Source organism: Sturnira hondurensis, unplaced genomic scaffold, assembly GCF_014824575.4.
Source record: "Sturnira hondurensis isolate 20B ecotype Veracruz unplaced genomic scaffold, ASM1482457v3 Scaffold0001304, whole genome shotgun sequence".
In the NCBI taxonomy this organism is placed as follows: Eukaryota; Metazoa; Chordata; class Mammalia; order Chiroptera; family Phyllostomidae; genus Sturnira; species Sturnira hondurensis.
This window is the reverse complement of record NW_028073935.1, coordinates 8,910,107-9,193,550: the sequence shown is the minus strand read 5'-3', so window position 1 is coordinate 9,193,550 and position 283,444 is coordinate 8,910,107. Positions and strand designations below refer to the sequence as shown.

General features: G+C 42.3%; 1 protein-coding gene across 1 annotated transcript; it reads right to left on the bottom strand.

Annotated features, from left to right (window-relative positions):
• Positions 1-80,781: 80,781 nt before the first annotated feature.
• Positions 80,782-276,390, bottom strand: SH3RF3 (SH3 domain containing ring finger 3). Its single transcript, XM_037070976.1, is given in 12 exon segments — positions 80,782-80,956; positions 101,028-101,323; positions 137,846-137,931; positions 137,934-138,179; positions 161,534-161,781; positions 164,115-164,285; positions 177,642-177,718; positions 197,216-197,569; positions 198,422-198,428; positions 237,527-237,615; positions 273,550-273,831; positions 276,184-276,390. Coding segments are annotated over 12 exon segments (2,238 nt in total).
• Positions 276,391-283,444: the final 7,054 nt, after the last annotated feature.

Sequence of the window (283,444 nt, the reverse complement as noted above, 5' to 3'; positions counted from 1 at the left end):
CTGATACATGCAGAAACATAAATAAATCCAAAGGTAGTATGCTAAGTCAAACCAGACTCAAAAGGCTATATACTATATGACTCCTATTTGTGACATTTTTATCACATAACTATATGCTAAAGCAAAACTATAGAGACCGAAATTATCTGTGGTGGCCAGGCCTATGGGGAAGTGGGAGGAAGAGGCTCACAAGGAATGCTTTTGGAGCGGTAGAAATATTTCATATCTTTATTGTGGCGGTTACATGGCTGCATACATTTGTAAAATCTCATTCAACTACACATCTAGAAGATTTTTTACTGAGTGTAAATTGTACTTTAAAAAGTCTGGCTTTTTTTCTTGAAAAGTTATAAGGCAAAAACAATGGGAATAAAAAATAATCACTGCAGATCCTGTAGATATTAAAATGTCAAAACATTTGAAAATATAGAAGAAATGATAAATTCATTTTTAAAATTCATTTACTGATATAAAAATTAATGGAAATTTTCATAATAAAAGACAATCCCTAATTGAAATCTGCATGTTAGGCTGTGATAACCTGATCCAAGAATCCTACCAGAGATATGAAGAAGAAAGCTGTTCTTTCATAGACTTTCTCTGTGGTAGGTAGAACAATACCTCCACCCCAAAGATGTCCATGCCCCAGTTCCTGGAAACTTACCTGGCAAAATAAACTTTATAGATGTGGTTCAGGTTGCAGCCTTGTGCTGGGGAAATGACCTGATTGTCTAGGGGGGCCCAGTCTAATCAATTAGGTCCTTAAAGGCTGAGAGCCTTTCCCAGCTCTGGTCAGAGGGAAATGTGATGGCTGAGCAGGACCTGAGAGATGCCACCTTGCAGGCTATGCAGGCAGCCTTCAGAAGCTGGGGAAGGTTAGGACATGGATTCTCAGCTGGATTTTAGCTTGATGAGACCAAAGTGAGACTTCCGACTACAGAGATTATAAGGTAAATAAATTTGTATTGTTCTTACCACTAAGTCTGTGGTAAATTGTTATAGCAATAATAGGAAGCAAATATATTCCCCAAGAATAGGTAAAGAAACATTCCTAAAATCATTTTATAAAGCCAGTATGACTTTCATTTCTAAGCCTAATAAAAACATTTTGAAAAAAGATAATTATGCATGAAGAGAGTTGCAGAAATCCTAAACAAAATATTAACAAACTAAATCCAGAAAAGCTGTTCACAAGAGAGACCTCAGCAAAGGCAGTCTGCTACAATACCATCCAAATGAGGCCCTGGCTCTCAGGAGCCTGCTGAAAGAGCATCCTGAAACTGGGAAGAAAAACACCTCTTCCCTATGCCCTCTAGTGACAAACTAACATGTGCCAGCATGCAAAGGAAGCACCTTTAAAGGGCCCATCTTTGCTTTCACAGAGCAGGTAATGGAAGAGGAATTCAAAGCTGAAAGACAGTATGTAGGTACCAGACACAATATATCTGTATTATTTAAGCAATAAGTGCACAAGATCTGACAACTAGGCAAGGCAGTTTGTTTAAATTATTTTACTTATTAATTTACCTACAGAAGAACTGACCTAGTCTTTGACCTTGCTCTATGAGACAGGTCCCTTGCACTCTAGCTCCCTAACTGCCATTTCAGGAACGAAGGTGGCAACACCTCAGACCCTGCCTCACTTGCCACTGGATCCACCACCACAGAGGGTGAATAGACAAAGTAGTTTTGGTAAAGAGGCACATATCACTTCTCTCCCAGGGGCCTCCAGATATCCTATCCTAATGGAAAAGGATATTTTCTCTGTTAAATCTTTTACTTTTTTTAAATAGAGAAATACAGAAATACAGAGTGGAACTGTGAAGCCACTCATTTAGACATAGGTGGCTTGTGGCTCTTCTTCCACAAGCTTCCACATAGAGTGTTTCTGATCATAGTGCATCAGCTCCATGACCCCAAAGAGCTGGCTTGAGTCCTGAGTGTCTGTGGCTCTGAAGATCCACGCCGTCTTGCCTCACTTGCTGAGCAGCCAGTTGAATTCACAGATATAGCAAACACAGATTTATAGGTAATATTACTGTCCAAAAAGTTCCTGTTTACGTAGCAATCATATTCTTTCCTGAGTAAATGTGGAGGGCCAAGCAGCATACTGTGTGCCAAGGGAGTTGGAAGTAGCCTTCAGGTTCAACACGGCTGCCCTAGGCCATGGAAGACTGCCTGATAGATTGTTGTAAGAAAAGAATGTCTTGGCTGCTTGTTATATCACTGTACCAAGAAGGGGCAGCAAATGTTCTTAAAAAATAAAATGTACCTAGCCTTGTGGTTTGTCTTTCTCACGCTCTGCTTCAAAGCTTACTCAATATATACAGCCTGACTTCACCAATAAACAGTTGCCTCCTCTGCATCCCAGAGAAGGGACTCCACCTGACCCAGCTTTGACTCTGTCTCTTTATTTATCCCCCCCCCCCCCCCCATCGCTTTCCCTCAGGAACCAACTGATCTAACCGCGCTGGTCACGGCAGTAAACATTTCATGTTTTCATCTCAATACACAATTTGTGCTAATAATCAGATTCTGCCTTCCCTGATTAGCAAAGAACTCTATAACCTCCTCTCACACCTTCTCTTTTTTGTTTTGGCCAATAAGAAGCTCAGAGTTCAATTTAGTGCCTAATACCAGTAATTAGCTCAACTTTAATTACTAGTACATTTACCTCCCTGCTTCCCCTGTAAGGTTTCTAATAGCTTAAAATATCAACTGCGTGTTCACATGTGATGTGTTTCTACTATAAATTTTACCATCTATTTTTAAAGATTGTGTTTATTCATTTTAGAGAGGGGAAGGGAGGGAGAAAGAGGGAGAGAAACATCAATGTGTGGTTGCCTCTCATGTGCCCTCTACTGGGGACATGGCCTGCAGCCCAGGCATGTGCCCTGACTGAGAATTGAACTGGTGACCCTTCAGTTCGAAGTCCAGAATTCAATCCACTGAGCCACACAAGCCAGGGCCTCTTTTTGGTTTTGAATTTGGCAAAGCAGGCATTCTAAACAAGCACACATAGGAAATATATGTCTTCTAATTCTGTTTTGTTTTTCCATGTCTGCTTAGAGAAAATTTTTTTTAAAGGTTAGCCTATTGCTCCGTTTATCCATTCATCCTGTTTCTTCATCTCTGTTGTGGCCTCTACAGATCCTTCACTGAGCATGATGGTGGTACAGGCAGACCATCCAGAATCCTCTGGTTGAGGCCTCTGATGGGGGAAACTTTAGGATGGTACACCCAACCTGGACTTGGTGGGGTCTCAAGCAGTCTTTCCAGGGGAATTGACATCTGTGTAAAGGCCTAAAGGATGCTGGGTCAGCAAGAAGAGAGTAGGGGCTGTGCTTCAGGCAGAACACAGTCACCAAGGAGCACAGGCCCCATTCCCTGACCTCTGAGAAGTTGGGGAATAAGCAAGGGTGAGGACAGCAAAGATCTTCTACCTGGTGTGAAAGGTTTTGGACTTTACCCTAAGGGTAATGGGAAGCCATTAAAGAGTTTAATAATGGATATGACTCCATCATATCTGCATTTTAGTAAAAAGTCTCCATGGTCCTGTGTAAAACTAGATTGAACTACAGGTTTCAGTTGGCAGGGGTGGGGAAGGTTGGGGGAGCAACTGGGCTATTGGAGGGCTCAAGGTGGTGGAAGTGACATGGGCTGGGCCAAGAGGACAGGGGGAATATTAGAGGGCTCCTGGGGAGACAGGATGGTGGGATGGTCCTGGCAGGACATAGAATGGGAGGGCACCAAAGACAACTGCCTGAATCTCTGGCTTATTCACTTGAGCATATGGTTGTTACAAACCAGGGCAGGGAAGCCAGGGGCAGGAGCAGATTGTGGAATGAAGTGGCAATGACTGGAGAGCAAAGCAGGAGGTCCTGAAGAGATAGATACCACGTGCAGATGACTGGAGACTAAGGAAAATGTGAGATCAGGGAACACATGTGGAGAGAGGAAAGTTCCCCCATCAAATCCAGAGGAATAACATTTTTAGGGATAGACCAGAAAAAGGAACCTGCAGCAGAGTCAGAATAGCCAGGGTGGGAGGAGGAAAGCCAGGAGATGTGTATCTTGGAGAGAACAGGCAGAGCAGACAAGAAGAGGGACTGCTTTTAAGAATGCAGCTATCACATAGACAGTGCCAGGAGTTTAAGAAACACATGTAGAACTGGGATTCCTCCTCAGTGATGTCACTCATCACTAGAGCTAGGAATGGGACAGCAGTTTCATCAGAGGCTGGAGTGGGCAGAGTTGGATTGAGACGGTGGATGGAAGATAGATTCAGAGGTACACACAGTCAGTGGACTTTACTAACAAGGTTGGCTATGACAGGAAAGAGACAGGGAGTCAGCTAGCTTTACTAAGTAATAAGTCACCCCCAAAATGCACACAACAACAACCATTTGTCATTTCTCACAAGATTTCAGATTGGCTAGATAGTTCTGCTGATCCAGGCCAGGCTCCCCTGAGCTAGGCTGGGGTACATCCTGTATCTGCATTCAGCTGCTCCCTGTCACCCAACACCCATCAGGAGAGTCCAAGCTTGTTCTTGTGGTGGGGGCAGGGGTACAGGTGGCAGATGGAAATGTGTAAGGCTTCTGGAGGCCCAGGCATCCAATGGCAAACCATCACTCTCACTGCGTGGCCAGCTTTGACCCGAGATGTAGGAGGTAGATTCCACCTTCAATGGGAGCATCTTCAGAGCTGCAGTAGGAGGCGGCAGATGGAGGCAAGGGGAAGTGTGGCATCACGGTCACTTTGTCCTCAGTCCACCACGAGTGATACACAGCATCTCTGTTCCCCTTTTGCCCTCTGCTGGCCCCCTTCTCCACACAACAGCCATGGTGGCCCAATCACAGCTATGACTGCAACATTCCCAGACCTCAAACCTCTTTGTCCTGACTGTGTCTTCATGTAGTTCAGCTTCCTGTAGGATCTCTTTCCATGTGCTGTGGGATCCCCCAGTTATGTATTAGGCTATTCTAGTCTCCCAGAAAGTGTCAGCTCTCCTTCCTGAGGCCTCTCCACAGGCCCTCTCACAGTGGGTGTTTTCCATGTGTCCACATGTTTTTTTCAGTGATTGTCTTTCTAGAGGCAGCCCTGTAAGGGCAGGGGCTTTGCTGGCCACATTCACTTCCATATCCCAAGGTGGTTACATACCTGGTCAGCAAGCATTTGCAAATTGAATAAACAAACACTGGACCAGCAGAAAGGAAATAAGAGACTAGGGTTATCTGGGGCAGAAGTGGTGAGAATGCCTGGAGGTGCTGACAGAGAAAACCAACTTCAGCGGGCCTTGTCCACATGGAGCAGGTGCAAGGTCACTAGCATGTCATGAGCATGTTGTCCTCTATTGCCTGCCTTTCACTTCTCTTTAAGGCCTGTTAAGACCCCCACAAGAGTGGTAGAATTAATTAGTAAATATATCAGCTGTGGATTTTCACAGACATCCCCAGACTAAGGAAGTTCTCTTCTATTCTTAGTTTTTGAGTTTTTAGTTAGGAATCAATGCTGGATTTTGTCAAATGCTTTCTCTATGTCTGTTGAAATGATCATATTTTTTCTTTTTAGTTTATTTCTTAATTTATTTTCATTGAGATATAATTAACATATAACATTGTATATGATTAAAGTGTACAGCATGTTGATTTGATACACTTATATACTGCAATACAATGATCATTTTAGGTTGCCTGAAACCTCTATCACATAACAATTATTATTTCTTTTTTTGTGGTGGGAAAATTATGACAGGGTCTCTTAGCAACTTTGAAGTTTAAAACAGAGTATTATTCTCTATAATCTCTATGCTGTGCATCAGAGCTTCAGGATTTATTTGCCTATCAGTTGCAAGTTTGTACCCTAAAATAATATATTTCCAGTTCTCCCAACCCGAAACTCTTGTAATCACCACTCTACTTTCTGTTTATATGAATTCACCTTTTTTAGATTCCACTTATAAATGGCATCATGCACTATTTGTCTTTCTATGTCTGGCTTATCTCAGTTAGCTTAATGCCCGAAAGGTCTAGTCATGTTGTTGCAATGGCAGAACTTCCTTCTTTCCCATGACTGGATAATACTCCCTTGTGCATATGTGTATCACATTCTTTTTATTCATTTATTCATTGATACACTTAGGTTGTTTCCATGATTTGGCTATTGTGAATAATGCTGCAATAAACACTGGCATGCAGATATCTCTTCAATATCCTCTTTTCATTTCCTTTGGCTACATACCCAGAAGTAGAATTGCTGGATCATATGGTATTTCTACTTTTAATTATTTGAGGAAACTCCATACTGTTTTCCACAGTGACTAAGCCAATTTATATATTCACTCGTAGTGCATAAAAACTTATGTCTTGTCTTCTTCATAATAGCCATTCTAGCAGGTATGAGGTAATAGCTGATTGTTTTCATGGCTTTGATTTGCATTTCCCTGATTAGTAATGTTGAACATATTTCCATGTACCTGTTGGCCATTTGTTTGACTTATTTAAAAATGTCTATTTAGTTATGCTACCCATATTGTAATTGGATTTTTTTTGTTATTGAGTTGTATGTGTTATTTGTATATTCTGGGTATTAACTTCTTATCCAATATATGGTGTGCCAATATTTTCCCCCATTCCGTAGGTTGCTCTGCATTTTGGGGGTGGGGTTAAATATATTTTGATTATGCTATTACAGTTGCCCCATTTCTGCCACTTTATTCCTCTCCACCCTGCACACCCTCTACCAACTGCATTCCCCACCTTAGTTCATGTCTATGAGTAGAACATATAAATACTTTGGCTTCTCCATTTCCTATACTATTCTTAACCTCCCCCTATTTTCTACCTACCATTTATGCTACTTATTCCCTATACTTTTTCCCCCCTTTCCCCTTTCCCCTTCCCCACTGATAACCCTCCATGTGATCTCCATTTCTGTGACTCTGTTCCTCTTCTAGTTGTTTGCTTGGTTAGTTTTTCTTTTTTCTTTTTGTTTTTTTTAGGTTCGGTTGTTGATAGTTGTGAGTGTGTTGTCATTTTACTGTTCATATTTTTGGTCATCTTCTTTTTCTTAGATAAGTCCTTTTAACATTTCCTATAATAAGGGCTTGGTGATGATGAACTCTTTGAACTTGACCTTATCTGGGAAGCGCTTTATCTGCCCTTCCATTCTAAATGGAAGTTTTGCTGGATAGAGCAATCTTGGATGTCCTTGAAAGGACATGAAATCATGAAAGGTCCTTGCCTTTCATGACTTTGAATACTACTTCCCAGCCCCTTCTTGCCTGTAAGGTTTCTTTTCAGAAATCAGCTGATAGTCTTATGGGAACTCCTTTGTAGATAACTCTCTCCTTTTCTCTTACTGCTTTTAATATTCTCTCCTTATCATTAATCTTGGGTGAAATAATTATGATGTGCCTTGGTGTGTGCTTCCTTGGGTCCAACTTTGGGACTCTCTGAGCTTCCTGGACTTCCTGGAAATCTATTTCCTTTGCCAGATTGGGGAAGTTCTCCTTCATTATGTTTTCAAATATGTTTTCAATATCTTTCTCTTCCCCTTCTTTTTCTGGCACCCTTATGATACGGATGTTGGAACATTTAAAGTTGTCATGGAGGTTCCCAAGCCTCTCCTCATGTTTTTGAATTCTTGTTTCTTCATTCTTTTCTGGTTGAATGTTTATTTCTTCCTTCTGTTCCAAATCTTTGATTTGAGTCCCAGTTTTCTTCCCATCATGATTGGTTACCTGTGCATTTTCCTTTATTTCACTCCATAGCCTTCACCCTTTCCTCTATTTTGCAACCATATGCAAACATTTCTGTGAACATCCTGATTACCAGTGTTTGGAACTCTGCATCTGATAGTTTGGCTCTATCTTCCCCACTCAGTTGTATTTTTTTCTGGACCTTTGATCTGTTCTTTCATTTATGCCATTTTTTTTCTTGGTGCACCTGTTACATAGTAAGAGGTGGAGCCTTAGGTATTCACCAGGGTGGGGCAGCCCACATCACTGTGTTGTGGTGCTGTATGTGGGAGAGGGGTCCAAGAGGGAACAATGCTGCTTGTTCAGCTCTCTTACCAGTTTTCAATCACTTCCTCCACTACCCATAAGCAAATTGGACCCTCCTGGTGCAGATTCCTGGGAGGGCGGTATTGTGTATATTCTAGGGCCCTGTGGGTCTCGCCAATGAACTCTCCTATGAGGCTAGGAGTTTTTCCTGCTGTCTCAACCCCCCACAGATTTTTTTCAGTCTGACATTTTGAGGCTTTATTTTCCCATGCTGGAACCCTGGGTTGTGCAGACTGCCTCACTCCCCTGTTGTTCCTCCCAGTTTATCTGCACACAGATGTGGAACCCCCCAGTCTGCCTGCCACCACATTGCCACCAGTCCTCTCTGCCCCAGCTGCCCATCTCTGCCCCTCCTACCAGTCTGGATGAATGTGTGTGTATTTTTTTTAACTCCTTGGTTGTCAGACTTCCATACAGTTCAATTTTCTGACAGTTCTCATTACTTTTTGTTTTTAAATTTGCTATTGTCCTTCTTTTGGTCGTGAAAGGAGGCAAAGTGTATCTACCTATGCCTCCATCTTGGCTGGAAGTCCTCCTCAATGTGATATTTTCTTAATCAAATCTTTTTCTTCTTAAAGAAATTCCTATAACATTTCTTGTAATACTGGCTTGCTGGTGATGAACTCCTTTAGTGGTTTACTTTTTGGTCTGGGAAGCTTTTTATCGGTCTTTCAATTTTATATAATAGCCTTACTCGGTGAAGTAGTCTTGGTTGTAGGTCCTTGCTTTTCATAACTTTGAATATTTTCTGCCAATCCATCTTGCCTGAAATGTTTCTGTTTAGAAATTAGCTGACAGTCATATGGGAGCCCTCTTATAGATAACTGACTGCCTTTCTGTTGCTACTTTTAAAGTTCTCTCTTTGTCTTTAACCTTTGCCATTTTAATTATGATGTGTCTTGGTGTGGGATTTTTTTGTGTCCATCTTGTTTGGGACTCTGCACTTGTTGAAATTTGATGTCCATTTCCTTTACCAAATGAGGGAAGTTTTCAGTCATTTTTTCAATTAGGTTCTCAATAACTTCTTCTCTTTTCCTTCTGGTACCCCTGTAATGAGAATGTTGTTGTGCTTGATGTTGTCCCAGAGGCCCCATAAACTATCCTTACTATTTTAGGATTCTTTGTTGCTGTTCTGATTGGGTGTTTTTCACTGCCTTGTCTTCTAAATTACTGATTCGATTCTCTGCTTCTTCTAATCACTTGTTGATTCTATCTAATGAATTCTTAATTTCAGATATAGTATTTTTTACTTTCTGGCTGGTTCTTTATATTTCCTGTCATTTTTTATGTGTTCCTATCTTTTTATTGAAGTTCTCACTGAGTTCATCTATTCTTTTGTTAAGTTCATTGAGCAACCTTATAACCAGTGTTTTGAATTCTACATCCAGTAGATTGCTTGTTTTCTTTTTGTTTAGTTCTTTTTCTGGAGTTTTGTTTTATTCTTTCATTAGGGACATGTTTTTTTGGTCTCCTTATTTTGTCTGACTCCCTGTTTATTTCTATGTGTTAGGTAGATCTACTGTTAATTATAATCTTGGTAAAGTAGCCTTATGTAGTAGGTGTCCTGTGGGTCCAAAGGTGCAGTGTTCCTGTGCTAGGGAGACTGTTGCTGGGGTGTTTCAGGGGTGTCCCTTTGTGGTTTGTCCTCAAATACCTATTGTATTTGAATCTTGATTGTTGCTGTCATGTCAGGAAGTAGGATTAACTCTCATGCTGACTGATTGTGAGGACTGGCTATGACCACAGTGGAAGAGATGTTATGTTGGGGCCGATGCCATGTAGTGGTTTTACTTTAGTGGGTGTCTGGTATCTGCCAAGTCCACTCTGCCATTTGTGGTGCTGAGGCATCCTCTGGTGTGATCTGAAGCCAGCCACTAGGTACATTTGTTCTGGTGCCTCAGGAGAAGTTTCAGTGCAGGTCAAAGTCAGCTGCTGCCTATGTCTGGCTTAGGGCCACCTGGTTAGCTACCTACCAAATGATCTGCAGTTGGTAGCTTCCTATACTGGGTTTGAATGTGCCTGTGAGTGGTTATGCTGTTAACCAAAGCTGGCTGCCTCTAGTGCTGGGCTTGGGGCCACTTAACAAGAGATATAGGGCACACCTAGGCCAGCCACTCCTTATTTAGGGTTTGTGGACCTCCAGGAGATTTCAGGAAATTTCACAGTGCAGACCAAGGCTGGCTACTTGTGAGAAACAGCCCCTGAAAGAGGTTAGGGTGGTGGTACACAAGTTAGGTGGGGCTGAGTTTCAGAAAAATCACCTGGGTTGGGCTATAGCAGTGTTATCCAAGTTGATGGAGAGTCAGATATAGTGCTGGCATGCTCTTGCAGGCTGGTGGAGGGAAGGCTCGATAAGGAACAATGGTACCTGGCAGCACTTTAGTCCAGTGAAAGCTGCCCCTCCAGCCTTTGCCCTTAAGCTAGACAATTCAGTTCCTCCCCATATGTCCCTGGTAGTTTTTAAGCTGCTATCTCTTCTTTGGAGCTTAGAGCAAGTGTTTGTGAGTAGGTGAGTCTATGTGTAGACCCTTTAAGAGGATGCCTGTTTCAAGAGCAGCCCTCTGTCACTCCCAAACTGAGTCCCTGTTTGATTTTTAGAACCAGCTGTTTTGGAGACTCTTCTTCCTGGCCCTGGTGCTCTGGGTTGGGGATCCCTGTGTGGAGTTGGGGCCCCTTGCTTCTCAGGAGAACCTCTGCAGCTGAGCTATCCCTCCCAGTTCTTAACTGCCACATTCTGCATCTCTGTCCCTCCTACCAGTCTTGACTGGGATGCTTCTTTGTAATCTTACTTATAGGAGTTCAATCTTCAGGTGATTCTCAATTATTATTCTCAATAATTTATAACTAAATTATTCTATAATTTAGCTATAATTTTAATATGGTCATGGGAGGAGGTGAGCACAGTATTTGCCTACTCACAAGTCCACACTATATTTGATCTTGCTTTAAACAACTTAGTATCTCATGGCAATTTTTAAAGTAGAGAAGAACAGTCTTTTATGTTATTCATATATTTTTCATTTTCAGTGCTTTCTATTACATTGTATAGATTTGAATTTCCTTTAGGTATGTTTTTCCTTAAGCCTGAAGAACTTCCTTTAACATTTTTGTTAAATTTTATTAGCAATACAATTTTTTCAGCTTTTGTTTGTCTCAAGGTCTTTATTTGGCTTTTGGTTTTAAAAGATATATTCACTGTCTTGGAAGTGTCAGTTGACTTTTTTTTTCATTCAATACTTTAAAAGATGTTACTACCTTATGGCTTGCATTTTTCTTGATGAGATATTTTCTCTCATTCTTAATTTAGTTTCACTCTATGTCATGTGCTTTTTTCCTCTGACTGCTTTTAACTTTGTTTTCATATTGATTTTCTGGAGTTTGATTATAATTTTGTGTGTATATATATATATGCGCATATAAACTCACATCATACATACACATATACATGAGTGTATACATATACATGAGTGTACACATGAGTGTGTACATATATATGATGTGTATGTATGATGTGTGTATGTATGTTTTTATGTTCTTCTTGGGACTCACTGAAACTCTTGTATCTGTATTTATAGCTTTCATCAAACTTGAAAATTTTTGGTCATTATTTCTTCAAAATCTTTTTCTGTCTGCTTTTCTTATTTCATTGATGTGCCCTTTAGTGTTGTGCTATAGCTCACTGCTGGTCTCTTAATATTCTCAGTTTTTTCCCCTCTGTTTCATTTTGGATAGTTTCTACTGCTCTGTCTTCAAGTTCATTGATTTCTTTCTCATAAATTATCTACTCTGCTGTCAGGAGCATGAGGATATTTTTCATTTGAGATACTATATTTTTCATCTTTATAAGTTTAATTTGGGTCTTTTACAAATCTTTCAGTGATTTTTTCCATTATGTACATGCTTTTCTCTATCTTTTTAAAATTATAGACTATTTATAAGAGTAGTTTTAATGTTTTGTCTACTAATTCTATCAACTGTATCTTTGCTGGTCTGCTTCTATTGATTCAATCTTATATTTCTATTATTTTTTTATGATTGGTGATTGTTTATTGGATTCCAGAAATTTACATGGTCACAAATGGAATACTGAAGTTTGCTGCATCTCTTCAAATATGTTTGTCTTTCTTCTAGATGCAGTTAAATTCCTTGGAATCAGTTTAATCTTTTTGAAACTTGTGTTAGTGCTTTGTCAGACAGATTTATTCTGGAGTTAATTTGGTCCCTTTAGTGAAACCACACCCTTCCACAGGATCTAACAGCCTCTTCTATTATGAGATCACTCTTGCTTGCTTGTGGGAGCAGAAGCAATTCCTGGTTCCGTGCCCATTTTGAGGATTGTTTTGTCTGCTTCCTGATGATGGCTCTTTCCCCAGCTTGTATCATTCCTTCACATACTTGTGCAGCCTGGTATTGGAGTTTAAGGGGCCTCTCTGAAGATCTTCAGGGCTTTCTTACTCTCTGCATCTTCCTCTTTTCTGGTTTCCTGTCTCACAAATTCTGCTTGTCTTGTCCTCTATCTCCATAACTCAGTAGGTCCTAAGGCTCTGTTTGGGTTCCTATTCTTTGTAATGAAGACTAGAAACTCTCTAGGCAGTGACCTAGGCACTTGCTGAACTCACTTATGTTATTATCTGCCCCTGCCCCCACTTTCACATGTTGAATTCTGAAATCCCATTACCTCAGAATGTGACTGTATTTGATGTATGGCCTTTAAAAATGTTCTTAAGGTTAAGTGAGGAAACTAAGGTGGGTCCTAATGTAGTATGACTGGTGTCTTCATAAGATGAGGAGTTTGGGGTGCAGACACAAGGGGAGCCATGTGAAGGCACTAAGAGAGGGCAGCCATCTTCAAGCCCGGAGGAGAGGCCTCAGAATAAACTAACCCTGTCGAAATCTTGTCCTCAGACTTCTAGCTTTCAGAACTATGAGACAATAAATGCCTGTTGCTTAAGCCATTCAATCCATGGTACTTTGTTATGGCAGCCCTAGCAAACTAATACACCTCCTTTGATTCCCTTCTCTCTGGAATCACTGTTCTGATGTCTGTGTTCTAATGTGTTAGATTTTATATGGCTATATAGTTATGTAAGATGGAAGGGTAGATCCAATTTGTTTTTCCATTATGCCCATAGGCAGAAGTCAGAACTGACCTTTAATCACTCAGAAATATCTGCTCAATCTCTACCTATGATTCAAGAGGAGATGGCTATTCACAGAATGTCATATTAGAAGGAAGTCTAGTAGAGATTGTAAAAACACAGGCTACTCTAAGAGAAGACTCAAAGTTAAAGTGATTTGAATATATAAAAGTTTATTTCTCTCTCATGTAATACCATGGGTAGCCCATTCATGGAAGCTTGACTGGGTCAGAAGTCTCTCCTTCTTACCTTTCTGCTATCTGAAGAGTTGACTACTGTGTTCATAGCCAGGGGTGGCTTTCTCCATGTGCATATTCCAGCTTGAGAAAGAGAAAGTGCATGCAGCTTTCCACTCGCAGTTTCTTCTTATGGCCAGGTCTGTAGCAGGCAGACTTGGAAATGCATTTAGGGGACCATATGTACTCAGATAAAATTTTTATTTCCATGGAAGAAGGGGACAATGGTAGCAGTCCATGCTACACATACAAGACTTTTCTATCTGGTAAGAGAAAGGACACTTTTTAAGTGGGATGCAGGAGTGAACTGACCCACAGAAAATCCTGTTCACCAGGCAGTATCAACAGTAGCTGAGTTTTCCAGGATGCAGCCAGTGACAGTTGTTTGGGGATGGTGTATTTCCACTTGTCTCATGGCTGAGAAATGGCTGTATAGAGATATTCCTCAGTGATGGTCTTATGCCTAATCTTGGGTAAGAGGAGGTGATAATGAATAAATCTGAGAGATATGGCCCAAAATCAAATTCTAAGACATTATGAAAACATAATCTATGGTGAATACAAATTGCAGGCATTGAGTGTAATAGTTGAACTATTGAACTTAATGTTGTAATATCAATTCTGGATCATAATTTTCAGTCTAAACCTCCTTATAATATCCTCCAGGAATTTGTTTTAACATCACACCCAAATATAACTGGGAGCTTGCAAGTTGTTACAAAAATGTTAGGAAACAGAAATGTTATATTTGCCTAGGAGATGTAAAAAGAGCCAAGTGCACATGGTCCAGGGCCTCTTTTATCATAGGGATTTTGAACTGTCCTGACCAAAGACTTTATCAGAGGTTATGAGGGATGCCCATGCAAATGGGTTTTTGCCCTTACCACTGCTTAAAGGAGAATTCTTTCATATGATTTATATGTTAAGCTTCCAGCTAAGATTTCATTTAAATAATAGGTTCTAGGGTTTTGAAAATATAAAGTATAAAGCAGCTCTTTTACAATTTACTTGGTTGATGTAACTTGAATGTTTGTATGAATAGATAACTCCAAAGCCTATAAAATAACCTGAAGGGACACCCACCTCCTTTGCACCTTCTGTCCCTTTATCCTGCAGTTCCCTCCCAAGGTCCAGAGCCAGTTCCAACTCCTGAGCCCCAAGGACATGCTGTGTTATCACTAACCATTCTCCAAGCTCCACTCTGCATGTCCTTTGGTGGTTTCCCACACACCCCTGCACCATGCCAGCCACCTCAGCTGGACTGTCCATGGGGCAGGTGACCAGTGCAAAGTACAGCAGGACCCTCTGCATATTCCCATGTAGGCAATTTTGCATTCACTAATGTCATGTCATCCTTTAGAAGGAACCCCAGTCACTCTGCAAAAGATCTTTGGTTAAGTGCAATAAATTTCTTGTTTCTATAAGTTGTTTATAATATTTGAATTGGTTCATTAATCTCTTCTTTTAGGGTAACTGTGACCTTCATTCTGGCATCAGTTTTATCTACCTGTTCTACTAAGCTTTAGGGCATTGACAGATGTGATATTTATGCCTCGATGAGTTTATCTTAATCATAGAATGCTCTCCTATGCAAGGCCCTGTGGTATGCCACTATAACCCCAAACTTCAGATTGACAATGATTTGACTTGGCCCCATAGAAGATTCTAAATCCTTTGATTAAAATCTAGTTCCTTTGATGAGTCAGTGAGAAACATATAAATCAATCACAAATATCTGAAAAGTCATTTCCAGGCTGATTTACATTTATTAGGGCTACAATGCATATTTAAGAGGAACTGAGTTCAAAATAATGTATTGGATTTGCCATGATTTTAATAACTCAGTGTTGCAGGGTCTGCCAACCTTCTTCTCTTATAAGTGCTCAGCACTACACTGGCTAAAAAGTGAGAAGAGACAAGTAGCCAAGACTGAGCCTTGCGGAGTCTGCATCTCTGCAAAGAGCATGCCTCGAACACTTGAAAGGGCTGACATTAGATATGAAGCCAGTCTGCTAAGTGCAGTGATGTTTCCACATCAGAAACCAAGTGTAATGACTTCAGGCCAAGATGGAGGCATATGTAGACACACTGTGCCTCCTCACACAATCAAAAAAAGGACAACAATTCAAAACCAAAAAACAACCAGAACTGCCAGAAAATCGAACTGTATGGAAGTCCAACAACCAAGGAGTTAAAGAAGACACATTCATCTAGACTGGTAGGAGGAGCAGAGTCAGGCATCTGGGGTGGAGAGGGCTTGCAGCAAGGTGGCGGTTGGCCAGCAAGGCTACAGGAGTGACTGGTGGAGCAGGCAGTCCCACATTCACATGCAGATAAACCAGGAGGAACAATTGGGGAGCAAGACAGACCATGCAATCCACCACTCCAGCAAGGGGAAATAAAGCCTCAAACCACTGATTGAAAACATTTGTGGAGTTGAGGTGGCAGGTGGAGAAACTCTCAGCCTCACAGGAGAGTTTGTTGGAGAGATCCACAGGGTCCTAGAAAGTACATAAACCCACCCACCTGGGAATCAGCACCAGAAGGGCCAAATTTGCTCATGGGAAGTAGGGGAAGTGAGTGGAAGCCGGCAGAGAGCGGAGCAAGTAGCATTGTTCCCTCTCAGATCCCTTCCCCACAAATAACATCCTAACGCAGTGACATGGGTTACCCCACCCTGGTGAATACCTAAGGCTCTGCCCCTCACTACTTAGTAGGTGCATCAAGACCAAAAAAAATGACCCAAATGAAAGAACAGATCAAAGCTCCACAGCAAATACAACTAAGTGACCAAAAGATAGCCAACCTATCAGATGCACAGCTCAAAACACTGGTAATCAGGATGTTCACAGATTTGGTTGAATTTAGTCACAAATTGGATGAAAAAATGTAGGCTATGCTAAGTGAAATAGAGGGAAATGTACAGGGAACCAATAGTGATGGGAAGGAAACAGGGACTCAAATAAACGGTGTGGACCAGAAGGAAGAAAGAAACATCCAACCAGAAAAGAATGAAGAAACAAGAATTCAAAAAAATGAAGAGAGGCTTCGGAACCAGCAGCATGCCTTTAAACATTCCAACATTTGAATTATAGGGGTACCAGAAGAGGAAGAGGAAGAGCAACAAGTGGAAAAGTGATTTGAACAAATAATAAAGGAGAACTTCCCCAGTCTGGCAAAGGAAATAGATTTCCCGGATGTCCAGGAAGCTTAGAGAGTCCCAAAAAAGTTGGACCCAAGGAGGAACACACCAAAGCACATCATAATTACATTACCCAAGATTAAAATGGAGAGAATCTTAGAAGCTGTAAGAGAAAAGGAGACAGTTACCTACAAAGGAGTTCCCATAAGACTGTCAGCTGATTTTTCAAAAGAGACCTTATAGGCAAGAAGGAGCTGTAAAGAAGGATTCCAAGTCATGAAAGGCAAGGACCTACATCCAAGATTGCTCTATCTAGCAAAACTTTCATTTAGAATGAAAGGGCAGATAAAGTGCTTCTCAGATAAGATCAAATTCAAGGAGTTCATCATCACCAAGCCCTTATTATATGAAATGTTAAAGGGATTTATCTGAGAAAAAGAAGATAAAAATATGAACAGTAAAATGACAGCAAATTCACAATTATCAACAACCATACCTAAAGCAAAAACAAAAGCAAACTAAGCAAACAACTAGAACAGGAACAGAATCACAGAAATGGAGATCACATGGAGGGTTAGCAACAGGGGTGGAGGAGGAGAAGAGAGGGGGAAAAGGTACAGAGAATAAGTAACATAGATGATAGGTAGAAAATAGACATGAGGAGGGTGAGAATACTATGGGAAATGTAGAAGCCAAAGAACTTATATGTGTGATCCATGAATATGAACTAAAGGGGGGGGCGGGGAATGTGGGTGGGAGGGTGTGTGCAGGGCAGGGGGGAGTGAAGGGGGGAAATGGGGCAACTGTAATAGCATAATCAATAAAATATATATATTTTTTAAAAGGTTGCTATGAAAGGTCCCTTTTGAAAAAAGAAACCAAGTGTAATGATTGCAGCTTTGACTATCAAGAGAGAGAGAAAGACAGTGAGAGAGCAAGAGAGAGAGAGACCAAGATCCTAACAGCATTGAGGTAGTTCCACCAAACTTACAAAGATCCAGATTGAAGGGTGGCTCTGCTCCCTGCTCTCTTCTTCTGTCCACACACTCCCTGGCTGGCTAGGAAAAGGTCAGACAAGGCCCTGGTGTGGCATGGTGAGGAGGTGTGGGAAAACTCAGAGGTGCCTGGCCTCAGAGGCCCAGAATTTCTTTTCCCTTTTCCAGAGTCTCTATTACGTTTCCTAAGAAATCATTTCTGACCACCCCTGTCTTGAGGATGCTACTTTAGGAACCCACTTTTTCCATTCCTTGCTTTCAGCAGACAGCTCAGAGGCTATTCCACAAAATGAACCAACAAACAAAGAAACCATCCCTGGCCAGCACAGGCCTTCCTCTCACATGTTTCTGATGAGGTCCTGAGGCCTTTCTAACAATATCAGTTGCAAAGCAAACTTACTACAAAGTGGACAGCCTGTCAGCAATGTTTTTTTATTTTCCTTCAAAAATCTTTTAGTTTGAGATAATTTTAAACTTAACAAAAGGGTTGCAAAATAATACAGAATTCTCATATACCTTTCAATCACCCCCCTTAATGTTGTACATCTCACAAGAGTACAATTGTCTAAATCAGAAAATTAACATTGATATGATCCTAATCAAAGTTATTTGAATTTTTCTCATTGTCCCACTAGTGTCTGTTTTCTTCCCCAGAACCTCACTTTACATTTGTTTTGCCTCTTAATTTTCTCCAATCTGTGACAGCTTCTCAGTCTTTGTCTGTTGTCTAGCACCTTGTCTTGAATATGGGGAAATGCGTACATGTCTCTTTATCTTACCAAAATTTTCCCCCATGGTAAACACCATCCTAGCCTAATGTACCAAGTTCTTTTAATTTCAGCCTCCCTGTGCACTTGGTTTTCCCTAGATGTAGACATCTGGCATCCTACTCTCTCATGCCCTTTTCATCTTTTTATCTCTAGGACAAACGCAGTGTCTTCACGTGGCAATTATCTATAAGTGTTGCCTGAGCTGGACCCAGGTACTTAAGTGAATCTAGAAGGTGTTGAGATTGTGTGAGGTACTGTACATATATGCAGACATTTGTAGGAATATGTGTGTGTGCAGAGGAGTGGGTCCTCTAAGTATAGCTGTTGCAAAAATCTGTTATTTCTTTAAGCCAAATTAAGCCATTTAACTTTTCAACTGGTATTTGTTGAGTATCAATTTGGTGGCAAGTGCTGTACTGATTTGAAACTAAGGAAAGAACTAGAGACGTAGCTAATGAACCAGTGAGATATTATCCCTGCCCTGGTGGCTCAGTTTCTAATAGAGCAAACACCTGCTGGCTGGAACAGACACCATAGCTCTGGGAGCATGGAGGCCCTCAGGGAAGGTCTCCTAGAAGAGGTGAGATCTTAGTTGAGACTAGAGGGTTGAATAGGAATTCACCATGAGTGATAGAGACTGAGGTATGAGTCCCAAGAAAGGTAAGAGAAGGGATGCATTTGGAGAGGGATCATATCCCTTTGTGCCAGGTCCCATGCCAGACACACTGCACATTCCTTCCAGCCTTATGCCCCAGAAAGTAGGCATTATTGTTCTTTAAAGGTGAGCTGAAAGTAGCTTAGAGGCTGGCGACTGTTTCAAGGTCACAATCTCACAGAAGGCAGCCTTGAGGTCTAATCTCAAGAAAAGGAAACCTGTGGCTTGAATTTGAGGTCTCAGAGGACTACAGATGAAGCCTTCATGAGGAGTGAAAGAAGGGGCATATATTCTGTAAAGAGACATAACAAGTTTAATTTTATACTTACATCCTGGCCATCAGAGGCTCAGGTCATAATTAGCAGGGAGCTCAAATGCTGGAGTTGGAGGCAGTTCTTTTCTGATGGGCAATTATGGCCCTGTAACCTGTGAGCAGTGTGTGAACACAGGGAGAGGCATGGACCTGGCACAGCCTTCTCTCTGCACACTCAACCATGCTGCGCAGAGAGTTTTCAGGGGTGTCCAGCCCTCAGCCCACATGCAGCCCAGGATGGCTATGAATGCAACCCAACACAAAATCATAAATTTACTTAAAACATAATGAAATTTTTTTTGTTTTTGTTAGTGTTTGTGTATTTAAGATGTGGCCCAAGACAACTCTTCTTTTTCTAGTGTGGCCCAAAGACACCAAAACCTGGGACACCCCTACAGAGATTGTTAATGCTAAAGCTTCTGAATAAGTTAAAAATAGCAGCAAGGAATACAGCCCCCTCCCTCTGCAAGATCCCAGATGACTGAACCATAAAGGAAAAGTAGAGCCAGCAACAGGGACATGTGACTAGTCCTGAGCACTCAGGAAGTACATCAAGCAGGAAAGACAGATGAGGAGGAAAAGCACTTAGGTTTTAGAAGTGGAGTCCATTTTTCTTACTAAGATAAGAACAATTGCCAGTAAGTCATGTGACCTTTCTCCTTGGCATTTTATGACTCCTGGGCTACTCTGACAGTTGGCCAAGTAGTTTCTCGAGGGATGCTCCCTCCTTCACACCCCTAAAGGCAAATATGCCCCAAGTGCCAAGAGCACAGTGCTTCTTTAGGAACCTTGCACATCAGTGGGGCCACATCATCAGTTCAGGAACTTTTCTACCAGCACATACTTGTCACTCAATACCTGGCTCAAATACCCTGTTTCCGTGAGAGAGAGAACTGGATGTTAAGGATTGCTACTTTTAGAAGCATGGGGCCAGGGTGGGAGAAGGAGGGCAAGACAGTGAGATAAGTAGTGGAGAAATAGAGCAAGAAACTCAGGGTGTTACAGAATAGACCTGTGTTGGGGGGCAGTGTCAAGGTACTGGCACCAAAACAAGCCCCCTCTCCTGGGTTTTTTTGTAATTGTTTCTTTGCCTGCTGCCCTTAGGAACTAAGGCTGTCAATGCCAGTTTGGTAAAAAGGGAAGGAACTATTTATTCAAAAGATATAAAAGGCAAGCATAGATGTCACTTGCACATGGATGGAGACAGGGACATGAGCTCCCATTCAGCCCCCTTTTCAGATGTTCTCTTTGTACCCCATGGCCCTAATTGCTCTAATTGCGGTGGTTTCTACTGAGCCAGCGTCTGTAAATAGCTGCAGCTCCCAGCTTTTCAATGATGGTACTCTTCCTGTCACTACTGCAGACTGGTGGGTGGAGGGGCACTGCCTGTCGTCACCCTCCAGAGTCTGAGGCTGGCTCCTGCCTTTCAAGTGAGACAGTGCTGTGCTGTTCGATGCACACTTGGTCAGTCTTCCTGGGCCTCTGGGATCTAGCTCTCGCATTATGCATAGGCTCAGCAAGTGAAGCCTCACACATACTAATAAATGGCAGGACTTGGGCTCATGCTAAGATTTCCTACTCAGTTGTCTACTACTCCATAACAAACCACTCTAAATGCAGTGTTTAAAAGTATCCACCATTTATCTGCTCACGAATCTGCATTTTGGGCTCAGTTGTCAGTTCTGCTGGCCCTTGAGGTCCTCCATGCAGGTATAGTGACATGGTTGTCAGGGAGCTGAGTGCCCCCAACACACGTACTCACCAAGCAGCAGACTAGGTGCCAGCAGCAATAGTAGGCAAACAGTAGGTGCAAATATTTCAACCTCTGCTTGCATGACCTTTGCTGATGTCCTCATGGGAGAGCCCCAAACTGGGATGGGAGGGGACCACATAGTATATGTCCTTGGACTGCCCATTACTGTCATGATGGACCACACTTCTTACACCACACTACCTTACAGCAAGAAATAAAATAACATTGTTGCATTGTTTGTGGTTACCTGCGATTATCTAAGTGCAAGTCTCCTCACTAAGGATCAGCAACTCAATCCCTGATGATAGCATGAAGTATGTTCCATCCTGCCACTGCACTGAACTCCTATGCTACTAGTAAGGGCAAGGAGGCTGGTGTTCTGAACAGGCGCTTCTATTGGCCACATGTATCACTACCACACTTGGTAAAGATACCTCTTACTTTTATAATTAGGAAGGGTTTCAAAATCAGGGAAAATTCATTATAGAAAATAAATAAAAACAATCAAGAAGATGAAAACCACAAGTACACCCCAAGTCCAGAGTGAAATTTTTGACATGTTTTCCATTTATTATTCTTTAAGCATGATTTTTTTCTACCAACATATCAGAGTTTACCTGCTGTTCACTTAATGTATCTTGAGCCTAGTCCCACAGACACAGTGTTTGGCTGCTGCCCAATAGTCTCACATATCAGTGATGAAATAAATACTTTCTTGATGTTGGGCATTTAAGATCCTTTCCATTTATCATTATTACAAGTAATGGTCCAGCAAATATTTAAATTTTTTTAAAATTACAGTGGACATTCAACATTATATTAGTTTCAGTTATATAGTATAGTTGTTATAATTTATAAAACAAACTGATCCTGCTGATAATTCTAGTACCTAGATGATACCATACATAGTATTACAATATTGTTGACTATAATACCCCCTGTTCCGTACTTTACATCCCTACAACTATTTTGTAACTGCCAACTTGTACTTCTTAATCCCTTTGCCTTTTCCACCTAGCCACTTACCCACTCCCTTCTGGCAACCATTAATTAGTTCTCTGTATCTATGAGCTTGCTTCTGTTTTGTTTGTTTATTCATTTTTTTAGAGTCCACATATAAGTGAAATAATATGGTATTTGTCTTCTCCACCAGATGTATTTCACTGAGCACAGTACCCTCTAGTTTCATTTATATTGTTGAAAATGATAATATTTCATTCTTTTCATATGGCCAAGTTGAGCATTTTTTGATATGTTTATTGGCCATGTATGGATACTCTTTGAGACGTGTCTATTCAGGTCTTTTGCCCATTATTTAATTAGATTGTTTGTCTTCCTGTTGTTGAGTTGTATATTTTTTAAAAATATTTTTTGGAAATTAGCCCTTTATCAGACGTATCATTGGCAAATTAGTTCTTCCATTAAGTGGATTCCTTTTTCATTTTGTTGATGGTTTCTTTTGCTACGCAGAAACTTTTAGTGTGATGTAGTCCCATTTGTTTATTTTTTCCTTTTATTTCCCTTGCTCGAGGAAATATATTGGCAAAAATATTACTATGAGGGATGTCTGGGATTTTGCTGCCTAGGTTTTCTTCTAGGATTTTAATGGTTTTTCAACTTACATTTAATTTTTTTAAAGATTTTATTTATTTATCTTAGAGGGGAAGGGAAGGAGAGAGAGAGAGAGAAATATCAATGTATGGTTGCCTCTCGTGCATCCCCTGCTGGGAACCTGGAACTGGCCTGCAACCCAGGCATGTGCCCTGACTGAGAATCGAACAGCGATTGTGTGATTCACAGGCCCACGCTCAATCCACTGAGCTACAGGGCCTAATTTTTTTTTATTTTGACTTTATTGCTGTGTATAGTATAAGTTGGTGATCTAGTTTCATTTTTTGCATGTATCTATCTAATTTTCCCAATACCATTTATTAAAGAGACAGCCTTTACTCCATTGAATATTCTTGCCTCCTTTGTCAAACATTAGTTAATCACATAGTTATGGGTTGATTTCTGGGCCCTCTATTCTGATCCATTGATCTATATGCCTGTTCTTATACCAGGACCAGTTTGTTTTGATTACAATAGCCTTGTAGTTTAGTTTGATATCAGGTAGTGTGATTTCTCCAACCTTTTCCCTCTTTCTCAATATTGCTGAGGCTACTCGGGATCTTTTTTGGTTCCATATAAATTTTTGGAATATTTATTTTAGATCTGTGAAATATGCCATTGGTATTTTAGTAGAATTGCTTTGAATCTATAGATTGCTTTGGGTAGTATGGATTTTTTAATAATGTTAATTCTCCCAATATATGAACATAGTATATGCTTCCATCTGTTCATATCTTCCTCAGTTTCTTTCTTCCATGTCATATAGTTTTCCAATATCTTCTTTTACTTCCTTGATTAAATTTATTCCTAGGTACCTTATATTTTTCTTGCAATAGTAAATGGGATTGTTTCCTTAGTTTCACTTTCTGATAGGTCATTATTGGTGTAACAAAATGCCACAAGTTTCTGAATGTTAATTTGTATTGTGCTACTTCACTGAATTCATTTATTAGCTGTAGTAGTTTTTTGATGAAGTCTTTAGGGTTTTCAATGTACAATAATATGTCATCTGCAAATAATGACAATTTTACTTCCCTTTTCCAATTTGAGTGCCTTTTATTTCTTCTTATCTGATTGCTGTGACTAGGACTTCCAATACTATGTTGAGTTAAGAGTGGTGAAAGCAGACATCTCTGTCTTCTTCCTGATCTTAAGGAAAATGTTTTTATTTTTGGCCATTGAGTATGATATTGGTACGGGTTTGTCATATCTGGCCTTTATTACATAGAGATATGTTGCCTCTATTCCCACTTTGCTGAAAATTTTTATCATAAATGTATGCTAGGTTTTATCAAATGTTTTTTCTTAATCTAGTGACATAATCACATGGTTTTGAATCCTCCATTTTGTTTATGTGATGTATCACATTTATTGATTTGCAGATATTTTACCAACCTTGCATCCCTAGTATAAATCCCTCTTGACCATAACATATGATCTTTTCAATGTATTACTAGTTTCAATTTGCTAATATTTTGTTGAAAATTTTAGTATCTATATTCATCAAGGCTTTGGCCTATAATTTTCTTTCTTTGTAGTGTGTTTATCTGTTTTTGGAATTAGAATAATACTAACTCATAAAATGAGCTTGGGAGTTTTCCCTCCTTTTGAAGTTTTTGAAATGGTTTAAAAAGGATAAGTGTTCATTCTTCTTTGGATATTTGCCAAAATTCACCTGTGAAGCTATTCAGTCCAGAACTTCTATTTGTTGAGAGTTGTTTGATAACTGATTTAATTTCACTAGTTATAATCTGTCTGTTCAGATCCTCTGATTCTCCCTGATTCAGTTTTGGAAGATTGTATGTTTCTAGGCATTTATCCATTTGTCCCAGATTGTCTAATTTTTTGGCATATAGTTGTTTTTAATAGTTCTTACAATGTTTTGTATTTCTTCAGTGTCAGTTGGTATTGCTCCTCTTTCATTTCTGATGGTATTTATTTGGGTTCTCTCTCTTTTTTTCTTTATGAGTCTGGCTAAAGGTTTGTCAGTCTTGTTTATCTTTTCAAAGAACTAGCTCTTGGATTTATTGATCTTTTGTATTTTTTTAGTCTCTATTTCACTTATTTCTGCTCCAACCTTGATTATTTTCTTACTTATAGTATGGCAAGCAAAACCTTTGGCCTTTGTTTGTCGGGTTTTCTTTTTTTTAGTTCAATTAAGCGTAAAGTTAGATTGTTTATTTGAGTTTTTCCTTGTTTTATGATGTAGTCCTATAATGCTATGAATGTCCCTCCTATGACTGCTTTTGCTGTGTCACATACATTTGGGGTAGTTGTGTTCTTGTTTTCATTTGTTTCAAGGCAACTTTTGATTTCTTCCTTGATCTCATTGTTAACTGATTCATTGTTTAGTAAAATGTTATTTAGCCTCTATGACTTTGTGTGTTTTTCAGGGTTTTTTTTTTCTATACTTGATTTCTAGTTTCATAGCATTACACTCAGAAAAGATGCTTGATATGATTTCAATCTTAAATTTATTGGGACTTGTTTTGTCTGCAAATATGTGGTCTATCCCAGAAAGTGTTCCATGTGTACCTGAAACAAAATTTACATTCTGTTGCTTTGGGGTGAAATGTTCTGAAGATATAAATTACATCCATCTGAACTGTGTGTCATTTAAGGCCACCATTTCCTTGTTGATTTTCTGTCTGGAAGAGCTATCCATGGAAGTCAACGGGGTATTAAAATTTCCTATTATGTCTGTATTACTGTCTATCTTTCCCTTTATGTCCATCAAGATTTGCTTTACCAACTTAGGTACTTCTTTGTTGGGTACATAAATGTTCACAAGTCTTATGTCCTCTTGTTGAATTGATGCTTTTATCATCTTGTAGTGCACTTCTTTGTCTTTTGCTATAGTCTTTGTTTTAAAGTCTATTTTGTCCCATGTAAGTAGTGCTACCCCAGTTTTTTTATATTTCTGTTTCATGAAATCTTTCTTTATCTCTTTACTTTTAGTTTGTGTAGTCTTTCATTCTGAAGTGAGTCTCTTGTAGACAGCATATATATGGATCTTTTTTTCTCTCTGTTTAAAATTTTGTTCAAGTACAGTTGTCTCCATTTTTCTCCTACAACCCTCCCCCATCCCAGTCATATCCACTTCCCACCCTCAACCTACCTACCTTGGACTTTGTCTGTGTGACCTTATACATGTTCTTTGATGAGATTTTGCCCTTTCTCCTTGTTATCTCCTCCCAACTCCCCTCTGGTTACTGTCAGTTTATTCTTTATTTCAATGTCTCTGGTTATATTTTGCTTACTTGTTTTGTTGATTAGGTTTCACCTATAGGTGAGATCATATTTGTCTATCACCAACTTGCTTGTTTCACTTAGCATAATGCTCTCCAGTTCCATACATGCTGTTGAGAAGGGCAGGAGCTCCTTCTTTCTTTCTGCTGCATAGTATTCCATTGTGTAAATGTACCATAGTTTTGATCCTCTCATTTACTAATGGTCACTTAGGCTGCTTCCAACAACTGACTATTGTGTATTGTGCTGCTATGAACATTGGGGTGCATAGGTTCTTTTTGCTTGGTGTTTCAGGATTCTTAGGGTATAACCCTAGAAGTGGAATTGCTGGGTCAAAAGGCAGTTCTATGTTTAGTCTTTTGAGGAAATTCCATACCATTTTACACAGTGGCTTCACCAGTCCGATTTCCCACCAACAGTGTACTAGGGTTCCCTTTTCTTCACAACCTCCCCAGCACTTGTTTGTTGATTGTTTAGGATGACCATGCGAAGCAGTATAAAGTGCTATCTCACTGTAGTTTTAATTTGCATCCGTCTAATGACTAGTGATGCTGAGTATCTGTTCCTTTGTCTCTGGACCCTCTGTATGTCCTCCTTGGAAAAGTGCGGTCAAATCCTTTGCCCATTTTTTAATTAGATTGTTTGTCTTCTCGGAGTGGTGTTGTGTGAGTTCTTTATATGTATTGGAGATCAAACTAATGTCCAAGGCATCATTAGGCAAATATATTTTCCCATATGATTGGTTCCCTATTCCTTTTGCTGATGTTTTCTTTAGCCATGCAGCAGCTTTTTATTTTGATGAAGTCTCATTTATTTATCCTTTTCTTTATGTCTTTTGCTCTAGGGGACATATTGGTGAAAATATTGCTGTGTGGAATATCTGAGATTTTTCTGCCTATGTTCTCCAGGATTTTTATGGTATCATGACTTATGTTTAAGTCTTTTATCCATCTTGAATTTATTTTTGTATATGGTGAAAATTGGTGGTTGAGTTTCATTCTTTTGCATACACCTGTGCAGATCTCCCAACACCACTTGTTGAAGAGGCTATTTTTACTCCATTTTATGCTTCTGTCCCAATACCTTTTTAAATATTAATTGTCCACAGAGACTTGGGTTTATTACTTGGCTCTCTATTCTGTTCCATTAATCTATGTGTCTGTTCTTTTGCCAGTACCAGGCTGTTTTGTTTACTGTGATGGCCTTGTATATAGTTTGATGTCAGGTATTGTGATCCCTCCTACTTTGTTCTTCTTTCTCAAAATTGCTGTGGCTATTTGTGGTCATTTGTGGTCCCACATAAATTTTGAAATATTTGTTCTATATCTATGAAACATTTCATTAGTATTTTAATAGCGAATGTGTTAAATCTGTAAATAACTTTGGGTGGTATGGACATATTGATGGTGTTAATTCTTCCAATCCATGAACACATATGTGCTTCCATTTATCTGTGTCTTCCTGAATTTCTTTCTGCAGTGTTGTGTAGTTTTCTGAGTACAGGTCTTTTACATCCTTAGTTAGGTTTATTCCTAGGTATTTTATTTTTCTAGTTGCTATAGCAAATGGGATTATTTCCCTAGATTTCTGTTTCTTATATTTCATTGTTGGTATACAAAAATGCTTTTGATTTCTGAAGATTGACTTTGTACCCTGCTGCTTTGCCAAATTCACTTATTAGGTCAAGCAGTTTTTTGGTGGAGTACATATGGTTTTCTATGTACACTATAATGTCATCTGTAAACAGTGATACTTTTGCTTTCACCTTCACAATTTACATACCTTTTATCTCTTTTTCTTGTTTGATCACTGTGGCTAGGACTTCCAATACTATGTTGAATAGAAGTGGTGAAAGCCGACATCCTTGTCTTGTTCCTGAACTTAGTGGGAAAGCTTTTAATTTTTCCCATTGAGTATGATCTTAGCTGTAGGTTTCTCATATATGGCCTTTATTATGTTGATGTATGGACATCTACTGCCACTTTGCTGAGTGTGTTTTCATCATAAATATGTGCTGTACTTTTTCTGCATCTATAAATACGATCATGTGATTTTTGTCTTTGCATTTGTTTATGTGATGTATTATGTATATTGATTTGTGAATATTGTCCCATTCTTGCAACCTCAGGAACAATCCCCATTTGATCATGGCGTATGACCTTTCTAATGTATTGCCAGATACGGTTTGCCAATATTTTGTTGAAGATTTTAGTGACTATGTTCATCAGTGATATTGGCCTGTAGTTTTCTCTGTTGTGTCTTTATCTGGTTTTGTGATTAGGGTGACATAGTCTTCATAGAAAGAGTTTGGGAGTCTTCCACTTTTTGATATTTTGGAAAAGTCTGCGAAGGATGGGGCTTAGCTCCTCCTTAAATGGTTTCTAAAATTCTCCTGTGAAACAGTCTGATCCAGGGCTTTTGTGTGCTGGAAGTTTTTTGATTGCTGTTTCAATGTCATCAGCTGTTATTGGTGTGCTCAGGCTTTCTGCTTGTTCTTCACTCCGTTTTGGAAGATTATATTTTTCTACAAATTTGTCCATTTCACCTAAGTTTTCAAAGCTCTTGGTATATAGTTCTTTGTAGTCATTTCTTACAATCCTTTGTATTTCTGTGGTATCAGTTGCAATCTCTCCTCTTTCATTTCTGATTGTGTTTATTTGGGTCTTCTCTCTTTTTTTCTTGATGAGCCTGTTTAAAAGCTTGTCAATTTTGTTTATCTTTTCAAAGAACCAGCTTCTGGATTTATCGATTCATAGAATTGTTTCTTTAGTTTCTATGTTGTTTAATTCTTCTCTGTTCTTGGTTATTTTCTTCCTTCTACTTGTTCTGTGCTGTTTTTTGTTGTTCTTCGAGTTCTTGCAGGTGTAGGGTTAGGTTGTTTATTTGAAATGTTTCTATCTTTTTTTAGGTAGGCCTGTACTGCTATGAACTTTCCTCTCAGGACTGCCTTCACTGTGACCCATAATTTTTGGACTGTTGTGAGTTCATTTTCATTTGTTTCCAGAAACTTTTTGATTTCTTTCTCGATCTCACTTTCAACCCATTCATTGTTCAATAGAATGCTATCAATCTCCATGATTTGGAGTGTTGTTGAGTTTTTTTCCTTGAGATTGGTTTCTAGTTTTAAGCCCTTGTGGTCTGAGAAGATGCTTTCTGTGATTTCAATTTTCTTGAATTTGTTGAGGCTTGTGTTGTGTGCTATCATGTCTTCTATCTTTGAAAATGTTGCATGTGAATTTAAAAAGAATGCGTATTTTATTTCTTTGGGATGAAAGGACATGTATATGTATATATGTGTGTGTGTGTATATATATATATATATATATATATTCAATTAAGTCCATTTTATCTAGGGCATTGTTCAGTGCCACAACCACAATATCTTTGTTGATATTTTGTTGGAAGATCTACCCATTTTTGACCCACTGAAATTTGAATTTCAGTACAAATTCAGAGATTTGTACTGAAATCTCTTAGTACAAATGTGTTGCTGTCTAGATCTTCTTGAATATTCAAGAAGTTTGAATAACCTCCAAGATTTTCCTCATATATTTGGTTCTATGTTGGATGGTTATATATTTATAATGTTTATGTCTTCTTAATGAATTCTTCCCTTGAGTATTATGAAGTGTCCTTTTGGGTCTCTTTTTATGACCTTTGTTTTGACGTCTATTTTTTCTAATATAAGTATTGCTACCCAGACTTTTTTTTCTGTCCATTTGCTTGGAATATTTTTTTCCAGCTCTTCACTTTCAGTTTGTGTAGGTCATTTGTTCTGAGAGAGTTCTCTTGTAGGCAGCATATGTGTGGGTCATATTTTCTTACCCACTCAGCCACTGTATGTCTTTTGATTAGAATATTTAATCCATTTGTATTTAAGGTAATTATTAATAGGTACTTATTCATTGCCATTTTACTCCCTTCATACCTGTGTTCCTCTGTCTCACTCTTTTTCTTCTTCTTCTTAAAGCAGTTTCTTTAGCATCTCTTGCAGTGCTGGTCTGGTGGAGGTGTATTCTTTCAGCCCTCTGTTTTGTCTGGGAAACTTCTTATCTCCCCTTCCATTTTAATTCAGAGCCTTGCTGGGTAGAATAGTCTTGGCTGCAGGCCTTTGCTTTTCATTACTTGGAATATTTCTTGCCATTCCCTTCTGTCTTGGAGTGTTTCCATTGAGAAGTCAGCTGTTAGACTTATTGGTACTCTCAGGTATGTCACTTCCTCTCTCTCCCTTGCTCTCTTTAGGATTCTCTCTTTGTCTTGGAATTTTACCATTTTATTTAGGATGTGTCTTGAAGTGGGCCTCTTTGGGTTACTGTTGATTGGGACCCTCTCTGCTTCCTGGATTTGTGTGACTTTTTCTCTCATCAAATTAGGGAAGTTTTCTGTTATTACTTTTCAAACAGGTTTTCTATCCCTTGCTCCTCTTCTCCTTCTGGTATCTTTATTATATGGTTATTCCATTTTATATTGTCCTGCATTTCCCTTTACCCCTCTTCATTCTTTTTGAGTCTTTTTTTTCCTTTTTCTTGACCTTTTTAGCATTTCTTTTTACCTTGTCCTCCAGTTTGCTGATGTGATCCTCTGCTTCAGCTAACCTACTTTCAATTCATTTTACTGTGTTCTTTAATTCAGAAATTGTATTCTTCAATTCCTCTTGGCTCTTGTTTGTTTCTATGTCCTTTTTCATGCTGGTGTAATTCACAGTAAGTTCTTTGTAGCTTCACTGTATTTTTTGGTAATTCTCAATGAGCTCATTGAGCTTCCTTATTATCATTGTTTTGAAGTCAATATCTGATTGTTGAGTTGCCTCTATTTCATTTACCATTCTTTCTAAGGATTCTTCCTTTCCTTTCATTTGGGAGTTGTTTCTTTGACTTCCCGTTATTTGTGATACTTTACTTGTTTGTCACTGCTTCTTAAATTGTTCTGTTTTGGTTTTCTGACTTTGTGATGTGAACTTCTATGGTAGGAGACCTGTGAGATTCAGTGGTGCAGTCTTCTTGATCACCTGAACTTCATGCTTTTGGGATGCCCCTTTTGCCTTTTATGTTGGTTCTGTGGATATAGCTAAGTTCTGATTGTTGTTGGGTAGGTCTTTGGAAGGCCCTTCCCTCCAGCTGGTTGACTGAGGGGTCGCTCTGCCCACCACATTTTGTGTGCTGTTGTGCAGTTGCTGCCAGAACAAAACCACAAAGCCCAGGGCAGAAACCCACATCTGCAAAAATATCTCCCTCCTTCAAAATCCTACTGTTGACAGCAAATGAACCAGTATTAATAAGGGTGTAAAGATATTAAGACTATTATAAGAAAGGAGAGAAGTAAACTATAGGATAGAATCTAGTCACTTAATATGCACAAATTTGATAGATAAGAAATGAATGATAAGCTGAGCAGGAAAGAAAATATTGCTGATCATGGAGAAGACTACAGTGGATTTCATTTCAATGGCCTCCCTTATTTACCACTGTTTTTCCTTTCTGGATCCACCTCTGGTGATGTCAGATGTTGACTCTGTCTGATCTTAGTCTGCTCTCGGACTGCCAGGGATCTACTGTCTGTAGCTGTCTTCTTCAGTTGTTAATCTAGTCAGTCTGCACTCAGCTGGCAGTCTTAAACCCCACTGGGTGGGGCAGAATTCCTCGTGAGGAAGGAGCTATTGTTTCTCCTCAGGCTGCTGCTGCTTGAGTGGAGTGGTTGCCTGAGTAGGATGTCTGCTGCTGCAGGGTGATAACTCAGCACTGGGATCCCAGTGGCTACTCTGTCCCCAAAGCTTCTGTCCCCAGTCTCCCCTCAGGAGTCTCCAGCCCACTCTGCCCCCTCCTATTGCCAGAGCCCTGGGTAAGTGGCTGCAAATAAAAATTTGTGTGTTGGCCCTTTAAACAGCTCTTTGTGTCTCTAGGTGTCCATGTCTAGCAGAGAGCAACCCAGTCTCTTTTTGCCACCATTTTTTATCTGTGTACTTTTTGGGCTCTGATGCTCTAGGCTGGGGATCCCAGCTTAGGGTTTAGATCTCATTCTTCTCAGGGGGATCCAATCAGTTGCTTAATTGTCCCTCCAGTGTGCCTCCTATAGGTGCCCTGCCTGCCTTCCCGTGTCTCCACCACACTCCTTGCCGGTTAGTTAGTGCTGAAGATGATTCTTCTGTCTGCCTGAGATCATAAGGCTTCTCTCTTGCTATTGGTCAGTTGTTTGTTCCAGGTGATTTCTCCACAATTTAATTGTAATTCCAGATTGGTCCTGGGAGGAGGTTAGTGTGGCTTCCATTTACTCCTCTTCCATCTTGCCTCAAGCAAGACTCGGAATTACATATATATGGATCTTGATTTCTTATTTATTCATCTATTCTATGTCTTTTGATTGAAGCATTTGGACCAATTAAAATGATTATTGATAGGTACATATTTATTGCCATTTCATTATTTTAATGCTGTTTCTTTTGTTGTTATTGTTGTTGTTTTCTTCTTTTTATACTTCTTAAAGTAAGTCCTTTAACATTTCTTATAATACTGATTTGGTGGTAGCAAAGTCCTTTAGCTTTTGCTTGTCTGGAAAGTTCTTTATTTCTCCTTCTGGTTAAAGTAGTGTTGGTTGTAAAATGCTTTGAGTATTTCATGCCTATGTTTTCTGGCCTGAAATGTTTCTGTTGAGACATCAACTGACAGTCTTATGGAAGCTCCATTATAGGTAATTATCTGATTTTCTCTTGCTGCTTTTAAGATTCTCTCTTTGTCTTTAAACATTGACATTTTAATGATGATGTGTCTTGGTGTGGGCCTCTTTTGGTTCATCTTGCTTGGTACTCTGTGCTTTTGGATTTGCATGTCTTTTTTCTTCACCAGTTCAGGAGTGTTTTGGGTTATTATTTCTTCAGATAGGTTCTCAATTTTTTGCTCTCTCTCTTCTCCTTTTGCTACCCTTATGTGGATGTTGTTATGCTTCATGTTGTCTCAAAATTCCCTTAAGTTATCCCCATTCTTTTAAATTCTTTTTTCTTTTTGCTTCTCTGACTGGATGTTTTTTCTACCTTTCTTCAAAATTGCTGATTTAGTCCTCTCCTTCATCCAACCTATTTTTATTCCTTTCCATGTATTCCTGACGTCATATATGGTATTCTTTATTTCTGACTAATTTTTTTATAGTTTCTGTGTCCTTTTTCATGCTGTTGTAGTTCTTCCTGAGCTCCTTGAGCACGCTTGCAACCATTGCTTTGAACTCTATATCTGATAGATTGTTTGCCTCCATTCTATTTGGGTTGTTTTATGGACACTTCTCCTGTTCTTTTATTTGGGGCCTATTTCTTTGTATCCTTACTTTGATTGTCTCTTTGAATTTGTTTTTAATATATTAAATAAATCTGCCACAAATCCTAGTCTTTGTTGGGTAGTCTTATATAGTAGGTATTTGTGGGACCCAGTGGTTTGATCTTCTGAGCTGGGTACCCTAGGACTATCCCTTTGTCGCTTATGTGGGCCCTCTTGTTGGCCTTTTTGTGCATGGGATTGACCCTCTGGCTTGCTGATTGTGAGGGTAAACCTTGACCACAGCATATGAGCTGCTGTGCAGATGCAGTGTCAACATGCCTCTTGCACTAATGCTTAATTATAACATTTTTCTTCAGCTAGTCTTTAGTTAGTTATTAAGTGTGATTTTTCCTCAATTTAGTTGTATTTCCAGTTTGGTCCTGGAAAGGAGTTAGTGCAACATTCACCTACTCCACTGCCATCTTAAAACACCCTGTCAAGTATAGAAGTACCACGCCATAGAAAACATGAGTATTCCTGTAGGATGTGAGGTATCACTACTTTTTTATCCACTTGTCTATTGATGGTCACTTGGGTTGCTTCTATATCTTGGCTATTTTAAATAATATTGCAATGAACATAGGTTCACATATATTCTTTCAAATTAGTGTTTTATATTTCTTTGAATATATACCAAGAAATGGATTTCCTGGGTCATAAGTCAGTTTTATTTTTAATTTTGGGGGGAGCCCCCACACTATTTTCCACAGTAGTTGCACAAATCTGCATTTCCACCAACAGTGCATGAGGGTTCCCTTTTCTCTACACCCTCACCTACACTTGTTGTTTATTGACTTATTGATGACAGCTTTACTGACAGGTGTGAGGTGGTATCTCATTGTGGTTTTGATTTGCATTTATTTAATGATTAGTGATGTTGAGCAACTTTTCATATGTTGATTTACCATCTGTATATCCTCTTTGGAAGAAGTTTTTATTCAGGATTTTTGCCCCCTTTTTAGTTGGGTTGTCTGTTTTTCTGATATTGAGTTGCCTCAGTTCATTATAAATTTTGGATATTAATCCTTTATCAGATGTATCATTGGGGAATATGTTCCTTCTTTCAGTAGGTTATCTTTTCTTTTAGTTGATTGTTTCCTTCAAACTAAAAGTTTTTAGTTTGATGTAGTCCCATTTGTTTATTCATTTTTTGTTTGTTTGTTTGTTTCTCTTGCCCAATGAGACACATTCAAACCATATTTACTAAGAGTTCACTGTCTATGTTTTCTTCTAGGAGTTTAATGGTTTCAGACCTTATATTTAAGTCTTTAATCCATTTCAAGTTTATTCTTGTATGTGGCAAAAAAGTCTAATTTTATTTTCGCATGTATCTGTTCAATTTTCCAGACACCATTTATTAAAGAGAATATCTTTACCTCATTGTATGTTCTTGCCTCCTTTGTTTTAGATTAATTGACCATATAAGTGCAGAATTATTTCTGGTCTCTCTATTCTCTAGATCTGTTCCACTGATCTCTGTGTTTGTTTTTGTGCCAGTATCATATTGTTTTTTATTGCAATAAAAACTGGTAATATAGTTTGATATCAGGTAGGATACCTCCAATTTTGTTCTTTTTTTCACAAGATTGCTTTGACTATTCACAGTCTTTTTTGTTCCACATATATTTTAGGATTATTTGTTCTTGTTCTCCAAAAAGTGCCAGTGTTATTCTGGTATGGATTACATTGAATATGTAGATTTCTTGGGGTACTATAGACATTGTAATGATGTTGATTCTTTCTATCAATGAACATGATATATGCTTTTATTTATTTGTATCTTCTTTACTTTTTTCTTCAGTGTATTACAGTTTTTCTGTATTCAGTGTATTAGTCAGTATATTATAGGTCTTTTACTTTCTTGGTCAGAGGGTGAGATTGACTCTTAGGTTGACTGGCTGTGAAGACTGACTGTGGCTACAGAAAACAAGCTGTTATGCAGGAGATGCCCACTTGGAGTGGCATTTACTTCAGAGAGCCTCTGGCGCCTTCTGAGTCCGCTCTTTGGATGTGCTACCTGTGTTTCAGTGTGGTCTGAAGCTAGCCACCAGGTTAGTTGGTTGTGGGACCTCTTTGGAGAGACTTTGTTGTAGGTCCAGCTTACCTGCTGCCTGTGTCTTGCCCAGGGCTACCCATATGAACTATAAAGTGATGTGCCATTGGTAGCTATTTTTTCTGGACTTGGAGGAACCTGGAAGTGGTTATACTGTGAATGAAGGCCACCTACCACTGGTGCCAGGCGTGGGGCTGCTTAGCAAGTGGTACAGGGTACACTGAGACCAGCCACTACTTGTTTGGGTTAAAACTTTTGAGAGAATTTAGGAAAGTAGGAAGCATGGGCTAAAGCCAGTTACTTGTGTGGAATAGCCACTGAAAGAGGTTTGGGTAGGGTGTATGAATCGGGTGAAGCAAGCAGTGTTAGCCAGTTGAATGGAGACTCAGAATTTGGTGCCCATCTGCAACTGCTGGCTATGCGTGGGGAGGTGTCAACAAAGAAACAATGGCACATGCCAGCATTTCAGTCTAGCTGGCCCTCCAGTCCCCGCCTTACAGCCAGATAATTGAGTTTCTCCCTGTATATCTTTGACATTTTTCCAGCTATTATCCCTTCTCTGTAGGTTAAGGCAATTGTTTGTGAGTGAGTGAGTGAGTCTGTGCTCAGGCCTTTTAAGAGGACACATGGGTCTACTGCAGCCCTCTTTTCACCTGAATTGAGACTTTGTTGATTTTTAGAGTCAGGTTTTGTGATGACTCTTCTTTCTGGCACTGGTGCTCCAGGTCAAGGAGTCCAGTGTGGGGCTGGGACCCTTGCTTCTCAGGAGCAGACCTCTGTAGCTGAGATACCCTTCTTTATTCCTAACCACCACACATGGGTATGGGGCCAGCCCTGTTCAAGTCTACACCCCTCCTACCAGTCCTGAGATGGTTTCTTCTTTATACCCTTACTTATAGGAGTTCTGTTCAGCTAGTCTTCAGGTGGTTCTCAGTTGTGCCTGCTCTATAATTTAGTCGTAATCTTGATGTGGTTGTGGGAGGGGATAAACACAGTATTTACCTACTTTGTCACCTTGACCAGAAAACCCGGCACATATCCTTTGATGTAAATTTTTCTTCACATTTCTGATTATTTTCTTGATTAGATTTCCCAAAGGTCTTAAGAATATGAACACTTCAGAGCTCTTGGTACATTTTGCCAAACTCTAAAGCTACCCCTTAAAAAGTGAAATTGCTATGATTCACTGGCCTGTTGGGGACAGTTCCTGCCAGTCACGGAGCCATGTTTTCTGGCTTGGCCTCCTGCCTCAGGTCTCTCTGAGATCCAAGTCAGGGCTAGAGTTCTGCATGATGCAGGTGAGACTCTCAAAAGATAGGTCTTCCTACAGCTTCAGACATCAAGGACCTGTGCTGCTCAAGATGGGGCCCAGCAAGGAAGCCTGCTGCTCCAAATGGCAGGAGGGTCAGCACATAGAGCCTGAGAAAGCTTTCAATGCAAACATAGTAGGGGAAAGATGGCATTTTACATATGGTGTGTCTCCAGTGCTGTTCTCAGAGGAGATGGTCAATACAGTTTTGTAAAAATTAGAGGCTGAAGTAGCTGGAACCAGTGGCTGTAAAAATGACCCATAGCAGCCTGTCACTAGGGAAGACATTTATAGGGAACCAATCTGCATGGCAGTGGTGAATGTAGCCCAGTTCCTGATTCAGCAAACTTGCAGGAGCTAGGCAGCACACAGGTACTGATCCCACAGATCGGTTTTCTCTTGGGGAACCAGGCCTGCATTGTACCCAGGCTGCTTTGAGGCTTGCTTTTTACTAAAACTCCCTCACCCTGCCTGAATTGAGGCAGCAAATGTTTACTGCATATCTTTAAAGTAATTTCCTAAAGTCTGTGATAAACCTCCCAAGGATGGAATGTAACCAGTTCAACCACTTTTCCCTTTGCATTTGCAACATCCTTTCCTTTGTTATCTATAAAAGGTAATCACCTAAAGCAAACATGTGCATAGTAAATGAGGACCATCCTCAATGTAATGTGCCCAGAAAAGCAATAAAACCTGTCCAGACAAGGGTCGGAGCCCTCTCTCACTCAGAGAGTGGCCATGCCATCCCTTTTTCTCCACAGGGCTTCTGCAGTCTGTGTGAATTTGTTCGTCACATCCACAACACACAGACCCCAGTGGTTGGAGTCCACATCAGATGTTAACCAAGCAAACGTTTGAGTGATGTAGATCAATTACAATAGAAAATTTAGTGACACCTCATTTACATGTACATGTATGTTTGTTCCTACTAGCAGCTACACTAAATTGTGCAACCTGCAATTCATAAATGGAACTCAAATTTACACAGCTCTGTCTAAATACACATTCATTTCCCATCATTCTCATCAGTCTGACTATATGTTAGCTGCCCTGGTGTAGGCACGGCTAATGGCCAAGTTATTTACTGAAATGAGATAGAGAGCAGTGGCTCTTAATCTTGGCATCATGTTAACATCCCTGGGAAGCTTGTAGAAGATACTGACTCTTGGACTGAACATGGGCCTATTGGACAAGAATTTTTGGGTGGAACTGGACACTGATATTTTTTCCCCAGGGTTTCTCAGATTTGACTGGGGCTGAGAATCACAAGTCCATATAGCTGGAGAAACAGATGTACCTGAAAGCTTACTTTGTTAACTTTTTACTGATCTCTACTGTGAAGAGACTCAATTCAATTTGCATATGTTCATTCAGCAGTTCTTTTTTTAAATTAAACTTTGAAGAAAATTCCCATCAAAACTTTAAATATGGGGAAAGATGGCGACAGAGTAGCACAGAGGAAACCCAGCTCCTGGTAACCCAGCATCTGGTAGAAAATCCAGGTGGATCTACCGAAGAACAGCATAATCAACCAACAATTCCCCAACATTTATGAAAATAAGAGACCAGCGAGTGTGACAGAGGAACCAGACAGCTGCAAGTCAGCGAGGACTCCAGAAGGCAAGTGAGGACAAAAGCGGCTGCGCTGGAGGCCTCCTAGGCTGCAGGCTGTGCCTGGGTGCGCCCAAGGCGGGCGACCTCTGTTGGTGCGTGAGTATGAACAAGAAGCAGTGGGCAATCTGGGCCAGCACCCTCAGTGGGAAACAGAGGCCCCATCTGAATCCAGGGCTGAGGCACCTGTGGCAGAGGGAACTCCGGAGGCCCGGCACCCGGTGGGCCGGCAACAGACTCCGTGGGAGCCATGGGCCTGCTACAGGGTCCGTGGGAGAGAACTGACTCCCCCCCTCCCCATCTAGGCAGGCAGGTTAATACTGGGCAGAGACCAGTGGGCTTAAGTTAACATAAAGGGTGGCAACTGCGGACTCTGTGGTCGCCAGCCCACCAGCCTGCCAGCCCACCAGCCCCGGGGATTTAAGAAGGACACTGTTGTTGCCCGTCTTATGGTATTGGGCTGGGCTCAGAGGCAGGCTTTGTGGAGAAGTCTCTATTGGAAAGTGAACTGAGGTGCTCTGCAACAGAAGCTTGCCTCACAGACCAACCACCCAGCAGCCATCCAGGGGAGGGGTGGGAACACCTGGGTCCCGCCACCGGACTGAGAGGGATGGTGCTGGATACCCCGGGACACAGGCAGCCTCCGGGGGGTGTGGGCGCCCACATCCAAATCCTGCAGCCTGGCTCAGGTGCACTGGCATACCTGCCCTCAGAGAGGCCACAACCAGAAAAACCAGTTTGGACAATTTGAAACCAACAAAGGAAGGGTGTTTTTGGTTTTTTTTTAATGTGTGTGTGTGTGTGTGTGTGGTTTTTCCCCTTCCCCCTTTTTTTCTCTCTCAAATTCTTTTGTAAGTAATCTTATATCTTTTAAACTGTATTGTTGCTCTGTCTTTCAATACCCTGTCTCTCATTTCTTTTTCTTTTTGTCCAATTTTAGTCCTTCCGTTCTTCCCAAATTTTACCCTTATTCCTCTTTTCTACTAACTTGTGTGTGTGTGTGTGTGTGTGTGTGTTGGATTGTTGTTTCTGTGTTGCTTAGTTTTCTTTTAGGTGTATTATTATTTTGTTGCATTATTCTTACTTCTTTTTTATTTTAAGAATATCTTTGTATCCCTCCTCTTTCTGTACAGTTTTCTTAGTCCTGGCTGGGTATATTGTACTACCTGACAGGTTCCCACTGCTCTTCCCTCCACAGTGTATTGCTAATTTTCTATACTTCACTTGCTTTCCTTTGCCATACTACCCAAGCTCTATAACCTCCATTTAGACAGATCACATCGAGTCTGTCACGTGAGTGTTGCTCTAATATTATTGTAAATAAGAGCTGTTCTATACAACAGTAATACTTCACAACACATCTCTCAGACCTTAGACCACCTTACAGGTTCCTGAATTCTATTACTCTACTTACTCACACGCCACACCCAGTTACTAACCTGTACTCTCACCTTACCTCAAAATCTGACCATCAGCAACCACACTGCTTTCTAGATACAACTCACAAGCACCCCCTTCCCAACAAGAGACTTAACTTATGTCCATCCTTTCCTAAAAGTGGCAAGTTGGGTCAAAGGGCACGGTTAACTCTATACATAGGCTAAAGATTGTCTATTTCTTCTCTGCCAACTGTGTCTGTAAACAACATAAAATAATCTTCTGCTATCATAAACCACTTTGCCTCCCTCTCCAACTGATCACACACGCACAATAAAGAAAGGAATAGGTGGAAGTGGAGAACACCAAGATACCTGCAGGAGACTGCACCACTGAATTTCACAGGTATCCTACCACATAAGTTTACACCATAAACCCTGAACGAGAAAAGATCAATTTAAGAAGCTGAGGCCAACAAGAAGAGTATCACACACAATGGGAAGACAAAGAAGCAATGTCCAAATGAAAGAAAAGGAGGAAGCCTCAGAAAGAATGTTAGATGAAATAGAGGCAAGTCAACTATCAGATGTGGATTTCAAAGCACTGGCCATCAGGAAATTTAAAGAGCTTACAATGAGCTATCAGAAACTACAGGGGAGCTACAATGAACTCTGAAAACTATATCAACATGAAAAAGGAAATAGAAACCATCAGTAAAGGACAAGAGGAAATGAAGAATACAATTTCTGAACTGAAGAGCACAGTAGAAGATATGAAGAATAGAATCAATATGGCGGAAGATCACATACGTGAGATCGAACACAGGATAGAAAGAATCTCCCAGACGGACCAAGTAAGGGAAAAGAGAATCAGGAAAAATGGGGAGAACTTAAGAGAAATACAAGACAACATGAAACATAATAATATCCAAATAACAGGAATACCAGAAGGAGAGGAAGAGGAACAAGGGATAGAAAACCTACTTGAAAGAGTAATAACGGAAAATTTTCCTAAGTTGAGGAGAGGTAAAGTCACACAGATCCAGGAATCACACAGAGTCCCAAGCAGGTGGAACCCAAAGAGGCCCACTTCAAGACACATCATCATTAAAATAACAAAACTCCAAGACAAAGTGAAAATCCTAGAGGCAGCAAGAAAGAAAAAGGAAGTAACATACAATGGGGTCCCAGTAAGTTTGGCTACTGACTTCTCAATGGAAACATTCCAAGCAAGAAGAGAATGGCAAGACATATTCCAAGTAAGGAGAACCAGAGGCCTACAACCAAGGCTACTGTACCCAGCAAGGCTCTCAATCAAGATAAAAGGCCAAATAAAGAGCTTCCAAGATAAAAGAACTCTAAAAGAATATGCTTCCACCAAACCAGCTCTACAAGAATTACTAAAAGGGCTGCTTTAAGGAAAGGAAGGAAAAGAGAGAGACGGAGAGGAACACAGGTACACGAATGGCAATGAATAAGTACCTTTCAATAATGACCTTAAATGTAAATGGATTAAATGCACCAATTAAAAGACATAGAATAGCTGAATGAATAGGAAAGCATGACCCACACATATGCTGCCTACAAGAGACCCACCTCAGGTCAAAAGACCACCGCAGACTAAAAGTGAAAGGATGGAAACAAATTTTCCAATCAAATGGACAAGAAAAAAATGCCGGGGTAGCAATTCTCATATCAGACAAAATAGACTTCCAAAACAGGGCCATAAAGAGAGACCCGAAGGTCACTTCATGTTATTCAAGGGAAGAATCCACCAAGAAGACATTAACATCGTAAATATATATGCACCCAACACAGGAGCACCCAAATATATAAAGAAAATCCTAGAGGACCTCAAGAAAGATATTGACAGCAACATAATTATAGTAGGGGATTTTCACACCCCACTGTAAAACATGGACAGAACTTCCAAACAAAATATCAACAAAGTTACTGCAGCACTAAATAACACTTTAGATGAAATGGACCTAATTTATATAGAGAGAGAGCCCTTCATCCCAAAGAAGCTAAATACACTTTCTTTTCAAATGCACATGGAACACTTTCCAAGGTACACCACATGATAGGACACAAAACGAGACTGAACAAATTTAGGAAAATAGAAATCATACCAAGCATCTTTTCGGATCACAAGGGACTGAAATTGGAAACTAACCCCACAGGAAAAACCCAAAACAACCAAAATCATGGAGACTGAATGGTAGGCTATTAAACAATGAATGGGTCAAGATAGAAATGAGGGAAGAAATTGAAAAGCTTCTGGAAAAATATGAAAATGAACTCACAACAACCCCAAACTTACAGGACACAGTGAAGGCAGTCCTGAGAGGGAAGTTCATAGCAATACAGGCTTACCTAAAGAAAACAGAAACATTTCAAACAAACAACCTAACCTGATGCCGCCAAGAACTCGAGGAACAACAACAAAGACAGCCCAGACCAAGTAGAAGGAAGGAAATAATGAAGATCAGAGCAGAATTAAATGACATAGAGACTAAAAGCACAATTCTAAGGATCAATGAATCCAGGAGTTGGTTTTTTGAAAAGATAAACAAAATAGATAAACCTTTAAGTAGGCTCATTAAGAAAAAAAGAGAGAGGACCCAAATAAACACAATCAGAAATGAAAGAGGAGAGATTACAACTGATACCACAGAAATAGAAGGGATTGTAAGGAATTACTATGCAGAACTGTATGCCAAGAAATTTGAAAACCTAGATGAAATGGAAAAATTTCTAGAAAAATATAATCTTCCAAAACTCAATGAAAAAGAAGCAGAAAACCTGAACAAACCAATAACAGCAGATGAAATTGAAGAAGTAATAAAAAAAATGCCATTGCACAAAAGCCCTGGACCAGATGGTTTCACAGGAGAAATCTACAAAGCTTTTAAGGAAGAACTAACCCCGATTCTTCACAGACTATTCCAAAAAATCCAAAAGTAGGGAAAAGTTGCCAATTCTTTTTATGAAGGCAGCATCATCCTAATTCCAAAACCAGATAGAGACACAACAAAGAAAGAAAACTTCAGGCCAGTATGGCTGATGAACATAGATGCTAAAATCCTCAATAAAATATTGGAAAATCGTATCCAACAATACATCAAAAAGATCATACACCATGACCAAGTGGGATTCATTTTAGGGATTCAATAGTGGTTCACTATTCGTAAATCAGTAAATGTAATACACCACATAAACAAAACCAAAGACAAAAACCACATGATCATATCAATAGATGCAGAAACAGCTTTTGATAAGGTACAACACCCATTTATGATAAAGGTACTCAGCAAAGCGGGAATAGAGGGAGCATTCCTCAATATAATAAAGGCCGTATATGAAAGACCTACAGCCAACATCATATTCAATGGGCAAAAACTAAAAGCTTTTCCACTGAGATCAGAAACAACACATGGTTGTCCACTTTCACCACTTCTATTCAATATAGTATTGGAAGTTTTAGCCACAGTGATCAGAGAAGAAAAGGAAATAAAAGGCATCCAAATTAGAAAGGAGGAAACAAAACTGGCATTGTTTGCAGATGACATGATAGTGTACATGGAAAATCCTATAGCCTCTACCAAAAAACTGCTCGAACTAATAAATGAATTTGGCAAAACAGTGGGTTACAAGTCAATATCCAGAAATCAAAGGCATTTTTGTATATTAACAATGAAACAGCAGAATCAGAAATCAAGAAAAAAATCCCATTCAGTATAGCAAAAACAAAAATAAAATATCTGGGAATAAAGCTAACCAGGGAGGTAAAAGACCTGTATGCAGAAAACTACACAACACTGAAGAAAGAAATCAAGGAAGACACAAACAAATGGAAACATATACCGTGTTCATGGATTGGAAGAATTAACATCATCAAAATGTCCATACTACCCAAAGCAATTTACAGATTCAATGCAATACCTATTAAAGAACCAATGGCATATTTCACAGACATAGAACAAACACTTCAAAAATTCATATGGAACCATAAAAGACCCTGAATAGCAGCTGCAATTTTGAGATAGAAGAACAAAGTAGGAGGGTTACAATACCTGATATCAAACTGTATTACAAGGCCACTGTAATCAAAACAGCCTGGTACTCACATAAAAACAGGTACATAGACCAATGAAATAGAACAGAGAGCCCAGAAATAAACCCAAATCTCTACATTCATTTAATATTCGACAAAGGGGGCAGTAACATAAAATGGAATAAAGATAGCCTCTTCAACAAATGGTGTTGGGAGAACTGAACAGCTACATGCAAAAAAAAATGAAACTCGAGCACCAACTTACACCATACACCAAAATTAATTCAAGATGGGTAAAAGACTTAAATATAAGCCAGGAAACCATTAAAGTTCTAGAGGAGAACACTGGCAGGAAAATCTCAGATATTCCGTGCAGCAAGATTTTTACTGATACTTCTCCTAGAGCAAGGGACATAAAGGAAAGAATAAACAAATGGGATCTCATCAAACTTAAAATCTTCTGCATGGCCAAGGAAATCAGTATCAAGATAAAAAGAGGAGCAACAGTTTGGGAAAACATATTTGTCAATGACACTTCAGACAAAGGTTTAATCTCCAAAATATACGAAGAACTCACACCACTCCACTCAAAGAAGATGAGCAACCCAATTCAAAAATGGACAAAGGACTTGAACAGATATTTCACCAAGGAGGACATATAGAGGATCTAGAGACACATGAAAAGTTGCTTGATATCACTAGCTATCAGAGAGATGCCAATCAAAACCACAATGAGATACCACTTAACATCAATCAGAATGGCTACCATAAACAAAGAAACAAACAGCAAGTGTTGGAGAGGTTGTGGGGAAAAGGGGACTGTAGTTCATTGTTGGTGGGATTGCAGGCTGGTACAACCACTATGGAAAGCAGTATGGAATTTTCTAAGAAAACTAAAAATGGACTTGTCTTTTGACCCAGCAATTCCACTATTAAGGAGTATATCCTAAGAATCCTGAAGCACCAATCCAAAAGAACCTATGCACCCCAATGTTCATAGCAGCACAATTTACCATAGTCAAGAGTTGGAAGCAACTTAGATGCCTATCGGTCAATGACTGGATCAAAAAACTACAGTACATTTACACAATGGAATTCTATGCTGCAGAAAGGAAGAAGGAGCTCCTATCCTTTGCAACAGCATGGATTGAACGAAAGCATTATGCGGAGCGAAATAAGCCAGGTGGTGAATGACAAATACCATATGATATCACCTTTAACAGGAATATAAACGACAAAGGACTTGAACAGATATTTCACCAAGGAGGACATATAGAGGATCTAGAGACACATGAAAAGTTGCTTGATATCACTAGCTATCAGAGAGATGCCAATCAAAACCACAATGAGATACCACTTAACATCAGTCAGAATGGCTACCATAAACAACAAAACAAACAAGCAAGCAAAATGTAACCAAAGACACTGAAATACAGAACATGCTGACAAGGTCCAGAGGGTACAGGGGAGAGAATCACAGGGGAAAGGGGAAGGAGTCACATGAACAAGTATAAAGGACACATGGACAATAACTAAGGTGGGGGGGCGGAGATGGGAGGGAGGTGGCGAGCCCTGGTGGGTGCAGGGCTGGGAATACAAGACAGAAAACTGTACTTGAACAAGATTTAAATAAAAATTTAAAAAACAACTTCAAATATGGCAAAGTATAATGCTGCCACAGCAGCATGACAGTCATCCCGTCTAAGCAGTACTGACTGAAAGACCAGGCTAGACTGGTGTGTCTGCAGCCCAGTTAACCAATAGGCAGAGCAGCAACTGGGAGCACCCTGCTCCTGTCCCTGCAGAAAAGCCACTTTCAATAAGCACCTACTCTAACAGGTACTAATGGAGGTAATTAGATAATGAGTTGATTAAATCTATAATGAAAGTGTTAACAGCAAGGGCTCTCAAAGCGGTTAACTGCTACTTGGTCAGTTAACAGTATCCCACCTCATTTCTTGGGGCTGCAAACCTTTTTGTTTGAAAGTATGTTCAGGTGACTTCCAGTCAGTAATTTCTTTTAAGTGTCAAAAAAGTCAAAACTAATAAAAGGGGTGGAAATGATTAGAACAGAAGAGAATAAAATAGACTTAAGTTAGTGTTAAATTATCAGACAGTAAGTAGGCCCTGAAGGCTGACAAATGTCCCTCTCTCTCCTTGGACATTTCTAAGGACAGGGATGCCTTGCCCCAGGTGGCCCAAGTGCACGTTCAAGGCGAGTCGAGTGGGGGCTGGGCAGCAGTGTGGAGGGGATTCGTTTCCCTCACCTCCCTTTCTCCCTGGTGCACACCTGAGAAGGCCCTTCCCTGTGCCTGGCACCCGTTGCAGTCTTGGACATGCCAGCACAGTTGTGACTAGTTGGGAGCAGTGGTGGGCACCTGTAGTCCCAGCTACTCAGGAGGCTGAGGTAGGAGGATTACTTGAGCCCAGGAGTTCTGGGCTGCAGTGCGCTATGCCTTTCAGGTGTTTGCACTAAGTTCACCATCAATATGGTGACTTCCCATGAGCGGGGCCACCAGGTTGCCTAAGGAGGGGTGAACTGGCCCAGGTCAAAAATGGAGCAGGTCAAAACTCCAATTTTAAAAAGTACATGTATTTGCCAGTAGAGAAAAAACTGTTTCTGAAAGTTGTGAATGTGTTCATAAAATTGTTCAATCTAAAGCATGCTATAGTGGAATGGGGGTGCAACATGTTAAAGAAATATTAAGAATCCTCCTTGTTTATGCCAGAGCCATGATCTTTATTGTAAAAATGAAATATAGGTGTACTGTCTCCCAGGGAGAACTAGCCCTTCTCCATGGAAGACTAAGTGCCACTTTTTAACTCAGTACCTGTAAACACTGATTGTTTCCTTGGGGAAGAACTGGCTATTCCCCCAGAGGGAACGGTTAGTCAGTCGAGTCACAAATGGCCCTTGGCAAGCAACCATTTTTGCCTTAAACATGTTTTTTTCAGAGCACCCCCCCCCAATCTTTCCCAGTTTCCTTGATAACTGTGAACCTGAGAGCTACAAGGTCCTGAGGATAACAGGACAATTGCTGCTTAAACTCATTGCAGCTTTCAGAAACAGTAGGAGGCCTGTCTTTCCAAGCCCTTAGCAAGGCACCCCCATTTACAGGAGTTAATCCTCAAGGACTGTTCTCAAATAAGTTGGCAAACAGATGTTACTCATTACGCTCCCTTTGGAAAATTCTAATATGTTCATATTTCTATTGATACTTACTCTGGTGCCCTACGTGCATCTGTTTTATCAGGAGGATCTGCTAAAAACATACAAGCCCATTGGCTTGAGGCCTTTGGTCATTTAGGATGGCCTCAGCAAATTAAAACTGATAATGGCCCTGGATACTTTGCCCATTCTACTCAGATTTTTCTTCAGCATTGGAATATCCAACATAAAGTAGAAATATCTTACAACCCAACTGGTCAGGCAATGGTAGAATGGGCTCATCATACTTTTAGAAATCTTCTTAAAAAACAGAAAAAGCGGGAGTCATGAGTCCTTCCGCCCAAAAGTTGATTATGTTAGCCCTGTTTACCTATAACTTTCTAAATTGTAATGAATCACTCTGTACTCCAATTAAGAAGCATTTTCAGAAGAAGGATCCAAAGTCATCTTATCCTCAGGTTTTATACAGAGATTCACTGGGAGATGGCTCTTGGCAAGGCTCTGTAGATCCCTTAACTTGGGCAAGAGGGTGTGTGTGTGTTTCCATCACTACAGGTCCTGTCTGGCTACCAGCCGAAAGAGTAAAGCCTTATCATGAGCTGGATGGACACCAAGTTCTGCTACCTGAAGCCGAGAACCAATCAACTGACAGACCAAATGGCCCAGCTGACCCTGAACAACCAGAAGGAAAATGGACACTCATACCATCACTCATGAGCCTGGGTCCTTCCATGGAGGGGGATGGAGCCTGCCCCAATGACAGGGGCCAAAGCTCTAGCATCTCCTGCAGAGGGCAACAACCCCTCGGTGACCCATAGTGTTCAATGGGTGGACCCTAAAAACTGTTTCAATGGACTGAATTTACAAGTTTGGGTCCTAGCAGCCCTTGGATGCCCCTTTGTCTTAATCTTTATCTGTGCTTTATGATATATATATAGAGAGAGATGTTGTTTTCTTAAGATTGCATTGGGGAACAGCAAATAGTAGGTTTCACAGGCTTAACAGTTACAATTGCATTTACAATAGAAAAAGCAGGGAGATTACATGTTGGGAACTGCCCTGCCTGGTTTCAGAAGCTGTAACCCACCATGACTATGGCTGAGTAAGAGCCCAAGGGACCTACTTCGTCTGGGTCTGTTCTGCTATGAAGACCTGAGCCACTGAGGAGACAAAGCTTATCTTCCTGGCAGGAGCACTGCCTCTGCCCACTTTATTTCACCCTGCCTGGCCCCCAATGCTTTGTCAGTTAGCCAATGACAGGTAAGATCCCTCAAGGGAGGGGTGATCTAAGACAGGCACAATCACGTGGAGGCCCTCAGGGAAGGACTTGGGGGGCTATAGAAAAAGGGAGTGATAGACCCTTGCCCCTCAGCTTTGACATAGCCTAAGTCCTCATTCTGTCTTCAAGAAGTCTCCTAATTTCTTGGCTGCCTTACTTCCCCCACCTGACTTACGCCTGAAACAATGCCTTAAGCCTGAAACAATGCTGGAGGGGGGTGTGGCCCTGTGCTGGAAAGGGTAGGTTCCCCAGGTCAATCAGGTCTAAGAGAAAAGGCATAAAATCCTATGAAACCTACTTTACTAATATCCTCAATTTAAATGATAAGGGTCCAAGCCTGAAATGAGTTTGTTTCCCCAAAGTTTTGTGGCACTTCATCTATTTGACCCTGACTCAGAATAAACCCTCAGAGTTCTTTGAATGTTATCTGTTTGATCATTACTGCCTGACAGTGATTGATGGGCTTAATCTGCGAATGTGGGTCTTTGGAACCACTGGTTGCTTACTGATTATAATAATGCTCTATGTACTTTGATGTATTTGCAAATTATTTTCCCAGGGTTGTGTAAGAGACCAGCAGGTAGCAAGCTTTGTGGCACCTGTAATGGTCCTAACTAAAAACAAGGGGGGAGATGCAGGAGACTTCTGCATGGGGTGGGCCCAGCTCCCACTTGTAGGTGCACAGGACCCATGCCCACAGATAGGTTCTCCCTTGAGGAATCAGGCCTTCAATGTGCCTAGGGTGCTTTGAGTCTTGCTTTTTGCTAAAAACTCCCTCACTCAGATTTGTGGCAAATATTTACTGTAAAGTAACTTCCTAAAATCCATGCTAAACCTTCCAAGGATGAAAGTAACCAGTTCAACCACTTTTGCCTTTTCATTTGCAAATATCCCTCTTCTGTGATGTGATTACTGGGATCCTCTCCTTTGTTTTCTGTAAAAGGTAACCACCTAAAGCAACCTGTGCATAGTAAATAAGAACCATCCTGTAATGTGCTGAGAAACCCAATAAAGCCTGGTCACAGCAAGGGCCGCAGCTTTTGCTCCCCTTGAGAGAAAAGCCATGCTGTCCCTTTTTCTCCACTGGACTTGGTAGTGCATGTGAATGTCTCATTTCACCCATATTGACACAAACACTGAGGTCGGTGTCCACATCACACAAGTGAAAACCTACTTTTGACCACTATATCACTATTTATATATAAAAATATATGTATAATATATAATATATGCCCACCATGTGTATATATTATATGTATATAATATATATTATGTAGTATATATTATATGATATATATACTACATAATATATGAAGATGGTTTATATGATATGTAATATATATATATTACATTCAATATTATTTGGTACTAGTTTCAGGTGTACAACATAGCAGTTAGATGATCATATAGTTTACAAAGTTGTCTCCATGATATTTCAAGTACCAACCTGGTACCATACATAGTTATTACAATATTATTGACTACATTTCCTATGCTATACTTTATATCCACCTGGCTATTTCGTAACTACTAATCTGTACTTCTCAAATCCTTTACCTTTTCTATCCATCCCCGCAACCTATCTCCCTTCTGGCAATCATCAGTCTGTTCTCTGTATCTATGAGTGCTTTTGTTTTGTTTATATTTTTCTTTAGATCTCACATATAACTAAAATCATGTGGTATTTCTCTTTCTCTGACTGACTTTTTTCACTTAGCATAATACCCTCTGGGTACATCCATGATATTGCAAATGGTAGGATTTCATCCTTTTTATGGCTGAGTAATATTCCACTGCATATATGTATTACAACTATTTCTACAAATTGGCAGCTTCCATATCTTGGCAGCTACAATATCTTAGCTATTGTGAATAATTCTGCAATGAATGTGAGGGTGCATACATTCTTTTATATTAAGTGTTATGGGTTTCTATAGATACTTACCCATAAGAGGAATCTGGGTCATAAGGCAGTTTCATTTTTAATTTTTCGAGTAAATCTATAGAGTTTTCCACAGTGGCCACACTTATCTATATTCTTTCCAACAGTACATGAGGATTCTTTTTTGTTTGCATCCTCACCAGTCCTCGTTTGGTGATTTATTGATGATGGTCATTCTGAAAGGTGTGAGGTGATGTCCTGTGGTTTTTAATTTGCATTTCTCTGATTAGTGATGTTGAGAATTTTTTTATAGGACTGTTGGTCATCTCTATGTCCTCTTTGGGGAAGTGTTTATTGAGGTCCTCTGCCCATGTTTTAATTTGGTTCTTTGTTTTCTTGGTGTTGGGTTATCAGAGTTCTTTATAAATTTTTATATTAACCTTTTATCAGATACATTATTTGCAAATATGTTCTTTCATTCAGAAGGCTGTCCTTTGTTTTTGTTAATGATTTACTTTGATATGCAAAAACTTTTTAGTTTGATATAGTCCAATTTGTTTTTTTGTTTGTTTGTTTCCATTGCCTGAGGAGATACATCAGAACAAATATTGCTAAGAGAAATGTCTGAGTTTATGAGTTTTTTCCTAGCAGTTTTATGGTTTCCAGTCTTACATTTAAATCTTTGATCTACTTTGAGTTTATTCTTGTGTATGGTGTAGAAAATGGTCTAGATTTATTTTTATATGTATCTGTCCAATTTTCCAAACACTGTTTATTGAATGAGGTATGTCTGTACCTCATTTTATGTTCTTGCCTCCTTTGTCAAAAATTAATTAACCATAGTGGTGTGGGTTCATTTCTGGATTCTCTATTCAGTTCCACTGATCTAATGCAGGGGTGTCAAACTCATTTTCACTGGGGGCCACATCGGCCTCACAGTTGCCTTCAAAGGGTCAAATGTAATTTTAAGGCTGCATAAATGTAGCTACTCCTTAACTGTTAAGGAGTTGAAATTACATTCAGTCCTTTGAAAGCAACCACAAGGCTGATGTAGCCTCCAGTGAAAATGAGTTTGACACCCCTGATCTAATGTCTGTTTTTGTACCAGTACCACACTGTTTTGATTACCATAGCCTTGTAGTATAGTTTGATGTTAGGCAGTGTGATACCTCCAACTTTGTTCTTCTTTCTCAAAATTGCTGTGACTGTTCAGGATCTTTTATGATTTCATACAAATTTTAGTTCTAGTTCTGTTAAATACACCACAGGTATTTTGATAAGAAGTGCACTGAATCTGTAGCTTGCTTTAAGTACTATGGACATTTTAATGATACTAACTTGTCATAGCCATGAGCACAGTATATCCTTCCATTTATTTGTATCTCTTTCTTCAGTGTCTTACGATTTTCTGCATACAGGTCCTTCATCTCCTGGGTTAAAATTATTCCTAGGTGTTTTATGTTTCTTTGTTTTTGATGCAACTGTAAATGAGATTGTTTTCTTTTTTAAAAAAATTTAATTGTTGTTCAAGTACAGTTTTCTGTCTTTTACTCCCATCCTAGCCCACCCCTCCAGTGCTCCCCACCCCCCTCTCATTTCCACCCCCCCTTAGTTGTTGTCCATGTGTCCTTTATACCAGTTCCTATAAATCCTTCCCCTTTTTCCCCTGAGATTGTTTTCTTAGTTTCCAATTTTGATAGTTTATTATTGGTGTATAGCAATGAAATTGATTTCTGAATATTTATTTTGCATTCTGCTACTTTACTAATTCATTTATCAATTCTGATAGGTTTTTGGTGGAATCTTTAGGGTTCTCTATGTACAGTATCATGCCATCTGCAAATGACAGTTTTACTGCTTCCTGTCCAATTAGTATGTCTTTTATTTCTTCTTCTATTCTGATTTTGTGGCTAGGACTTCCAGTACTAAGTTGAAAAAGAGTAGTAATAGTTGACATCCCTGTTTGTTTCTGATCTTAAAGGAAATGCTTTTAGTTTTTCCTCATTGAGTATGTTACCTGCGTGTTTGTCATATACAACCTTTATTATGTTGAGGTTCATTCCTTCCTTTCCACTTTGCTGAGAGTTTTGTCATAAATGGGTGCTGAATTTTCTCAAATGCTTTTCATGCATCTATTGATATAATTATATTATATTTATCTTTCATTTTGTTTATGTGGTATATTACATTAATTGATTTGTGATATTGTACCATCCTTGTATCCTAGAAAAAAATCCCACTTGTTCATGGTATATGCTCTTTTTAATGTATTGCTGAATTTAGTTTGCTAATACTTTGTTGAAGATTTTTGCATCTGTGCTCATCAGTGATATTGGCCTATAATTTTCTTTCTTTGTAGTATCTTTATCTGCTTTTGGAATTAGGATAATGCTGACCTCATAAAATGTGCTTGGATGTCTTTCCTCCTCATGAATTTTTTGAAATAGTTTGAGGGTAGATATTAGTTCTTTTAAAGTTTGGTAAAATTCACCTGTGAAGCCATGTGGTCCAGGACTTTTGTTTGTTGGGAGTTTTTTAATTACTACTTTGATTTCATTTGTTGTAATAGGTGTGTTCAGATTTTCTATTTCTTCATGATTGTTTTGGAAGATTGTAAGATTCTAGGAATATTTCAATTTCTTCAAGACTGTCCAATTTGTTGGCATATAGTTGTTTGTAATATTTTATTATAATCTTTTGTATTTCTTAGTGTCAGTAGCTACTTCTCTTTCACTTCTGATTTTACTCATTTAGGACCTCTCTCTTCCTTTTTTTTTTTTTCCTTGATGAGTCTAGTTAAAGGTTTATCAATCTTTTTTAAAAAATATTTTGAAGCCCTGGCTGGCGTAGCTCAGTGGATTGAGCGCGGGCCTGCGAACCAGATGATCGCGGTTCGATTCCCAGTCAGGGCACATGCCTGGGTTGCAGGCTGGTTCCTTGCAGGCTAACTACCAGCAGGGGACGCACAAAAGGCAACCATATATTGATGTTTCTCTCCCTCTCTCCTTCCCCTCTAAAAATAAATAAATAAATAAAATCTTAAAAAAATATATTTTGAAGTTCGAGTTCTTGGTTCATTGATATTTTGTATTGTTATTTTTTAGACTTTATTTTGATTTCTTTTGATTTTTAAAAATATTCTTTTTTTTCTTTTTTTAAAAATATTTTATTTATTTATCTTTAGAGGGGAAGGGAAGGAGAGAGGAAGAGAAACATCAATGTATGGTTGCCTTTCGTGCGTCCCCTGCTGGGAGTTGGCCTGCAGGGAACCAGCCTGCAACCCAGGCATGTGCCCTGACTGGGAATCGAACCGCAATCCTCTGGTTCGCAGGCCCGTGCTCAATCCACTGAGCTACAGCAGCCAGGGCTTAAAAAATATTCTTAAAATTTATTTCTAGAGACAGGGGAAGGGAGGGAGAAAGAGGAGGATAGAAACATTAATGTGTGGTTGCCTCTTGCGGGCCCCCAACTGTGGACCTGGCCTGCAACCCAGGCATGAGCCCTGATTGGAAATCGAACTGGTGACCCTTTGGTTCACAGGCTACCATTGAATCCAGTGAGCTACACCAGCCAGGGCTATTTCCTTTCTGATCTTTATAATTTATCTCTTTTTTCTCACTTTGGGCTTTGTTGTTTTTTTCTACTTCCCTTCGGTGTTGTTAGATTTTTCTTGTTTCTCAGTAGGACTGTTATGCCATGAATTTCCCTTTTAGAACTGCTTTTGCTGTGTTGTGTAGATTTTTTGTTGTGTTTTCATTTTCATTTGTGTCAAAATATCTTTTGATTTTTTTGTTGTTCTCATTGTTAACCCATTAATTGTTTAGTAACATGTTAGTGCCCACATGTTTGTGTGTTTTCAGTTTTTTTCTTGTAATTGACTTCTTGATTAATTTCATTATGTTCAGAGAAGATGCTTGATATGATTTCAATCTTCTAAAATTTATTGATATTTGCTTTGTGTCCTAACATGTGATATATCCTACAAAATGTTCTGCATGCATTTGAAAAACAAATGTATAATCTGCTGCTTTGGGGTAAAATGCTCTGAAAATATCAATTAAATCCAAGCGATCTTGTATGTCATTTAAGGGTGCTGTTTCCTTGTTGATTTTTTTGTCTGGAGGATCTTTCCATTGATGTTCAATGATGTGTTAAAATCCCCTACTATCACTGTGTCACTGATAATCTCTTCTTTTATGTCTGTCAAAATTGGCTTTATATATTTAAGTGCCCCTATGTTGAGTGCATAAATGTTTACAAGGGTTGTATCCTCCTGTTGGATTAATCCATTCATCATTATGTAATATCCTTCTTTGTCTCTTTTTATAGCCTTTGTTTTAAAGTATATTTTGTTTCATGAGAGCTCTGACCCAGGTTTAAATTTTTCTTTTTCATGAAATATCTTTTTCTGTCTCTTTATTTTCAGTCTGTCTTTGTCTTTAGTTTTGAGGTAGGTCTCTTGCAGACAGCATTTATGTGGGTCTTTATTTCTTATTCATTCAGCTGCCCTATGTCTTTTGACTAGAGCATTTAAGTCACTTATATCTTAGGTTATTATTGACAGGTATGTATTTATTGCCTTTTATTTTTATACCTATGTTCCTCTCTTTTTTCTTCTTTCTTTACTTTTTAAAATATATTGTGTTTGACTATGGTGTTACAGTTGTCCATTTTCTTCTCCCCTTTATTCCCCTTCACCCTGTACCCCTCTCCCATCATCATTCCCCAACCTTAGTTCATGTCCATGGGTCATACATACAAATTCTTTGGCTTCTCTGTATCCCATACTATTCTTAACCTCCTACTGTCTATTTTCTGCCTACCATTTATGCTACTTATTCCCTGTACCTTGTCCTCTATTCTCCCTCACCACCCTCCCCACCGATAACCTTGCAAGTGATCTCCATTTCTCTAAATCTGTTCCTGTTCTAGTTGTTTGCTTAGTTCATTTTTGTTTCTGTTTTTGTTTTCTTAGGTTTGGTTGTCAACAGTGGTGAGTTTGTTGTGATTTTACTGTTTGTAATTTTCAGCCTTCTCCTATCCTTGGATAAGTCCATTTAACATTTCATGTAATCAGGGGTTAGGGATGATGAACTTTTTTAACTTGACCTTGTCTAAGAATCACTTTCTCTGGCCTTCCATTCTAAACGATAGCTTTGCTGGAGAGAGTAATCTTGGATGTAGGTCCTTGCCTTTCATGACTTTGAGTATTTCTATCCAGCCCCTTCTTATCTGTAAGGTTTCTTTTGAGAAATCAGCTGATAGTCTTATGGGCACTCCTTTGTAGGTAACTGTCTCCTTTTCTCTTGCTGCTTTTAATATTCTCTCCTTATCTTTCATCTTGGGTAATGTAACTATGATGTGCCTTGGTGTGTGCTTCCTTGAGTCCAACTTGTTTGGAACTCCCCAAGCTTCCTGGACTTCCTGGAAGTCTATTTTCTTTGCCAGATTAGAGAATTTTTCCTTCATTATTTTTTCAAATAAGTATTCATCTTCTTGCTCTTCCTCTTCTTTTTCTGGCACCTCTATAGTTCGGACGTTGTAATGTTTAAAGTTGTCCCAGAGGTTTCTAAGCCTCTCCTAGTATTTTTGAATTCTTGTTTCTTCATTCTGTTCTGGTTGAATGTTTATTTCTTCCTTCTGCTCCAAACTGTTGATTTGAGTCCTGGTTTCCTTCCCTTCACTGTTGGTTCCTTGTACATTTTCCTTTATTTCACCTTTCATAGCCTTTACTTCTTCCTATTTTGTGACTATATGCAACCATTTCTGTAAGCATCCTGATTACCAGTGTTTTGAATTGTGCACCTGATAGGTTAGCTAATGCAGATCCCAGGCCATGGGGTCTGTGTGTTGTGGCTGCAATGAACAAATTCACACAAACCAACAAGTCTTGTGTTTCTCTGCAGGACTTCTGTGGAGAAACAGGGATGGCATGGTGGCTCTCTACATGAGAGAGAGAGCCCTAACTCCTGCCTGGACAGGCTTTTATTGCTTTTCTGGGCACATCACATCAAGGATGGTCCTCATTTACTATGTACAGGTTCACTTTAGGTGGTTACCTTTTACAGATAACAAAGGAGAGGAAGTTGCGAATTACTACAAAGAAAAAGGACATTTGCAAATGAAAAGGAAAAAGTGGTTGAACTGGTTACACTGGTCATTAGGAGGCTTGGCACAGATTTTAGGAAGTTACTTTAAAGATGTGCAGTAAACATTTGCTGCCTCAATTCAGGATGAGGGAGTCGTAGGAAAAAGCAAGCCTCAAAGCAGCTCAGACACAATGCAGACTTGATTCCCTAAGGGGAAACCTATCCATAGGTTTTGGTCCTGTGTCCCAACCTCGCTTCTGCTCCCTGTCGGTTTTCCGAGTCAGGGGCTGGGCTACATTCCCCATGCCATGCAGAATGGTTCCCTATATTTAGCTATATCTTCATCACTTAGTTGTATTTGTACTGGAGCTTTGATCTGTTTTTTTCTTTGGGCCATATGTTTTTTTGTCTTGGAGCACCTGTTATGTAGTAAGAGGAGGAGCCTTAAGTATTCACCAGGGTGGGCCAAGCCAGGGAGGAGCAACCCACAGTGCTGTGTTGTGACACTGTATGTGGGGGAGGGGTCTGAAAGGGAACAATGATGCTTGCTCTGGGCCAGCTTTCAGTCACTTCCTCTGGTACTCACAAGCAAATTGAGCCCTTCTAGTTCTGATTCCTGGGTGGGTGGGTTTGTGTACATTCTAGGACCCTGTGGATCTCTCCAATGAACTCTCCTTTGAGGCTGGGAGTTTTTCCTGCTGCCTCAACCCACACAGGTTTGTTCAGTCAGAGGTTTTGAAACTTTATTTCCATGTGCTAGAACCCTGGGTTGTGCAGGCTGTCTCACTCTCCAGTTGTTCCTCACAGTTTATCCATATGCAAATGTGGGACCACTTGCTCTTCCAGCCTCTGCCTCAGAGGATGCAGAGGTCCAGATTATCGTTCAATTATAATTGAGAGATAATAATTGGACCTGCCCTGGTCCTTTAGCCTCTGCCTTGCTGTGTGTCCTCTCTGCCCTGGCTGCCCATCTCTGCCCCTCCTACCAGTCTGAATGAATGTTTCTTCTTTAATTCCTCAGTTGTCGGACTTCCATACAGTTGGATTTTCTGGCAGTTCTGGTGTTTTTTTTTAATTTGTTGTTGTCCTTTGGTTGTGCAAGGAGGCAAAGTGTGTCTATCTATGCCTGTATCTTGGCTGGTAGTCCCCTCTTCTTTTTCTTAAAGAGGTCTCCTTAACATTTCTTATGATACTCATTTGTTGGTAATGAACTGCTTCAGCTTTTACTTGTCTCAGATGCTCTTTATTTCCTTTTCAATTTCAATTTTAGCCCTGCTGTGTAATCTTGGTTGTAGATCTTTGCTTTTCATCACTTTAAATACTTTGTGCTGATCCTTTAGCTTTAAATATTTCTGTTGAGAGATCAGCTGACAGTCTAATAGGAGTTGCTTTATAGGTAATTATCTGCTTTTGTCCCCTTGCCTTTAAAATTATCTTTGTTTTTAATCTTTGCTATTTTAATTATCATGTGTCATAGTTTGGGTGTCTTTGAGTTCATCTTGTTTGGAACTCTGTGTTTCCTGAATTTGTGTGTCTTTTCTTACATTGGGTTAGGGAAGTTTTTATTCATTATTTCTGTAAATAAGATCTCAATTTCTTGCTCTCTCTCTTCTCCTTCTGATATCACTATGATGCAAGTGTTGTTATGCTTCCTGTTGTCCTCAGAGGTCCCTAAACTATCTCACCTGATGAGGGCATTCTTTTGAGTACTCTTAGCACAAATTTCCTCAAAAACTTTATAGACAGGACCTTTATAGACAGTCTGAGACTTATGGATGAGGTCTGCCACCATATAGACTAAGCCTGAAGCTGGATGAATGATCCCTTCCTTAGTCTATAACCAAATACCCTAAGGTTGAATTGTATGGAGGATTCCTTTCCTGATCCAGAAAACAAATGCATGACCAAGGCGTTTGGTCATTGTAAACTGCATGAGGGTCCCCTCTCTGAAGTGAATAAAGTCTCTGAAAGCTCAAAGAGTAGCAGATCTTTGATCTGAGAGGACTTACTGAGAGATCTTCTGATGCCACCAAGAAAACAACTGAGCTCAAGGGGCTCATGCAGGAACTGGTACATTGGTTCAGGATGGCATCAGGAGGACGGTTGGTGCTGCTTCAGGTACCACTACTTCCACTAAAGTGGTGTCAACAAAAATCCCCAAAGAGGGGTGGAAAAAGACTTTATTTAGGCTAGTAGTTTGGAAATCAAGAAAATTCATCCTCCAGAGGAAACCAAAAGCGTGCTCCAGAGAGAACAAAGAAAGCTGGAGCTTATAAAGGCAAAAGTCAGAAGCTGGAATAAAACCAACCTTTCCTATTGGCTACTTAACAAGGTGTGATGGTTAGTTCCAGGTGGTGAGAGTCTGAGGTAAGCGAGTTCCAGCATATGCTTCTATAACAAGCACAAAAGTCCAAGACTTCAAACCTCATTTAGGTCTTCTATGTAAATAAGTCTTCCAAATTGTACAGTCCCAACTGGTCCAGAATGTGAAGTTCTGGTTGGTCAGTATAGATGCAAATGAGATTATAATTGTGCAGTTCTAATTGAATGGGGCAGGTCTCAGTCCATTGGTGGAAGATGCAGCCAGGAACTCCCTTATAAGGGTTGATTCAGTGGGAGGAGCATAGTACAGGAGGTTGGAAATAGCCTGTGGTTTTTTCTAACATGCATAAGGAACCTCTCTCAACAATGGTTGCTAGACTTTGGTCATGAATTTGGGCCCAGTTAATCCAAGGAGTCTGTCTTGGCAGATATATTCCCCCTGGGGGTTCACAGTTAAAACTTCCTCATTATAAACTCTAGGCTTCAGAGAAAGTTCTGGAACTTCAGGCCTGAAAAGCCTCAAAGGTTTCTCATTGCTTGTGTCACTGTTGGTTCTTAATAAGTATTCACTGGAATATTCTATAAATGGTAGTATTTGATGCCATCTCCCCTGTGATCATCACAGATGCTGTTCCTACTGATCTTCATGAAGAAAAATGGTCAGTATTCCCTTCCTCATTCTATAGATGAGAAAAAGCAAACTCAGAGTGCTGACTTAACTGCCCTAGATGGTCACTCTCCACATTGTCCTTTGTACAGTGTCTCCATCCTCTCTGAAAACAAGAGATGCCTGCTGCATGGCCCTCAGCCTCCCACAATCACCTTTCACCAAGACTGCAGGTCTTCAGAACAGGTTCCAGGCTCTGAGTCACAGCTCTCCCTGTAATTTGGTTCACATGGGCATGAGGTAGTTTTGGGGTCCTCTGGTCTTGCCTCCCACAAAGGCTCATCCATGGAAGGTTGTGCTGGTGACAGGATGAGCCAAGCAAGGACCCCATAGGATACTGGGCCAGACAGCTCTTTCTTTATTGCTGTGAGACAAACTAAGCCAGTTCTTGTCTCAACAGTAGCAGCATTTGCCCCATGGGCCAGGTGCTAGTGGGTCATCCATTTCCTTTCTCCTTAATGGCCTCCTGATTTCAGCAGCCAGATCCCACAAATATTCCAGGTTGGGGCTGTTGACCCAGAAAGCTGATGCACATCCAGTACTAGAGCAAGAGCCTCTTATCTCCCTGGCTTCCCCACTTGCTCCAGGTTCTAGTGAGTATTGCAGCTTCAGAAAGCATTTTCTCTGACTTCCTTTCAAAAGTGTTTTCCCCACCTTTTAAAGAACAATTTCATCCTGTAAGAAAAGTCAGAAAGAAGAGATGTGTTACCTTGATGACTTGAATATATGTCTTGCACAGTTAGTGACCATCTTAGGCCAGAAGACAGACATGGCACTCACTTTCCTGTACATATAGGAAGCAGCACAGAGACAGTGATGGGTAGGAGCACCACTGGATGTAGCCACCACCAGTATGAGATCATGTCCATGGTGTCTCAGAAACCTGACTCCAAGCACTTGCCCTAAACACAGAATTCTTCCTCCAAGCACAGAGTCTTGGCAATCTAAATTTCCACTTTATCATCCAAGTGTTTCTGAATACTAAAATGTCCAGGCACATTCAATCCATGCTAGGCCTCTTTATTTGCTTCTTAAGTCAGTGAAACGATTTTCAAATGGGACATCAAGATCAAGAACAGTGGCTGGCAGCTGCCCTAGAGACTCCCTACCACCCACAACTACCCATGCCCAGTCCTGGGCTTGATCACATGCCCACCCCAGAAAGCCCAACCTTCCCTCATTTGCAAAACTCTGACCAACTATTAAGATCTAAATAATTGGTGTAATTAGTATAAGCATATAGCAATTTTAGGTTACTAGAACCTTAAGCAGGGACAAAGGTCAAGACTTTGAAAGCTTCCAGGTGATTCCAACATGTGGCCAAAGTGGAGAATCAGTGAGAAAGATCAGTGACGCCACGGTCAAACAGCTGGCAGGTCCCAAGGGCACTGTGAGACCATACCTCCCTTAGAGGCCAAAGGTGGGGCCAGGAGGAAGATCTGGACCACAGCTTCAGGACTTCTCAAAGTCTGCCTCCTCCAACACCTATGATGAACTTCAACAAACCATATAGGCAGACCGCCAGGCCATTGCAGGCACCACACCTGCTGTTTTTGGTTTCTGTTGGCTTGTCTGACCTTCCTTGCTAAGGTAACATAGCAGCTTCCAGGAGAATGAGCCATTAATGATCAATGACCCTGACAAGTTTTTTACATGCTTTCAAAGCATGTACTACATTCTAGGACTGAGTGGTCCCCTACTAAAGAGGGTGGCAGGCATGGGACAAGGGAACATGGATAGCATTTTCAAGGTGGGGCAGGGCTGGTGAGGTGGGCTATAGGGGCAGGGGAGAAGGCATTGGTTTCCAGACAAAGAGAGATAATCTGGACCTCTGCATCCCTTTTCACATTATAGGTCCTCCTTTTGAAGGCTATACCCCAGGGACACCAACTTCCCCAGGACATGGTGGCTCTGCTGTTTCTGTGCTATGAGGAAGAATGGGGCTAGCACTCTTGGAAGGACTTTGCTTGGGGGGGTCAGCCCAGTAGTGCTTCCTTCCACTACTGCTTCCAAATCATGAGCTTTAGGGGCCAGGCTGTGGTTCCTTATACTGATGATAGGAATTCTTTGGGGGACACTGTCCACCCCACCCCTTGCAGCCAGGGTCCATTTGACTGACGAACAACAGTGTTGCACTTAAAGAAGTTATGGGTAAAATAATTTGACTGTATAATCTGGAAAATGCAAGTGTGTTGAGAAGATGTTCATCTGAGGTTAGGAGACAGGGACAATGTACATCCACTGTTTGGTGAACTGGGGTCAGCTATGCCCTATAGTCAGCTGTGCAGCACACTCTGGTCATGGTTCAAAGTTTGGTGGCTCCTGTAAGAGGTCAGCCATGACTTTCACACACAGGAGAGCTACCTACCCCTCCTTTTATGCTTCCTCGGGGTCATGAGCAATGACAACCTCAATGCCTGCACTGTGCCAGGCTGATATGGGTGGTAGCTACAAACCAGTGGCCACCACCCTGGCTGCTGTCTTCTCCTCTAAGGAGGGGCCAGACTCTGTGCACAAAATGGCCACAGCTTGTGAGCCCAATTATCTGTATCTAACAAGGGGCCTGAGCCTCACTTGGGAATCTAGTGGTCCTTGTGCTGGGGAGAACCAAAAGGGCCTGAAGGCCCTCTCTTACAAGAGGCAGTTTACAAAGATTGTGCCGCTTGATTTTTAGTCTGAGAATAGGTCTATCAAATGACACTGAAGGTCTTTGATAGACCTTTAGATGAAGAATCTCTGGTCTGAGGTCACATAGTCAGTAGAGACACAGTACTTGAACTTGGCTTCTTCTATTCCCACAAAACACCCATGAAATGAGCTCTGAAAGAAGGCCAGACTGTACAGCCTGGGGACCACATGCAGCAGGGCAGTTAGGATGCTGGGAGACTAACCACTCTGATATTGCTGACAACTCTTGGGCCTGTGGGCTCTCAGTGTCTACATCACTGATACTGGCCCTCTTCTGCCAGGGAGAAGACAGCATAGTTGGTAGCAGGCAGCTGCAACTGCCAGGATGAACTACTGGTTCAGGTGATCAGGAGGGCAACACCTGGTTCAGAGCATTGGTCCCTCATCCCTTGGCCAGGGGAAAGACAACTAAGGCCTTTTTCATTCTTCTAGAGCTCCTGGAGCTAAGTGAGAGTCCTGAGTGTTAAACAGGAAATTAGGCAAAAGTAAACCCTACCCTGAGTAGAAGACCCCCCATGCTTGGTGCTGGAAATCAGGCTGCAGGAACAGTGGGCCTCTCGGGGACCCTGTGTTCCTGAGTCCTGCCCCAGGGGAAGCCCCTATGTGAGGTCAAGGCTACAGGATAGAATAGTGAGTGCAGGTGTGCTGTGATGCTAACTGCTCTATCATCTGGCAGCTCTCAGCTCTAAGCAGCTTTGTATTAAGGGCCTGACAGCTATGAGTTGCATCAAGTTAGCACTGGTCTGGCTTTGCCCCATCCTTGATGCCCACCCGTGAGCTGCACAGCTCCCTCTTCTTGGCTGTTACCTCCAAACCTTTTTTTTTACATTGACATTTAGATCCTTTGAGGAATGTGGTTTGGAGGAGTCACAGGTCCTGCAGGTCTCACTGTCACTGGCCATGAGACTGGCCTGTGCTGTTGTCTCCTTTAAGGTTACTTTCTGAGTTTAAAGAACATCTCCAGCCTTGGCCACAACCCTGACCCACATGTTAGGGCCAGTGAAGATGTGGGCTAGGGGGACAGGCATACAGTCCCGGAGACCACCAGTGATTTCTATGGTATGTGTCATCCCTGCTCTCAAGTTCTACTGCCAGAACTAATGCTGGGCATGGGGACAGCCTCAAAGCTGTGGGCTCTGCATTCCAAACACCTCTGGATAATGTAGATTAAGGGTTAGGGGAGAAGGGTGTATGTGAGCAGGAGAGGAGTGAGAGAAAATGAGAAAAGAGGGGTAGTATCAGGACACTGGCGAGGAAGAGGAGGCTGTCTGAGATGTGCACAGTGTCTTTGTGAGTAACCTGACTCAGGCTGCCCAGTGCCTTGGGTGGGGACAGAACATCCTTCTCCCAGTATGCCAATAGATCAAGCTGTCCACTTCATGAAACATAATAAAATTGCATGAAGGGTTCCAGATGCTGGTCGGTCCTGTGGTAACAGAAAGAACAAAGTAGGGGAAGAATCCTCCAGTCCTGGCTGCATTCAAACACAAGACCACTAGGGATTCAGCATGTGTACAATCTGGCCAGGAGAACAGGGGCCTAGGCCTGGGCAGAAGGTGCATACCACGCCCACTGCTTGTGGGTGGAAGGGGGCTGTATGTGGTGGGAAAGTGCCAACTTTAAGGAACAGCCTCTGTACCTGTACCCTCCCAAAAGCTGCCTGCCAGGCTCTGATACAAGTTAGTCTTTAGGCACAGTCAAAATGTTCTGAACTTAAAATGCCCTGCAAATTTGCCTTTCACCAGAGGAGGTCAAAGCTATTTACAAGTCTTAATTCACTAGAATTGGGGGTAGGAGATTGATGGGCCAGCAAGAAGGGCAACTTGCATACCTGTAGTGGCATTTCCCTAAACAACCCTGGTTTCAGCTGCATTTCAGAAAGTACTTTTCTGAGACCAAGGCAGTGCTCCACATGCACCAGCACAGAGCTGTGCTGATGCTCCCATTCAGAACCAAGTGAATCATAATAAAGTTCTAGGAGCACCAGCCCAGCACTGGCTCAACAAGTGTAAATTCTCAGGGTCAGACATAAGCTTGGAATCTGGCTGGGAGCTTCACAAGGAGCTCACATTTCCAACAGTCTCAGAGCTGAGAGAGCACTTTAATCAAGGAGACAGAAACAGCTTCCTGCCTTCCTGGGGCACATGGGGATGTGTCCACTTTAAGACCCCCCTCTTGTCCTCACTCCATGGGCCAAGACCAGTGTTGAAGCTTGCTGGAAACAGGAAGGTCCTTGGGCCCAGGAGGCAGGCATCCCAGGCTTCTGGAGTGGTAGCTTGCTGTTCTAGGATTTGCTCATCAGTCAGTATGGGGGTGTTTTGCAGCCCCAGTGGGGTGAGTAGATATGTGCTGTAAGGGCTTGGTCTGCTAGCAATGCTCCTTCACTGTGCTACTGGCTCACACTTTGCAGCTCCAGGCTAACCCTGGGTAGGGTGGGGATGCAGACTACAACTTTCCTAGTTGCCCTGCCTCTCTTCCCTCCACATGCTCCTTCTCTTCACCCTCACCCAATACAGGAGAGCTAGAGGAATGAGAAGGGGTGTGCATGTTGAGCAGGGAGAAAATGGAGACAAAGGCTACTGTCTTTTGAGCGTTAACTTCAGGGAACAGGATTAGAAGCTGGGAGTCCAGCCCAGGAAAAAGGAAGATCTTAGAACTGTCCCACAGAAAAAGAATGCTATCTATGCACCAGTTCCATGGGGCATTATTTCATCTGAATGTCCCCAGCCTCCTCCAGCCTTTCTGATGTGTAAATGCTGTGTAGGATTCTGCAGGCTTGCCTCAGTTGGGTGACAGAAAAGTCCCAGGGCACAAAGATGTAGTCAAAGGAAGGGAGAGTCAGGTGATGCTCACTAAACTGGTGAGAGTTTAGTAAAGTGTGACAGCTAAAGTAAAGATGGGCCTAGAGGATTTGAGGGAGGGGGACACAGAAGGTTTTCTGGCTTTCAATAAGCAGACAGCCTCCCTGGTTGGTGTCTCAGAAAAAGACGCAGGGTTTTGGCCAGGAGTCTTGTGAGCAGGTATGGGTCTCAGGGGCATCCTTGGGTGGAGGTCCTGAGAAATGGATGCACCCAGAGGCTGGAAAGTTGGAGACTAGACCTGAGGTTCTCTGGGGGCCCAGTCCATGTGGTGAGGGCCTCTTCCCACATGGTGAGTTTTGGAACCAGAAAAGCCAGCATTTGTGTTGCCTGTCACTTACCAGACCCACAAATCAGTGACAGGGGTTGAATCTTTATGGGCACTTTATTCAGATGACCAGTGATCTGACAATATGATGGGTTTGTAAACTAACAGACCATCTTACATTTCCTTTCAAATCAGCCTTTTTTGATAAGGGGGCAAAAGTGTAGGTAAGGGATTTGGAATTAAGGAAAGAGGTTAATAAGATAAAAGCTGCAGTCTGACAATTTCCCAAACATCCTTTAATCTGCTGACCAGTCATTTTTGTTTTTTAAATATATTTTATTGATTATGTTATTACATTTGTCCCATTTTTTTCTCCCCTTTATTCCCCTCTGCCCTGCAACCCCTGTCCCAACTACATTCCCCCCAGCTCTTAGTTCATGTCCATGGGTGATACATACAAGTTCTTTGGCTTCTCCATTTTCTATACTATTCTTAACCTGCCCCTGTCTATTTTCTACCAACCGTTTATGCTTCTTATTCCCTATACCTTTTCCTCCACTCTCCCTGCACCCTCTTCTTGCTGATAAACCTCTAAGTGATCTCCATTTCTGTGAATCTGTTCCTGTTCTAATTGTTTGCTTGCTTAGTTCATTTCTGTTTCTGTTTTTTCTTTTTAGGTTCAGTTGTTGATAGTTGTGAGTTTGTTGTCATTTTACTGTTATTTTTTATTATCTTATTTTTCTTTGATAAATAAGTTCCTTTAACATTTCATATAATAAAGGCTTGATGATGATGAACTCCTTGAACTTGATCTTATCTGGGAAGCACTTTATCTGACCTTCAATTCTAATGATAGCTTTGCTGGAGAGAGAATCTTGGATGTAGGTCCTTGCCTTTTATGACTTTGAATACTTCTTTCCAGCCCCTTCTTGCCTGTAATGTCTCTTTTCATAAATCAGCTGATAGTGTAATGGGACCTCCTTTGTAGGTAACTGTCTCCTTTTCTTTTGCTGATTTTAAGATTTTCTCCTTCTCTTCAACCTTGGGTAATGTAATTATGATGGGCCTTGGTGTGTGCTTCCTTGAGTCCAACTTCTATGAGACTCTCCAAGCTTCTTGGACTTCCTGGAAGTCTATTTCCTTTGCCAGATTAGAGAAGTTCTCCTTCATTATTTTTTCAAGTAAGTGTTCAATTTCTTACTCTTCCTCACCTTCTGTCACCCCTATGATTCAGATGTTGGAATGTTTAAAGTTGTCCCAGAGGTTTCTAAGCCTTTCCTAGTGTTTTTGAATTCTTGTTTCTTCATTCTGTTCTGGTTGAATGTTTATTTCTTCTTTCTGTTCCAACTCTTTGATTTGAGTCCCCGTTTTATTCCCATCACTGTTGGTTTTCTGTACATTTTCCTTTATTTCACTTTTCATAGCTTTCACCTATTCCTCTATTTTGTGACCATATGCAACCATTTCTGTGAGCATCCTGATCACCAGTATTTTGAACTGTGCATCTGATAGGTTAGCTATCTTTTCATCACTTAGTCATATTTATTCTGGAGCTTTGATCTGTTCTTTCATTTGGGCTATATATATATATATATATATATATATATACATACATACATACATTTTTTTGGGTCTCAGTGTGATTGTTGTGTTGTAAGAGGAGGAGTCTTTAGTATTTGCCAGGACGAGGCAATCCATGTTGCTGCATTGTGGTGCTATATGTAGGGGAGGGGTCTGGAAGAGAACAATACCACTTGCCTGGCTCTCAGCTAGCTTTCAATCACTTCCTCCACTTCCCACAAGCAAACTGGACCCTTCTGGTGCTGATTCCTGGGTGTGTAGTCTTGTGTACATTGTACAACACTGTGGATCTTTCTAATGAACTCTCCTGTGAGACTGGTAGTTTCTCCCACCACTGCAACCCCACAGGGATTTTAAGTCAGAGGTTTTGAAGCTTTACTTCCATGTGCTAGAACCCTGGATTGCACAGTCTGTTTTTGTTCCCCAGTTGTTTCTCCTGGTTTATCTGCATGTAAATGTGAGACTGCCAGCTGCTGCCTCACCCACCCTGGTTCTCCAGCCTCTGCCTTTCTGTGTATCCTCGCTGCCCCAGTTGCCCATCTCTGCCCCTTCTACTAATTCAAATGAATGTTTCTTCTTTAACTCCTTGGTTGTTGGACTTCCATACAATTTGATTTTTCTGACAGTTCTGATTGTTTTTTGTTTTTAAATTTGTTGTTGTCTTTCTTTTGGTTGTGTGAGGAGGCAAAATGTATCTACCTACACCTCCGTCTTGGCCAGCTCATCCACTGACTAGTCATTTTCTTTATCAGTGTTCTGTGCCATGAGTTCTGTTTCCTGGGCAATTTTTTATCTGTGTCCTGGGCAGCGACTGTCTCTCCTGGAACACAATGGCTCAGATACCACCTTGATTGCTTACAGTCTCTTCTGGAGCACAAAAGTCAATCACTTGTGGTCTCTTGGAGTCAGAGTGGGCTATACCTGCAGTTCCTGAAACAATGGTTTTTACATGCATTAAATACTAGGCTTATTAACTATTACCTTAAACTAAAATTTTCCAATTCTTGAGTCCCCCATCAGCTTCTTGCTGTTCCTTAATCAAACACTGCATGCAATTCATTTCAGACAAAGCCCAGCATGCCTGCTCCTGCAACAACTCAGTACAGCTCCTCTAGTCAAGGATTCTTGGAAAAACACTTGGCACAGAAATAGAGAGACACACAATGGAAGATGAGAACATCAGGTAGAGGGTGACTACTGCAGAGTAGGTGAGAAGGCGAGCAGGGGTAATAGTAAAATCCTTAGCCACCAGCACAGAAGAAATAGATCTTATCAGTACCTGAGCACATGCAGGACTGGGGCAGAAAGATGGGGCAGGGTCATGAGCTAGAAGGTGTGAAGACTGGCCAGATGTGTAGAGGGGGTGCCCTGACTCGGCCTGTGTACCACCAGCTGGGATAGGGAGGGAGTTTAGGGGGATTTTTACCTAGGAACGTGCAGGGCTGCCTTTGGCAGGTAGAGTGGATGCATCCAGCCAGCAGTTTAGGTTCTACAACTTGGTTCAGGAGAAGAGACACTGAGGCCCCAGCTTGGGAGTCCTTCATTGCTGGAGGTGCTTCAGACTGCAAGAGTATCTGAGGCTACCATGGGCAGGGGAAGAAAGAAGCTCCAGCTGGAGGAGGATCAGTGTTCTCTGACCAAGAGGAAAGAGTGTGTAGAATGAAAGGATCACCTCATGGAACCAAATAAGACAGAGCCACTGAAAGAAGGCAGGACACCTTCATGGAAAAGTGGTTTAGATGTTGATGGCAGCTCAATTTATCATCATGTGTGACAGTGCCATCAGGAGGTGTGGGGCAAGTGTAGGCTGTCATGTGGCCAGGAGGCAGATGGGCATGTGGGGCTGAGCAGGTCAAGAGTCATACATTCCCAGAGGCTCCCTCTTGTTTCAGCCAGGCTTGGCAGCACATCAGGTTGGCATGGCCATGAGCAGTGACATGGTTCATAAATCTGGGCTGTAGACTAAAGCCATGCTGCCTGGAATAAGTTCAAGTCTTCCCTCTACCCTTGGCCCCTGAGGACCCACACTCTATCCTATCTATGTCCCAGCTTCCTATCTACTATTCTAGCAATACTAATGGTCATGAGTCCTCAGCCATGATCTGGTCTGCAAGGCTGTGATGAGATGAGTGTGTGTATCCTGTGCCAGTATGAAGGCAGTCAAGGTGAAAATGCTTCAAGCAGGGCATTCTTTCAGCATATGTGACTCTCTCTGGTCACCCTTCCACTATAGGGGGAGAGAAGCTGGCACTGAAATACAGAGAGGCTGTTAATTAGAATTTGTTTGGTCAGTTTGGTAGAGAATTGAACAGCAGATTAAGTAGCCCTGGCCCCACCTCACCAAGGGTTACAAAGCCAGTTGGAGGCAGATGTGGAGCTATAAGCTGACCCCTGATTCCTAGGCTTCTTTTCTCCTCTCTCCTCTCCCTCCAGCTCCACTACCTGTGGGTGCCAGGATTCTTGCCTCAGCTCTGAGGTTGGCAAGGTGTCCACTGGCTTGAGTCCCTCACAATTTGATGCAGGCTGCTCCAGGCACAGTGATCAGTTTCTCCCACTCTGGCTACAAGGACCCCACCCTAAGGCCACCAAACCCCAGCCAGCCTGCAGGCATTAGGCAGAGGCATACCTCTGGGGGGGGGGATTTTTGTTGTGTTTGACTTAAAAAGTTGGTTGCCACTGAGTGGGGGAAAGTGGAATAAAGGACATCTAGGTCACTGTCATCAAGGGCCACAGAAGGAAAGCTGAAAACCCACTGTGGCTATGGGGAACATTAACTTCCAGTTTTGAATCAGGCTTCAGGAAGAAAAGACACATGTGAGATTATTCCAGTTAAGATAGTATGCAGGAACTCATATGGAGACATTATCAAAGACCACCTAGACAGGGCTACCTGGGTCAGGAATGTTGTCTTGGCAGCCAGACTGCCCAGGTTTGAATCCTAGCTGCTCTACTTTGTCACTTCCTGGTGGCAAAGGAATGGGCTGGAAGCAGGAATGGGCTCCCTGCTTCAGTTGCCCCATTTGTGAAATGAACATGTTCCTGACTCATAAAGCTGATTTGAAGACAAAAATAAGACAATGTGGGTGAATCATGCATGGGTTGAGCAGAGTGAGCACTTACTACTTCATACACACTGCCGTCATCATGAACAAGGGTGCTGCAGAATTCTAGGGCTCAGGGATTCACACCTTTCACATGAAGCAGTTCTCCACCTTTGCTCTTGCCTGGCTCCCTCACTATCACTGTCCCACTCTGTCTTGCACATTCAGTTCCCACAGCTGTACATGTAGTTTCTTTTGGCTCACTGGTGGGCAGAAATTGTGCCCCTGTCTGCGAGTGCTGAAGGGGCCCAGTTCCTGATCAGATGTGTGAGGCCAGGATGATGAGCAGGGGTATCACACAGGACACAGCAAGGGACTACTGTGCAGGCTTTGCTGGCTGCCTTGTTCACAAAGGGGTGTGGGTACTCAGAACCTCTGGCTCTAGCCAAAAAGAAAAAAGTAGCCCTTGATCACCATTGGCATCTGGACCAAAGTGTGACCTAAGTGAACTACTGTGAGTAGCAGAGGGTAAGGATGGAGGCTGACTTCTCATTTCAGTAAAGGAGAAAGTCTCTCACCAGGGACTTCTAGTAGCAGGCAACCCAGTGTTCCCCTGGGGCTTGCTAAACAGGGGATCTTGGTAGGCGATGGTAACTGTGATGGTTAATTTTATGTGTCAACTTGACTGGCCTAAGAGATGACCACATAGCTGGTAATACTTTATTTCTGGGTGTGTCTGTGAGGATATATCTGGAAAAGCTTAGCATTTGAATCAGTACATTGAGTTAAGCAAACTCACCCTCCCCAGTGCCTCATCCATTACCATGCAACTGATTCTGTCTCACTTCTTGTGCTATGTCCACCATATCCTGCCCTCAGACATTGGAGGTCCTGGTTCTTGGGTCTTTGCACTCTCAGACTGAATGACACCAGGCTCTTTCCTGAGTTTCTAGCTTGTACATGGCAGATTGTGGGACTTACCTTACTTATCTATTCTTCTAATATTTGTTCTGTTCCTCTGGAGAACACTGACAAATTTATAGGCCCACGGTTGGGAGCCTTTCTGGGTCTCCTGCAACTCTTTCTCCACAATCTCATACAGACTCCCTCTCAGACATATGGATGACTTTCTCCATGGCCTCCATGCTGGCTTGTTCAGGAGGCCTTTCAGGTCTGCCCTATCTCTACGCATCCTGCTGCCACCCTAGGCAAAAGCACCATTGCCTCTCTCCTGGACCTTAGCTTCCCCACATCCACTCTCTATATTTCCTATATGGTGAGCTTTAAAACACATATATGGTTGCCTCACCCTCCCTGCTTACTTGCCCATTCCCTGTCCCCTGCCCGCTTCCCTTCCTGGTCTCCCAGTTTTAGCCAAGTTCTCTCCAGCCTCTCTGGGTATTTTGTATATACCATTTCCTCTCTAAAAGTGACCTGCCATGTTGCCCTCCACAACTACATTAGATCCTCTTCATGACCTCTTCTTACCTTTCACTATAGTAATTATTTGTACAGTAACTACTGCTTGGTTCTTTCATTTAACTGAACTTCTGACATCTTCCTTACAATGTGGTGCCCATGAGCATAGGCACATTATGGGCTGAGTCATGTCCCCCAAATTCCTATGTTGACATCCTAATTCCCATACTCAGAACATGACTGTACTTGGAGATAGGGTCCTTAAAGGAGTAATTGAGTTAACATGAGGTCATTTGGGGACCTAATTCAATATGACTGGAGTCCTCATAAGAAGAGGAAAAATGGACACACATACAGACTGAAGAAAAATCATGTAAAGACACAGGGAAAAGATAATCATCTACCAGCCAGGGAGACAGTTGTCAGAATAAATCACCCCTGCAGGCACCGTGACCTCAGATTTCCAGCCTCCAGACTGTGAGGAAATATATGTGTGTTGTTTGTGCCACCCAGTCTGTTGTCCTTTTTTATTGGCAGCCCTTGCAGACTGATACAGGTAACATGGGTTTATTCACTTCTGTTCCCATAGCAGCAAACATGGTATTTTCTGACTGACCTGCTGGGACCCCACTGGGCAGAAGGTCCAGAGAGGCTTGCACCTCTGCTTGATGCTTTGACTCCATCTCTGTGAACCTGGAGCCTGCCATAAGAAATCTTGGAAAAAGATTGAGTTGAATGAGTGAACTGAAGTGGGAGGGATGAAAAGGAGACGCACAGATGCATACTGAATGTCCTAAAATGACTTTGATAAAATAGGCACCATCCCTAGGTTTCTTCTGGCAGAAGTGTGTGTGCCCCTTTCCTGTACAGGAGGAATGAGCCCTTTGCCTACCATGTGGACATTGCCCACTTTTGTCAATAATTTCCAGGCAGGAAACAGCTCAAATCTTGTCCTTGAGTGGGCTGGATCCCTCTGCCATGTGTTTCCAAAGCTTGTTCTTCTCAGGCACAGCTCTTCTTGTGTTTGTAGATGTTTGTTCTGCATGGGCCTGACTCTCCAGATTGTAAACTCTGCCCTTCCTTGCCCTATCTCTAGAACCAACATGACACTTGTGAGTGCACTATGAGCATTCTCTCATGCATGGAGGGGTGCAGACTGGAGCATTTTCTGGAATGTGTGTGGGTGCATTTCCTCCATAACAATTCCTTTCTGTATCCTGGCTTTTACCTGCTTCTATTTTTTAGGACATTAGGACATGACTTCCTCCAAACTTAAGACTCTTTCTCCACCTTCATAGGTTCTAGTCTGTTGGTATTTCTTGTGGGACTTATTCTAGATCCAGTTTTTATATGTCATTTTCATAAATGTGGTCCAGTGAATATCTGATGATCCATCTTCTCATACTTTGCTGGGGGGTTTCTTGGGACAGTGTCATGGGGAGGAGGTAGGCCTGCAAAGTTTTTATTTGGCCAGTCACGGTTTTCTCCTGTTTTGCTCCCAGCATGTCGGGACACCCTCTCATCTACATCCTCAATCCATGTGGTTTGGGTGGGTAAAAGCTCAGGGACAGCCTTTATCTAAATCTCTATCAGCCAGCATATTGCTGCCCTCTGTCCCCAGTGGCTGAGTCAGGGAGGTCATGATGAGCTCAGACTAAAATAGAGGTGATCAATCACAGGATTTTGACTTCAGACCACTGAGAAAGGGAAGTTTTCTTTCTTTTTTTGTTTAAATATATTTTATTGATTATACCGTTACAGTTGTTCTATTCCCCCCCCCCCGATTCCCCTCCACCCGCACACTCCCTCCCCCACCATTCTCCCCCCCTTAGTTTATAACCACGTGTCTCAAGTTATTTAGATTCTATATTTCTCCCACTATTCTTGCCCTCCCCCTATCTATTTTCTACCTACTATTTTCTGTACCTTCTCCCCCTTCTCCTCCTCCCACTCCCCTGTTGCTAACCCTCCATGTGATCTTCATTTCTATGGTTCCACTCCTGATCTAGCTGTCCTCTAGGTTTGCTTTTGTTTTAGGTGTGGTTGTTAATAACTGTGAGTTTGCTGTCCTTTCACTGTTAATATTTTTCATCTTCTTTTTCTTATATAAGTCCCTTTAACATTTCATATAATAAGGGCTTGGTGATGATGAACTCCTTGAACTTGACCTTATCTGAGAAGCACTTTATCTGTCCTTCCATTCTAAATGAAAGTTTTGCTGGATAAAGCAATCTTGGCTGTAGGTCTTTGGATTTCATGACTTGGAATACTTCTTTCCAGCCCCTTCTTGCCTGGAAGGTCTCTTTTGAGAAATCCGCTGACAGTCTGATGGATACTCCTTTGTAGGTGATTGTCCCCTTATCTCTTGCTGCTTCTAGGATTCTCTCCTTCATTTTAATCTTGGCTAATGTAATTATGATGTGCCTTGGTGTGTTCCTTCTTGGGTCCAACTTCTTTGGGACTCTCTGAACTTCCTGGATTTCCTGGAAGTCTATTTCCTTTGCCAAACTGGGGAAGTTCTCCTTTATTATTTGTTCAAATAAGTGTTCCACTCGTGGCTGTTTCTTTCTCCCTTCTGGTACCCCTATAATCCGGATGTTGGAACGTTTAAAGATGTCCTGGAGGTTCCTAAGCCTCTCCTCATTTTTTTGAATTCTCATTTCTTCATTCCTTTCTGGTTGGATGTTTTGTTCTTTCTTCTGGTCCATTCCATTGATTTGAGTCCCAGTTTCCTTTCCATCACTATTGGTTTCCTGGACATCTCCCTTCATTTCCATTAGTTTAGCCTTCATATGTTCCTATAATTTGTGACTGAAATCAACCAGTTCTGTGAGCATCCTGATGTCCAGTGTTTTGAACTGTGCATCTGAGAGGTTCGCTATTTCTTTTTCGCTTAGAGTTATCGGCTCTGGTGCTTTGAGTTCTTCTTGAGCCCTGTTTTTGACTGTTTGTGCCTGTTACCTATGAGGAGCGGAGGAGCCCTAGGTGTTCACCAGGGCAGGGCAACTCAGTCACTGGGTTGTGACACTGTATGTGGGGGCAGGGTCAGAGAGGAGCAATGGCATCCCATTGGCCGTCTCCTGCCGCAGCCCCCACAGGTGCGGCAGCTGCCACCATCACCAGACCCACGTGTTTTGTCCCACTGCATGCGAGAGTGCCACCGCCATCAGCCCTCGCCCCCTGGGGCCTGCGTGGTCCATCTCACTGTGTGCAAATGTGTGACCGCGGTCAGTCTACCCCACACCTTGACTGGGTCCGGGGCCACCTGCACGCCTAGGTCTGAGGATCTTTCCTGCCCAACCCTGTTCCACTGCTGGCTCTGCCCCTCTTACTGTCCCCATTGAACGGTTGGTGGTTGTCAGACTTCCGTATAATTCAATTTTCTGTTTTGTGGCTGTGTCTTTGTTCTCCAAACCTTTGTTGTATTCAAACTTGGTTGTGGCAGAAGGCACAGTGTTTCCACCTATGCCTCCATCTTGGCGGAAGTCGGAAGCTTTCTTTCTGTAGGGACAACTAAGCTCTTAGTCTTCCTAAACCTGCTTGTGACAATATTACTGTGTCATGGGGATAACCTGCCTGAGAAGGGAGCCAACATGGAGGATAGCAAAGACAAGAGATATGTAAGAACAGCATATGAGCACCTGGATTCACCTGATGCAATTTCACGATTGGTATTTGGGCAGGGCAGTTTTCAGGGTGTGGGAATATTATACACATTGCAAAATATTCAATGTCCCCAGTTCCCACCAGGAAAATGTGGATAGTTTTTCCAGTCATCATAACAACCAGAACTACCTCCATCTTTTCCATATATGTCAGATGACTACCTTGGCTTTTCAAATACTTGAGTCAAGAATCTCCCCATATTACTTATTCCAGTTGTTTTTGGCATTTTCAAATGAAAGGACCCTTTCTAATGTCACTGTATCACAGCTGTTTTGGGTGTCTGTGACTTAATCCTTAGCATACCAGTCAATCTTGATATAGCCTGTCAGAGCACAGAACTAACTTAGAGAAGCCCATGGCTACACAGGCACCTGCCAAGTTACCAGATTCTAGTTCTAGAAAACAGCACTGTGGATAGGCCTCAATGTGGTTGGACGAGCTTTGAAGTTGGGTTGACAACTTGACCTGAATCAGGGACCTACAGCTCATAGTATGAAGAGTTACTCTCTTGTGGGCATCTGAGTGTGGCCTCCTTTGAGGAGTTAAGAGAACCACTTAGGAATATAATATCAAATGGAAATGAGAAGGTAACTCTAACAACATGTTCAAATCAATAAGGATCTTGACAAGATCCACAGAGATAGTGACTGGGTCAGTGCTTTCTCTGAGCAGGATGTGCTTTAGGAGGGCTTCTGTGTTCTGCCTCTACAGGGTCTGAGCAAGAGAAGACACATTTTCACAGACTTAGAAGGGAACTTGGGGTACAGTTGTTCATCTTTCCCTCTAGTATGAGCCCAGGTATACTCCCTTAGGTACAGCTCACAGCAGGCCACTCCCAGCTAATAATTATCAACAGCCCCCCTAACTGTGGGGCACAGTATGGACATCCCTCATCCTAGCATGTGGTCTTACCCCAGGCACGGAGCATTGTGCTACTTTCATCTCTCCATCTGTGAATTCAGGCAGGAGATTAGTGGAGACAGCAGAGTAAGTGTTGGCTGCCATAATTGTTTTAGGATTTCTGCAGCACTGAAGAAAAAGCAGATATTGGAAGTCCTGGCTCTCTCATTTAACTCAGAGCTAATAAGATAACATTGCCAAGTCTCTATTTCTTCATCTATAAAATTATGGTGTTTAAGGACAGAGTGAGATAGTGTTTGTGAAGACATTTTGTAAGTAAAGGTTTTGGATAGTATCTCAGGCCCTATGCTTGGAAAGCCTGGGCTCCTGCTCCTGAGAACCATTAAAGATTGTGCAGGCCATTTTTTTGGATTTGCCTTTGTGTTGTCTTTACAGCTGTACTGGGAGATAACTGCTCTCCCTCTCCATCCTCACCCTGCAACACCCAGTGTGGCTTTGTGTGGGAAAGTTTACATGAAGGTCTGGCCCATTGAGCTTCTCCCCTGGGAAATAAGGCCCAGTGGCCTCTCAGCATGAATATGCAACCTTGTTGGTATTAGTTAGAGGCAGAGATGGAACCCCTGCTTACAAAGTTCACAGAGACCAAAGCCTCACTGAAACCCCAGTACACTAGTAGGTGATGGGAGCTGTCTCTGCTTTGTTGACTGAGTGGTTGAGTTGTCCCAGTGAGCACACTGTTCTCCCACTGGGTGTTAGAGCAGCAAAGGGAAATTAGTCCTGTTTGTTCAGTTAGTATGGATTCAGAACATAGGGTGTGTTACGGCATTTGAGTGTAAAATGGCACAGGCCCTGAGGGGTTGGCGTGTCCATCTCTAGAGTCAGGATACCCCTTCTGGTCAGTCTTGCTGCACTGGCTTGTCAGGCACCCTATCCTGATGGACAGCGATGGACATTGCCCATGTGTCCTCTGGCTCTGCTCTTCCCATGCTCCCTACAGAGGACAAAGGGTTAGCACCCAGCTTTGGACTTGGAGAAGTAGACTTGAATTCAAGTCCCATGAGCTATGTGATCTGGAGCAATTATTTCTACCTTTTCTAACTTTGATTGCTCATGTAACAAATGAAGATAAGAACATCTTTTACCAGGCTTGTTGGGAGAGGTAGGTAAACATGTGCTATGCTTTTTTACTGGAGTGCTAGGTTCCCACTGTTCTCCCTACCTATAACTCATGGTATATTATCTGATCTTGTACAAGTTCATTTAATTTTTATGAAAGAGTAAAGTGGTTCTTTGCTAAGCTTCTTTCTAGCTCAAGCATGTATATGATAGCCAAAGAATATAGGAATTTGTTTTGCCTAAGAAGGCAGTGAAAGCCTATTTCTGGAAACATCTGACAGATGTCAGGCTGCCAAGATAGCCCTCTGCCGAGCGGTAGTCTGTTTCGCTGGTTTGGGTCAGGTCTACCTTTCTGGAGGTTGGCAGTTTCCTGAAGTCCCTCCTGTTGGTGGCTTTGAGGTCTCCTCTACCCTATGATCCCAAGGGCCAGACAGACAAGGGCAGATTGTGACAGTGGTGGTCTGAGAGGTCAATATCAGACACTCCTGGTTCCTAGGAACTTGAATAACTACTGACACAAAAAGTTGCTTATGAGAAGCCATGTAAGTCATCTGCAGAAAGTCAAAGGAGCAAACCTTTCAGGCAAATGAACCCTTGAAGGGAGCTAGGTATCAACCTGTGGCTCAATACCTACTACCCAGCCAGTGGATCTCTGGCACAGGCTGGGTAGTCTGCTCAGTCTTCTTGGCAGCCCACCACCCTGACACAAATTCATGTCCCCCACAAGGGAGCACTCTTAGGTGACAGGTGTGTGAGCTAGCAGGCTGGCCAGCAGGGACATGGGGTGGTGCCTGCTAAGTTTTGCTCCTATTGTTGCATCCACCAACCATGAGAACAAATGTCAGAGACTTTCAGGGTTCCAAAGATGTTACTTTATTGGCCAAGTTTAACCTGCGCAGGGGCGAACTCTCAAAGTGTCCCGAGACACAGTGCCCACAAGGGCTGCAAACGAGAGTTGCAGCCAGCGCTTACAGCTAAGTCCTTATATAGAGGCAAGCAAGCAAGCGTTGCACAGAAGCAGATGTGGTGGTTAGCTATTGGCTTACAGAGCCCGTGCGCGGGAACAGGATGGGGTCTAACTCAACTGAGGGGAAAATTTTGAAACTAAACAGATTGCAATCAACTTACAGGATGTTTGCTAGGGACACAGGCTCCTTGGGGCTGAGACTATTTTTCTTGTTCCCAACACTATCAAGCTAGGTGTTTCTACTCCAGCCCTCTCAGCCCTTGCCCCACCCTCACTGCTCCCACCACCCAGATACGAGACCTCTCCATGCTAATTTTTATTTAAAGACTCAGAAACCCAGCCATCATAGTTTGTCAACACTATGAACTCTTCCAAAATCACACATTGACATTTGTGTATAACACAAACATTGGTCTGTGAATGTGTGTGTGTGTGTGTGTGTGTGTGAACTGTGCAAAGTGCAAAAAAATTCCCAGCCAGGCGGCTGAGCATATTTGGGGCACTGGAATCAAGGAAGCTCTTGCCTGGCTCTAGATCCCCACTTCCCTCCCATTATTCTCTGGTGGCCTCATGTACCCTTCACCTTGGTGTCCACTGACCTCTCTCAGTGGTGGCTTTGGACTCTACTGTGCTCCTCAAGCAAGTCACCCTGGCTGCCAAATGCAACTGTACAACTAAGATGTGTAAGTCCCTGGGCCAGGGTGAAATGTGAGGGTTTCAGACAAGGTATTGTTTTACCTTGGTAAACAAAATGAATGTGTCCTTTGAGGAAGATGGCCTGAAGGAAGGGCCTAATCCTTCTCTTGTCTCCAAGTTAAATGATCATAAAGGCTGATGGATCTGACTAAACCTGTTTGAAAACTCAGCCTAAATATGGGGCCTATTGTGTACCTGCCTGCCCTTTGGGTATCTGGCATTTGCTCTGGAAGCCCCTCCTGAGAAGATACCTGGCGGGCTGGGCCTGTGGCATCGCTTCCCTTCCCAAGTCAGTACCAATGTCCACCCTGACTGTGTTATGAGTGGGGATAGCTGATGCCTTGCAAAGACTCTGGTCATTTTCCCCAGCTCCGCTGTGAGGGGTGCTAGGCCCAGTAGGCTGCCACCTCACCCACAGTTGCTGAGCTGTTCAGTACTTCCCATGTACCATGAGCATCATGTGGGTGGTGGCCAGGAGAGGAAAGAAGGTCCAAGTTAGTTTATTCCATTGCTTGGTAGAGCTGTCAGTTTTTTTCAAAAAGACTTTTCTTACGTGGAGAAACGAGTTAATCCTGGTTTCAGTGGAGAACACTTGCCTCAGTCAGCATGTTAATCCATGCATGTTTTTGGTGATGACATGATTTTAAATATGCACATAATTTTTGCAATTAAGTTTGCAGCCCATGGCAAAGAGGTACCCTCTGGTTGTCATTAACTCATGAACAGGACTCCCTAAGTTTAAACTGTATTTTTTCTGATTCAAAACAAATTTCTCAATTCTATTAAGTCTATTATCAAAGAGGAAACAAGCCTTTCTTTAGGGTGATCCCCCCCAGCATGATAATCCTTGGGGCAGCAATGCATATTCAAGCCACATCTCAGAATAGGAATTCTGAAAGTAAGTATCTGTATTTGGAAGCATCACATCAGGCAAGGGATTGTTTCTGGATCTCATTGCATCCCTAAAAATCAGGGAGGCCTTATGTTACCAAAGGCTAATTTATTCAGACTAATTTAAACCTGAGTGATTTTGTAAAAATATAGAGAAGGTTTAGAACTGTGACTTCGAACAGGTGAGAATGTATTTCTGAGGTGTGAATCTCTTGAAAACAATTCTGCCTCATGACAGGGCTGCAGCAGGCAGTGTCTGTGAGTGTAGGCAGCGGGGCCCAGGAATATGTCCTTTGGACCCCAACTAGGGGAAGATCCCCAGGTCAGAGCTGCCCCTTCCTTTTTTCACTCCATCCCGGCTCCCGGATCCCTCCAGTCTACAGAGATGACTCATTCCTGTCACCCTTGCTGTACCTCTAATATCTAGACCAAGGTTCATGCTGCCTGATAAGGGAGCAGTTATGTATTTTTTTTTAAAGGCAAAACCTTCACAAGATTTTGTAGACTTTGAGGGCTTACATTTGAACTGTTGTAAAAACTACACATTTCACTAGTCAGAAGTCATAATTTGATAATACTCATTGTAGTTATTGTTGTTAAAGCAAAAAAAGGGAAATTCCACATTTTAAGGCTGGGGTCGACCTTCATGTCCTTTGTACTGCCAAACAAAAGGCAATTATAGTGCCCTTCACTCCAAATATTTCCAATTCATGAATAATAATCATCACTGTCCAAACAAAGCATGGGAATTTGGTAATGGTTTAAAGAAATTGGCTTTTTCCAAACTCCCTTACATCCCCTAAATGGATTTCCTCGTATCCCATGGAGCAGCAGCCACCACTGTGGTGTTGAGAATGTGCCTTTTCAGAGTTCTCCAAAATTTGTTTAGTAAATATAAAAATTCTGCCTATTTGATGTTTTCTCAGACATTTTTTCTTTCCAACTCAACCAAGTCATTACAATAAGGCAGCCCCAGATGTATGAAAAATAGGCAATATTTGACCAATTAAAAATATATAAAGTCTAAGAGCCTTACATTAAAAAGAAGTTAGAAAGAAGTGATTCAAAGGAACAGTGGTGGCCAAGAAAAGTGTTCATCATACCAGCAGAGACAGAGCCCAAAGGGAGGCTCCTGAGCCCCACAGGGGCTGTATGCTCCCTTCCCAGGAAAAGTGGCACCTCTGTGGAGGCCCATGGCCAACAACACCCTTGCTGAGTGGCCAGGTGGCAGGTGACTGAGGTACAAAGAGAGGTGATGGAGCAATGTGAACCCCGCATGTAGTCCAGACAGCCCATGAAGCCATTCTGCAAACAGTCTGGCCCCATGTCCACTGCCTGCCCAGCAGCCCTCTGTAGCTCCCAGACTTGCACTGGGAGATGCGAAGACATGGCTGATCAGCAGAAATCACAGCAGCAAGTCCACCTGCATTAGCATCTCCCTCTCTCTTCCAAGGTATTTCTTTACAGTTCACATAGGAGTAGTAAGTATCTATCTCATCCAAGAATAACATCAGGGTGTGCTCTCAGTTGGGGGCTGTGAGTGTAGGCATGACCTCCACACCCTTGGGCCCCAACCCCAGGCTATTGTGTTCCCTACCAGGGGCCTTAGAAGGCACCTGAAACTCTTTTCGCACCTTGGGGCTTCCTGGAAGGTCTTTTTTCCTGGTGATGGGCTGTGGAGAGTTCATCCTCGGAAGCTCTCGACGAAACTGCCTGGGAAGAGGCCTGTGTGGCCATTCCTCTGCAGGGTCCCCTTGTACCAGCCATCCTCATGTTTCTTGTGCACAAACACAATGTCGCCTTCCTTCAGCTCTATCTCTGCCTCACTCTGGGGTGGGTACGACACCACCACTCGGTTCCTGAAGGAGAAGGGGGGGACAAACACCGCAGTGGGTAAGCCTGACCCAGACAGGCTGGAGGATGAGCCAGGGTCAGGCCCACTGTCTGCTGCAAGATTTCTCTTTTCATTTTCTTTTCCACCTCATGGTGTAAATGGTTGTAATTTGGGGTTACTATTTCCACTTCAAAAACAATTGTATTTATCTTTAATTTTGATTTTTCTAAAACTTTTTCATTTTTATTAAAAAATTAACAATAATCTCTTCCTGTGATATCTTTTAGATCCTGATCTATGCAGCTGGAATGTCTCCACCCCAGGTGCAGTCCCTCCATGTCACATTCTTCTTTCAGACTGTGGCCTTTCATGGGGTGGGAGGCGGCCACTTCAGCCCTGGGTCAGGCATTTGGTAAGGAGAGGACACTTGGCTGTGTTCTGCCTTCTGACCTGTCCTGGCACAGGACCCTGTACTAGTGCCCTCAGCTCCTGAAACGTCAGCCTTGCTGTCTGAAGAGCAGGCAAGTGGAGAACACCTCTCAGGCAGGTGCTTTGGATGCAGTGTTGTTAAAATGGTCATTCTTTTTGAAAATCGTAAGATGTTGTGGCCTTAGCACCTCAGCTGACTGAGATCACATCATAAATGAGGCCCATTTTTTCACACACCTCATTCCTGCAAAACCTGAGGTCCTCCCTGAGGCCTCCAAACTCTGCACTCTTCATTTTCAGACCAATGTGACATATAATCCAAGTGGTGACATGACCTGCTGAGCACCTGAAGGGAGACTGGGGAGCCTGAGCTCTGACCAGACCAGGCACAGCCCCCGAGGATCCCAGGAGGCCTCAGCAGGTCCAGCAGTAGGTGGCCACAAGCTGCTGTTCCTTCGAAGTGCCCCCCAATAGCTCCCTCGATCTGAGATAAGGGACCCTCTCTGGCATTTTGCCAAGAGCCTCAGCATCAGTACAGGCAAATCTGGCATACCTCCCACCCCCCACACCTGTTCTTTAAGCCTCAAAAGAGGATGAAGAAGGCTGAAAGGAAGCTTCGCTCTCTGAGGAGCAGCCTTCTCCTAAAACACCATCCATGACAAACCAGTGGGTGCGCCTGTGCCCCTTTCCTTCACAACCCCCAGCCTGGCAGGTGTTCTCACCACTCCAGCCAACTGAACCTTCCTGCCGCTCCAGGAACTCACAGGGGTGTGTGTGCTCTGACATCAGACTGGGTCCTGGACCCTCAACACACACAGCTATAGACAATGTATAGGGGGTGTCGAGAAGAACCTACCCACCATGCAAGGTGATGGAGTTGGGGTTCCGTGGGACAAAGTCCAAGCATTAAATGTGAATGGGTTTGGTGGCAGGCTAGGTGTAGCCACTTTCATGCCCTGAAAACCTGTAGCTGAATGCCGCTACAGACACGGGTAGGCCGAGGTGGGCTGAAGGGGACTCAGTGGTCAGGCCAAGGTGCCCAATAATTCTTCCCCAACTGACCAGATAATGTCCTGAGGGCAGTGCCTGGGCTGCCTGGGAGGGCGTGCACTGAGTCACTCTTGCCCATATTCTCCCAGTAACCTTACCATGCATGTCCCCATGGTTTTCTTACAGGCCACTGTACTTGCCCTACTGCAGGCTCCCTGTTTTATCTTCATTCCACTTCAGGCTGCTGTCCACTCAGCAGCGAGAACATAAGGTAGGTCACAGCCCTTCTTTGCTCAGAAAGCTGCAGTGGTCTCCTTCTCTCAGAATAGAAGCCTAGGTTGGGAAAAGACTTTTGCATTCTCGTTACCCTCTGAGCACATCTGCTCTCCTCTACTTCCCTCAGCCACAGCCCAGGGCACCCACCTGAGGGCGCCTACAGAGCTGCTCCCTCTGCCCAGAATGCTATTCTCTACCAGTCCCCAGAGCACTGCCCACCTTCTGCAGGCCCTGCTATGACCTATTTACTCTACTTGTTGTGGGTTCTCCACACTGGTGTGCCAGCCCTGTGGTGGGTGGCAGGAACTGTGGTACCTTGCTCCCTGCTGTGTGTCCATCACCTAGAGCAGCCCAGTGCACAGTAACTGCTCAACCCTGCTAGGACACACTGGAGGGGAGGCTGTAGCACTGGAAGAGGGACTGGAGGGGAGGGGGTTGGAGGTGTTGGAGGAGCAGAAAGGGCAGAAGCTGGATGAGTGCCAGCTGGGGGCCAGGAGTTTCTGCTGCTCTAGGTGAGCAGTGAGCAGTGGGGTCAGCAGAACCTGCAGCTCCATGCCAGCATTCCCATAAAGAGCTCCTACCCCCATTTGTCTCATATTAACAGGTGACCAAGTCCCCAGAAGGCCACTAGTCTGGATGATTCTCCCATCTGTGGGCAATGAAAGATAACAGGAGTTGTGTGTGCAGGGGGCTTGGTGGGGAGAACAGGTCTGTCCTGCCACTTCTCTGCTTGGGGGCTGAGTCTTGCTCCATGGCAGTCTCAGCTCTCAGGCCTGTGGGTGCAGTTCCTGTGCAGTGGGACCTGCCCAACCCACAGGGCTATGGGCCCTCCTCCTGCAAAGCCCAGGGCACGGGGCACATCACCAAGTCCAGAGTCACACAGGTGACATGCACCTCCACTGTTGTCTGATATACCACTCTGGTGTTTTCTCTCTTCTGAAGAAGGCTATGGGAACCCCATGAAGCAGTGAAGGATCCCCTGACCAGGATTAGAGGGACCACTTGGAGGGGACACCACCCTGCTGCACCCTTATCCCTTGCAGTATCCAGACCATGGTTGGGGCTCACTGGCTGGATGGGAAAGGTGGGAGTCTCCTTTACCCCTAGTCTTCCTTGAGCTGCCAGCCAGCTGTAAAAGCCTGTCCCCCTGTCCCTGCCTCTCCCCATCGACCACAGCCACACAAATGGCCCCAGGTATCCCACACCAGGATGTCCTAAGGGTTCTCAAGGAGTTCCATATGTGGAGCCTTTCACCTGGCAGTCTGGTTTTTATGAAACTAGGACATTCATTGTAAAACAAAGAGATCCCAAGTTAGCATTTCTCACTGTCAGGACCTTGGTACAGATCCTGTGTCCATTCTGTACCTACTTGCTGAGATGCTGGGAGAATGAGGCCAGGAAATTTGCATTTTCAACAAATTCTAGGGGAGAATGCTTACATACTGATGTCTGAGAATTGACATGCTGAGTAAAAAAAAAATTACTGAGGAAACTTCATCTTCCCTTTGTTCCACCTGTTCACAGAGCTCAGGGCACTGGCCTGTCTGGGTTGGAATACTGAAGTCAGGGTTCAGGGCAGCTGGAGTTGGCACTGGTGCTTGGGGATAATGCACATGGCAGAGCAGACCCAGGCCCAGCAGTAGAGTTTGGGGACAGTGAGGAAGGTGGCTCCTGGGGCTAACTTGGCAGGCATGCAGAGCTCCTCCCTCTGAGGGAGAAGGGCCAGCCAGGTACTCTGAGTGACTTGGAATAGAGGCAGGGACATCCACTGATGTTCCTTGGAGTAAAAAGCTGGCTTTTGGAATGTGGAGGAGGAGAGAAAGGAGAGTGTGAGTTTTGCCTTCTTCCCAGCCCAGTGATGCAAACAGCTGCCTGCCAGGCCACTCCCTGAAGGACAGATGGCCTCTAGGATGTAGCAATGGCCTATGAGATCAGCCAGCACTGCACAACAGACTGCACCATTCCCAGGCCTCTGGCACTGCTGGGTGTGCAAATACCAAGACCAGTCCTGATCCTCCCTGTGGCTTTCTGCCATCCTCAACTTTCCAAACACTTGCCTCCTTCTCTCAATTTCCCAAGGAAAATCAAAGCAAAGAGGGAGATGGTTTCTCACACTCTGAACAAAAGATCTGATTTGCCTCAACTGCCAGATTTGAAACAAACAAGCAAACGTGTTAGAAAATGTAATGTGTTAGGAAAAAAAGTTATTTGGTGCTTCTGAGTAATTAAATAACTTAATAAGCTCAAATGGATGATGTGACATATGAGACAGGCATTTAATGTGCCTGTCCAGATCACTCCAAGACTCTGAGCTATTCTTCCTGTTGCATAAAAGTAATTGATACCTAGGAGGGAGATGGCAGCGAGGTAGGAGGGAGTGGATTCCACTTCCCCCTACACACAGGAGAAAAACCTAGCTGATCTACAGAAAAAAAGAGCAAACAGCCAATGTACCCCAGCATATATGAAAATAGGAGACCAAAAATTGTATCAGACATTGAAAAACCAGATGGTAAGGAGAGTGCTTCAGGACAAAAAGGGCCCAGGGACCAGCGTGGGGACCAGGCTGGCTGCAGCCTCAGGACCGGCACCCACCGGGTCTGCCACAGTGTTCTTGGGACAAAGCCAGGTCAACTGCTTCCTCCTCCCTGGCCAAACAAGGTATCAGCAGCACCAGGAGAGACCTGGTTGCTTGAAGTTGCAGAGGGGAACAAGGATGAAGTGGCAAACACACAGAGGCTGTGAGCACCCAGGAAGTCTGTGGACACCTGTTGGGGAGAGTTGAGAGTTGGTCCGTGATGGACCTTGACCCCAATAGTCCCCAGTCTGGCTGGAGAATTGGGCTGTGTGAGAAGCCAGACTGCTAAACTGAGCAGCAGGCTTGAGTAGGAGGAATTTCTCAAAAAAGAAAAAGTAAAAAAAGAGAGACACTGTTTGGGGAAGTCTCCTCCCCACCCAGCCAGGCAGTGCCTCCGAGGGGGTGCAGGAAGCCCTGGGTGCTCCCATAGCACTGGGACGGGTACATGTCTTAACCTGTGGGGCCGGAGGTGGCCTGGATGAGTGTGTGTGCTCCTGCAACACAGGGAGTGTGCACTCTGTGGAAGGCCCCAGCCTACAGCAGTAACCCCCGGGAGAGTGTGCTGAGGAAGGTTTGGATCCCACATCCAAGGCCCCTTGGAGAGGTGCCAGGATAGCTCAGGGAAGAATGTGCCTGAGGCTGACTGAGTGCTGATCAGGAAGGGAGAAAAGCCCCTCAACCTGCTGCAGCCAGCAAGACCAGAAACACCTGTGTGGCCAGTTTAAAACTAGCAAGAGCTATTTTTTTTCAGAAGTACTTTTTTATTTTATTATTTTTATTATTATTTTTTATCTCTCAACTCCTTTTTCCTCTCTCCTTCTTTCTTGGTTTATTTATTCTTCCTTTCTTCCCCATTTTATCTCTTCTTTCTTCCTTCTTCGGCTTCTTTTTTTTTAAATACCCACAAGTGAAACAAAAAAACCTGGAAGTGGAAAAAGACCAGAGTTGGACCCAAAGAGGGGGAATCTCAACAGCTGAGACAGTGAGACAAATTTCAATTTGTTACTACAGAAAACCTGCAAGTTACTGCATATTTGTATTATCATTTTTCATGATTCTTACATCTTTTATTTTAACAGTATTTTTGTATTCCTATTCTTTCTGTTTAGTCTCCTTTGCTCGGCTGGTTGTATTGTATCATTTGACAAATTTTCCCTGTTCTCTCTTTCATAGTGTATTGCTAATTTACTGTCCTTCACTTCATTTGTGTTCCTTTAGCATTCTACTCAAGGTCTTATACTCCCTATTCTTGTTATCCAGATCACAAAGATTCTGTCATATGATTGTTGCTATAATATTATTATAAATAATAGCTGTTCCATACAATTGTAAAAACAACACAACAGCCCTCCCAGATCTTAGCCCATGGTTTCCTTAACTCTATTACTGTAGTGGTTAACTCTATTCTCCCACACACTACACCTATTTACTATCCTTTACTCTCACCTTACCTCAGAATCTGACCTCCCACAACCTTGCTGCCTTCTAGATCCAACTTACAACCCTTCCCTCCCCAATAAGAGTCTTATCTTCTTTCCATAATTTCTAAAAAGTGGCTAGCTGGATGGAATATCGCAGTTAACACTATACATAGCCAAAGGATCTTCTATCTCTTCTCTACTGGCTGCTACTGTAAATATTATAAAATACTGTCTTGCTATCTTAAACCATTTTGTCTTCCCCTCCAACTGATCACAAAAAAGAGTAGGTGGAAGCTGTGAACACCACTATGCCTGCTGGAAGAGGAAATCCACCAACAAAGGAACCACCAACAGATAACAACAGAAGAAGTGAAGGAGGGAGTGGAAGCCACACTAACCTCAATCCAGGACCTATCTGGAAATACAACTAAATAGTGGAGAAATTACCCAGAACAACAACTGAACAAGAGTGAGAGAGAATCCTCAAAACCTTGTACACACAGAAGAATAGTTTCAACACAACCTGACCTGACCAGCACCACAAATTAAAAGAGGTGAAGGACAGAGGGACCCTCACTTAACCAACTGGTGAAAAGGACCCTCCAAAGAAACACACAACAACAATCAAAGCCTAAAGATGAACACAGAGCCAACTTAAATGACAGCTCAAGACCAGTGAGTTTGGGAGATCAAGGAGACTGCACCACTGAATCTCACAGGTATTCTACCACAGAAGTTCACATCATAAACCCAGGGAGCCAGAACAGATCAATTTAAGAAGCTGAAATTAATAAGAAGAGTCTCGCAAACAATGGGAAGGTAATGGAACAATCCCCAAATAAAAGGAAAGGAGGAAGCCTCAGAAAGAATGCTAAATGAAATACAGCAACTCAGCTATCACATATGGAGTTCAAAGCAGTGGTTTTCAGGAGGCTCAATGAGCTCACTGAAAATTATCAGAAACTACAGGGAAACTGTAATGAGCTCACTGCAAACTATATCAACATGAAAAATGAAATAGAAACTATCGACAAGGGCCAAGAGGAAATGAATAATACAATTTCTGAACTGAAGAACACAGTAGAGGAAATCAAAAGCAGGCTCAATGAAGCAGAAGATCAGATCAGTGAGTTTGAGGACAAAATAGAAAAAAACACCCAGAAAGAGCAAGAAAAGGAAAAGAGGCACAGAAAGAAGAAAGAGGGATTAAGAGAAATGTAAGACAATACGAAATGTAATAATATTCACATAATAGGGATACCTTAAGGAGAAGAAGAAGAGCAAGGGACAAAAACCTATTTTAAAATGTAATGATGGAAAACTTCCCTAATTTGATGAGAGAAAAAATCACACAAATCCAGGAAACACTCCAGAGAGTCCCCATCAAGAGGAAACCAAAGAGGCCCACTTCAAGACACATCATAATTAAAATGGCAAAATTTCAAGACAAAGAGAGAATCTTAAAGGCAGCAAGGGAGAAACAGGAAATAACATACAAGGGAGCCTTGATAAGGTTAGCAGCTGACTTCTCAATGGAAATACTCCAAGCCAGAAGAGAATGGCAAGAAATATTTCAAGTAATGAGAACCAGAGGCCTGCAACCAAGGCTACTTTACCCAGTAAGGCTCTCAATCAAGATAGAAGGCAAAATAAAGAGCTTCCAAGACAAAAGAAGTCTAAAAGAATACACCTCCACCAAACCAGCTCTACAAGAGATGCTTAAGGGGCCACTTTAAGGAAAGGAAGGAAAACAGAGAGAGAAAGAGGAACACAGGTACAAAAATGGCAATGAATAAGTACCTACCAAAATAACCTCAAATGTAAATGGAATAAATGCTCCAATCAAAAGACAAAGAATAGCTGAATAAATTAGAAAGCATGATCCACACATATGCTGCCTACAAGAGACACACCTCAGGACAAAAGAACTACACAGACTGAAAGCGAAGGGCTGGAAACAAATTTTCCAAGCAAACAGACAAGAGAAGAAAAGCGGGGTTGTAATACTCATATCAGGCAAAACAGACTTCAAAAAAAGGGCCATAAAGAGAACCCAGCAGGTCACTTCATAATACTGAAGGGAGGAATCCACCAAGAAGGAGGGGAGCACTGTGGGGGGGGGGGCTGGGATAGGAGTAAAAGACAGAAAACTGTACTTGAATAATAATTAAATAAAGAAAAAAGAAAAAAATTATTAAAAAAGAATCCACCAGGAAGGCAGAAACATTGTAAATATATATGCACCTAACATAGGAGTACCCAAATAGATAAAGAAAATTTTAGAGAACTTCAAGATATTGATAGCAACACAATTATAGTAGGGGATTTTAACACCCCACTGTCAAAAAAAGGACAGATTTGCCAATCAAAATATCAACAAAGATATCATGGCATTGAACAATGCTCTAGATGAAATGGACTTAACTGATATATATAGAGCCCTTCATGCCAAAGAAGATAAAGACACAATGTTTTCAAATGCACATGGAACATTTTCAAAGATAGACCACATGATAGGACACAAAACAAGTCTCAACAAATTCAAGCGAATTGAAATCATACCAAGCATTTTCTCTGACCACAAGGGACTGAAACTAGAAATCAACCCCAAGGGGAAAAAAAAGCACTCAGAATCATGGACATTGAATAGCATGCTATCAAACAATGAATGATCAAGAATGAAATTAGAGAAGAAATAATACAGTTTCTGGAAACAATGAAAATGAACTCACAACAGTCTAAAACTTATGGGGCACAGCGAAGGCAGTCCTGAGAGGGAAGTTGATAGCAATACAGGTGTACCTGAAGAAGACAGAAACATTTCAAACAAACAACCTAATCCTACACCTGCAAGAACTTGAGGAACAACAACAAAGACAGCCCAGACCAAGTAGAAGGAAGGAAATAACGAAGATCAGAGCAGAATTAAACGACATAGAGACTAAAAGCACAATTCTAAGGGTCAATGAATCCAAGAGTTGGTTTTTTGAAAAGATAAACAAAATAGATAAACATTTAAGTAGGCTCATCAAGAAAAAAAGAGAGAGGACCCAAATAAACACAATCAGAAATGAAACAGGAGAGATTACAACTTATACCACAGAAATAGAAGGGATTGTAAGGAATTACTATGCAGAGCTGTATGCCAAGAAATTTGAAAACCTAGGTGAAATGGACAAATTTCTAGAAAAATATAATCTTCCAAAACTCAATGAAGAAGAAGAAGAAAGCCTAAACAGACCAATAACAGCAGATGAAATTGAAGCAGTAATAAAAAAACTCTTGACACACAAAAGCCCTGAACTGTATGGTTTCACAGGAGGATTCTATGAAGCATTTAAGGAAGAGCTAACCCCTATCTTTCACAGATTATTCCAAAAAATCCAAAATGATGGAAGACTCCCAAACTTTTATATGAAGCCAGCATTATCCTAATCCCAAAACCAGATAAAGACATGACAAAGAAAGAAAACTTCAGGCCAGTATCACTGATGAACATGCATGCTAAAATCCTCAACAAAATATTGGCAAACTACATCCAACAATACATTAAAAAGACCATACGCCATGACCAAGTGGGATTCATTCCAGGGATGCAAGGATGGTTCAATATTTGCAAATCAGTAAATGTAATGCATCACATAAACAAAAGCAAGGACAAAAATCACATGATCGTATCAACAGATTTGGAAAAAGCATTCGGTAAGGTACAACACCCATTTATGATAAAAACACTCAGCAAAGTGGGAATAGAGGGAGCATTCCTCAACATAATAAAGGCCATGTATGAGAGACCTACAGCAAACATCATACTCAATGGGCAAAAACTAAAAGCTTTCCCACTAAGATCAGGAACAGGACAAGTTTGCCCACTTTCACTACTTCTATTCAACATAGTATTGGAAGTCCTAGCCACAGCAATCAGACAAGAAAAGGAAATAAAAGGCATCCAAATTGGAAAGGAGGAAACAAAGCTGTCATTGTTTGCAGATGAAATGATAGTATACATAGAATATCCTATAGACTCTGCCAAAAAACTGCTTGAACTAGTAAATGAATTTGGCAAAACAGCAGGTTACAAAGTCAATATCCAGAAATCAAAGGCATTTTTGTATATCAACAATGAAACAACAGAGCAGAAATCAAGAAAAAATGCCATTTGATATAGCAGAAAGAAAAATAAAATACCTAGGAATAAACCTAACCAAGGAGGTAAAAGACCTGTATTCAGAAAACTACACAACACTGAAGAAAGAAATCAAGGAAGACACAAACAAATAGAAACATATACCATGTTCATGGATCAAAAGAATTAACATCATCAAAATGTCCATACTGCCCAAAGCAATCTACAGATTCAATGCAATAACTATTAAAGTACCAATGGCATATTTTACTACATTGAACAAACACTTCAAAAATTTATATAATCCCAATAACTGCTGCATTTTGAGAAAGGAGAGCAAAGTGGGAGGGATCATAATACTTGATACCAAACTGTATTACAAGGTCACTGTAATGAAAACAGCCTGGTACTGGCACAAAAACAGGCACATGGACCAATGGAATAGAACAGAGAGCTTAGAAATAACTCCAAGTCTCTATGGTCAATTCATATTTGACAAAGGGGGCAGTAACATAAAATGGAGTAAAAATAGCCTCTTCAACAAATGGTGTTGGGAGAACTGGTCAGCTACATGCAGAAAAATGAAACTCAAGCACCAACTTACACCATACACCAAAATAAATTCAAGGTGGGTAAAAGACTTAAATATAAGCCGTGACACCATTAAAGTCCTAGAGGAGAACATAGGTAGGAAAATCTCAGATATTTCATGCAGCAATATTTTTACTGATATGTCCCCTAGAGCAAGGGACATAAAGGAAAAAATAACAAATGGGATCTCATCAAAATAAAAAGCTTCTGCATGGCTATACAAAACAGCATTAAAATAAAAAGAGAACCAACCATATGGAAAACCATATTTGCCAATGATACTTCAGACAAGGGTTTAATCTCCAAAATATTTAAAGAACTTACACAACTCCACTCTAAGAAAACCAGCAACTCAATTAAAAAATGGGCAAAGGACTGGAACAGACACGTCTCCGAGGAGGACATACAGAGGATCCAGAGACACATAAAAAGATGCTTAATATTGCTAGCTATTAGAGAGATGCAAATTAAAACCACAATGAGATACCACTTTACACTGGTCAGAATGGCTATCATAAACAAAGAAATAAATAACAAATGTTGAAGAGGTTGTGGGGAGAAGGAGACCTTAGTTCACTGTTGGTGAGATTGCAAATTGGTACAACCACTATGGAAAAGAGTATGGAATTTTCTCAGAAAACTAAAAATGGACCTGCCTTTTGACCCAACAATTCCTCTGCTGGGATTATATCCTAAGAACCCTAAAACACCAATCCAAAAGAACCTATGCACCCCAATGTTCATAGTAGCACAATTTACAATGGCCAACGTTTGGAAGCAATCTAGGTGCTCATCAGTAAATGAATGGGTCAAAAAAACTATGCTCCATTTACACAATGGAATTCTATGTAGCAGAAAGAAAGAATTGGCTCCTACCCTTTGCAACAGCATGGATGGAACTGGAAAGCATTATGCTAATGGAAATAAGCCAGGCGGTGAAAGACAAATACTATATGATCTCACCTTTAACAGGAACCTAAATAAAACAAACAAACAAGCAAAATATAACCAAAGACACTGAAATAGAAAACAGGCTGACAGTGACCAGAAGGGAGAGTGGAGGGAATTTCAGGGGGAAAGGAGAACGGTTGACAGGAACAAGTATAATAGTCACATGAACAAAAACTAGTGGGGGTTGGAAATGGGAAGCAGGTGGAGAGGGCTAGTGGGGTGGACTGGGATGGGAGTAAAAGACAGAAAACTGTACTTGAACAACAATTAAAATAAAATAAAATAAAAACATAAAAATGCTATTCTAAATGGGGAAAAAAGTAATTGATTATTCCTATCATGGACACAAATGGCCAACAGTTACTCCAGGGCATTATCATGGAGTCACAAATCAATGAGAGACTGTCCTGTCTGAGGTAAGTTATTTCAAACATAGCTTGTTTTCAGATAAGACACAGAGAATCAAAAAGCTCAAAATCAGATGGAATTTTTACTAGTGCCTATTGAAATTAGTCTCATTTGTGAGGTTTGGGGTGCCCTCCTCCTGTGTCATCTGTTCTCCTCCCTGACAACAGAGATCACAAGGGGGTCCTCCACCTGCAGGGGGTCCTGCAGGCTTTTAGGAGCACTTGCTTCCACACTGTTGAGGACCCATGGTCCCCAAGTTGATGAAATGTCATCATAATAGAGCAGTGTCCCACTAGGAAATGTTAAGGACATATCTATACCTTGGACACTACACTGTAATATCAACATGTATTTTAATTGCCTATTGCTGCTATAAAAATTTCCACAAATTTAGTGGCATAATAAAACACAACTTTCTTATCTTGTGATTCTTTAAGTCATCCCACACAGTCTCCCAGGGATAAAATCAAAGTCTCAGCAGGGCTGGTTCCTTCAGGAGGCTCCATGGAAGATTGTGCACCTGGCCTTTTCCAGCTCCTTGGAGCTGCTCTCATGCTGAGGCTGGAGACTCCTTTCTCCATCTTCAAGGACAAGGGTGAGTGGGTCTTTCTCCCATCACATCACTGTATCCTTATCTTTTCCCTCCCCCTTCCACTTAAAGGGACTCTTATGGTCACAGTAAGCTCACCCGGATAATATGGAATAATCTTCCTTGGAGGAATTGGGACACAGACATCTCTGGGAGCCATTATTCTGTCTACCATGACACACAATACATCAAAGACAACAACTTTACATCCTGACAAAACCAAACAACTTACAGGCCAGCAAGAAGTGAGGATGAATATACTGCCTGTGTGAGCATAGGAGAAAAAAGACTGTGGCAATCAAAAATAGGAGAGGGCATGCCAGGCAGCTTTGGAAGAATTGTTATCTATTATTATACACATCATATGATATAATAGTACATATGTCATTTCTTTTTTAAAGTTTTTAAATATTTTTCTTTTATTGATTTTAAAGAGAGGGAAGGGAGGGAGAAAGAGAGGGAGAGAAACATCGATGTGAGAAACATTTATTGGTTGCTTCTTGCACATGCCCCAACTAGGGAGTGAATCCATAACCCAGGCAAGTGCCCTGACAGAGAATTGAACCAGTGGCCTTTCGTTTTGCAGGACAATGCTCAATCAACTGAGCCACACTGGCCAGGGCTGTCATTCAATATAATCTTGTTGTTGCTGTGGTATATGTGCTCATAATTTTCCAGATATTAACCTAGGTGTTTTACAAATATTATAACTATCAGGTATGTATTATTATCCCCCAATTTATATATGGGAGAATTGGGGTTCAAAAAACCCCTTTATTAGGAGTGAAATGGCTGATAAGTGGCAAGTGTGCTGATTACTCAAAGCCACTCAGAAACACAGCTAAGATACAAGACAGACAGAGGGAAAGCACCCAGAGAACGAGGGCAGCAAGGTGGCTGCCTAGGAATGTAGCTAGACCTGTCTAGGGCTGGAAGATCTCTGCTGGGTAGATAGGACATTAGTTATGAAACCACGCCCAACTGTGATATCCCCAAGCAACTTCCAGAAATGTGGCTCCCTTTGCACACTGTCCACAGGGCATGAATATGTCCAGATTCCCAAATGTTAGGTTTCCTAGGAAGGGTTGGAAACTGGCCCTCTGGTTTATACATCAGTTTTGTGGGCTTGGGTCTTACAGGTCTCCTGTTGTCTTCTCAAAACCTTAGGGGATAGATGGTCAGACCCAGGGTGGTTTGTACTTAGGAGACACCTAAGAGATGCAGCCAGTGGCTCTGCTGCACATGCTGCCTAGCAGTGCCAGGCAAGAGGGGGCACCCCTCCTTAAAGTGTTGGTGGTGGCAGCCTGAGTCTGAGACCCAGCCCGCCCTCTACCCATTCTCCCACCTCAACAATCATAAAGTGGCCTTGCACACAGCGGTTTCTCCTCAGAGGACCCCACGGCAAGGGTTCTTGTCACAGACACTTCCCTCTTCACAAGCCTGCGGGGCCTGAGTCTGAGTGCTTTTGGGAGTGGCTCCAGCCTGGACAGTGATCTTTTCCATTGTCATGTCCTTAGCTTTCATCTGCCAGGGGTTCTCAAGACAAAGTGGCTTATGGGTGAGGAGGTTGGTGTTCTGGTCACTAATGAGCTATGCAGAGTGCTGGGGACAAGAGGGCACCAAGAGGCTCTGGGTGCCATAACCCACTGTTTAGTTGGAATATTCAGAAAATGGGAAGAATCCTCTGAATCTTCTAGGTAATCATAGATTTCTGTGATTTTTTTTCTAACAAGGTCTTTAAAGACATTTTTGAGCAGTCTGGAAGTTGTAGGATCTGGGAAAGAACAGAAACCTAGGGAAGACATGAGAGCAGGTTTGAAACATCTAGAAGTTTGTCATTTGCAAAAGCCACCAACTTTGTGATCTGGGGAGGAAGGACCAGAACCCATGTTCAGAAATCACAGGCAGCCAGGGGTTGGTTCCACAGAGGAGTGGCCCAAAGTTGGAGGAGGCTCCCCTGGAAAGAAAAGGGAGGGTGGAGACACACACACACACACACACACACACACACACACACAGAAAGACCAAGAGAGGCAAACTGGTGTGTGTGGTGTGGTGTGTCAGATGTGTAGTGTGCCTTTCTGTGTGGTCTTGTTGGGAACCATCCTGACTGGTTTCAGAAGCTATAAGTCCCCATTGCTAAGGCTGAGTAAAAGACCTTGGGACCACAACCCAATAAGGAGACAAAGCTTATCTTCCCAGCAGGGGCACCACCTCTGTCCCCTTTACTTCACCCTGCTTGACCCCAGAAATATGACTGGGTTAGCCAGTGATGGGTAAGATTCCTCAAGGGAGGGACGACCTAAGACATGCATGGTTGCAATGGGGCCATCAGAGAAGGACTTGGGGGGCTATAGAAAAAGGGGGTTATGGGCCCTCACCCCTCAGTTTTGACATAGCCTGAGTCCTCATTCTGTCTGTAATAAGTCTCCTAATCTCTTGGCTGCCTTACTTCCCCTATCTGACTTATGCCTGAAACAATGCTGGAGGGTGGTGCAGCCCTGGGCAGGAAGAGGTGGCTTCCTGGGGTGATTAGGCCTAAGAAAGAATGCATAAAATCCTATGAAAACTGCTTTGCTAAGAATACCCTCAATTTTATGACAAGTGTCTAAGTGTAAAATGACTTTGCTTCCCAAAGTTTTATGGCCCTTTAGCTAACTGACCCTCACTCAGAATTAGCCCTCATAGTTCTTCGAATGTTATCTATTGTTTGATCATTACTTCCTAACAATGACTGATGAGCTTCACCTGTATTCCTGGGCAAATCGAACCAAATAAAAGCCCATTGAGGAACAGGCTCAAGGTCCTTCTCCTTTGAGAGACTGGCCACCTTTCCTCCCAAAGCAGATCATGTCCTGGTAGATCTATTTTTACTTGTAGTGGATGGGGGGCTCTGCAGGCAGAGCCCCTGCTACATGGTCTGTTTATATATTAGTGGTGTGTGCTTGTGTGGTATGTGTGCTTGAGTGGTACGTGTTGTTTGTATACTACGTATGTCTGTGTGGAGTATATGTTTGTGTAGTGTGTTTGTGTGGTTTGCGTTTGTGTGGTATATTTGTGGTGTGAGTACTTATTATATGGTATCTGTTTGGTGTGTTGTTTGAGTGTATTTGTAGTTTGTATGCGTACGTATGTTTGTGTAGTCTGTGATACTTTTATGGTGTGTTTGTGGAGTGAAAGTGTGTATTGTGTGGTGTTTTTGTAGTGTTTGGTGATTGCGCTTTGTGTATTTGAAGTTTGTGTTTAAGTATTTATGTGATGATTTAATTGTGTGGGTGCTTGTGTGGTATTCTTGTGTATGTTTTTATGGTATGTATTTATATGTGTATATTCAGTGTGTTGTATTTGACAGGTGTTTGTGTGGTATGTGTGTATTTGTAGTGGATGTGTTTTTGTAGTGTATGTGTAGTTGGTGTTATTTCTGCAGTGTATGTTAATTTGTGCAGAGTATTGTGTGGTGTTTTTTGTGTGTTGCATATATGAGGTTTGAGTTTGTATTTGACTATTTACCTGGAGTTTTGATGGTGTGTTTGAGCAATATGTTTGTGTTTTGTGGTGTAGTATTTGTGTGGTATATGTTTGTAGGTTTAGTGTGTATTTATGTTTCTATGTCTTTGTGTGTCCTGTGTGCTGTGTATTTGTATATGTTGTGTGTTGTTCATGCACTGTGTATGCTTATGTGGTATTTGTGTGGTGTGTATATATTCTTTATATGGTGTTTGTTGCCTGTGTTGTGTTTCCATGGTTGTGTGGTGTGTGTGATGTGTAGTGATAGTGTGGTGTTTGTGATTATGTGGTGTGTATTATTTGATTGGTGTTTATTTGTGTTTTTAGTGTTTTTAGGGTATGTGTGTTTTGTTTGTGTAGTATATGTGGTTTGTGTGGTATGTGTTTGTGGTGTTTATTTCATGTGTTTGTGTGTTTGCATGGTGTGTGGTATTTGTGCAGTGGTGTTTCTGTTGTGTTTGTGTAGTATATATGTTTGTGTGTTGTATGTGTTTCAGTGGTGAGTGGTATATGTGTATTTGTGGTGTGGGTGTTGTGAGTTTATGTAGTGTTTCCATGGCGTGTGTGTTTGTGAGTTGTGTCATATTGTGTGCTGTGCATTTGTGGGTGTTACGGTTGTGTGATTTGGTGTTTTAGTAGCTTTTATTTTTAGTGTGTTTGTTTTTGTGTAATATATGTGTTGTGTTGTTTGTGTGGTATGTGTTTATGTGGTGTGTATCATGTGTAATATGTATTTGAGAAATGTGTTTATGTATTTTTGTGTGTTGTTTTTGTAATATGTTTGTGGTATGTGTTATGGTGTGTCCGTTGTATATAAAATATGTGAGGTTTGTGTGTTAATGTGATTTTGTGTAGTTGTGGTGCCTGTTTTTGTGTTTAGTGTTTGATGTTTTTATAGTGAATGGTATGTGTATTTGTAGTATATGTTGTGTACTGTGTATGTTTATGTGCTGTGTAATTATGCCTATTTGTATGTTGTAATGTATTGTGTGCTGCATGGTATTTTGTGTTTTTCTGTGATGCATGTGGTTGTGTGTAGTGTGTTTGCTTGGCTGATGTGTGGTGCTTTTTTGTTTGTGTGGTATGTGTTCTTTGTGGTTTGTGTCTGCCTATGTGGTATGTGTTGTTTGTGTGATGTATGTTGTCTTTGCATTGTGTGTTGTGTTTGTGTGTTGTGCTCGTGTCTGTAGTTTTTGTGGTGTGTGGTATTTGTATGATATGTATGGTGTGTATTTGTGGTATTGGGCTTATGTGTGTTTGCGTATGCTTATGTGGTGTGTGTGTGTTTGAGTAGTGTTATGATGTTTGTGTGGTATGTTTCTGTATTGTGTGGTTTGTAAGATAAGATGTGTGTTTCTTTGTTGTGGTATTTGTTGTATGTGTCCCTGTGTATTTGTGTATTTGTGGTCTGTATTTGTGTGCTATAGTGTTTGTCTCAAATGTAGTTATGTGGTATTTGGTATGTGTGCTATGATGTCTGTGTTTGTGTGATATGTATTTGTGTTATGTGTTTGTATGTTTGTAGTGTGTATGTGTGTAGTGTGTGTTATTTGTGAAATATGTATTTGTGGTGTGTTTTTGTGTTGTATGTACTTGTGTGTTGTGGTGATTTTGTTGTAGTGAATGATGTGGTATGTGGTATTTGGTGTGTGTGCCGTATTTGGTGTTTGTATGTATGGCATACATGTGTGCTTGTGTATGTGTTCAATAGTGCTTGCGTAGTATACATGTGTGTGTTGCCTGTGTATGTTTTGTGGTATATGTGTATTTGTGTGGTATATGTCTGTAATGTGTGTTTGTGTGGTATATTTGTGTTTGTGTGTTATGTGTTTGGTGTATGTTTTGTGGTGTATATGCAGTGTATGTTTGTGTTTGTGTGCTGTTTGTGTTTGTAGTGTGTTTTCATGTTAGTGTATTTATGTGGTGTTTTTGTGGATTGTGTTTTTGTTTTGTTGAATGTTTGTGTTATGTGCAGTATGTTTTTTTGCATTGAGATGTTTGCATGGTGTGTGTTTTGTTGTGGTGGATGTGTGCTTCTGTAATGTGTGTACTTGTGTGGTCTGTTGTTTGTATGAGTATGTGTGGTGTTTATGTGGTATGTGAGCATGTGGCGGTGTGGTATATGAAGCCAGTTCTAGAGGGCCTGGGGTCTTGCTGTGGAAAGGCACTTAATCAGAATGGGTCCTGCTGGGGGGTCAGAACCACAGGTACAGCTTGGACAGACAGTGGGGTGGTGGTCCACTGTGGAGGATCCAGATGCTGATATCTTGTGACACATTTGTACTATTACAACTGAACATACCTAGATCCCTCTGTGGGCCAGGTGAGCACAGGTGGCTACTGACAATGCCCCACACAAAACAGGGTGGTTCAGAGTCTGTACTCTTGGGCTGGAAAGCTTCAGTTCAATCCTTGGCTCTGCTACTAACTTGCTGTGTGATCATGAGCAAATACCTCAGCCTTTTTACTTTTAACCTCAGTTTTCTCTTCTATAGAATGGGGTTACTGAATTCATAGGGTTCTTGGGAGGACTAACTGGGATGTTGGCAGATACTAAACTACATTCAGAGACTGGCTATCCTGGAGGTTTATGGCTAGAATCCATACCAATTATTACAGAGCATTCTGTAAATCCTGTTAGTCTAAAAGAAGGTGTAAAGAGATTTTCACTTTCCCTGTTTATCAGAAGTCAAGAATTGCTGACCCACGTAGTCCCTCTACACCCTTGGGCAAAGATTTGTTCTCAGTAGCCCAGGATCTCAATGCCACCCCAATGGCTCAGCTCTAAATTCCATCACCAAGACCAGGAGTTGCCAAATTGTAGCCTGCACCTGACTTGGGTGGTCTGAGAACTAAGAATGTTGTTACATTTTTAAATGGTTGAAAAATAAATCAAAAGAATATTTCATGACACAAGAAATTGCATGCAATTTAAATTTCAATGTCCATCATTTACATATGGCCTATGGCTGCCTTCATTCTATCATAGTGAGGCAAATAGTTGCCACAGAGACTATGGCCTGCTACAGCTGCAATATTCACTATCTGGACCTTCACAGGGAATGTGTGCTAATCCTGATCTATATAGAACCTCGACCAGCCCTGACATGACACCAGAGGTGAATATGCTCAGGAGAGTGGTGGCCTTTTTAGGCTACAGGTGCTGGGAGACATGTGGAAGAACTGGCTGGTAGTTGGTGTGGACATGCGGGGTGAAAAATTCTGACAGCATTGCCAGGATTGTTTTCTTATTCTTACCATTTAATCTGTGATCCAATGAGAAGGAATTTAGAAAGTAGTTTCCCATTATCCTAATTTGATGTCACCTCCTCTCTCCACAGCACCTACAGCCCTTACTTAAGGCTGACCCACTGAGCAAGACCCTAGCCTCGGACCCTTTGTCAAATTCAGCACCCATGGTCCCACAGTCCAAGGCCTCAGTGGGCCATGTCATCTCAATTAGACCACTTTCATGAAACTCTGCAGGGGTGTCCAACCCTTTGGCATCTCTGGGCCACACTGGAAGAAGAAGAGTTGTTGTGGGTCACACATTAAATACATAAACGTTAATGAAAACTGATGAGCAAAAAAAAAAAAAAAGGTTTTAAGTAAATTTATAATTTCGTGTCGGGCCACATTCATAGCCATGCTGGACTGGGGGTTGGAAATCCCTGCCAGGCTGAACTCTATGAAATTACTGCTTTGGGTTTAAAAAAAAAGTTAATGTTATTATATAGTTCAACCCAACAGAGTATATACCTTTGAAGCTGTTTTGGGGGAAGTAATTTTTTATAATTCTAAGATGTCAGAGTGGTCTAAGCTTCAAAAAAAGCTGCTTCCTGGGTGGGGTGTACAGGCCCGTGGAGCCTCAGCCCACTGGCCACACTCCAGGGCTTCCCCAGGGTTCGAAGAACACAGTCCTTTCACTGCCCCTCGTTGGCTCAGTATTCCATTGGTCCTGAAAAATTTCATGATGAATCCCTTATAAATCCCAAACTCAGGACCCAGATAGATTCAGAACATAAAATATGCTCCCATTTATTCCCAAACTTGTTTTATGCAATGCTCACCATCCACGATAACCTGAGTAGATATGGCTAGTGATAGATGTCTAGTCAATTTAATCCTCAGAAAATTCCTGCTGTCCCTGCTCTCCAAAAGTCGTTCCACACTTCACAAACAAATCCACACCAAAGTCTTAGAGGATGCACACTGACTCTCCACTCTTACCTCTCTCTAGGCACTGGCTTGTAGAAAGAGTCTTGACTGGAAGGTGATGAGAAGTTCAGATCTAAGGAGCCCACCTTTCTGTGCAGTGGCTCCATCCCCTGAATCTCGCTGTCTATGGGGCAGGACCCTGCCCGTCCATGGATGGACAGTGAGCACACTTCTGGCCCCACTGCCCCATAAAGTGAGGTGTCTACTGCCACCTGGTGGTCATGGGTGGGAGAGATGGACATCCGGGATCGAGACTTCTTGGTGGATGCCCCAGCTAGAAGTTTCAGCAGCCCACTCTTCTTCTCTTTCTAGAAAGACACACAAAATTGAAATCCAGTGGGCTAATGCTTCTAAGTGTCCTTGTTGTTAGGGAGAGGAGGGAAATATAATCCTTTTGGAAACTTTAAACATAATGTGGTAAAACTGGCTAAAGGAAGAAACAAAGCTAAGATCGAGAGCTTTTCCAACTCATGTCTTCCTTCCTTTCTCCAAACCTGGAGTAAGTGCCCCAAACAGCACAGAAGGCACCTGGGGCAGACAGGAGAGTGCTGTTCCCAAGATAGTGGGCTGCAGGGGGCTGTTCCTGAGAACATGCCCACTGGCCATCACAGGACCCATCCTAGCCTGGCAACTCATTTGTTGGGTCAGGGGAACCAGCAGCCAACATAATTTGGTTTTCCCTCACCCAGTTTTTCTAAGTGGATTTCACTGCTTGGAGGTTAATTATTCTGCATCAGGCTTCCTGAGATTAGCTCCTTCAGCCTTAGGGATTCCGGACACAGCTTCCATTGAAAACTTTTCTCTGCACATACAATCTTCAGCACATAGGAAACCTGCAGCACATGTGTGCATATATGCACCTCTGATTTTTCCAGGGAGAGTCACATTCTTGTCCCAGAGCTGAGGGTGGCCCCTGGTGAGGGCAAAGTCTCTCAGGCCCTGGATTCCCTCACTGGTGAATATTATGGTGAAACCCCTTCACCTGGCAGAAGGTTTTCATACCTTCAGGGATGTGACAACATTCAGGACATGGTTGCCCACATACACCACCAGTGAAATAATCAGAAGAATCTCCCTTATAAGAATGAAGCATGTCTCAATGTCACCCCATTAGGACATCTAGCCCCTCTCCAGGTGTAGAACTCATTCCCAGTTCCTACATATGACCCCCTGCATCTCCCCCTAACTAGCCACCAGCAAGTGGGACCCCTGCATGGTCTTCCTCAGGACTTTTGGGCCCTGCAGAGTCTCTTCATCTCACACTGTGTGGGTTTGGAGCCTGTTCTCCAAAGGTACCTGAGTCAGGCTGCAGCAGTGACACTCCTCCAGACAAGGATGCAGTGTCTGTGGGGGTCCCAGCAATCATGTCTGCATTTCTATTCATCCTGAACTCTGTGCAGCAGTGGGAGTGAGTGGGCACTCACCTCGCCTCCCTTGGCAATGCTGGTGTGCAGTGCATGGAGTGCTTCGACTGTTGCCATTGATACATCAAGGATACTCTGGGTGTGGAAGACAGGCTTCACACTCCCTGGAGGCTGCACCACGTGTGCAGGTGTGTGTGAGGACACAAGACACACAGGTGCTTTTAGCATAATGTGTGTGCCTTGCAATTTGGATGTTTTCATGGATTCATTGGAATTTAGTTTTCTAATGAGCAATGGAAGCTAGGTAGCAGGTGGATACAGGGATATGGTGTGAAAGCGTGGCCATGCATAGAAGTCTGAAGCTGTACCAACTGGGTCAGTGATGGCCACCCAAAAGTCTGCTTTGTCATAGGCTCACCAGACTCTGTGGGGACAGATACATGATTTCCTCTTTCTGCCTTCCTTCTCTGCTACTGGTTAAAAGCTACTGGGGGAGTCAGTTGCTGAAACTTTCTTGAAATACACACATATAGTAACATGTATATGCTTAAGCTAAGTCATAAACACTTCAGTATAAATGTCATATTGTTTTTCTCTACTCCTAGCACTGATATTAAAAGATAGAAGTGGAAGTTTTAACTACTGTCCATGATGATAAAAGGCAAGCCCAAGGGCTGATAGGGAGCAGGTGGGTACAGGCTGACATGGCACAGGGCAACCCTGTCTGTTCATTTTGCCTAGCTCATCCCTGTTTTGGCATTCTTGAAAAAGATGCATTTGAGCACACTTAAGAGACCTTTGGTAATTCAAACACTAGGGGACATCATGCAGCTAGTTCAGAGGTTGGCTCAGGACATCCTTGTCCCACACCTAGCTGGGGCTCCTGAGGCCAACACTACTAAAAAGTGCCATTTAGGGGAGGGCATTGGAGCTGAGAGGACACTGAATGGATATGAGGGATGGCATCTGATGGTCCATGGCTCTCTGGGCCCAGCTGTCAGAGCCCCCAACCCTTCACCCCAGCCTGGGGTTCCTGCCAGCATGCTCCCCAACCTGGGCTTTTCCTGCCCCCTCTTATTCCTTTTCTCCCAGAGGACCTAAATTGCTTTTCTTTCCCTGCTAGGATCCCCTCTAGAATATAGTGTAGGGGGCAGGGCCTGTGTTTATTCTGTCCATCATCATCTCCTCCATGCCTAGAATGCTTCCTAGAACACAGTAGGTGCTCAATACTGGCTGGCTGAAGTAAGCCCGTCTAGCGTGAGGCTGGACACTCAAAGGCTTAGTTCTGAGTACCAGCTCCAGGGACACTGTTCGCCTCACAGAGTTAATTAGGATAACAGACATAAGAATGCTTTTAAAACTGTTAGTGTATCTCACAAATATTATGTAATATGCTGGTTTTATGATGTTTTGATATTTTTAAGTTTTTGCAAAATACCTAGGACCTAGTTAGCTCCCAATACATTTTTGTTAAATGAATAAAATCTATTTCATCTCCAGGACTCAGTGTCTCACCATTAACCCTTGTTTTGTCCTGGGAAAGCACATAGATAATGCAGTGGCTCTTGGCTCTCCAAGTCTGTGACCAAAGAACTAACAAGGGAATTAGATAATATGCACACTTTGGGCCCCACCCTTAAAGATTCTGATGTGACGGTTCTGAAATAGGGACAAAACCCAAGTGATTCTGGTATCAACCCACCAAGTGATCAATTAGAAGCCAATGGTCATCTGTGCTACCTGATACATGATTTCAGAGGTTATAGACAGTGATGTAAAAACCGACAAGAGAGCAGCTTCAAGGGAAGGTGATAAAAAAAGAAAACTACTGTTTATTCAACATTTACTTAGTGTCTCAGCTAAGGGGAACATGCATGGGTTTTCAGTAGTGTGTTAGGGTACAGGGTGCACTAGAGTGTGGATTCTAATATGCCCTCTGAACTTACTGGCCAGTTCCCAGATGAGGTCACCCTCTCCAGCTGCACTTTGAGTGGCAGGGGCTAATGTGGGAAGAGGAGTTTGGCAGGCAAGGAGGGTCATGTAGGGCAGAAGAGCAGACGCAAGCCCAGGACTGCAGGTGGGAGACAAGACCACCCCGGAAATTCCAGGTCTCAAGATAACACCTGAATCTGAAAGGCCCCCAGCATATAAATGGAACATCTAATTGGAGAACAGGAACTTATGCGTTACATTAAGAAAAAGCTGTGCTTGCACATGTACATGTGCACACAGTCATACTTGCACACACATGTACATACCACATACCCTGAAATAAAGGCATATCTTATTATGAAAGAAATATAATATTTTAAAAAGAGATATTTGAAGATGTTCATTCATTATATAAAAATTGTAAAACATTTACAAATGATAAAATAGTGGTTTTTCTGTTAAGATTAAGATAAAGGGCTTCTCCCAAGGCCTTAGTTGTTTTCCAGAACATTAATATAAAAACTTGGCAAGAGGAAAAAGAAATTTAAAGCTTAAATTACGAACTGTTGCCAGTTAAAAGTTGATTGAAAATTATGCAAAATTGTCTCTGAAATTATAAGAAGCCAAAAGGAATAAAATTTAATTTGTAAACTGCATTACTAAATTTTTCAGGGATGCAGTTAATTTCATCACAGTGAAGTAAGCCTGTAAGTGCCCTGTTTCTGCCCAGTTGTCTCCTTCACTGACCCATGCCACAGCGGCCATGCACCACTGCTGTTAAACAGATTTGCCTTCTTAACTCCTTTTTGCTTAGGGCAGTATTTATAGTCATTGGTTGGGCACATATTGAATGCTGGGCCAGATACGACGGACACAAACTTGGTTTTCAAGCTTTAGCCTGAATAGTCCAGGAAGACCTCAACTTTCAAAATGCTAAACTGCTTGCACATGTTAACAGGTACGGATTTTCTCAATGTCAAAAGGGTAGCTGAGAACAATTTACCTTTGAGAACAAAGGACTAAGCACAAGACACATTTTTCACTCTGCCAGGTGCACAAAACACTTGTGTGAGCTGAGACCCAGGCAATAGTGGTCAGGTCATGTTCAGATCATGTGTCCAAACTCAGTAACCTGAGAGCACCTGTGAAGAAAGCATAAAAGCACTCCCTCTAGGACATCAACATCTGTCATGGGGGCAGTACTGGAATGGAGTGTAGGCTGAGGAGGCCCCCTACATAAGTCTGACTTGAGGATGGGAGCAGGGCCATTGAGAGTTATTTTGCATATTGGTATCAGCAGACTCTTTCAGAGTGGAGAAGGAAAGATATGCATGACTTTAACCTGTGATGTACCTGGCAGGCAGCTCCCCCTGGTAAGAGCTTGGAGATGGTTCAATCCACGCCATGGGGACTAACTGTGGCAGCCAAGAAAGGCAGAAAATATGGGAGTGCTGGTAGGTGTAGCCAATTGTGGGAGGAGTTGGAAATGGGATTATAGAGTAGGTTCCAGGCTGTAATTTACCTCTTCAGATCCAATATCTCAAATAAACTCCCAGGCTTTAATCTACAACTTCATCTAGGCATTATTTTAAGACAAAAATCACACAAATAAAACCATCAAAAGACACCAGAAGCTCTGAGATGGAGGACTGGGGAGCTTCCTTGGCCCAGACCCAGTTAGAGAAAGTGAGGTGGTCACGTCCCCAGTCCCAGGTGAGTAGCCAGGTAGTCTAGGGAACAGAGGGGCCGAGGAGAAGAGGAGTAAGGCAAAGACAGGGGGCTTGGGAGCTGAAGTTCTAGGCATGATCTTCAGGCTATCCCCCTGACCCCACGCTGATGTCTCTCCTGATTCCCACCACAGGGAGAAGCCTGAAGGCAGCTTCAAGCTACTCAGCAGTGCGGTCCACATCTGGGAGGTTCAGTTTTTCCAAGCTTGAAAATGATGGCAGTCCATCATTTGGTAGGTTTTGCCCCTTTCCAAAGGCCCTACCTACTCTTTTGTTTCCTTCTCAGTCAGGTAGGTAGTAACACCAGCATCCACATACCTTTGTGTTATAGAGGAGGAAATAAGATGAAGCAAAAAAAAAAAAAAAACCAAGGAAAACATAAGCCAGATGCCAGGCATTATGTACACCATTTTCATTTTGATGTACCTGTTCTGGTTGGCTTGGGTTGCTACAACAAAATACCAAAGACTAAGAACAGAAAGTAATTTTCTCACAGTTCTGAAGGCTGGAAATCTGAGATCAGACTGCAAGCTTGGCCAGCTTCTTGGTGAGGGCTCCTTTCCTGGCTGCCTTCTCTCTGTGTCCTTGCATGGCCTGTCCTCATTGCATGTGCAGGGAAAAGCAGAGACCCCTCTCTTCCTATTCTTATAAAACCAACAATCCCACCAGGTGGCCCTGCCCTCATAACTTCATCATTTCCCAATTACCCCCTTAAGGCCCCCCTCACATTGTAGGTAGGGCTTCAACTTATGAGCCTGGGGTGAAACAGACATTCCATTTGAAACAGTCCTCTCCATAACATCTGTTTAAGGGACATAGTTACCTCATTTACAGTTGCAGAAACTCAAGCTCAGAGAGATAAAGAGAATGGACCAGGCCTTGGACCCAGGTCTTGGGATGCAGACTCGCAGACTTCCTCTACCAGCCACACTGCCCATCATTCCCATGGCAGCTGGTGAATGAGTGAACAGAGGGTTTACTCTTCCCTCACTATAGGCATCACCAGAGGCCTCTTTCTGGCTTGGCCCTCCTGACCCCTGCCCCACACACCAGGGAATGGCTCAAGTTCTGAATGCATTACACATTGTGTACTGAGTCTCACTAGCTTTCACTTACTGCCTCCTGAACACCATCACACCCATCCCAAGGTGCAAATGGCCTGAACTCTCCAATTGGTCTCTATCAGACTAAGTGCCACCTTCTCTGCAAAATGCTCTCCTCTCAGCTAGGAGGCCTGTCCCTCTCTAGAGACTGAAGGCAACCACACGATGATCTCTGGCATTAAGCACAGGACCAGTATGCTACTCTACCCAAGTTTAGCCATTCTCTTTCTCCGACTTGACAAGAGGCAGCATCTGTATGCCTCCCTTTTGGGTCAGTAATCACTAGGTGTGTGATGAGGATCATGGTGGTGACTGAGACTAGTAATCAGCCTCCACTAGAGTGAAACTGTCTTAGTCACAGATGGATGCCACCCTGAAAATTAATTCAGCCAGTCTGGGCAGGGCAACCAGGCCACCTTCCTTATGATCCTTGATCCATCAGAGAAATGGAACGCTAGCATCCCCAATTCCTCTCCTCACACTTCTCTTTCTTCTCAGCCCCACAGGCCATCACAGCCTTCTTGAGGGCACACCTGGGCTGCACCATAGCCCAGCCCAGCCAGGGCCAGCCCTCCACCAAGGCACTGAACAGGTGCCTGGACCAGAGCCTGGTGGGCCTGTCACAGCTGCACAGCCAACTTCTGCATCATGGTCCCATTATGCTGTCACTCCACTCAGTAGGCAAGGCCAGGATAACAGTGCTTTGGGTGGTGTCACAAAGGCCACCACAGTAGGGCAGCTCACAATTAGGTGTTGAGTGAAGGAGGGTGAGCATGGCTCAGAAGACATGTGATGAGACTTGTTGGGTGTGCACTGGACAATGACCTGACTCAAGGTGCCAGGATGCTCATTCAGAAGCTCAGAGAGCAGACTAACATTTTGGACAGTAAAGGGAAAGTGAGGTGCAGCAGTGCTACAGTGGGGTAGAAGCAGGTGACTTGAGTTCCCATCTGGCTTCCACTACTTACCCACCAAGCAACCTTGAGTGAGTCAAATTTTCCATGCCTCATGGAAATGCAGCAAATTGAAAAATTTCCCTATTTGTGCAATAGGGTAACAGTAGTATCTAACAGAGTTATATGGGGATCAAGCGAAATGATATGTTAGATGCCTTACACTTGGGAATTGCCATATTTGTCTGCTGTCGCCATCATCATCATCATTGTTGATATGGTTACAATACAGGTGTTTGGCACCATGGAAACACTGGACACAGTGCCTGCTTTCTGCAAGAATAAGTCTTGGTTTGAAGGCTTCTCTGGTGTCACTCCATAGTTGCTTTTTACTATTTTGGAAAAGAAAGTAGCGCCTCTCTGCCAAAGGAAGAGCACAAGGCTCTAGTCTTTTCTTCTTAAGCAGTGGTCCATATAGGGAGTGTGGAACCCACCATTCTCACAGGCTGTAATGACATAGTTGGTCTGAGGGGACATATCACCTTGTGCGGCACTGAGCTGCAGGAGGCTGTCAGCAAACCCAGAATAGAAACAAGAATTATTGGAAAACCTGTTTCCCATGGTCATGGCTTGAATCATGAGGGTTCTGATTAGTGGTCTGTAAATGATTTCAGGGGTCTGGGAAGCCCCTGGAATTGCAAAACTTGGAATAGTTGTGGCTATATGGCCATCAGGTTCTCAAAACAATCCATGAACCCCTCCCTAAGAGACTGATGATTTAATTCAATTGACAGATGATGAGGAGGAGGGCACCCATGTGGACAGATGATGATGTATGATGATGATGAGGGCACCCAGCACTGACCAGGAGTAGTGTGGATAGGGCTGCAAAGTCTAGGATGAGAGTGCCCTATACTGCAAGTTGCTGCTGCTTCTGCCCATCATGTCAGGGGGAATGGGAAAGCAAGATTCCTGGCAGATAACCAGTAAAACAGAATTTATTTTTGCACTTAACTAAACAAGTACTGAAAGGAGCAGTAACAGACAAGAAATGTTCTGACTGAGCTCAAGGAAAGAGTGAAAAGTCACAGAGCTAAAAGGGGACCTTGGAAATGTGACAGATAGAGTTTTCTAAATGTGGCCATTACACTGTTTCCTCACAATGGATGACTATGTGGATGATTTGCACAGAATGACTGTGGCACTCTGCTTGTGAAGAGCTGTGCTCCCTCCCTGTGGGCAGGAGACCTGTGGCAGCCTCCAAGACAAGTCCCAGTGGACATGCTGTGTGTGACTTTAAGGCTAGCTCCCACTCTCAGAGCCCAGCTGCCCTGCTGAGAGGAAGTCCCAGCTCATCCACATGCAGACTGCATGGAGATGCCATGCTGAGGTTCCAATAAACAGCACAGCTGAGGATCCAGCCAACCTCCAGTGTCAGCTGCCAGACGTGCACCAGCACACATTCAGATGGCTCCAGCCCAGCCAGCACACAATCCTGTAGGGAACCACTTCTCAAGGCATGGAAATGTAGCTCAGCACCCACGTGGAAAACGAGTGGGTGCAAGTTGGCACACAGGACCATGCCTGAGAAGAAGTTCTCCTTTGGAAATCAGGCCTGCATTATACCTAGGCTGCTTTGTAACTTGCTCTTGCTAAAACTCTCTCACCCTGAGTTCAGGCAGAAAACTCTTGCTGCATATCTTTAAAGTAACTTCCTGAAGTCTGTGCTAATTCTCCCAAGGACTGAAGTGTAACCTGACCTGTTACTCTTGTCCTTCCCTTGAATTTGCATTTGTTGTTCCCTTGCATTTTCCCTTGTTAATCTGTAAGAAGTAATCAGTAACATCCCTCCTGTGCCTACCTGTAAAAAAAGAATTACCTAAAGCAAACCTAAGTATAAAGAATGAAAACCTTCTTTGATGTATGCTATTAGAAAGCCAATAAAAGCTGGTCAAGACAAGGGTCAGAGTGCTCTCCTCTTGAGAGAGTGGCTAGGCTGCTCTGAGGTGCTCTCCCTTTGAGAGAGCAGCCATGCCATCCCTTTTCCTCCACAGGACTTGGTAGTCCATGTGAATTTATCTCATCTCATCCATAACACCGTGGACACTGCAGGTCAGTGTCCGGGTCATCACCCCCAGCCTTCATGCTTGGAGCTGAGGCCCCAGACATCCTAGAGGCAGAGACAACCTCCTGGGAGTGCTCTGCCCAAGGTTCTGACCCACAGAATCCAAACACAATGTTAGCATAACAAAATGATTGTTGTTTTAAGCCACTGAGTTTTGGGGCTATTCACTGGGCAGAGTACGGCAGATCTCACTTGGACCTCTCATGAGATGTTGTAGTCCCAGACCACACCTGCACTACATGACTGTGGCACTGCCATCTGTAAGCACGAAGATCTTCCATGTGAGCACCAACACACACACACACACACACACACACACACACACACACACACAGCATTTTTGATAAACTAGTATGGGGTGCAAAAAGGAAAGCACATCCCAACAGATTTCTATGAGAAAGTTTATAGAAATAGTGGAAACATGTATATCTAAAAGGCAAACCAGGTATTAAAATAATAAATGAGAAGAACTCTGAGGAGAGAGGCCTTTAGCATATCCTTACTGGAAACACAAAGACTTCTAGATAACTTAATATTGTACAATCAAACCAGATAGCTGGGCTATATAAACCAACAGATCATATTTCCCACTGATGGAGAAACTAGAAGTCTCCATCCTGATTTTAAGGTATACCTGGGACTCAAGTTAGAAAGGTCTCACTCAGAAGATAGTCTTCAGACAGCCTGGGGAACCCAAACTGTGCAAGTCTGAATGCGTCAAAGAGACAACTAGACTGCTCTGTGGGAACTGAGAAAGAGAAATGGAAGTGAAACATACAGCAAAAAACACTGAAACACAAGTATGAAACGTAACGAGGACACTAGGACATGAAAAACATTTAAACTGCAGCTCATTTCCCTTAGAAGCCACTGCTCAGCTGGCACAGGACCCTGGGTGGATGCTTTCATTACTGCCAGTGGCCAGGGCACTCAGGACCTTGGCCCCAGGGTCTTTCTCAGTCTTGTCATTCTGCCAGTCACATCACCAGGGTGGGGAAGTGAGCAGGCAGGCATGGGGACTTACCAGCAGGAAAGAGATTCTTCTACAGAGGCTTGGAAAGATTGCTGCAGCACCAGTCCCAGTCCATGAAAGATGGTATTTATGTGGATTTTCTGATGTAAGTAGGGGTGGCATTAGTGTGAGGGACTAGTTACCCCAGGAGATTAAGCAGCATGAGACAGCAGTTAGGAGACACCAGGAAAGAGAGCCAGGGGGAGACTGGGTGCTCAGGGGTCTCTCAGACAGGTTCACTCTGGCCCTCTCCAGAATAGGCTTAGCAGAGAAAGGAGGGAACTTGAGGGCAGGTAGACAAGCCTCCTGGCAGCACAAGACAGGCCACCACCCCCTTACCCCTCACTGGCCATCCAACCCATCTCCATCCCCCCTCAGGAGCCTCTCCTGCTCTTAGTCCACTGGGAAACAATGTCCTCTCTGAAACTTGATGGGCATTCTAGGAAGATTTTATTTCTCCTTTGGTCTGTCCCATCACACATCACATGATTGTTGTTCAGGCCATCTTTAACCTCCCTATTTGCTATTTTACTTCTGTGACAATGGACCACAAGGGTGTAGACCTCGTTACATGTGTCCTATGTCCAGGGTCAAATGCTGCTGGTACCCCCAAAGTGTCCCATATTCTGAGGGTAATGCCAACCTTCACTTGACAAGTGGTTCTGAGCCTAGTGTGCAGCTGCTCCCATTGTCAGCACAGAGGCCAGGCAGGGTCAAGTCTCATCTTCAAGTCCTCAGAAAAACCTGGACACAGAATGGGGACTATGCCAGGCACTCCTCTTTCTTCTAGGAGAGAAACTGTCTTCCCTAGGCAAACTACCACAGGGTTGAGGCAGAGTTAACTGGGTTTGTTAATATTGTTAAAGGAGAAAGCATTAAAATGCATTTCAATTCTTTAGAAATTTTTCTGGACTCAGCACCTGAGAAGCTATAGAAACATGTGACTCTGATCCCTTGTCACCTCAGCCCAATACCATCATGTTTTCTTTGAAGCAGGAAAACCCTGCTAACCCAGTAGGAGTTATAGCATAACATTAATTCCTTTAAAATTGCTTCAAAGGAGATTAGGTCAAAAGGCAGAAAGGAAGAGCTAAGAAACCAGAACAGCCCTGCTTCCTCTTAGGGGTCTGGGCTGTACAGTCACATTGTCCTGTTAGGATAACTTTGCCTTGCATTTGGATTCCAACAGGCCTCTTGCTTTCCTGTGCAACAAACACAACTCTACCACAAATTATTAGATTAAATGAAATGTACTCAGATATAGTCTGTAAAATCTGGCATCCTTCTGAAGGACTTCTGGAATGAAACAAGAATGATTAAACACTTTATTAGTTACTCAGGTGTGCCAAACTCACGTACTTTCTCAATTTAAAAAAACAGAACAGGTGGATAGAACCCATTTCATCCACTAGAAAGGCAGCAGCAGGTGGAACACTGACACAGAGGAGCAGGCTGCTTCACTAGGGGTGCAGGGTTTCTGGGACTCAGCTGAAATCAGTGATTATTTCCATTAGCACATATGGCGGGCTGATGGCAGGCAGCCCTGCAAGGTTTGTGAGAAGATTTGGAGTTTCTTCTTCTATATTTGTGCTTAGGACAGACAGACTGGCTCCAGGAAATGAGAGATGCACACCCAGCCTGGGAGCTACCTCAGAGACACAGGCTCAGGAGCCGGCTGGCCAGTCCTCTCTTGCTACTGCCCTGCTGGCAGTACCTCCCTAAATAACGGTCCTGATTTGGGCTTTCATCCATGTCCAATATTAATTCGGCAACTGCTCCTAGATTTCTCTAGGGAGGCACCATCATGAAGTCCTTTATGGTTGTTATTATCACACGCAAAATATCAGAAGAGAATGGGAATTTGAAAGAAACTGAGGTATCAGAATCCAGGTGAAGTCAGTTCTGCAGGTGTACTTAGTCCAGGGCCCTACCCTCTGCTCTTCTCTGAACTACTACCTATTCGTGGAAGAAGAGGGCACACCTCAAAGACTCTGTTACATGTCTGGCTGTCCACGCAGCCATCAACCTTCTGGACTACTGCCAGGCATATCTACTTCACCTGTAGCCAAATAAGTCTCAGCAAAGGAGAATGTTAAAAAGTTTAACAAGTGCTCCCTGCAAAAGAGTAGGTTAAGTAATCCATGTGTTACAGGTTACTTTCTCTTCCACGACTTAACTCTTGGCACCATTTTTTCTTTTTTAAAGATTTTATTTATTTATCTTTAGAGGGAAAGGGAAGGAGAGAAGGAGAGAACTATCAATGTGTGGTTGCCTCTCATGAGTCCCCCGTTGGGAACTGGCCTGCAACCCAGGCATGTGCCCTGACTGGGAATCGAACCACGATCGTTAGCCTCACAGGCCTGCACTCAATCCACTGAGCTACACCAGCCAGGCCTTGGCACCATTTTTCTATTGGGTATGTGGAATTCAGGTAGTGGACCTTTGGGGTTGGGTAAAGCCATGCCATCTAGTTCTGGTCAAAGAATTGTGGGGGAAAAACATGTAACCACCCATGAGAAAACTTCCAGGAATATCCTGCCCTCTGCCACAGCAGCCAGCAGTGGGGGTGGTGGCAGGTCCATCAGCCTGAGCTGTAGGATGAAGGGACCTGGATTAGTGACTTTAGCCAAATGGCAAAGGACAAATTTATATGAGAAATGAACTAATGTTTCAGATGCTCGTGGTTTAGATTTGCTCCTTCAACAGAGCACAGCCTAGGGCAGTACATGAATATAGAGACAGACTGTGCAGTGAGCTCTGAGAGCCAGAGGGGAAGTGGCCAAGTAGAATCAGATCAAAGGAGATGTACTGTTTCTGAAATGAATATGCAAATCACGCTCAGTGTTTCTTCAGTCTCTAAAATGTATATTTTCACAAAAATATACTATGTTCTTTTTAAAAATAAAGTGTTATCTTCACGTTCTTATTACAGCTTTGGTAGGTTTTGGTACACTCATACACCTGTGACACATCACTACAGTCAGGAAAGCATTATCTCCATGACCCGTAGATGTTTGCTCCTGCTCTCTGGAATCCTTTGCTTGCTTTTATCTGGCCCAGGAAACCACTGGTCTGCTTCCTGTCACTAGAGATTAGTTTTCATTTTCTCCCCTCACCCCCTCACCCAAGGTCATTTTTCATTTCTTTTTATAGAAGAAGGAAGACAGGGGAAGGAGAGAGAGAAACATCAGTGAAAGAGAGAATCATCAATCTGTGGCTTCTCATACACACCCAAACTGGGGATCACATGTGCCCAGACCAGGGATTGAACCTTGAACCCAGGCATATTCCTTAATGGGGAATCAAACCCAGAACCTTTTGGCTACAGGTTGATGCTCCAACCAACTGAGCTACACTGGCCAGAGTAGTTTTTATTGTATAAAATGAAATACTTAGGTATAAAGAAAATGTGTACAAAGTCAATAGGAGGAAACTTCATACTTCTGATGAATGAAATAAAAAAATAAAATAAATGGAGAGATATTCCATATCTGTGGCTAGAAAGACTCAATTATTTTCGAGATGTCGATTCTCCCCAACTTGATACATAGATTCAACACAATCCTAATCAATATTTCAGCAAGTTATTTTGCAGATACAAAAAACCGATTCTGACATTTATATGGAGAAGTAAAAAACTCAGAATAGCCAACATAATATTGAAGGAGAAAAACAAAGTTGGACAACTGACAATACTCGACTTCAATACTTAACTATAAATCTACAATAAACAAGATGAATTGTAATGGCAAAAGAATAGACAAACAGATCAATGGAACAGAATACAAAGTCCCAAAATAGACCTACACAAATATATTCAACAAGTATTTGACAAAGTAGCAAAGGCAGTACAGTGGAGAAAATATTGTCTTTTCAATAGATAGTGCTCAAACAACTGGATATCCACATATGGGGGTGGGGGACAGAGAGAGAGAGACAATCTAGACACTGGCCTCTTAAAAAAATTAACTCAAAAGGGATTTTAACATAAGACTTAATGTAGACTTAAATGTAAAATGCCAAACTATAAAACTCCTGAAAGAGAACATAAGAGAATATTTAGATGATCTTTTGTTTGGTGATGATTTTTTAGATACAACACCAAAGGCATGATTTATTAAAGAAATAGTTAATAAGTTGGGATTCACTACATTAAAAATTTCTGCTCTGCAAAAGCCACTGTGAAGAGAATGAGAAGATAAGACACAGAATGGGAGAGAATGTTTGCAAAACACAAATGTGATAAAAAGACTGTTAGCCAAAATGTGCAAAGAACTCTCAAACTCAACAATCAGAAAACAAATTACCTGATTAAAAAGTGGGTAAAAGCTCTGACAACCTCACCAAAGAAGATAGGCAGAAAGCAAATGAGCCTATGAAAAAAAGTACTCAAAGTCCTACGTTATCAGGGAATTGCAAATTAAAACAACGAGATCCAACTATATACCTCCAAGAATTCGATGTCTAAAATATGATGACACTAAATGCTGGTGAGGACGTGGAGTAACAGGAAGTCTCATTCATGTTTTGGTGGCAATGCAACCACTTTGGAAAACAGTTTTGAGAATTTTCAAAATTTAACTCATGCTCTTACTATATGATTCAGATAAGACACACCTTAGCATCTACCCAAAAGGGATGAAAAGTTATGTCTCCACAAAATCTGCACACAATATTTACAGCAGCTTCATTTGTAATTGCCAAAACTTATAAGCAATAAGAATCCTTCAGTAGGTGAATAGATAAATATACTATGGTACAGCCCTACAATGGAATCGTATTCAATGATAATAAATGAACTATAAAGCTGTGAAAAGACATGGAGAAACCTTAAATGTATGATACTAAGTGAAAGAAACCAGTCACATAGTATATCATTCCAACTATATGACATTCTGAATAAGAAAAAACTATGAGGAAAAGGATTAGAGGTTGCCAGAAGTAAGGGGGAGGGAGGCATGGATAGGTAAAGCACTATAGGGAACCTATTCGTGTGGTATGGGGAATATAGCCCAGTCCAACTCAGAAAAACCAGTGTGAGGGAGTCAGCACACAGGAACTGGGCCCACGGATCAGTTTTCCTGTGGGGAATCAAGCCTGCATTGTACCTAGGCTGCTATGGGGCTTGCTTTTTGCTAAAACTCCCTCATGACGAATTGAGGCAGAAAATGTTCACTGCATATCTTTAAAGTAACTTCCTAAAATCTATGCCAAGCCTCCCAAGGATGGAGTATAATCAGTTTAACCATTTTCCCTTTTCATTTGCAAATATCCTTTTTCTTTGTAGTAATTAGCAACTTCCTCTCCCTTGTTATCTGTAAAAGGCAACCACCTAAACCGAACCTGTGCGTAGTAAATGAGGACCATCCTTGATGTAATGTACCCAGAAAAGCAATAAAAGTCTGTCCAGGCAGGGGTTGAGGCCCTCTCTCTCACTGAGAGAATGGCTGTGCTGTCCCTTTTTCTCCACAGGACTTCTGTAGTCCGTGTGAATTTGTTCATCGCAGCCATATCACACGGACCTCACAGGCTGGAGTCTGCATCAAAGCACACAAGATATTTAGAGTAGTAAAATGACTCTGTATGATGCTACAATGATGTGTCAATATAGGTTCATCAGTTGTAACAAATGTCCCATACTGGAGTGGGGCAAAATCTTGATAGTGGGGAAGTCTATGCAAGTGTAGAGGCAGAAGTATTTGGGAAATCATTGTATCTTCTGATCAATTTTGCTGTGAGCCTAAAATTACTCCAAAAATAGTCTATCCAAAAAAGTCATTTGGAAGATGACACAATAGCAGGACTGTTTTTAGAAAAGGAAGTACACTGTGAGTGCCCATGTGCATGTGCACATATGCATGTGCATGCACACAAATGTGTGTGTGCACATATGTATACACATGTGAACCGTGCATACATGAATGTGTAGTTGAGTGTGCATTTATATGTATGTATGTGTGTAGACCCTGTAGATTGTGACTCAACAAGAGGATGAGTTTTTAAGCATTAGGGTCAGTACAGCCATGGAACTGTCTCTAGAGGCATTTTAGCAAAACCCAATTATCTTTCTTTTTTTTTAAAGATTTTATTTATTTATCTTTAGAGGGGAAGGGAAGGAGAGAAGGAGAGAAACATCAATGTATGGTTGCCTCTCATGAGTCCCCTCCCGGGAACTGGCCTGCAACCCAGGCATGTGCCCTGACTGGGAATCGAACCTCGATTGTGTGGTTCGCAGGCCCGAGCTCAATCCACTGAGCTACACCAGCCAGGGCCCAATTATCTTTCTTTGGAAATGCTGCAGACAGGAAAGCTAGGTTGGTCAGGGGCTGGTTGGTCCTTTCAGCTCAGATGACATCTAAATGCCCTTGTAGTGCTAAGTTTGTGAGTCTGGGGCACTCATGCGTGAGAGTCTCTAAGAGACCTCTTGACAGGAGCACTTTGTACAGGTGTCTTTTCCTTAGGGAAAACCCTGTGAGTATTCATTTTCTGCCTTTTCTATGTTCAACTATAGCTCCAGGGATCCTGAAAGCCCAGTTCAGGGAATTAAGAGACATCTAAGGAAGAAAGCGGTTGGAACTACAACAAGCTACATATGGTGAGAAACAGACAACTTCCTTGGATCTCTCCAGTAATGCTTTGGTTATTCTTCTTAAGATCTTAGTATTGTCCTAGTACAAGTATCTGAAGCTGTGTCCAGTGGTTTAGATAGCTTGAATGCCACAGAAATGAATGGTAACACCCTCATTTTATGTACACCCTAGAAAATTTGTGGTTTCTTCCCATTGTATCCAAAGTACTGATTTGTGATGAAGTTGCACAATAATCAGAAATTTGGAGTGATTTATACCCTCCCCCACCACAGGATAGATTTTACTTTACCTGTGACTTCACTTAGCAAGAGAAAACCTTAGTTCCCAAGTCACCTCAGTGACTACCCTACGTAGAGCTATACACAAGAAATAGCTGATAACAGCATATTCATTGTGAATGCCTGCAAAACAAAGCACTAATCTCAGAAACATCTCATACTCTCATTTAAGTCAAGGGTGTCAAAATCATTTTCACCAGGGGCCATATCAGCCTCATGGTTGCCTTCAAAGGACCAAGATAATTTTAGGACTGTATAAATGTAACTACTCCTTAACTGTTAAGGAGTTGAAATTACATGCAGCCCTTTGAAGGCACTTGCAAGACTGATGTGGCCCCCGGTGAAAATTAGTTTGATACCCCTGATTTAAGTAATACTGCCCTTGAAAAATTTTAAGAATGTTTTTCTTAATCAGTTAATAGTTTTCTACTGATATTAACCTGTTTCATTAATTTCAGGTGGCAACCTGGCTAGGCTATGGTGGCCAGTTATTAAGTCAAATACTAGCATAGGAGTTATTTGTGTATGTGATTAATATCTAGGATCATTTGCCTTTGAGTAAAGGACATTAGGCAATGGGCCTCATCCATTAGGTTGAAGGCATGAAGAACAAAAATTTAGGTTTCCTTAGAAGACATTCTGCCTCAAACTGCAGCATTACCTTCTGCTTCAGTTTTTAATTTGTTGGCCTGCCTACATGCTTTGGATTCAAGATTGCAATATCAGGTCTTTCCCAAGTTTCCAGCCTACTTATCTGTATAAAGATTTCAGACTTGCTGGGCCCCACAAACATATGAGCCAACACTTTTTGTTCTATTTCTCTGCAAAGATTTTGGTGCCAAGAGTATTGGTAGAGGAAAAGAACCTTAAACTTGAGTTATATGAATTGGTTCTGCATTTTCTGGAATTTGTTCTCTAAGCTGATTAAATTTAAAGGCCCTATGACTCTATTTTCAGTGATAAAGAGGGCAGTAATCTCATTGGTATGGCATGGCAACAGAGATACATAAAATATCACCATTGGATACTCCTAATCAAATACTGTTAAGAGGCAAGGTTCTAGAGCACCATGTATATGATACCTTAGAACATTTTTGTCACACCACCAGTATGAGATCAGCTAGTGACTCTTAACTGTGCTAGGAAAAAATGAGCTAAGGATTTCAAATTCCCAGCTCAAGTGACACATAAGCTACCTAAATTTCCTCATCTGTCCTGAAAGGAACCCTTACTATCTGAAGCCTTAGAGCTGTAATTTCTGAAAATTAAAGCCAGAGCATTATCCTGTGATTGGCTAAATTACCATGCAGGCTGAGTGCCCAACCTCACAGAAAGTCTACTGTTAAAGTGAGGGCATTGTGTGGGAAAAAACAGGATCTCGAAAATTGGAATGGGGGTATACAGTTAGATTTAGGTTAGCTTCTGATGAAGCTGGTGCACTGACCTCCTAAATTCTGCCAAGTGTTCTTTGCCAGGAGAAGCAGCATTTGCATCCCTGTCTGATGAGGTGATCTTGCTTTGCCCCAGGAGCCCTGGCCTCAAGACCTACCTCCACCATGATTCTCTGCTTCTAGATCTCTAATTGGACTCAAATCTGAACAGGTCCCAAAGATGAGGAATAATATGACCAATGAGGATGTATGTTATACTGCAATAGAACTCTATGAATTTTCCAATTTATACAAAAGTAAAATTGAGAAATTATGTGTGGGAATGGATAATGGGTATAGGATAATGGTGAGAGAAACAAAAAGCAAACTGAATTTATTGACCAAGAAGTGGACAACTTAGGAGATTTTAGCCAACTAAACAAAGATTCTGAATTTAGTGTTATGGCCCCAGGGATTAGAAAAGGCTCTTGGCTCTGGTTAGAATTCATCCCAACATGCCAACGTTGCAAGTTTGACCTCTGGTCAGGGCCATACAAAAATCAACCAATGAATGCATAAAGAAGTGGAATAATAAATCTGTGTGTGTGTATGTGTCTCCCCCTTCCTCTCTGTCTAAAGTCAAAATAATAATTTAAAAAAACATTTAAAAAGGGCTCTAACAGTTACTCGGTTGGTTGGCTGAAATATGGACTGAAAGGTAATATACAGTAAAAGAGGTTTAAATGCCAGGCCTGCCTTGATACACTGTAGAGAGAAGTACCTGAAGTTTAGGGAGGTAGGAATGTGAGAGAAAAATTATCAAGTGGGACCTGCTTCCCTACCCAGGACAGTCCAGAAGATACAATCTTCAACACTACTATAAGAGATACATCTGTGGGTAGGGTTTCCGATTCTCTGAGGAGCTCTGAGATTATGCTTTTATGTTTGCAGACCTGACAGTAGGAACTGTGGAACTGAACTCAGAAACCTTAATATAATGGGAGTAATTGTATCCTGTGGTGACAGGGACCAAGTGGAAGCACTTAATTGACAATGACAAGGTGGGCCTGCCATTCACTACTATAATGAATGGCAGAGTCAGATAATCAAACAGAATAGTTTGATTTGTGTATTGGGTGATTGATCACGGTGTCCCTAGAAGAAGCTGGACAGTCTACTGAATTTTAACTTGATCTGTATAAGCAGAAGAAGAGTTCCAGGTCTAGTGAAAAGAAGTCTAACTAGAATCATAAAAACAGAGTCATGACCTCTCAATCAATCCCCACACTTACAATTTACAAACTCAGAAGCCATTCACCAAATGAGAAGCCAGGTGTTTTGAGGAAAAACACAATTACATTGCTACAAGTTTATTCTCTTAATATTTCTCCCAGCCTTTCTCAAAAGGACCTATAGCTTTTTACCAGGACAACTGTGCACTGGAGAAAAAGAAATAATCAGACATTTCAGTACTACTGGACACTGCCTCTGAACTTGCATTAATTTCAGGAGACTCAGAATGTCATTGTGAATCCCCAAGTCAGAATAGGGGCTTACAGATGTAGGATGATCAATGGAGTTTTAGGTCAGGTACATCTCACAGAAAGTTCAGTTGGTTCTTGAACCCATTCTGTGTTTTTTCTCTTGAGAATACATATTTAAAATACTCAGCAACTAGCAAACCCCCCACATTGGCTCCCTGACTTGTGGAGGGAGGGCTATTATGGTGGGAAAGGCCAAATGTAAACCACTGGAAGTACCTCTACCCAGGGAAGTAAATCAAAGCAATACTACATCCCTGGAGGGATTATAAGGATTAATGCCAGCATCATAGACTTAAGAGATGCCTACCATATCCTCATTCAACTCTCCTATGTGGCCTGTGCAGAGACAGATGGACCTTGGAGAATGACAGTGTTTGTTGTAAGCTTAACCAAGTGGTGACTCAAACTGCAGCTGCTGTACCAGGTGTGGATTTATTACTTGAGAAAATTAATATATCTCCTGTTACCCACTGTGACTATTAATCTAGCAAGTGCTTTTTACTCACCTGTTCACAAAGATCATCAGAAACATTTTGCTTGCATCTGGAAAGGCCATAAATATGCCTTTACTCTCCAACCTAAGGCGTGTATGGACCCTGTAGCCCTGTGCTATCATTCAGTTCACAGGGATCTCCATCACTTTTCCCTTCCACAAGAAATTGCACTGGTCCATACATTGATGAAACACTGATCAGACCCAGTGGGCACTAGGCCTTTGTGTGTCAAAGGGTAAAAAATAAATCCAACAGGAACTCGGGGGTCTTCTACTTCAGTGAAATTTCTAGGGGTCCAGTGGTAGAGGGTGTGTTGAGATATCCTTTCTAAGGGGAAGGATAAGTTGTTGCACCTAGCCCTATATACAACTAAAAAGAAACACAGCACTACTGGACCTCTTTGGATTTTGTAGGTAACAGCACCCACATTGGGGTGTACCACTCTAGCCCATGTATTGAGTGACAAGAAAAAACATTAGTTTTGCGTGAGGCACAAAAAGAGAGGCTCTGCCACAGGCCCAGGCTGCTGTGCCACTTGGGCCATGTCTTCCTGTAGCTCCAGTGGGGTTTAAAGTGTCAGTGACAGAGCGGAAAGCTATTTGGAACACTTGGCAGCCTCTGTAAGAGAATTGCAGGGCAAGCCCTTAGGATTTTGGAGCAAAACCCCACCATCCTCAGTGGATAATTACTCTCCTTTTCATTTCAGAGCCTGCTACTGGACTTACTAGAGAATGAATGCTTAACTATGTGACCTGAGATCCCCATCACAAACTGCGTGTTACCTGACCCATTACAGTCCAAGGTTGGATAGGCACAGCAGTACTCACTCTATCATCAAATGGAAGTGGCACAAACATGATGGGCCCAAGCAGGCCCTTAGCACAACTAAGTTACATGAAAAAGTGGCCTAAATGCTCTTGATCCAACTCCTAGTCTGCATGTAGAGCCTCACAGGGAGTTCCCACAGTCTGTTGATAGAGGAAGAAAAGACTGGGGACTGGTTTACAAATATGCAGGCCCCACCCTGAAGGAAACAGATCCAGTAATTATGGGGCATCCCTGAAGGACGGTGGGGAAGGGAAATCCTCCCAGCAGGCAAACTGTGAGCAGCATGCTTGGTTGTTAATTTTCCTTGGAAGGAGAAATGGCTAGAGGTGTGATTGCAAACCAATTCATAGGCTACAGCCAATGGTTTGGCTGGTGGTCAAGGACTTGGAAGGAAAATAATTGGAATATTTATGACGAGGAGGTCTGAAAAACTGTTATATAGATAGACCTTTATTAATTGGCAAGAAGTGTGAAAATAAACTTGTGTCCCATATGAAGGCTCACCAAAGGCTGCCCTCAGCAGAGGAGGATTCTAATGACCCGTTCTGTGGTTACCAGTCATCCTCTTTCCCCAGCCAGTCCTGTCAAAGGGCTATTGTGGCAGAAGGGAGGTTATGTATGGGATCAGTATCATGAACTCTCACTCACCAAGGTAAACCTGGTTACAGCCGGTGCACAGTGGCTGATCTACAGCAGCAGAGACAAATACTGAAGCACCATTCTCTGGGGTTATCAGCCAGCTACCTGGTGGCAGGATGATTACAATGGACCACTTCCATCATGCAATGGGCCAGATTATCTTTCTACTGGAATAGACACTTACCCTGAATATGGTTTTGCCATCCCTGTATGCAATGTTGCTGCCAAAACAATTCTCCATGGACTTACACAATGTGTTATGCACCATGACAGTATCACACATGGCATTTCTTCTAATTAAGGAACTCACTTCATGGTAAAGTTATGTGTCATTATGGACACATGCTCATGGACTTTGTGTTACCATGTTCTGAACTATTCTGAAGCAGCTGACTTGATAGAATGGTGTTTTAAAGACGTGGTTACAGTGCCAGCTAGGTGGCAATACTTTACAGGGTTAGGGCAAAGTTCTTAAGGAGGCTGGGTAGCCTACAACTGGCATGCAATGTATGGTGCCAGTTGTCTTATAGCCAGATTTCACAAGTCTAGGAATCAATGGGTAGAAATAAAAATGGCATTGTTCACTGTTATCCCAGTGACCCAATTGCTAAATTCTTAATTTATGTTCCCATGACCTTATACTCTGCTATACACAAGTGTTGGTTCCAAAGGGACAAATGGTTCCACCAGGAGACTAAAAAATGATTCCTTTGAATTGAAAGTTACTATTGCAGTCCAAACATTTTGGACTCCTGCATCAACAGGCAAAGAAAGTGCTGGCAGTGGTAACTGATCCTGATTCCCAGGAAACTGACTGCTTCTCCAAAAAGATGAAACAGCAGTGTGTCTGGGATACAGGCCATCCTTAGGGCTTCTCTCAGCATCACCATGCCTTGTGGTGAACATCAATGAAAACAACGCAATTCAAGCAGGACTAATATAGGCCTAGACCCTTCAGGAGTAAATGTTGGGGTTCCCTACCAGGTAAAGAACCATGACCAGCTAGGGTGCTCAAGAAAGGCAAAGGGGATACAGAGTGACTAATAGAAGATAGTGATAAAGAACAGCTAGTAACTGTAATTGTCATGACTATTTCCTCTTATTTTGTAATAAATGTTTGTGTATGTATGTAAATATGTATGTATATATATCACATATATAAAATATCTGTTTTCTTTATTCTCTTATATGCTTACCATGTAACATGAGTTATATTGACTTTACATCACAGTATTTAAGTGATGTACCACAGCCAGCACAGGAGCTACTTTCTTTGCCTGTTGATTCAGAATCAAGGCTATCAAGGAGAAGAGTGAACATCACTTACAGACTTTGCATCCTCTTCTGGGGAAAGGGTCTGTCCATTTCCACTTGTACACAGGATAGTTGTATCATGTTGGGCAGAGGCATGACTTCTTTACTCTCTTTATTTGGAGACTAAGGATGGTTTACAGAGATGAGTATGGACATTGACAAAAGGGGTAGACTGTGATGGTAAATTTTATGTGTCAAAATTTTGACTAGGCTATGGTGCCCATTGTTTAGTCAAACACTAGTCATTTCTTTTTAAAAATATATTTTATTGATTATTGTTACAGTTGCCCCATTTCTCCCCTTTACTCCCCTCCACCCTGCCCCCACTCACCCACATTACCCCTCTTTAGTTTATGTCCAGGGGTCATACTTATAAGTTCTTTAGCTCCTACATTTCCCATACTACTCTTGCCCTCCCCCTGTCTATTTTCTACCTACATCTATGCTACTTATTCTCTGCACCCTACCCACTCCCTTGTTGCTAACCGTCCATGTGATCTACATTTATGTGATTCTGTTCCTGTTCTAGCTGTCTGCTTAGTTTGTTTTTGTTTTTGTTTTAGGTGTGCCTGATGATAATTGTGAGTTTGCTGTCATTTTATTGTACACATTTTTATCTTAGGTAAGTCCCTTTAACATTTCATATAATAAGGGCTTGGTGATAATGAACTCCTTTAACTTGACCTTATCTGAGAAGCACTTTATCTGTCCTTCCATTCTAAATTATAGCTTTGCTGGATAGAGCAATCTTGGATGTAGGTCTTTGCTTTTCATGACTTGGAATACTTCTTTCCAGCCCCTTCTTGCCTGTACGTTCTCTTTCCAGAAATCATCTGACAGTCTTATGGGTACTCCTTTGTAGGTAAGTGTCTCCTTTTCTCTTGCTGCTTCTAGGATTCTCTCCTTCATTTTAATCTTGGGTAATGTAATTATGATGTATCTTGGTGTGTTCCTCCTTGGGTCCACCTTCTTTGGGACTATCTGAGCTTCCTGGATTTCCTGGAAGTCTATTGCTTTTGCCAGACTGGGGAAGTTCTCCTTTAAGTTTTCCACTTGTCACTCTTCCTCTTTCCCTTCTGGTACCCCTAATAATTCAGATGTTGGAATATTTAAAGATGTCCTGGAGGTTCCTAAGCCTCTCCTCATTTTTTTTGAGTTCTTGTTTCTTCATTCTTTTCTAATTGGATGTTTCTTTCTTCCTTCTGGTCCACACCATTGATCTGAGTTCCAATTTCCTTCCCATCACTATTGGTTCCCTATACATTTTCCTTTATTTCACTTAGTGTAGCCTTCATTTTTTCATCCAATTTGCAACCAAATTCAACCAATTCTATGAGCATCCTGATTACCAGTGTTTTGAATTGTGCATCTGATAGATTTGCTATCTCTTTGTCGCTTAGTTGTATTTGTTCTGGAGCTTTGATCTGGTCTTTCATATGGGCCATTTTTTTTGTGTGTGTCAGTGCAGCTGTTACAAGTAGTGAGGGGCACAGCCTTAGGTGTTCACCAGGGTGGGGCAACCCAGTCACTGCATTATGACACTGTATGTAGGAGAGGGGTCTGAGAGGAAACAATGGCACTTGCTCTGCTTTCTCTCAGATTTCAGTCACTTTCCCTGCTTCCCACAAGCAAACTGGGCCCTTCTGGTGCCAATTCCCATTTGGGTGGGTTTGTGTACATTCTAGGACCCTGTGGGTCTCACTAATGAACTTTCCTGTGAGGCTGGGAGTTTCTCCCAGCACCTCAACACTCACATGTGTTTTCAATCAGTGTTTTGAGGCTTTATTTCCCCATGCTGGGACCCTGGGTTGTGTGGTCTCACTTCCCAGTTTTACCTGGTTTATCTGTGTGTGAATGTGGGATTGCCTGGTCTGCCAGCTGCCTTGTGTGCCATGCCCCTCCACAACCCACCACCTTGCTGGTTCCGCCAGCTGCTGCCTTGAGTGCCTGGGATCTGCCAGCCACCACTTTGCCATGACCCCTTTCCACCCCACTGCAGACTCTGCCCCTCCTACCTGTCTGGATGAATGTTTCTTCTCTAACTCCTTGGTTGTAAGACTTTCATATAATTCAGTTTTCTGTCAGCCTGGTTGTTTTTTGTTTCTAAATTGTTGCTGTCCTTATTTTGGTTGTGCAAGGAGGAACAGTGTGTCTACCTATGCCTCCATCTTGGTTGGAAGTGACTTTCCCTTCTTCAACAGTAGTCTAGTTATTTCTGAGAAGGTACACTGCAGAGGTGATTAATCTCTACAACCTGTTGATTTTAAATAAAGGAGGTTACTTGGAGTATATTTCTCAATATTGGGCCTCATTATGAGAAATGGGCCTCATTATCAGTTAAAGGCTTTAAGAGCAATCTGAGATTTCCTGGGGAAGAAGAATTTCTGCCTTAAAACTTCAGAATCAATTCCTGCCTTAGTTTTCTCACTATCAGCCTGCCCCACAGATTTTCAGTTTGTCAGCTTCCATTACTGCATGAGCCAATTCCTTAACATAACATCTATCTCTATATCTCCAATTGGTTCTATTCCTCTGAAAAACCCTAACTGATACAAACTAATAATTAATTTCTTAATATTAGCAAAAGACATCATGCCCATTTTAATACTAAACAAAATAGCTCTGGCTGGTGTAGCTCAGTGGATTGAGCATGGGCCTGTGAACCACATGATCGTGGTTCGATTCCCAGTCAGGGCACATGCCTGGGTTGCAGGCCAGTTCCCAGCAGGGTACTCACGAGAGGCAGCCCTACATTGATATTTCTCTCCTTCTCTCCTTCCCTTCCCCTCTAAAGATCAATAAAATAAAATCTTTAAAAAAACACACAAAAAACCCAAAACCAAAATGAAGTCTAAGAGAGTTGTCTAAGGTGATATAAAATGAAGGAGAGAAAAAAATAAGAGTTCTAAGGCAATTCCAGCATGCCAGAAATCTAGTTATTATTGCTAGTCTCACAAAGAGATCATAAAGCAATAGTTTTTTTCTTTTTTTCTCTTTGTCTGAGGAGTTTTTCATTTCTTTTAGAGAGAGAGGAGGGGAGAGAAACATTGATGCAAGAGAGAAGCATCAGTTGGTTGCCTCCCATATGAGGACTGGGGAATCTTATGTGCCTGAACTGGGCGTCATCAGCTCCTGGACCTGAGATCAAACCTGCAACCTAGGTATGTGCTCTGATTGGGAATCAAACTCATGACCTTTTAATTATGAGACAAGACTCCAACTAACTGAGCCACACTGGTCAGGGCAAGTAATAATATTTTTGTTAAATTGACCCATTAATTATACTTGAGATTGTGGATAGAATGAGTGTAAATACTCTAAGAAGATTAATTAATTTTACTTTCATGCTATGTGGAAATGTGTCTTGTAATCTACTAAGTCATGACCTGGAAGGAATTGCTATACCCATGAAATATCAGACAAATAAAAATTAAGTCTGTCCCAAGAGTGACTTCACCCTAGAAATAAATGATGGTATAATGTTGTCTTATTCCCTTGAGGTGACAGAATTGCCTTCACCTCCCACCACCACTGTCTCAGTGCTCCACAAAACAGAAGGAAACTACAACACACTAAATGATCATGCCCGCACTCTTGGGTCCTTATCCGTAATGCCCTCAGTTATGTGATAGATGGAAAGGCACCCCCATGTTATCTAGAATGTTAAAGATGCCCCATCATGCTGACATAGTTTGCTTTCTAGGAAGGGGGGCCTGTTGGGTCCATTCTGCAGGCATTTATGGGATGTGTATACATGCTTTTTTTTTTGAACTGACTCCATTAGCTGAGATCTTCTGTACATGAAACACTGGGAAAATATCCCATTTCTTTATGAACAATGTAAGAGTACGTCAGTAGAAAAAGAAGGTGGTCACAGTGGTAGAACTTTGCAGAACAGAGTACAAACTTGATGATGTGGCAATCAAATGTGCCCAGTGGCCCATTACTATGTGAATGCCCCCCTTCCCTATCACTACCACGCTGTCACATTTATCTCTCAGTGTCCAGGAGCCCTGTAACAACAGAGTGTAAAATCGTTCAACAATCCTGGTTAGTTATTGTAAACTTTTCTCTCTGGGGAGGGTCGTAGAATCCTCACAGCTATTATAGGGATTCATAAATTCTTTTCCATTTCTGGAGTTCAATTCTATTTTAAAAATAAATTTTGGTTTAATCCTTTGCAGTTGAAATCCAACTCCAGACTAAGATAGTATTCTTGGCTCCATCTATTATTCAGGCTAAATGTCATATATGAAACTGAAACCTTAAAAAAAACCCTTTGTATCTGTGTTTCTCAATGGACATAAAGAAAAATGAACCAGGAAAGAAAACCTCCAGTGGTTGAGGAGATGGATAAATTCTATTTCACAAATAGAGTACACCAACCAATGTGGGCTCATCTTTGAGTAAACTCTTGATTTTGCAATGTTTAGTGTTTTTTACTTTTAACTGAAAAATAAAATCTACTTTTAATCTTTTATGAGAAACCTTGAGGATGTAAGTTTTAATCTGTATCTATTTATAATTTTTGTAGGGTCTGGCCTTCAAAGAACTATCAAATTCTTTTTTTTTAAGATTTTATTTATTATTTATATTTAGAGGGGAAGGAGAGAGGGAGAGAAACATCAATGTACGGTTGCCTTTTGTGCACCCCCTGCTGGTAGTTAGCCTGCAAGGAACCAGCCTGCAACCCAGGCATGTGCCCTGACTGGGAATCGAACCGCGATTGTCTGGTTCACAGGCCCGCGCTCAATCCACTGAGCTACACCAGCCAGGGCAAGAACTATCAAATTCTTAAAAGTCATTTCTAATTTTTTTCCCATATACTATGTTAAGCATTTATGAGATTAACTAATTGACTCCTCTCCTAAACTCAGGATGATAAATACTGTCAACGCCATTTTACAGATGAAGAAACAGACATAGGAAGGGAAAGGAGCTTGCAAAATTCACAGTTGGTAAATAAAGAGCTCTGATTTATACCAGAGCCATAATCCAGACCCACCCTCTATGCTAATTAATCAATTTGTGCCTTCTTTCTCCAAATTCAAGTTTCACTTGCTATTTACATAATTTTGGCTCCTGCTCCTTCCCCTCATCCCCAGCCTACCCTGAATGATCAGTGGCATGAGGCCCTGGGCACCCAATAGGAGAATCTGGTCCGTAGGAGCAGTGGAGAGGGAATGGGCACTCACCTGAGCACTGACAGGCCTGGTTTACTCCCAGTGATTACTAGCTTCATGGCCTTGGGCAGGTCACCTTGCCCTCATGACCTGCACATCCATATTTGTACCCTCCACCAAGCTGAGATCCAGAAGTACACTGGATTGAGTCTCATCTGGGACAAAGGCCAGAGTTTCTTCTACAAGACAACCAGAGATGGGCTGTGCCTGGCTGTGGTGCCTTCCTGGGAGAGAGAAAATACCAGGACAAGGTCTGGACAAGGTCCAATATCAGGACAAGGTCTCTAGGCTACCCCTGAGCTCTCCGGAGACTAAGAGAGCACCAACCTCCTGTTTCACTAAAGAGTCTGAACTCTGATGAGCAGGAGGAAGAGGGTATTGCCCTTGTCACCAGGGAAGTGATGCTCCAGCAGGATGCTTCCTCCAAAAACAATTTCTGTGTAAAACTTCAAAATGCTGCTGTTTCAACAGCTGGGATTGTGCTTTCAGAATTGAGTCATTTTCAGCTTGAAAATTATTCATCAGCCAAATGCCAACTTTCCTCATCCCACAGGAGGCAGCCCAACTACAGGGAGTTGAAGAGAAGGTGTGAAGTTGCCAGGTCTTGTAGTGTCCCCATCAGACAGAAAGAGGCTGCTCTGCTCACCCACATACCAACACTAGTGTCAGGTGCCGTCAGAGCTGCCCAGCATGAGTGTCCTAGGGACAAAGTGGGCTTCCATGGCTACCAGCTGCCAGCCAGCTGCCAGTCTACAGTGACTCATTCATGGGACAGACAGGGTCTCACAAGGATGTGCCACATGAGCCTGTGGCCCTGCAATGCTTTAGGCAAGTTATCTTCGTCTGCTATGGTCACATGTGAGACACAGCACTGATCTGTGGGTCTCTGTATGTTTGGGCATGACCAGCAAGCAAGCCAAGGGCAAGTCTTCCCCAAGGGACTAGTGTGAGAACCAGGATAGCAATAGTGGTGAGGTCAGACCCAGCCCATTTCCACTTCCCATTTAATGTCATGAGATGCAGCTAGACATCTCCGCAACTGGCTGGGCTAGGGCACTCACCAACTAGCTTGTGACTCAGGAAATCATCTGCCTGTCTGAAAATTGGAAACATACTGGCAACACCTGAGATGTTGGTTACAGAGCCTACAGCAATCCCGTTTTCAGATCGAATTTTTGAAACAGCACAAGTAAAGTCTTGCATACTGCAATGAGTCTCAGTAGGAGAGAAAATAAATTCGCATACCAGTGACTCTTCACTTAAAAGAAAAGCTGCCTGGTTGTTCTAAAGAGCTTCATTCTCAAGATTTCTTCAGATTGTACATTCCTGGGTTTTCATTAAAAGTACAATCATAACCTTATATATATACATGCCCTCCATCTATCATATGTATACATATGTTTAAATGGGTGAGGTCTAATAATAAAGAACAAGTGCATCAGCAAGCACATTTCCCATAACATCCCTGTCTCGGGTCAGGCCTGCTTACTGACATTATGGATCACTCTCTGAGGTCTCCTGTTCCCCGCAGACCAAACTGTTCCCTTAAGCCTTCACTCTAAAGGTCATGCCCTGGCTGGTGTAGCTCAGTGGATTGAGTGCGGGCCTGCGAACCAGAGGATCACAGTTTGATTCCCAGTCAGGGCCTGGGTTGCAGGCCAGTTCCCAGCAGGGGATGTAGTTCCTGGCAGGGAGTGCACGAGAGGCAACCATACATTGATACTTCTCTCCCTCTCTCCTTCCCTTCCTCTCTAAAGATAAATAAATAAAGGTCATGCCATTTGCATGGATATGATCAAGTACTTCACTGTTGCAGGGGGCCCTCTTAAAGCTGCATCCAATGTACAACCAGAAGGCATACACTCGGGTGCATACTCTGCTCTCCAAGCTGAACTCATGGCCTCCTCCAGCAGTCGCCTCAGACCCCTCCCTCAGGTACTCCTGAACAAACCAAACACCCCTGCTGAGGTCACGGCCTACCATGCACTGGAGATGCCACCACAAGTCAGCCCACTGAAGCCAAGATAGCACTGACATAACGGCTGGGAAGCCAGAGTTCTTATGCTGGCTCCACTGTCAATGTTGTGTGACCACAGACAAGTCTCTTGACATTTCTGAGCCTTGGGTGCATCACTGAAAATGAGCTTAATGAAAAGACCTTTGATGGCTCTGGAGTTCTGTTATTCTGTGAGACTGAAACTTCTGCAGAAGTTTCCATAAGCCAAAGGTTAAGTTTTTTCTGACCTGAAAAATCTTTCTCATTAGTCATGACAGTGAAAACTATGGGCAGGAGTTTTTCCAACTTTCTTTAGTCTACAAATATCAGGAGGCCTTCTGTGAGCAAGGCATTCTTCAGGGATCCATTTTTAAGAAAACTAAGTGTTATAGCAGGACTCAGAACACTCAACAACAGCAGTTATGAGACTTCTGGTGAAGATGGAGGCATAGGTAATATACTTTGTCTCCTCACACAACTAAAAGAAGAACAACAACAAATTTTAAAATAAGAAATAATCAGAACTGCCAGAAAAATCAAACTGTATGGAAGTTCAACAACCAAGGAGTTAAAGAAGAAATATTCATTCAGACTGGTAGGAGAGGCAGAGACAGGCAGCTGCATGGAGAGGACATACAGAAAGGTGGCAAATGGAGGACCAGGTGGGCCAGGAGGCAGCTGGCAGACCAGGTTGTATCACATTTATGTGTGGATAATGTGGGAGGAACAACTAGGGAGTGAAAGAGACCACAAAACTCAGGGTTCCAGTACACGGAAATAAATCCTCAAAGCCTTTGGTGGTAAAAACATGTGGGGGTTGCAGTTGTGGGAGAAACTCCCAACCTCACGAGACAGTCTGTTGGATAGACCCACAGGGTCATGGAATGTACACAAACACCCTCACCTGGGAGTCAGAACCAGAAGGGCCCAATTTGCTTGTGGATAGTGGAGGAAGTGACTGAAAGCGGGCCAAGAGCTGAGCAAGTGCATTGTTCCCTCTAGAATCCCTCCCTCACATACAGAGCCATAGAGCAGCAATGTGGGTTGCCCCACCCTGGCAAATACCTAGGGCTCCACCCCTTACTACATAACAGGTGCATGGAGACAAAAAATTGTCCCAAATGAAAAAACAGATCAAAGCTCCAGAAAAAATACAACTAAGTGATGAAGAGCTAGCCAACCCATTAGATGCAAAGTTCAAAACAGTGGTAATCAGGATGCTCACAGAAACGGTTGAGTATGGTCACAAAATGGAGGAAAAAGTAAAGGCTATGCAAAGTGAAATGAAGAGAAATATACATGGAATGAATGGTGAAAGGAAGGAAATCAGGACTCAAATCTAAGTTTTAGAGCAGAGGGAAGAAATAAACATTCAATCAGAACAAAATGAAGAAACAAGAATTCAAAAAATTGAGGAGAGGCTTAAGAACCTCTGGGACAACTTTAAATGTTCCAACTGAACCACAGGGGTGCCAGAAGGAGAAGAGACAGAACAAAAAACTGAAAACTCATTTGAAAAAATAATGAAGAACTTCCCCAATCTGGCAAAGTGGATAGACTTCAGGAAGTTCAGGAAGCTCAGAGAGTTTCAAAAAATTTGGATCCAAAAAGGAATACACCAAGGCATGCCATAATTATGTTACCCAAGGTCAAAGAGAAGGAGAGAATTTTAAAAGCAGCAAGAGAAAAGGAGATAGTTACCTATAAAGGAGTTTCTGTTAGGGTGGGCGAGGTAAGAAAACCTGGCTGGACTACAATCAAGATGGTGGACAATCAAAATGGTGCCCGGAAAAGACATCCAATCAGAGAGCCAGAGGGTCGGGACATCCGCATAGCAACCTGAGTCCGAGGAAGAGACCACCAATGCTGTATTGCTGCTTTGTTCAGAGGGGAAAAATCCCCAGCTCCCACGGGGAGCCAACAAAAATAAAACCCCGCCACATTACCTGCTTGGGTGAGACTTCCCTTGGCCTCAGTCTGTAGACCGGGGAACCTCACCTGGGCGCACAAACCCCAATAAAGCTTTTTATTGTCTGACTTTGTGGCTGATTGGCATTTTTTTCTCAGCGGAGCCTAAGAAAACCTTTCAGTTCCCATAAGACTGTCAGCTGATTTCTGAAAAGAGACCTTACAGGCTAGAAGGGGCTGGAAAGAAGTATTCCAAGTCATGAAAAGCAAGCACCTACATCCAAGATTATTTTATGCAGCAAAGCTATCATTTAGAATGGAAGGGCATATAAAGTGCTTCCCCAATAAGGTAAAGTTAAAGGAGTTCATCATCACCAAGCCCTTATTATATGAAATGTTAAAGGGACTTATCTAAGAAAAAGACAATGATAAAAAATATGAACAGTAAAATTACAGCTCACAACTATCAACAACCAAACCTAAGAAAAACAAAAACAAAAATGAACTAAGCAAACAACTAGAATAGGAACAGAATCACATAAATGGAGATCATATGGAGAGTTATCAGCGAGGAAGGGGGGGAAACATGGGGGAAAAGGTATAGGAAATAAGAAGCTAAATAGTAGGTACAAAATAGAAACACGGAGGTTAAGAATACTACAGGAAATGGAGAAACCAAAGAGTATATATATATATATATATATATATATATATATATATATATATGACCCATGGACATTAACTAAGAAGGGGATATGATGATAGGAGAGGGTTCAGGGTGGAGGGGAATAAAGGGGGGGAATGGGACAACTGTAATAGCATAATCAAGAAAATATATTAAAAAACAGCAGTTACAATCATTTTCCCCAATTTTCCCTACCTCACTGTGTGCCATGTAGGCTGATCTAGTCTATTTCATCCTATATATAATTTTCAATCTAAATAAAATTTGGTCCACATACACTAAATTGGTTTTGTGGCCCATGAATGAATCATTTTCAAACACGTAGTTTGAAAGATCCCACTGCCAAGCTCACAGGAAAGGGTAAGTGCCTCATGGGCACATTAACAGCAGAAGAGTATTATGTGAAGTCAGGCCCAGAGAACAGTCACAGTGTGGGAGACAGCTAATTGCAGGCACCCAGGGGCCTCATCAGTCAAGGTTTTATCTCATAAGCTCAAGCCTGGAAGGGTCCAAATCAAATTGCAGCAGAGCTCAGCACTTGCACTATGAAAACACACAGGCACTGAAGTTTAGGTCTCCTTGTACATTGGGATTAGTAGTTCACTGTCTTTTCTGGGGGAAAATTCAGTAACAGAAATAGCCTGGAGAACATTGCCAGCTCCTTTTGTAAGTCCCTTGGCCACACTCAGACATGTGCACATCTACAATGGGCTCCCCAGAAGTTGACATGAAGCCAACCGCTGTGCTTTCAAGGTTAGGAAAACCTGTTCAGTTGTAATCATGCACACTGCTGGCTCAGAGCACACTGCAGTGGCTTGCTTAGGCTTATGAGGAATGAGATTTAAACAGCCATTGTCTTGGCTCTTCTGCTAGGAACAGAAACTGTGGGCATTTTCTACCTTACTACGAATTAGGAAAAATTCTACTATGAATACAGAAGGGAAAAACATTAACAGGTGATTTATCAGACTACTGCTTTTCTCTCTTTTCCTTCTCTCTCTCTCTCTTTTTTCTTTCTTTCTCTTTTCTTTCTTTCTCTCCTTCCCTCCCTTCCTCCCTCCCTTCCTTTTTTCCTTCCTTCCTTCCTTCCTTCCTTCCTTCCTTCCTTCCTTCTTTCCTTCCTTCCTTCCCTCCCCATTTCTCTTTTTTCCTTTCTCTTTTTTCCCCTCTGAAAGGTGAGAAACAAAAACTACACCTAATATTGTTAAGGATGATGTCCTTGTCTACTGGGATTTGATGCTGATGATTGCTGCTGTCCTATGGACACATGTTCATTCATTCCCACTAAGTTCATTTCAGTTTCTACTTGAGCAAAGTATAAATTGCTCTCTGTGCTTTGAGAAGTCTGTGCCCAAGCCAGGATTGGTCGGGTTCAACCTGCAGTGGCTTGTGCATTCCCACTGCCAGGCTCAGCCTGGGGAGTTCTCTGAGTTAAGCTGACATATCTTCTGCTTTTCATCTGTAAGCAGGGCTTTCTTCCAAGGTGCCTTCCATCAAGAAAGACCATGGACTCCACTACTCCTTGCTGATGTAGGAGAATTGTTAGCAGAAAGTAAGACTTGAGTGAAAGCAAAATACCTGCTGGATATCTAACAAGCCAGGCCTGCTGAAAGCAGACCCAATGCTGGTCTTTACTGGCAACACACTTAGGAGGGCAAAGATGGTGAACAATATCATTCTCCATACAACATCCTACAAACCTGACCCTACTCAGCAATGAGCCACTTGAAGCCATCCCTGTTTCACAAACTAGAGAGAGAGAATTCGGAGGCAAAGAACCAGAAATGTTTACAGAGCAATTATAGCACTTCCCTAAGTCTGTCCCCTGTATTTTCTCAGCATTTAGGAGGTCTAGGGGATCTTGTCTTCCAGGAAAGATAACCAAATCAGAGAGTGGGACCACACCCCCATCTGTGCTGCCTGACAAGACCCAGGCACATCTCCTAATCAGGCTGTAGGTAGAAAGGAGCAGATCAAGACCTCAGTGATTTTCACACAGACACGGGCACAAAACACAGAGCAACTACTGTGCTTCACACCCAGGCATCCTGTTAGACTCAAGGAGCTTTGAGCTTTTGACAGCTGAGAGCTCAGCAACAGTGACTAAGGCCTTTTCCACACCAGTTAGCATGGGAATCACCTTTCTCTGCAACAGATGAGACAGAGACAGGTGGTGACAAGACCTGAGTATTGGTCAAGAGATCCTGAAGACTCTGGTGTGTGTATCTCTGCAGGGTTCCTGGAATTTCACTAACCACAGGGTGCTGAGAGGGTGGGTGTGCTTCCAGGGGGTCCTGGGATGATGGATTGAACAGTCAACACTGGTTTTGGTACTGCCTCCAAAGAACAGGAGAGGCTGTCTTCACTAGTGTTGAGGGTCTCACCCCAACCCTAGCTAGCATACTCCAATCAAAATACTGTTTTTTTTAAAAATAATTTTATTTTTTAAAGTCTTATTCAAATACAGTTGTCTCCATTTTCACCCCCCCTCCCTGCCACCAATCCCCACCTCCCACCCTCAAACCTACCGCCTTTGGCTTTGTCCATGTGTGCTTTAAACATGTTCCTTGATGAGCCTTCCCCTATTTTCCCTCTTCCCCCTCCCTTCTGGTTACTCTCGGTTTGTTCTTTATTTCTATGTTTCTGGTTATGTTTCAGTTGCTTGTATGTTTTGTTAATTAGCTTCCACTTATAGGTGAGATCATATTGGTATTTATATTTCACCACCTGGCTTATTTCACTTAGCATAATGCTCTCCAGTTCCATCCATACTGTTGTGAAGGGTAGGATAAAACACTGATTTTATACAGAAAGATTTAAAAAGATTCACAGAATGTGGGAAAGCCAAGAGAGAATGAACACAAACCCTTTATGCAGCAAGGCCAACAGAAATGGTTCCCTGTTGAAGATCTGGGCCCATGCTGCCCGTAGAGCCATAAAGACACTGCCCCATGAGCACTGGCACTGTCCTACTGGCTTTCCCAGTGGCTCTAAAAGACTGAATGTGACAAAAGGCAAAACATCTTGGCAACAAGTTTTTCATATAGATTACATGTTCAAATGATAATATTTTTGGATATGGAATTTAATAGATACAGAATTCATTTAATACCATTAAATGAATTTCACTTTTTAATTTTATTTTTACATTTTCAAACTTTTTAAAAAGATAGCTAATAGGAGACTTTTAAATTAGATGTGTGTCTTAAATTATAGTTTTTGTGGACAGCACTGATTTAGAAATCTGAGTCTAATCCTGGCTAATCCAATGTCTAGCTGGATGGCAAATGAAGTAAGCTCATTGGAATCAGATTCAGTTTGTGAAATAACCTTACTTCCTTTACAGTTAAAAGAATAGCTAAAAATGCTACCCACGCCAAGTGTCAGGCTGGCATCCCCCTCTCATTTCTCCTGTGAAGACAGATCTTTCTCTTGTGACTGAACAGGCAGGCTATGGACTGACATGGAAGGGAGTGGGTGCACATAAGTAGGTTTATGTAGTTATTATTATAATACCCCGATACCTGGCAATAAGAATGTTGCTCTAACAAAATGAATATATCACAATGATTTTCTGTTAGATGGACTAAAGCACCTTGAGAAGGAGACACATTTTTTTTCTTTCTTGCATGACTATAGTTGGGCTTGGGTCAACCTAATGAGGACCCAAGGCCTGAGTTCCACTTCAATAACCAGCTGCTTAATGGTTTGACTTCCATGTCTGTCACAAGCCTGGTGCCCACCTTCAAGACTTAGGTGTATAGAACATCCTTGGCATTGGGTGCCAAAGAGTTACAATAACCAGCTGGGCTAGGGCCAGGGCTCACTCATGATGGGTTGCTTACCTTTTCATTTTTCTTCTCATCAGGTTTGCATTCCATGTTGGTGGGGCTGGATGTTGACAGGCCACTAAAAGTCCCTACTCCAGTGTCCCATTGAGATTGGCAGCAGTGACATTGGTAGGTGTGATGGCTGATGTTGCTGACGTGAGTGGGATGATTGGCCGGATGCACTGGGTCTCAGTGATGGTCTGCACTAGGGGCTGATGGAGGTGCTGCGGGGACACCATGGAGTGGGACCTGAGGCTGGCTGTGGGCAGGGGGAATGGGGAGTTTTGGGTGCACAGGGGTGACACTGTGGCGGTTGGTCCGTCTTGATCCTGAGCAGAGGAGTGGGTAGCTGGAGCACAGGGTTGGGGAGAGGGTGGATCAAAATGTTAGTTTGCAACCTGACATGCAATTACAACACACTTTTTCCTGGGACAGTCTGTCCAGTTGCTGCAGACCTGGTAACACACGTCACAGGGAGAGCCTGAGGCCCAGAACCCGAAGAACACATGCAGAATGTCTGCCGTCAGGACTGGGAACACCACTTCCTGCCTCACTGCCAGTTTCCTATTCAGTCTGTAACTGACCTTCTCTGCTATGAAGAGCTAATGTACTCACCTTTGTTAGAATGTCTGTAAAAGCAAAGTCTGAAGGGGAACCCTGCATGTGGGGTATCATTGCAATACCTCCCTAGACTGCAGTGCTCAGGGCTTTGTTTCTGACACTTGGTACTTGGCCTGGCTGAGCTGTGCCCATTACAGGCCAAAGCAGCTTTATGTCTCTTCCCTTCCCTCTGCAGCCCAAGGAGCATGCACCATCCCCCACCTTCCTGCCTCTATACTGCAGCCTCAGTTTTCCATTCACACATTAGGAGCCTCACGGCCAGGAACTTGCCCTTGCCTAATGATGCTAGAACCCTGAAGGAAAACATTTATACAAATCTGTCATTTGAAAAGATAATTCCCTCCAAACAATGCACCATGTTAAAATGAATCTTGCTATAGCTTGTGTTAGTAATTTTGAAGAACTGTCTCCTTACTAATTACAGAAACAAAGAGGGAAGAGCACAAGCCATACCACAGGGACAGTGAGTTCTAGCCAGGGTAGACATGGCTCAAAAAGAGACACAGCTGGTGGCAGGAGACATCACTTCACACCAAGTGTCCATTGAACATTGCACAACTCAAGTCCAGTTGTGTTTGCCTTATTAGTTAGAAGAAATTTATGTCACACTATCGCTATTTTCTAGCACCAGACTTTGTGGCATGTGTGGACTCAGCAACATGCAGCAAAATGATTTTCTCAGCCCCAGATATGCCTTAGAAAGAGCACATACTGAAATACCTGCCCAACTCCCCACCACAAAGAAACTCCTCCCTCTGACAGTGTGTTAGGAGCCTGTCCCATTTTTCTAGAAGGTGAGATATAGGGAGGGTTTTGTTTGTTTGTTTGTTTGTTTTAAAACTACTCAGGGTTTGGGATGGCTTAGGATCTTCCCTCAACATGACTCCCTATTTCTAAGGAAGACCAGGTTACGCAATGATGCAGATCAATGAAGCCAGTCGGGGTCACTTAGCACCCTGAGGCAATCTGGGATTTGCCAGTGCTCCTGGGGCCATCTGTCTGACTCTTCCTTGCTGTTTGAACTCTCTTTCACCCCAGTTTAGCAGCTCTGTAATGGGAGGTGATAGCTCAGCTAGAGAAGAGCAATCGAATTTGGGTCCCAGAAGCTCTGCAGGGGCTGTTTCTAATTCTGCCAAGGGCTTGCATAGCTCACCTTCACCTCTGGCTAGCTTCTACCTGACTGTGCATCTCCTTACTAACCACATACAAAATAAGAGAGCGTATTCTAGATAGTACTAAGCCCTGTAGCCATATAGTCTCTCTGGCATCATTTCCTAATCTCTCCCCTACTTTCTCCTGTCAGCCACTCTGGCCTCCTGGCTATTCCTCAACAGACATACAGGCTCTCTCTCTCCTCAGAGACTTGGTGCCTACTGGGTCTGTCACACAGACTCCCTTTCTCCAGATAGGTGCACTGCTGCACCCCTTCACAGCTCCCAGTCAGCTCAGACACCACCTTCTTGGAATGGCTGTCCTCATCAACCCCCTGAACAGTGCAACCTGACCCTTTGCAATCTCAACCCCCCTTGCCTTGCTATAATTTTTCTTTTTCCCCAAAGCATTTACTTCCCTTTAATCACCTGTATAGTATATCTCTTTATTATGTACTGATTGCTCATTGCCTGTCTCCCCCCCGCCCCCCATCATATTGCAAGCTCTATTAGGGTAGGGCATTTGCTGTTTAATTTACAGACATATTTGAAACAGCTGGAATAGTGCCTGGCATGTAGGAGGTGCTTACTTTTAAAAAAAAATAAGTGAATGAGTCTTCAAAAAAAGAAAATCTCACCTAAAACATCCTCACACATTTCACAGAATTAAATCACTAGAGAAGAAAAAAAATATTCTATAAGAAAGGAAAGCATGACACATTACACCAGCTGGTAGAAGAATTTAGGATCCCATTTATCTTCAATAGGATTCACCCTCAATTTCACCCACAATGTATCAACCAACGGACTGCTGACAGACTGCTCTCCCTCTAGCGATCCTCCTAGTCAGTAATGCCAAAACCACCTATGTAAGAGATGTAGGCGGGTTGAGAAAACACTCCTTACTATTCCACAGTTACTAGTTTCCCCTTTCCTACCTGTAAACCTTTGGTTTGTTTCAGTAACTCAGGAGCCCCAAATCTCACTAGCCCTCAGTTCACTCCTCTATCCCCAGTACCTAGAAATTGTCCTAGCATCCATCCAATAAAAAACAGCTGGATGAATAAATGACTTAGTCTATCTCAAACTTTGTCCTTTCCTCATTCTCAGGTTTACCATTTCCCACTAGCTGGGTGAAATGAACCTCTATAAACTCCCACAGTTCCAGGCCAGCCTCTCTCTCCACACCCAGACCCACCCTTCCCTTTGGTCTCACAGATACTGGGTCTCACCAGCTTACCCCTCACCCTCATCTAGATCCTTTCCCCCGACTCAGAGCCTTCTGTCTTGTATCTAGCTCCTCTAATAGCTTTCCTCCTGTAATTTACTAACCAAGTTGCCTCTCCCATTTAAAAAATCATCCTTTTTGTATTTTGTCTTCTAGCTAGTACCTCCTTTTCTTGCTTTGCTTTATACCTAATATTCTTTTTTCCTTTAATTTAATTTTATTGATTATGCTATTAAAGTTGTCCTATTTTTTCCTCTTTTTCCTCTTCCACAGAGCACCCTCCTCCACTTCCTCAGGCAATACCCCACTGTCACAGACCCCAGCTCGTGGGATCTGCCCAGATACCTCAGCCACGGTGTTGTAGCTAAATCAAAAAAGAATTTACAGAGTCTACCAAATCCTGTGGAGAAAAAGGGGGAGTGACTTCTCTCTCAAAAGGTGCAAAAGCCTTGGCTTCCACCATGACAGGCCTTTGTTTCTTTTTCTGGGCACATTACTTGATGGTCCTCATTTTCTATGCACAGGTTCACTTTAGGTAGTTACCTTTTACAAAAAACAAAGGAGACGATGCCACAAATCATGTCACAGAAGAAGGTTATTTGCAAACAAAAAGGGAAAAATCGTTGAACTCCTTATACTCCATACTGGAGAGTTTTAGCATGGATTCTAGGAAGTTACAGTAAGCACTTTCTGTCTCAATTCAGGGTGAAGGAGTTTTAGCAAAAGCAAGTCACAAAGGAGCCTAGGTACATTGCAGGCCTGATTCCCCACAGGAGAACCTATCCCTGGGCATGGGTCCTGTGCATCGGGCCTTGCTCTCCACTGGGAGCTGGGCCCACACCACACAGAATGATCTCCTACACCCCACCCTTGTTCATGTCTATGGGCCATATGTATAAGTTCTTTGGCTACTCCATTTCCTATACTGTACTTTATATTCCCATGGCTATTCTGTATACCTATTTGTACTTCTTAATCTCCTCATCTCTCACCCATTCTCCCACATCCACCCTTCCATCTCTTTAACTTTAACCTTTGGGATTTTAATTATGATGTGTCTTGGAGTGGACCTCTGTGCATCCATCTTGTTTGGGACTCCCTGTGATTCCTAGACTTACTTGCATATCTATTTCCTTCACCAAATTAGGAAAGTTTTCTTTCATTATTATTTCACATAGATTTCCAATTTCATGCTCTTTCTCTTCTCCTTCTGGCACCCCTATGAAGTGAATGTTGGATTGCTTGAAGTTGATCCACAGGCTGCTCACACTATCCTCATTTTTTTGGATTATTTTTTCCTCTTGTTCTGATTGGTTGTTTTTTGCTTCCTTATGTTGCAAATCATTGATTTGATCATTGGCTTCATCCACTCTACTGTTGTTTCCCTATAAGTTATTCTTTATTTCAACTAGTATATCCTTCGTTTCTGCCTGGGTCTTTTTTATGCTGTTAGGTCCTTGCTTAAGTTCCTTGAGCATCCTTATAACAATTATTTTGAACTCTGCATCTGAGAAATTTCTTATCTCCCTTTCATTTAGCTCTTTCTCTGGAGTTTTGATCTGTTCTTTCAGTTGGGCCATGTTTCTTTGTCTCCTCATTTTGGCAGCCTCCCTGTTTGTTTCTGTGTATTAGATAGAGCTGCTTTGACTCTGTGTCTTGGTAGTGTAGTCTAATGTAATAGGTGTCCTGTAGGGTCCAGTGGCACAGCCTCCCTTATCACCTAAGCTGAGTATTTAAGGTATGCCCTTATGTGGGCTGAGTACACCCTCCTTTTGCAGTTGAGTCTTGCTTGCTGTTAGTGATCAATGGGAGGGATTTACTCAGGCAAGTCAACTGCAGGAACTGGCTATAACCACTAACTGCCAACCTCTGCCATCTTTGGAGGATCAGCTGTGCAGGGGCAGGGTGGTGGTGCTCTGACATGGTCTGTAGCACTGGGTGCACTGGCTCTAGGGTTTCCTGGGTGGTCCTGGCCAAGGTGAGCCCCCACCTTTGTTTTACCTGAGGCACCCTGCCTGAGCTATAAAGCAGTCTGAGATGGTTCCTACTTATGCTGAGCTTAGAGATTCCCAGGTGAAGCCAAGCTATGAATCTAAGCTGGCTGCTGCTAGTGCTGGGCCTAGGACTCACTGAAGCAAGCTGTTGTTTGTTTGAGAGGATTTAGGAAGTTGTGAAGTGTGAGCCAAGATGAGCCATTCACATGGAAAAGCAGCTTTGGTGGGCTTGTAAATTGGTTGGGTGGAGTCTCTAGGAATCTCCAAGTTGGGTCAAACAATATTAGCCAGGTTGATGAAATTTTAGATACAGTACCAGTCTGCTGGCTGTGGGCTCAGAAATAGGACAATGGCTGATCACCTTGATGTCAGATACCTCAGCCTCCCCTGGCATGCCACTGGTGCCCTTCAAGCAGCTGCCCTGTTGCCAGAGCCCAAAAGGAGTGATTCTGAGTAGGCGAGTCCTTGTGTGGGTCCTTTAAGAGGAACTGCTCGGGGCTCCAGCAGTTTCTTTCATTGACTCAATCGCTGCTGGTTTTTGTAGCCAGAAATTGTGGGTATTTATCTCCCTGCACTGGAACCCTGTGCTGGGCGGCCTGGTGTGGGGTCGAGACTCCTTACTACAGAGATATCTCTCCTGAATTTTTATCCACCACATGTGGGTGTGTACCAGCCTGTTCCTCGTCTCTGCACCCCTCCTACCAGTCTGGATAGATGTTGTTTGTTTAATTTCATAGTTGTCAGACTTCCATTCAAGTAGATTTTTGTCAGTTTTATATCTTAGTTGTAATTTTGATGTGGCAAGCAATGTCTGCTTTTGCCACCATATTGACAGGAGTATATCTAATATTTTTGAAATAATGTCAACACTAGTCTTTCTCACTGTTCATTCATTTTTCTGTATGATTTGTTAGTTGCTCTCATGGCACTTTTCATCTCTGCTTTGCATTGTGAATAAATTCCTTTGTATGGCTTTGCAGTGCCACTAATTTCTATCTTCAACTGAATCCAGTCTAGAGTTCGCCCAGTTTTTGTAATTAAATAAATATATTTTCCCCTTCAAAAACTTCAAGTTGGTTCTTTTTCATATCTAACAGTTTCTGATTCATAGCAATCCACCTTTTTTCTTTCTTCAAAACATCCTGTTTTTGCTTTCCTTTTTAGGGGGTGGATGCCATTTCTTCCATTTCCTTTTAGAGGATCTTTAAAATATTGATATTAAAGACTTTCAGAGTGTTTATTTCCCTCTCATAAGTTTATTGGCTATCCGGTATGTATTAGTTGACTTCAGCTTCTGAGATTTTAGCATGTAGCTCATTTTAAGCAGGAGTGTCTTAGTGCTGTTGTTTCTGTGATTGCTTACTTCTCAGGATCGGGCATTTTTTTGCTGTGTCTTCATTGTCTTCTTGGACCATCTTTTAGAACCAGGTGTAATAGGATAGTTTGAGTTCTGATCTCCAGGGGCGGTGCAGACCTAGTTCTCAGGCCACAGCCAAACCCAGCTTGGTGCCCAAGTGCAACTCTCTGTTCTCTCCCACACCTTAGGCAATGAATGTCTCAGTATTGACTATGCCCTGGAATAAGCTGTGACTGGGTCTGGTCCTTGATACTCACCAAGGCTCCTTGTCCATATTTTCTTGCAGGAGCTGAAAGTCAGCCAACACCACCTGCTTTTCATTCTTGAGCCCAGGAGGAGATCAGCACTTCAATCCCGCTTACTGTTCTGTGTTACATTTTGTTTACGTCCACAGAGTTCAATTTTCAAAAATTTTAAAACAAATAAGCAAAACTGTTTGTGATTAGAACAGAGAAAGTAGGGGATTTTTAAAGCTCACTATTCAACACTATTCGGGAGTCATTCATTTACTTCTAAGTCCACAGAAATATGGTTTCCCATATTTTCAGAAAAAGTATCCATTGATCTAATTGTTTATCTTTATAGCAATATCACACTAACTTGGTTACTATAGTTTTATAATATGTCTTGAAATCAGTTTTAGCTTTCCAAGTTTGTTGTTCTTTTTTAGGTTGTTTTTGGCTATTCTAGGTCCTTTGCATGCCTATATAAATGTGAGATCCAGACTATCAATTTCTATTAAAAAGTTAGGTGAGGTCTTGATTGATAGTCCATTGAATCTATAGGTCAATTTTGGGAGAATAAACACCTTAACAATACTGTCTTCGCACTCATGAATAAAGCATATCTCTCTATTTACTTAAGTATTCTTTAATTTCTTAGCAATATTTTGTAGTTTTCAATGTACATGTCTTTCTCATCTTTTGCCAGATTTATCCCCCAGTAATTTATATTCTTGATGCCATTAAAATAGCATCATTTTCTCTCTCTTTTTTCAAAGATTTTATTTATTTATCTTTAGAGGGGAAGGGAAGGAGAGGAGAGAAATATCAATGTATGGTTGCCTCTCATGCATCCCCTGCTGGGAACTGGCCTGCAACCCAGGCATGTGCCCTGACTGGGAATCGAACCGCTATCGTGTGGTTCACAGGCCTGCGCTCAACCCACTGAGCTACACCAGCCAGGACTCTCTCTTTTTTAAATTGTCACTCAGATACAATGTTCTCCATTTTTCCATCACCACTCCCTTACACAACAGTCTCCCACCCTTGATACTACCCTCCTTTGGCTTTGTCCCTGTGTCCTTTATATATATTTTCCTTGACAATGATTCCTGCTTTTAACCCCATTATCCACTCCCACCTCCCCTCTGGTTACTGTCTCTTTTCAATGTTGCTGGTTATATTTTGCTTGATTGTTTGTTCTGTTGATTAGTTTCTACTTACAGGTGAGGTCATATGGTAAATTCGTCTTTCATTGCCTGGCTTATTTCACTTAGCATAATGCTCTCCAGAGCCACACATGTTGTTGTGAAGGGCAGGAGCTCCTTTCTTTTTGCTGTGTAGTATTCCATAGTGTAAATGTATCACAGTTTTTTTTATCTACTCATTTATTGATGAGTATTTAGGTTGCTTCCAGTACTTGGCTATTAAATCGTGCTGCTTATGAACATTGGACCACATACGTTCTTTTCAATTGGTTTTTCAGGTTTCTTAGGGCATAATCCCATAAATGAAATTGCCAGATCAAAAGGCAGGTTCAATTATAGTTTTCTGGGGAAATTCCATATTGTTTTCCACATTGGTTGCAGCAGTCTGCATTCCCACCAATAATGTACTAGGGTTCCTTTTTCTCTACAACCTCACTAGTACTTGTTTGTTGATTTTTTTATAATGGCCATTCTGACCGGTGTGAAGTGGTATCTCATTGTGTTTTTAATTTGGAACTCTCTGACAGCTAGTGATCCTGAAAATCTTTTCCTATGTCTCTGGGCCTTCTGTATGTTATCCTTGGGAGAAGTGTCTGTTCAGGTCCTTTACCCATTTCTTAATTGGGTTGCTTGTCTTCCTGGAGTGGAGTCATGTGAGTTCTTTATATATTTTGGAGATCAAACCAATGTCCAAGGCATCATTAGGCAAATATATTTTCCCATATGGTTGGTTCATTTTTCATTTTTCTGATGTTTTGTTTAGCTATGCAGAAGCTATTATTTGGATTAAGTCCCATTTGTTTACTGTTTCCTTTATGTCGCTTGCTTTAGGGGACACATTTGTGAAAATATTGCTGCATGGAATATCTAAGATTTTCCTGCCTATGTTCTCCTCTAGGACTTTTATGGTATCACAACTTACATTTAAGTCTTTTATCCGTCTTGAGTTTATTTTTGTATACAGTGTAAGTTGGTGGTTAAGTTTCCTTTTTTTTTTTGCATGTGCTGTTCATATCACCCAATACCAGTTGTTGAAGAGGCTATTTTTACTCCATTTTATTCCTTTTCCCCCTTTGTCAAGTATTAATTGATGATGGAGACACGAGTTTATATCTAGGCCCCATGTTCTGTTCCATTGGTCTATGTGTTTGTTCTTATGCCAGTACCAGACTGTTTTGATTTCCGTGGCCTGGTAATATAGTTTGATACCAGGTATTGTGATCCCTCCTACTTTGTTCTTCTTTCTCAAAATTGTTGCAGTTATTCAGGGTCATTTATGGTTCAATATAAATTTTTGAAATGCTTGTTCTGTATCTGTGAATTATGTCATTGGTATTTTAATAGAGATTGCTTTGAACCTATAAATTGCCTTAGATAGTACAGATATTTTGATGATGTTAATTTTTCCCATCCATGAACATGGTACATGCTTCTATTTCTTTGTCTTTCATAATTTCTTTCTTCAGTGTTGTGTAGTTTTCAGATCTGTGTACAGATATTTTACCTCCTTGGTAAAGTTTATTCTTAGGTACTTTATTTTTGTTGCTGCTACAACAATTTGGATTTTTTTCCTGATTTCTGTTTCTAATATTTCATTGTTGTTGTACAAAAATGCCTTCAATTTCTGCTGACTTTATGTCCCACTGTTTTTGCAAAATTCACTTATTGGGTCAAGTAGTTTTTTGTTGGAATCTATAGGATTTTCTATCTGCAAACAATGAAAGTTTTGCTTCCTCTTTTCCAATTTGAATGCCTTTTATTTCTTTTGCTTGTCTGATCACTCTGGCTAGGATTTCTGTTCAACTATGTTGAATAGAAAGTGGCAAAAGTGGACATACTTGTCTTGGCAAAAGTGGACATACTTGTCTTGCTACTGATCTTAGTGGGAAAGCTTTTAGTTTTTGCTTGTTGAGTATGATGTTGGCTGTAGCTTTCTCAGATGTGGCCTCTACAATGTTGAGGTATGCTTCCTCTACTCCCACTTTGCTGAGTGTTTTTTATCATAAATGGGTGCTGTACCTTATCAAATGCTTTTTCTGCATCTATTGATATGATCATGTGATTTTTGCCTTTCCTTTTATTTATGTGATGTATTACATTTAACAATTTGTTAATATTGAACCATCTTGCATCCCTGGGATGAGTCCCACTTGATCATGGTATATGATCTTTTTAATGTATTGCATGTGGTTTGCCAATAAAACTGGTATTGTTATTTTTAAATGTCATTTTTTTAGTTATTCATTAATACTATGTAAAACAACAATTAATTTTTTTATATTAATCTTGCATCCTGCAACCTTGCTGAATTCATCTAAAAAAACCTTTTTGTGTGTGTGTGAATGTGGATTACTTAGGGTTCTCTCTCTGTATAAGATTATGTACTCTGGAAATTGAGATAGAGTAGCTCCTCCCTTTCCAATCTGCATGCCTTTATTTCTTTTTCTTGACTAACATCTTCGGTTAGAACTTACAACACAATATCAAATAGAAATGGCAAGAGTGGGCATCCTTGTCTTGATCCTTATCACTAGGGAAATTTTTCAGTCTTTCACCAGCAGTTTCATGTTAGCTGTGGATTTTCACAGATGTCCTTCACAAGAAGTTCACTTGTTTTTCTCATTTTCTGAGTTTTTATTAACAACAGATGATGAATTTTGTCAAGTTTTTCTCCACATCTATTCAACTGACCATGTTACTTTTATTTTTTAGTTCATTAATAAAGTATATTGAGGTTAAGCATTAGTCAAACCTTGAATTACTGGGATACATACTACTTAGTCATGATGTACTATTATCCTTTTTATTTATTGGTATATTTGATTTGTTAAATTTTTTTCAGAATTTTTATATTTATGTTTATGATTAATACAGTTTAAAGTTTTCTTTTAATGTCTTTGTCTGGTTTTGAAACTAATGGTAGCCTTATAGAAAGAGTTAGAAAAGATTTTCTTCCTTTTTTCAGTTTTCTGGAAGAGTTTCCAAAGAATTGTTATAATTTCTTCCTTAGCCATTAGGTATATTTCACCAATGATGCCACTTAGGCCTGGCGTTTTCTTTGTGGAAGGTTTTTAACTAATTCAATTTCTATAATTAATATAGGCTCCTCAGATTATCAACTACTTTTAAGTTTATTAATATACTGAATTTACTGGCATAAAGAATATTTATAATAATCCCTTATTATCTTATAGAATCAAAAGGGATTTCACTTCAATTATTACTGACATCAATAATTTGCCTATTCGCTCTATCCTTTATCTCTATGGTTAGAAGTTTATCAACATTATTACTGAACTCAATGAATGAAATTTTGGTTTCATTGATTTTCTCTACTATTATACAGCTTTCAATGTCATTGATTTATACACTGATCTTTTTCTCCTTTTTTTATGGTTCCTTTGTTCTTTTGATTCTAGTTTCTTAAAGTGAAACTGAGACCTCAAATCAATTGATTTGAGACTTTTTATTCCTTTTTCTAAAATAGGTGTTTAGTGATATAAATTTCCAAATTTTGATATGACGTGTTTTTATTTTCATTCAATTTAAAATGTTTTCTAATACTACTTTTGATTTCCTCTTTGATACATGAAGTATGCATTTAATTTTTAAATATTTAGAGATATCTTGTGTATTAATTTCTAATTTAACTCAACAGTGATCAGGAAATATAATTTGAGTGACTTCAAATTTTTAAGTTTTGAGATTTAACTGTTATGGCCCAGAATATGGTCTATCTCAGCAAATGTGTGCATATGAAAAGAATGTGTATTTTTCTGTTGTTTGGTAGAATATTACATAAATGTCAATTTAGTTAAGTTGGTTATAGTGTTGTTTTAATGTCCTATATTCTTACCAATATTCTACTTGTATCAATTATTAAGAGAAGTATTGCAATCCCTGACTGCAACTGTAGAATTATCTATTTATATCTTTTTACAGCTCTATCAATAATTGCTTATATATGAGGCCTGTCCGAAAAAAGCCCAGCCATTGTTACCAATATAACCTGGCAGCCAAAGAGAATGGAATGGATTGCACATGTGTGAACAGTGATGATTTCACTATACTAGTCAGTGGGGGTGACAGACGCCATTAGGTGAGCATATGTACTGTGTGACCATTGTATTCAAATTAGAACTGAGCAGTTAGAACAATAAATCTACACCAAATTTTACATCAAGTTTGAATATTCCTCCGTGGAAGCTATTTGGATGATTCAGAAGGCTGCAGCTAAGGGCAATTGGTGATTGGCAGTTTCATCATGACAATGTACCTGCTCATGCATCACATCTCAAGCAGAATTTTTTGGTGAAACATCAAATCACCCAGTCACCCTGAAGCCCATATTTGGTGCCCTGTGATTTCTGGCTTTTCTCAAAACTGAAATCACCTTTGAAAAGGATAAGATTTCAGACCATCAGTGAGATTCAAGAAACTATGGCAGGGCAGCTGATAGCATCTGGGAGAACTGTGTGAGCCTCCAAGGTGCCTATTTTGAAGGGGACTGAGGTGTCACTGTCATGTGTACATTTCCTGTATTTTGTATCTTTATCAAGAAATGTCTCTACTTTTCACAGTATGTGGCTGGATACTTTCTGGACAGACCACGTATTTTGAGGTTCTGTTAGTTGAGGCATAAATATTTAGACCTCTTGATGAACCAACTCTTTTACTATTGTAAAATTGGCTTTTTTTATTGGTAATGATATTCTTTGTTCTGAATTCTACTCTGGTATTAATATAACCAATTCAGATATCTTCTGATTAATATTAACATGGTAGTAAGTCCTCATTATTTACAGAATCTGCATTTGTGTATTTACCTACTAGCTAAAATTGACTTGTAACCCACAAATTAATACCTCTGGGGCTTTTGTCATCATCCTTAGACATGTGCAGATTAGCAAATAATGTAAGTTACCCATGGACATGTTCCCAGCAGAGGGGTGCCAATATGAAGCTCTTCCTTCCTATTTCAGCTCATACAGAGATGCTCAGGGACAGAGAGACAGGAGGGAGAAGGGCGGTGCAGTGCAAGAAGCTCTAGCTCTGGGACAGTTGGATCGGCTTGAATCTTGACTCTGTCACCAGTTACTAGGCTGGCCAGGGGCAAGTCAGTTAACACTTTCAAACCTCATTTTCTCTTCTGTAAAATAAAGAAAATAGAATCTACCAGGATGAGTTGTTTTAGTATTTAAGATTGAAATCTATGTGAGACACACACCAAGACAAAATCTAATTGAATTATTCAAAGTAAATATTTCTGTGACAAATAGAATCTTAAAAGCAGCCAAAGAAAAAAGGCATATTACATAAAGAAAAAAAATAAATATGACAGTAGATTTCTGATCTGGAACACTTCAGCTGAGAACACTGAAAAAAAGAATCTGTCAAGTTAAAATTTTATATCCCAAAATATTTTTTAAAATGAAAGAAAAATAAAGTTATTCAGATAAAGGTAAAAGATTTCATCATTAATAGATTCATATATGAGAATTGTTGAACAAAGTACTTGAGGAACAATGAAACAGTATCAGACGGAAATAGGGATCTATACAAAGGAATGGAGAGAATTACAAATACCACAGACTGTAACTACATGCCCTGGACTGGATGGCTTCACAGGCAAATTTAACCAAATATTCAAAGAAGAACTAACTCATCTCCTCAAACTATTCCAAAAAATTCAAGAAGAGGGAAGATTCCCAAACTCTTTTTATGAAGCCAGTACTATTCTAATTCCAAAACTGGGTAAAGACACAAGAGGGTAAGGAAAAGAAACTACAGGCCCATATCTGTGATGAACATAGATGCTAGAATCCTTAACATAATATTGGCAATCCCAATCCACCAATATGTTAGAAAGATCATACACCATGATCAAGTGGATTTATCCCAGGAATGCAAGGATGGTACAATATTTGCAAATTAATAGACATAATACACCACATAAACAAAATAAAGGACAAAATCACACAATTATAACAATAGATGCAGAAAAATCATTTGATAAAAGTTCTCCCTCCCTGTACTTCAGTTTGGAACTTCTCTTTAGAGAGTATGCTGGGGCCTATCTGTTTATTCATCATCTTATCTGAATCACAACCTTGATTTTCTAATATCTAGTACCTCACAAACTGTTGTTTCATAAATTTCCTTTGGGAGGATAAATCTTGTCCTCATTTATTTTGGCTGTAACCAGAATTCTAGCATTCATATGATCCAGCCATTCCACTTCTGGGTATTTATCCAAGAAAAATGAAAACATTAATTTGAAAAGATATGTGCACCTTTGTGTTCATTACAGCATTATTTACATCAGCCAAGATGAAAGTAACCTAGGTGTCCATTGTAGAGAAATGGATGAAGATGTGGTATATACAATATATGCAATGGACTATTACTCAGCCATAAAAAAGCACGAAATATTGCCATGGGGCAACATGGATAGAGAAGAGGGTATTATGCTAAGTGAAGTAAGTCAAACAGAGAAAAACAAATATCATATTATTTTACTTATATGTGGAATCTAAAAACACTAAATAAATAAACAAACAAACAAACAAAACAGAAACAGACCCATACATACAGAAAATATGCTGACAGTTGCCAAATGGGAGGCATGGGTGAATAAGGTAAAGAGGAATAAGAGGTACAAACTTCCAGTTATAAAAAAATGTGTATGTCACAGGGATGTAACATATAGCATAGGAAAAGAGTGAATCTTATTATAACAACTTTGTATGACCAAGTTACTAGTCTTAGTGTGGTGATCAAATGCAAAACATATAAATGTTGAATCACTATGTTTTACATCTGAAACAAATATTATATGTCAACTATACTTAAATAAAAAACAAAATAGAAAAAGATGTGGCTCTATCTTTTAGCTATGAAAATATGATTATACCTATTACTTAAAACCTTCTAGCAATAATATGCTCCTTTGCCCTTAGGATAAAAACTGAAATTCCTTGACATAGCTAAAATAACCTTCATGATCACCCCTGCACACTTTTCACTTTTATCATAAGGCACCCACCCTTCTGCTTTCTTTGTTCTTCCCCACTGACCCAATTTTAGTTCTTAAAAGCACGAGTCCTTTGTTAACTTCAATCTCATCTCACTTCACCACTACATGCTATGTTCTACTCATCTTAGAGATCTAAAAGTAAATTTTGCCTCACTAGAGAAATTGTTCTAGACATATTATTGTTCTCCTATCATACCTTTTTCAGTCCTATCAAACTTAATGGGGTTACCCATAGTAGTAACTCAGGTCCTTCTCACTACCATGCCTGTGCCCTTGTTAGTCCCTCTGCCAGAATTCTTTCAAGATGCTGAAAAAGCAATTGATAAACTCCACTACTCATTTGTGATAAAACATTCCACAAGGTGGAAATAGAGGGAGCTTACCTCAACACAATAAAGGCCACATACAAGAATCCTACAACCAACATCATATTCAATGGGCAAAAACTAAAAGCTTTCCCCTTAAAATCAAGAACAAGACAAGGGTGTCTGTTTTTAGCACTTTTACCCAACATAGTATTGGAAGTTTTAGCCACAGCAATCAGACAAACAAAAGACATAAAAGGCATCTAAATTAGAAAGGAGGAAGTATAACTGTCATTGTTTCCAGATGACATGATAGTGTACACAGAAAACTCTATACTTTCCACCAAAACACCACTAGGTAATTTCACTTACCTAGTAAGTGAATTTGGCAAAAGAGTGGGGTATAACATAAATATTCAAAAATTGGGGGCATTTTTGTACACCAACAATGAATTATCAGAAAGAGAATCTAGGGGAAACATTCCCATTTACTATAGCAACAAGAAAAATATAGTACCTAGGAATAAACCTAACCATAGATGTAAAAGACCTGTATTCAGAAAACTACACAACACTGAAGAAATAAATTGAGGAAGACACAAATGGAAGCATATACCATGTTCACGGATTGAAAGAATCAACATTATTAAAATGACCATAATACTCAAAGCATTGTATACATTCAACACAATTTATATTAAAATACCAATGGCATATTTCACAGATCTAGAACAAACATTTCAAAAATTTAGATGGAACCATAAATGACTCAAACAGCCTCAGCAATCTTGAGACAGAAGAATGGAGCAGGAGGGATCACAATACCTAATATCAAACTATACTACAAGGCCATGGTAATCAACACTGTTTGGTCCTGCCATAAGAACAGACACATCAGTGGAACAGAATACAGAGTCCTGACTTAAACCCATATCTCTATGGCAATACGTTTTATTGTTTTTTGACTTTTTATTGACGTTCAAATAAAGTTGTCTCCATTTACCTACCACCACTTTGCCCTGCCCTACTCACAAAAACCTCCCACCCTCAAATGCACCCCACCTTGGTTCCATCCATGGGTCCCTCATACATGTTCATTTATGTCCCTTCCCCTTCTTTCCCATGTTATTTCCTTCCCCTCTCCCCTCTGGTTATTATCGGTTTGTTGTCGATTTCAATGTCTCTGGGTATATTTTGCTTTCCAGTTTGTTTGGTTAATTAGGTTCCACTTATAGGTGAGATTATAAGGTATTTGTCTTTACTGCCTGGATTATTTCATTTAGCATAATACACTCCAGTTCCATCCATGTTGTCACAAAGGGTAGGAGCTGCTTCTTTCTTTCTGCTGTGTAGTATTCCATTGTGTAAATGTACCATAATTTTTTGATGCATTCATCTATTGATGGGCACCTACGTTGCTTCTAGCACCTGGCTATTGTAAATTGTGCTGCTATGAACATTGGGGTGCATAGGTTCTTTTGAATTGGTGTTTCAGGGTTCTTAGTATATAATCCCAGGAATGGAATTGCTGGGTATAAAGAAGTTCCATTTTTAGTTTTCTGAGGAAATTCCGTACTGTTTTCCACAGCGGTTGCACCAGTTTGCATTCCCACCAATGGTGTACTAGGGTTCCCTTTTCTCCACATCCTCTCCAACACTTGTTGTTTGTTGCTTTGCTTATGATGGCCATTCTAACTGATGTGAAGTGGTATCTCACTGTGGCTTTAATTTACATCTCTCTGATGGCTAGTGATGGTGAGCATCTTTTTATATATCTCTGGGCCCTCTGTATGTCATTGTTGGAGAACAGACTTTTCTCTGTTCAAGACTTTTGCCCACTTTGTAATTCTGTTGTTTGTCTTCCTGGAGTAGAGTTATGTGAGTTCTTCATATATTTTGGAGATTAAACCCTTGTCTGAGGTATAATTGGCAAATATGTTTTCCCATATAGATGGATATCTTTTCATTTTAATGCTATTCTCTTTAGCCATGCAGAAGCTTTTGAATTTGATGAGGTCCCATTTGTTTATTCTTTCTTTTATGTCCCTTGCTCTAGGGGACATATTGGTGAAAATATTGCTGTGTGGAATACCTGAGATTTTCCTGCATATGTTCTCCTCTAGGACTTTTATAGTGTCGTGACTTACATTTAAATGTTTTATTTACCTTGCATTTATTTTTGTGTGTGGTATAAGTTGGTGGTTAAGTTTTCTTTTTTTTTTGCATGTAGCTGTCCAAATCTCCCAACACCGGTTGTTGAAGAGGCTATTTTTATTCCATTTTATATTTCTGCCCCTTTTTCAAATATTAATTGACCACAGAGACTTGGATTTACTTCTGTGCTCTCTATTCTGTTCCATTGGTCTATATGTCTGTTCTTATGGCAGGACCAAATGGTTTTGATTACCATGGCCTTGTGAATGTCAGTTTGATGTCATGTATGGTGATCCCACCTACTCTGTTCTTCTTTCTCAAAATTGCTGCAGCTATTCAGGGTCATTTACGGTTCAACATAATTTTTTGCAATGTTTATTGTATATCTGTGAAATATGTCCTTGGTATTTTATTTTTAATTTTTTTCCAATTTATTTATTTATTTATTTTTCCTTTTATTTTATTTTTATTTTTATTTTTTAAAATTTTTATTTAACTCTTGTTCAAGTACAGTTTTCTTTCTTGTATTCCCAGCCCTAATTATTTTTCAAGTACAGTTTTCTGTCTATTACTCCCATCCCATCCCACCCCCGTGCTCCCCCCGCCCCCATTTCCACCCTTCTCAGTTGTTGTCCATGTAGGGATTGTGTTGAATCTATAAATTGCTTTTGGTAGTATAAACATTTTGATGATGTTAATTCTTTCTCCCCATGAATATGGTATATGTTTCCATTTGTTTGTGTCTTCCTTGATTTCTTTCTTCAGTGTTGTGTAGTTTTCTGAGTATAGGTCTTTTACCTCCTTGGTTAGGTTTATTCCAGGTATTGAATTTTTCTTCTTGCTATAGAAAAAGGGATTTTTTCCTGATTCCTGTTTCTGATATTTTGTTGGAGGTGTACAAAAATGCCTTTGGTTTCTGAATATTGACTTTGTATCCCACTGTTTTGCCAAATAGTTTCCACTGCACTCCTTACCTGACTGGTTATGCCAAAGCTGGTTCTGTAGGTCCAAAGTTATATGTTCTCTCTGGCCATTGCTCAGTTTTTTGTTCCAGATGGTTTCTCCATAACTGAGTTGTAATACCATATTGGTCCTGGGTGGAGGGCAGTGTGACTTCCACTCACTCCTTCACTATCTTCCTTTCTCAACAATTAATATTTGACAATAGGGGCATAACCATATATTGGAGTAAACAAAGCATTTTCAATAAATGGTGTTGGGAGATCTGGACAGCTATATGCAAAAAAAGAAAACTCAACTACCATCTTACACCATATACCAGAATAGACTCAAGATGGATAAAAGACTTAAATATAAGTTGTGGCACTGTAAAAGTCCTAGAGGAGAACATAGGCAAGAAAATCTCTGATATCACATGCAGCAATATTTTTCCCAATATATCTTCTAGGGCAAGGGAAATAAAGGAAAAAACAAACAAATGGGACTATATCAATTAAAAAGCTTCTGCATAGCTAAAGAAACCATCATCAAAATGAAAAGATATCCAACAATATGGGAGAACATATTTGCCAATGATACATTGGATAAGAGTTTAATCTCCAAAATACACAAAGAACTCATATGACTCAACACCAGGAAAACAGCAATCCAATTAAAAAATGGGCAAAGTACCTGAATAGACATTACTCCAAGGAGCACACACAGAGGGCCCAGAGATATATACTAGGATTCTCAACGTCACTAGCCATCAGAGAAATGCAAATTAAAACCAAAATGAGATATCATCTAACATCTGTCAGAATGGCCATCATTAGTAAATTAACAAACAAGTGCTGGTGATGATGTGGAGAAAAGGGTACTGTTGGTGGGAATGCAGACTGGTGCAGCTGCTGGGAAAAACAGTATGGAATTTCCTAAAAAAACTGAAAATGGTAGTACTTTTTGACCTTGCAATTCTATTGCTATAGATTATACCCTAAGAATTCTGAAAGACCAATTCAAAAGAACCTATACACCCCTATGTTCATAGCAGCACTATTTACAATAGCCAAGTGTTGGAAACAGCCTAAAAGCTCATCACATGAGTGGATCAAAAAACTGGTATATTTACACAATGGAATGCTGCACAGCAGAGAGAAAGATGGAACTCCTATGCTTCATGACAGCATGGATGGAACTGGAGAGTATTATGCTAAGTGAAATAAGCCAGTTGGTGAAAGACAAATACCCTATGATCTCACCTATAAGTGGAAACTAATGAACAAAACAAACAAAAAGCAAAATAGAACCAGAGGCATGCAAACAAGGAATAAAATGAAAGAGACCAGAGGGGAGAAAAGAGGGGGATAAGGGTGGAAAGAAGGGGAAGGGACTAATTAAGGTACATGTATGAATGAACCATGGCCATTGACAACAGGGTGGGGAGTGACTGGGAGCAGGCAGTGGGTTGGGTAGAGGAGAGCTAACAGGGAAAAATTGGGACAACTCTAATAAAACAATAATAAAATATTTAATAAAGACAGTATCACCTCCTGTTGAAGACTTTCCATAAACCTCTCCTACACTCTTCCCAATCTGAGTGCACTATCTCTCTTCATTGCTTTCTTAATACCCCATGTATCCCTCCATCACCGTGTTTTTCAGAATCTGCTGAAAGAGACTGTTCCCTTGCCCTTCCCTCTAATTGAGGGTAGAAACAGAGGTCTAGCTGGCTCTTCTCTGCATCTCCAGACCCTAACCGAGTGTCCTGTGTATATAGAGTTCTCGTTCATTTCTTTTTTTGCTGATGAATATATGGCTGCACAGGGCTCTTGCTCCTGCTAAGTACTGACATGAGGCTGTGTAGGCACTGTACTTTACAGGGGTAGCTGCCCTTAAAAAAAGAGTTACATTAATTAAATAGAATAAATGATATTGGATGCTATGGCCAATCCTTTTGTAAGACTTTGGCTTGAGAAGAGAAAATTGATGAATTGCCTCTCAACAACCTGGGTTGGGGTCTGCTGAAATGGGTAATTACAGCTGCAAACAATTCATTACTTGTACTGTCAACAGTTTTTTTTTTCCTCCTGCAAAATGCAGAGCAAAGTGGAAAATGTTGTGGGAACTCAGTGTCATTTACCTTACTAATATGGTAGGACTGATATAATGTGGGTACAAATATTAGGATAGAATGCACTAGGAAAGCCATTTTAACCACCCTGTACATCGCTCTTCCTTATATGTAAACTTAAACTGATGGGAGACAACGGTTACTTACTATGGTGATAGATGAGAGAGTCACAATGTTGTATTGTCCCTAGCCATGCCAATTTCTTTTGATTCTGCTTGTTATTGCACAGAGGGAGAAACGACTGGTAGGTCTCATTTTCTTCTTTGAATTGGGAAAGTTGCTAGCAGGTTGTGGCATGTAAAGGCCATGATACAGACATTTTGTGCTGATAACCCAGGGTGTCCGTACTGGGATGTGCACTCTCACTGAGAAGCAGGGCTGTTGTAGTAAACATATAAACGTGTGTGTGGCATGCAGGTGAATGGGCAGTATGTTTATAAGCAGAAGGGGCCTGGTTTGAGACTTTAGGTGCCTTAGGTCCTGCCCAGATACTCTGAGGGCCACAGATTAGTATTTTGACATAGAGCACCAGTCAGCAAACTCTGCTGTGGGTTTATCACTTAAGCTACTACAAGGGCTGATTCTATGTTGGAGGCTCCCAGTAAACGGCATCAGGTGAACTTAAACCAGGCTAGAAGCATAGCTGGTAAGAAGGTAACAATTGAGGGCAGAGGTCTGGCACCAGCTGCTATATGCTTGCAGAATCTTGGAGTACACAGACAGCTAGCTCTTCCTCAGGCTCCCATAGCCAAACCTGCAAAAACACAGAAACTCACTTTTGGCTAATTTAAGAAAAAAGATACATATGAAAAACTTCTAGGCACTTACAGAATCTCTGGGATGGCAGGGTCAGTCTTGGAGGTTCTACAGCCAGGGAAGGACCAAGCCTGCTCCTGAGGCTTCCTTGGGCCAGATCCCATGACTAATGGACACAGACACCACTCAGTGTGAGGCAGAGACCACCTCACACCCATTGATGATTGGGCTTTGCACTCCACAACCTTCCTGCTCTTGAAAAGCTCCTGGATGTTTTCACCACCCCATTCATCTCCACAAGGGATCCATGTTGCCTCACGTTTTTGTCATCTGATTGGAGGACACATGCAGTCTATGCCACATGTCTGTGTCTTGCCTGAAAGGCAGGCTGAGGATTTACACACCAGCTGTGAGCCCCCCTCAGGTAAGCTGCTCCAAACCAACTGGTGGGCCACAGTGTAACCAGCAGCCACTGCATCCCTCAAAGCCATGTTGTTATATTCCTTCATAAACAAGTCCCCTTTTAGTCTCTTCTAGGTCAGGGGATGCCACTGTCATTCTCCCAGTCAACTGGTTCCACAAACCTGGAAACTGGGCTGGAGTCCTCACTCTCCCTGAGCACTTCCATCCAGACCATCTCCAAGTCATAACCACTCTGCCTCCTAAATATCTCACTATTTTGTCCCAAGTCCACTATCCCACTCACAGGGCCCAGGCTCATCGTCACCTCTTGCCTAGGCACAGCAGCACCTTTTTCTTGGCTCCCAGCCTTGGGCTGCTGGTGCCACCTCTTCCTCCCTGCTGTGTCTGGTGACATTTGGTTAAGGGCAAACCCTGTCTCTTCAAATCCTGTGGTGGTTCCCCACGGCCTTCAACAGAGAAGTCAACCCCCAGATTCTGTGATAACTTTTATGTTTACTTTTTGATTCTCATGCATTGAGCACTCTAGTAATATTCTTATTCTCAAACCAAAAAATAAAATAGCTGAACAGTGTAGTGAATACATACTGTATATGCCATGTAGATAGTCCTCACAGAGTGTTGGTGGAGGTATGTGTTGTCTTTCAGAGGAAGACACTGGGACCACTGGTAAAATGGCAGTCTTGGTGTTCAAAATAGGTCTGCCTGCCTCCTAAGCTCATGCCTTCAGCCAGGCCTCTGTCTACTCTGTCTTTGCTGAATTGCTGCTGGTAGAATAAGAGTACTTTCTCCCATTTCTATTTGTTTGACTTCCTTTCCTTCTGCTTCGAATAGCACCCTTCTGTTCCCCCCTCCCCAAGTGTTACTTTGATGCTCATTCTGAGATGGGATTCTTTTGAGAAGCCTTTCCCACTCTCCCTGCCCCATCACCAAGTGTCACACAACCCTCTCAGTCAGTACTGCCCATTGGCTGTCACCCTAGAAGAGCTGAGAATGGGGATGCTGACTCAGGGTGGCTCATATCACATTCTGTGGTTCCTGCAAATACTCAGCAGTTCTCGCTGCCACCTGTAAGCCCAGACTGTCATCAGCATGAGAACACACATGCCACCTTCCTCGGAGAGTAACTGGGGTGGGGTGGTGAGTGGACATCCACCTCATCTGTGCCGCAGAAGAAAACATGGCCCCTGCTGCACTAGGTACTATCTCGACTTTTTGCCCGGGAGAGGCTGTTTTCTGGAGTACTTCTAATGGGTTGGTATGTCTGGTTAACTAGATTCTAAAAAGTCATGTATTTTAATGCTCCAAAGAGTTCACTTTTTTGTGTGTGTGTCCTTTAAGCCTTACTTTGAGAAGATGAGAGGTGATTTGTGAGAGAATAAGGTTGGTGTGGGAAAAGGAATTCTGTGTCAGAGCTATATCCTCCTTTTCTGGGTTCCTTTTACCGCCTGGTGACAATGTTGTTGGCACTGTGGTTTCAGAAGGTCACTGGTGTGGGCTCCTAGGAGTGTTATATGAGTGAAGCTCCAGCAGTTCTTATTTCCTCAATGCTAAGCTTCCAAACAAGGTGTGTTTACCTTGTTTATGCCTATATGATCCACCCTATAATTTTTTTCACTTCACACCATATTGAGAAAAAACAGTTTTTCCTTAAATTGTGTCAGCCTATCTATTGATAACACTGGCATGAAGGTGAAGGATCAATCAATGGTCATCACTCCTTCCAGCTTCAGAGCATCTCCGACAGGAAATACTCTGCTTCAGTGTCTCATTACCAGCCCTGGCTTAGGATGTGCTGCCTAATTGGAAACCATTAAGTGCCTGGGCCATGGAAGGTGTATGAAGCCAACCCACACCCTCCTTGTAGCCTCAAATGGAGTCCAAAAGCACCACTATCAATCTTATTAGTCCATGCAGTCCTGTTGCTACAATGAAATGTATAAATATTCATAAATTCTTGAATCCCTTTCAGCAGCCAGTATAAAATATGTCAATAAATTACCTGGAGATCAGCAGAGGTTGATGATTGTGATAAGCAAATACAATTTGCCCCCTGCCTTATTTCTGCTGTGAACTGCTGGAGACCTGTGCCAAAATGTTTCTATGATTTGTGTAGCCATGACCCCACCTTCTTGTAAAATTTTCTAGAGAATAAGATCCCAGAAAGACTGGTACATACCTATGGGGGTGGTGTTTTGAGCTTGACTCTCCACCAGCTGGGCTGAGTGCCAGAGACAACTGCCCACTGGGGGAGAGGCTGCCTGATGCTGGACCTGGGCTGTGCTGAGAGGAAGAACTGGTCTCAGGGCACAAGCAGGGCTTATCAGGCTTCTACCACCTGGGTGGATGGTTGTGGCTATCCCTCTGGCCAGTGGAGAACCTCCAGCCACATTATTCCAGGGTGGCCCAGCCCCTTCTAAGGGAGCCCTGAGGAAATAAAACAGAATGAATTTGGGGACAGTGCAGATGAAACCACACTACACAGTCCACTGATGAAGGCCTGCTTTCACAAACTGGCTCTGAGATGAAGGCCATCAGTCTTGGAGACAAATCCTGTGTTAGGCACTGTGTTAGTACCAAGATAACTCTTGTAGGTAAACATGTTAAGAGCTCCAGCCAAGAAGGGCACACTTCGTAAAACTTTCATGGGGGCCAACTCTCAATGCGAATATTCAAGAAATAGCTCTCTCCCACTAAAAACAGAAGAATGATTCTAATCAATAGAATATTTCATACCAGGTCTACCGTTTTGACTCATCCTAACAAACAGCTGTGTGTCCCTAAACACATTCAGAAAGAACAGATGACTCAGTCACATCCCATGAGGTTTGGGCATATCTGGCACGTGGTGGGAAGTAGTGGCAAAGACCCATTCCCTCTAGACATTGCTACTGTCTTGGTTCTGTTTCTGGGAAGCAGAAGGGAAGGGGTCTCGGGGAAGGGGCCCAGACAAACCACATCCCACTGAGAGATGTCAAGGAAAGTACAGTTTCATACTAGAAAAATACAGGGTTTGGCACAAATAACACCCACTTTTTATTATAAAATAATAAGTATGTGATTCTAAACATAACAATATCACACTTAATCACACCATATAACATTTTTGGTGAAATGTTTCAAATTAAAACTATAAATTATTACACCCATGTTATTACCCTACCAACCACACTCAAGCAGGCGTTACTTTTGCCAGACCCTGCTGCCCTTTCACCCCATGGTTTCTAAATGAAACCAGTTTAAAGTGTTTAAGAAATAGCAACTTTTAAAAGGAAAATGGCTTTTAAACCCTTGTGCACTATACATATTTGCACTCAATCCATGCTCTGGCTGTCAGGGTGTAGAACCCAGTGGTGTCAGGTCTTGAAAGCTTTAGGGATTTAGTTTCAAGGGATTGGACTGTCTTCCATTTGTACCAGATCTCAGTAAACTCCCCTTTATCCTCTTGGGATATCAATCATGAGGCACCAGAAGCCACACATGGGAGAGAACAGGCACTCTCAGGCCCGTGGCTCCTGGGTGAGGTAAGAGTGTCCCTTCTCTGTCTGGGTTGGTGCCAGTGGATCTGACTTCAGATGGGAAAGAGCCCTTGCAGTGTCCAGTTGGGGTCCTGCAGAACAGCTTAGAGAAAGGGCCTCCTAGAAAAGAGTTTGATGCATTGCAACACCTTCGTGCATGAGCCCTTAGCACTGCCCTGAAATTCACTTCCACCAAGGAACTCAATGAGCTGGCTAGCCAAAACCATGAATTTTTTAGCAATCTGCTACTTGCTGAACTCAATCTTACCCTAGGACATTTTAAAAATGAAATAAAGTGGATTCACAAATGATGGAACTTCCCAGGAAGGGCAGTGGGATGAGGTGAGATGTGACCCCGCATCCAGGCCAGCACTACCCCTAGGGTGCTTTGAAAAGTACAGAGCAGTGTAGCCATCAATGCAAGGTCTAAGCATCATTTACTTTCTTTCACAGCAATCTTGTTTCAAAGAGAGCACCAACCCATGGGCCATGGCCTCGGTTTGTGTGTCCTGGAGTGTTGACACAGCCCTGTACCGATGGGAGGCTTCCATGAGTGAGACTGATGGAAATAAATTCAAGCAGCGGACCTGTCATTTCAATGGAAAATTCTCAGACAACTTTGGATATCATGTTAGTGAATTTTTAAAATGTCCTGTTTTTATAAAAATAATATAACAGAAGATTTATAAAACACAGGAAAGCACAAGAAAAAGTTTTAACCTATACTACTACCTCCTAATAACAATTGTTACCCTTTGAGAGTATTTTTCCTTTGCATGTATGCATATGTGTGTGTTTTATGTATAACAGGTCTGTGTGATCACACAGACATACTGCTATACTCACACAGTGCACAATCACACAAACATCTGTAGACACACAGACAGCATGCACAGCCTTGACATCTCACTCTCCTTGGTGACTTTATGTCCTAAGTGATGCTGCCCTGACTCCTGCTCATTCAGTTCCCATACTCTCCCTTGGCAGACAGTGTCTACTCAGGGAAAGACAAGCAAACCTAATTTAGAAAGCAAAATGCTCACCATGTATAGAACCCATGTTCAGGGGGACTCTGAGCTCACAGGGCAGAACCCCACAGGCAGGGCATGTCCTGACTGTCTTCTGAACTGTGTTCACGGGTGGCCCAGACACAGCCTGACCTCCAGGCAGTGACAACAGCTGCAGGGCAGTGTGCAGGCCTTCTCCCTTCTTGCCCAAGCAGTGAACTAACTATGACCTCACCTGGAAGCGGGCATCACATAGTTCCCTGGAAACACCCCAGAAAGCCCAGACCTCAGGGATATATCCTTGAACCAGCCATCCTGACACTTCCCAAGGACATGGTACATCTCACCCTTGCGCAACTCCAGCTCGTCATTCTTCTGAGGCTTGTAGGCATAGAGCGCCAGGTACCTGCAGGCAGAAGAAATGGACAAGGATAAAGAGTGGCAGGCAGGGTAAGCATAGGGCTATTTGGTGTCACCCTGGGCACATGGGATCTCTTCTTTGGGTGAACCCAACCTAGAAAGAGTAGCTGGTGCCTCTGGAGGCCTTTCACATACAGCACGCGACCTGCTCCTCAAAATAAACCAACAGAATGGTGGAGGAGGGGGAACTCCCAGCACTGCCAGGTCAGGGAGACACATGCAGGGAAGGGGTGGGGATCCGAGGGCCCACAGCCACTCCACAGCCCTGTTGTGTGCCACTCCACCCAGGCAAGTGTGCGCCAGCACCATCTTTCCTGTCTGACAGCTCAAGGATGCTAGACCTATCCAAGGGCCTGGGGCAGTGGTGTCAGAAGTACAATAGGGAACTTCATTTGTTTACTATTCTTACATTGTCTATAGCCTGATGCTCTGGGCAAAAGAGACTCTTAGAGAAAACCTGAATATTTTTAGAGAGAGCAAGTTAAGCAGGGTTTTCCTTATCCAATCTAACCCAGCCCTGGCTTATCCAGTCAATCTGAGCTGCAAGAGGCTTGAGAGGTCCTTTTTAAAGCAAAGGCAGTCTGATTAAGAAATTCTTCATTGCAATATTTATACCATGAATAAATATTTAAATTCTAATTTTTAAAGCTTATTTTAATACAAGGAAAAAATCTTAGTGGTGAAAAGCCTGGCTTAAGGCATAGAATTTGGGCCTCTAAATTGCCCATGAAGCACAGCAAGTCCCTCTTATAAAATACCCCTAAATCCCTAGCTGCTCCGGGTACTTGTGGGGACTGGGTAATATTGCAAACTTTTGGGTTTGCTACTTTTGGATTTGAATAATGGTACTTATGGGGACTGGGTAATATTGCAGACTTTTGGGTTTGCTACTTTTGGATTTGAAGAATGGTAAATCTTGAGCTGATAGTAAGAACTGTGTCAGATAACTGTCTTTGCTCACAAGATTCAGGCAGGAAAGCTGGTAGGGGCTTCAGTTCAGTAAAGACCAAACACTTTAGTTGACCCCTTGCAGGGCCATGGGCTTTGGGGCTTAAGGAAGCAGCAGGTCTCTGGGGACTAAGAAGGCTCATAGACCCCGTAGGGTACCCTCCCTACCCCACAGGGGCCTTTTTAGTAGATGAATACAGAAATGTGACAAGACTATAGGCAATGAGAAGGAGGCAATCTGGGTCTAAGAGGCCCCAGGAAGAATATCCTAGAACAGAATGAAAATTCTATAGAGTAAAAATTTCTTGACCTTAAATAAGGTAAAATAAAATGAAATGTGCTGTGCCTTCCCAACATCCTAAATTTACATATCCCAAGTACCTCTTTTTGATTCAATAAAGACCTTGTTTATTTTTTTTTCTTTACAGGTTTCCCCTCCCCTCAAGCCCGGTTCCCTAAGGGCATCTGCAGGATGACAGGAAGGCTTACAGCTTGATTTCTTCCTGTTTGACACTGACAAACACTGACAGTTAGGAAGGACTCTGGGCTTCAGGGAGGATAAAGCAAGCCATCACAGGACCCTAGCTTGCCATGATGTGAAGACTGACTTTCATTTCACAGCAATGCTCAAGTGACAGAGGATGCAGAACGTAACCTGTTTTCACTTTGGATGACTCTCAGGGAGCTCTTAGGTGGTGACAAGAAATTATCACAAACAAAAAAGTCACATGGAAGCTGCATTCACACCACTGATGTGGCTACAGGTGCCCTTTTGCAATTCAGGGCTGCCTCTTGTGGGAGGAGGCCAGGTATCCCCACAGCTCAGGCTCATGCAAAAGGAGGATGAAAGCAAGAGGAAAGAGGGCATCTTTCTCCCACAGAAGGGAGATCCCCTCTGTGGGAGGCTTGCAAACTGATAAGAATGATGCAAGACTTTTTGTGGCTGCTCTCAAGAAAATATAATGTTGACCTGGCTGGTGTAGCTCAGTGGATTGAGCATGGGCCTGTGAACCACATGATCGTGGTTCAATTCCCAGTCAGGGCACATGCCTGGGTTGCAGGCTAGTTCCCAGCAGGGGACGCACGAGAGGCAACCATACATTGATATTTCTCTCCTTCTCTCCTTCCCTTCCCCTCTAAAGATAAATAAATAAATCTTTAAAAAAAGAAAATATAATTGAAGTATGAACCTGGTTAAGTTTGTCTCATTCTGTGTCTTCATGGTATGAGGACAATCTTTTTGATTCCATGGCTAGTGAATACAATGGCAGCTGCAGAATGCAAAGCAGGGACAGCGTCTGCTTGGGGTATGCATGGCACAACACAGACCTCCCCAAGAAAATCATGTCTCCTTGGTCAGGGTGGACATGCACTGCCTTTGTTCCCTCAGGGCCCTCATCCTCAGGCTTCTAAATAAGGCTCAGGCCCACCATTCTGTTCTGCTCCCTCCCAGTCAAGTGCAGAGCCTGGCCTTCATGAGCAGAGGGACACATGACCCCTGGTGGCCTGCTTTACTAGGCCCTCCTCCACCCCACCCCTGACCCGCCTGGGTCTAGGAGAAAGTGTCCAGGGGGGCTTCCCTGGCCCATGGCTGCTGAACACTTACTGCAGATTGCAGAGCACAGTATAGCTCAGCTTTCCTCTACACCAGTGCTCTGCATTTTTTAAGATTTCTTTCAACTCCTCAAGCTGGGAGCTGTGTTGAAGAGTTTAAATTCCCTGCCATTCCTTTCTCACTGCTCACCACATTCCTGTGGGATCTGAGAAGTTTTAAGCAGTTGTGTCCTTTTGTGATCAATAATTAGTTCTTAGTGAGGGTTCAGGCAAGAGGTGACCACTTGCTACTCTGTGGCCACTTCTACCTCCTGAGTGATGACTGATAGTGCACCGGGAAACCCAAGTCCAGCCCAAAAAAGGGACAATCCCTAGCTGGGGGCATCCCACAAACCTTGGCTTAGGGAAGCTTTACTCCAAGGTGTTCCCTGGATATACTAAACATGTTCTTCCTCAAGACATTGGTCCTTACTTTCCCCTCTGTCTGGACTTCTCATGTCTTATCTATCTGCCTCCTGTCCACACCCAACTACATTGTATGATCCACAAGAGTAGAAATTTTTATTTGTTTTTTTTTTCACCATTCTATCCTGAATATCTAGAACAGTGTCTGGCATGTAGTAAGTTCTCAATAAATATTTGTTGAAAGAGGAATAAAATAAGGGCTCTGGTTTTGAGACTAAGATTAAGACTGCTAAAGAAAAATGGGAGTGTGTATGTATATGCTAGGAACTGTTTCATACTGCCCCAAGGTCTGCCAGCTGACCTTGAATATAAAATAAGCACAGAGTGCACAACTTTGGGCTTTCCTTCCTTAGGTCAATGTGGAGAGCTGGCAGTCTGGAGATGGCAGCCATGAGGAAGTGCTCATGGAAGGAGAAAAAAAAATGCAGACAGCATGGGGCTGCAGGACCCCTTTCTCCAAATCAGAAGGAGAAGAAATGAAAAGGAGAAGCAGAGGATGAAAGAAAGGGCAAGGAGGGCAGAGAAAATAAGCAACTGGCCAGGAGAAAGCTGAACTGGCCTGGAAGAACACTGACAGAGAGAAGAAAGCAGTGAAGGTGGTAAACTAAGGAGAAGGGAGGGGAGCAACTTAGGCACCTGAAGGGATGAGAGGTGAGTGAAAGAGCAGGGAGAAATCTGGAGTTGAAAAAGCTTTTTTTTTTAGCAGAGATACCAAACTAGCCCCAGGAGGTGTCAAGCCTTTCTCTGACCAGGGCACTGTGGGTGGCCTAGAAAAGGGTCACTGTGACTTGGTGACTCTTCCTTTGCCTCTTCAGCCTCTGGGACCTGGATGACTACAGTGGGCCACCTGTGCTGTCCACCTTTGCCCCTGTACCTACCCTTCCAGCCTCCGGTACCTAGGTGGCTTCAGTGGGCCACCATACTATCCACCTGCTAGTGGAGTGTGAAACTATGGAATTAGGAGCTGTCCCCGCTAGAGAGAGGACAAGCCCTTGCCGATGAGTGTACTGTATGAGGCCATGTTGGCTCAGTAGCCTGAGGACCAGGTCCCACACCTGCCCACACTTGGCTCAGTGTCCTTTAGCATCTAAATTCCACAGTGGGGAATTCACAATCCAAATTTAAGAAATGAAGCAAGTGCTAACAATTGTTATAAATACCCAGGAAATATTTGAGTTGTTGGACAGTCATGTTGCGATCCTGGAGGAGTGGCCATCAAATCACTGAAATTGTGTTTTCAGAATGGGCTGATCATCTTTTACTCAACATTTTAGGGTTCTCATGCCATTCAATGGGACAAAGTCTTTGTTTTCACCTTTCAGCATAAAAGGAGTTTCCATCTTTCCCCAGAAAAACAAAAATAAAGATTCTTTTAGATTGTTGGCCCCAAGTCATCTTGATTAAGACCTTTAAGTCAGAAATGCCTTCTTTCAAAATTCCATTTTTATTTTACATAAACACAGACAGGGTTTCTAATAAAATAATAAAGGCAGAAAATGGGCAACTAAGAGGTGAACTTAGCCGAACCTCCACTGCTTGACCTATCTGACTTGGACTGAGTGGGGGGACACTGCCACAGAGCAGGGGCATTCCTGCTACCTGGCTTCCCAGGTCATCTCCTACACTGGGTCTGCTGAGGTGGTGCAGTTCTGAGGCTAATTTGCAAAAAGAAGGATTTGGTTCTCATGCCTCACCATGCGTCTCACACAGGAGATCTACATTTTTAACAGGGAGAAGTGGCTATTTTTGTCATAATGTCAGCTACTCTACTTATTAAAAGCCCAGTCATACGGGCACACTTCAGGTGCTTAACAATGAGTGGTGTAGAAAGGAGTAATTTCCAAGGATGCCATCACTCCCGAGGGACAACACACCCCTCAAAACACAGGTCTCAAAGTCATCAGAATCAAAAATTCTGATTTTACTTTTGTTATAAGAAGTTACTGTCTGAGGGCCCTGAAGACAGTCATGCAGAGTTCTACCCCCATCAGAGGTGTCATGGGCCACAGGCTGAGGCAGGACAAGGGAAGAAGGGCAAAAAACTGGCATTTGCCATGTGCCAACTTTTCACACATTCTCATCCAAACTCCACATGAACTCTGAGGCTGGGTAGATCCCCCTATTTCACAGCTGAGGAACCCGAGGCTAAAAAAAAGACTGAGAATCTGTGTTCATATCACGAGTTGGAGGCAGGCTGGTTTCTGTGGCCCCAAGGGTCAGGCAGAGCATGAGAGGCTGTGAAAGAGGCTGGAGGCCAAGCTATTGGTCCACATGAAACTGGGTTCTGAAGGTATAAGTCCACTTGGCTCACTGCATTGGCAATGCTGCACCAATGTACACCAGGGCTTGCTCTTTTCATCTTTGTTTTAATTTATTCTGTAGATGAGTAATCCCTCTTCTCATCTCAATATTTCAAGTTCAGCCTCCAGGTGTGTGTTTCTGGGGAAATGGAATGTAAATAAATCTAACTTCACCTTGAAAAATCTCTACTGCTTCTTATCTTTCCTTTGGATGCCTCAGATGGAAACCAACAGCACCTGGACATGGTGTCTGCAGATATGGCATGAGGCTTGTGCTGGGGTGGGGTGCTGACCTGGGATGGGAATATGTCAGCATCTGCTTTCCTTTCAGAATGACCCATGAAGAAGCACCAGGGACCACACTGTAATGGAGGCAGGACCACCCACTCTCAGCCTGACACTGCAGCTCTCTGGGTGTCTGCTTTGTGCTCTGAGTCACTTGGTCTAGGTTCCTAATGACAGCCATGGGGATGTTGTCTCTTTACTCCCTGGCCCCTCGGCTCCTCATTGCAGAACTGCAGGTGCTAACAGTCTCTTGGCAGACTAGATGACCCACAGTGCTCAGAGCTGCAGCTGGTCTTCATGGAGCCTTTAAGGACCGCAGCCAAGTCTGGTGGGAGATGGGGAGAATGAGGCAGCGCACATTGCAAGAGGTTCTCATTCTCTTGGTTTCCAGGGCCTCTCATGTTTTATTCCTTCAAGAGGCCTTCAGGTACACTCTGTGACACATGCAGAGTAGATGGAGGCTGCCCCATCAGGCCCTGAATTCCCCTCTGTGGATTCATACACAAAGATTAGTGTTAAAAATCCCTTATTTAAGGCAAAAGTAGGTGAATTTAGTTCAGAGAGCCTTCTTTCTCATTGCGCAAAGCCTCAATAGGGCGTATGTTTCAGTAGGAAAAGGTGCCTCCTCCCCTCGTGGGCAGCAGCAACACTAAGTGTGAGTCAAGATAGGAAGAGTCTCCCTCTGCCCTCAATCTGACCTGCACACACCAGACATATCCAGCAGCTGGGACCACTTGCCTAGGCATCTTGCACTCCCTGTTGTTACAAGCAGCTTGTTCGGTACCTCCACGCACTGCAGTAACTCACCCATTTTACTAACTTATTTTTATTTTTTAATTTTTTTATTTAATTATTTTTCAAGTACAGTTTTCTGTCTATTACTCCCATCCCATCCCACCCCTCATCCTCCCCCCTCCCTCCCATTTCCCCCCTTCTCAGTTGTTGTCCATGTATCCTTTATATAGGTTCCTCTAAATCCCTCCCTTATTTCCCCTGAAATTCCCTCCCCTCTCCCCTCTGGTCACTGTCAGCCTGTTCTCTATTTCAGTGTCTTTGGTTATATTTTGCTTGCTTGTTTGCTTTGTTGTTTAGCTTCCTGTTAGAGGTGAGATCATATGGTATTTGTCCTTCAACACCTGGCTTATTTCACTCAGCATAATGCTTTCCAGTTCCATCCATGTTGTTGCAAAAGGTAGGAGCTCCTTCTTTCTTTCTGCAGCATAAAATTCCATTGTGTATATGTACCATAGTTTTTTGATCCATTCATTTACTGACGGGCACCTAGGTTGCTTCCAACTCTTGGCTATTGTAAATTGTGCTGCTATGAACATTGGGGTGCATAGGTTCTTTGGGATTGGTGTTTTAGGGTTCTTAGGATACAATCCCAGCAGTGGAATTGCTGGGTCAAAAGGCAAGTCCAATTTTAGTTTTCTGAGAAAATTCCATACTGTTTTCCATAATGGTTGTACCAGTCTGCAATCCCACCAACAGTGGACCAGAGTCCCCTTTTCCCCACACCCTCTCCAACATTTGTTGTTTATTGCTTTGTTTATGATAGCCATTCTCACCGGTGTAAAGTGGTATCTCATTGTAGTTTTAATTTGCATCTCTCTGATAGCTAGTGATATTGAGCATCTTTTCATGTGTCTCTGGATCCTCTGTATGTCCTCCTTGCAGAAGTGTCTGTTCAAGTCCTTTCCCCATTTTTTAATTGGGTTAGTTGTCTTCTTAGAGTGAAGTCGTGTGAGTTCTTTGTATATTTTGGAGATTAAACCTTTGTCTGAGGTATCATTGGCAAATATGTTTTCCCATACAGTTGGTTGTCTTTTTATTTTAATGCTGTTTTCTTTAGCTGCGCAGAAGCTTTTTATTTTGATGAGATCCCATTTGTTTATTCTTTCCTTTATAGTCCTTGCTCTAGGGGACATATCAGTAAAAATGTTGCTGCGTGAAATATCTGAGATTTTCCTGCCAATGTTCTCCTCTAGGACTTTAATGGTGTCATGGCTTATATTTAAGTCTTTTATCCACCTTGAATTTATTTTGGTGTATGATGTAAGTTGGTGCTCGAGTTTCATTTTTTTGCATGTAGCTGTCCAGTTCTCCCAACACCATTTGTTGAAGAGGCTATCTTTACCCCATTTTATGATACTGCCCCCTTTGTCGAATATTAATTGACTGTAGAGATTTGGGTTTATTTCTGGGCTCTCTATTCTGTTCCATTGGTCTATGTGCCTGTTTTTATGCCAGTACCAGGCTGTTTTGATTACAGTGGCCTTGTAATACAGTTTGATATCAGGTATTGTGATCCCTCCTACTTTGTTCTTCTTTCTTAACATTGCAGCTGCTATTCGGGGTCTTTTATGGTTCCATATAAATTTTTGAAGTGTTTGTTCTATGTCTGTGAAATATGCCATTGGTACTTTAATAGGTATTGCATTGAATCTGTAAATTGCTTTGGGTAGTATGGACATTTTGATGATGTTAATTCTTCCAATCCATGAACACGGTATACATCTCCATTTGTTTGTGTCTTCCTTGATTTCTGTCTTCAGTGTTGTGTAATTTTCTGCATACAGGTCTTTAACCTCCTTGGTTAGATTTATTCCCAGATATTTTATTTTTCTTTTTGCTATATCGAATGGGATTTTTTTCTTGATTTCTGCTTCTGCTGATTCATTGTACTAACTTATTTTTATAGCAAGACCTTCACTTGCTATTGTCATTTGTCTACAGATTTCCCTTCTACTTTAACCAGGAAGAGAATTAAAGCAGTTTAGTGCCCTTGTTAATTTCATACCCTTTCTCTTCTATTGATGGCTTGTTTATGTTTTTTGGGAAAATATTTCCACTACTCCTGTGAAGAATTCTGCTCATGCTTTTCTGGTTACCAGGGTCACACAGCTCAAATCAGCAAAACATGACCACTCATGACTGTTCAATTCAGTAGATGCCCACCAAGTGACAGCCATGTGCAGCTAGGTGGGAGCCTGCCCCAGGAGCATCTGCTCAGGGGAGAGGGAGACAGACATTATAAGTGTCATGTCAGGGTCTACACAGATGTCCATGCTCAGCAGGCTAGGTAAGTCCCCTGAAGGAGGTGGCAGCTGAGCTGGGGAAGCTGTGAGTTGATGGGGTGCTGAGATGGGGATGAGGGCATATGCTCAGAGGAAGAGAACAGAGGAGTGTTTAGGGAACTGTTGTGTGGCCATAGAGTGGCCTTCCCCTCATCCAGTCTTTCTGTTGGTCCTGATTTCCCCAAAACCCACACACACAGCCAGCTCTACTCCAGATGAGGTTCTCCCAGCAGGAACATAATGGTGGGAGCCCAGAGAAGGAAGGGTTAGGGGGTGGCATGGCTCCAAGGCCAGCTGTTGGAAAACCTGCCTGTAGGGGCTACCATGCTGTGACCCACATGGGGCAGGTGGTCCTGGACCAGATAGCTGCATTAGCATTTCCAGGGAACTTTTTATAGATGTGCATTCTGGGGCCTCATCCTAAGGTTACTGGAATAAAACCCAGCAATCTGTGTTTGAACAGCCCTCCAGAGATTTCTCCTGTGTTCTGAAGTTGAAGACCCACTTCTGATCTGGGTCTGGTGGAGCTCGGCCCAGGTACCTGCTCAAGGATCACAGCTCTGTCCCCCATTGGGGGTGCTGATGGCTGGTAGCAATGACCCTCAGTGGGAAGTTTTCTTCCAAGGGCTTTCTGAAGCCCACACTGGCTCTCTACAGCTGGGGATGCTAAAGTTCCATCTGGGCTCCAGAGTCCCCTGAGGATCAGCTGGGCTTCCCTTTATCCACAACTCAGGGCCTCACTCCCTCACAGGTGTGACTCCTCACAGCAGTCCTCCACAAGCTTTAGCCTCAGGTCTGCTTCCGGAAAATCTGATTTAGGCAACGCCAGTGCTGCCAAAGTCCCATCATCATGTGCAGGGCTGGAGACTGGCTTTCTGTCCACTGCCATCAACCCTACTGGCACCTGTACAAGTCTCCAACCTCTGCCCACTAGGTTCTTTACTCTGCTCAAGGTGATTCTTCTGCTCTTCCCACATGCATTGTTCTCCGCTTCCTAGCTGCATGGGGCTTTATCATGGTCTCTCTCTTAAGGTGATCAGCATGTCAGGGCTGTAGTAGGGCAGGTACTGTAACTCTGGAGGTGCTTATCATAAGGCTGGTATTGACAAAGAAGGCTGGATTGTGGGATGACCCCTAAGTCCTCACCCTCAGTCATGGCAGGGACTTATGTTACTGGGTCCCAATATACTGAGCTTACACTAATCAAGTCCATTGCAGACTGAAGTGCAGAACCAGCCTCTGTGTTATGGATTTGTGGTAGAAGAGAAACCTTTTCCTGTGTGAGGCAAGGTCAGGTCACCAGGCCCATTCCCAACATCAGAATGTGGTCTTCAGAAGGTGGTTTGGCAACCTCTTGACCCTAAAGACAAATGGAGGTGGAGTCAAGAGGAGTCCTACTTTCCTGACTGTCCTTCACTCCCCTCACTGGCTCTGAGAAACACAGAGAAGTGGAGGTAAGAATTCACCCCCAGCCCAAGTGGTGTTCTCTATCAAACTCTATACCATCCACAGGGGCTCTGGCCCAGAGCATGACCTTTAAGACCAGACATGCACTCCTGCACCCCAGGAAGCACTGCAGAACAGGTGGATAAAGGATAGAATAGGTGAATAAAGGGCTGGGAAATGGATTTTGGGTGACCTCCCTATGCTGAGGAAGTGAGAAGGGAGGGCACCATCTCCTGGGTGGGCAAACTGAGACCTCCTCTTGTATTTCAGGGCAATCGAAGCTTTAGGAAATTAGTGCCCATGCAAACCTTTTATATGGCTTAAGAAGGGGGTAGGGCAAAAAACTGTACTTGAATAACAATTAAATTTTTTTAAAAAAGAAGGGGGTAAGAACACTCTTCAGCCAACAGTTGACTTGAGTGATCAGGCCCTTTAATCATACAGGCTCACATTTCAAAACACACAACTTGACCTGCAGAAGGCAAACCCACACGTTAATGAGGATTACTGAAAACAGGCCTATTGGAGACTCCATGGCCCACTACAACACACTCACTGTTGCAATCGTTTCTGTGAAGGCAGCACTTCTCATGCTCAATCTCAGACTACCCTCAAACATGACTACTGGTATTGTTTTGGGAAGAAATGAGAGATAACAAGCAACCATACTGCCACTCTGCTTGCTGTCACTGGTATGCATGGACCACTAACTTGGAGCTAAAAAACATAGATGAGTGGTCAGGCTAACTAATCCCACTACTTGATAAACTAATAAGGTCAGCTGGCTCTTATTCACCCTAGGAGTAAAGTAAAAAATGTGATTTCAAAGGTCATGTTCTCAAAGTGGATTGTGCGTAGTGCTGTAACATATGTGATGTTACTTGTCATTGTGTCTGGTACTTGTTATGAACAGCCATGGGAAGCACACATTGAACTTACAAAGCCAATCACAGGCATGCTGGTCATGAACTTGCTTGCTACCCAGGTGACCACTATGACCAGGACACATTCCTGTCCAAGTGTTTATTATCCTTTGAAGGACTACATTTGACATGTAAGTCTCCCTTCTACTACCCAAATGAAAACCTCAACCCAAACAGGGACAGCTGTGCTCTGCAGGTGAGATAAAGGTGGGAGCAAAAAGGTGGAGACCCTGGTGGCAGAGCACAATAGGAATAGAGGTCCCTCCATACTCTGGACAAAATTACAAAACCTGCATGATATGGAAAGTCTGTGCATGATTGAGACCTCAAGAATATGATAGGGGACTCAAGACTTGGAAAATTTTAACTTATGGTAAAAAGTTATAAGTCTAGCAAGTAATGTGTATGTTAGAGCTTTTGTTTCAGAAAGTATAGATAAGGCCTGTCCTGGCTTCTGGGAAAACAGCTGATCTCCTGGGGCACTGCTAGAGATTACCACCTGGGGACAACTGGAGGCATCAGGGCCTTTGTGTTCTAGGGAGAGACTGACAGCCACTCTCCCCTGGGAACAACTAACTGCCCAGGACAGGAATGTTGCAGCTTCTGAATCTCAAAGTCCTCACTGCACCTTGTTTATTCCCCCTGTTATAAAAAAGTCTGGCCTGAAAAGAGAAGACTAGATGGTCTGTTAGGGTATGAATCCCACCATCTTCTCAGATTGCCAGCCATCTGAATAAAGCACCCATAAAGATTCGGTCGCTGTCATTGCTTATTGGGTTTGGTAGTGACAGGCAGCCTGAACGCTGGTCTCTTTTCCGGTTTCAAATGTACTCACATCTCTTGGGGAATGACATTCTTGGAACTGTATTACCATTTGAGTCTCAAAGACAGAACATCCTTCTTGGGTGGGGACTCAGGGCCAACACTAGGAGTTTCCTGCACATAGGAGGAGTAGGCTGTGGTTGTCATCAAACAAGCAAACATTTGTCGAGAGCCTGTGTACCAGGCATTCATTTTGGGATCCAAAACTGAAACACCTGGGCCTTGTCCTTGAAGCACTTATAGTATCCTGCCTCTTATTTGGGGAAGTACATTAGGGCCCAAGGGTCTCCTGGGGATGATGGTCTATTTCCTCAGGGGAAGGTCCTAAGTCCAGTTCTGGAAGAGTGAGACCATCATTACCATCCCTCCCCATGGCCCCCAGCTTGAGGGGAAGCCATTGGAGCTTACCCAGGAGACCTAGTCAGAAGATAGCTTCTTCTGTCCAGGCTAGTGAAAACTTGAAATCCAACCTAAAGACATCTAGAAGGTAGTGTATAATCTATGTTCCCCCCTTAGGAAGCTAGTTAAATATAGGTAAATATCAATTTCCTTTTGTTTAGTTGGATGTGGTCATAACTAGTCACAGTAGAGTGGGAAGAGAAAGTAGGGAATGCTCAGTGATTTCTTATCTGCTACCAGATAAAGGCAAACATTTCAACTAGGCTTAAAAATGTAGAGAGCATGTATCAGGATGGTCAAGCTACTTCTAGGAAACCTTTTGGAGCTTGGCAACTTGCTTTTTCAAAAGGTATTTTGCTTGAAATACATCCTGTTCTTCAACAACAGATTCTTAGTGTTCCTCTGACCTGCATGGTATCTATGGAACTTTCTACTTCACCATATTATTTACAAAATTCATATTCTCCACCATGAAACATCCATTCAAGTAACTGACTCATTGCTAAATAAAAGAATACAAGGCAGTCTAATTCTTCAGAATGCAGTTTCAGTAGGGAATTTTAAATGGCACATATCTTTTAAGAACTGTAATTTACCAAGAGCAGATTTTCTAAACAAGACAAGCATGTCACTTCTAGCAGTGTTCCACTGGGTTACATTTGGCTGTGATACACAGCTGCCATGCACAGGTATGGCAGTTTCAGTTGTCAAGACACTGAGCTACTAAGCTACACTGAGCAGTTGCTAACTAAACACCAAGAAAGTCCCATGGCTACCCATTGCTCTGGCATCCTCCCAATGCCAGGGCCCATAACCTGAACTTCTCAGGAGTCCATGTGGTGATCTCTGTGCTATAGCTGGTCCTTTTCTGATTGGCCAGTGCCTGTATCAGGACATTTTGATTATCCTCCCTGCTTATGATTAATATCCTAGGGACAATGACACTTAAAAAGCTGCTTGACTTTTCTGCACTTTCCCATCAGTAGTACTAGTAGAGGAACACAACTCAAATGGCCCACTAGTAACAAAAGAGACAACCCTATAGAAACTATACATTTACAAGCTAGCAATAAGGGGAGAGACATGCAGAGAGAATGGGCCCCAAAACATAACAGCAGCTCACATATTGAAGGACAGCTGGCCTTTGGGAGCTGTGCAGTGCTGCTCAGCCACTGGGTTGGATCCAGCTGGGGAGGAGTCCTACAAACAGATAAGAGGAGACAATGAGTTGACAGGAGGCTTCTGCCCAGGGAAGAGAAAGACAAAGTTGAGTTGAAGTCCAGAGACACTTGCTCTCTCCTCAGGGCCACTTGCCTTGCCTGAGTTGTTAATAATGGTTTTCCAATATACTAGAGAGAGCTTGGTGGCCCATCACATGGGGCCCAAGTCAGCTTTCAAGAGGCCCCTGAATTGGCTGCTCAGAACACTTCTCTGTAGCCTGAATCTGGGATAATCAGCACCAAACTGTGCTTAACACAGAAGAAGGCAGTTTCTGGAAGCCCATTTTTAATCTTAGAACTTGAATTATTTATTCTTGTGTTTGTAAAAAGAAAATCCAGAGTAAACCTTTCATGCTATAAAGCCTGGGCTCATTTAAAAACTGAATTCCAAGAAACTTAAGATTAATCTCTGCAGAAAATTGTTCCTTTGGCTGTGAACAGAGGGGCATGCTGTAGTGCAGCAAGACTTGAAAGACACAGTGTCTCCACCTCAGGCCCTGAGGGGCTCAAAGCTTCAAGGGTTCATTATGCAGGAAGATGACTGGAGGAAGGTCTGCTTCAAGGTGGTTCCAATAAACACCAGGTGCATGCTAAGCTGGCTGAGGGGAGTGGTTAGGAGCCCAGCAGAGAGATATAGTCTGTGTGATCATCTCGCCAAGGCAATTCCTGCACAGAGATCTTTAGGCATAGTTCATGAGGGACACAATGTCTCCAAATCTCCTCACCACCCAGCTTCCCCAGCTAGCCCCCATCATTCCCCAGGGCAGCACCCTATTTTGCTGTTCAGAGGACACAATAAATTGAACTGTGTCCCCCAAAAGATATGTCCAAGTTATAGCCCCTGGTTCCTATGAAGGTGACTGTATGATTCTAAAATCAGATCACCTTTTATTAGAATGGATCCTAAATCCAATGATAAGTGTCCTTATAAGAGAGAGAAAAGGAGAACAGAGACACCCACAGAGGAAGAAAAGCCATATGAAAACAGAGGCATAGATTGGTGTGATGAATCTATAAAGCCAAGGAACTCCAAGGACTGTAGCAACCACTACAAGCTGAAAGAGAGGCCTAGGCTGGATTCTCCCTTAGCCTCCAGAAGAAATCAATCCTGCCAACACCTTGACTTTGGACTTCTGTCTTCCAGTACTGTGGCAGGATAAATCCTTGTTGCTTTGAGCCACCCAGTTTGTGGTACTGTTACAGCAGCCCACAGGGAAATAATATAACTCAACTCACTGACCCATTCTGACCTTGCTTAGCTGGTGAGCTCCAAATGCTAAGGCAACCTCCCAACCCTCTCTAGGTGGTTGACCTCTCTACTCCACCGGGAGTCATGAAAGGTGCTGGAAATCATAGCACATCCACAACCTCTAAGATGTTAGAAATTCTACTTCTTGTTTAAAGAACCAAGTGCCTGGTGGAATGAGCACATGCAACACAAGCATAACTCCCCTCATTTCTCCAAGATCCCTCAAAGTCTCAAAGGACTTCCCATTCTAAGATCCTATTCCTGTAAGAGAAAATGCTGATTTCCAAAGGCAGCCCCTGCACAAGTATCATTCCTGTGGCTGATGCACAGATTCCATTTTCTGGGGTGCTGTGTGAGAGCTGGGCTAAAAGGTGAGACATTCCTTCTGCTGATAAATTGAGGGGACTTCCACATGCTCATCACAGCTGCCCAACATAAGAGGGGAGACAGAGACTAGAAGACAGCACCCATCAAAGCTTGGGGATGTTCTCCTTCAAGGTGGTTGCTGGAGGAAGTCACCATGGCTGTCCAGGGACCAGCCTCCACAGAGTGGCAGAACAGATGGGAAGGTGACAGCCACAGGTGTGGACACCTGGTTCCAGACTCTTCCTCCCCTGGAGTATGGGCAAGACCCCTAGGGCTGTTTTCCCACAGCTCTCCTTGTATGGTCCTCAGAGAAAGGTGTGGGCAGATGTTAGTCCCCTTCACTCACTCAAACAGGCAGGGGCAGGAGTGTCAATGAGCACCTCCAGTGTGGAGTTCATCGGCTAAGCAAAGTCAGAACTGGTTGGTAAGTTGATAAGAAAGCCCCTCCTCAGCTCTCCACAAAAGCAAGTAGTGTGATGGTCAGTTGAGTTGTAGGGTTGTTCTGCCTGCATGTAACATATTTTAGGTCCTCACTGACATCAGCTGACCACCTGATTGTGAGGACAGGCTGGGCACAGACACAGCCTCTGATCTCAGTGTAGGGCTAGCACTGGAAGAGGACAAGCATTAGACATGTCATTATAGACATAGGGGTCCCCACAAGCGTAGAACCAAAGGAATATACAACAAGGACCTCACCTGGGGTGTGGCCAGAGAGGGCTTCTGTGAGCAGGGATGGACCTGTTAGGTAAGGTGGTAAGGGTCGGGATAGGTGAAGGAGTAGACTGGTCTACTCAGCAAGGGCTGGCAAAGGCAAGCTCAGCAAGTTTGAAGAAACTGAAAGAAAGGAAGAGTGAGCCATAAGGAAAAGTGCCCAGAGTGGTGCAGAGCCAGTCTGTGCAAGGCCTCCTAAGCCACTGAGGTTCTGGTCTTCACCTTGAGGGCAAAGAGATCCCCTGAAGGCTGGCAAGAGAAAGCTAAAGATAGAATCAGACCGACAACTCACAGGGAGACCCATTAGGAAGCACTGAGGAAGGTCTGGATCAGAGGTATGGGGATGGAGAAGGAGAGGGATCTTTACATCTATAAGTTGTAGGTAAGAACAATAAGAGCAGGAATAATAACAGCTGCTCCTCCTCCTCCAGAGCTCATCAGCATTCCATCTGGAATAATGCATTTAATCCTCAAATAAGCCTATAAAGTTTTTTTTTCAAATCAGCATTTTAGAAAATGAGGAAACTGGGGCACAGAGAGGTTAAATGAATGGCATATTCATACAGACAGTATATGGCCAAGGCTGGGCTTGAACTCAGAGTTTGGAGGCCATGTGCTTATTTACCATGCCATTTGTATGAGTTTCTTATAGCTGCTGTAACAGATTATAGCAAACTCAGTGACTTCAAACAACACAGTTACCCTATCTGACAGTTCTGAAAGTCAAAAGTCCCAAACCAAGGTGTTGGCAGGACGATGCTCCTTTTGGAGTCTCTAATGCATAATCCATGCCTTGCCTCATTCAGCTCCCATGGGCCTCTCCATTTCTTGGCTTGTGGCCTCTTCCTCCATCTTGGAAGACAGCAATGTATCATCTTCAAATATTTCTCTAACCTCTGCTTCCATCATCACATCTTCTCATTGACTCTGAACCTCTTGCCTCCCTCTTATAAAGATCCTTGTGATTATACTGGGACCACTGAATACTCCAGAATAAGCTCCCCACCTCAGGTTCCTTGTCTATTTTTCTAGTGAGGTAACATATTCACATCTTCTGGGATCAGGACATGGGCATATGCAGGAGCCTGTTATTCTCTCCTCTACCCACAGACCCAGGGCATTCATTACCTGAAGGGCACAAGAGAGGAGGATGAGTCCAGTTTCTGGTCTTAGCAACTGGCCAGGTGGAGATGCCATTTAAAGAGACAGGGGAGTATGAGAGCTGGGGGAGGTCACCAGTGTTGGACATCTTGAGTTTGACATACCTGGATGATGACGTGGTGAAGATGAGGGCAGTTGAGAGGAGGGCATTGTCATAAAAGTAGAGGTTTGGGGATTATCAGCATATAGCCTATCTGCACAGAAATGTAGGCTCATAATTAAGGCCTTAGCTCCCAAGTGTGCAAGCCTGGGTCTATGTGACCTTGGACAACTAATGTCATGGAGCATGTGCTTTCTAATGTTTATGACAGGAGTAAGGGACTTCTACTTTCAACTATAATGTAGCAACAGGATCTGTATTTAACCTCCCACCTAAAACAATTGAAAAACCAAGTGAAATATGTGAATCAATGGTTTGAGAAATTTTGGAAATTAATGAAGGACAGATAGAGATGCCTGAGAGATGAGAAAATGGGGTCATAAAGGCTCTCATCTTCTATATTAGTTGGTATTAAATGAGATGATTTAATTTAAACTCTCAATAAATGTTGGCTATTAGTACTGAAGCCAGAGTGGGAGGTGAATGAAATGGTCTGAAAGTGTGGAGCAAGGAGAGCAGGTTTCCTGAGACTCAGCCTGAGGACTACTAACACAGCAGAGGAACTGGCAAAGGGGACAAAAACAAAAGCAGCACTGGTGTCTCTGAGTCCAGGGAGCAAGAGTTTTCAAGGGGAAGCAATTGTCAACTGTGCTAAATGCTGTGGAAAGTCAAGTAAGATGAATACCAGAAGGAGCCTTTGATTTGGGGAATACAGACATGTACAGCACACTTACTGGGGCTAGCAATTCTTATTAAAAATGAATCTTAAAATATCTGAAAATAGCAGAATGAAGGTTCATATGAGGATTTCACTGCAGCACTATTTATAATATGGAGAACTTGAACTACTGAAGTAGCCCAAATATCCCACAATAGAAGGCTCAATGGCCACTGATGCCACACACACCACACAGCCATGAACAGAATTTAGAGTGGCATGGAGGGCTATGGGAAATATAGCAAATGGAAAGGTAGTTATAGAAATGGCTATGTAAGACTGCCTCATTCCTCTAAAAGATGCATGTATTTCAGTGGGAAACAATCTGGAAATTTACACCAAATGATAACACTGGTACTTAGGAGAGTTGGAATTTGGGATAATTTTTTTAAAATCTGCATGCTCAAGTTTTTTATCATTTTCATAATAACAAGTGACAACTATTTGCTGATTCATTGTTAAAGTAGTAATAAAAAGAATAAGAGGGTTAAATTGTTTGAGACTTGTTTAAAGATCACGAGGGTTAAAATTGTTTGAGACCTGTTTTAAGATCAAGCTGTGGTTGCCGATAATGCTGTGTTTTCCTCGATTCCACACATACCATTGTTGTGGGGGATGCCAGGAGCAGACAGGAGAACATGGGGTGACCCTGAAGATCAGCCATTCTGCTGGCCAAGGCCAGGTGATTGTTACAGTGGCATGCAGGCAGAAGGCAGTTAACTGGGCACACAAGGTGACTAGTTCAGACAAACCTCAGACCCATTACTCCACTTTTGTCCACATTGTCTCCTGTCCAAATCAATTCTCCTGGAACAGCCAAAACAGCCTGAACCAGTACCACACACACAAAGCACCAGTGACCTGAGACATGGACTATTTTGACTCTTGCTATGATAGCATGGAGTCTTTATCTCCCAATGTCCTCCAGCCACTCAAGTCATAATTCAGTGGGAGGCAAGAATGTCTGTGGCCAGGAGAGACAGAAGAGATTGATTTCTGTCTGTTGGGCAGAGGGAGAAGGCTGGCTGAGATTGTGAACTGGGCTAGAGCTTGAGGCATTAAGGCTCAAGAACCCACCTTTGCCAGCATCTGCCAACCCTGCTGGGTGAGCTGAACAAAGAATGGTCCATTTATTGGGGTGTAAGGAGGGTCAGGAAAGACTGGGACTGGGGATGGTGTTACCCAGGCACACAGATAGCAGGAGCAGTCAAAAGGCCATCCCAAACAGCCACGCATCAGAAAGCTGCAGGCAGGGGCATGCTGGCAGCTCTGCTGGAAACCTGGCCCTCCACTGAAATTTGATACAATAAATACTACAGAGCAAATAAGTAGGATTTCCCAGCAAACTATTACTTAAAGCTGGAATGGAAAGAAGAGAGAGGTCACACTTGCGAAAACATTTCTTTCCCTGAATATCAAGATGGAGAATACCTAAAACTGACGCTGGGCTGAGCCTGTGGTCTGTCTTGCCCTGCACAGCGTAATGAAAAACCAGAGGGAAAATAAAGTGTGACTTCGTGATGTAGACAGGGGTTTCCATCAACACTCCCATGACAAGCAATATTGCTGGTGGTGGTGAGTGGAGGGGATAACCCCAGCAAATGCTGAGCAGAAGGTAACCTATGGATGTTGGGGCCTCCTGAGGCCCCCTGAGAGGCAGCAGAGCCCTACTAACTTCTGGCAGGTATCACAGAACAAAACACAGATCTCTTTTAAGTGATTTTGATTAGAAATTCATAAGCACAATGCATTTGCAGGCTTCCAAATCAGCACCACACTGTCTGGAGTGCCTTTAACCCTTGATGAATCACTCCCAGAACATAAGGGACAAGAAAAGTCTGGTTTAAAATTGATTTAATGCAACACCAGGGCTTCTTGTGCTCTTACCCTCCATCTCTGACCATGCTGGATGGGGTTTCCTGGGCCCTGGGCCTCCACAGGAGCCTATTCATTCTTAAGAATCACATTGCTAACACTGCTTTGATTTTATTTTTTAATGGCTTAATTTTAAATTATTCTGGGTCTTAAGGGATTGATGAAGGCTTGGCAGGAGTAAGACAAACCAGACAGAGATAAGAATAAGACACAAGGGGCTCTTGCTGCTTCTGGATAAAAATAATTGGTAACAAAGGCTCAAAACAGACATTTTTCTTGCCTCTGAGATTACTTGTCTCAAAAGTGCAGCCCAGTATGGGCAGATTAAGTTGTCACTGGTCCAGCACAGGAAGGCATTTGTCTATGGGCAGGCAAGTTCACAACATCTTCTTTTCAGAAGACCCCATAATGTACCCACACTTAGTTCAGCCCAGGCAGATGAATATACTCCAATCTGGGGGAATGAGCCAGTAACCCAAGGATGCTGTGGCCTCGGTCCTCAGAGCACTGACCCCATAAAATGGATGACTCCAGCAATCCAGTTGGGCCTAATGTTTAAAAACAGCCCACAAGCTTTTAATACAAGCCAAGTATGCACAAGGGGTCGGCTGTTCAGGTCACAGGTCAGAGGTGATGCCCTCATTAAGTGAAACTCCCATGGTGTGAGCAAACAGAGGGTAAACAAGCTTGGGAGCCCAGTAATGCTGCTCTCTTGTGCCCCATATCCACTGACCTTCAAGCACATGCACAGGTCTAGAGGCTGGAGCCTAGGCAGACTGTGTAATCCATGGATGTAGGCAACTGTTTGCCTTCCAGGCCTCCTTTCTCTACCTACAGGAGGCAAAACCATGAAGTTCCATAGGCTCACATAGCCTTGGTCCAGGTTCTCAGTGAGAACCTTGCCATCTTTTCATACAGTGACCCACATGGCTCTATGCCTCTTTGGAACATCCCAGACTCAGTGGTTGGAAACCAGCTTCAGTTTCTAGCTGCAGTACTATGGCCACAGTCCCCTGATTCTAAATTGTAGGGCTGTTCCAGAGGCTAGAGAGCCTGCTACTGCATTTTAATGGGGCCCCTGAGTGATAGCTGGGAACCAGGCCATTTTATTTTCCTGCTGGGATTAATGTGAGGCAAAAGGGGGTCTGTGGGTTGGCAGGCTGTACAAGGTTTAAACTTTCTTTCTTTAACACAGTGATATAGACTACGACTCTGAGAAAAAAAAAGTCTCCCCAGTTTAATTTTTAATACAAGTCCAGAAAATATAAGAGCAGTTACATAAGAATATTTTCTTCAACACACTACCACTCCATAACAGAGTATAAATTAAAAGTCTCATGAATGTGCTTTACAAAGAAAACTTTTGAATAAAACATTTTACGGCCTGATTCTTCTATTGGATCCAAAAGAATAGCAAACAGCTGGCAAGGCCAGAGGATAGGGGAAGATTTGTGAGGCTGGGATGGGGGAGTGGTGTCAGCTAGGTGAGCACATGCTGGACCCTGGAAATCAGAGGCTAGGGAGCCTAACATGACGGTCTACCCTGGGAGAGGGAAGGCTGTGCTTTTCGCAGGCATAACCTGCCCAGTTCTTTCTTGAGCCCTCAGGAAAGCTGGCTGGCTGGCTGCCTGAGATGGGAAATGCAAAGAGGCCTCCATTCCCCTTGAGTGCTACCTGCTGCCCATTCCCTTCTCTGCAAGCACTCCAGATTGGCTCACAGATAATTTGATTCTTAAGCATCTGGGCTGCTACCTTCAGGTCTATGTGAACATTTCCTTCACTTAGTCCCATGGTTGGTTCAGGAGTGAACAGATTCACCTGAAGATCAAATCTGGACCATTGATGCCTCCTGCTTTTGTGAATAAAGTTTCATTAGCACCCAGCCACACCTACCAATTTACTATTATCTCTGTTTGCCTTTACCCACAAGGGCAGAGCTCATTTGCTGTGACAAAGACCACATGGCCCAGAAAGCCTCAAGTATTTACTCTCTGGCCCTTTGCTGACAAAAGCTTGCTGGCTCTGCTCTGGATCTGTAATGTGAGGACAAGCCTCCAGTTCCTGCCCTCACCTCGCTGGACCAAGAATTGGGACCAAAAAGTCACAGGTGTGCCAAAAGTTTAACAAAGCATCCCCAGAACATTATTAAAAGTGGGGACCTGGAAGAACAGAATCCACAAAAAGCTTCCACTTCAAGGAATGGAAATCTCATAATACCAGTAAGGGAAGAGGAGGGCCATAATGGGGGCTATGGGATCTACTTCTCACCATTGGGGCTTTGCAAATTTCAACCAACAGATTTAGCCCTTGTGCCTCTATTCCATGAGAAAGACTCACAGGTGGGTCACCATTCATTGCTTTCTTCTCCAGGCTTTCCCCTATAGGAGCATCAGTTTGGTTGGTGAACTTTGGCCAGTAGCTACTGTGAATCCCCTTTCACTGTGTGAGTCCATAAGACCAAAGGTAGTTCAATTGGCTTTACATGAAATATCAATATTTATATACCAACATGTATCTGTCATGCCTTCAGAAAGAAGGTGCTTTCTATATAGCAAGAAGCTGCAGGAGGGATGGGCTTCAAAACCCTATTTTGTTCAGCTCAGAGTACCCATCCATCCACTCATGAATCTATGAGCCTTTTTTGTGGAGACTTCATGCCAGGCATTGAAGCTACAAAGGGGGCAAGTATACTTTCTGTCTTAGCAAAGCTCACAGGCTGTTGGGCCAGCAGACGATTATAGACATTATCAGAACTGTGTTGAGAAAAATGGACAGATACTTGCAAAAAAAAGATGAAGGTGGACCACACCAGATATGAGAATAAATTAAAAATAGATTAAAGCACAGGTCCCCAACCCCATTAGAAATGGGGCCACACAGCAGGAGGTGAGTGGTGGGCTAGCAAGCAAAGCTTCATCTGTATTCACAGCCATCCCCCAAATTGTTGGCATTACCACCTGAGCTCTGCCTCCTGTCAGATCAGTAGTGGCATTAGATTCTCATAGGACTGTGAACTCTACTGTGAACTGCTCATGTGAGGGATCTAGATGTCACACTCCTTATCAGAATCTAACGCCTGATGATCTGAGACAGAGCTGAGGCAGAGATGCTAGCACTGGGGAGGAGCTGTAAATACAGATTATTGTTAGCACAAAGACCATAATAAATCAATTGCTTGCAGCTCAAAACCTGATTAGTGAGTGGCAAGGGGCAAGCTGCATCTGCTGGCAGGCTATAAAATAACCCCCACCCCCGCCACCAGTTTCTGGTGCCAAAAAGTTGGGGACCACTGGATTAAAGGCTTAAATGTAAGATCTGAAACCATAAGCCTCCTAGAAGAAAACATAAGCAGTAAGCTCGCTAACATTTCTCTTGGTAATATCTATTGGGATATGTCTCCTTGAACAAGGAAAACAAAAGAAAAAATAAACAAGTAAGACTACATCAAACTAAAAAGATTTTGCACAGCAAAGGAACCAATTAACAAAATTAAAAGGCAACCTAATAAGTGACACATCCAAATAGGGTTAATATCCAAGATATATTAAGAGCTCATACAACTTAACACCAAAAAGACAAACAATCTGACTTCAGGCCAAGATGGAGACATAGGTAGACACACTATGCTTCCTAGCAGAAACAAAAGAAGGACAACAATAATTTAAAAACAAAGAGCAACCAGAACTGACACAAAATTGAACTGTATGGAAGTCTGACAACCAAGGAATTAAAAGAAGACACACTCATCCAGACTGGTAGGAGAGGTGGACATGGGTGTGTGGAGAGGACTCGCAGCAAGGAGGACCTCGAGTGGCTGGAGGATTGGGTGTGCAAGGCTGCAGCTGGCTGGCAAGGCTACAGCAGCGGCTGGTGAAACAGGTGGTCCCGAATTTGTGGGAAGATAAACTGGGAGGAACAACTGGGGAGCAAGACATACTACACAACCCAAAGCTCCAGTTTGGGGAAATAAAGCCTCAAATTACTGCTTAAAAACACCTGTGGGGGTTGAGGCGGCAGCAGGAGATACTCCCAGCCTCACAGGAGAGGTTGATAGAGAGAACCACAAAGTCTTAGAAGTACACAAACCCACTCATCTGGGAATCAGCACCAGAAGGGCCCAATTTGCTTGTGAGAAGTGGGGGAAGTGACTGAAGTCCAGCAGAGAGTGGAGAAAGTGCCATTGTTCCCTCTTGGACCCCTTCCCCACATACAGCATCACAATGCAGCAACGTGGGTAACCCCTCTTGGGTGAACACCTAAGACTCTGACCCTGACTATGTGACAGGCTCATTAATGCAAAAATAAAAAAGCCCCAAATGAAAGAACAGATCAAAGCTCCAGAAAAAATACAACTAAGCAATGAAGAGATAACCAACATATCAGATGTCCAGTTCAAAACACTGGTAATCAGGACGCTTACAGAATTGGTTGAGTTTGGTCACAAATTAGATGAAAAAATGAAGGCTACATTAAGTGAAATGGAGAAAAATGTACAGGGAACCAAAAGTGATGGGAAGGAAACTCAAATCAATGGAGTGGACTAGAAGGAAGAAACATCCAACCAGAAAATAATGAAGAAATAAGAATTCAAAAAAAAAATGAGGAGAGGCTTAGGAACATCCAGGACAACTTTAAACATTCCAACATCCAAATTATAGGCATAACAGAAGGAAAAGAGGAAGAGCAACAAGTGAAAAAGTTATTTGAACAAATAATAAAAGAGAACTTCCCCAATCTTGCAAAGGAAATAGACTCCCAGGAAGTCCAGGAAGCTCAGAGAGTCCCAAAGAAGTTGGACCCAAGGAGGAACACACCAAAGCACATCATAATTGCATTACCCAAGATTAAAATGAAGGAGAGAATCCTAGAAGCAGCAAGAGAAAAGGAGACAGTTACCTACAAAGGAGTACCCATAAGACTGTCAGATGATTTCTGGAAAGAGAACTTACAGGCAAGAAGGGGCTGGAAAGAAGTATTCCAAGTCATGACAGGCAAGGACTTACACCCAAGATTACTCTATCCAGCAAATCTTTCATTTAGTATGGAAGGGTAGATAAAGTGCTTCTCAGATAAGATTAAATTCAAGGAGTTCATCATCACCAAGCCCTTATTATACTAAATGTTAAAGGGATTTATCTAAGAAAAAGAAGATAAAAAACATGTACAGTAAAATGACAGCAAACTCACAATTATCATCAACCACACCTAAAACAAAAACAAAAGCAAACTAAGCAGACAACTAGAACAGGAACAGAATCACAGAAATGGAGGTCACGTTGAGGGTTATCAACAGGGTAGTGAGAAGGGAAGAGAGGGGAAAAAGGTACAGAGAACAAGTGGCATAGACGGTAGGTAGAAAATAGACAGGGGGAGGGTAAGAATAGTATAGGAAGTGTAGAACCCAAAGAACTTATATGTATGACCCATACATATGAACTAAAGGTGGGAAATGTGGGTGGGAGAGGGTGTGCAGAATGGAAGGGAGTGAAGGGGGAAAATGGGACAACTTTAATATATTATGCTATTAACAAGCTATTGATATTATTGATATTGATATCAATATCAACTGTAATAGCATAATATATTATGCTATCAATAAAATATATTTAAAAAGACAAACAATTCAATTAAACATTGGGCTGAGGACCTAAATAGACACTTCTCCAAGAAGGACATACAGATAGATGACCAACAGGCATATAAGAAGATGCTCAGCATCACTAGCCATCAGAGAGATGCAAATTAAAATCACAATGAGATGACACCTCATACCTGCCAGAATGGCTAGCATCAATAAATCAACAAAAAACAGGTGTTGGCAAGGATGTGGAGGAAAGAGAACCCTCATGCACCACTGGTAAGAATACTGATTGGTGCATATCTCAGCTGGGAGAGAGGGCAGGCAAGGTGAGCTTTGGAGAGGGACTGGGGCCAGCCTGGGAGGAGAGAAAGGGATAAGGTAGCTAGGTGATCCAGGGCAAGGTGGAGAAAATTATAAATTTACTTGTATCCTCCTATCCAGAAATAATGTGCCTGTGCACCAGAGCCTTGAGGAGATGTGGAAGATGGGAAAGGTGATCTCAGTGATCCTTGATACCCTTTCTTTTGATTTCCTCCCAGCTCTGACCTGCCATGACCTTTCCTTGTGCTGATCTACTTTGTGCTTCCCACTTTCTATGCTCTGTGGCACAGAGCTATGTTCTCTCTCCTGGTGGTCCAGGTGGATCCTCTCCTTGTATCTGCCACAGGCTACTCCTTTGACAAAGGGCTCACCAAACCTAAGAGAATGGGCTGAGGGAACCAGCAGCTTGCCTTCATTCCTGGGCCAGCACCTGCCACCCAGAATTCTTGGCACTCATCGGGTGCCAACGGGATGCCAGGAAGCTTCTCTGACATGTCCATCTCTTGTCTGCCAGTGGATGGCAGAAACCTGTGGATGTGGTTCTTGTCTTGTCATTGCAGAAAAAGAAACACAGTTGGCAACCTAACACCATGAATGAAAAGCCTGACAGCCAATCAAAACAGAGCCAAGGCATAGGCAGCCACAGTGTTCTTTGTCCTTACCTTAAAGGCATGGCTGGAAAGTCATGGGTGTACAGCGATTTGCAGATTCACCAAAGAAAAATTTCTTCACACAAAGTCTTCAGGATGAGATTTTTTTATTCACCCCATGTCATCTGTTTGTTTGTTTGTTTCTCCTTATAAGACATGAACTTAAATTTATACCTTTCTCAAAGTACTAAAAGTAAGTGCCTGTTCTCTACTAAGCAGGAGTTCGCAGGATGCAAGGCAGGTCAATGGTGGCCTGGCCCACATTCCTTCAGCAGTCCTGCCAAGAGGTCTGTTCTGGGTGGAGACAAGGCCCAGCCTGCAGAACAGTCATGCTGAGACAGGCTGGGCCTCGCATTGAGAAAGGCTCCTCAGAGGCAGGTGGGTGCATCAAAACAACCCCTGGATGATGGCAAGCTGAGTTCTCCTCACTTCTCAGATACAGGACAGGCATGGAGAAACGTTCTCTTTTGATATTTTCACTGCTGAATTTCAAACACCCCCTCTTCCTTTAATTTTAAAGGGCACTTTCCTAGTCTCAAGGGTTACTGTTTGCTTACTTGAAGTTGATTTGTTAGCCATCAAGCTCTGAAGCTAGGAAACTCACAAGGTGTGGCGAAAGAACTTGTTCTTGGCTGGGCAATCCCAGAAGCTTCCCAGGCAGTTCTCAGAGCCTGCTGGGGAGCCTTTCCCATTGCTGGGTGCTCCATCCCACAGAACCCATGTTTGCCACAGGGGCAGTCCCGGGGAGCTAGCTTCGGTTTTTAGAAGTGTTGGTTCTTCCTGTATAGTCACTATCTGAAGACAGCACCTTTTCAAGGTTCCCAGCCTCTGTGTTAAGCAATTAAAAACTTAAGAAGAGAGGGGAAAATGGTGCTACAGAGGGCTGTTTCCCCAAATCTGGTTCTCTTCTTTGTGAGCACCTGCTAGAGTGGGGCTGCAGGACTTGCTTTGGCAACTGTCACATGAGCAGGAGTGTGACATGTCACCTGCATGCGGAAGGCTTTATGAGCCCTTACACTAGTTGCCACATTCCCCAACCCTGTATGTCACAGTGACTGGAGCCAGTCCACACCAGAGATAAGCGATCACTTTCTGTATAGGGCCAGATATATTAAAATATTTTTAATATTTTAAAATATATTAAAATAAATATAATATTTTAGGCTTTGTGGGCCATATTTTCTCTGTCACAATTATGCAGGTTCTCTATTGTGGCATGAAAATAGCTACATACAAGGTATAAATGAGCAGATGTAGCTGTGCTCCAATTAAACTTTTATATACCAAAACAGGTAGTAGGACAGACTCTGCTTCAAGGTGTGCTAAAGTCCTGGAAGAAGAGACTGTGGAAGCAGGCCACCTGCTGCCTGTGACATAGTGACCCATGCATTATGGGTGAGAAGGAAGCCTCTGAGGGCTGGTGCTACTTGTTACGACAGCATAACTTGGCTCATACTAACTGACACAGGGTTTTCCAGAGCTACATGCACCAAGGTTCCTCAGGCAGTTTGGTGATGACTTTAGCCACCTGTTTGGTTTATTACTTGACTTATGAGGGAACTATTCTAAAATGTAAGTAATTTCCTAATTTGATCTAATGATCGTTATAAACAAATAATCAGATTTTTTTTAAAGTGAAATTGGCTTAAATAGCCTCTTTCCCTCTCCTTTCTTCTAATAATTCTCCTTTCCCCAGCAGAAAGGTAACATGTGGGTGCTGTTCCATTATTCACAAGGAACTAAGCTGACTCTCTGTCGTGTACAAATGGCAGGGAGAAATAATTTATAGGGTGTAAATGTGAGAAGGGTGGGCCTTCTGAGGCTCAGCCCCATCACACACCTTGGGAGCCTTTCCGCTGTCACCTCCAAGCTCTGCCCCTCTTCAGCCATCAATACAAATCCCAAGACTTTGGGGAGTTAGCAATGGTGGGTGAGCCATGTGGCATTTCTGGCATCATCTTGTTTTATGTGCAAGACCATTCAGTACTCAGCAAGGCAGGCACAATTCCATGCCCACCAGAGAAGAAATTGAATAGGTATGAACTCCTACTAAGAGCCATGGTACCCAGTTCCTGAAGGACTTCAAAGTGCAGGGGGCCAGCCACATACACAATGACAAAAGCAACATAGTCCATGACAAATGTATGGAAAAAGTCCTGTAGGCACAGAGGTGATGGAGAAATTAGTTTGATTCATGGAAAAGGGAACTGGAGAAACAAAAGCCACCAAGGGAAGTGGGCATTTCAGGTGGTTAAAGACAGGGAGCAGGAGTTTCCATGCAGGATGGTTCTTGGTGTTTCACAGTGGGAAAGAGAGGGGACAGGGAGGAGGAACAGCCTGGGAAAAGGGGTCAGATGCCTTGGTCTTGGTGAGGGGTGAGCCAGAGTGGGGACAGACAGTACGGAAGTGGACACGAACTGGTGGGGAGGCTTCAAAGCCAGTCTGGGGATAAATTTGAAGGGCTTTGCAAGCCAAGCTAAGGAGCATAGAGTCTATCCTAAGGCAGTGGGGAATCTCCAGAAGCAATTGTGGTTGCATCAAACTTATTGAGGTGAATTCATGAGGGCATCCCAGAAGCACAGAGTTAGGAGTCAGTTGGTACTGTCTTGGTAAGGCCCGAGAGCACTCTATACCAGGCAGGTTGGATGCGACACAAGGAGGGATGCCCTGGCTGTAATATATACCTGATACTCAAAGGGCTCAGTGCCCTAAAGGTCACATTGGGCCAGGTGAGCAGTTCTGGCTGATCAGAGAGAAGACTTGTATCATCTTTATCATCTGAAATCACCTGTATCATCTTGTATCATCTGAAAGCCTTAAGTGACCTCCCTTTGGAGCCCAGTAAACAAAAGAAATGCTAGGGTGACCCACCATCCTGCTGTGACCAGGACTGTTCTGATGTGTCCCCTGAATGTCTGGGTCTCAGAGTAGCCTTCTGTCCTGGGTGCACCACAACATGGAACACCTTCCATGGACTCAGGCCTGGGGTCAGTCAGGAGCTGGGGTGCATCCTGGAGCATGAAAGAAGGGCTGTGCTGTCTCTGAGACAGACCTGTGAGTTTCCACCTGGCTATACCACTCATGGAAGGTGGGAGGGGGCTCTAAGGTTTCCAAACCAAGGCTACACCCCAGACCAATCCCTTCAGTGACCTGGAAAAACTGTCCAATCTCCTCTCCTAAAGCCTCAGTTTCCCTATCTGTAAAATGGATCAACATCAGTGCCTCCCAGCTTTCAGGGTGAAGTGAGCAGGGTCATGACTATCCTGAAGGGAACAGGTGGCTGAATTTTTTCAGTCCTCCAGGTGATAATGGTGTGCAGTGAATTCCGGGGGATGGACACTCAGAATACTCTGGCAACAGATGTAGGAGGCTGGGGCACTGCACCACACACGGCCTGTCACTGGGGACAGGTCAGCAAGCACTGACAGAAGTGGACATTGGCCCATGGTAAGGCTAACTGAGCCCAGGCTTCTTCTGAGATAGGACCTGAGACTGCAGGCAGTCTTGAACCCACCCACCCTTCCTCGCCACAGCCTTCCAGAATCTTCTGCTTGCACCACATCAGAGAGACACTCTCAGAGCAGAGAGTGTTAAGTAGACAGATGAGGCATCCAGAGCCCTGAGTATTGTATCTGACATCTTGAAGCTCATGGCTTATTCCCTGATTCTCTGCACAGCAGAAAGAATCACTACAGACAAGACTGACAGGCTCAGCTGAGGAGAGGCCTCTCTGTCTTCTCTCTTCACCCTACAGCAAGCCAGCCAGGAGGCACCACTATTGCTATTTAACAGACAAGGCAACTGAGGCACTAGGAGAGACCGGACAGCTTTTCTGGGTCATGAGGTGCAAGGACAGTGTTGAACTTGGCCTCTAATGACAACTCCATAAGCTCAGAGAGGTTCAGAAACTCTTGGTTAACACTGCTAGTGAGCAGAGTCCTCTCTGCCCTACGCTGCACTGTACCAGGTCCAAGACCTGCATTCACAGAGTGCCAGCTGCTCTCTGCAGAGACTGGTAGGCATCTTCCTATTTCCTCTCCTTTGGCCTGAGGTCATTCCCGAACATTTCACACAAGAGGAAGGATTAAGTGACATCCATTTCCTGGATTCATGCCCACGCCACTCCTGACAGGAGTCAGAGGCAGGGAGAGCCATTGGATGAACACAGCACTGACACATTACCCACATCATCTGGGCTTCTTTACTCATGTGTGTGTGAAAATAATTTAAGCTACTGGTTCTTCCTAAGGTGAGGTGTGCTACCCAGGGGAGGAAGACTTGGCAGGGGAGAGAAAGCAGCAGAGAAGGGAACAATAAGAAGCACAGCAGCTAACAGAGGCGGGAGGTGCACCTGACTGGCCCTTAGGTTTTGCCTCACTGCCTGCTGCTGCTGGGACCCTGAGCATTTTGTCACAGGTACTGTACTTTAGGGCCATTTCTATAGAAACCACAATTTCCACATATCCTTCCTATTTTAAAGGAACACAAAAGATAGCTAGATGAATCAGTGACATTGAGGATCCCAAACTCAGCCACTGAGGCTCCCTTATCCATGCAGCTCACCCCTGGCATGGCTCAGTCACGCCAATGCTGTGTGCATGGCCACGAATATGGGGGTATTTGTTTTTTATATGGTTCATGTTCCTTTACAGGGTTTTAGAATTTAGTTAAATGGTAGCAGGATCGTCTCATGATGGGCGGCCCTTTATGATATGCAGTAATAGGCACACAGGGATCACATCAGAGCCTGTCTTATAGATGGACTCAGCTGGGGCCACTTACCCAGGCCCTGCACACCAGCCTGGTCAGGAGCAGGCACACAGGTTGGCTCAGCCTAATTGCCCCTCTCCTCTCTGGCTGCCAGCTCTTCCAGGGCACACAGGCCAGTTGCTCAGAACTTTCTACAGACTACTGTGCAACTTACAATGAGAGTTCAATAATTATCAATGACAATAGCCATCATTGTGGTCCAGAAGAAAATGTGATGGACCCTATGCCCCAAGACCTCACAAAACCCCTTCTTTATGTGGCCTGGGAAGACTTGTGTATGCAGGCAAGGGGGAGCACATGAGTAGACAGGGTTGGTCTGGGTTCTAGATGACTAGCCCTGTCATCTCACAGGGGCCCTGGATCCATCCTATTGGTGAAGGCATTCTGTGTCATAGCTTGGATGGACACACCAAATCTTAAGGGCCTGGGAATTTCGAGGGGTTAGCAGGACACTTGCTAGGGCTGGCATTGCCCCATGACCCAGGGAACTGATGAGCCTGGGTACTCCTGCTCTCTGTTCTACAAGCCTGGAACCCATCCTCATGATGCCAGCCTGGCACATGGAGGCCTGTGTGTTGATGAATGCATGCCTCCAACAGGGCTAGATTTTTCCAGGTGCATGATCACAAAGCCTACATTTGATCCCCAATCACAGAACTCTGGGTCTGAGTCCTCTCCCCATAGGAAGTCCAGCCTAGTGAGGAAAAGGATCCATGAGGTGCTATGGCCATGGCAGGACCTATTGTCTGGCATGCCCTAGTTGCCCTGGGTAAGTCCCTGGGCTATTCCAAAGATGTATACCATCGTGTGATGCCCAAAGTCGGTGAAGCGACAGAGTCAGGAAGGCAGCGTTGGACCAGTGGCAGAGCTGGGGGCAGGTCTCTGGTGTAGCCAACTACAACCACCACACTGAGGCCTGTAGAAATAGCATGTGGCAGCTCCTCCTTAACTTCTAGTCACTCAGCATCATCCCTTACTACCCCCAACAAATGAATTAAATTGGAACAGAGAGACAGGTGAAAACTGCTTTTCTTGACCTCTTGCCTTTTGTGATGACATTCATTAAATTCCAGAGCCTGGCCACAGTTTCGCTTCAAGTCAAATTGATGGAAAATAGGCCTCAGGGTCCCAGCCATCTCTAAAATAATCCAATTTAGCACTTTAATCTTTGTGAAAAAACTGGAGCACAACTTTTTAAAAAAATCTTTTCCCTTCTTGCTCTTGGAGCTAAGTACAGCAGAGCCAGACTGCAGAGCGCAGACTGTGAATCTCAAGGGTTGCTGACACTCATAGGCCCTGCTTGTTTATTTTCAGAACTCCAGGGAACACTGAGGGTGTGAGCTTCGAACTTAGTCCCCACCAATGGCAGGATGTAGAGACCAGATGTCCAGCAGCCCTGGTTGGTTAACTGAAAATAAGGCTGCCTTCCTCTCAGTCCTCACCTGTCCTTTATCTGACTGGTGGAAGCAGAACTGGTGCCATGAAATAGCAGGTACCTATTAGAATATTGATATAAGGACTAAAAAATGTAGTCAGTTCTGATTCTGAGCTCTAGCTTTTTCATTCTCTGTTGAGAGAAAGGAGTTGGCAAGTGCTAACTCCTAAAAGCATCCTAGCACTAAACCAAGATATTTTCCATAACACCATCAGATAGACTGAATGCAAACTGAGATAGGATAATGTTATTCAAAGGCTACTGTGTGACAGACCATTGAAAAGCACCTCACCAAATGCTGACAGTATCAATCACATTTTATTCTGTTAGTGACAGGAAGACACTGCTACCAACCTCAGCAGGTCCTGGAAACCAGGCAGTAAGAAGGGAATCACAGTTTACCCCCAAGGGTCTACTTCCTTGGCCTCCTTCATGCTAGTTCAGGGGACAGAATGCTGAGCTCCAAGCTGAGTATGGAGCCCTCAGACCTAGGAATAGATACCTAGCTCCTCCCTGTCTGTGCCCCAAGGACATTACTTGGGCAGCAGCACTGCAGGACAAATGAGTCAGGTCCCCGATCCTGGCCACGGCCTGAGGATCACTGGAGCTGATCAGAACTGGAGCACTGATTTCCATGGAATGCCTGTGGCTGGTGGCCTGTGAGGACCTGTGTGTCACACTGAATGTGGTGAAGGAATGGTATTTCTTGGTGCTCTTCTCGCTGTCTGCATGCCGTTGAAAGGCACTGACTGCCCCTGTGCTGCTTAAAGTGGGAGGTGGGACCATACTGGCCACTGTGCCTGGGTCAGAGGGCAATGAGGCATGGCAGCCAGACATACCAGCTGAGCAGAGCTTGTCCATCTCAATAAGCTTCTTGGCAGATTTGTTGAGCTAAGTGAGAAAGGGAGAGAGAGGGCTTCATTAAATAATGATCACAGGCTACATCCAGCTTTATAAGCTCTTCCAGCCTTCACTAACATTTAAAAATTGACAATGTGTTCAAACTGGTCAGATATTTCTAATAGGGCATCCAATATGAAAGGTGTGACAAAAACACAACAAAGGGTGACATGCTGTCTGAAGATTCTACTGAAACACTTTCCATGGCAGTGGTACTTTACAAGAGCTGGCTACCATATCTGCCCCGATGCAGCCCCAGTCTTTTCCTGGCTGCCCATTTTTGAGGGACCAGAGAGAGAGGAGCAAGGAATGCCCAACAACCATCCAACATTCACCATGACAACAGGTTCCTGGCCTACCTTGTACCATCTAGTCACTCAGGTAGGAGAATTCAAGGCATGTGACCAGAATGCACTTTCTAACCACTGGTGACGCAGGTGGCAGGTAAGTGCAGCCATGTGAATAAGAGCCATGGGTATTCTTTTGGGTAAGAGCCTGCAGCAGACTGCTAAGACCCAGGGCTGCTCTGACTCTGGCCCATGAGGAGTCAATACTGACTCATTTCCAGCGATTTACAAGGACTCAGGGCACAACTCCTTCCCTGCTCTCATACCTACACCACAAAATAGAAAGTGCTCTTACAGAGAAGAGTTTGATCCTGCTTGAGTCCATGCCAGCCTGTGGTAACTGGGTGTTACTACTCCAGAGACCATGCTGGAAGTATCTGGAGGATGAAGGGGCTCTGGGAGGAGAGGGGTCTTGTACTCCTGATAGGGGTCAGGCAGGGCCTCTGGTTAGATGAAGGGTCAATTCATTTTCCAGAAGCAAGAGTGTGCCCCAGACTTCTACACTTGGAGCAAGTTTTCCATTCAAGGTGTACAGCAGAGCCCTTTCCTTCTGGAGCTGCACCTGGCTCAACCTAACTTCATACCTAAAGGTGGAACTTACAGTGTTTGAAGAAATAAAGCAGAGGGAGCCCGTTTGTTCAGTGTGGTCAGGAAGAAAATGTGATATGAGAATGTGCTTGGGACCAGCTCCACAAGATGGGTTAGAAAAATTCATGGACGTACCCCAGGAAGCATGAAGTTAAGCAGGAGGGAAGTAGAGTCATTGTTTTTTGTTTTCTTCTCACCTGACAGAAAGGGTGTGAGAGTCATGGCTTGAGCAGGCCTGGCACATGCCCTGTCCTGCATGACTAGCCTGTGCTGATGTTGGGAAGCAGAGGCCACAGTGATATCAATACCAGCAGGGTGGATGCCCTGCCCAGCTTCTAGATGGAACCAGCATGTAGCTGTATCTGACAGTGGCCAGAGCACATGCCAGCACCGTGGTTGCTGGGTTCACAAGGTGGGCTGTGGCACCATCCCTGTGCTCAATTTTTATTTTTCCAGATGTCACATTCCTAAATTTCTAGCCTTGGACATAAGCTCTGTGTGGTCTCCAGGGGAAAATTTGTCCTGACCAGTGGGCCTTAAGCCCAGAGACCCAGAGTTTCAGAGTGTCCAGGCAGAGCCAGCTGCCACATGCCACCTCCCAGGAGGCCTCCACATAATTACCATGGGGTCAGAAGTGGCCCTGGAGTCAGTTCCCTTGTTTAGGGCATGGGATGGGAATCAGCATAGTCGTGACTACACCACACCCACAGTTTTTTTTTTTTTTTTTTTTTTTTTACCAGGTGGGGCTATGGCATGTAGTGTCCAGGGAAGGGACCTTCAAGGCCAGTGGTGATGGACAGTGAAAGAGGAGTAAGGCATATCAAAGACTAATCTCCCATCTTTACCCTTTGGCCAAGCTGTGCTGCTTTGGGAGCAAGGGATTACTCAGGGTGAAAACCATTTCCTATGTGTTCCCCTGCCTCCCCTGTTCTTGCAGAACACAGCTTCCCCTGCCCCAGGCCACTTCCCAGGGGAGTGGAACAGGTCAGGGAGGTTTTCAAGGTCAGTTCCTGACTCCTTCCTTCTGCACTCACTGCCAAGGTCAGCCCCCTGTCTAAGAGGTCAGGGAAAAAGGCAGTACACAGGACCCTGCTGAACATCAAAATACCTGCAAGCTAGGGCAGGTGGTTGGGTGAGGAGAACAGAAAGAGGCAAAGACCATGCAGTGCAGAGTTCAGTGCTGAGGGTAAAGCACAGCTCAAGATGCCAGTTTAGAGAAGGGGTGAGTCAACAGAGGTTACTATGGGGGCAGTTTGAAGCTTGGGGAATGAACTAAGCAGAATCTGGAATGATGCATAGGATTCCAATGGGAGCAGAAAGAGCAAGTGTGGCAAGGGAATCGACAAAGGCAGGCGTTCTTTGTAGGCAGGTAACAGCAACCTGCAGCCATACCCATGTCATTGGCTGAGCCTGGAATATGGGCTGGAACCAGGTGGTGCCTGGGCCAGGAAGGTCCATGCCAACACGCAGTGGAGTCTGGCTTCAGGACTGGGATGGAAAATTTCCTCAGCCCTGTGCCATGGAGGAAAACACCAGGTTCTTGCCTAGAGTACACCACTAGGGTTTGCCACTGCTAGCATCTTGATAACTTAAAAAAAAGAGACAAAGCTCCACTGAATTGAAGCAATGAGAACACAGAGACGTCATCTCTATAAGGCCAGGTCGATCACACACATGGATGTCTTCAGAAGGCCCTTGTCTGGGCTGCCAGCATTTTCATTACAACACTTGTCTTTCAGAGGGAGATTATGAAAAACTCACTCCAAGCCCCCAAACATGTGATTTAAATCCAGGATCAATTACTTTGAAATGCTTCCTCCAACCAGGCTCTACTGGTTTGCTCTATTTTATGCCTTTTTTTACTTGCTTCCTCAACAGTCCCAGCTCAAAGAGCACAGAAGCCCCTGTTCCCTTCTGCAGCCCCGCATGGGGCTCTCCAAAGTCAGCCTCCTGAACACCCGTGTTCTGTGCTCACCCTACAGGGCCAGGAAAAAAATAGAAAAGCAGGAAAACACAATGCTCCTTATTTATGGGTATCATAATATGGTCTAAACACTACCTACCACGTGTCTCCACTTGGAAGGTAATTATGTAGAAATTATGTGCTCAAGGATGAACTAAAATAATTCCATTTTCCCCCAAAGCAGTGGACCTGTCTCACTTAGTTCTACTGTTACTCTGTTGAGTCCATAATAGAAATTCCATTCTCAAAACCTGGATATCCAGGCACTGACAGGTCAGGTGTCTGCACATCCAGAACACACAGAGCCATAAAGGAGTTGAGCACAGCTACCAGGAGGACTGTGTTGTCTGGTCCTGTAGCAGTGCTGTCTGTCTCCCTGTTTGCCATGCAGCCCACCACACAGCACATGTCAGTCCTCAACATGTTTTCCAGGGGCTGCTTCAAATAACCACACTGCCCTTTCCCTCTCCATGGAGAACCAGGGTGCAGGGGCATCATGCTTCTCTCACTCATGTCTTAACAATCCAAAGCCCACTGTGGGTGCTGAAAGTGAGGGCCAATACATTTCCATTGAATATAGCATTTTTAAGAAACCATAGGAAAAATAAGAGCTTCTGTTTCCACAGTGGTGTATTCTCAACATTTCATCATGGCCCTATAGTCTGTAACATTTTTGCATGAGGCAAGGGAACTTCCAGTGAACAGGGAACAGAAAGGACAAAAAGAAGGAAGGGAAGGGAAGGGAAGGGAAGGGAAGGGAAGGGAAGGGAAGGGAAGGGAAGGGAAGGGAAGGGAAGGGAAGGGAAGGGAAGGGAAGGGAAGGGAAAAAGGAAAATTACCTAGTAATTGACCACCCATGCCTGGAGACCTTGTCTTGCTAGACTTTGACAAGTGCCGTAGAAATGCTTCATCTCTGGGACTTGGTTCCAGAGACAAAGTTCACTGTCCAGGGAAGCTGCCATGTTACACAAGGCTAGGGATGGGCCTGGCAGCTGGCACCATCAATGGTGTCCAAGTTGGAAAGCCTTTCTCTGGGTGCATACATCTATACCACATGGGCCCATTATTGCAGGACACCTGCACCTACCAATATCTGCCCGTGGCAGTGGCTCCTGTTCAGAGCAACCATAATTTCCCATCACATCCTACTCCAAATGAGGAAACCAGATAGCTCTGCTTTGCCCTGAGTAGGTACTGCAGCCCTGCCTCATAGGACCAGGGGAATATTGGGGGGCAGCTGAGGAGACAATGAACAAACATCTGGGAGGTTTCCCTCTCCTTTCTCCCAACCATAATACTAGATCATGCTGTGAGTAGTGGCTGACTGGCAACTGCAAAGGGGTGGACAAGTGCTTCCTACCTTAGGATGCTCCCCTCTCTCAGCCAAGACACTTATCTGGGAATGAACAGGTGCTGCTGTTCCATCCACATATGGGGTCACCTGATTTGTATCTCAAGTGTGTACCTCCAGCCCACACAGACAGCACACTCAGGCAGACTATACCTTCATTATCCATATAACTCTAAAATCAGTGATTAACCAATATATCCAATAACTCCAATTTTGATTTTTTTAATGAAAATAGAAGACGGTTTCAACTTCCATACAAAATGGAAACAGAACGGTAGTCCCAATGTTTAAACATCTTAATGAATTTGTTCAATTATCAGAGGATTGTTTATCCACTACAAGGCTTGCTCCCTCTTGCTCTGCAGGACCCTCTGATGAGCCAGCTCATAGTCACATACTCCTGGGTACATGGCATCAGATGGGCCAGGCCAGCTCAGTCAGAGACATTTTCCTCCACCATGGGTCCAGTCTTGGCAATGGGAGTGTAACTATCAGCCAAGGTCACTCCCCTGTCAGGGAATCTGTACTGCCTCTGTGGCTTAGCGACCCTCTTTTCAAGATTTTGTTTCACCAACTTTATTAGCTAAGCTATGATATTCTTCCACAACCACTCTTTCCTCCAACCATAGAAACATCTAGAAAAGTTAGAAGAATTAAAGAGTTCCTTCTTTTCACTGTTTAAATAGTTCCACAAGTGGCCTGTTGGAGTTGGTTGTAGCATCCCAGGTGCATCTGAATTTGGCGATCAGGTTGAACAAAGAAGGCTCTCTCACAGCAGCTTACATGAGCCACGACAGCCCCTTGGGGAGCCTGAAGCCAGACAGGATTTTGGTGCTTGGTCTGGAAAAGTGCCAGACCAGGGGGCTTGTGCAGAGCACAGTTGCTCAGAAACCACTAGTTCTGATTGAGAGGACTTTAAATTGAATGTGTGTAGGAGGACTTTTTAAAAAAGGGATACAATTGGGAAACCAGACATACAGGATCATATCAGATAAAACATGAAAGGAAGGATACTGAGGTGAGAGGTTCCCAGCAGTTCTCAAGAAAAATAACAGGAAATAGAGGGGCACAGTGACTCCCCCATCCTGGCCCAAAGGGAGGAAGTCCAATCTTAACACATCTGCAACAAGGAGGAAATAGAGCTTGTGAGTGAAAACTGAGTGAGGGAAGCAGCTTCTTTCATGGAAATTCAGGAAGGCAAGGGATAGGCATGCTGGAGAGCAAGTGCTCATGGTTTTAAAAAAGACAACATATGAATCTTTTCATAGACAAACCACTCAGACAGCAAACCTCTTCTGAGCATGTACCATGTGCAGGACTGTGTTCTAGGTGCTAGGACCACAGCAGTAACACAAGAGCCAGGTCTAGTAAGCTTGAACTTCAGTGTGGACCTACTTACTCAGGTCGCTTGTTAAAGATGCAGATTCTGGTTCAATAGGCGTGGGACATTAACCAAGTTTTTGCATTTCTTTAAGTTCCCAGAAGACAAAGCAACTACTCTTGACAGATCCCATTTGAGTCATGAGCCTCCAGAACACTGCTTTGTAACTTTGGCTTCTCTTGACTCACCAAATATCCATATGACCAAAGACAGTGGTTTCTGCTTGGTATTTCCTTTAATGCAGGATGGGCTCACCACATTGGCTGGTTACTCCTTAGAGTGTCACAAACTCAAGAGCAGATGAAGAATGTCCTTCACCTGCTTGAAACATTCGTCAGAAGAAATCTCAGGATCTTCCCACTTCAGTAAGGATAGGCCAGCAAAGACAGCTGAGCTGCATCAATGAGTGCTTCTTGGTTGTAAAACACTTCAGTCTGTACAAGACTAAAGTACTAGTAGAGGGTGGGCAAGCATCAAATGATTTCCTTTTAATTCTGGCACCCCTTATTTTCTTCCTTAAAGGTCATACCTGAAACACAGCTACATACAGCCTTTGAGGAGAAAAGCTACCAAAATAAGGTAAGTGGCCTGGTGATGACCACCAACCAAACACATCTGAGATCTACCTTCATCACCACAAAGGCTCACCTGACTCTTATACCAACCTCCTGAGGTGATATTAACATAGCAATTTTACAGTTGAGGAAACTGAGACTCAGAGTTTAAGTCACTTGTTCCAAATCACGCAGCTTACCAAGCAGCACTGTCACTACTGCTCACACCGTTTAGCACATCACATTGCATCTGCCATCATTGCTTTTACTGCAGAGTGTGGGGATGCTTTTGTGATCTTGCTACATACATCTTAAGGTTAAAAAATTAATGTACCCATTGAGATACAGCTCTGTGTTTGGCAATCGAACAGGTTGGGTTCACTTCAAATATTCAAATGTGGGTCTTTAAAAGTCAGATGAAATTTTTGGCATGAAAATTAGGTAAGGCAAATTCTCACACTGAGAGGACTCCAGCTACAGTTACTGAGTGTGGAAGCCCATTTCTGTTTCTTCCTTTGATTTTGATTATGTGGCAGTGGACAAGTATTTATTTACTGAGGACATTGAACTGTAGACATTTGTAATGCCATGTGTCAACATTGTACCACTGTTCAATTCATTCAACAAATACTTGTTGTGCACCTTCTGAGGCTATTTTCATCCTCACAAAGTAGTAAGCAATGTGAGAGCACAGAGGACAAACCCAGACAAAAGGTTATAGTATCTGGCTGCTGGAAAGCCCTGAGTGAACCCTCACCTTACCCAGCACAGGGGAGCTTCCTCTTTTCCATTCTGTCCTCTTCAGGTTTGCCCTTGAAGCCTTGCTCTTCAGGATGACTGAATATACAGGGGAGGCTCTAGGTATGTTGTCAAATTGGGCTGGCAAACTGAGGCAATTATTCAGAAAACTGAGGTTTAAAATAAAAGATATCCAGCAGTTAAAATGAATGAGAAAACAATTCCATTTGCAACTGCATCAAAAATATTGAGGAAAAAATTTAACCAAGAAGGTAAAAAGACATCCACCCAGAAAACTATAAGACGATGAGGAAAAAATGAAGGAGATTCAAGATACAGTGCTTATGGATTGAGAGAATTAACTTTTGCTAAAATGTCTATACTACTCAATGCAATCCCTAACAAAGTAACAATGGCATTTTTCATAGAGCTAGACCAACTAACCCCAAAATCTATGTGGAACCACAAAAAATCTTAAATAACTATAGCAATCTTGACAAAGAAGAACAATGTTATTCTATGCAGCAGAAGGAAGGAGCTCCTACCCTTTGCAACAGCATGGATGGACCTGGAAAGCCTTATGCTGAGTCAAATAAGTCAGGCAGTGAAAGACAAATACCATGTGATCTCACCTTTAACAGGAACCTACACAACAAAACAAACAAGCAAGCAAAATATAACCAAAGACACTGAAATATAGAACAGGCTGACAGTGACCAGAGGAGTGAGGGAAGGGAATTTTAGGGGAAAAGGGGAAGGGTTCACAGGAACAAGTATAAAGAACACATGGACAAAAACTAAGGGAGGTGGAAATAGAAGGGAGGTGGGGAGCACTGGGGGGGATGAGCTGGGATGGGAGTAAAAGACAGAAAACTGTACTTGAACAACAATTAAAATAAATAAACTAAAAAAAAAAAGAACAACAATGTTGGAGGATCACACTACCTGATATCACAATATACTACAGAGCTATAGTAATCAAAACAGCATTTCACTGGCATAAAAACAGACACATAGATCAGTGGAACAAACCCAAAAACCAAGAAATGAACCCATGCCTTTATGATCAATTAATGTATGACAAATGAAGCAAGGCTGCAGTGGGGTAAAGACAGTCTTTTCAATAATGATAGTGGGAAAACTGGACAGATACATGCAAAAAAAACGAACCTAAACCATATACAACCACTCTCCATAACAGACTTAAATGTAAGGCCAGAAACCATGACACTTCTAAAACAAAGGCAGTAAAGTCGTAGATGTCACGCTTAACAATATTTTTTGATACATTAACTTGGACAAGGTAAACAAACAAACAAAAAACCAAACAGGACTACATCCAATAATAAGATTTGCACAGTGAAAGAAACTATCAACAAAATGAAAAGAAAACCTATTGAATGGAAGAAAATATTTATCGATATTACACCCAATAAAGTTAATCTACAAACTACATAAGGAATTCATACAACTTAATAGTAAAAAAACCACAAATGATCTGGTAAAAAATGGGAAGAGGATCTAAAGAGACATTTCTGCAAAGAGGACATAAATATGGCCAATAGACATCTGAAAAGATGCTAAACATCACTAATCATCACTGAAATGCAAATTAAAACCACAATGAGATATTGCCTCACAGCCATCAAAATGGCTATCATTAACAAAACCATAAACAACAGTTGCTTGTGAGGATGTGGAGAAAAGGGAACCCTCACGCACTGTTGGTGGGAATGCAAATTGTTACAGCCACTATGGAAAACAGTATGGAGGAAAAGGGAATGGACTCACATGAACAAGTATAAAAGACACATGGACAATAACTAAGGGTGGGGGGTGGAAAGGGGAGGGAGGCGGGGAGCATGGGGCGGGGGGCGGGCAGGGCTGGGAATATAAGACAGAAACCTGTACTTGAACAAGAATTAAATAAAAATTATATTTAAAAAAAAAGAAAACAGTATGGAGGTTCCTCAAAAATTAAAAAATACAACTACCATATGACCCAGCAATCCCACTTCTGGATATTTATCCAGAGAAATCAAAACATTATTTTGAAAAGACATATGCACACCTATGTTCACTGAAGCATTATTTACAATAACCAAAATATGGAAGCAAATAAAGTATCTCTTGGTAGATGAATGAATAAATCAGTGCTGGCACATCCATACAATAGAATATTACTTAGCCATTAAAATAAACGAAAACTTGCCATTTAGGACAATATGGATGCACCTGAAGGGTATTATGCTAATGAAGTTAAGTCAGACAAAGAAAGACAAATAGCATGTGATTTCACTTACATGTGGAATCTAAAGAATACAATAAACAGACAAACAAAACAGAAACAGACTAATAGATACAGAGAGCAAATTGATGGTTGCCAGATGAGAGAGGGGTTGGGGATTGCATGAAAAAGATGAAAGAATTAAGATGTACAAGTTGCAAGTTATAAAAACAGTTGCAGGACTGTAAAATGCAGCATTAGGAAGATAGTCAATAAGATAGTAATAACTATGTACGGTAGATGGGTACTGGACTTAACAGTGTGATCACTTCATAAGTTATATAAATGTCTAATCACTATGTTGTACAACTGAAACTAACATTGTATATTGACAGTAATTGAAAAATAATTTTTAAAAAACTGATGAAGGTGTAAGCCTGAACTGCACAGACAATTGCCTAGCCACGCATGTAAAAACTGAGGGAGTATAGGCAAGGGTTTTAAAAGAAATGATGCCTGAAGATCCAAGAAAAGTGGATGTTACACTCACCACTTCCCAAGACCAAACTGGAATTACACCTAAAATATACAGCGATCACCCTGAATAACCAACTGAAGACTAGTTGAAGAGGCCTTAGGACCAGTGATTTACAGAAGAAGCCACATCAAGACTAGTAGGAAGAGTAGAGATGACAAAAGGGTTGGCCCCACTCCCAGAGGTGGCAGCTGAGATTCTGGAGGGATATCTCAGCTGCAAAGGCTCCCCTTGAGGTGCTTAGGATCTCAACCCCATGCCAGGCTCCCCAGCCCAGAGCACCGGAGCCAGGAAGAGGTGTCCACATAACAACTGGCTGTGAAAATGAGCAGGGATTCTGTTTTCCAGGGAGAGACAGGAGTTTGCTAGAGACAAACACACCATATTAAAGGGCCCCATGTATCTCATTCACAGTTACTCACTCTGGGAGTGAGGGCAGACTGGATTAGAGTTGTGTGAGGAGAACCTGGGGTTGTACTCTGGTTAAAGAGCTGAGACAGCTGCTGGGACCCCAGTGCTGAGTCACTTTTTGGCATTGCGGGCACCAACTTCCTTGGGTGGAACATGCCCCTCCCTATGGCATCAGACTGGGGGAATATAATAGTTCCACTCTCAGAATTCCCTGTCAACCCACCCTGTGCAGTTTGAACCTGCTGAGGAGTCAGCTGCCTGGGTTAGGGTATAGAATATGGGCAGACTCAGGGGGTGTTCAGTGACTGAATTATATGGTTTTGAGTTGGAGGCCATTTTACCCTTTTCCCATGAACCTGACTGGCACTTTCCCATCTGCTAGGTCAACTCTCCAGGGTCTAGGCAGTTCCACCCTGCATAGGTCTGGGAAGAATCTGGAACAGATTGAGTTATGTGACTCAGGGGCAGAGGCCAATCCTCCCACTTTCCCCCAAGCCTGACCAGCACCATCCCCTCTCCTAATTCCCTCCTTGTAGCTTACCCTGCTGAGATCAGGCTCCGGAAAGAATCTGGGACAGACTGAGTTGTGTGGCTCTAGAATAGGGGACATTTTTCTCTTGCACTCTCTTGGTGCAGAGTCTTCCCTTCACACAGCGAAATCCTGGTCTGTTTGGGCCTGATAAACTCTACTGGCCTCACTTTGATGATTCCCTGAGACCTCGACTCATTATAGAGGTGTGCAAGTATCCAGCAGAGGGAAACTAGACTTAGTATCCCCTGGGATAGTTGCTGAGTGGCCTCACACCCAGCATTGGTCCTGAGTTTGAACCTGTATAGATCTGTTTAATACCACTTCCTCTCTGCCTGGTGACTTACTGAGAATTACCTCGTGCAACTTGAGTATCACTAGGGGTTCTTTCAATGACTGAGACTAACAGGCAAAGACAGGTGAAGGTGGATCTCAGGGTGTCTTAGAACATCTATTTACCTGCCTCAATGCCTATTGCTAGTAAAATCCAGCCTTGGTGTACAGCTTAATTCTTCTTGCATATACCTAGGTAGGCCCAGCAGCAGCAGTGGCAGCCATAAACTGTGGATTAGTTTCTAGCTCCAAACAGGTTGCCCAGGGAAATGGGAATAGGAAGCATCTTAAATTGGCCTGCACCAAAATCCCCAGAACCAACATATCCAGTGGCCAGCTTCAGACAACATCAGGGCAAGATTCCATTAACCTCACAAGTAGCATATACAAAAAGAGATCTCAGCAGGAGCCAGATCCTGCTGCGGCAAATTCTACTCCATGTGGTCAGCACCTGCATAACAGCTCATATGCTTTGGTATGGGTTGTGTCAAGGAGTCTGAGGGTTAACTGCATATGTGGACAGGCCAATGAAATCAAGATTCAGTTACAACAGAAAGACCCACACAACCCACATTTCTGGAGTACCCAATGACAGTGATCAAGGAGACTGTACCACTCATTCCCAGAGGACACATACTACATAAGGCAACCCTACCAAGACTGGGAGTTATAGCAGATCTACTTAACACATAGAAATAAACAAATAAACACAAAGAGACAGCTAAAATGGGAGACAAAAAACATGACCCAAATAAAAGAACAGGAGAAATCTCCAGAAAAAGATCTAAATGAAATGGAGGAAAGCAATTTATAAGATAAAGAGTTCAAAAGAATGGTTATAAGGATGCTCAAGAAACTTAGAACTACAGCAGCATGAAAAAGGACACAGAAAGTTAAAAAAAACAGAAATGAGAATAAAATATCTGAAATGAAGAAAAACTAGGAGGAATAAACAGTATGTTGGATGAAGCAGGGATTGAATCAATGATTCAATCTTGAAATACAAGGTAGAAAAAGACACCCACTTGGAGTGGTAAAAGAAAAAGAAATTCTTAAAAATGAGGATAGTTGAAGTGATCTTCAGGGCAACATGAAGTGTACCAACATCCACACTGAGTAAGAAATTGAAAACTTATTTGAAGAAACAATCACAGAAAACTTTCCTAACCTGGTAAAGGAAAATGATATACTAGTCCAGGAAGCACACAGTCCCAAACAAAATGGACCCAAAAGGCCCACTCCAAAACACATTATAATTAAAATGCCAAAGATTAAAGACAAAGGGATGAGGATTGTAAAAGCAGGAAGAGAAAGACAGTTACCTATAAAGCAGCTTCCATAAAATTATCAGCTCATATCTTAATAGAATCATTTCAGGCCAGGAGGGATTGGCATGAAAAATTAAAAGTAAAGAAAGCAAGGACCTAAAACCAAGACTACTTTACCCAGAAAGGCTATAACTTAATTTTTTCAATTTTAAAAAAATTTTTTTATTTAATTCTTATTCAAGTACAGTTTTCTGTTTTATATTCCCTGCCCTGCCCCCCAGTGCTTCCCACCTCCCTCCCATTTCTGCCCCCCACCTTAATTATTGTCCATGTGTCCTTTATACTTATTCATGTGAGTCCCTCCCCTTTTCCCCTATGATTCTCTCCCCTCTCCTCTCTGGACCCTGTCAGCCTGTTCCATATTTGAGTGTCATTGGTCATATTTTGCTTGCTTGTTTGTTTTATTGTTTAGATTCCTGTTAAAGGTGAGATCATATGGTATTTGTCTTTCACCGCCTGGCTTATTTCCCTCAACATAATGTTCTCCAGTTCCATCCATGATGTTGCAAAAGGTAGGAGTTCCTTCTTCCTTTCTGCAGCATAGAATTCCATTGTGTAAATGTACCATAGCTTTTTGATCCAGTCATTTACTGATGGGCATCTAAGTTGCTTCCAACTCTTGGCTATCGTGAATTGTGCTGCTATGAACATCGGGGTGCATAGGTTCTTTTGGATTGGTGTTTCAGAGTTCTTAGGATATACTCCTAATAGTGGAATTGCTGGGTCAAAAGGCACATTCATTTTTAGTTTTCTTGGAAAGTTCCACACTGTTTTCCATAGTGGTTGTACCAGTCTGCAATCCCACCAACAGTGAACTAGGGTCCCCCTTTCCCCATTAGGGTCCCCCTTTCCCCCTCTCCAGTGGCTATAATTTAAATTAAAATAGAAATAAAAAGCTTCCCTGACAAGAAAAAGCTAAAGGAGTTCATTTCCACCAAACCTGTATTACAAGAATTGCTAAAGGATCTTCTTTTATCATTATTATTTTTATCCTCAGCTGAGGACACTTTTTCATTGCTTTTAGAAACAGAGGAAAGAAAAGAGGAAGGGAGAGAGTGAAACACTGATGGGAGAGAGAAGCATTAATTGGTTGCCTCATATTTGTGTCCAGACTGGGTATTGTATGCATGGGAACTGTATGTGCCTTAACCAGGAATCATCCTGCAACCTTTTGGCTAGGGGACAATGTTCCAACAAACTGAGCCACACCAGCCAGTGGTAAAGAATGTTTAAAAAAAAAAGAAGAAAAAACAAATAGAAGAACATAGTTCAAAGAATAAAATGGCAATAAATACAAACCTATCAATAATCATTTAAATGCAAATGGATTAAATGCTCCAATCAAAAGACATAGGGTAGCTGAATGGATAAGAAAACAAAACCCATATATATGCTGTCTACAAGAGACCCACCCCAGAACAAAAGATACACGCAGACTAAAAGTAAAGGGATGGAAAAAGATACTGTATGCAAATAGAGAAAAGGCTAGGGTAGCAATACTTACATCTGATAAAATAAACTTAAAACAAAGGCTACAGAAAAAAACAGAGAAGGACACTACATAATGATAAAGCAATCCAACACGACAAAATAAGCCTTGTAAATATTTATGCACCCAATATAGGAGCACGTAAATATATGAAGCAATCTTGATGGACCTAAAGGGAGAGATCTACAGTAATACAGGCAAAATGGGGGATTTTAACACCCCATTATCATCAATGGATAGAGCTTCATACTGAAAATGGTGTCCTTAAATGACACACTAGATCAGATGGACTTAATTGATATATTCAGAGCATTTCAGCACAGGGCAGCAAAATATACATTCTTCACAAGTACACATGAAAAGTTTTCTAGAATAGACCACATGTTAGGGCACAAAACAAGTTAATGATTTAAGAAGATTGAAATAATACCAAGCGCTTTCTCTGACCACCTTCTCTCTGATCATACTGCTATGCAACTAGAAATCAATCACAAGAAAAAATAACTGAAAAACACACAAAGAGATGGAGACTAAATGACATGTTACTAAACAGTGAATGAGTTAACAATCAGATCAAGGAAGAAATCAAAAGCTACACCTTGAAACAAATGAAAATGAGAACACAACAGCCCAAAATCTATGGGACACAGTGCAAGTGGTCCAAAGTGGGAAATTCATAGCATCAGAGGCCTACCTCACAAAACAAGAAAAATCTCAAATAAAAATCTAACTTTATACTTAGAAGGAACAACCCCAAACCCTGCAAAGCCCAAAGTGAGTTAAAAGAAAGAAAATAGTAAAGATCAGAGCAGAAATAACAAAATAAGGTCTAAAAAAATACAAGGATCAATGAACCCAAGTGCTGGTTCTTTGAAAAGATAAGTAAGATTGATATACTTTTAACCAGATTTGTCAAGGAAAATAAAAAGGGATGCCCCAAATAAATACAATCAGAAATGAAAGAGGAGACATAACAACTGACACCAAAGCTACAAAGAATTGTTAGAAAATATTTAAAAAACTCCATGCCAACAAATTGGACAATCTGGATGAAATGAATAAATTCCTAGAAACATACAATCCCTCAAAACGGAATCAGGATGGATCAGAAAATAAGAATGGACAGATTACAACCAATGAAATTTAAGTAGCAACCAAAAAACTCCCATCAAACAGCTTGACTGGTTGGCTCAGTTGGCTGAAGTGTCATCCCATACACCAAAAAAGGTTTGGGTTTGATTTCTGGTCACAGCACATATGTAGGTTGCAGGTTCAATTCTTGGTTGGGCTGCATTTAGGAGGCAACAGATATTCATTTTTCTCTCACACTGATGTCTCTCTCTCTCTCTCCTCTTTCCCCTCTCTCTAAAAAAATCAGTAAACATGTCCTCAGGTGATAATGTAAATGAAACAACTTTCAACAAACAAAAGTCCTGAACCAAATGGCTTCAGAGGAGAATTCTACCAAACATTCAAATAAAAACAAACACCTATCCTTCTCCAACTATTTCAAAAGATTCAAAAGATAGAAAGATTACCTAGCTTATTTTACCAGACCAGCATTATCCTAATTCTAAAACCAGATAAAGATACTACAAAATAAGAAAATGACAGACCAATATTCCTGATAAACACAGATGTTAAAAACCTCAACAAAATATTAGCAAACAGGAATGCATTGCATCCAGCAATGCATTAAAAAGGTCATACACCATGGTCAAGTGGGATTTATTCTGGAATGCAAAGTTGGTACAACATCTGCAAATCAATAAATGTGATACACAACATAAATAAAATGAAGGATAAAAATCACACTATCATACTAATAGATACAGAAAAGGCATTTGATAAAATCTAGCACTGATTCATGATAAAAGCTCTTAGCAAAGAGAGAACATACCTCAACATAATAAAGGCCATATATAATAAACCCACAGCTAAAATCATTCTCAAGGGATGCCCACTTTCACCACTCTTATTCAACACAGTACTGAAAGTTCTAACCATAGAAATCAAACAAGCAGAAGAAATAAAAGGCATCCAAATTGGAAAGGAAGAAATAAAACTGTTACTATTTGCAGATGACATGATACTGTATACAGAGAATCCTAAAGATTCCTACCCCAAAACTACCAGAACTGATAAATCAATTTAGTAATATAGAAAGATACAAAGTAAATCAGAAATTGGTTGTATTTTCATGGTAATGAAAGTAGACTTGACTTGGGGTGGTAAACACACAATACAATATACAGATGATAATTATGGAATTGTACACCTGAAATTCATATAATTTTATTAACTAGTGAAGTAATTCCAATGGAAAAAAGTAATGATGCCTAAAAATTAAAGTAGGAAATGGGGGAGATGCTATTCATTTTAGCATCCTGTTCACATAGACTAGACAAAGTCACAATTAAGGCAGTTGCCAGGGCACCTCCCATGAGGACTCTGTCATTCCACCACCCCCATGTGTTTCCAAACACATGAAGAACAGCAGTTGTTTCACCTGCCTCTAAGTTGCAAGCAACTCTGGAGGCCAGCGTGGCATAGCTATGGAGCACCTTGGTAAATCTGCCCTTTGCCCTCATGGCAAAGGCATTCATGTGTAACCTATGTGACCTACTGTTGGCCCTGAGAGTCAGGTGGGCACTCTGGTCTTCTACTGACACCTGGAACATGACCATGAGCCCAGAAAATGACCTTGATGCCACAACCACCACCTCCATGTGGGCCTCCCAAGTTACCCTGCAACAGAAGGTCAGTGTGGTCTTACTTAATGAGGGCATCCCTACACCAACCAGAAAACATACACAGCACTCCCTCTCCCTGGGCCTCTGTCCAAGGTGGTCCACCCTTAACTCCCTGGGCACTCACTGCAATTACCATGGGGGTGAGGCTTCCCATTCTTTGAGTTCAGCCTCTTAATACTGGGCAATGTTTTTTTCTGTGCCAGCCATCATACTCTCATTTCAGAATGGAGGCCTAAAAGAAGGGAGATTTCAAAAGAGTCTAGGACACTAAGGAGATAAGGGCAGAGGTGATGGGGAACAGCCAGGCCAGAACCCAGGAAAGTCCTGGCTTTGGTCTGAGGTGGGTGGTCTACCATAGCCGAGGGATTTCTGACACAACCCCCAACTACTGTGCTCAGAACAGAGTGTAGAGGTCTGGGACTTTGAAGCTAATGTGACAATTTCATTGGAAAATTCTCACAATTTCATGAAAAAAGCAGGATGGAAATATTTATGCAGCACAATCCCAAATTTGTTCAATATATATATAAATTTATATAGAGAAAAAACAAAAGAAAGAAAACACTATGTTAACCTTTCATTTCACCCTTTTCCTACATGAATCACATTTACTAATAAGATTATAGGTGATTTTGATTTTCTTCTTTACACTTTTTTGAATTCCCTATTTTGAACAATAGCCTTCTATTATTTTTATAACCAGAAAATCATTAAAAACAAAACAAATGACCACATTAGGCTGGGATATCTATCAGCCTATGGTGAGATTCCTAAGTCATGGTGTTACCGAACAGAGGTCCAAGCGGGGGGCAATATTTGGACCACCTAGGGATGCCAAAAACTTACAGAACAACAGGGGCCCTTCCCAAGGATGGTATACTAATACCTACTGGGCTCATCTGTCCGCTGCCAGAGGAAAGACATCTCTCAATGCCAGATATTTGTGAAAAGGACAGGTTTCTTTAAAGCTATACAGACTTAGAGTAGTGACCCAATGTCCCCATTAATATATCAAAGTCCTTTAGGATAACCACAGATGCCCACAGAGCTTCCTTCTCCCCCTGCCCTAATTCAGGGTACTGTATCTCAAGCAGGCGTCCATGATTCAGGTTGCTGGCACCATCAGCTGTGTCGCTGTCCAGGCAGGATCTCCAATTACTCCAAAGCCATGTGGCACCTTCTCATGGTCTACAGGCAAAGAGTTCTTTCACTCTTCTTCCAGGCAAAGTCTCTCCTGCTTCCCACACCACGCAGCCAAAGGGAGCACCCCAAACCCTCGTGGGCCTCTTCTACCAGAGCTGCAGGGGTCAGCACTCTGACCAAAAGCGTGTGGTTTTCTTCTTCATCTGGCTGCAGAGGTCCCCATTCTGGCAAAGTGCATGGTTCTCCCTTTCACCTGGGCAAGAGGGGTCCTAACTCTGCCCAAACCGCATGGCTCTCCCCTTCACCTCACCAAGAGGGGGTCTGCACTCTGCCAAAACCATGTGGCTCTCTCCTCCTGGCCACAGGGGTCTACATTCTTCCATAACCGTGTGGCTCTCTCTCCAATGGTTGCCACGTCTGCGTTTAAATCCCTGTGCCAGTCCTCCCTTTCAGCCCCATTTCCGACTCCTCCTACAACCAGTTACACCTGCCAGGATTCCTGTATTATTACAAGTTTACTGGGCTGCCATTGTGAGTCTGGACAGGTGTGGCCCCATGGCGTGGAGCCAATCAACTCCAAGCTCCCACGCAGGTGCTGTAACTCAGGGGACCTGCCCCTAGTTACATCTTGGGTGGAAGTCACTTGCTTCTCCCTGGCTCAAAGCATGGCCACAGCTATTTAACATCTCTATGAAACCAGTTAAAGGTTATAGATATGTTAAATGACCATTCCAGAGGTTAGCTGCAAAACTGTTGCTATGCAAAACAACTCTCAGTGGTCCTGCTCCGTTTGTCCCCTCCCCCAACTGACACCTGGGTGGGGGGTGAGGACATATTAATATTTCCTGGACACCCTGAGCTCTGGACCCCATTCCAAGTTCTTTCTTGGGGCCCCCCTCCTGGCTGCACTCTGTTACAATGGCATTAATACATTTTTTTCCATTTTGTGCAAAATGTGAGATATAGTAAAAGGCTTTGGTGTTTTTCAGTTGCATGAAATACAGCCATTTTGTAGGAGCATGAGGTTTCAGGGAAGGTCTAGCAAAACTATTCTTTGAGCCCAGCTGAACAGTGGTGTCTTGATGTTGAAAGCCAGCTCCTAATCATTGGGGAGGCTCCAGATCCCTATGGAACTTCCCCCGTATCATGCTGCCACAAGGCATCTGAGAACTCAGCAGGTGGAAAGGATCCCACGAGGCCCAGTGGGAAGCAAAGTGGAATTCCAGAGAGTAAAGCAGAGAAGGAGGGCAGGACCTGGAAGATAAGTGCCCCTGCTCCTGGTGTCCATGTAGTTGTGTAATGGGGTGTAGGTTGAGAGGCCCCAGAACCCCCCCACAAGCCTAGCTTGGGGGATGGCAAACATGACAGTGCAGGTATTGAGTTATTTTGCATACCTGTAACAGCAGGTTAGACTCATACCTACATGCAAAAATTGTTATTTTGCATATCAACAGTGGGCAAACTAGGGAGATGGGGGTGACTTTGACCCATGATGTGACTGGGATCCAGCTCCCCTGGTTACCGGTTACTATGCCTGCACAAGACCTTGGAGATGGTTTGTTCCATGCCATGGAGCCACCTCTGCCTGGACTATGGCAGCCAAGAAAGGCAGAGAATATGGGAGAGTGCTCCCAGGTGTCCAAGAAAGGCAGCGAATATGGGAGAGTGATCACAGGTGTAGCTGATTATAAGAGGTGTTGAAAATGGGGTTATGGAGGAGCTCCAGGCTGGGGTTTAAACTAAAAGGCAAGCCGCCACAAGGAGTGGGGGATAATGTGAGAACCTGTGGGAAGAAAAGGGGTGAAAGGACTCTCTCCGGCAGGCCAGGAGGAGATGCTACATGGTTTTGAATTGAGAACTGGAGATCTCAGTGACACAGCTGATGGTGCTGGGAACTATAAGAGACCTGCCCAACTGAGCACGGATTACTGGGAGAAACTTGGAATCTAGCCAAGCTATGGACTTCTACTTCTTTTCCTGAGATATGATACCCCTGACTGGCCTAGTTTGGCAAGGGGAGGCTGGACTGTGTGTGTTGATGGGTGTTTTAAAGGGACTTTGGGATTTAACAGCAACATCCTGCCATTACTCTAAACCTGTGTAACTTTTGAACAAACAGATCCTTTCCTTTTTACCAAACTCTGGTATTGAGAGTCACAGTTCATTCCAGTGGCAAGCAAAGACAAGCCTAGAACAGAAAGACCTCGGGAGAGGGGGCTTGTTTCAGTAATGATATCTTGGCTCCCAAGTGGGTCCTTTTCGGTAACAGCTGTGTGGGGACACAGCCATGCCTGCTTACCTGATAGCTTTGGCCTTACAGAGGTAGAGCTGGGAAATGAGATTTGCTGACCCTGCACTGGAAGAGCACTCCTGACCTCTTCTCTCACTGCCTTCCTGTTAGTCATCTGATTGCTGGGGCAGAGGTATGACCCAGTATTTTTTAAACCTCTTACAACAGACACAAAGTAGAAAGATGCACTTATCACCCCATCAGCAAACACCACCACTCTACCTCCTTGTTTCATCTGCTTCCTGCCCTCCTCCACTGTTTCACTGCAGTGTTTTAAAGCAAATTGCAGAAGTGGCATTATTTCAGCTGCAAATGCTGAGCATACATATTTAACAGAAGGGATATCACTGTCTCTGGTCCATCCTCACTGACCCTTCACAGCTGCAGTGCATTCAGAAGCTGAAGATACTGGGCTCATGTTTCTTCTTCCCACTCTCCCAGCTCTTATTCAAGGCAGCAATTCCAAGCAAAGGTGTAGGTTTGCAGTTTCTCTCTCTCTCTCTCTTGCTCTCTCGTGGGGAGGTCCCAAGGCCTATGCTTGAGAGTGAGGAACTAGCAAGTTTCTTTATTTCCAGATCTGATCTATATTCCTCTACTGACATTTATCAGTAATAAAGTTAACATTTCAATTTCCAACTCTCAGATACTCATCTTTTTCTTAGCTAGATCTAAGAATAGGGTATGAAGACTTGCTATGATTAAAAAACTCAGTGACAACCCAATACATTTTCTCTAAAGTTTACATATTTAAGATCATGTTACCCAACAAATTGTGTTGCAAATTCAGTAAGCATAAATTGACCCCTGGGATTATTCCTTTGCACCTGGTCTTAGGCCTTGCCTCAGTTCTGAACCACAAGGTTTACAAACTGCTCCTGCCATTGCAGCCTCAGCATGCGTTCCAAAGAGAGAGCTGGCTCACAGCACTGGGGCTTCTCCAGTTCAGTGCTGTGATCAGACACAGCAGTCCCCTCTGAGACCTGAGGGGGCCACTCCATGCCTCTCCCACTGAAGTCCAGAACTCAGGCTCTGGCCCTAGGATGACACTGGCCACCCCTCTTCTGAAAGCTGGGTGATTGCAGACCAGGTCCCCATGCCCTACTTGGTTCATGGGTACTCATCTCTAAATGACTGTTTTCCTTCCCTCCAAATGAAACGGAATATAATTACAAATTGCATTTTCAAAAGGTGAAGTTCATCTTCCTTGTTCATACAATAGCCTCAAAAACAACACACTAGCAGTAAAATTCAATTTTGCAAAGAAGTACGGGGAGGAGAAAGTTTACTAAACAGAGCTGGGCTGGAGCCTGATGGTTTGATGCTTGCAGTTGGCCCTTGCTTTATGCCAAGGGAGCCGCCAGGTGGGCTGTGGTGAGGAGTCTGGATTTATGTTAAGAGCAATCAGTGTACCCCTCTGGGTCTTTAGGTGGAAGTGAAGCAGTCCATTATCTTTGTAGAGAAGGCTCTGGTAGCACAGTGGGAATGAACTACAGAGAAATGGGGTGGAGGGCTTGCTGGGAGAGGGTTGACAAAAAACAACTAGCCTGGGCTGGGGCTGTCCTGAGACCTTCTCCCTGCATCCTGAGGGGCCCGGGACCCTGTGGCTTTCTGAACATGACACCTTGGAAACTTCTATTCTTGAAGGTTCCTTTACAATTTTATGGTATCAACCTCCTAAGCCCTTGCTATTCTGACGTAAAAGCAGGGGTGGGCTTAGAAATGACAGGGACATAGTCATGGAGGGGTCAGTGGACACAAGGACAAAGCTTGTGTGCACTGAGCAGGGAAGAGTCTGAAAAGGAGATGGCCCCAACTCAGATTCACCACTCAGCCTGCTAAGTTACCTTTGCTTCTAGTGTCATATATGGGAAACCCATAGCCACCATTCTACTTAATAGGCAAAAACTAAAAGTTTTTCCACTAAAATCAGGAAGAAAAAAAGGATGTCCACTTTCACCACTTCTGTTCAACATAGTATTGAAAGTCCTAGCCATAACAATCAGACAAGAAGAAGAAATAAAAGGCAACCAATTAAAAAAGAGGAAGTAAAACTGTCTTCTTAACAGATGACATGAAAGTGTCCATAGAAAACCCTATAGACTCCACTGAAAAACTATTAGCCTTAATAAGTGAATTTGCATAACATTAAGATACTAAGACAATATTCCAAATCCAAAGGCACTGTTGTATACCAACAATGAAACATCAGAAACAGAAATCAGGAAAAATACTGTATTTGCTATAGCAACAAGAAAAATAAAGTACCTAGGAATAAATCTAAATAAGGAGGTAAAAGACCTGTACTCAGAAAATTACACAACACAAAGAAGAAAGAAATTGAGGAAGACACAAACAAATGAAAGATATTCTATTCAGCAATATTTTACTGATATGTCCCTAGAGCAAGGGGCATAAATAATAAACAAATGGGAATTCATGAAAATAAAAAGCTTTTGCACAGCTAAATAAAACATCAGCTAATGAAAAGGGAACCAAACATATGAGAAAATATATTTTCCAATGATACCTCAGACAAGGGTTTGGTCTCCAGAACATATAAAGAATTCACAGGACTCAGTCCAGGAAGACAAACTACCTAATTAAAATATGGGCAAAGGATCTGAACAGATACTTTTCCAAGGAGGACGTAGAGAGGACCCAGAGACATATGAAAGGATGCTCAGCATCACTAGCCATCAGAGAGAGGCAAATTAAAACCACAATGAGATACCATTTCACTCTGGTCATAATGGCCAACATAAACAAAGCAACAAACAACAAGTGCTGGCGAGGCTGTGGAGAAAAGGGAACCCTAGTACACCATTGGCGGGAATGCAGACTGGTGTAGCCACTGTAGAAAACAGTATGGAATTTCTCAAAAACGAAAAATGGAACTGACTTTTGACCCAACACTTCTACTGCTGGGATTATACCCTAAGAATCCTGAAACACCAATTCAAAAGAACCTATGCACCCAATGTTCATAGCAGCACAATTTACAATAGCTAAGTGGTGAAAGCAAGCTAGGTGCCCATCATTACATGAGTGGATCAGAAAACTGTGGTACATTTACATAATGGAATACTACACAGCAGAAAGAAAGAAGGAGCTCCTATTTTTCATGACAGCATGTATGGATCTGGAGAGCATTAAACTAAGTGAAGTAAGCCAGGCAGTGAAAGACAAATACTGTCTAATCTTACCTATAAGTGGAACCTAATCGACAAAACAAGCAAATAAAATATAACCAGAGACACTGAAATAAGAAACAAACTGATAGTAACTAGAGGGGATGGGGTAGAAGTAAATGGGGGAAAATAGGGAAAGGGCTGTCAAGGAAAATGTGGGGGACACATGGACAAAGCCAAGGGGTGTGGGATCAGAGGTGGGAGGTGGAGATACACAGGCAAGGCATGGTAGGGGGAAAGTGGAGACAACTGTACTTGAACAACAATTTAAAAAAATTAAAGTTCTCCCTTTCCAGCTTTATTTTTCTCCATAGAGAATATAGTGCCATGTGTGTGGGGTGGGGAGGCAGAAAACTGTACTTGAACAACAATAAAAAAATTAAAACAAAAAGAGAATAAAGTACCATGTAGAATTTACTTCTTTCTCTATCATTTGTCTCCTCCCAGGAGAATGAGGTCTCAAGATGCTTCTCTTCTGCTGTGTTCATGAATGCACCCCCAGGACCTGGCATATAATGAATGCTGAAGGAAAGAAGGAAAGGAAGAAAAGGAAGGAAAGGAAGGAAAGGAAGGAAAGAAAGGAAAGGAAGGGAGGAAGGGTAGCTTTGAGAGAAATAGTCTGAAGAACACGATGGTGGTGGAAATTTGTTCCTTCAGTCAAGGCCTAAGACACACCAACAGAAATCTAAAGCAGAAGGAACAATTAAGTCACTGAGCTGCTAACAACCCCTTCTGAAGCAGATGAACTTCTACTTTACAGCTGAAGTCGGGATGACTAAATGTGGCTACAGTTGCTCTCCTTAGAGACTTGCTGTGAGTACGAGTGTTTGTAGCAACTTGTTAGCCTCCAGAGTCTCACTCACACAGCTTCTCAGAGAGCCTGACACAGCTTTGTAGTGTGCCAAGGGCAGTTTGAGCAGGGAAGTGAGACGGAAAAAACACTGACAACAGAGAAATTTGGAAAGTGTGCTTGACAAACCAAGGCTTTGTCTCTGCTTCCAAAAGAACCCTCCAAAAATTCAAACTGTAATTCTTAATTGCTCCTGCTTGGAGGATTTGAAAGGAGTAAAAGCAATGGAGAAAAGCTCTGAGTTTCTCTGACAAGGTAAAGAAGAAACAAGATGAAACCAGAATTTGCTGTATTTTTTTCATTTTTCAATAATTGGCTAGATTGATGGGGCTAAAGGAAGTCTCCCAATATGCACATGCACAGTTTGAGCATTTCACCTGAATCTGGCCACCAACAACTTAAAATCCCTCCTTTCCAAACAAAGTGTTAATACAAGGTAATAGAGGAAAGCATAATTCCAGGTGAGGCATTTTTCCAACTGTCTCAGAGGGTTAATCTTGGCAACAATTTATTAGCAAGGTTTAGAACAGAGGACATGAGGATGCAGCAACTTGGAACTCCACAAATGCTCAGTCTGGAGGGAAGAAGCACAGAGTTCTCACAGCCCCTACAAATTCCAGATGGGATTAGTTCCAGCTATACCATTTGACACACCATTCCTTTCACACCAAACACAGACCCTGATACTCAGCCAAAAAATACTGTGCTATCACCTTATAAACAACCACAGCAAATCTCTCCATGGCTAACTATGCTTTCACCTTCACATCTGAAAACAGTTCCCACCAGCAAGGTCTTCTTAAGGTAGCCCCATAAACAGGTCTCTGCCCAGGTGGATGGCCAAGGTGTGCCCTAAAGGCCACGTGGAATCTGACAAAACAAGTTTAGATTTTTTGAAGTAAATTTTATTGATTATACTATTACAATTTTCCCAATTTTTCCCCTTTATCCCCCCTCCACCCTGCACCACTCAACCCTCCAGCATTCCCCACCCCCTTAGTTCATGTCCATGGGTTATACATGTAAGTTCTTTGACTTTTCTGCTTCCTATACCATTCTTAACTTCTCCCCATCTATTTTATGCCTACCAATTAAGCTTCTTATCCCTATAACTTTCCCTTTCATTTTTCCTCTCTCTCTCCCCACTGAAAAACCTCCATGTGATCTCCATTTCTCTGATTCTGTTCCTGTTCTGGTTGTTCTGGTTAAATTTTTTTTCTTAGGTTCACTGTTGATACATGTGAGTTTGTTGTCATTTTACTGTTCATAGTTTTTGATCTTCTATTTCTTAGATAAGTCCCTTTAACATTTCATATAATGAGGACTTGGTAATGATAAATTCCTTTAATTTGACCTTATTTGGGAAGCACTTTATCTGCTTTTCCATTCTAAATGATAGCTTTGCTGGATAGAGCAGTCTTGGATGCAAGTCCTTGTCTTTCACAACCTCAGATACTTCTTTCCAGTCCCTTCTTGCCTGTAAGGTCTCTTTTGAGAAATCAGCTGATAGTCTTATGGGAACTCCTTTGTAGGTAACTCTCTCCTTTCCTTTTGCTGCTTTTAGGATTCTCTCTTTATCTTTAACCTTGGGTAATTTAAAGATGATGTGCCTTGGTGTGTTCCTCTTTGGGTCCAATTTCTTTGGGACTCTCTGGGCTTCCCAAGCTTTCTGGAAGTCTATTTCCTTTGCCAGATTGGGGAAGTTTTCCTTCATTATTTGTTCAGGTAAATTTTCAACTTCTTGCTCTTGTTCTTCTTCTTCTGGCATCTCTATGATTCAAATGTTAGGACTTTTCAAGTTGTCCTAGAGTTTCTTAAGCCTCTCCTCATTTTTTTGAATTCTTGTTTCTTCTTCACTCTGCTCCAGTTGGACGTTTATTTCTTCCTTTTGTTTCAAATCATTGATTTGAGTCCCAGTTTCCTTCTCTTCACTGTTGGTTCCCTGTACATTTTGCTTTATTTCAATTTGGGTAGCCTTCATTTATTCCTTCATTTTGCAACTGAGCTCAATCAGTTCTGTTAGTATCCTGATTCCCAGTGTTTTGAACTTTGCATGGCTTTCTCCTCATTGCTTAGCTCTTTTTCTGGAGTGTTGATCTGTTCTTTCATTTGGGCCATATTTCTTTGTCTCAGTGCACCTGTTATTCTGTAAGTGGGTAGCACCTTAGATATTGGCCAGAGCTCGGCAACCCTCTTTGCTGCATTGTGGTGCTGTCTGTGGGGGAGGGGTCAGAGAGGGAACACTGTGGCTTACTTGCTCTGCTCTAGCCCCACTCTCCAAGGAACTCTGTTGTGTGAGACTGGGAGTTTCTCCCACTGTGGCAATCCCCACAATAGTTTATAACTAGCTTTGAGTCCTTAGTTTCCTATTCAGACAGCCCCATTTGGCCCACATGGTCTGTAGTCTTGCCATACAACCTCTCCACCTGGCTCTGCCCCTCCTACTGGTCTGGCAAATGTCAGAGCTTCATGCAGTTTGATTTTCTGGCACTTAGGGTTTTTTTTTGTTTGTTTTTAGATTTGTTATTATCCTTCTTTTGGTTGTGCAAGAAAGTAAAGCCATTCTATCTACACCTCCATCTTAACCTTGGACAGGACAGCTGCCCCCCTTTCAGTTTCTACTTGCCTCTCAAAGATGGGGATTCATTCCTGAAAGGCAGCACTCACTTCCTCTGGGCCTGCCAGCAGCTGAACCCCTTAGGCTGTAGGCAAGGCTCCAGGCTGTCCTGATTGATGCTCCCAGTGAGGCTGCTAGGCCAGAACCAATGACTTCACAAGTGTTGTAGACCGCTCTGCCTGGTTTTAGGAATTGTATCTCAACCCCTTGTGGCTAAGGGATGACCTTTGGAATGCGAGCCTTAGGAGACAAAGCTTGTCTCTGGTAGCAAATGCTGCCTCAGTTTCCTCTCCCTGCCCCCAAAGCTTGGTGGGAAGTCAATGACAGGTAAGATCCCTCACAGTGGGGGGCAACCTAAGCCAGACTCGATCACTTGGGAGGCCTTCATGGAAGGACTCAGGGGGCTACAACAAAGAGCAATGGACTCTAGCCCCCTGGCTTTGACATAGCCCAAGTCCCCATGTCCTCTGGGAGAAGCACTTCCTGGCTCTAATCGCCTTAAGCCTGAATACCTGATGGAGAGGGATGCAGCTCCTTGCCTTGCTAGAGTGTGTCCTGGGGAGAAATCTGCCACCACAAAGACTTTTTGATAAACCTGTGAAATCTGCTCTGCTAAGAGTGCTTTCATTCATATGTTAAGGGTTTGAGCAGGAAACACTAAAACTCTGTTCCTGACAGACTCTGAAGCCCTCAGATTTCTTTGAAATGTTATCTACTGTTTGACCCTTGCTGCCCTGTATTCCTGTGTATTAGAACCCAATAAAAGACTATGGAGCAGGGGGCTCGGGGCCTTTTTCCCCAGAGAAACTGGCTACCAGCCCACAGCCTTTTTCCCAGCAGGGAAAATTGCCACTCCTCCTCCCCAAGCAGTTCACATCATGTCTCGGCCACATTCACTTTCATCTGTGGCACCTGGGGGGACTCACGAGAGAAGTCATCCACACACACAAGGACTCACCAAGACCTATTGTGTGCCTCCAAGAAGTACATGCTGAAAGCATCCTAGCTGAGTCCTGTGCAGAAATAGTCCATGGGTTATTCTTTGTAGTTTGTTTAGTTGTGGGAAATATTGGCTCACAACACAACAAAATTTCACAAATGCACTAATTGCCTACTGTGTCAAGCACTATGCCAGAACTGAAAAGGGAAAAGAATTATGTGTTACAGTCGTGGCTTCAAAGGGGTTTACTTACGTAGTTAGGGTAACAAACAACAACAGTGACAAAGCACCCAGCAATGATGGAATGTAACACAATAGATATTATATATTATATTATAGTATATGCATATTATATTACAAGATGTTAACTTCACAAATACTTCAAAAAGTGAACAGAATGAGCTGGTACCATCTATGTACCTATCTATTCTTATCAGGGAAGAAACCCAATGATCATGCACAATGATCATAAACAAAACTTCATGTCCCTCCAACATTCTATGGCAGGTACTCCTGAGCAGTTTTTTTCCTATTTCCTTCCTAAGTCTCTTTTATACCATTTCTGAGATTGCAGAATTAAGGTGTCCCGAGACTTAGCATTTGGGTGAGGGATGAGAAGCCAAAGCCAATTAGAAGAAATGGCGGTACACAACAGTAATGTAACAAACATACCTACAGGCTCCAATAGGAAAGACAGAAATAAAAGGATAAGATAAGAATGTGGAAACTCAACAGATAAGGTGAGTCAAGGCACCATGAAAGCTTGACCACAGGATCACAGTATAACCACTCTCCACAGTGAATAATCACTTCAAAGGCTATCTCTAGTTCTGTACATCTCCAATAAAAGTCCTGACTGTTCACTCTTGGCACTGAAGTTGGGGACATAGCACAGGAGAGCCACAGCTGACCTACAGCTTCTGTTCTGCCAAAAGTACCCCTTTGATTCTAATTTTCTTTTTTCTTAGTTTTACTGATATAATGGACATATAACACTGTCCTAATTTAAGGTGTGCAATGTAATGACTTGTCACCCTTATTTCAAAATTCCTAAACCATCACAGATTAACACCTATTCAGCCAAGATGAAGTCACAAGGGTTACATTTACCCTCTTGCCTGAAATACTGAGAAAAGATCTATGAAACATGGTTTCAGACATGAGACATATCTGAGCCATCAGATGGCTCAGAACAGTGACTGTAAAAGAGGTCAGCCTGTTGTTGTCCCTGGGTCTCTGGGCCTCTCCCTGAGGTGAGAAGATGAAGTTTTAAGTCATGTGGCTAGAGTCCTGCCATGGGAAATTATGCAGAGGGTCCCCCTCAAGCATTCAGCTAAGTACAGATGAGGACAATATGAAAAGGAGAAGACAGAGCAATTCCTGAGGCTCAGACAGAGCTAGGAGGAATGTGTCTTCCCACTTTCCACAGTGAAAACCAAGTAAGTAATAGGGTATGGAATAGAGAAGATTGTAGACTCAGAAGTATGGGGACTTAGGCCTCCATTAATGGAACAATACTTAAAGCAAGCCTCAAAAGCATAAAACTGTTTTCTAAGTAAATTAGTTTATCCCAGAATAAACTAATGCAGAGAGTAGCCTTCTCCTGCCCAGTTTGTCTACCTAGCAAGGCCCAGTCCCTCCCACTCACTAGTTCCCTTCATTGAGGCTGCTGGTCAATCCTCTCCACCAGAGCAGGAATCTCAGCTGTATACTCCAAAAAAAAAAAATCCTTCTGTGGAAAAAAAATGGGTGAGATTTAGTAAAATGAGCTCCACAAAGATAATGTGCCCTCCTCTGTAGGTGATGTCAGGGTCAGGCCTGCCCACCAGCCCACACAATGCAGACCTGGCCACCAGGAAGGCCCCAGTCTGGGAGAGCTGTGGGGGTGGCTGCAGCCACAGGCACAACCTCATTGCTCTGCAGTAATACACGGAGACAGGGTTGGGTGTCACTGGTTTTAGAATTACAACAGGGTAAAATGTTATGAAAGTCTGATCAGGTCACTAACCTGACACTTGAGGGTTTCCACGGTTTTGGGAACCACTCTGCCTGGTTTCAGGAGTTGTAATTGCCCCCCATGGCTAAGACTGAGTGAGCAGCCTCCAGTCTATGAACCACTAAGGAGACAAAGCTTGTCTCTGCTTCCTACCCTGTCCCCAACTCATGGTCAGTTAGTCAGAGATGGGTACGACTCCTCAGAGGAAGGGCAACCTAAGCCAGACACAATCACTTGGGAGGCCATCATGGAAGGACTCGGGAGACTGCAAGAAAGAGTGAGTGATGGACCCTCGTCTCCCCTGACCCCGGTTATTCTGACATATCCCAAGGCCCCATGTTCTCTGGGAGAAGCCCTTCCTGGTTCTAATCCACTTAAGTCTGAAAACCTATGATGGGGAGGGTGGTGCACCCTCTTGCCAGCTAGAGCAGGATCCGGGATGATCAGGCATAAGAAAGAATTCCTAAAAGTCCTGTGAAGCCTGTTTTGCTAAGAGTGCTTTCATTCATATGATAAGGGTCTGAGCAGGAAATGAGGATGTCTCCCAAAGTTTTTGCAACCCCCTTTCCTGACAGACACTGACTCAGACTAAGCCCTCAGATTTCTTTGAAATGCTATCTGCTGTTTGATCCTTACCACCTGTATTCCTGTGTATTAATTACAACCCAATAAAAGCCGTTGAGGGAGGGGCTCTTGGCCTTTCTCCTCTGAGAGATTGGCCACCTTCCTCCCCAAGCAGATCATGTCTTGGTAGTGTTACTTTCAACTGTGGTGGATAGGGGGACTTGCTGGCAAAGTTGCCCCCACACCATGGTTCCCCAGTGACTATCTGGTATCTGAGTCACCCTTTCCAGACACTACCTGTCTGCACATACTCCTCATGCTCCACCAGCCCTGATGGTAACCTATGGAGACATGCTAGCTGGGGACACACAATGCATCCCATGTTAGCAGTGGGTGGATTTCTGTCAACACTTTCTAGAAGTTAGAAGGCAGTAAAAACTGATAAAAGAACAGAAAGAAAAAGTAACTAGAAGATGTTCTTTATCCAAGGGAGCCCCCATGGCTAGCAGCCACCACTAATTGGGCTGATGAGAGTGCAGGGAATGACTGGTGATGACCCTCAGCAGCTGTTAAGAACCCTTAGCTTCTTTCAGAGCCCTCTGTCCCCTCCAGAAGCACCTTTATTCATATGCAGTGGCTGCAAAACCAATGTTTTCTGTTTGTGTGATGCTGGACAACCTACATGGGCCTGTGCCTATCACCCCATAAATCCTCCTGATACAACCTTCTGATGTGGTGCTAATCCACATTTTGTATAGGGAGAAATTCAATACAATAGCATCATACAACCCAACAAAGTCCATGTAGCCTTGGGTTCCAGAGTCAAGATTGAGAACAATAGGCCTTTAAACCCCTTAGTCCAGTATTTCCAGATGGAAAGGAGGGGAAGGTCAATTAGGAGCAGAAAGTTAGAACTCCCTTTTTCCTCTCACACCTCCCATATTGATTCCTGACATGTTGAGTTTCTCTTTGAGGAGCTGAGGGAGTCCTTGGAAGAAGGAGGGAGTAGAGACCAGGACTGATGACTAAAAATGGGCTCCGCTTAACAATGAACATACCTGCAAACATGCCTGCAAACAGGGTCCCAATTAGAATGTAGGGTCTGTGGAGGGCACTGAGGGGGAGAAGGGGCTTAGAGCATTCCTCAGAAGCCACAGCCCTCATCTCCCTCCCTGAAAACATATTACCTGCTCTAGCCAAGGAGGGGAAAACCAAGACAAAGTTGAAGAAATAACAGTTTCTTCTTTGCATCAAGAATGGCAAATCTAGTGTCTGGAAGGGATGTTCACAGCTTTAAAACAGAACAGAGCACATACAATTAAGAATTCTAGAGGGATTCTGTTTCCAGTAAAAAAGCTTCCAATTGTGCCTGTACATTATTACCAAATGCTTAAATAACATATTTAGTGACACTAGCTCAAAATAGTATTCTCTCTTTATAAAAAAATGAAACAATAAGATAACCAGTCTACATGAGCAAGACAAACTGAGTTCAACATCACAATCAAAGAAGGCTTTGAACAAAATTGTCTAACAATGTAATTATAATTATTGTGCTAAAGATAAGGACTTTCAAATGGGAAATAATTGTCATTAATAACTACCTACTGTTTTTGGACATTACATTTATTTGACTTAATCAAGATTTTAGCTTTTGCCTCCATCATTTTGTATAAATATTAATTTATTTTTTTCATAAGTAGCATCCTATCAACAGTTTTCCACTAGCATCCTATCAACAGTTATCAAACCACACAGGATTCATTCAACACCACAACTGAGGCAAACACGTGCTAACACCAACAGAGAAGGGCAGGTATCTGTTGCCCATAGTCAGAGGCCTCTGGGCTCCCACTGGCCCTGGGATGAGGTTGCCCCCCCACTGAAGCCCACCCTTCCTCCCCAACCTCTCTCACTGTCCAGAATTCAGCTCCTCTGAGACTGTGCCTGCAGGGGCTCCAGGCCTGCAGTATCCCCAGGACAGGGGTTCCTGAGTGTTCTTTCCTTCAGGCACGTGAGGACCAGTCACACTGTGGAAGGCCATTGCAGAATTCTAACCACTGGCATGCAGAGCAGTAGGAGGGGGAGAAAGAGGACAGGGTGGAGTGGCCCTGGGGCATCAGGGCCAGAGGACAGACCCACCACATGGCCATGGTTTGGCTCAGGTTTGGGAAATAGGCTTTCCTTCTGCAAAAGCTACTCAAGATGCATCCAGCTAAGGGTAGAGTGACAAACGTCAGCTCTCTTGGATCTGATATGGGCTATCAGAGAGACAAAACTCCTGACTGCAGGAACACACCAGGCTGCTCAGAAGGAACACTCCTCACCATAGGCCTTACCTTCCAGCTTCCTCATACCTGTTTGGATCTGGGCTTTCTCCCTTCATGGCCCACAGGGCCAGCATCTTCTATCTGAATTGCCCTCACTGATCACTATTCCCACTTGGCAGACAGTGGCTAGAGACTTGACAGCATACCAGCACCCACAGCCATTGCAGTTTTTTCACTTTCTAATGTATTTATATAATTGACCTATGTAACTGATTTGTTGTCTGTCCCCCACACTAGAATGTGAGTTCCACAAAAAAAAGGATTCTTTATTTATTTACTGGTATAACTGGTGAGATTAGCACCTGACATGTAGTGGCTGTACACTGTTTATTAAATTATTTTATATATATTTGTTAATTTTAGGAGGATTTCAGAGATAGAACTTATGGCAAAGCAGATTTATGAAGTGAGGAAGAAAAGCTGACTGAAGAGAACCCATGTTTTAGTTTGGGAACCTGAGTGGTTCTGTCAGTGTGGTGGGTGTGGAGGCATTGAGAAGAGATTGGAAGGGATCAGGCAATGCCAGAGTGAACACAAGAGCTGAGGGGCTGGAGACTGGACAGTCTTAGTCCCTCATTAATCTATCCCAGACCTGAGCCTGCACCTCAGACCAGGGAGGGCTGGAGTGCTAGCCATAGGAGCTACAGGACTGGGTGTGGCCTTAGGGAACCTCCTGTGAGTCCCCCAGCCCCACCCATAGCACTCCACCATGGTACTCCACGGTCAGGGGAAAATGACCAGCAGACCCGGCCCAGCCATGGCTCTGCCCACCACAGACCACACAGGTCACATGCCTTCCTGATGTGAGAATGGGCACTAAGAAGAGTGGCTACTACATGTACTTTTGCAAACTTCTTCCAGGTCTTAGGCTTCCTCTCAACTGAGGTCACTATTGGATAGGAAGTCCCCAGAGAACGTTTTCTCATCTCCACCCAAGACCTGAGCACAGCACTGCAACAACATCCAAGGCCGACATCCCCTCAGAGCTCATCCCACTCCAATTGCTATGAGCCAGGTTCAAGGAAGTATGCTTTTTGCCACCAATGAAATTGTGTCTGCTTTCCTTCTACCCCCAAAGCAACAAGGCTGACCAGCCACAGAGAGGAAAACATGAAACTATTGAAGCTTGACATCTAGCAATTGAGGGGGACAGAGGTTGAGGGACTCGTGTCTGTGACAACCTGTGGCACTTTGTGTGCACACAGCCATGGTCACAGAAAGTAAGAGAAAATCACCTAGCTCTTCTCTCTCTAGATCCTGGGTGATCTTAGGAAACCCACTGAGGCAGTGGTGGCTTCTCTGAATTATCAGACCAGTATGTCACCAGAATCTACACCAATTCGTCTGTGCCTCTATTTCTGCATCTCATTTCTGAGTTCAGCAGAGGCTGCTATGACCCATGGTTCAGCACCTGCTTCAGCCTCTTTCATCTCAGGCTAACCCTCTGTACCCTGAAGATACACACACACACAGACATGCTGAGCTAAGCAAGATCTTTCATGTCACTTGACATTTGCAAAATAAGTTCCCTGAAACATTTTATTTCTAAAACAGCCCTGAGACATCCTGGGCACTAAGCCATGCCTCCTTTGGTAGTCAAGAAAACTGCCTTCCCCTTTTCAGTCTGCTGCCCATTCCAGGGAAAGAACCTGGGCTGGGGCTGGTGCCACAAACCAGTGCTCCAGGGAAGAGTGCTTCGAGTTCCTTATCATCCAAGTGGGGAGGATGCTCACTCCCTAGAACATCCCCAAGAAGCTAAATAAACTAGAGCAGACAGTTAATGAAAACACAGGTAATAAATAGTTCCAACTCTAATTGGACACTAGTTGGTGAGGTGGAATGAGACCTTCTGCCAAGGAACTGTTGTGGATCTGTTCTTCCAATCCAGATTTGAAGGCAGTAAAGGCTTCTGGGATGTTGACAGACTCTCTCTCCTCTGAACAGAACAGCAGCATGGGTAGTGTGTGCTGGCTGCAGGGACAGGAGCTCGATACCCTCCTGTCTCTGCCTGTCCTCACACCACAGACTCAAGTCCATTTTCTCTCTTCACCATGGATGGTCACAGGGAGTTAGAAAGGGATTCCTACCTCCTAAGACCCTCCCCTGTTTGCTGCCAGAGAGGAGGTTATGTGGGCTGATTATGTATGTTGGGGGAATGTATATACACTGGAGTATACCCTTGTACTATATGGGACTATGTCACCTAGCTAACCATTCACAATCACAGAGTACCCCAACCACACAGTAGCTGTTTTTTTAAATACCCTATTCAGTATAAAAAAAAAGCAACATCATATTACTGAGTAACTCTGGAGGACTTTTTCAGTTAACTGCTAGTGATCTAGGTCTCCCTATTACTCTGCTTGAACAACTGATTTTCTAAATGTGAAATGTCAAGAACTTGACATTTATATTTATTGCATTTCACCATTCTCTTCAAGTGTGTTTCCAGCCTATTGCAGGCTTTGAGATCTTAATTCTGGCCCCATGGAGAGGTTTTTTCCCCCTCAGACAAGCATCACAGGCAAATTTGCTAATGCATTACATAAGCCTCCATGCAAATCCCCCACTGAGACTCAGAGCAGAACAGCCAGAGTGCTGCTGCATTCTCTCTCTGGATCTCTTCAGACTGAGGCTACTCCCACCAATACTCCTTGAGGAAAGCATTCAGGTGAAGTACCTCCCCTATCATGCATGTGGCTTGTCTTGTGGACGTTACCCAACTGCAAATGCTGCTCATCTCAGGAAACCACCACAGCGCTGTCATGCTTGCATAGAAATAGGGGTCACGTCTGCCCTCAGAGGGCTCTTACCTCCTCTGGGAAGTGAAGAGGAGCACCGTGAGAAAATACCAGCCATGCAAGGCCAAGTATGCTCAATGCCCAGAAATGACACGTAGATCCCCAATAAACACACGAATAGACCACTGAGCAGTTATCCATTTAACAAACAGCAATCTAATACAGGCCTGGTCTGTGCCCTCCATTGTTGTCTGTAAGCCTCACAATTACCCTGTGAGTTCCATGTTGTTGCCCTTGCTCAATAGAGAAAACTGAGGCTCAGGAATTTTTAAAAAAATATGCCATGGATCACACATCTAGTGTGCAGTGTTGAGCCTTGGTTCCACCTCTAAAGACCAGGATGCCTTGAGTTCCTCCATGGCCCTGCCATTGGGGTTGACCTTTGCTCATGAGAAACAAACCCTGCTCTCAGGGAACAGCTGGAGGGCCATATTAAGGGCAGACCCCATGCATGCCATCTTCAAGACCCATGGAAAAGGAGAATGAGGCTGGCCTGGCAGGACCTCAGGTCAGGCGCTCATGCTACAGAGTGGAGCCACCAAAGCCAGACCAAGTCAAGACATGCTGGGCTCAGGAATCAGTGTTTCCACATGTCCCATAGCACACTGACCAGTGTAGGTAGAACTTCTGCCTTCCTGCCTGAGGACAAGGCTCTCCTACTCCCTAGACTGGAGGAATTCCTTCAGAACAAATCATTCTCACTTCCATTAGAACAGTACATTTCAAAGAACCAAAATGATGACAATTATTAGTCTGCCCCCTCCAGAACTACAGACATGGAGGGCAGGCCCTGCCTTGGGTTTGGGTTTGTTCTCCGAGGACGAGCTACTGTTTCTCTCCCTGTCCTGAGTGGACACCAATGCAAGGTTATCCCAGGCTATAGGTGAGGGCATCAAACAGGCAGACATCTGTACAAAAAGCCATCAGTTCCCATGTGGAGATGACCAGTGGACAATGACTGCTCACAAAATCAATGGGGAGAAAAGAACAAGAAAGTTCAAGCTTGCAAGAGTGGGAGCCAGGAGGTCAAGAAGTGGAGCTGAAAGACAGTGAGGTGAAGAGGGTTAAAGGCATGGGGAATGAAACTCCCAGAGTGTGGTGAAGGAGAGTTTGGGAAAGGGAGCATGGTGCAAACTTAGTGCCAGGGATCAGCAGGGGCAGGTCATGTGGCAGGTGCACTTGGCAGCTGGGTCCCTTGTGGCTGTGGAGAGGGTGGGTGACAAGGTTATTCCCATCATTCACTGGGAAGAGGCATTCCTGGAGACATGGTCTGCTCTCACAGGAAATGGGTCAACAGCAGCATGAGGCTAGGCCAGCTCCAGGCTGGGTTATACGATATGTCCCACGTACCTGCCAGGCAAGCCAGGGTGAAGAAATAGACCTAGCAGGAAGAGGACCACACAGTCTATAGAGCAAATATTTACTTCTTAAAGATGCTTGGGTCAAACATTGTGGCCAGAACTGCATCCATGGGAAACCGTGTGAGGGGAGCACCTTGGTGTACTGCAGGACCCCAGTGCATGCTTGCCCACAAGCCTGTCTGCAGCCTGTACCACACTTCAAACCACAGCTGGAAGGGCTAGAGGAGAGCTCTTTGTAATTCAGTCCTATGGGGAGCATGAATCCAGCCACATGACCTCATGAGTGCCAGGCTCACCTTTGGAGAGAAACAGCATTCCAAACTGTGCCATCTGACTGAACAGCAGCCCAAAACAAGAGCCAAGGCTCCCTCCTGAAATGCAGGTCTGGCTCAGATTCAAGCTCTGTGAAGGACCCAAGCTCTAGCCATTCTGATCTCAAATGCTCATTCAGCCTCACAGAAGAAGATAGCCTCGGCTAAATTATTATCCTTCTGACCCACCCAGCTCCATCCCAAGGCTACCTATGAGGCAAGAGTCAGATGGGGCTTTTACTCCATAAGTGCTTTAAAAGGGAATTGATATATAAACAGAGAAATAGTCTTAGGAAATACCCACTAGGAACTTCTTTAGTTGTTGCTGAGGAACCAAGAGTGTTTCAGAGCATTTCAGGCAGTGCTGTGGCTGCAGCTGGGGCACTGAGGGTACTGGTGTGGGATGGGGCACTATCTGGGCCACCCCCAGACCAAAAGGGATGGGCACAAGGAGGAGGCAGGCCTTTGCCTGGGCCTGTTCCAGGTGTGCCTGCCATGGCTCCTGGGAGAAGACTCTGGCCCCAGAACTTCAAGGGCCATGGTGCACCCTCCTTGAAGAAACACATAGGGTCTGAGGAGGCTGTGCTCAGAGGACAGACAGGCCTATGAGTGGAGATGTGGGGGCAGGAAGGGTCACAGGGACAGAAAGATGAAGGAGCCTCTATATATCGTGGGAGGAGGAGTATTTGAAAGGAACATCCCAAATGACAAGGAAGTCAGACATTGGGAAGGCACAGATGGCCAACTCGCTAGCATGGCCTTTGCAGATGCCTGAAGAATCAGAGACAGCCATCAGGAAGCCCAGCTGTTTGGATTCCCAGCCCTGTGCACAAGTGTTCTGCCTCCCTGACCTTGCCTGAACCTCTGAGGAAAGGGGGCAGTTGATGAGCCTTACTAAGCCTTTGGCAGGGCATGGGTGCCACTACTTTGGGGTTCTCTACAGGCTTTCTCCAAGCTTCTTAAATTATAGTCTAAAGAAGAGTGTACAGACATTAACTGTGCATTGTTTTATAGTTGCTCCATCTGGGTAGCTACTCCCAAGACCAAGGTATTAAACATCTCCACACCTACAAGCCTCCCTCTTATCTCTTCTAGTCAATTTTCCCCCAAAGTCACCATTGCTCAAAAAGTCATCATGACCTTGGACTACTTCTACCTGATTTTGAACTTCCTTTACAAAAAAATTTTTCAGCATATGTTTTTGTGTGTGGCTTCTTTCAAAAATTTGTCTGTGAGAGTCATCCATGCTTTCAAGTATAGTAATCTTTTGCTAATTTTCACTGCTGGATAGCAGTTTGTTCTGTGGACATACTATATTTAGCCATTCCACTGTTGGTGGACATTTGAATTGTTTGTACAATAGTTTGGGGCCATCATAGTGATGTTTCTATGAATATTCCTATATATGTCTTTGAGTACTCCTGTTAAGAGTCTGCCTGGGAAAAAATTTCCACTAGCTGAAATGTCTGAGAGCACAATTTGTTTTTTACCTCTCAGCTACCCTGTGGTGGCATTCATGCATCAAGTTCTTTGATCTTAAGCAGCAGAATGGAAAAGAACACCCTTCTGGGAATTAAACCAAATGCACAAATAAAAGCTCATATAGTGCTAGGGAAATTGTAAATCTTACAGGTGTACTATAGAAGAATGTGTGTGTGTGTGTGTGTGTGTGTGTGTGTGTGTACTTATTTTTATTGTTGTAGGAAGTCTCAGATTGTTCTGGGCAGCTTATCTAAAATAAATATGAGAGGACCAGAAAATTTAGGGAAGGGGAAAGAAATGACAAGAGATGAGAATGGAAAAATAGATTAGGGTCAAACTGTAAAGTGCCTTGAATGCCATGCTAAAGCAATTGGACTTTACCCCATAAGCAACTGGAATCACTAGATGTGTTTAACAAACACCTACTGGCACTCACATACCCTTCTAAGGGTAGAAGGGTATGATGTAGCAAAACTGGCCACGTCACCTTCTAAGCTGAGTGAACCTTGGTTTCTTAGTGAGGGTAGGGGACTGAGGGGCTAAGTCTAGGGCAAATAACCTGTATTCACGTCCCAGCTCTGCCTCTTTTTTTTTTAAAGACTATTTATTTATTTATTTTTAGAGGGGAAGGAGAGAGGGAGAGAAACAGCAATGTATGGTTGCCTTTTGTGCCTCCCGTGCTGGTAGTTAGCCCGCAAGGAACCGGCCTGCAACCCAGGCATGTGCCCTGACTGGGAATCGAACCGCGATCGTCTGGTTCGCAGGCCCGTGCTCAATCCACTGAGCTACGCCAGCCAGGGCCCAGCTCTGCCTCTTAACAGGGGTGACTCCAGTGGTCACAGGGTGGCACCTGTGGTCTGCTCATGAACACACACATGCAGGTGCACTGACAAATGGTGCATATATATGCATGTACACACACACAGCAAACACTCCTGTACACACAATGGTGAACAGGGGTTGAGAAGTCAAGGAGTCTAACACACTCCCTATTCAGCAAAGTACCATAACTTACTCACTAGAAACCTAGTGCTTCACAGTTAAAGAAAAGAGAAAGGAAATTAATGGGCCTCAAATTAACTTAAATACTCTTTAGTGACTGGCAGATGGATGAACTTGCCCAATAATTGCAGAGTCCTAGGAAGACACTGCCAATAGTCTGGCAGTGTTTCCTTCCTCTCTGCATGAGCTCTGCTCATCTGGGGTTGGAGAAACAAAGCAACAGTACTATGGAGAGTCTCAGAAAATGGGTGTCAGCACAGGTTTCCCATCAAAACTGGGCAAGGACCACAAGAAGCCCTATTTTGTTGCCCACACAGTGAGGCAATTTACAGCTAGGCCTGGGAGAGATTACTCAAACCTGACCAAGGCAGTTTTCATAGCACTGAAAGCAGTGACTACAAACCCTGTTTCATTTTTAATTACTGTGGAATAGCCTCTTTCTCTCTTAGAATGAGGGCTCCAAAGTCAGGTCCCATCTGGTCTGATGAAATAAACAACATGAGCAAAAGAGGAGGCAAGCTGTAGACAGTGTAGCCTTACCTCCACATATAGGAGGGAAAAATTCCGACCTTATCTCCCAGCATTCCCTCTGCCCAGTTGTCATCCACTCTTCTGATCACAGACAAGACTTCACCCTGGAGTTGCCAGGGCCCACGATGTGTACCACCACAGGGACATACACACAAGAAAAAAGAAAACAAGAGACCTTAAGTGCTGCTGAAGCCAAGAAAAGTCTAAGCAATGATTCAAAGAATGGTTGATTATACATTTAGAGATGTGACATGTGAAAACAGTCAACCCTTACATTTTCACTCAGGATATCTCTCTCTTATTTATTGATTATAGCTATAAAGATGCTTAATTGGAAAAGCATGGAAATTTACAATATACAGTAGTCTCTCCTTATCCTTGGTTTTGCTTTCCAGTTTCAGTTACCTAGTCAACTGCAGTCCAGAAATGTTAAATGGAAAATTCTAGAAATAAGGAATCCATAACATTTCAATTGCACATCATTCTGAGTAGTATAATGAAATCTCACACTATCCCACCCAGAGTGTGAATCAACCCTCTGTCCAGCATCACCATGCTGTATACACTCCCTGACCATTAGTCACTTAATAGTAATTTAGATCAGTGATTTTAAACCTTATTCATCTCATGGCACATATAATCTAACCATTAAAATTCTGAGGCACACCAAAAAATACATTATATTTTTGCTGATCTGACAAAAATAGGTATAATTTTGATTGATACACAACAAAAATGGTAATTACCTACTCTTTTTCCTCTAAAGTGACTTTAAAAAAATCAGGTGCCTATACTTGTATATAAGGATTTCTGGTAACAAGAATTAACAAATCTGATTAAACCTTATTATATGATGTGACCAATAAGATATAACTATATATTCATGGCTCAAGATAGGGCATTAATACCAGATTTTTGGATGGGCTCTTTTCACTTTTTTATTTGAAAATGTAAGGAAAAAAGAGGTCAGTGACACTGACTAAACAGGTAGTGTATGTTTTAAAGATTCTTGTGTCACATCTGTTGACAATTGCTGGTCTAGATTATCAGATCAACTGTCACAGAATCACAGTGTTTGTGCCCTAGCACTTTTTATTTTACTTAATAATAACCCCAAAGCACAAGAATAGTGATGCTGGGAATTCGGATATGACAAAGAGAAGCTATGTATGTATAGGATAAAACATAGTATATATTGTGGTTTCAGGCATCCACTGGAGGTCTTGAAATGTATACACCCCAGAGATAGAGACTACTGTAGTTTATTTTATAAAATTCATGTTCCCGTTATTTAATAAAATAAAAAAATTTTAAATATTTTACTTATTTATCTTTAGAGGGGAACGAAGGAGAGAAGGAGAGAAATATCAATGTATGGTTGCCTTTTGTGCATCCCCTGCTGGGAGTTGGCCTGCAGGGAACTGGCCTGAAACCCAGGCATGTGCCCTGACTGGGAATTGAACCGCGATTGTGTGGTTTTCAGGCCCACGCTCAATCCACTGAGCTACACCAGCCAGGGCTTAAAATAAAAAAAATATTTTGAATAAATATAAATTCAGTGTAAAACTCTTTAAGTTTCTGTCCTGATCAGAGAACAAAAAATGCCTCAATTCACCAACTCCATTTATTTGCAGTGGTAGGTACACAAAGCTTTGAATAACCCTCTTAAATTCTTTGGCATTCCTGGCAATATCAAGTATATGCATAAAGTGGAAACAGATAGAGAAAGAAAGAGGCATGAAGCAAGCAAGAAAGAAGAGCTTTTAGGGGAGTTGGGAGACAGGCAGTTGGTGAGGAAGGAAACGTCCAGAATGCCTTTCCAGGTGCCAAAATCTACAGAGACAAATGGCAAAGAACTGTGGAGAGGAGGGTGAGAGAGAGAAAAGACAAAGAAGGGATGGAAAACAAAAGGGGCAACAGGAGAAACACTGGGGAAGAGAGAGACAACTCATGCTGCAGCACATGTTAACCAGATAGGGACGCCATGGGCAAAACTTGGTGCCTATGCCAAGGGGTCTTTGACTAGTTTCTGTTCCCTCTCCAATAACCATCCTTCATTTAGTACACAGGCTGTATAATGGAACCTACCAAAGATTATCTGTCTAAATATCCACCCCACCCCCCTGCCATCATGCAACCTCAAGACCTCACTGTAGTTTTTCCCTCAAGAATCTGCTGGAGGATCAACTTGAGCATCTGGACTATAATATGTTAAGAAGCAGATGGCCAAGAGCAGCCTAATGGGGTAACCCCTACTAGGTCTGAATGTACCATCTGTCTGTTAAATGAGACTTCAATACTTAAATGAAAAGCAATAATATGGGACTTCAAGGCCTCAATCAAGGTGAGGGGAACATATTAGGGCAGCAGACTTCATGAAATTACCACAGAAGCTGCTTCATTGTAAATGGAGGGACCACATAGTTTTTGGCTGTTCATCTGAGGCAAGGCAGGAATGAGCTAATGGGAGCTGGATATGCCTTTCAGAGAAAGCACAGAGAAGAAAACAAGGGAGAGTATAATACTCAGAAGTTCCTCCAAGGTCCCTTTCAAACCTCTTGTCTACTACTAAATCAGAGTAGAGTTCAGGGGTAAGCCCTTGTTTTCCCTGTCCTCACCCTCAATCACCAGCTTTAAAACATACAAAATGACAAAATTATTTGTGACTTCAGAATAGCTCTTTTTTCAGCTGATACAGGCTAGAAAAATGCAATAGATATTATAAGGAAATCATATCATTTCACATATTATAGGGTAGATGGTTCTTAGGCTACAGGATGATATTTACAAGGGTTTCCTTATAGCAAATACTCAGCCATTTAGAGTGTGGAGCTTTTCTAATAACTGTTAGGGCCAAAGTGGCTGACTGACTTGAGGAGAGATGTAGAGAGAATGCCTCTAACCACCATGCCTTCCTCATCTCACAAGTTCCCAACCAGAACTCAGATTCCGCCAACAAGAGGTCCCTAGAGCCTCACTGAACATATAAAGAGACACATAACTGAAGGCTTCCTATAAGTCTAAGTTTTTGCAATAGCAAAATAACATAAAAAGGACTTTCCATTTTGTAAAATTAAAAAAACAAGGAACAAAATACCAGATTAATTTTGGTTAAAACAGAAAATATCATAATATCTACATTATTATTTAAGTCTGGTCTACAAATTAGAACCAAAGAAATACAAGAAAATAAAATCAGAACTATGAATATTGGAAATATGAGTATATAGTTTTCTACTTAGAAAAACAGAGTATCAACTAAAAATTAGAATAAGAAAAAATACAGAAAAATTGCTAATTTTAAAATAAATGCATAAAATAATTGATCTTCCCATTTACCAGGAATAATCAGTTACAAAAATGTGATTAAAATGGACTAATCATTAAAAAATAATGTTAGTTCTTTAATTCACTGTATATCCCCCTGCCCCCCAAATCTATAAAGGGTAAAGATTTAAATGTTAAAAAATACTTGACTGTCCAAAAAGAAACTATGTATAGATGTTTAATCTTGAGCTGGGAAAGGTCTTTTGAAGCATGATAACAAAGATTTGGCTACAGAAAAATGAAATTCTCTATGTTAACAGCAAAAACAAATTAAAAGTCAAATAAACTAGTAAAATACTTGCAGTATATATGAGAGTCAGAGACTTAATATTTTTACTATACTAAAAACTTAAAGACACAGTACAAGAAAAACACAAATAATTAAAAAGAAAAATAGTCCAAGGGCAAAAATCAGGCAACTCACACAAAAAAGTAAAGCTAATTGGCAACAAACAGACTTTAAAAAGTTCTACCTGACTAGTAATAAAAATATACAATTTAAACAAGAAGATTTCTTTTTCATTTGTTCTTTTTACCTACCAAATTAGCAAAGATAATATAAAGGCAAATCACAATGTTGGCCAGCATGCAGGAAACAAATGCTTTATCACTTTGGGGTGATGTATAAATTTATGGCAAGCAGTTAGGCAATTCCTATCAATCATTGTGCTTGCATATATGCAAAGAGATTTAGCTCTGAGGATGTTCATTACAGTGTCTGTTCAACTAGAGAAAACCTAGAGACAAATGCAGAGCAAAATAAAATTTGGTTAAATAAATTATGGTCCTGTCTACCAATGTCATACCCAGCCCACTCTAGCCATTCTTTCTGACCTAAGGAGGATGGGGAAATGGACATATACCTGTGGAGTTAACTATCTACATGTGTAGTCTCCTTCAAAGGAAACGGAGACCTAATAATAGGATCACAGAACTATAAAACACTTCTACGCTCCCCAGACTACCACATTACTAAAGTCCTATTTACAACAGTTCCCTTTGCCTGGTACATCATGTCCAGCTAAAACAATTATATCTCTATCTATCTATCTATCTATTGATAGATCAATCTATAGAGATAGATAGATAGATAGATAGATATAGATAGATATATTTTTAACGCAAAAAACGCAGTTTGAAGAGACAGAGCAAACATCAGAACCAGACTCAGATATGGAAGTGATGTTGAAATTATCAAATAGGAATGTAAAACAACTAGACTAATATGCTAAGTGCTCTAATGGATTAAGTAGACAGTGTGCAAGAATAGAAAGGTAATGTAAGTAAAGATGGAAATTTTAAGAAAGAACCAAAAGTAATGCCAGAGATAAAAAAAAAAACCTCTATAAGAGGAATTTTGCCTTTGATAGACTTACTAGTAGGTTGGACACAGCTGAGGAAAGAATCTCTGAACTTAAACATATCACTAGAGACCACCAAAACTATAAAGCAAAGAGAAAAAACACAAAACAGAATGTTCAAGGACTATGAGACAACTACGAAAAAATGCATAATGGAAATATCAGAAGGAGAAGGAAGGAAGGAAGGGAGAGAGGGACAGGGGAGGAAGGAAGGAAGGAAAAAAGGAAGGAAAAGGAAGGAAGGAAAAGGAAGGAAGGAAGGGAGAGAGGGAAAAGAAAAGAAAAAGATTTAACCACAAGCAGCATTAAATCTGTATGAGTGGAAATTTCCCCAAATTAACATCAGATATCAAACTGCAGATTCAGGAAGTTTAGAAAATAACAAGTAAGATAAATGCCAAAAAGACCTACACCCAGGCATATTATTTTCAAATGAAAGAAAATCAAAGATGAAGAAAAAATTATTAAAAGAAGCCAGAAAGAAAAAAATGCCATATCTCTACAGGAGTAAAGATACAAATTACGCCCAACTTCTCAGAAACCATGCAAGCAAGAAGAGAATGGAGTAAAATATTTAAAGTGTTGAGAGTAAAAAAAGCCCATCAACCTAGAATTCTGTACCCTTAAATAGTGAGGGTGAAATAAAGACTTTCACAAACAAAAATTGAGAGAATTTGTTGCCAGTATATCTGTCTTGAAGAAATGTTGAAAGTTCTTTAGAGACAAGGAAAATTATATGTCAAAAAACTCAAACTTATACAAAAAAGGGAAAAGTACTAGAAAAAGAACAAATGAAGGTAAAATAAAACCTTTCACTTTTCTTAATCTTAATCCTCACCCAAGAATATGTTTTTATTTGTTTTAGACAGAAAGGAAAAGAAAGAGAGTGAGAGAACAGTGATGTGAGACAGAAACATGAATCAGTTGCCTCCCATATATACCCCAATAAGGGATCGAATTTACCACCTTTTGGTATATGGGACAGTGCTCCAACCAACTGAGCTACTGGCCAGGTCTCATTTTCCTTCATCTTAATTGATCTAACAGATACTAGTTTCTAATAACAGCAACAATGTATTTGATTATGTTTGTATGTGTAAATATCACATTATATACTTGTGTATGCTTATATATAAATAAAATTAATCCAAAAACTATAAAAAGAATTATATAGCATTACCCATTGGAAATTTCCTAGGTATAAAACACAGGTTCAATTTTCAAAAATCAATTAATGTAATCCATCACATCAATAGGTTAAAGAAAAAAATCACACTATCCATCAATCAATGCAGAAAAAGCATTTGACAAAAATCAAACACCCACTTATGATTTGAAAAAAATTCTCAGTAAACTAGGAATAGAGTAAAACTTCCTCAACATGGTAAAGAAAATTTACCAAAAGTACTATAGTTAACATCATAGTTAATGGTCAGAAACATGTAGCTTCCCACTAAGATCAGGAATAAGGCAAGTATGTCCCCTCTAATCACAGCCTAATAACATACTGAAAGTCCTATATAAAGCAATGAGAACAAAAAGGAAATAAAGGATATACAAATTGGAGAGGAAGAAATAAAACTTTGTTCACAGATGACATGATTGTCTATACAGAAAATCTGAGTGAGACATTACCATCATGGCAGAGTGAGTTGCTGCCTTTGTTTCTCCCTTAAAATTACAAGAAAAGATCCCCTGCTCAACAATCAAATTTGCCTGAAATATCTATGCATTGAAACATCTGAAGACAGGCATATTGGAACACAAAGGGGAGAAGCCATGTGGGAAGGACAGGGACAGTTGCTACAGACACACTCCCATAACCACAGTGGCTCCAGAGAGCACAATAGTGGGAAGAAGTTGAATTGCAGCCCTCATACTACAACCTGGATTGTAAGAGGTACAGAAGCACTGATCCCTGAGAAAAGCCATCCCACCTCTTCCCCCTCCTTATGGCCAGATCCTGATCCAGGTGGCTGGAAAACTTAAAACAACACAGTACCGCCCACAACCATTACTGGAAGAGGGGCAGAGTCACACATCATGAAATTACCTCCATAGCCCCACCCATTCTGGCAGATCCTGGTAAAGAGAGCTGAGATGCTATGGGCAGTACAGTAGTGCTCACAGCCTTTGCTTTCAGGGGGCAGAGCTGCACTACAGTGAACTTCCCTCCATAGTGACACCTATCCCAGCAGATCTAAGTAGAGAAAACAAGGTGTTTAAACAGTATATATAGTACAGATGCAAAATCATATATTTTCCCCCTCCCCCCACCCCTGCATCTAGGAAGAGCCCAGTAGAAGCAGTGGACACACTAAAAAACTTAGCGGGGTCAGCAACCATTAGTAAAAAGGGGGCAGTGCTGGGCGCTCACTAAGCCAATTCTCTACCACCTGCCACATATCTACATCACAGTGGTTGTGCTCTGTAACCAAGGGGAGCTGGTCACAAATGGGACACCCACCATCTCAGTGTGTACACAGAATTTTCCTTAACCAAAACAACACCACGAAACTGCAATCACAAGAGTTTAAATAGTATGAGTAAGGGAAAATAAAAACTATCTACTGAAAAAGAAAAGAAAGTATTCTACCTTAAAACCTGCTAAATTGCTGATAGCAAACCAGTGTCTAAAGAAACAAGAAAGAGCTCAATATGTTAAATGCATAGGCAAAGAAATAACCCATCAATATCATGAATAACCAAGGTAACATGGAGCACATAAAGAAAATGAACAGTCTCCAGAAAACAAACTCAGAGTCATGGAAGACTGAGTTAAATGACAGAGAATTTGTGATTGCAGTTATGAAGAAGCACATGAGTTACAAGAGAACTCAAAAAAGCAGTTCAATGAAGTCAGGACAAAAATTAATGAACAAATGAAATACTTTATTAAAGAGATTATAACTGTTAAAATAACCGACATAAATTACAGAGCTGAGAAATCATCAAATGAGATGAGAAATGTATGACAGAACATTGAAAACAGAGAAGACAATATTGAAGACAGAATCAGTGAACTCAAAGATAGAAACCTAGAGATGACCCTAGAAACCCAGGAAAATAAGAGAGAATTAACAGTTAAAAAAGAAAAAAAAACTCTATGAGAACTATCTGACTCCTGACTCCATCAGAAAGAGCAACATATGTATATGAGAAGAAGAGAGAAAGAGAAAAAAATAGAAAACAGAGTCTACTAAAAAAACAGTTGATGAGAACTTTACAAACCTTTGTAAAGAAAAAACTGAACTTTAGGATAGAGGAAACTAACAGAACACCAATAATACGAAGGCACAAACCCTCCTCCAAGACATTTTATTCAAACTGTCAAAGTTAATCACAAAAAAATTTTCAAGGCATCCATACATAAAATACTATAAAACCTCAAAGGAAACCCCATTAGATTATCTTCTGATTTTTCAATAGAAACCTTACAAGCAAGGAAGAGTGGAATAAAATATTCAAAATATTGAAAGAAAGTAACCATCAGCCAAGAAATATACATCTAGCAAAGTTCTCTTCTAGATATGAGTAGAAATAAAGGCTTTCCAAGACAAACAAAAACTGAGGGAATATATCACCTCAAGACTTGCATTACAAGAGACGTTGAAATAACTCTTCTACTTGAAAAAAAGAGACATAGGCACACAAAACTTTGAGGAAGATGACAGACAGAAGCAGAAAATTGAAACTTTATTTCAGAATAGGATATTATACACTTAATTATAAAATAAAGCTTAAAGGGGATAAGCATTTTTAAAATGAGTATAACTTCTGCAATTTGGAGGGGGAAAGCATAGCATAAAAAGGAATAATTTTTGACAACAAAGATGTAGCAGAGGAGGAAAATGACTGAATTTGCACAGGTAAATGAAGATAAGATGCAATTACAAGAGAAAGGACTATACTATATACAAAACTTTCAATTTTGCATAAACTCATCGGTAATCACTAAACAAAAATCTAGAGCTGAGGCTTACAACATGAAAAATAAGAAACAGAGAAAATCATAGAAAACCACCAAACTAAAACAACAGACAGAAACAGAAGAGGAGAGAAACAAGGAAGATACACAGCAACCAGAAAACAAAATGTGAAATAACTGTAGTAAATCTTCCTATATTAATAATCATTCTAAATGTAAATGGACTGAACTAACCAATCAAAAGGCAAAGACTAGTGAAATGGATTAAAAAACAAAGCCTGAATATATGTAGCCTTCAGGACAGTCATCTCAGGTAAAATACAAACATGAGCTGAAAATGGGTAGAAGATGAAACTCAAGCAAATTGCACCCAGAGAAAAGCAGGTGTAACTATACTTATATCAGACAAAATAGATTTCAAGACAAAGAAGGTAACAAGAACAACTACTTGCCCTAAGAAGAAATAAAAGTAGAGATCAAAAGACACAGAAAGATAAAGGAAAATGAAAACAACACATACTTAAACTGTGCAGATGCAGCAAAAGTTATACTAATTTTCTTCCTGACATTATTGAACTGCCTTTCTGAGTTATTTTGTATCTTACTGAGTTTCTTCATAACTGAAATCTTAAATTCTATGTCATTTAAGTCATAGTCTTCCATGACTCTGAGTTTGGTTTCTGGAGCCTCTTCATCTTTGTGTGTGTGTGTCCCTATGTTACCTTGGTTGTTCATGGTATTTAATGGACTTTCTGCCTATACATATATTATTATATTTTAATAATAAAGAAAATTTTTCATCAAGAAGACATAACATATCAATATATATGCACCCAAGCTAGGAACACCAAAATATAATATATAAAGCAATTACTAACAGACCTAGAAGGAGACACTGCCAAAAACACAAATATGGTAGGGGGCTTGAATACCCCATTGACAGTATTGAATAGATCATCCAAACACAAAGTCAAAAAGTAAGATTGACCTTAAATGACACATCCAGCCAAATGGACATAATCAATATTTTTAGAAATTTCCATCCCCAAATGACAGAATAACATTCTTCTCAAGTGCACATGGAACATTCTCCAAGGCAGACCATATGTTGGGGCACAAAATGAATCTAAATAAGTTTAAGAAGATTGAAATCATACTAAGCATATTTTTAAGCACAATATGAAGCTGGAAATTAATTAACTACAAGAAGAAAAGTGGAAAGACCACAAATATGTGGAGATTCAACAACAACATGCTACTGAACAACTACTAGTCCAAGGAAGAAATAAAAGTAGAGTTCAAAAGAAGAATCACATAAAGACTAATGATGATGAAAATATTACATATCAAAATTTGGGGGATGCAGCAAAAGTGATATTAATGGGGATGTTTATAGGATTACAGACCTACCTCGGATAAAGGAAAAATTTCAAATAAACAATCTAATATTACACTTTAAAAACTAGAAAAAAATTAAGCCTGAAGTCAGTTGAAGAAAAGAAATAATAAAGGTTAGATGGGAAATAAATGAAATACAGAACAAAAACAATAGAAAAAAATAATGAAACAAAGAGCTGGTTCTTAAATATGATACATAAAATTTATAAGCTTCTGGCTAAACACACTAAGGGAAAAAAAAGAGACTCAAATCAATAAAGCCACAAATGCAAGAAAAGTTACAAAGGACCCCACAGAAATACAAAAGATTATACAAAAATATTATGAAAGGCTATATGCCACAAAATTAAATAATATAGAAGAAATAGATAAATTCTTAGAAATATATAACCTCCCTAGACTGAACTATGAACTGGAAAACCTATAGACCGATCACTATTAAGGAAATTAAAACAGTAATAAAAAACTTCCCAAAAAACCAAAGTCCAGGACCAGACAGCTTTATTAGTGAATTCTACCAAACATTTAAAAAAGATTTAATACATATCCTCCTTAAACTCTTCCAAAATTGAAGAGGAGGGAATACTTCCCAACTCATTTTATGAGGCCAACATGACCCTGATCGAAACCTTCAAGAACAACACAAAAAAACTGCAGGCCAGTATCTCTGGTTAACACAGATGCAAAAATCCTAAACAACTGAATACAATAATACATTAAGAGGATCATACAACATGATCAAGGGAGGTTCATTGCAGGGATGCAATGATGACTCAACATGCATAAATCAATGTGGTATTATGCCACATTAACAAAACAAAAAATACAAATCATATGATCATATCAATAGATGTACAAAAAGACAAGATACAACATCCATTTATAATGAAAATACTTAATAAAATTGGTATAGAAAAAAAGTACCTTCGCATAATAAAGACTATATACAACAAACCCTCAACTAATGTACTTAATGGTGACAAACTAAAAGCTTTTCCTCTAAGACCAGGAATAAAAAAAAGATGCTCACTCTTACCACTTTTATTCAACATAGTACTGGAAGTCCTAGGCAGAGCAATTAGACAAGAAAAAAAATTTAAGGCATATACATTGAGAATGAAAAAGTACACTGTCACTATTTGCAGATGACATAATTCCATATATAAAAAACCATAAACATGCTACCAAAAGACTATTAGAAACAATAAGCAAATACAGTAAAGAGGCTGGGTATAAAATCAATATAAAATAATCTAATGAGTTCCTATATACTAAGAACAATATAGCAAAAAGAGAAATAAAAAAGTCCCATTTACAATTGTAACAAAAAGATAAAATACCTAGGAATAAACTTAACATAAGAGATAAAGGACCTACACAATGAAAACTGTAAGATATTGTTGAAACAAACTGAAAAGATACAAAGAAATAGAAAGATACTGTGTTCATGATTGGAAGAATTAATATTGTTAAAATAGCCATATCATCTAAAGTGATATATAGATTTAGTGCCAACCCCATCAAAATCCCAATGGCATTTTCAACAGAAACAGAACAAAAAAATCCTAACATTTGTATGGAACCAGAAAAGACCCCAAACAGCCAAAACAATCCTGAATAAAAAGAACAAAGTCCAAGGTATCACACTCCCTGACTTCAAACCACACTACAAAGTGACTATAATTAAAACAGTCTGCCAATGGTATTGGCAGAAAATGAGACAGACCAGAGGAGCAGATTAGAGGGCCCAGAAGTAAACCAACAAATACAGGGTCAATTAATTTATGACAAGGAGCCAAAAACATACAATAGAGACAGTAAATTCTCTTCAATAAATTGTGTTGGGAAAACTGAAAAGCCACATGAAAAAACAATGAAACTAGACTAACACTATACATAAAAATTAACTCAAATTGGATTAAAGATTTGAATGTAAGATCAGAAACAATAAGATACATAGACAAAAACAGTGACTAAACTTATAAATCTTGGTCTTAGAGAGGCTTCTGTGAACTTGACCCCAAAAGTAAGAGAAGCATAAGTAAAAATAAATGAAGAAAATTACGTGAAACCAAAAAGCTGCTAAATAGCAAAAGAAACCATCAACAAAACAAAAAAACAAACAAACAAATGGGAAAAGATATTTGCAAATGATGCATATGATAAGGGGCTAATATCCAAAATATATAAACTCAGGAGATACAAGATGGCAGGAGAGTAGGTAAAAGTTATAGGCACCTCCTTGCAGAACCAATCTGGAATTACAACTAAAATGCAGGACAATCAGCCTGAACAACCAACTGAAGACTAGCTGAACAGAAGTCTTATAATGAAGGATTTACAGAAGAAACCACATCAATACTGTTAGAAAGGACAGAGACACAAAAAGGGTCAGCCCTGCACCCAAATGAGACAATTGAAAATTTGGAGGGAAATCTCAGCTGCAAAGGTACCCCCTGAGAAGCATGGGGTCAAAATGACGTGTTGGGCTCCCCAGTTCAGAGCACCAGAGCCAGAAAAAAGAGCTCATAAAACATCTGACTGTGAAAATCAGTGAGATTTATTCCCAGATGTTGCTATATCGAATGGGATTTTTTTTCTTGATTTCTGCTTCTGCTGATTCATTGTTAGTATACAAAAATGCCTTTGATTTCTGGATATTGACTTTGTATCCCGCTGTTTTGCCAAATTCATTTATTAGTTCAAGCAGTTTTTTGGTAGAGTCTATAGGATTTTTCCATGTACACTTTCATGTAAGACCTATATGCAGGAAACTACACAACACTGAAGAAAGAAATCAAGGAAGACACAAACAAATGGAAACATATACCGTGTTCATGGATTGGAAGAATTAACATCATCAAAATGTCCATACTATCCAAAGCAATTTACAGATTCAATGCAATGCCTATTAAAGTACCAATGGCATATTTCACAGACATAGAACAAACACTTCAAAAATTTATATGGAACCATAAATGACTCTGAATACCAGCTGCAATGTTGAGAAAGAACAAAGTAGGAGGGATCACAATACCTGATATTAAACTGTATTACAAGGCCACTGTAATCAAAACAGCCTGGTACTGGCATAAAAACAGGCACATAGACCAATGGAACAGAATAGAGAACCCAGAAATAAACCCAACTCTCTACGGTCAATTAATATTCGACAAAGGGGGCAGTAACATAAAATGGGGTAAAGATAGCCTCTTCAACAAATGGTGTTGGGAGAACTGGACAGCTACATGCAAAACAAATGAAACTTGAGCACCAACTTACATCATACACCAAAATAAATTCAAGGTGGATAAAAGACTTAAATATAAGCCGTGACACCATTAAAGTCCTAGAGGAGAACATTGGCAGGAAAATCTCAGATATTTCACGCAGCAACATTCTTACTGATATGTCCCCTAGAGCAAGGAATATAAAGGAAAGAATAAACAAATGGGATCTCATCAAAATAAAAAAGCTTCTGCGCAGCTAAAGAAAACAGCATTAAAATAAAAAGACAACCAACTGTATGGGAAAACATATTTCCCAATGATACCTCAGACAAAGGTTTAATCTCCAAAATATACAAAGAACTCACACGACTTCACTCTAAGAAGACAACTAACCCAATTAAAAAATGGGGAAAGGACTTGAACAGACACTTCTGCAAGGAGGACATACAGAGGATCCAGAGACACATGAAGAGATGCTCAATATCACTAGCTATCAGAGAGATGCAAATTAAAACCACAATGAGATACCACTTTACACTGGTCAGAATGGCTATCATAAACAAAGCAGTAAACAACAAATGTTGGAGAGGGTGTGGGGAAAAGGGGACTCTGGCCCACTGTTGTTGGGATTGCAGACTGGTACAACCATTATGGAAATCAGTATGGAACTTTCTAAGAAAACTAAAATTGGACTTGCCTTTTGACCCAGCAATTCCACTGCTAGGATTGTATCCTAAGAACCCTAGAACACCAATTCCAAAGAACCTATGCATTCCAATGTTCATAGCAGCACAATTTACAATAGCCAAGAGTTGGAAGCAACCTAGGTGCCTGTCAGTAAATGAATGGATCAAAAAACTATGGTACATATACACAATGGAATTTTATGCTGCAGAAAGAAAGAAGGAGCTCATACCTTTTGCAACATCATGGATGGAACTGGAAAGCATTATGCTGAGTGAAATAAGCCAAGTGTTGAAGGACAAATACCATATGATCTCACCTTTAACAGGAAGCTAAACAACAAAACAAACAAGCAAGCAGAATATAACCAAAGACACTGAAATAGAGAACAGGCTGACAGTGACCAGAGGGGAGAGGGGGGAATTTCAGGAGAAATAGGGGAGGGATTTAGAGGAACATATATAAAGGATACATGGACAACAACTGAGAAGGGTGGAAATGGGAAGGAGGGGGGAGCCTGGGGGGGTGGGATAGGATAGGAGTAATAGACAGAAAGCTGTACTTGAAAAATAAATAAAAAATTGAAAAATAAAAATAAAATAAAATAAGATTAAAAAAGAAAAAGGAAATCAGTGAGAATTCTGTCTACCAGGAGTAGAAATCCAGGCAAACTCTTAAAAAGCCAGTACATGAAACATCACTTGCAGCCACTCACCCTGAGCTCTGGTGAGGGGAGTACAGCTTGGAGCAGACTGGAGTCAGGAAAGAAGAGACACGGTTATATGGATCCAGGGAGGGAGCTGAAGGATCAGCTGTCAAGGTCCTTGTGCTGAGTCTTTCTCCCACTGTACCCACAGATACAATCTTTCCTGGATTGAGAATTCCCCTCCATATAGAATCATCCTGGAGCATGCAATGGCCCTAGCCTCCTGACTCTGTGTCAACTTAACTTGCCAAGCTCACACCCTGTGATAAAATCAGCTGCCTGAACCCATAATACAGAGGTCCAGGCAAACTCAGATGGTGAGACTGAGTGTGTGGTTCAGACCAGCACTGCTCCAGGAGATCCACTAGCCCTATCCTACCCCACAGTGCAGACTTTCTAGGAGGCTCTTGAAAAGGTTCAGGCAGAGTTAGGAACAGACTAAGTTGTGGGGCTCCGGGGCAGGAGCCATTTTATCCTCACATGCCCAATGAGCATCAATGCTCCTGTGCAGAGTTGTTCTTTCACATGACCAAACTTCAGTCTCTTTGGGCCTGAGCAATTCTTCTGGCTTCAAACTGATGACTACCTGTGACCCCAACCCACTACAGAGATCCACAGAAACCTGGCAAGTGGTGGTTGGCCTTGGTGTACCCTAAAGCTTTTGCTGAGTAGCCTCAGATTCAGTACTCTGTATGTGTGTGTAAATGAGACCCACCTCAGAGTAAAAGAAGATACACACAGATTGAAAGTAAAAAACAGAAAAAGATATTTTATGCATATGGAAATGGAAAAAGGCTTGGATGGCAATACTTACATCAAACAAAATAGATGTTAAAACAAAGGGTATAACAAGAGACAAAGGACGTCACATTATGACAAAGGGATCAATCCAACTGTAACTGAAAGCAGGTCTGGCTGCCTGCTGCTGTAAAAGCCAATACTTGAGAAGCATGTGTTGATATAAACAAAAGTGGTTTATTTTCAGGTGCTGGCCATCTGGAAGATGGAGGACTCATGTCACAAAACCCATTCCCTCCTCTCATTGGAGGCAGAGGTTTTCTATAAGGAGGGAAAGGGGAACAGAACAAAGAGATTGCAGGAGGGCATTGAAAAGTTCTCTCTGTGAAGACTAGAACAATCTATTCTGATAAGACAAGTGATGGTCCGTGTGCATCATCCTGGTTTGTCATCTTCACTTCAGGTCATCCTGTTACTATGGTTGAAGGTCAGTAAATCTCCCAGAGCTGGGATGCCTGACAGTCAGGGTCTGTGTCTTTTGAAGCTAGTTACTAGAATTCTTACATAAATATGCTGTTCATGTATAAGCCACATATTAACCAGAGTCAGCACTTACAGAAACAATGTCAAAATAATGGGGGGTGGGTTACAATTTTCCACCATTATAATTTTCTATTGTTACCCAACAAGAGGAAAAAACTCTTATGGACACGTACACACCCAACGTAGGAGCACCTAAATATATAAAGAAAATCTTGATGGGCATAAAGAAATTGACAGTAACACAGTTATAGTAGGAGATTTTAATACCCTACTGGCATCAATGGATAGATCTTTCAGAAAAAAAATCAACCAGGCAGCAACAATATTCACCAATACACTAGATCAAATAGATTTAAATGATATTTAAAGAACATCTCACCCTAGAGCAGCAGAATATACATTCTTTTCCAGTGTACATGGAAGATTTTCTAGGATAGACATGTTAGAACACAAAAATGTTCAATAAATTTAAGAAACCTGAAATTATATCAAGCATCTTCTCTGATTACAATATTATGAAGCTAGAAATCAATTATAAGAGAAAAACTGAAAAATGCACAAACAAATGGAGGCTAAATAACATGTTAATAAACAATCAATGGGTCAACAATAAATCAAGGAGGAAATCAAAAGATATCTTGAAACAAGTAGAATGAAACCAAAACAATTCAAAATCTATACGACACAATAAAAGCTGTCCAAAGATGGAAATGTATAGCATTACAGGACTATCCCAAGAAGCAAGAAAAATTTCAAATAAAAAATCTAGTCTTATAGATAAAGGAAGTGGAAAAAAACAACAAAGCTCAAAGCTAGTAGAAGAAAGACAATAATAAAGATCATAAGGGAAATAAATAAAATAAAGTTTATTATAAAAAATTCAAAATTTCAATAAAACCAAGAGGTGTTTCTTTGAAAAGATAAACCAGATTGATAAACCTTTATCCAGACTCATCAAGAAAAAAGAGAGGACCTAAATATATAAAATCAGAAATGAAAGAAGTAACTGCTGACACCACAAAATATAAATGAATGTAAAAATATATTATGTACAGCTATGTGATAATAAATCAAATAATTTCAAAGAAATGCAAAAATTCCTAGAAACATACAATCTTCCAAAACTGAAACAAGAAAAAACACAAAATCTTAACACACCAATTACAACTAACAAATTAAAAGCAGCAATCCAAAAAAAATCACAACAAACATAAGTCCTGGACCAGAAGGCTTCACAAGTGAATTTTACCAAATATTCAAAGAACTAAACCTATACTTCTCATACTACTCCAAAAAAGCCAGGAGGACAGAAGACTCCCAGGATTATTTCACAAGGCCAGCATTATCCTAATTTTGAAACTAGATAAAGACACTACAAAGAAATAAAACTACAGGTCAATATTCCCAATGAATAGATTAGATTCTATTCATTCTAATTCATTCATTCTTCTAATAGATTAGAATCTATTCTGAATAGATTTAAAAAATCCTCAACAAAATATTAGCAAACAGGATCCAGCAATAAATTTAAAAGATCAATATGATTTATTCCTGGGATGCATGGATACAATCCATAAACAAAATGAAGGATAAAAATCACATGATCATAACAACATATGCAGGAAAAAGCATTTGATAAAATTTCAGCATTCACTTATGATAAAATCTCTCAGCCAAGTGGGAATAGCGGTAACATACCTCAACATAATAAAGGCCATGTATGATGAACCCACAACCAATATCATAGTCAATGAGGCAAAACTAAATGTGTTTCCATTAAGAACAGGAACAAGATAAGGATGTCCACTCTCACCACTCTTATTCAAAATGGTACTGGAATCTTACCCACTGCCATCACACAAAAAGAAGAAACAAAAGACAAGCTACTCTGAAAGGAAGAAATACAACTCTCATTATTTACAGGTGACATGATATTGTACATACAGAACCCTAAAGATTACTATTAGAACTATTATATGAATTCAGTAATGTAGCAGGATATAAAATAAATACTCTGATATTGGTTGCATTTTAATACACTAATAATAAACTGGCAGAAAGAAAAACTAAGAAAACAAATCTACTTACAATTATAGCAAAAATAAAATAGAATACCTAGAAATAAATTTAACCAGGGAGGTAAAAGACACATACTCAGAAAATTATAAGGCAATAAAGAAAGAAATCTAAAAAAATAGAAATAAGTAGAAACATATTCTGTACTCAGGGATAGGAAGAAATAGCATCATTAAAATATCCATGCTACCCATAGCAAAGTAAAGATTTAAGCTAATTCCCATCAAAATGCCTAGGGCACATTTCACAAACTTCAACAAATATTCCAAAACTTTATATGGATCCACAAAAGACCCCGAATAGCCATAGCAATCATGAGAAAGAAGAACAAAGTAGGAGGTATCATGCTACCAGATAACAAGCTATACTACAAATGCTTAGTAATCAAAACAGCATGGTGCTGTCATAAAAATAGACACTTCAATCAATAGGGTGAAGACAGTCTATTCAATAACCGGTGTTGGGAAACTTAACAAATACACACAAATAAATGAAACTAGACCACCTTCTCACACCATATACAAGAATAAACTTAAAATGGCCTAAACACTTCAGTGTAAGACTCAAAACCATAAAACTCCCAGAAGAAAACACATGCAGTAAATTATCTAATATTTCATTGCAGGCAAGAAAAACAAACAAAACATTAACAAATGGAACTACATCAAACTAAAAATGTTTTTGTACAACAAACAAAACAACAAAGCAAAAAGACAATCTACTGAATAGAAAAACATATTTGCCAATGATTCATCACATAAAAAGTTAATATCCAAAATTTATAAACATCTCATATAACTTGACATCAAAACCAACCAACCAACCAATCCAATTAAAAATTGGGCAAAGAATGGAATAAATATTTCTTAAAGAGGATGCACAGATGGCCAATAGATATATAACGAGATCCTCAATGTCGCTAATCCTCAGTGAAATGCAAATTCAGACCACAATCAGATATCATCTCATGCCTGTCAGAATGGCTATCTTCAATAAATCCAGAAACAATAAGTTTTAGAGAGGATGCGGAGAAAAAGGAACCCTTGAACACTATTTGTGGGAATGCAGCTTGGTGCAGACAGTATGGAAAACAGTGTGGAAGGTCCTCAAAATATTAAAAATGGAATTGGCTTATAATCCTGTGATTTCACTTCTTAGTGTATAACTGAAGAAACCCAAAACACTAATTCCAATGAGTATATTCACCCCTACCTTCACTGCAGAGTTATTTACAATAGCCAAATACTGAAACCACTGAAATGTTCATCATTAGAGGAGTGGTTAAAATGGAATATTACTCAGCCATAAAAAAGAATGAAACCTTGCTATTTGTGAGAGCATGGATGGACCTAAAGGGTATTAACACTAAATGAAATAAGTCAGTCTGGGAGAGACAGATACCATATGATTTCACTTATATGTGGAATCTAAAGAAAACACTAAATGAGCAAAAATAATAGAAACAGACTCATAGATACAGAGAACATTTGGATTGTTGCCAGGTTGCGGGGGGCAGGTTGATGACTGGGTGAAAAAGCTGAAGGGAGTATGAAGCACAAATTGGTAGTTTAAAAATAATTACAGGCATGTAAAGTACAGTAAAAGGGAATATAGTCAATAATAATGTATAGTGCCAGATGGGTACTGGAAATATTAGGGGGAACCAGTAGGCCATACACTTGAAACTAATATAAAATAATATGAAATGTTAAGTGTAATTGGAAAAATTTTTAAAAAGAGCTCATAGAATTCAACAACAACAACAAAAATTGCCATTACATAATAGGAAGAGGGCTTGAACAGACAATTTTCCAAGGAAGACATAGATATGGCCAACAGATATCTGATAAAAACATTCCACTAGCTATAAGGAAAACACAAATAAATACAGCAATGAGATACCACCTTACACATTAGAATGACTGTTATCAATAAGACAAAAAAAGTTTTGGAGAAGATGTATAGAAAAAGGAACCCATATACACTACTGGTGGGAATGTAAATTGGTGTAGCTGCTATGAAAAACAGTGTGGAGGTTCCTCAAATCATTAAAAATAAAGCTACCATATGACAAGAAATCCTGCTTCTGGGTATCTATCCAGAGACATTGAGAACACTTATTTATAAATATCTATGTACCCTTATGTTCATTGAGCACTATTCACAATAGCAAAGACATGAAAACTACCCAGTGTCCTTTGATAGATGATTGGATTAAGAAGTGGTACATGCATACAATGGAATAGTACTCAGCCATAAAACAGGATGAAATATGGTCATTTGTTACAACATGAATGGATCTTGAAAGTATTATGCTAAGTGAAATAATTCAGATGGAAAAAATACAAGATCATAATATTTTACCTATATGTGGGATAGTATACAAAAAGCAACAGATGAAAAACAGCAACAAAAATGCTCATAGATACAGACAACAGAATGATGGTAACCAAAGGGGAAGGGGGTTGGGAGAGGACAAAAGAGGCAAGAGGGCTCAAATACAATGTGACGAAAGGAGACTAGACTTCAGGTAGTAAGCACATAATAGGGTCTACAGACATTATATTATTTTATTGTACACCTGAAATTTATGTAATATTACTAACAAATGTTACCCTAACAAATTTAATGTAAAAAAGAAAATCTGAAAGAATCAGTAAAAAATTCCTAAAACTAATGAAGAATTATAGTAAGGTTGCAGGACAGAAGATTAATATATAAAAGTTAATCATTTTTCTCTATACAGGCATGCCTTGGAGATACCACAGGTTCAGATACAGATCATTGCAATACAGTGAGTCATAATCTTCTTTGGAGGTAAACAGTCTTGCCTTCAATTGGTAAAAAAAAAAAAAAAAAAAAAGAATGCAATATTTTTGAAGCACAACAAAATGAGGTATGCATGTAGTAGTAATAAACAATTGGAATTTGACATTAAGAACAAAATACTGTCTACATTAGCATCTAAAAATGTAAGTACTTAGGTATAAGTCTAACAAAATAAGTTTAAATAGCCATATGAGAAAAACTACAAAACTCTGATAAATAAAATCAAAGAACAAAATAGAGAGATGTATATAACTCATTGATCAAAAGACTCAATACTGTCATGACATCAGTTTTTTGTAACTTCTATATTTAGTGCAATCCCAGTAAAAATCTCAGAAAGTTATTTTGTAGATATTTACAAATTGATTATAAAGTTTATATGGAGAGGCAAAAGGCCCAGAATAGCCAACATAATATTGAAAGAGAACACAAAGGCAGAGACTATTTGACTTTAAGACTTACCATAAAGCTATGGTTCTAAAGACAGTGTGGTATTGGTGATAGAATATAAAAATAGACCAAAAGAACATAATAGAGCGCCTACACAGAGATCCACATAAATATAGTCCACTGATCTTTGACAAAGGAGCAAGGACAGTATCATAGAGAAAAGCCAGTTTTTTTTCAACAAATGGTGCTGAAACAATCGACATCCACATGCAAAAAAATAAATCTAGACCAAGACTTTATACCTTTCAGAAAAATTAACTAAAATGAATTACAGACTAAATATAAAACAAAAAATGAGTAAACTCTTAGAAACAAACTGATGAGTGTGGGACCAACTTTGCCAGCAAGTTCCCCATCCACCACAGATGAAAATGAAATTACCAAGACATGATCTGCTTGGGGAGGAAAGGTGGTCAGTCTCTCACAGGACAAAGACCAAGAACCTCTTCTTCAGTGGCTTTTATTAGGTTCAGAACACACAGGAATACAGGTAAAGCTCATCAATCAATGTCAGGTGGCAAGGATCAAATAGTAGGTAACATTTCAAAGAAATCTGAGGTCTCAGTCTGAGTCAGTGTCTGTCAGGTAACGGGGTTGCAAAAACTTTGGAAGACATATTCATTTCCTGCTCGGACCTTTATCATATGAATGAAAGCATTCGTAGCAAAGCAGGCTTAACAGGACTTTATGAATTCTTTCTTATGCCCAGTCACCCCAGAACCCACTCTAGTCAGCAAAGGGCTGCACCACCCTCCCCATCATAGGTTTTTAAGCTTAAGTGGATTAGAGCCAGGAAGCACTTCTCCTAGATGGAAATGGGGACTCAGGCTATGTTAGAATAGCTGGAGGGTGAGGGTCCATCACTCCCTCTTTGCTGCAGCACCCCCGAGTTCTTCCCTGAGGGCCTCCCAAGTGATTGTGTCTGGCTTAGGTTGCCCCTCCTCTGAGGGGTCTTACTTGTCTCTGACTAACCAACCAAGCACTGGGGGCAGGGGATGAAGCAGAAGCAGCGTTGCTGCCAGAAACAAGCTTTGTCTCCTTAGTGGCTCGCAGTCTGGAGGTCGCTCACTGATCCTTAGCCATGGTGGGCAGTTACAACTCCTGAAACCATGCAGAGCAGTTCCCAACATTGGAGAAAAATCTATAAATTTGGTGATGACTTCTAGGACAAAATGCCAAAGGAGAGCCCATGAAAGAAAAAATGATAATCTGGACTTCATTAAAATTAAAAATATCTGCTCTGCAAAAGACACTATCAAGAAAGTGGAAAAACAAGCCATGGACTCACATAAATATCTGCAAAAGACATATCTGATAAAGAACTGTTATCCAAAATACACAAAAAACTCTTAAAATGCAGTAATAAGAAACCATACAATCCAATTTTAAATAGGGTCAAAGATCCTAACATTCATCTCACTAAAGAAGATATACAGATGTCAGGTTAGCAAATGAAAGATGTTCTACATCATCATATGTCATCAAGAAAATGCAAATTAAAACAACAATGAGATACACCTAGTAGAGTGGCCAAAATCTGAATACTAACAGCACCACATGCTGATAAGACCGTGGAGTCATACTAACTCTCATTCACTGCTGGTGGGGATACAATATGGGGCAGCCACTTGGAAGACAGTTCAGTGGTTTCTTACAAAACTAAACATATCTTACTTTATAATCCAACAGTCATATTATTTGGAAAACAAGCTGAAAACTTATATCTACACAAAAGCCTGCACATGGATATTTATAGCAGCTTTATTTACAATCACTAAAGTTTAAAAGCAACAAAAATTTTCTTCAGTAGGGCAGTAGATAAACAAGCTTGAGTACTATAAAGAAATTAACTTTTAAGCCATGAAAAGATATGGAAGAAACTTAAATGCATATTACTAAGTGCAAGAAGGCAATCTGAATATGCTATTGTGGAAAAAGCAAAACTATGGAGACAGTAAAATGATCAATGGTTTGTAGGGTCTGGGGATGGAGGGATAAATCAGTAGAGCACCAAGGATTTGGGGAGCAGTAAAACTGCTCTTTATGATACTGTAATGATGAATATGTCATTACACATGTACCCAAAGAATGAACAACACCAAGTGAAGCCTAATTTAAACTATAGGCTTTTGGGTAGCATGATGTGTCACTGCATGCTTGTAACTTGTAACAAATGCACCACTCCAGTGGAGATGTTGATAATGAGAAATGCTGTGCATGTGTGGAGGCAGGAGGCCTATGGAGAATCTCTATACATTCCACTTGATTTAGGAAAGAGCCTAAAACTGCTCTAAAAATTAAGTTTATTTAAAAACCCAGCTAATAGCACGAAAATGATGAAAATGAACCACTAAAGACCCTGCAACAACACCGGTATAGATCATAAACTCAGTGTTGAGAGAAAACAAAGTTGAACACAAAAGCATGTTTTGCATGATCCATGTATTTGAAGTGTAAGAACAAACACTACCAATGTATGATGTTAGAAGAGATGGAGGAAAGGAAATGTGGAGGCACTGGGGTGCTGGTATCCCACCATTTTTTTCCACTGGGTGCTCATTATAAGGATATATTCTTTCCAATCACCATGCGGCATAATTTTGATTAGTGAACTTGTGAGTATATTATGCTATACATAGAGAAAACAGTTTTTTAATAAAATAAAAGGTAATGTTGTAGATAAGTCATGGCACACCTTGGTACTAACATATCTCTAAAGGGACATGACATACTACGGAAGCCAGTCATTATGTGAACAGTCTGAAATCAAGTCACAGAAAGCTGGAGAAGAAAGTGGAATCACCAAGCCTGAGAAATGAGAACACTGGTATAATTACTGTCTCTGAACTCTGGCATCATTGTCAAACTGAAGAGCGTAGCTCAATCTGGGTTACCCAGAGGGTGGGATCAGCTCCTCGTTGTGGAAGACATATAGGCAAGCTGTCAGAAAATGAGTGTAGTCTTAGGCCAGGGAATCTGTAATCACTCCAAGTGTTAGTCAGTACCCACCTGTTCCATATACAGCCACCAATATATGAGCATGCGTTAAGTGCCAGGCATGGAGAGGAAACTATCCTTTCTCAAGAGAGCTCAGTACCAGGTGGGAAAGGTCCAATCATAAAGCTATGACTATCATCCCATATTGTAGGGGACTGGCTTGTTTTGGTCTAGCAAATGTGACTCAGCTCTGTATAGGAAACCTACAGAAGCGAAGTAGTGGGCAGGAGCCAGACCTTCAAACCAAGTTTTCCCACAGAAATCAGGCCTAGAAAATGCATACAGACTGTTATGGCTTGCTCTTGCTGAAACTCCATTACCCTAGTCAAAAACAACAAATGTGTATTGTCTATCTTCAAGGTAATTTCCAAAGCCTGTGTGAGTTTTCCCAAGAACAGAGCTAATCAGCTTGCGCTGCCTTTCTCTTCTGCATGTTATTTTCATTTCCTTGATTATACCTAAAATGTAGACAATAATATTCTATGTAGTAGATAATAAATCCTTCTTTGATGTAAAACCCAAGAAAAACAATAAAAGCCTGTTTAAGCGAGGGTCATGCTCTCCTGCGAGTGGTTGAAGCACTCAGAGGCACTCTCCTCTTGAGGGAATGGCTGTGATGTCCCTCTTTTCTCCACAGGATTGCTGTAGCCTGTGCCTTTATTCCTGTCTTCAGTCACAACAGGCAGACTCTGCCGGCCAGAGTTTGCCACACCATATGATGTAATTACAGTAAAATCCCATTATAATGCATAAGTTGGATTCAAAATCCAGTCATGTCAAATGTGCTACTGTGAGGTTAGTGAGGTGAACAAGTGGAGGAATCTGCACAGCCGCATCTGTGTATCAGATGTAAATCCAATGTAGTCTCAGCTGTGGTTTAGTGGCACCTGCTGGCAGGTGTCTGATCTGGCTCAAATATTGATGGGGGCAATTCTGGGTCCTATGGCTGCTCTAGAATGCTCCTATTTATCTGGCACACATTTTTGGAGACACTAGGCTGGGAGATTACTGGGTACTGAGAGTCAGCTGCTGTCCATACACACCGATAAGTATCTAAGTACCTCTAACTCAAACTCATGAAATGGAGACAACCTCTAATGAGGATCATTTGAGTGCTAGGTAACAAGAAAATTCACTCTAGTGTGTCGGTGCTACCAGCATGGAATTTGGTGTGTTCTGGAAAGACTAATGACTTCTCCCACCATGAATGCAGGAGCAGGACAACGATGGCTGTTTTTTATAGCTGAGCACATCATGTCTCAAAGACCTGCGACCAGTGCTTTCAGGAGGACAAGGAAAGGGGAAATACCTGCTGTGGCCTCTTTCGTACACCAGACACTAAGTGGACTTTGTATATTACAATGGCAAGACCCACCTGCATGGGTTGGACATGAGTTTTTAGTTGCTGTTTCATGGATTATGCCAGCCCCTGAAGCTCAATGTGGTGGGGCAGCAGGCAGCCTCAGAACAAAGTTTTGTTTCCCAGAAACAAATCGGATGTCTAAGGAAACACCATATGCCTGGCTTGCACAGTGCAATGCTCTATGTCACAGGTCAGCAAACCTTTCTAGAAAAAGCCAGATGGTCAATATGTCATGATTTTCAGGCCGTACTGTCACTGTCACATATTCAATTCTGCTATTTTTGTGTGAAAGCAACCAGATAGGACATGTAAAGGAAGGACCCCAGCTGTGGATCAAGAAAACTTCATTTACGAAAACAGCAGCAGGTGATCATGTTTGTTTGGCCTGAAGCTTATCAAGCTTTGCTTCATGTAGATGAATAAATACAATCTAACCAGACCCACAGACACTGCTGACAGTCAGGAGGGGTAGACAAGTTTCTGGCACAATATGGCAGCAGTAAGGATTTTACAAATGAAGGTTGTTTTCAGGACATCGTTTCAGTCTCAAATGCATGACTTGATTTAATTTCCAGGATTCATGTAAACTGTTCATTATGCACTGTGGGTCAGTAGACTTCCACATGCTATTTCCCCTGTTCCCTGAAATGTCTAAGCTTTGAAAATACACCATATGCATCATCATATGCTGGTGGGTCTCCATCGTAGGTATGTGGCCTCAGTGTGGTCCAAAATGATTGCAAGTCTGGGCCATGAACATAATGTGGTTATTACAAAGAATATGGCCTTTCTTCCCAAGACCCAGTGGGAAATACATTCACAAAGAATTCAGGTGCCAAAGTAGTCCCACTACATAAAAAGGGCCTTTACACTGCATTTATAATTTGTTTGCCTAACTCTCCTGAAGTATGTACATTCCTATCTACCTGGGAAAAAGTAGGGCTGTAAATAGATGGACTCTGTGAAGGACAGAAGCTGCAGAGCAGAGCATTGACCTGCCAGGAGACTGGAGTGGCTACTCCCACCAAAGCCTGTGGATGCCACTAAAGGTGGCTGGTAGAGCACACTGTCCTTTAATACTGCTTCAAAGGTCCATCTCAGTAAATGTCACAGCTCATGTATCAAGGGCTTAGTCTGAAACTGTGATCACTGAAAACCTTGGACAGTTCCTTCAGCAGCTCTGCACAAACCAACCTCTGAAAGCCCAGTATTTTGCCCTCCTAAATGAGCCATGTGGCAACATCACATATAAAACACCTAGAAACAGCCCCCGAAAACCCATTAACAGTAAGAAAACCACTCTCTTGGAATGCACTCCAACTCCTCCATGCTCCTCCTCTACCTGAGTCAAGTGGTTTCCAAGAAACTACAAGGGAACCAGAGCAAGAGGCAAAGACAGCTCCTTTAGAACCTCTGCATTGCCACAGCCTGCTCAGTGGGGCCACAGCCACGGCTCCACTCCCTGCAGAGTGACTGGGGACCAGGCCCTGTCTCCGACGGCACTGCCTTGTCAGAATGTAAGCCAGCCACAGATAGAGCTCCCAATTCACTGTGTTTGGTAGAAAGAAGGGAAAATTTTAAAGGGAAAAGCTCAAATATTCCCTCAACCTTTTGTCAAAAAATGACACAAAATTATTCATTCCTCTGATAGCTGAAGGCAGTTCTAAGTGATGCTCTTAATGGAATCCTAGCTGCCTTGGATCCCCTGTGGTCCTGCTGAGGTCTCAGGTGACTGTGACTTTCTGGGGCCCAGGGGCTTTCTCCTGTTGTCTGTGTGGATTCACAGGTGCCAGAGGCCTACAACTGCTCAGACAATGGCAACAAACTATGAGTGAGGCAGACTTGCCATGGGCTCAGTGCTGAGGATAACCTGCAGCCACAGGGTAGGCCCAGGTAGAAGTGGAGAGGTCACAGGTCAAATGTAATACCCTTATTAAGGCTTGGCGCTCTCCCCGTTATACACATACACACTCGGGCTCTGTAGACATATACATACTGCATGCACACATACATTCCTTCCATCAGGGTGGGGTCTCGGGTGTCATGAAGATACCTCTCCTGATCTGCCCACTGTGGGCTGTGAGCACTTGAGAGTGGGACTTTGTGCCCACCCACTGTTCTGACACCTACTCCCACACCTGGAACCCAATTTAGGGTTGATATGTCTTTAAAAGGAATAAATGTACCAAGGAAGATGGAACAGAATAAACTTACATTCCCTTTAGTAAGACCAGCTGACCCCTGACCGGGCCAAGGCCAAGTACCCTACCTAGCCTCACTGTCAAATATGTATTTAGAGCCCTGGGTGCCCTTCACTGCCACACTAGGGGTAAATGGAGAATAGATGATGGATGACCCCATCCTCAGGGAACCTGCATTCCAGCCAGAACGCACACACAATTGTCGTGTAAATATAAATACCTTCTTGGGAGGAGTGAATGGGAACGTGGAGAGCTGGGTAAGGAGTCTCCATCACGAGGGTCAGGGCACTCTGTGGGCCATGCAGACAGGAGCAGGGCATCCAGACTTGTGGAGACAGCCGCAGAGGCCCCACAGGAGCCTTCAGTGTGGGCTATAGAGATAAGGGACCTAGACATCAGCATGGCTGGGAGTGGAGTGAGCCAGGGGCCAGGTGTTGGCAAAAGGCCTGGGAGACGGCAGGTAGAAGGTCAAGTAGGGTCATACAGACAGCACAGACTTTGATGTTGACTCTGAAGAAGAGAGAAGCCATCTGACACAGGCTGAAAGGCTCTTAGGCTCCACCTGTTGAGGGGGAATGGGCTGGGGGCACCCACAATGAGCCAGGGAGACAGTCGGGTAAAGTGCCCATAGGGTGTCAGGCCTATCCTGGGAGAAGAGATCACACTGTGAATAGTTTTGAAAATGCTTCTTGACCAAGCTTCAGATCTATCCCTAGCTTTGTCTACAAATCAACATGGTTTCCAGTACAGTTTGCTTGAACCTCTTCTTGATGTTGAAATACGGGGTTGGGCAACAACAGTCTTCAGCAGCCCCCTAGGCTTCCTCTGAACCCTGCTCCCTGGTCAAAGTGCCTATAAATTGATCCCTTGAGTAAAGGCACTTCCTTCACAAAGGCCAGGTGGCACTCTGAAGTGGCTGAAGGGCTGCAGCCCAGCTGGAAGTAGGGATCCAGAATCTAAGAGCCAAGGTAACTGAGTTCCTTGTGTAACTTTTTTCAGGGCAAAGTAACCTGAGTAGAATGCAGAGCTCTGGAGGAAGAAGAAACAGAGTCCCCTGCCTTTCATGGGGCTCATTGGCTTTGGTTCATGATCACCAAGTTCCTGAGTGTTCTCAGCCCTAAAGCACTCCCAAGTTCCCCACAGGAAGAAGTAAAGATGACACAGTCGGTGCAGGGGGCACCTGCTGATGGAGACAGCAGCCTTGTCACAAGGCTGAGGGGACTTCTGCCCCTGGGCAATTCTCCCAAGATTAGACACCAGGAAAATGAGAGTACAGTGGACTAGTCATGGAATTCTAAGCTCTCCATGTAGCATGTGCCCTAGGAAGGATGTTTATTTTTTTGTGAGAGTTCTGGGCTAACACAAAAAGTCATATGTAACTGACAGAACTGCAACTTTTCCTGGAAAAGGAAGAAAGCACAGTGGCAGAAAGCAAATATTTATTGAATGCCAATTCTGAGCTCAGTTCTAAATGCCCTTGCTCACTGAATCCTATTATCAATTCCATTTCATACTTTAAAAAGAGACTCAAAGTGAATGTCCCAAAGTCACTGGTGCCAAAGTCACAGTAACAAAAAAACATATCATAATCTGAATCTTTGTCTACCTGACTCTAGAGCCCAAACTGCCTCCATTTGATGTTTACCTAAGCCAGTCCCCTGGATCAGAAAAGCAGCATTTGGGATTAATGCTGGGTTGATTCACAAAGGAGAGAATTCCCACATGTTGGGAATGATGATTAAACATTCAGCAGGATAAGAAGACTGTATAGAAGGGTTGACACTAACAGGAGAAAGTCTGATAGATCAGAATAAAATGTGATGGTATTTTTAAAAGATTTCTGCCAATTCAAAGCATCCCTTCAGTGCTGGCTGGGGAAGGGAAGGTGCGAGATGGTGATCAGAAAAAAACTCTCCCTGTATCCATAAGCCCTGTGGTTTTGATAGGGGACTCAAGAGTTGGAAAATTTTATTTTAAGGTAAAAAGTTATAAGCCTAGCAAGTAATGTATATGTTAAAGCTTTTGTTTCACAAACTACAGATAAAGCCTGTCCTGGCTCCTGGGAAAACAGGTGACCTCCTGGAGCACCACTAAAATTACCACCTGGGGACAACTGGAGGCATCAGTGCCTTTGTGTACCAGGGAGAGACAGACAACCCCAGGCTTTTGGGAACAGCTAACTGCCCAGGACAGAAATGTTGCAGCTTCTTTAGCATAATCCTCCCTGAATCTCAAAGCCCTCACCACACCTTGTTTATTCCCTGCTATAAAAATGTTAGCCTGGAAAGAAAAGACTAGATGGTCTGTTCAGGTATGAACCCACCATCTTCTCAGATAGCTGGTCATCTGAATAAAGCACCCATAAAGATTCAATTGCTGTCATTGCTTATTGGGTTTGGTAGTGACAGGCAGCCAGAATGCTGGTGTCTTTCCCAGTTTTGCACATGGCAAGAATGATGGGAGGCTAGAGGGATAAGATTCAAGCAAACAGTGTGAGCCTCAGGTCCCCACTGAAAGTTGGGTACAAAAGTGGTTCTACTATTGGCCATACACAGCCTGAGAAAATCTCATGACCTTGGAAGATTCTTGAGCATTATAGAGTGACTTCACTAAAGGGCAGCCCCAGGCCTTTAATCCAAAATAGCTCCTGGCAAGGTGATGAAAATGTTCTTATTCATTGAAAGTTACATGGCCAGAGTTCAATAAACATTTGCTGAATCCTTGAGTGGTTGGGTGAAAATATGATAACATGCAGTAGGCTGCCACAAAAAGGAATGGACCTCAAGATCCTGTCTCACTGGCCAAGCCCTAAGCTCAGATCTTTACTTGACTCACTTAGCCCTCCATTCCCCCAGGGTAGTTATCAGTGTCCTAATCTTGAGGATAAGGAGCTGGTGGCCCAGAAACGTTAAGTATTTTCCTAAGGTCACACAGTTCATTCCTCAGCTGTACAGTCCCTGCACCAAACCTGTGGATCTGGAGGGCAGCACGCATCAAGGTCTCAGCCTGGAAAGAACCAGCTAACATATCCTGGGAACAGCACACTACTTTCCTTTAGTCATTTTATTTGCCCATATGCAACTTTGGGGGATGGGACTAAAATAGGCTTTTTTAAAGATTTTATTTATTTATCTTTAGAGGGGAAGGGAAGGAGAGAGGGAGAGAAATATCAATGTACGGTTGCCTCTCCTGTGTCCCCTGCTGGGAACTGGCCTGCAACCCAGGCATGTGCCCTGACTGGGAATCAAACTGTGATACTCCGGTTGGCAGGCCCTCACTCAATCCACTGAGCTACACCAGCCAGGGCTAAAATAGGCTTTTTATAGCTGCTTTTTAAAAAGTAATTATTCATACCCTTCTTTTTTTTTTTAAAGATTTTATTTATTTGTCTTTAGAGAGGGAGGGAAGGAGAGAAGGAGAGAAATATCAATGTATGGTTGCTTCTTGTGAGTCCCCTGCTGGGAACTGGCCTGCAACCCAGGCATGTGCCCTGACTGGGAATCGAACCGCGATCGTGTGGTTCGCAGGCCCGCACTCAATCCGCTGAGCTACACCAGCCAGGCCCATACCCTTCTTAAATGAAATAAAAACTTTGGTTTTAGAATGACTTCAACGAATGCAATTTTAATAGGACTGTTAAAAATCTAGCAGCAAAGGTAAAAATCTTGCTTTGATCCATCTGCTTCATGCTTTTTATTTATTTTTAAAAGATTTTATTTATTTATTTTTAGAGAGAGGAGAAGGAAGGGAGAAAGAGAGGGAGAGAAACATCAATGTGTGGTTGCCTCTTGCATGCCCCCTACTGGGGTACTGGCCTGAAACCCTGGCATGTGCCCTGACTGGGAATCAATCCAGCGACCCTTTGGTTTGCAGGCCCATGCTGAGTCCACTGAGCCACACCAGCCAGGCTACTTCACGTCTTTTAAAACTCAGTCCCACCACATGATGCTCTTTAAAGGTAAGTTAGCACATTTGTGGATTTTAGAGACCCCTCTTTCCTTGCAGACTCTAGAATGAAGCATATCCAAACAGGAAGATGTTTCCCAAAGGCAAAACCTAGCTGGTTTGACCCAGCAATACAAAAGCATGAGAACCATTTGGTCCCTTGAAGTGTGACATGAACAGAACAACAGTGCAAGAAGTGAGCTCAGATGCCCACGGAAGGAAAACAGCCAGTAGGCAATGCCATTAATAGGACAGAAACTGAGTGGTAGTAGAAGGGTCATGGCACGTTAGCCCCATTCCCTGGAGGCTTTGTTTGGAGATGTTTGGAGGTGAGAGATGCAGATATAGCAAGTTCTTAGTAGGAGTGCTGTGCTCCACTGTAGATAGAAGTTTGTAAGTGGGTGTTGGCAACAAGATTATGTGAACATGGCAAGGGGTATTACAGCATGATTTTTGTTGGGAATTATGCCCAAGGATCTCTAACTCTCCACATTTATCCCCAGGATTCAGAAGAAGAAAGTCCTTCAAAAACATTTTGAGATGTGTCCCTGCCCAATTGGCCTACTGTGGAAACAGGAGACCTCAACAGCCTCTCATAGCTGCTGCTTCTGCCTCTTGATTTCAACTCAAATGTCACCTCCCTGAAGAGCCCCCATGACCACACCACACCTCAATAGTGAAAGCTCATTCACCGCTTAGGGAAGGTATAATGTGAGCCCTGTTGCTTTTTTCTTTTTTTTTAATATAATTTTTATTTAATTCTTGTTCAAATACAGGTTTCTGTCTTATATTCCCAACCCTGCCCGCCCTCCGCCCCATGCTCCCCACCTCCCTCCCCTTTCCACCCCCCCCACCCTTAGTTATTGTCCATGTGTCTTTTATACTTGTTCATGTGAGTCCATTCCCTTTTCCCCTATGATTCTCTCCCCTCTCCCCTCTGGACCCTGTCAGCCTGTTCCATATTTGAGTGTCATTGGTCGTATTTTGCTTTTTTCTTTTTGTAAGCAAGCACCTGACTTAAGCTTTGATTGCCCAGGCATCCACTCCTAAGACGACTCTCTGGAATAAACACATTGCAGCCACACAAACTAGGTAAGGAGTCAGACTGCCTCCCCCACTAAGGCTTCTGTTTTAGAGACTTAGGCTGATTTCCATAATGGTCATTTGGGTTATGTGTTTTTTTCCTCTTCCCATACTTTAAAATTCCCACTCTTAGGTTTTAAATTCACCATTAAAGAGTAAGCCCTCAAAACCCTAGGCTCCCACCCTTGACCTGAATAAAAGCAGAACCCCAGGCCCATACACCCTTTCTCTCACCTAAGACCGTATGTATGTAATAAACCTGTATGTAATAAACCTGTGTCTTTTCCGAGTTTCCTGATGGTTATTGCTGAAGGATGTTGTGAAATCACAGTAAAAACCACAGGGTTGGTCCAGTTACAACAATGGTTATTGATAGACCAGTACAAAACAATCATCCCCCAACATAATCCAAAATAAAAACAATGCCAACCACAGAATAACTCTAAGGAAGTCTAGCAGAGTTCTAATTTTTCCTATGAGGACTACTTTAATGTTTTTTGAAGTATCAAATATTAAATGCTATAACTGAATGTTTTGGAGCACTTTACTAAATACCAGACCTCCTGGGTGACCAGCATATCTCATTATTCTCTGAAATTGTCTTCTGAACACTTAATCCTTGACTGTTTCTCCAGTCTAGACTTCAGACTCCAGGATAGCAGTGAATCTGTCTGAAACTTCCAGATACAGCACAGGTCCTAGTATTGTGGGAATTGTTATGTCTCTATTAAGTAGACAAATGCCCCTCTGTACTCTTGTCCAGTGGGCTCTGATCTTCATCTTGGAGCTCAGTGTTCCAGGAAAAAGCTGGAAGAATGGAGCCAGTTATGGTGGTGAAGGAAAGGCAAGCTTTGGCACCCTGCAGGAGAAGTGGGGGAGAGGGTACTCCAGGGCTCTGCAGTTGTCAGCTCTTGGTAAGCTCTCCTCTGTGAAATTCTGGAGCCAAGACACAAGGCTTAGCAAGGGCCCATCCAGACCTTGAGATGTTGTTGGAGTCCCTGCTATTGGTCCAAAGAGACAACACAGGGTATCACAGGATCACAGAGGGTTCATCATCAGGGCAGGTTCTTGAGAGTCCATTGGGCAGAGAAGTGAGCAAGACAGGGATTCTGTCTGACACTCAGGGCAACTTGCCACAGTCATCTCAGACTAAGAGAAAGAGGAAGTGAGGAGATGAGGAAAGAGAGCTGGGGGTAGAGATGAGGGGAGCCTGGATGCCATAGGACAACTGGAGTTAGCTTCAGAAAACCCTGACAAAAAGGAAGAAATAAAGAGTTGAATGTAGAATGAAAAAACAGATTATTCACTGTCATGCTGAACAATGGTACAAGACATAAATAGGAGCCATGCACTGGAAGTGCCAATTTTGCTCAGAAGTGGTGTACAAAGCACCCTAGCAGCACCCCCACCCCAGAAAGCTTAGTGCACACAGCCAAGTTATGCAATATGCAGATGGAGAGAGTACAGTGTCCTCTCAGAAGTGGGAAGAATGTGGACTTTAAAGTCAGAAATTTGAGTTAGAATTCCAGCTCTGTTGTTGACAACTTTCTATTGGGGTGGTGGAGGGGATAAGAGAAGGGGTGGTGGAAGGAGGAAAGGAGAAGGAAAAGGAAAGAGAGCAACAGAAGGAGGAAGGATAGAGAGGCCCAAACCACCAGCCCTGGGTAACAGTGGTAGCCTCTTTGAGCTTTGGTTCCAACATCAAGAAGACAGCAAGGAAGAAAAACAGGGTTCTACAGTAAATAACATCACAGGGTGATCTGATCATAAATTCCTAACCAGGAAGATCCTGCCCAAGCATATAACTTCTTCATTTAAAAGGCTTAACTTTGCCTTAAGTCAGCCCTGTTCATTGTTTCTGTGCACCTAGGCTAACATATGTTTGAAATAAGCCATAACCACTCTCAAGAGAGCACATAAGCTTGTTAAATGTCCTGTAATCCAATCCCATCCTTGTTTTCTCCACCACCATGGAATCTTCCTTATGTCCCCTCCTTAATTCCAAATGCACACAACAAGTTTCAAAACTGTTACCCTGTGAAGCATTTGAGGTCTTGCTCCAGGCATATGTCCTCAGTTTGGCTCAAATAAGCTCTCATAAAATTTTTCTACAGCTTGGATGTTGCTTAGGTAGACAATAGGCTCCAACTACTTCCCTTGGAACCTTGATGGTTGTGAAGATAAAGTCTCAGTAATCACCCTGGCTGGTGTAACTCAGTTGGTTGGAGCATTGTCCCATAACTGAAACATTGCATGTTCAATCCCAGCTGGGGCCAAGGCCTAGGTTGTGGGTTTGCTCCCTAGTCTGAGTATGTGTGGGAATAACCAACTGATGCTTCTCTCTTGCATCGATATTTCTCCCTGTTCCTTCCTCTCTATCTAAAAGCGATGAAATAAAAGGTCTTTTGGTGAGAACACAAAAAGAAATTATAAAAATAAAACCTCAGTATAGATAACAAATCCGTGAGAACTTCTTCATAGCCACCCAGTATGAATAGAAGTGTCAAAGACCCTCTGGCATCCTCCCCTGAAAATAAGGAAGAAGGGAACCCTGCAGATGAGAATGGGGCACAATTCATCATGGATGTGAAAGGGCCATCAAGGACTAAGGGCTGTCACCCCTGTCCTCTGATGCTTGACAATTTCCAAGGCCTTTCACTTGCTCTCCTAGGACAACTCAGCTGGTAAGTACTGTTTACTTTGTCACTAACTGGGTCCCTCTGGGTCTCTAGAAGACAGGGCGTGTCAGTCTTCTAGACAGAAGACAGAAACCAACAAATTGGTTGGTCTAGTTGGTTTCTATACCCGAATGCCTAGCCCTGTGACCTACAGGGGATCTTTGCAGAGTTCTCCCTTATGAACCCTTCTCTCAAGGTCTGTGAGAATCCTAGAAAGATTTCATTTCTCTGCATCTGAGTTACTACTTAGACACATGGCTCAGGGGAGAAGGGTCCTGCTCTAAGAACACCCTGTCAGCTCCTGGTGCAGCTATGTGCCAGGAGTGTGCCATCTCATTCTAGCCAACAAAACCTCCTTGGAAGGTAGACATAATTCCATTCCTGCATAGGGAGGCCCAATGGGGAAGGCAGATTTCAGGCAGAAGCATGATTCAAATGGATGGGAAGGCAACCAGACTCTGGGCTGGGAATTGCTGTATCATGACTGTGTTCACAGAGGACACCTTACCTTGTGAAGGTCAGGCAGTCCTTGTCCCGGTCTTGGTTCTTCATCTCAAAGTCATATAGGGCTTTGCCCTGGGGTGGGGCAGGTGGCAGGGGCTGGAGGCACTGCACGTAGCTGGCTGGCAGGAAGCCATGGGTACCACCCAATTCCCCGTGGAACCAGTGCTTATCCACCCTGCGCCACAGGGTGATGACATCTCCCTTGTTGAACTTGAGGTCACCAGGCTCTTTCCCCTCATAACTGTAGAGGGCTTTGCCATAGGGAAACTGGGAAGGACTCTGAAAGTAAAACATAACACCAGTTACACAATGCAGCCTTTCTGCTGCCTGGGCAGTCTGGAGCGTGGGGCTCCCATGTGCTAAGGACACATGCAGAATGCCCTTGCATAGAAAGTCTTTCAAAGAAACAGATCCCCTGTCACAGGAACATGCAAGTTCAAGTCCCTGCCTAGACAAGAGAGTCCATAAGAAGGCCCTGTGATGGTCATTCCCTCTCCAGTTATGCATCAGAGGAGCCATGCACTGCCCTGGGCCTTGTGTATACCCCAGCTCACTCTGTGCTGAAAGGACTCTGAAACGGGCTGAACAATTTTCATTTACAGGGAAAGAAACCAAGCATGGAGAGCCTGAAGTCCCACACCTATAAGGATAGGGCAGAATCCACATCTAGGGGCTCTGATTCCAGAGTATTCTCTGTGTCAAACTGATCTCCATTAGGTGCTCTATCTGCCAGATTTCCAACAAAATTTTCCTTACTTTGTCCCTGAAACTTCACAGCAACTCAGAATATGCCTCAAGGTGGGTTTCAAGTTAAGGCAATAGACTCAGACTATACTGTGTCCTTCTCACTTGCGGCATACACCTCTGATGTATAGCCCCAAAGGACAGCCATCCTGGTCGGGGAAGGTAGACACCACCCCTGGGATATTGGCCCTCAATGCATCATAAGTTCTAACAAGTGGTCCCTGGCTTTCACAGAGCCCCTCAACCATGATTCATAGTTTTTTGATGCCTAGAGCAGTCTGGTGCAGAATTACAATTTCTGGAGTATAAAATAGTATCCTTTTAACGACATGGGATATTCCTGTTACTCTCTCAAGCTAACCTTTTCAAAAGTGATTTGCCATCTTTGGTAGCAAACAGTGACTAGCTCTGAAACCCAAACAGATTTCTTGGCAATCTTATGCTCTTTAGCAATAAGGTGTCTGTGGAACTACCCTGCAATTTGATGTCATCTTCCACTTCCTGGGCAACTCTCACTTAACCGGACCTGTTTCGTAAAGATCAGTGGCCACATGGGTTTCTCTCCCTCTTCTTTATCAGTGGCCAAAACCCACTGAACTGAGTAAGCTTTGCCAAAGGCCAATTCTATGCCAAAGGAAAACCAAAAATGTTACTATCGTCCCCATGTCAACACCTAACACTTTCCCTAACAGAAGCTGCATTTTCTCACTGAGGCTGCCTAAGCCAAGGATTTGTTTAGTCTTTGAATCAGTCAATACAGGCACAAAAGCCTGAAGCAGGAGTACGCTATAAAGCTCTTTGTAGAGCACTTAATATTTAATAGCTCATTGGTTGGCAACTCCGTCTCCCAGCATTTGTGTTTCAGAAATGCCAAACACAGAAGTTAAAAAAGAACCTGCTGGCAAACTTGGCAAGCGGCCACTACTAATGAATTAAATAGGAACACACGAGGATTTGCAGATCTCAATGAGGAAAAAAATCAGTTTGCGTCCAATAACACTTATATTGGTAGGCATTGCACTGTATGCACAATAGACTGCAACAGGCCTCAATTTTAGAGAGCTGGGCAAAGGAGTAACTTATAATTCAAAGACTGTGACCATAAAAGAATGGAAGAGTCTATGGCCTGTGGGCCACACAAGAGCCAGCTAGCCCCCAGCCCAGGGGTTTCAAATCAAGGACAATTTTGTACCCCAGGGGACATTTGGCAATGTCTGAAGACATTTCTGGTTGTCACAACTGGGAAGCAGGCACTATCGGTATATAACGTGTAAAAACCAGGGAGGCTGCTAAACAGTCTACAGTGCAGGGGATGCCCCGCCCCCTCCATACACAGAATTACCAGGTCCAGAAGGCCAATAGTGTAGAGGCTGGGAAAGCTTGATGCAGCCCTTAGGTTAATTAACAAAACAACAGAGTATCTTACTTGCTCTCTTTGAACTTGGTGTATCACAACTTTAAAAATTAAATATAACATTTATTTCTGTGATATATTTTCACTAGTGACCACATGGAGCAGTTGATATACCCTTTGAAGTAAGATAAGTTAAAGAAATGAAGAAAGAACCTTACTGTAATCTTGAAAACTGGCCTCAACTAGGCACACAAAAGAAAATGTCACTTTGTCACAGACCAACTTCATTTCCTTTGGTAGCCAGACTAAGAGAGTCATGCTCAAAATAGTACTGTAAGAGCCATCCATGTTGAAGCTATTTGGTCCTTTTGCATTATGGACAACAAGGGTGAGCAGGAGCTGCCAGGTGCACTTCTGTTTCGATGCTCTGCCTCCCTCTGTGCACTGTCATGCCATTTCTATAGATGCACCTCCCCTCCCCCATGTGGAGGGCACACTGGCATTACTACTCTGACCTGCCCACACCAGCTTACTAACTCTGTTGACAAAGAGGATGCTTCCAAGTACCACTTACACTCATGTTGCACAATTCTGGGCCAACCTGCACAGCGAGGCTGGGAAGGACCCGGCTGTAGTGAAGAGAGATCCAGACACTGCCTTGTGGCACGGTTGATGCTCTTGAGTAGTGTGTCTTCACTGTTTCTGGGAGGCACACACTCCTGATGTTTGAAGGACTGCATCTTTCATAGATTCTCCAGAGTGAGCATGGCTGCACCTGTCTGAGCACTGTGGCCCCTAGGCCTCCCAGGCCAGCATGACCACTTTCATAATCCCTGTCTCTATCTGCTTTTATGGTATGACTCTAAATTATTCATACTTCCAACTTCTCTTGTGAGTAGTGGGCTGTAGAGCCTGAAAAAAAAAGACCCCTACTATGAAAGGCTCCTAGTAGCTAAAAACACTCAAAATTTAAAAAAACAGAGCTGAGTAGCCATTTCTGCACAGGCTCCTCTCACTAAAACAGCACTTCAGGGATAGGCCTGCCATGAACTGCCTGCCTACACAGTTTTTCTGACATCTGAGCCAACCCTTGTAGAGTTCCTGGAATCCTATTTCACCCAATAGGACTGAGGCTTTCTCCATTTAAATTGGAGCTGTGTACTGCTGGCCAATCAGACCAGCTCTATTCTGACCAATAAGGACAGTACTTGGACTGGTAAAATTGTGTGAATTTGACATCCTTTGTTATCATGAAGATGACCAGGGGAAGGGACTCCTCTCCATATAAATCAGTGCCCCTCTGGCTCCAAGAGCATAGCTTCCCTTTCCACCAAATACTGAAGAATGCTTCTCCCTGGCTGAGTGAGCTGAAAAACACCAGACAAATGCAGACCAGAGCAGGCCAGCACAGTGCAAAGCAGACGGTACCCTACATATGCTTGTTAATTCAAATGTACCCAGGTTATTAATAGGGTTGGGGGGAGTGGGAAAATTTAGAAATGACATACAGGTCTGATATGGTAACCCTGTAAACCAACATGTTTCACACAGGTCCAGGAAAAAGGTGCTAGTCCCAGGTCTGCACAGAGAGGGTAAGAGCCAGTGTCCTAGCATGTGAACCAGAGAAGGACTAGATCAGACTCTGAAGAGCAGAAGCAAGAGTTGGAGTAGAACACATGGCCCTCACCATGGCTCCTCAGGCAGCAGGGACAGGGCTTACAACCCTTTGGTGGGGAGGTCAGAGGGCAGGACTGGGAGCAAGCAAGCTTACTGCCTCCATCCATGTCTAGTTAGACAGCCATGTTCTTCATCTCCCATTGGTGGGAAGGGCAGAGAGAGGGAGATACTCCAACTCACTATCCCCCCACCCATGAAATGCCAATATCATCATCTGATAGAACAAAACTGAGAGGGTCAGTAAACCTTTAAGATGCAGAACACATTTTGGAGGGTTCCTCCAAAAAAAACCCCTCAAAGTCAGAGATGATGTTGAGAGGCATATTATCCAGGGTCAGGACCTGGTTCACACTGTTGGGAAACTCTGGGAAATGGTGATGCTTCGCACCCCCATGACACATTTTATTTTCAAAGCCCTTTATAAGGTTAACTAATTGGTCCATGACTAGGGCCTAAGGCAAGCAAATGCTATTATGGTGCAGGGTCAGGGAACATCTGAAAGGAACTCTGAAATCCCAACCTCGCTAACCCTGCCAAGGAAACTGAGTGGGTTTTCTGCAGCCATTTCCTTTCTGCCCCCGACGGACCTCATAACTCTCTCACATTGTGTATGTTGTCCTTTGGAGAAACTAATTTCAAACATTGCACCAAGCCACCATTACATTATGTGGGTTCATGACATTAAGGAAAAGAAATGGGGGGAAATACATCTGGAATGCCTACAGGATAATTAACACCAGTCATCCCTGCAAGGAAATTAATAATAATTAAATGTCAGTTTTATGGCTCATTACTCAGATATAGCACACAAGTATAGTAATACTTGTGGGCTCAATGTCCTCCCCATGGAAATATGGGTGCTGGTGCACATACAGCAGCCATCTTCTGCTGAGATGAGCACAGCAGTGGGATTTAATGAATGTGCCTCCCTTCCACCAGGATACCGATGCTGAGTGGTATTGGTTTCCCTGGAGTGAGGGTGGGCACCACAGGTGGCCCATGTGAAGGAAGAGGTCTCGGCTTGTTCAGGCATTCTCTGCTCTTCCAGTAAGCTGGGGTGAAGAGTGTGAACAAAGAACTCAGTCACCTTCTAGATACCAAGGACAACTCAATTTCCCTTACCCAGTGCTTTCCACATATCACTGTTGTGGATCTAACCACTTGTTACCAATGGAGGCCCCCAGACTATTGTCCCCACCAAGATAGATACTGTGCCTGCTTTTGTTCCATGCTGCATCCCCAGGCCTAGCCTGGCAGAAGTAACCTGTTCAAAATACCTGTTGAATGAATGTATATATAAAATCTAAGACCAACTCCCTGAAATTAGGGCTGAACAAAAAGCTTCTGGCTGGAAGAAATTTTCCTGCATGTTATTCTTCCCAGGATATGAGGTTTGGGGGTCAATGTAGCCAAAAATTGTGTTGCTAACAGTATCCAGGCCTGATGAATGGGAAAAATCCTACCAATTGCTCCATGAGGGGTGAAATAAACAGCTGGAGGAAGCAGCCTGAGTAAAGGTATGGAGTTACAGACATTGGCTTGCTTTCCACAGAACACAGCAGTTGACCAGTATGGGGGGAATGAATCCTGGAGAGTTCCAGGGACAGCGAGCAGGCCAGAGGGGGCACTGCCCAACCACAAACAAACCAAGCATCACAGGGTCTGTGAAGGTGGCAGATAGCTAATTGCTCCCCAGCATCCACTTGTTTCTTCTTCCTGTCAGTGAGAATATTCCAAGTTTCAACTGGAATCAAGACGACCCAGCTAACTAACAACTCAATCTTGTAGCCTCACGTGTAGAGCTCCATGGCTATCTGCCAAATTTTTAGTCAATGGATTGCAAGTGAAAGTGATTTGTATAAATTCTGGACCTGGGCCATGTTTTATAATGACATTTATATGGATTCCACTTCCTGACCTGCCCTTCCCATGGACTGGATGGAAGTGTGGTGAGGACAGCCAGCTTTTTCCACACAAAGATTACATACACATAGATCGAAAGAGGGAAAGAACCTGGGTTCTCGGATGACTTTGTAGAAGAGAGCCCTGAACTGTGACTTGAGAAAAAAGAAATTTTATCTTATTTGAGGCACTGTGTTTGGGGATCTTCCTATCAGTAGCTTAGTCTGTATCTTGACCAGTTCAGGAAGTCTGAGGTCAGATTTAGAGTTTCTTTAGCTCACAAACCATTTGCAAGCCAAAGTACTTCATTATCGCTATGGAGGTTACCATGCATGCACTTTCCCTTTAGAACAGTACTTTTCATAGGAGCCCTCTTAGATGCAGAATAACATTGAAAGCATGGTTTCTTGACATTATCATGTGATAAAAGATGTATTTAACCAGGATCTCACCATCTTCTAGCTTACAAATTAATCTGTGATCCAGTTGTTGCTACTCCAGCTAGGAGGTTCCCAAGTTTTAGTTTTACAGCAGTTACATTTCAAGATCCTTCTTCTTTCTTTCTCATTAAAAGTTACCTTTGAGGTTTCAGATTCTTTCTCTCTATTATTATGATGCTTTTTCCTTCTCCAGATTTGCATACTCATTCTTACAAGAATGTAGGATCCTACACCAGGCTCTTAGGCTACAAGGGAGTAAGGCACATCCTTTCATTCAGAAGGTCACTGAAAAGTACAACAAAAGTGAACCACACAATTTGTCCCAACACAGGTGGGATGAGCATACCACTAAACTGTTATCATGTGATGCAGCTGAGAAGATGTAAGCTGCATATGGCCAAAAACTACCTTTAGCTGAGTTTCTGGTTTCAGCAAGATTAGGTAGGATTAAAAGCAAATACAAATCTTTCTTTTTCCCCTTTTTTGATTTTCCAAGACATTGTTAAAGATCCTCTTCTCAAGTTTGCCTACTGCTCCATTACTTTGGCAGTGAATCTGCTGATGTTAGTATTAGTAGTATTTTGCTAGAAGCCAGAAGAGCTAAACCTCTCATTCTGAACTGTTAGGGGAAACTGGGTTTTAAAAAGCTAGTTTTGGGGGTTCTGGCCAAGATGGAGGTATAGATAGAAATGCTCTGCTTCCTCATACAACCAAAAGAAGGATAACAACCAATCCAAAACCAATAAAAAACCAGAAGTGCCAAAAAATCAAACTGCGTGAAACTCTGACAACCAAGGAGTTAAGAAACATTCACCCAGAAAGGTAGGAGGGACAGAGATAGGCAGCCAAGTGGAGAGGACACAGGGCAAGGTGGCAGACCACATGGGCAAAGCAGGGCTGGCTGAATGGGAAACTAAAGACTCAAAGCTAGCCGTAAACTACTGTGGGCGTTACCATAGCAGAGAAACTCCCAGTCTCACATGAGTTCATTGGAAAGTGGGGCTAGAGCAGAGCAAGCAAGCTACTGTTCCATCTTGGACACCTCCTGCCGCCGCCCGCGGCAGCAAGGGTGGTCGCGAGGTGAGGCGATGGACTTAACTTAATTAAAAGAATGGAGAGGTCCAAGTGCTCTTGCTGGCAAATGGCGAGTTTATTCAAGGAACTGCTGGCTTATATGCAGAACTACAGTGGCCTGAGAACAATGCTGTTTTACAAAAGTTTGTACATTCCCGAAGGCTATCAAGAGGGCAAGATGTTCTCACATCCTGAGAACATTAGCCCACAGATAGCAGTGTCCTCATGACTATCACTTTCCTGGAACATGACGCACATGCCAAGACCTTGTTCTTTCCTTCAAGGCTGAGAAGGAGAAGGTCCGGAAGATGTCAAGATACCCGCCGGCTCCAGGGACCAGAAACCAAGTCCCGCCACCGTTTTCACAGTGGGGGCTCTGTCCGTGGTCCCCTGCGGCCTGGTGGGCTCCCACATCTCCCCCTTCTTTATTTTATATATCGAACCGGCTCCACATTCCTCGTCATGTCCAGCTTATGTCTTTTGAGGTCTACGTACAAGCCACTGATTTGTTTGATAAAAAACCGAATGATGCAAGGTATACATAACAAAAGCATAATAACGAAGATACCAAAACCTATCCAACTATAAAGAACATGTCCAAAAGAGGGAAACTGCTTAGATAAAGCGGACAAGAAATTCTGAGCATCTCGAGCAATATCTATGTTTAAAGGAGGAGCATTTATCAAATCTTGAATCTCTTTATGTAACGTAATAAGGTCTAAGGATGAATTGCAATTATGCCAAATTCCTAACAAATGGTTGCGAACCTTTTCCCATGGAAACTTAGTTGAATTATAGGGAAAAGGGGTAACACATATATGGGAAAACATGAAATGACATCTTAAAGAAGATCGAACCTCAAGTGATTTTAACTCTTCTCCAACAATTCTAACAGTATCATACAAGGCGTTCAATTTCTGTTCTACTTTTCGGTCCCAGTCTTCCTGGGTCTGGAAGGCAACAGAGACATTATGTGCTAGTTCGTTAACAAAGTCTGCTGTTTGTACACTTTCAGTTAGGGCAACAGCAGCTGTAGTTGCCGTCGCAATGAGGGCAATTAAGGTGGTAATTCCTGCAATAAGCGTCCCTATAAATCTTTTTGATCGGGCTAAAATCAAATCGTTAGTAGCCTTAATAATAGCATACCCTGGATCATTAAACCAGGGGATGGTAAGGTTAACAGGTAGAAAGGTGAAGGCAGGTTGCTTAATAACAGCAAATGATGTAACATTCATTGATGCGTTTAAACAATTGGTTAGGAAGCAGTTATGACAGCTTAAGTTATACTTTTGATCATATATAAGTTGAACATTTCCGGCTACAAAAGCATATGGATCTGGAACGCAAGCAATAATTGAAACATTTTTCTGAGTCCCCGAAACATTCATAGCGTCCTGGTCTCCAAGGTGAACCCATTGAACATCTCTTTTAGCTACAGTGACATATTGAAGGGCAGCAACCGCTTTCCATAACATATTTTGAAATGTACGGTTATTTCTAGTCCATATACCATACAGCAAGTTCATTGGTCTGAATGTTGTGGGGCGGTAATCACTCCAGTCACAAAGCCCTTGATCACAGATGGTATAGTTGAGATGGCACATTCTCCAAGCAGGTCCCAATTGACTTGGGGATGGTGTTTTCTGCTTGCACAATGGGATATCAGGTGGGGGATCTCCTGGTCCTACAATGGTAGTTGAGACATTTCGTCGTAGGTATAGTAAGTCCACTCCCCAGTGAGTCCCGTTAGTGAAATTCCCATCCCAATCAGCATATCTAGAGATAAGAGTGCAGTTATTATTGTCTAATGAAAAACAGATGGGCAAAGTAGTAGATAATCCTGTGTAGTTATAAAGCGTAGATATTGGGATAACATGTCCTATAGAAGGAGGTCCTAAAACTTTAGTATTATTAACATAAACAGGAACAAAGTCATTATCGTTCCAGGTCACAGGATGCATCATTGGAGGATTAGGGACAAAAGCCCAATATTCCTCAGTCTTCACTTGAATCCTCAGCATCCACAAAAGGCTCAGCAAAATCGCCAGACGTTGGCGTCTTCTCCGAGCTCGCTCCGGGTGGCTGAGGCGAGGCTGCATCGTCAAGCGTGCTAGCCGTCCCCGCAGCCGGTTCGTTTTGCTTCTGGGCATGTCGGACACAACGTTCAGGAAGCCAACGAGGGGCTTCTGCGTCTGTTGGAAAAACACAAACATGCCCCCTGCCCCAAACTAAAACTGGGTCAGGTCCATGACGAGACCCATCTATGGGGTCTCTCCAATAAACCAACGGGTAATGTCGCATACGCGGCCCCCAATGCCGATCAGCCGCGGAGCGTCCCTCTGCATCCAAAGTTAAAAAGTTAAGAACAAATAAGGAATGTGACACTAACAGTTTAGGAGAATGAGGATCATACCATCTCCCCCCTTTTAATTTAGAGAACTGATGTTTGAGGGAAAGATGAGTACGTTCAATGATACCTTGTCCTTGTGGGTTGTGAGGTATACCTGTTTTATGTAAAATCTGAAATGAAGCACAAAAAGAAGCGAAACTTTTACTAGTATACGCTGGGGCATTATCTGTCTTCAAGACCTTAGGAACTCCAAGGATTGAAAAACAAAAGAGAAGGTGAGTAATAACATTGCGTACATTTTCACCTGTGAGAGGAGAAGCGCAGATAAAATGAGAACAGGTATCAACGGTG